The 263157-nt window shown below is 42.3% G+C and overlaps 6 protein-coding genes across 6 annotated transcripts; 3 read left to right on the forward strand and 3 right to left on the reverse strand.

Moving 5' to 3' along the window:
• Nucleotides 1-583: 583 nt before the first annotated feature.
• WDR43 (WD repeat domain 43) lies at nucleotides 584-24503 on the reverse strand. The gene is made up of 18 exons (XM_082277126.1): nucleotides 24252-24503; nucleotides 19612-19746; nucleotides 17741-17862; nucleotides 13635-13755; nucleotides 12322-12461; nucleotides 11729-11831; nucleotides 10628-10692; nucleotides 10087-10258; nucleotides 9508-9594; nucleotides 7633-7764; nucleotides 7038-7175; nucleotides 6125-6211; nucleotides 4852-4883; nucleotides 3996-4059; nucleotides 3006-3119; nucleotides 2494-2563; nucleotides 1815-1870; nucleotides 584-1720 (listed from the first exon to the last, which is right to left on the reverse strand). Exons 1-18 carry the CDS (start codon nucleotides 24444-24446, stop codon nucleotides 1601-1603), a joined length of 1953 nt encoding a protein of 650 aa, XP_082133252.1. The 5' UTR covers nucleotides 24447-24503; the 3' UTR covers nucleotides 584-1600.
• A 95-nt stretch (nucleotides 24504-24598) lies between these two features.
• On the forward strand, nucleotides 24599-33459 carry TRMT61B (tRNA methyltransferase 61B). The gene is made up of 7 exons (XM_082302563.1): nucleotides 24599-25190; nucleotides 25279-25381; nucleotides 30359-30549; nucleotides 31749-31840; nucleotides 32241-32476; nucleotides 33089-33169; nucleotides 33351-33459. Exons 1-7 carry the CDS (start codon nucleotides 24642-24644, stop codon nucleotides 33392-33394), a joined length of 1296 nt encoding a protein of 431 aa, XP_082158689.1. The 5' UTR covers nucleotides 24599-24641; the 3' UTR covers nucleotides 33395-33459.
• A 197-nt stretch (nucleotides 33460-33656) lies between these two features.
• SPDYA (speedy/RINGO cell cycle regulator family member A) lies at nucleotides 33657-39787 on the reverse strand (the record flags this gene model as incomplete). The annotated part of the gene is made up of 6 exons (XM_082303439.1): nucleotides 33657-33745; nucleotides 35128-35419; nucleotides 35823-35877; nucleotides 38150-38235; nucleotides 38495-38553; nucleotides 39559-39787. The coding sequence occupies 6 exons, from the start codon at nucleotides 39785-39787 to the stop codon at nucleotides 33657-33659; spliced, it is 810 nt and encodes a 269-aa protein (XP_082159565.1).
• Nucleotides 39788-51529: 11742 nt separating this feature from the next.
• Nucleotides 51530-57319, forward strand: EPCAM (epithelial cell adhesion molecule). Its single transcript, XM_082302407.1, has 9 exons — nucleotides 51530-51789; nucleotides 52149-52253; nucleotides 52860-53100; nucleotides 53380-53445; nucleotides 54647-54710; nucleotides 55092-55193; nucleotides 55347-55544; nucleotides 55934-55975; nucleotides 56589-57319. Exons 1-9 carry the CDS (start codon nucleotides 51723-51725, stop codon nucleotides 56628-56630), a joined length of 927 nt encoding a protein of 308 aa, XP_082158533.1. The 5' UTR covers nucleotides 51530-51722; the 3' UTR covers nucleotides 56631-57319.
• A 6324-nt stretch (nucleotides 57320-63643) lies between these two features.
• Nucleotides 63644-109224, forward strand: MSH2 (mutS homolog 2). Its single transcript, XM_082299261.1, has 16 exons — nucleotides 63644-63874; nucleotides 65918-66072; nucleotides 66469-66747; nucleotides 67068-67214; nucleotides 68224-68373; nucleotides 70549-70682; nucleotides 87831-88030; nucleotides 93017-93126; nucleotides 95137-95260; nucleotides 96266-96416; nucleotides 99306-99403; nucleotides 100438-100683; nucleotides 102211-102415; nucleotides 102797-103044; nucleotides 106445-106617; nucleotides 108824-109224. The coding sequence occupies exons 1-16, from the start codon at nucleotides 63655-63657 to the stop codon at nucleotides 108992-108994; spliced, it is 2811 nt and encodes a 936-aa protein (XP_082155387.1). The 5' UTR covers nucleotides 63644-63654; the 3' UTR covers nucleotides 108995-109224.
• A 27234-nt stretch (nucleotides 109225-136458) lies between these two features.
• On the reverse strand, nucleotides 136459-155843 carry KCNK12 (potassium two pore domain channel subfamily K member 12; the record flags this gene model as incomplete). Its single annotated transcript, XM_082302308.1, has 2 exons — nucleotides 136459-137354; nucleotides 155492-155843. 2 exons carry the CDS (start codon nucleotides 155841-155843, stop codon nucleotides 136459-136461), a joined length of 1248 nt encoding a protein of 415 aa, XP_082158434.1.
• Between the last annotated feature and the right edge of the window lie 107314 nt (nucleotides 155844-263157).

Below are 263157 nucleotides of genomic sequence, written 5' to 3' on the forward strand. Positions count from 1 at the left end.
CCCTCCATTCACACCCTTCTCTTGCTCGGGCCAAAGCCTGCCTGCACACAGTGACAGCAGGATTGGTTAGAAACTGACACATCAGTTCAGCCTCGTTTGGTGGCTTGAGTACAGACAATGTACAAGTAAGTGTTGGCACGAATCTTCACAGCATCTCAGAACTGAAAACAAGTAAAGACCAGCTTTATACAGTATTAACTTTGATTTACTGTCAGTTAAAACCCTCTGAAGACTGAAAGCCTCCACCTGCTGCCCTCCTACCTCCAGCTCTCCAAAACCAAGAACATCTCTTCCAGCTTTGTCTGTGACACAATGCCCTGCACTTCCACACAGTGCTGCAACCCCAGTGCAAGCCAAGCTGTGGACAAATCAACGGATTGAACTAAAAGGGAGGGAGACAAGAAGTCTGGAACAACAGATGCTTTGCAGATCATAACCTTTCAGGCTGCCTTCCTCCTCCAATAGAAATCTGCCTTCTACAAGCAGCATTTCATCTTTAACCACCACCTGAAGCTACCTAAGGTCTCTCTCAACAAACACCACAGGACAGGTATTTGGTAAAAGAGATGTATATTTATTCACTTTACAAAGAGGGTGGTATTTAGTTGCAACAGCTCCATTTATAGACAAATATATTATTGTACATTATAGTGGTGAATGGCTCAAAACTTTACCTTGTTTTGCTCTTAAAAATGTGTTTGCACCACTTCAGCTTCCATTAGCTGAGCAAATAGCTGTCCTTGTTCTGCCACTGAAAGATTAAAAATCCGTAAGAAAGGTATAGCTCTGTGCCATGTATTCACAAGCCTTCACCTTCTCCTTTCCCTGTGTCACTCTCCTCTTCCCACCCAACTCAACATGGTCTGTCCTCTGGGTTAGCATTAAACTTATATACAGCCTCCATTAAAACAAAATTAGGAGCCAGTGATAGTTCTAATGTCCTTTTAAAGCACAAGAAAAGTCATTGATTTGTACATACAAAAGTCTTGAGTTCAAATTTGTTAAAAAAAAAAAGAAAAATCCATTTTGAAGTCAAGTTGGCATTTACATACTGCCAAAGTATGGCTAAGCCAATGAAAGGGGGGAAGAAAAGAATTTCAGGATAGAATTTAAATATTACAAAAATATCTTTTTTTTTCTTTTTTCCTTTTTTTTTTTTAAAAAAAAAAAAAAATCGGCAGGATGCCCACTTGCTATTGCTAACTGAAGCATGGAAAGAAGGTATAGACCAGTTGTCTTTGATCCTTGAATATCTGAAACAAATTCAATGTAAAGCTGAACCAAGTTTCCCACACAAACAGCGGTGGCAGATTTATTTCACTTGAGATACAAATGCATGTCCACATGACAGGCATAATCTGACCAGGAGGTGGAGGAAATGTTTCTCTAAGTAAGCGCAGGGAAGGAGGGCGAGAGAAGGCTGGCACGGTTAAACATTCTGGATTCAGAAATGCAGTGCCCCACAGGTGCCTCTGCACACAGGCTGTGCAATGCTCTGCACTCCTGATATGCAAATACAGCATCTTTCAGCAACAGGATCCAGAATCAAAGAGCTTGGTGGCCCACTTGTTCAAACTTCTAAAATTATTCTTTCATGCTGTTATTCTTCTTCACTTTCATTTTCTGGTTCCAAATCAGAATCACCATTGATTTCCTTTTCAACAGTCATGTCTTGTTCATCAGATTGCTCCTCTTTTTCTTCATCTTCATCCCAGTTTTCCTAAGGAAAAAAAAAAAACAAAACAGGAATGTTTGAACCTTTGTCAGTCACACCATTTCTGCTACAATAGGAGATCTGGTCCAATTCCACTTACGTCAGAGTCTTTATCTGCAATCATCTCATCATCTGAGCCTTCCTCCTCTGAGGAGTCTGTAAAGAGAAAACAACCTCTCAGTCTGGGAAACAGGCTTTAAGATGTCATTGTGCAAACGAAGTCCAGTCCCACATGCTGCCAAGTCTTCAAACTGTGCTATTTCCATACCAAAACTAATTCTGCCTGGAGATGAGGTAACCAACATCAGTTAAGACCAGGTCACTTCTGCTACCCATACACAGGGTGAAGATGCAGTAGGAAAAAAGCCGAACTGGAAGTGTGCACTGCCACACACAGACATCCCCTACACTGATGTCCTACTGACTCAAACGTAGCAGTATCTTCACTGTATCTACCTTAGCACAAGGGCAGGTAACACTAGAAAGTTTAGGTTGCCAGGTAGGTTAAAGCAGCACACTGAACTTCCAATTCACTGATTTCTTCATTTGTGATGCAATGCTGGGAAGGAATTAAAGGAGTTAAAAGGAAGAGAAGGAAGGAGTAACTAACTACAAGATGTCCACATCATTAGCCACTGATCTTCCTGCCACAGATCTCTCCCAAAACCCCCCAAAACCTTGCAGACTGTAGATAAGCACAGGAGCATGATGAACAGCCATCAAGTGTAGGTTGTCATGTGAATTCAGGAGCTGAGCTCCACTTAGCACGAAACACTTACCATCCTCATAGACCAGCTTTGCAGTCTGATTAACCTCTGGTACCTCCTGAACTGTTTGTGATGCTGCAACCTGAATGGAATTTGCAGATTAGCCTTAGATTAAATCATCTATTTCAGCCTTAAAAGGCAACAAAACTCTTTAACAATGTAAATGAAATCTACATTATGGGTAGCACACATTAATTCACTTACAGTGCTGGTTTAACAGCCAAAAAAAGTAAAAATGACAGTAAAATCAGAAAGGCATCTGCTCCAAAGTGGCCCAGTGCCTGCAATTTATTCCTCTTTAAAACTCTGTGGGTGAGCAGAAACATTTGGCAGGACAAAACGCTCCCAATGGGCAGGGACTGACAGGACAGTTAATTAAGGGACTGCTCTGAGCATTATCAGCATTGCTGAACAGCAGCTGCATTAAGGTCCCCAGGACAGATCCCATCAGATGCAATCACAACAGGAACTGAAATCTGCAAACAATACCCCTGCACATCCCATGTTATGTAATTGAAGCTCACCTGGGTGACAAGAATGAAGAGTCTTCCATGCAGACGGGAAAGCTTTTGCAAAGTTTTTACTCTGCTCTCCATCAACTGGTATAACATTCCCAGTTGAGGAATAAGGTCTGGCAACTTGGGAGAAGAGAGGGATGAAAAAAATGAAGCTGTTAAACACATTCCAAAAGTTTTTGGTTTTTTTAAGCTACTTTTTTATGTTTGGGGCAACCAACACTTGCTTACATGATTCTAGATAGAAGGGAGAGCTGAGGGTTCACAGGAACAACCTGCAGCCTGATCAATTAATGCCTAGCCATGTTTAGAAGTATCATCTACTTTTAAAGCATGGCAATTCTTAGACTTCTTTTCCTTTCCACAGTCACTGCCACACGCAGGGGCGAAGCACTGTTCAGAAAGCTGCGTAAGTGGGAACTGAACATACACCGGTGTCCGAATGCAGCCTCAGCAACACGTGCAAGTTCTGCTGCTCAGCAATCCTACAACAAATGGCAGAAAGGACTGACAGTGCCCAAATGTCTTTTTCTTAACCCAGCAAGTGCTGTATCCATCACTTGTAAGGCAAGGCTGAACTTCAATCCAGAAGCTACAGCATTACTTCCTACCCTGCCAACTTTGGCACACCCTTACCCCATAAATCTGGCCATGCCCCAAACAGTTTCAATATGAGCATTACCAGAACAAAGACAACTTAGCTCTTTAAGATCTAGTGACACAGGCTACATTGCTCTTTGGCAGTATTTTTCTTCCCTCTCACAAGTGTGACATAACTTATCTTGGTTTGACTTTGGGATGGCTATAATTATGTCAGGAATGACTGAGACAAACAATTTATCAGCAATGTGCAGTAGGTTCAGCAAAAGTGGTGTAAGCATAGCTCGCTCTCTCTACATTGATTTGGGCACTGCCATATGCAGAGAGCAGATTCCTGAAGAAACAAGCATTTAAATCTAGTTTTACTTAAGTGCATTGGCATGAATGAAAAATACTTACTGTGGAAAGGTAGGATGCATGTAGGGTGAAAACAGACTTCAGCCATCGAACCATTACTGAGGCACTGGAAAAGAGAAATAAGTTATATCCAAGAGATACTGGCTGAGAGACACCCATTTGACATTCTAGATGCTAAATAAATATATCCAGATACTTCTGTATAAAGTGTTCCTCTTTAATTAGAGAGCAAGATAAATGCAGATGGAAATGCGAAGTTTGGCTATCCCCATGAGGTATATAAGTTATTTGTTAGGAAAAGAACAGACATTTCAGTGAGGGACTAAAACTCAGGGGTCTGTACTTCTGAAATCTTTAATGGATGGTCTCAATGACTAAAAGATCAAAGCATGCTACTTTCTTCTCCACCAACAATGAGGGAATTTATATTTAGAAAAAATAAACCCAAACCAACCCAACCCCCACAACTCAGCACAGCCCATCTCAACAAAGCTGTCCTTATGGCAACATAAGATGGAGGGGGGGAAGCTGGTTTTGTTATTAAACACCACACTAAGAGATGTCTAAATACATTCGATAAGTAAACAAGGTCTACACCTGAGAGTTATTTTACTTATTGATCAGTAATGTAAACGTTTGGGGCCTTCAGTTACATTCTCAGCGTTACATGCTCATTTCAGGTATCCTTTTCCCTTTTTAACTTCAGCCACCCTGAGAAAGAACTGCTTTAAGTGTTTTAAGTTCCTCTTTTTACCCACAATGAGGTGAGTTTTTACCTCCAGATGCTGCAGTTTAATTGCAGTTACTATGGAAATCTATCACATACATGGTAGGAGGGACCGTAACACACACGTGAGAAGTTTTAGGTGAATTAAACTGTAGCTGAGTTGTCTCTTACCTGTATGGGTTGCCCTGCAATCTCTTGGTAAGCTAAAAGGACAAAAAACCCCAGTCAGCAATAAGCAACAAACATAATGAGTTCAAAACCCCAACATTAGATCCATTTGACAGCCCCAATACTGGGGCAGAAAGTTCTCCAGGCATTTGACGTTTGCTAGGATTAACCTCTGTCAGGCTCCAGAAAATTACACTGCTGGCTCTACCACCCTCTACACAGGCTGGTAACTTGCAGAAGCTGGGTTTCAGTATTACAAGAAAGGTGGAACTCTTAACATGCAAAATATCCACTGAAGCTTAAACCTGGCAGGAGTAAGTAGGAGGAAACCTCTTCTGTTTCATGTCTGTTTACCTGCTTAGCAGAGCAGTTGTTACAGGGTGGACAAGTTGGGGAAACAAGTGAAGGTACTATCAGATAAAAGGCCATTTCACACAACAAATCTCAAGCCTGGGAGAAGGCAGTTACACAAAGGTCTGACCATCCACTGAGATTACAGAGTTAAACACTTGCACTTAAGATTCCCCAACAAAGGTCCCAGGGAAGAAACACAGCATCTCATTAACATAAGCCTAAGGAGGTGCTGCAAGACCAGCCATTCAGCACCAGGCCATCTGCATAACTCAGTTAAGATCAGTACCATAAATAAAAACTAAATCTTATTTGTGGTCAGCACGTTAAAATACCAAAGAAATTGAACCATTAACTTACATTATAGAATGTCATTCACATAACAAGAGCTACTAACCAATGTTCGGCTTTAAAAAGTAATGTCTGGTCAAGACTAATCATTAAAACACTTCTGTCCAAATAGAGAGTTTATTTAATACCACTGAATAAGCAGTTCAGAAGCCAGATCCCTTTAAAATTACTACTAAGTGATGTTCAAAGTTTAGGTACTGCAAATTGACTTTCTGATGTTTCAAATTATTGTCCATGTTAGTAGTTGAGAAGAAGATGTAATGGTGATTGTTTGCCATCGACTAAACAAGCTTTTGCTTAATCTCTTCCCTTTCTTTTTCCCACATAATCATTTAATATAGTAATACATAATTTAATGCTCTTCCTAGCTTTGACAGTGACACTTGGTCCTTTGGTTAAGCTTCAGCCAGAAAAGATAAAAAGTGTATCAGAGATAAATTAAGAAACAGTTCAGTCCTCTTACAGTACCAAACCAACTTCAAAAATAAAGAGACATAGCCTGGATTTTTAGTAGCTAGAAGGAAAACCACATGTGGCACTTGTACGACAGCAGAAGAAGTGCAGGCTCTCCTACCTCATGCAGCAGTGGAATGACAGCATGTATAGGCATTCTGGCTACTGTGTTCTTTACTATATTTTCTTTTCTTGTGTTAAGCACTTTCTGTTAAAATGAAAACATATGATCAGAGAATAATTCAGCTTTAACATGTGTATGAACAATCAGCAAAATGAAAAATTCCTGGCTGTAAATCTCTTTCTACTCCACTACCTTTGTATGCTAAGAATAACGAGTGAAAGATTTGCTATGAAAAGGAGTTTCATTTTCTAAGTCAGCTACAATTAACAAAATTAAGACACTCAAACTCATCTAAAACAACCTAGCGTTGCCTCTAGCCCATCTGCCCCCTGTTAGAAGTGATGCACTACAGGCACATGAAAATCTCCCTTGATATTTTCTGTTTGACTTCCATAAATAAATGCCTTTCACCAGCATCTGTGACAAGAAATTTCTATTCAGCATCAAATTCTTAAACAGTTCCCTACCCCAGTAGTACTATTACGTCCCCCTAGTCCAAATGCAAAGGTAAGCTTTTCAAGTGAAACTTGTCATCAATTCATTTTTCAAACAGTATCTTGCTTGAAAAATGTACCCTCAGGAGACTAAGCATAGATGATGCTCCAGCCTGAGCTAAAGGGAACATGGCTGCATTGGTAGCATCACCTGTAAAACATCTGAAGTGTGACATAACAAATTCATCATAAACAAAGTGCCTCAAAGTTCAGGGACCGACTCAAAGTAAGGCAGGTAACAGAAAAGTAACACCACCACTAACTCATAATAGCACTTCCTTGAGCAGCAAATCAGCAAAAAGCAGCTGGGAGAAACAACAGATTCTGAACTGTTCAGCCTCCCCAGCTTTCAGGAAGGCTCCCCACCAGTCCCAGTGAACAGATTCAACAGCACACACTGAGCCTGCAAGACTTACATTTAAGATTTCTGCATCATTGCTTTCCAAGCCCTGAACCAGCAGCACGGCAAAGCTGTCTGTCTGGGGAAGGCCACCTGGAGTTTTTACTTTGCTCACATCAATATCCAATGCCCCAAGGCGCTCCTCGATGCTCTCCTGCAGAGGGGAAATAAGGGCAGTGCTGTGTCACTGCAGTTTCTCACACGTTATCAGCTGAAAGCAAAGTACCTAACTTAGAGGATTCCCTCTAATTCTGCTGGAAAAGAACACAAATTTTGTATATTCTTTTAAATGCACTGACAGAAAATAGCATGAGAAAAGAAAAGCAGAGGAAGTTTTGGATGAAAAGCACTAATATATCTTGGCATAGGCAGCCACAAGCGTGTGACAAAGTTTTGCAACAACCTGGCAAAACCACAGGCAAGGCACAGAGGGCTTGAATAAAGGAAATGTTTTGAGCAGGGAGAAGTCTCTTTCATGCAAAAAGATGGCATCATTAACCTTTCTTCCACAGTAAACAAAGCAAATTCAAGGTCACCTGAAGAAGGTATAGTGATGATTTATGATTATAGTTTCTCCATTCTTGCTGAGTTTGAAAGAGGAAGCCCTTTACCTCTGTCTCTCCTGGTTTCCTCTTGTTTTTCTTTTTCTCCTTCCCCGAGGCTGGAGTTTTGACAGCTGTACTATGTCCTGGAATGCCAGGCACTAGAACTTTGGTGTCCGAGTTCACAACAGGTGTCTTTACCTAGTACACAGAGATAACCACATTTCCATGAATGGCTAATACCTTCAGCTTTCTTCCAATTTAAAATACAGATTTTATTCGAAAACTCTCACACATGTGGTAAAACCAGCCTGACACAACCCATTTTCTTGGCATAAATATTAGGCAAATCCAACATATTTAAGAGAATGAATAACCTCAAGAAACAGACAGCAAATTTTCATCATTAACTAGAGCAATGGAATCTTTGGAATCACCTGTGAATCATTTTTCTTACAAGCTTTTGCTGTAACATTCATAGAACTGTTTGTATCCAGCAACAAGTTTTTGGATGTTTGCTAGCAATAGATACCACCTGTGCTAACAGTCAGCCCCATAAAACACATGTAGATTAATTCAACATCCACTGGAAGGCAGTAACTGACCACAAAAAGCAGCACAATGTAACAGCAAAAGGTAGTCACTATTCATTTCAATCCCAACTCTTTTCTTCTAGGGACTGCTCAGACACAGAACTCAGCCGTCTGAATTAGGCTGTGACCACTGTGACAAAGAGAGACACCTTAGTTTATACCAAAAAGCTACGGTATCATCTTCAATGAACACAAAGGAGATGGAATTTTCTATTTAACAACCAAATGCTCTTCTGACTCGCAGAGGATGTAAGGCAGTATGCCACTTCCAGAATATCAAAAATGCTACCTGCTACTTCCAGAACACTTCTTTAACCATAGCACTTCTATCCAGGCCTTTTTTTTTTGAAGTACCTCTGAAGTGATAAAAATAAAATCTACTACAGTGAGCAAAGCAACTTCCAATTTCCAAACAGCTGATTTTCTGCATTAAGAATTTTAACATAGAACACCAGTGGTGATAAAATACTATCCCCTTTGCTCACCACACTCATCACTGACCTTCTCCCCACACGGCATGCTCAGACAGCCAAGAGAAATGCGTCTTCACCGGAATTCAGCAAAAAGCGAAACCAAGATGGGTATCATCACTGCATGCCAGGGAGGTCCTATACCTGTCCCTGCAGTTCAGCTCTGCTACCCAACAGCTCCAGGACTGAGGAATCAGCACAAAACCCTGCCTGGCTGATGGAGCACCACATCCAGAAGGTAACTAAAGGGTCAGAATAACAGCGCTGCCTCTCACTTCACTGACACTCCAAGCATTTCAAACCTTCAAGACCTTGAATATGCACAGTGATTAAGAACTTCACAGCCTCTAAACACCCAGGGGATCCTGCATGAGAGAACACAGTGGCAAGTGGCCTCAGTGGCCACTGCTGCCATGTAAAGTGCCAAGCTCACATTCCCAGGTCCCCGTGACTAGGAACACATGAAGGCCACATTAAGAAAGAGCAAAAAGGACCTGCCCCTTAAGGTTCCACCACATTTGATTTAGACTCTAAAAGTCATCCCACCTTCACCCCAAACTATCAGGGTCAAAGAGGCTGTACAAACCAACAGACTCTAAGGGAAGGACTGATCTTAGGCAGAAAAACCAATCAGTTCTCTCTCTCAAGCAGACCTGCTGAGCTACAGGAGGGCCACCATGTGCTCTTGCACACACCAGGACACACACAGATCTCTCTACCCACACCTGCCTGAGTGCTATGGACATCTATAGCTACCTCTGCAGCTCTGAACAGGTCCATCCAGAAATCCAACCTTATTTTAAGAGAGCAGTGAATTCTACCTACTTCATTTCTAAGTAAAATAAGAGAAGCAAAAAAATCACATTTCATGCAAAGCTCACCTTTGTTAGAGCAGCATCTGTTTTAAGTGACAGCACTTTCTGGATATCCCGTACCAAACATATGTGGGATTCACTGGTGTTCAAAGACTAGGAGGGCAGGAAAAAAACCAGTTTATATATTTGACACTCACACCTGTGATTCATTATGCTACTGAAAGATGAGAACAAATTCCACTGGTATAAATTAGAATGAACTTTCTTTTCATAGCTCCTTTGCACATCAGCCTTTTGTTATTTGATCTCTGTACTCTCCAAGGGAAGTTTACACAGGTAAACTAGAACTGTATTAAAACCAGTTTCAGTGGCCCAACTCAGCAACAGCTGAAATGGCAAGAAACAGTCAACAATGATGTCAACCTGTACTCCAGCTGAAAAAATGGAATAATACAAATCACCTTTCCAAACAGCTCTGGGGCAACAGTCACAGCTCCCAAAACAAGGGCAAGAAATATGTTTTGTATTGTTATACAATTCCAAAGCAGTAAAAGCAAAAATAATAAAACCAAAAATTTCTCCAACTGAAAGCAGTATGCAGTCCATATGACAGAATCCAAACCCTCTCTGGTACGTTCTACATACCACTTTCTCTATGATGGGCTGTAAGGTGTTTCCATACACCAGCAGCAGAGACTGTTTGTCTGTGCAAAACGCAGCTGCTAGAATAGGGACTGGTTTCGGTGTGGAGTCCCCATCATTCCCAGGTGTTGCTATCTGGATAGTACAGTTTGATGTTAAGGGTTTTTTGCAGTAACTGGGGGAAAAAAAAAAAGAAATTAGAAAGTTCCAAGATGTTTAGCTTGAACACTTCAATATCTTGAACATCTAAGCATCTTTCATTAGCAGGTCCTCAGCCATTGTACACCTTTTACAGATGGCTAAGAAGAGGCAGAGACACAAAAAAATCTGGGTTAAAGCCACATGTAATATCAAAGTGCAACACAATCCCCAACAAGTGAGTTCTCAAAAAATGTGTCCAGTAACCCAAGACAAGGCAGCAGCTGGAACCTGGATCACGAGCATATAAAAGAGCTTAAAGGCAGCAGTATAACAAAACTGAACTTTGCCTTACAGTAACCCCAGACCTTTCCCAAAGACACCCTCAAGATGAATCCTAACTTACCCATTCAAGATATGTTCGAATAAATGCAACTGCCCATCTCTGCACACAACTGCTAACTTCACAGGCTGAAAGAAGGCACAGTAAGAGTTTCATTAGATCAACGAAAAACTCTCCTGGAAGTTCAGGACATCAAGAGACAGTTGAATGGCTACAATTTGACTTTTTTCAGTATTTAATAACGTTACACTCAATCTGTAAGGAAGACCAAAGACATAACAACTCAGGAACGTTCACTACAAGTGTTAGAAGATTAAAAAGGTAATTCACAATTGTACTTTATCACTAGTAATATGTCCTGAGTCAAACAGTTTGCACAGTAGCAGACATGTCTAGAGGCACAGGTCTGCAAAGGCACTGACACTATGAATACGCTTAGAGGAAAGAAACTGAGCTGACTCCTCTGAGAAACTGAATGACAGCGGTACCTTAGAGAATACTCTCCAATACATGCAGGAAGAGGGAACTGGAAACATTAGAAAAATATAGCATGAAATACTGCTTTGAGAAATGGAATTTAAAGGCAGCAGGAGAAAAACGTTTTAAATAATTACAGAAACAGTTTGTGAACATGTTTCACATTCACACATTTTTCACAAGACAACTACTTCAAAAGACTTGTGCTTGTTAAAACTGAGAGACTTGGCAAATGCACACTGCTACTCCAACTCATTCAAGGCTAGTTAATTCCAAATGCATTTACACTGCCAAAAACACTTGAAATCAGAAAAAAACCAGGACCACATAGAACCAGATTTTTAGAAATAATTTCTTTTGTGTTTTTTTTTTTTTGCTGCCAAGTTCTAACAATCATTTTGATTACTAACTTGTTCTAAATAGGAAACAACTGACATTTCCACCATCATGAATGTCTGAAAAAACCCACTGAATTTGCACCCAGTAGATTTCAAAAGGAGTATTCCAAACTACCATCTTTATAAATGCACCTGTAATAAATATCCTTACACCCATGAATTTGCATTTAGATCTCATCCCTGCATAACAGAACCCAAATACAAATCAAGCTTCTTTCTTTACACCCTTAAAAAGAAACTGATAAGTAAAAATTGTTGAACATATTTGGTTACAAACTATGGCTCCTACCTCTTCTTTGACTTCTGATACAGTCAGGTCAACAAAAGTTGGTTCATCTGTTACTGTGAAAGACATCACAGCATTCTTTTCTTTCCTATCTGACCTGATCTGCCTGGAAGACACAAAAAGTACACATTATTTACCACAGCAAAACCAGCACCCTCTGCACCTGACAAGCATTACAAAGACTATAAATCTCCCATAAATGTGGTGGTATCTACCATATCCAAAAGCACCATGCTGACATTTCACTGTTCAGCTTAGAAAATGTTCTAACTTGCAAAAGCAAACTAACTCCCAAGTGAAACTGAGCAAGAAAACTCTGCATAAACCCTAAAATAAGTGCAAAGAACAAGGAAGTTTATTACACAGTATGTTCTGGCACATACTAATGATACAAATGGCAACTGGAAGCATGCTCAGACACAGCCAAGGAAAATCTCGTCTTCACTCAACAATCAGTGAGTCGAAACCACCATTAAAGAGATCATCACTGCATTTTTCCAGAATGCCCCTTCTGCTTTGCCTTCTTTTGTCACAATCACTTTGTGAGTCTATGCTCAATACTGATCACAGTCACAAATTATGAAAAGCTTACATACCACACACTCAACAATCGGTCGTGTATAGCTCCAGACAAGAAATACAGTCCTGTAATTCCATCAAACGGTTTACTTTCATTCACAGGTTTCACTGTGGTAAACATTAATGATGACACTGATGTAGCATGGCCTGTGAAATGCTAAGAGAAAAAACAGGATCTTTCCATCATTGTCGTAAGCAGTCAGTTATATGGCAAAAATCAAAACATTAGTTAATAAAGAACATTAGGAAAGATTCGAGTGTTACTCAGTCAACAAGGACAGCTCAGTAGTTTTTAACTAGTGATCAGTTTCCTTGCATTTCTGTTTGTCAAGGAAGCTTTCTCTGACCTGACAGATATTTATCATCATTTTAAAAGTTAAATGGGGAATCAAAGGCAAATTCACTGGGACTAAATCCATGCAAAAGAAATCACATCCACTTGTACTGCTGTTACTGTCACAAAGCACTCCCCTCTGCCCTCCCAATTTTACACTTCAACCTTTCCAACAGAACTAGATTCACAGTTTCATTCTCAGCTTTAACAATGGACACACGTGTGCTGACACACTAAATCTGGGCAAAACACCACCCCCAAGGGCCCCCCAAAAATTGGTTCCTCAATCTACTTTTGCAAGTAGTGGTTTTGGTCATTATAGAATGCAGACATACATGGTGGCTGCCATGTGCCAGCAAGCCCACAGTAACAGCACATGTGTACACACTCACCTGACAGCAAGTACCAGGAGATCAGAGACTATCCCTGTCCTGTCTGCTAGCAGGCAAGAGAACACGGCAGCATTCACGGATCAGCTAAAGCATGGCCATTTGCTCAATGTCTGAGCCCTGCTCAGAGAACAATAAGGAGTTGCTCCTATGCCTTCCAACTGTTTCAACAGCAAAACTGATAATGCCATCAGTTACATGAAGTTTAGCAAGGAAACTCGAAGGCTTTGTGGAGGGACTCATATTAAAACCCATGCCAGCAGTAACTGATACGGTGGTGAACTGAATTCTCCTGACAGAAGGGTACCAGACAGGCACCCAGTTAAACAGCACAGCATCCATCTTTCTCCTACAGCCTTGAGAAAGGATGCTGGCAGCATGCTCAGAAACAAAAATTTAATGTCCTCATTCAATTCTCAGCAAGTTGAAACTGCAGTTTAGGGTACCATCACAGCAAAAATGTCCAGCAATCCCGAAACTGCCAATTGTATCCTCACACAGAGTGAAATTTCCAGATGTGTGATCAGGAAACACTAGACAGGTAGTGCCACCAATAAAGAAGGGCATATTTTTGCATCCAGTTTAACAAAGGTACAGAAGTACTTACTCTGTAGACTTCTTTGGTCTCCAAGTCCCACAGTTTTATAGTTCTACCGGCTGACAGCAGCATTTTTCCATCTGGACTGATGCATAGACAGGTGACACTGCTAGTGTCGCCTTTCCACTTACTAGAATTGGGATGGAGAGTTTTTATACAAAAGGAGAAAGAGAAATAGAAAAAACAGTATTCATTAGGATAATAATCAAAACCACCATGATGGAAAATTTAAGGCAAAATTTAAAAACCAGTAATACATGTAGTCAAAGAAGAGGTCAAAGCTATTCTGCTTCTGCACTTTGCCTTCAAATTAGTTTACAACAAAACCACAACTCAAAAATATAAAGCCATTCAATACTGAACTATTGACTTCTTTTTTGACATTTGCTTATTCTGTTCTTAATTCTTTTCAAAGTTTTCTACTTCTGAAAATAGGGCAAGAAGAGCCATACCATTTTCAAGACTTCTCTATTCAGCAAGCCGTTCAGAAAGGCCTTCTCAACACTAAAATTCAGTTTCAAAGCCCATTCAGTTACTGGCCCTCCTCCCAAGTCTCTGAATGTCACTGACAAAACTTCACCTCAATGGTCTATGGCTCAAAGCACTACTTAAAAATACAAAAAGAAAAAAAAAGAAAAAAAAAGAAAAAAAAGAAAAAAAGAAAAAAAAAGAAAAAAAAAAGAAAAAAAAAAAAGGGAAAAAAAATAAAGATGCTGTCATGAAAAGCCTGAATGTACTTTGAAGGAATATTGATACTATGTGTTTCTCACGGGACAAAATTGCAAGGAAAGCATTAACACAAACCCTTTACATTTAGGAGGTAGCCTGCAACACACCACATTTTGACTGTAAACCGCCTTCTGGAAATATTTCCAAACAACTTCCACATGCCCAAGCAACATCTCTCCTGTTTTCTAAAACAGAGATCATTTACTGTATCACTTTTGATAGAAGCTGAAAATTTTACAGCCCACAAACCTGAAAAATAACACTGCACCTCACAGAGAGTATGACAAGATTTTGTATTCTCTTCCAAAAACAAGGTCATGACTAATAATTTAATAATGTAAACCAAGAAGGTATTTTTAAATGTACTAAAGAGACAAGTCTAAACTAAACTGCAGAATATAAAGCACAGCAAAAATCCCTTGGTTTTCACCTTGGATACTCTTTATGTAATTTTTACAGGAAAGAGTTTTAAACAGGATTTCAGAAAGGACATGTCCAGAATGCCTCTAAATAGTCAAGAGTATTTAAGATGTGAAAAAGCTAGAGAGAGACAAGAAGTCATCCAGAATGTTTCAGTCTACCTCTCTACAACACTTTGTCTTGCCTCTTCAGAGACACTCTTCCCCAACAGCTTGTCCCTCCTGCCAGAGGTTTCATGTGTGCTGCACACACCTCCTGAAGTGGCCCTGTGGAGTACTCCTACAGTAGTTAAGAAACCTAAAGCTACATGGTTTCAACTCCCTTTCTACCAGTCCATACCTCTATAGAAACATGTCTAGAAGCCTGCAAAAGCAAATTAAAAAAGAATTTAATACCACTTCTCTACCCCAGGAGAAACCATCCAGATTTCCTCTGTGGGTTACACAAATATTAATTTCCAGGTCCTGACAGGTGTTAAGGAATGAAGGCACTCTCACATGTACATTGGGTGTGAGCAATTATTGTGGATAACTTGTTCCTTCTGGTAGGTAAAATTTTAAGAGAACTGGTCTCTTCTACTCTTTCCAACTTGAGTTACCTTAGGGATGACTTGTAACATTACCACAGAAAATTTCCAGGTAAAAACCATGGTGTTACACTGCTCATGTACTTTCAATCTATACACTCTGGGAATTATTTTCTGCTGCCATCTTTAAAATGAAAGAACACAATGTCTCAGACTGCATTCACAACCACATCCCCCTGACTCCATGGTCCCTGGTACGGGACGGGGGCAGAGGGAAACACCCAAGAAGTATGACAGCAGAAACTCTCACTTTTCCTGAGAAAGCAGCATGGCTGGGACCCATCTCCAGTACTTGTACATGAACACACAGGCTATGGGATACAAACAGGGTGAATGAGATGTCCATGGGCAGCTTCAGAGCTTTGCTCTCACTGGGCTCACAGAACAGCAGTGGGATGGATGCCTTGCGAAACAAGGACGTTCAGGAAGGCACTTCAGCAAAGACATGCCAGGAAGGCAAAAAGAAGAGGGGTTTCTTCAGAGAAAAGTGTACCATGAATGCATGGAACTTTCCTTTGAAACAGGGAAAGGGACAGAACTTACAGATGCACAGAAGGAGAATCCAGGAAACAACAGGGAAGGTTATACAATAAATCCACCTGGGAACTAATTCCAGGCACTAAAAGGTCAAAAAAGTGTCTGGGCACAACCAGCATAGAATTACAAATGGCAAATCATGTCTAACCTGATTGCCTTCTTAATGAGACAACTGCCTTGGCTGATGAGGAGAGACATGTCTAAGTTGACTTCAGCAATGCTTTTGACAAGGTCTCTCACATAGTATCCTTGCAGCCAAATTGGAGATATATAGCCTGAATGGATGGTCTCTACGGAGAGTAAGATCTGGCTGCATCACTGAGCTCCAACAGTTGTGATCACTGGTATGAAGTCCAGCTGGTGGCCAGGTACTGGTGTTACTCCCTAAGGACATCCCAATACTGCTTAGTATCCTCCATAACTGCCCAGGTCTTCATTAATGATCTCAAAACAGGACACAATGCACACAAGTTCACACTCAATCCCAAATTAGGGAGAGCAGCTGATATCCTGGAGGACAGGGCTGCTACTCAGGGGCATCTCAGCAGGCCTGAGAAGAAACAGGCTGTCAGAATCTCAAAGCTTAAGAGGAAAATGTGAAGTCCTGCAGGTGAGATGGAAAAATTCCAGTACAGGTGGGGGACGAATAGCTACAAAGTAGCTTTGCAGAAAAGAGACCTGCAGTCCTCACAGTAAAGCTGAGCACGAGCAAGCAGGGAGTCCTTGTGGCAATGAGGTCAGCTGTGTATGAACTGCACTAGCCAGAGTGCTATCAGCAGGTCAAGGAATGTGACTGCTCTGTGCAACCCTTGAACCTGCACCCGAGCACTACGTTCAGTGGGACAGCACAACAAAGTCACTGAAAACACGGAATAAATCCAGTGGAGGGCCATGAAGGCACCTTAGGCACTAGAGCACATAATGGAAGAGGGAAGGGTGAGGGAACCGGGAGTGGTCAATTCTAACAGGGCTAGAGGGAGATTTTACAGCCTTCTGCTACTTTACATAGGGTCTCAACATAATACAACCTAAGAATGCATCTCTCTCCTAGGGATACCAAAGTGGCTACTGATTATGGGCTGCTTGCGGTGCCCATGCCTACCTTAATAAAACCAAGAGTGCTGCAGTAATAACCCAACACTGGGAAATGTCACAAGAAAAGAAACAGTATCAAGAGAAGGATCAGTGGGCCATCACACAGTAGGCTTTTATTGAAGAAATATAACCAGGATTGTTAATAGAAATCTTGGTTTCTTCTTTGAAGCTTAAAAACAATATGACTTTACAAAAGAAAATAAATGCCTACACCAGACATTTTCTGACTCTGCACGAAGCTCAATTTTGCTCAACAGTACTTTTAACAGTAGCAGCCTGCTCAGACAGCCAAGTGGAAGTGTCCCCACTGCACATCAGTAGCAAGCGAAACCAAATGGGTTATCATCACAGCGAGGCCCTTTGAGCAAAGCTGGGTGCATGTAGCAGGCTTTACTGGAATGAGGTCTTCCAGTATCTGCTCAAGGATTTTTTTTCTAGAATTTCGATTTTTCAGCATTTAGTGGGACTTTTAGTCTTTCAGTCTCACTAAAAGTTAGCATGGAGGGATCCAAACCCCTCTAAGAAGTTTCATCTAGCCTTTCCGATACACAGAGGAAGATACCCAACTATGACAATTATGCTTTCATCCCTTAATAAAACCACTTCCAATCTCAGAAAAATAATAGCCAGCGGCCACTTTGTGGGCATGAAGCTTGGAAAGCAGAGTGCAGCCTTTCCAAAACCTGCAAGGGAGAAAACACACAAAAGCAAGTGTGAAAAAATTCAATCAAAAAGCAGCACTACTCACCACTTTACTTTGCAGGTCTGTGTGTTCCATTCCACGATGTGTTTGTCGTCTGAACAGCTATACAAGCAGCAGTTGTCTTGATGCCATCTCACACAGTTTACTCTACTGTCGTGACCACCATCCTACAAAAGGTAACAGAGGGTCAACTCACTGGAGGTGTCTTGACAACTGAGTCTTCCCCACACCAAGAATGTGAACAAGGTGCTCTTTCGAGAACTAAATTCTAATCATTGGCATCTTGAAGAGTGTGTGTGGTATGAAAGAACATAAATATACAGTTACGTAAATTAAAGATATTTCATATTTTTATACATAGAGTTAAGTATTTTGGCTTGGCTTACACAGCCTAAACAAGAGGAGACGTTGTCTACCGCTTCCTCACATGGGGAAGCAGAGGGGCAGGCACTGATCTCTTCTCTCTGCTGGACAGTGACAGAACCAAAGGGAATGGCAAGAAGTTGTGTTGGGAGAGGGGGAGTCGGGGTGGATATTAGGAAAAAGTTCTTCACCCACAGGGCACAGGCTCCCCAAGGAAGTGGTCACAGCCCCCAGCCTGCCAGAGTTCAAGAAGCATTTGGACCATGCCCTCAGGCACATGGTGTGACTCCTGGGGCTGTCCTGTGCAGGGCCATGTAGAAGCCTGGAAGACAATCTAATGTGTGTGTCTCAAACACTGACAGCCAGACAGCCATGGAACCAACCAAGGACTGTTGGTAAGAACACACTGTGGGAAAGAACAGGATGTAGCTGGAGGAGGGGGCCATGCAAAGGTAGGACAGCACTTTCCTGGTCCATCCTTGTTCTGGCTCCTGGTCATCAAGACAAGATAGCACAGCACAAGTGCAGGACTGACTCAAGATGTGGGCCTGGACTGTTGACAAAAGGCACCCCCAGCAGCGGGGGGATCAAGACCACCAAAGACCCCCAAAGCCCTCCAGCCCATTTCCAGAAAGGTCTAAAACAAACTGCACATGGTAACTAATTCACATAGAAAGTGAGAAACTTTGCTCCGGGGTGGGCAGACCTTGCCTACAAAAAGGTACCCCCACAAAGCCTGAGTGACACCCCAGGACACTGGACACTCCATCAGCTGGTTTGATGTTGGAACCAGGACTGGTGATTTTCTCCCTTTATACCTTTTTTTCTCTCTCCCTTCTCTTTTATCCCTTATTCAAAACCCACCGCTGTGCATTTATAGTAGAAGACACCAATTTCCACACCAAGTGTATAATTTACTGATACAACTTTGTAGATTATGTAGGGCCTGTGACTTTCATCATTCACTCTTAACCACAAGCATCTACACACCTGCATGTTCCCTTCAGTTTCAGGGTGGGATGCCACCAGAGAGGAGTTGGGCTTTGATGATCCCTTCCAACTGAGGATATTCTATGTTTCTATGATTTTTCTAGCACTTCAGAGTAAAAAAAAACCAAACAAAACCTGTCCTGTCTGCTATTTTTATACACACAGCCAAACAAGGCTCAAAAGTGTTGCACAGCCATTCATATGGATTCGTGTTTCTTGTTATGTAACCCACAACTGAACTGGAGGTACTTGGGAGCTCCAAAAGGCAAAATGAAAGCCACTGTGTATCATTCAAAAAAGATCACATGCTGAGAGAGCTCAAGAGCTTCCACAAGGGAGGTAAATTTACAGAAGAGTCCAACAGTGTGACAGCTTCCCAAGCGTTGATGAGTTCTGCCCTTCTCTCCCACAATGCTGTGCAGGAACTGAGGGTATGACAGTCCCCCTGAGGATTTAACCCTCCAGTTAAATGCCAGTGAGGCATTTAATCATTACTGTTTTCAGCCTAAACTGACCAAAACCGTCAGTGTTTGGTAGCATGTGAAGAAGAGTGCATTACTTACTAGCTTGCTCTGTAATTCTCCTTTTACTGTGCTGTACAACAAAATGCTACCAACTGCTGTACCAATAGCCAGGATATCTAACTGCTTGTCCACTTCTCCAACTTCAGACTTCCGTTTTTTCCTCTGGGGGCCATCCTGGAAAATCAAAAGAGAGAAACCATGAAATAAATCAGTCTGACTGGCTAATCTCAGCGTTAAAGCAGATGGAAGAAAAACCTTAAGAGAAGTCTGAGACCCAGACAGCCAGCACAAACTCTGCTAAGACACAAAACAAGCACTGAAGTGTACAGAATCCTAGAAACTCATCTTGTACCTCCATGTACAAGGTAACAAACCTGCTATGAGTCACTTGGAAACACCTGGTGGAGGCCATTTTGCTACCTTCCCAACCATATGCATGTGGGAAAAACACATTAAAGTTTTTAACAAAGTTCCTGTCCCAGAGGCAGAAGTAAAGATTAACACATTCAAAATATTTCATCCACAAAATGGAAACGCTTGACCATGATCAGTTTATTTTTTCTGAAAAGGTAATCAAAAGAATCTTGCAAATCTGAAGCATTCATAATGCTTCTTAAAAAGAAAGTGCTACCCCATTCCACAGAGGAAAGTGACTTGGACTCCAAGGGAAGTGCTTGCCCAAGTCCTGTTGTCTGCACCAGAGGTCCTCATATGATCAGGAAATTCAAAATTCTTCACTTTCTTGCTCTGCAAGTGCTATCAGCCACTTCGAGGAGGGATTTCACTTTGTCTCCCTTAACCAAGAACTTGAGAATGCAGATCACTGGGAAGGGGAGAAGGAATTAAACTGGTTCGTAAACATGTGAAACTAAAATAAAGAGGGCAGAAGAAGCGATTACATTTATTCTCACTGGGTTAATCACTAATTGCACACACACAAATAAAAAAGAAAATTAAAAAACTGTCCAAGGACATGAAAAGAAATTAAAAAAAATCACTAATACTACTGATCAGTTTTTAAATTGGACCTTGGTAAGTCTGCTTACATTTGTTACATCCCAACAAAGCATTCTCTCCAATTTAAAAATTACACACATCCTAATGCTTCCTCTACACAATAAATCTACTTGCACTGACAAGCAGCCTGAAGAAGCCCAAGGAGACTGATAAAATGTGAGCAACCAGCTCTGTTCAAGTTCCATGTGGTGTAGCTAATCTGTTTTACACCAGAAACGACGCAGTGAACACAAATAATTTCTACTCAGGTTCAGAAATATAATGATAATCCGTTGTGGTAGTTTTCACCACAACTAAGATATAAAAGTTCGATAGTGAAGGATAAATACTTTGGTTCTTTGAAGCAGGATTTTCTGTTCCTTCTATATTTAACAGAGATAACACCTTCTGCAAATAAAAGCGTTTTGGTTTAGGCCAAGAAATACCAAATTGCCATAAAGATAACTTTTACATCAAAAGCACTCCTGGAAAAAGTGATTACACTATGAGTTTTTGCAAGTATTTTTTTAGGCTTTATCTTCCCTGGGAAAGAAAAGTATTTATAAAATATTTTAAAAGAGATGCTGAGAAACCATCAGAGTTGCAAAGTGCAACCAAGTAAATCAAATAGGTTTTAAGACCATATATGATGAAACACTAAACCAGTACATTCTTGGCAGCAATGGCAACTAATTGAAACTGCTGTCTTTGTGAAGACAAAGGCTACGGTGGAGGGGAGATACAAGTACAATTCACGTGTTTTCTGGTACTTTTCAATCTCTTTATGTAGGTTTACTAATTACCCCACACACCCCCACTGCAAAGCAAAACCAAACTTAGTAACAGACTTCATTCTCTTTCCCTGAATAAATCTTTCAACTACATTTTTTTCACCCTTCATTTCAGTTTGCTATAGCAACTTTCCTTGGAACAACTCAAAGGCACAACAGAATTCCCGTAAGTGCGCAATTATGCCCAGGGTCAAGAGAAAGCAAGGGGCAGTGAAGGTTTCTCCAGGTTTTTTTTCCACATGCATTTCTCTACTGACCACCCCTTATCAGCAATATGAGTGGAGCACTTTGTCAGAAAGTTCTGCATGAAGAAACGCCAGTGGAAAATTCAGACACCTGTTAATGTTTGAGATGATTTGAAAAAACACTCTAAGAACTTTAAAAAATCAATTGAACTTCTCTACCCTGCATTAGATTAGTACACAGGGAGACTGACAACTGCACTTAACATCCAGGTGGGATGCACTTGGGGATCAGGGTCTTAAACAGAAGAGCACCCTGTTGTCACGGACAGGACAGAATAAGTATCAGCTTCCTTGTAATTTGATTTCTTTTTCAGATTTATTGGAACTCAAGCTTATTTAGAAATCCTTCAACTTTACCTGAAAAAGGACAGTGTTTTAATTAGTAGAGATGGTTAAAAGAAGTTACGTGAAAAGGAACGGTGCACACATTTTTCCATAATCTTCTCCATTGCCTAGGTAAGCCACTGAGACTTTCTAAACAGAAATCTGCTGGTCACATGTGAAATAAAGCATTTCAAACACTAAAATGGGGAGAAATCTAAAGGTCTTGACAGTTGACAGTGACAGGGCAGTTGCAGCTTGTTAGGAAGAAAGTGGAAGAAGGTGTTTTGAATGTTGGAGGTCCAGTCTTGCACAAGACACCACATGAAACAGGAGGTGATGAACACTGCACACAGGAAGCATGTGGGCAGGGAGCATCCCAGTAAAGCCATCCCTGCATCAGCAATTCCAGAGCCTGCAGATCAAAATGTGATTTCTAATATTCCCTATAACACATGGCCTCCATTAACATGGCAGCAGTCCAAAACACACTGAGTTTAAGTGTAATTTGGCCAAACACCATTTATAGCTATCTACTGGCAGAGTTCTACCTCTGAATACCAGATACTGGAACTGCCTAGACAGATGTCAACTCTCCAGGAACAAAAAAAAAAAAAAAAAAAAAAAAGCTAAATGACATCAGAAAAAACACATTTAATAAAATGTTTTTGGCAGAACTATCACAGATTTAGTTCTACAACTCAGTCTGAGGAAAAAACCAATGACTTATAAAGGGTTTATGGCACAATTATTCCAAGAAACAGTATGTTTCCCAGCTCCACTTTAAAATGTACCAGCTTGCAAGCAGGGGACAGGATTCAAACTACTGGAATAACTAGAAAGCACTGAGAGGGAGCTAAGTGCTGTCTGGTTGAGTCCATTTTCATATAACCTTAAACCAGGTTAAATTCAAAGACCTGTGGGGCTTAGGAGTGTGTCTCCAGAAAAGGTTATCTTAAAAAAAGTATTAAAAGCCTCTCAGAAACCTCCAGTGCTTGACTTACAGCACCACAGTGTGTCAACTTCAGTTTTACTCCCCACAAGACAGATTAACCCCATTTTCACATGCCAGTTTCAGTGAATTTAAGAGCAAAGAACCCACACAGCTTTGCAACTAATGCACGGATCCTTTCTACTTCAAAGTTACATGACAAAGGAACAGGTTTAGGCCCATCTAAAACTGACTTTTACACCTCATTCTTCCAATGTCTTGGGAGTTGTTAAAGTTCAGGGACTAAGCTGCTCAACTGTGCAAAACAAGGCAACATCGCCCTCCTTTGGGTTGATAATCTGTGTTTTAAGCATTTTGAAACAGCCTTAACAGCATTTCAAATACACTGGACTGCTGAAATACTGCAACGCACCTGAAAAAGCACCCCCTACTTCTTACGGCAAAGGGGGTGGATTTCACATACTTTATCCAGGTTTTGCATTCTTTTTTCCTCATGAAATAGTATGTTCCAATTGAAGAAAATGGCATTACTTCAACATAAAGAGGATAAAAAGGTACCCCAGTACATGCTCCAGATATTTTCAGGTTCGGTGTTGATGTGAGGTGAAGTCAACTAAAACTCGATCAAGGTGGAGAACATCCAAGAACTCCTGATGGCATGCTGTGACTAAAACTACTGAGTACCTTCTTGCAGGATTCCTGGACTCAAGAAGATGAATCACAGAGAGTGTAACAGCTTGCATGGAAGTACTTCCAAGGGTAAGGAAGTGTGGAAAGACACTGCCTTTACCGTAAAGTGAACTAAGTGGGCACACAGCAGCCGACCTGCTCTGCAGCATCACCTTTTCAATTAAGGCAAGACGTACCATCAAGTAACATACCTCGTTCCTTCAAGGAAGGCTTCTTCCACGCAGATAATATGAGAGACAAATAGTTTTACACAGTCAGTGCTTCGGCCGAATTATTGTTCCAAAAAACCACAAAACAAAACCTCCAGAGCCGCTTCCCCCACCAACACGTGAAATTTACCTTGCGCAGCGCAATCCTGGGAGGGGGAGCGGCTCCCCCCGCGTCCCCCCCTCCCGGGGAGAGACACACGTGGACATTCCCCAAACCCCAGGATCACGAAGAGACGGGACGGGACGGCGCCCGAACCCCGCGGAGCCCACAGGACCCTAACCCCGCTCGCCGCGCCCCCGCTCCCCGGCCCGCCCGGCCACATGGCGCCAGGAGGGCGGGGTGAAGCCGAGCGGGCCGCGGCCACGCGTTACAGCTGCCCGGCTCGCCGCCATTCCCATCCCCATCCCCATCCCACCCCTCGCCTGTATCCCCGCGCCCCCCCACCCAGCTCCCCGCTCCCTTCCCCTCACGCACCTTACTGGGGGGCTGCCGCGCCCCCGCCGGGGCCCAGGCCAGGCATGTGCAGGCGGCGCTGAGGTGAGCGGAGGGCACGTACTCGTGCTGCAGGCGGCTGCCGGCCGTGTCCCACACGCGCAGCCGCCCGTCGGGCCCGGACGCGGCGAACAGGCGGCACCCGCGGGGCGAGAAGGCGCACGGAGGGGCCGCCATGGCGCGCGCTCCCCGCGGCTCTGCCCGGCCCGCACCGCGCGGCGCATGCACCGCCCGCGTGCTCGCCCCGCGCGCCTGCGCCGCCCGCCCCGATGACGCCGCACGGCGTCATCGGGGCGGGCGGCGCAGGCGCGCGGGGCGACCGTTGGAGAGCGCGAGCCGCGCCCCTCCCCTCTTCGCGCCTCCGGCTGCTCCATGAGGGCCTGGCGCGCGCTGCGGCGGGCTGCCGCCTCCTCCTCCTCCTCCTCCTCCTCCTCCTCCTCCTCCTCTTCTTCTTTTCCTGCCGACGGGAAGCCCCGGAGGCGGGCATGGGGGACATCGCTGTCGCCGCTGGAGCGGGTGAGGCGGCTGCTGCCGCCCGAGGAAGCGGCGGCGGTGGCGCGGTGCGCGGCAGCGCCGCCTCAGGCTCCCCCTGAGGAGGAGGAGGAGGAGGTGGAGGTGGCCGCCCCTCGTCAAGCGCTGGTTGAGGCGGTGTCTCCGCGTCCCGGCTCTTTCCGCGCTGGGGAGCTGGCGCTGGCGGAGGTGCGGAGGAAGCACAACACGACGCTGAAGCTGCTGTGCCGGCTGGCGGCGGAGGCGGTGCTGAGTAGCCCCGGCGGTGTCCTGCCCCACCGCGACATCATCGGGCAGCTGCCCGGGCAGGTGCTGCGCACGTCGGGTGGGACGCGGCTGCTGCTGAGGCGGCCTTCGCTGGAGGAGTACGTGCTGCTCATGCCTCGGGGACCCACCATCTCCTACCCCAAGGTACCGGCTGGTGACTGGGAGGTCGCTGGCCGAATCTCGCCTTTAATTTTTCGCGAATAGTAACGTGCCGTGTTTTTCTCGCTCGTAGGACATAAGCGCTATATTAACGATGACGGATATCCACCCGGGAGACACCGTGTTGGAAACGGGCAGCGGGTCTGGTGCTTTGAGCTTGTTTCTGTCAAGAGCAGGTGAGAACTTGGCTTTAGAAAACACATTATTTATTTCCTTATCACAGCTTGCTTTTTTTTTTTGCTCAGATACTTACGGTTGTCGTAGTCCTTAGTACTCAGCTCATAAAAGCTTTGCTGCAGTCCACATGTTCATGTGTAGTTTGTTGACTTGAAGGAGAGTTATGTCAGCACAGGGACTGCAAACCACTTTGACTGTGCTTAGAGGGCCGTAGTGTAAATGTAGTGGTTTGGTCCAAAATACTCATTACTGTTTATCTGCTGTGAGATAAGAATTAGGAGAAATGCAAAGCAGGCACCAAACTTGAAAGAATATAAAGTTTATTAACAGACCTAAAAGAGGGAAGGAAAAAAAATTATACCACCTTCAGAACTCTCCTCCTCCCCCCACCTTCCTCCCTTCTCCCACTGACAATGTGAAAAACAACCCTTAAGATGTTCAGTCTGTTTACCACTGCCATAATAACCTTGTTTAGTCCATTTAGAAAGAGAAGTCTCTTCTTGCTCATGCTATGAAAACATTATCACAACGAGACAGCCGCCCACTTCCAAATATTGTTCAGTCCATTTAGGAAGAGGAGTCTCTCTGCCTGCGTGTGAGTCCTTTCCCCCGACTTGCAGCTTTTCCCGCAACTGCTTTCGAGGGTCCACTCTTGAAGTTTCTTGGGGTACAATTTTAAGGTTGAGCCATTCAGAAACAAAAACAGAGGCCCTTCTCCTTCCCTGGGAGCAAAGGGTCTTCATCATCTTCATCGTTAAGACTATCTCTGGGAGCTCTCTAGGTACTGAGGTTTTCTCCTTTCCCGTTTGGAGCAAAAGTCCTCATCTGGTTCATCTCTAGGGACTGAGGTTTTCTCCTTTCCCGTTTGGAGCAAAAGTCCTCATCTGGTTCATCTCTCCCTGTCCAAACTTCTCATGAAATTACAGCTGTGTCAGCATCTGCCTATCTCAGCGCAGGTGCTTTTGCTTACGAGTTGAACACTCCACCCCCCATATCTTCATGAAATTACAACAGGATACTCTGATATATCACAGCTTCACAACAGAATTTCAGCTTTAAGCATCTCCTCTCTCTCTTCCCTCAGGTTTTCAGCTCTTCACAGCAGTAAAAGGGTTAATCTCACCTCGGCCTTGCAGCTTTGCAGCTGGAATGTTGAATTTTTCTTATCGCAGTGGAGAGGGGGGAGAGCCGAGCCGCTCCGGCTGCCCACGGCAAGGCAGTGGGGGGGTTCCACGGCTGGAACAGGTCCATGGCTCCAGGATGGCCGTGGCCCGGCCCGGCCTGGCCCAAGCAGGGCCTGGCCGGGCCCGCTGGCCCCCACACGGGGCCTGCAGCCACCTGTGCCAGCGCCGGAAACGAGAGAGAGCTTGGAGGGGGAGTTTGCCTATTCTTAAATGTGGATCACAGAGGTGGTCACAACTTTAAGTGGCTTAAAGAATTGTCCATATTCAAACTGGCCAGCTGATAGGTTCTATCAGTTCCCAGAGGAAACTGTAAGCACCCCTTAGCAAGGACATCCCTTCCGGGACTATGCTTGCTAACCTATGACATTACCGAAGGCCCCGCAGAAAGCCGAGTTTCAGTCATTGTTATTGTTGGCTTTTGCTTAACACTACTTGGCTCTCTGTCCAATCTCTTGCTTTTCTCAGTTTGTTTTTTCCTCATCTTGATGCATCACATGAATAATCCAGTTGCTGGGTACCAGTGAAAATGCTTATGAGGATACGCACTGTTGTTTATCATGTTACAGCCAGCCTCATTTGATCAAGGTCTCCATGCCCTGAAAGATAGAGAGCCTTTGCACTCAGCCATGTGAGTGAGAGTGAAACCACCCTTAAAACTCATCTTGTTTGTAGGCATCCAGTAAATGGACCATACTTCAGAATAATCTGATTTATGGACTCCTGGTAGAACAAATTCCTTAAGAAAAGGAAACAAACCTGTTACCATTGTTTGCAGTATTAAAGGACTTGGGAGGGTAAAGACAATAACTTAATCACTGCTCATCTTGATTTATAGAGCAGAAAAGCACAAGTTGCATGTCCTGAAGACATGTTCAAAGTCAGTGTTTGAGGGCATCCCACTGTCAGAGTAACTGTACCTGAGCTTCAGTGAAACTAGCATTTCTTTTTTTACTACATCCCAGTGATCATTAAGACCACATTGTAGACTATGCTGTCTCTAAAATGTTTATAGTTTGATCTCCCTTTGTGGATTTGCTCAGTTCCCTCCAGCAATTCAAAACAGAGCATTTCTGTTCCCACTTAGAGCCAGCCACGTGTCTGTGGGAGGTGATGTGAGGGAGCCAAACTCAGCAAAGAAGCTGCTCTTTTTGTTCAAGACCACTGAATAGCGTTAGAACTAGTTCTTACTCTCCTGTGGAGCTGTGCCGGATACCTACTGTCCCTTGGCATCTGCTCCAGGGTAACAGTACAAGGCCTTTTAGAAGTGTGAGTTTTCTGAAGAAATTCAGTGTACAGCAAGTGCATTACCAGAGCCATTGATCCAACCATGCTCTGGGGTGCTAGATCCAACTGCTGAGGAACTAGGAATGGTACAGGATAGAGTGCTGAGATCTATCAGGAACTTAAAATTGGTGAGGGCATGTAAGCAGCAGCAAGGGGAACCTGGAGGGTCCTTTTCCAGGATGAACAGAGCAGTTTGTTCTTCTTAGTCCTTGTTTTACCTGTAACCCACACCTGGCACACTGATCTGGTTGAAGATGCTTGTCTTTGATCAGCCATTAAACACTGCCCCAAGATCACTCAGCGCACCTGGTCTTGATATGTTGGGCCCAAGTTGCAAGGTCAGCCCTTGCACCTCTGCTCCTTCTCCCTCTTTCTGCCCCCTACTGCTATTCCTTGGTTTCTTCTGATCATCTTTCTGAAATAAACTACTTTTTGGGGTTTTTTAGTTCCATTGGGATTTGAAGCTAGCATGGGATTATCCTCAAAGCAACCATTGCTGCTGTAGGAGCTAGAAGCTGACGAAGCAGAAGATAAACATCAGCACTTCTCTTTCCATTTAGAGAGAGGGAAAGTAAGAGTCATTAGCTTTCCCCATCTTGCCCTACATGCAGACCCGAAACAAAGAGATAGAATGCCTGCTACTGGCTAAGGCAAAAGTTAGCTCTTGCTAAATGCAGCAACTGATTTTCCTGCCTTAGATATTCAGTCTACTGTGGCCATTTCATACAAGCACACCTGAACTTGCCAATTATTCCTCTCATTTTTCAGTCTTGTCCAACAGTTTTTTTTCTAATGACTTTAATTTAGCTGTAAATGGGCCAAGTTGGCAAAATCATTGGCATTACCAGGCTTGTGTTAACCCTATCCATGGGAAGAATGCAGTTGTTGTGTGCCACATCAGTTCTGTTTTGAGGAGTGGGAAAAAGGTATGAAATTGCATTGTTGTTTTCAAATGTGTTGAATTTAAATCGGCACCAAATACAGACAGTTTTAGCCACAGCTGAACACACTTTGGTGCTGACACAGAAATGAATAGATTTGTTTTGCTGTTTCCTAATGGTGGCTGCCTTTCCGCCATTAAATACACACCAGTGATACCCAACAAGGAAAACAGCTGCTACATGGGTAAATGCTGGAATTCAAGTCTAGTGGACGCCTTACCAATGTCCACGGAGTTATTTAATTTCCAAAATTCTCATTGATTTAACAGATTTCATTCATCTCTTTTCTTAATTATTACTCATTTCATGTTTTCTTTTCCATTATTTCTTTAATCATTCCTAGAAACTACTGACATGCAACAGGATAAGGTTAAGAGAATGGCATTTGCCATGCCTTTAAGATCTTTGAGAACTGGAAAATACAATGTATGCAAACTTGACATACTGTAGCTTCACAGTAATGAAGTTTTGTCTAGATATTTCACCTTGTTCTTATTTTTAAAAAAAAAGCAGTTTCAAAAAGTAGGAATTACTTTGAATGAGTGGGGGTAAGACTGACCCCCTAGTGAGAAGAATTTTATTTTTCTGATGTGTCTAAACTGATAATCTGAAGTAATAAAGAGTTGGCACTGTGACTCTACAACTGTTTTCAGGTGATCAAAGGCAACATGCTGAAACCTTCCCATTCTTATAAGGTGTTTTTGGCCTTTGTCTGATCATCCCTTCTTTTATTCAGTTAGCTGAATGGATTTGCAGTGGGATCACATAGGTGAGGAAACGAGCCTGGTGACTTCAAACTGAAATGGCTTAGAAAGGCACAGAACCTGATCCAGGGAGCTGCTGCTTCCTGAAAGCTGCCTGCACCCATTCCACATCAGCAAGGAGAGAAAAGTGAGCGGTGGGACAGACTTGAGGAATTGGAGTAATACAAATACAGAATAATACAGCAGTGCACACCCTGCTGTCTGCCTGGACAGCCTAGAAATACTTCCTTTATGAGAAACATTGTACACTGGTAAATTTCAGAATAGTAACTTCAGACTTAATAATTTATTACTGTTGCAGACAATAACAGGAAAATTACACAAACCTGTGTAAATCAAAGAGTACACCAGAAAACTTGTCTGTGGGGCTGACATCAGTGAGCAGGTCTGGGGGTTTTCTTAGCCTGTGAGCATTGGTGCAGCATTCTCATCTGGTACCTCTTGTTGCTCTAGCAGAAGGATCTGGGGCCACAAATGCTCTACTTGTCTTTTGCTGCAGGAGCAACATCAGGAGAGCATCTCAGGAACAGTCTGTACTACTGTAACTACACTTTATTTCATCTGTGCGTTGATGGATTTCTGTCTGTGAAAGAACTAACACGGCACTTTTTCTGCACGTGTTTGTTTTAAACATAAAGAAAACATAGATTGTCACTGTTTCATATGTGATCATTTCCTTAAGTGGAGATGGAAAGGTGTACTTATGTTATAGGCTATGCTTTTTGGTTTTTTGTTTGTTTGTGTTTCTCAAGTCTTTATAACAGCAGTGTCAAGTGGTGAGTGGAGTGTCTTTTGTTTTTCAGTTGGGCCCAAAGGTCGTGTTCTAAGTTACGAAATCAGAGATGATCATCATAGTTTAGCTAAGAAGAATTACAGGCACTGGCGTTCTGCATGGGAAATAGGACACATGGATGAGTGGCCAGATAACGTGGAGTTCATTCTTAAAGACATTTCAACAGCTGCTGCAGATATGAAATCTGTAACACTTGATGCAGTGAGTAAATCCAGACAATTCCCCTCTTTGACATGTGTCTTTTCTCCATAAATAAAACCTCCAGAGCTCATACCCACAACAGGATTCCCGTATCTAGTGTAACATGAGAAATAACAATCAGGTCCTCCTCAGTGAAAGAAACATTGTAATTTTTTTGTCAGATACAAATATTTTCAAGGCTTCAGTTACAGGCTCTCAAATGAAAGAGTGATAAAGCCATGCTATAGAAATATTACAATTAATCACTGCTGTCTTGTAAGCAAAGACCAACTCACTTTTTTGTATTTTTGAGAACCGGATATTTTTATAACTATGAGGTACGTATTTCAAGCATGAAATTTCAGAAGACTACATAACCTTATTAAAAATGTAACTATGTGACCACACTGCTATCAGCTATATAGAATGCACAATGTAACTACACCATAATTAAACAATGCTATTGCTGGCTCTCCTGTCCTGCTTCTTTGTATCCGAATTTCCTAAAAGAAGACATGCTGGGGAAAATAGCTGGATGTCAACCACTCTTCCCTGTAAAGCAGACAAACTACTTACAACTACTTAGTTACTAAATGCTTTAAACAAATAGCAATTTTTTAAATGGTGCAAGCGAAGAAATATAATACATAGCACAAAAATAGCCTTTCAACAAACGTTTTAAGTAACAGTCCTGCAGGAAGGATCAGGTATTGCTTATCCTGTTTTTTTACAATCTGAATAGCTTCCTAGCAGAAGATGGATAAAGTGCCAAAGACAGAAATTTTTTTTTATCTTGAAACAAACAGCAGGTTTGACATTGAGACCATAATATGCTCTTTTTATGTGTTTGAACAATCTTTTTTTCATATTTGAGAGATAGACATTCAAGTGTGTTAGAAGACTACATTTACTAAAAGTTTTTATTACTGTTAGGATTATGGGATTTAATTACTAGGAGGTTTAACTTCCTAGTAACCTACCTAGTTGGTCAAATGCTACTTGCTGTTTAATAGAAGTTAATTTGGAAGTAGAGAGGACTTCATTTTGTGTAAGTGTGCACCTCAGGTTTTGAGAGGGAGTATATTAAACTGGTTGATGATTACATGCTGCTGTTGTATGCATCTCTTTTCCATAACCTTTATTTTCCCCCAAGCATTGTTGTATGTTACATTGATAGATGTACATATGTTTTCCCAGTAAACGTTGTCTTTCTCTTGCAGGTAGTTCTGGATATGCTGAACCCTCAGTGTGCTCTGCCTGTTGTATACCCAAGCCTGAAGCAAGGTGGGGTGTGTGCTGTGTACTTAGCAAAGTAAGTATTTACTTCTGGCACCTTTATTCAGGCATTACCTGGCCTTGGTACAAAACCAAGCATCTTCTGAAATACACATCCAGCATTAATGAAATGGTTAACAAAGTTGGGTTTTTTCCCCATGTAACTTTTTTTGAGGAGTCACACTCAGTATAAATTACACTTGGCCAAATCCTTTGGTGTGTGCTTGGGGAATGTTCTCATTCCCAAAGTTTGCATTTCATGACATCCTCAAAGTAACTGCCCTGTTCTCCAGTGCAGTAGTCAGGTTGCTCCTTTATCCTAAAACTGAAGGACTTGCATAACCTCAAAGGTAAAGAATGTGCTAAAGTCAGTATAACTGAGACTGTGTGATTTGAGTCTTCAAAGTGCTCCTTTATCCTTTGCATTTCTTCAAAAGCATCACACAGGTTATTGACCTTTTAGACAGAATTCGGAGCTGCAAGCTTCCTTTCTTGTGTGAAAGGATAATTGAGGTAACTCACAGAAGCTGGTCAGTACTCCCTGCTAAAATCAAGCATTGCAAATCAAGCCAAATGGTGGAAACTCAAGAAAATATTGAAGAACCCCCTCAAAATGAGTACGAAGAAATCCATATTCAGGATCAAGCAGTTCTTAAAGAAAGCAAATACAATGGTAAGAACTTTACTGCTACTGAGATACCCTATTACTGCACTTTGATAATCTGGTATAGGAAGAGGCAGTATTTTTTCTTAGGTCAGCTGAGAATAGGCAAGGTTTTGGACAGCCCTAGACCTTGTCAGGTTTAAAAAAGACTATTAATTGTTATTTAAGTTTAAATATCTTATTAAAAATCTGGGCTAAATAGAAAATAAATTGCAATCTGCAATAAAGAATGACTGCCCTTCTACTACTGTTTTCAAATTTTTGGTTTTTAATAAAATTCAGTTCTTTATACTCATCCTATAGCTGCTTTTGAGTATGCTGATGGACTTAAGGATTCTTTAGGAGAAATGGTGCCAGCATGCTCTGTTTTAAAATTATGCTGTTCTGGCAAATCCAAAAATGATGCCATATATATATTTATATGACAGATGTAAATATGTATACAGTACAGATCTGTAAAATGCATACTAGAGCAAAGAGTTCTGAATATACTGATAGGTGACAACAAAAAAAAGAAAATATGTCAGAGAAAAATATTCCATGCACATTGTCAACTCTAGTCTCCGTGTAGGTCTTAAAGTTGTGGGAACGAAGTAAAAAAAAAAAATGTCCTTCTCACAGAATCACTTTGTGATGCTGCTGCAACAAACCACTCAGTGCCTTACATTGCCCGACCATCCCACTGTCAGGAAGCTCATTCAGGTGAGACACTTGGAAAATGTTTATCTTGAATGTTTTGTGGTATTTTTATTTTTAAAAAAAAATACTTTTTTTTTTGTACTAGCATTTGATATGTTCCTATATCATGAAATCATAAAACTTATAATAAAATAATCCTTGTATATTGAAATGCTAAAGTAGTAACTTTTTGTTTTTTAATTAGCATTCCTTACCAAGCTGAGAAAGTTTCGACCACTGCTTTCTTGATGCTGCTGCCTCCCTAGCTGCTAATTTGAATATTGTATCAGAATAAAATAAAACATTACAAAGTAGATGCTACATTTTGCAAGTTGTGTAACTTTTAAGTAACGACTGCTCTGATATCTACCTTGCATCAAGTTTAAAACACCAATCATTACCCCACTATGTAAAGGGAGAAATTTTAAGTGTATCATCACATCTGGTGGTGTGATGCAGCCCAGATTGTTCTGCAAGTCACAGTATCTGCTTCTGTCTTATCAGGTGTATTTCATTCTCCATTGCTTGTAAACCAGTCCATGGATTTATCTTGGTTCAGGGTGCTACATGGTTGCCTTTTGCTGGACAGGCTCTGACAGTCTACCAGAAAAAATAAGAAAAAAAGTGTAGTAAGACCTTGCGGGATCAAAGGCTGCCCTTTGAAATGAGTACTTTGCTGGCTTCCAACTGGTTACTATAGGTTTCTTTAAGAACAATGTTCTTAAAGCATAACTTTACGAGATTCTGAAGTTCACTGAATGTCTTCACTTGATAAAGCTGTGCTTATTTCAAGATCGAAATAGTTGACAGGCACAGCTTTGCTTCCCTTCCAGCACTCATGCTGCAAGTTGCATGGTTATTTGTGAACTTTGCTTTATATCAAGTATTCTCAAACAGTTGGAGAAAACAGTTTTTTCTGACCCTTGTCAGAGACAAGAAGCAAGATCTCTCAAGTAAAAACAATTTTAAGTCATTTTGGGTCTCACCTGAGGAAGTGGTAATGTTTAACACATTAAATTTTTAAGTTATGTTTTGTAAACACCTGACTTGTTTTGTATCTCAGGAAATATTCAAATGCCAAATTTTTCAAAGTTGAGGGATCTCTTGAGAATCACAGTTGTATTAAAGCTGTCAAAAGCAGTAACAATCCTACTATAATAGTGAAAATTTGGATGTTAATGAGAACATACGCAAAGAAAACATACAGAGCTATAACTACCCTTGTATTAAATAAGTATACTAGGAACTCCGCACTGGTTAAGTACATGAGAGTATCCTTGCAGAGCTGAGGCCTTATATAGATGCCCCAGGAAGTTTGCATCACAAGTGTGTTTCACTTTTAGTAATAAATTTAATAATGGTTTTGCCCCATAGCTGCTGTATGTAACAGAGGCCTCTAATACAAAGGCTGAGGATGCTATTTTGAGTAGTTTAATGGGCAGAGATACAATTATATAAACAATTTTCACATAAACTCTTGTTTTCTACTCATATACCAGTATTACAACAGTTGTATATATTGTCAGCAAATGAGATACACTTAGGTTAAATCACAATTCCCATTTTCCTCTATGTCCAAACTCATACCACAGCTGAGCATCCTGCCATTTCTCAAAACATGCTCACAGCAAGAGCACTTTAACTCACTTAACACACAGTGGTATTTTTACTGTTCCAGACAGGACTCTCAATTTCATTTATAATGCAAGAATAGTAATAAATGCCTAAATAGACTGGAATGTAACCCAAAATCTACTGTAGTAGATGAAGGTAATGTGAAGAGACTCAATGTAAAGCAGTTGGTGCTTCCAGGAAGTCAAGATACAATATATGAAAACGAATCAATGAGAGTAAAAGCACAGTTCTGCCAAGGTCACTGCATGTGTAATAGGGAGGGACAGAGCAGTCCCTGCAGCACTTGTAGGGTGTACATGGCCCCATATATAAACTAATGGAAAATTATTTGCAATATTAAACCATACCTTGGGCTTTATAAGAAGGAGAGTCGATGAACATTTTTTCAGCTGAGAAGATGTCCTTTGATTTCTGGGATGAATGTAATTCCATCATCTCCAAGGTGTCAGTAGATGAGGAGGAAGATGATAATCCGAGTCGTACAAATCTGCCTTTCTTACCACAGAGCAGGCAGTCGGTAGGAGTAGCACTGGGGCCTCGGGGCAGCTGGACTTCATCATCGTAATTCCTCAGAGCTCCGCTGTGGTGCACAGAGCGCTCTCGCTGCCATATGTAATGTGTGGGAGCAATAGCCATCACCTATGGGAACAGCCATGGGATCAGGAAGTGGAAGAATAATGAGAAAACATACAGCTGAAAACAAGAGATCCAATTAGTGTATGGCAGGGAATTAATGTAGCTGAAATGGGCATCATCTCTTATCTGTCTCATACTATCCCACTACAAAGTTTGCTCCCTTTGGCAGGAGTAAGTAATCCTGGCACCAGTCAGGTGTGGAAACATCCCAGCTCGCAGCCCTGTATGTTCACAAGAGTCATCACAAACACGAGCTTGTGCTTGGTATGTTGGACACAAGATAGTGTCTTTGGCCAGCTACTAAACATCAGCCAACAGTGTTCATCATCAGGGAAATAATGGGAGTGGGAAGTTGCATACCAGTGGGAAGCTGGGAGGGTATGCAAAGAAAAGCATCCTGCACTCATCTTGTTCCTTGTGCTTTTCCCATAGCATCTAATCCCATCCCCAGAAATGGGCCTCTAGAGTAAAAGAGTTTTTCTTTTCCACCATCTGGAAGTAAACATTATTAACTTAGAACATGACATGGGCTTTTCCAGATACACATTTCACCTGAAAAGTGAGAAATGAGGAAAAATGAGGAATCTTTTCCTTATAAATTGTAAAGCACGCAAAATTATTTCTGAAGTGGATGAAGTGAAACAAATCAAAGTAGATTTTAAATAAAAATTATTTGCATAAAACAGATTCTAGCCAATAGAAACATACTTTTAACAGTAGTGCAATATAAAATATTCTACTTTACTTAAAAAACATGGTTTCAAACAATGTATTTTAAATGGAGAAGGAAGAAATATCATGGAGGATAAATGGACCATTACATTCTAGCAGCATCTTTTCTTTCCCATGGATTGTCTGTTTACTTTAGGGAAGAACTTGTACAGAGCTAAATTGCTAGCTGGTGTTAATTGTTGAGATTTCAGCATCTACAATATTAAATCTACCTCCCTACCTCTTCACAGCAGCGTCTGCTTACAATAGCCCTGTAGTCAATTCTACTCCACAGCTGATCTCTTAACTTTAAGAAATCAGGGAAGAGCTTTCTCCAGGCCTTGCCCAAAGCCCATGGGAAAATGTCATACTTTGCTTCTTCATTGTCTTCTTCAACTGTGTTTGCCAGATACCTTCAAATATATATATGTTTATGTTTGTAAATATTTTTAAATCTTAAACTACTATATTAGAATGATTTCTAATATAAAATAACAGACATAATGCAGTGGTTCTTTTTTCTAGTATTGTGAGGAAAAAACACTAACAAAATACAGCCTTCTCTCTGGAATACAGTATTTTCTTAATTAGTTCCATGTGCATCCTTTGGGTAAAAAACCCAAGCTTTTATAAAAATTGCTTTACCCTAGAGTTTCCTAAATTGGTAGATAAGCAAGAACTAACATATCCTGACATCTTGCTCCAAGCTGGCAAGAAACCTTAGAACTAAAATGAACAGTTTCTCATTGATTCTTTAAAACTATCCCATGAAATCTTAATCTTTACATTTTTTACTTTATGGATTTTAGCTATTCTTGGAAAATTACATTGCTCATATTAAATTAGGAGCAAACAACTAAATACAGGTCTACCTTCAGTTATAAGTGAAAACCTTAAATGACTTTTTTTAATGTCTCTATTCCTCCCTTCCTTCACTATCTATTACTTTTAGTTTTGGATTGTTTTCTCAGACAACAGGAAAATATTTACTTCCTCTGGATCCACCTGATAGTAAACTCCTGACAATCACACTTAAAAAAATTAAGACTTTTAGTCTCCTCCCCAGTTTCCTCGCTTTTTCCTGACCCCAGTATTCTCTCTAGTTCCAGTCTCACCAGACCCTTTGTCCCCTTTCACTGTTCTGGCCTGGCTTTTTCCCCTTCATTGGAGTCAGAGGGCTCCCTCCTCCATGCTCTGTGGAGGCCACCCACAGTACCAGTGACAGCAGAAGGAACAGCCACCTTTGCCCCTGCATTAGTGTGCAAATTAGAGCACCTGAGAAGTGATACTACCAAAAAATAGGACCGTAGCACCATAACACTGTGAAAGAAAATGCAGAACCCTCTGTAGGTATAGCCAAATACAGAGGGATTACGTAGGCCTGGTAAAGATGGATTACTGATTCCACCACTGTTTTAAAGTATAGGCATTTTACAACTGTTCAAAAAAGTTCTCAGAAATTCTCTAGCAATGTTTTTACAGTCGATTTAAATCATGTTGACAGAAACTTTAATAAAAAGATATTCCTGAGGTGCCTATCATGCTTGAAATGTTTTGGTACAAATGACTTAAAGGCTGGCAAAGATATGAAATAGGGTCTGTAAGAGCACCTGTGAGCCACAGGTATGTTGCTATGTATTGTCCTGCATATATTTCTCATAATGCTTAAAAAGCTCCCAGATTGAGTTTGGTAGGCAGAATGCCACTCTGTGTATCACTACACCAATGCAAGCATCCCCTGTCCGCTGCTCAAGCTTGTTCCATCACAGGAAAAATGATGAATTTGCATTATTTATTCATAGTATGTAGATTATCATAGAACCACAGAATGGTTTGGGTTGGAATGGACTTTAAAGACCACCTAGTTCCAGCCCCCCTGCCATCCCGAGGGATGCCATCCCCTAGATCAGGTTGTTTAGATACTACCTCAAGGAAGTCTCATCACATATCATAATTATCAGTGTCATAAAGAAATAATGCAAAGTTTATTCTAATAAAACCAGATAATTTTAAAGTACTTACAGAGCAACAAAGAAATTGATTCTGGTATGCTCACTTGGTGTGAAGTTAGCTCTCTTGAAATAAACGAAAGTCATTGCCAAGAGATACTGTTTTAAAATGTAAAATGAGGTATGAATGTGTTATTTAGGTATAGTATTTCCTAAATTGATTCACATATTTATCTGGCACCAAGATATTTTCATCATTTTTAACAATGAGGAAAGCATGAATTAAGTTTCTTGAAACTTCCATGTGAACCCATTAGAAAAAAAATTATGTTCTGTATTTGCATTAAAGTATCAAGTAATTAAAGGCAGATTTCTCACTCAGTGTATGTTGTGTTAACTAAGAAGGAAATACACTTACCTTGTCAGCAATTTCACAGCAACAGTCCATCCAAAGGAAGTCTTGGATTAGATCGTCATCTGTAACAAGAGAAAGCCGTAGCATTTCAAACACCAAAACTGTTTATGTTAGAAGGTATTTATAAACAAATAACAGATGGTCTTTCATTAAACCAAATAAAAGAAAAGAAGCTAGAGCCACCAGTAGAGAACAGAGAAATTGAGGGCAGTAGGAGAGGTCAGCTGTGAAAAAAACTTACGTGGCAAAAGGAAAAAAAAACTACCAGAAAGGCAAGGTGGGAAATCTGGTGACTGCATTCCATCCATTCTCACTAACATCAAGCAAAAGTGAAAAATATGTCACTATTTTTTTCTATTTGCATAATTTCTTCCTGCATTATATGCTTCCAAGTGATAGCACACCATTATTTCAGAGGAACTACAGACTGCTGAGATCCTGCACCTTGATTACCTGGCAGCCTTTACAGGGCAATACTTGCTTATTTTTGGTCAGTGCTTCACTGTCCATGACCATGTACCGTAACTACCATGAACTCTCTCATTCACTTCTGTATTTAAGGGTCAAATAAAAACCAGCTGTAATCTTCCACTATTACTTAACGTCTTTGCTAAAGCAAATAAATACAAAACTTTATATGAAAGACACACAAATAAAGAGATGCTCCAACTCCTTAGATTGTCTCCCATTCCACTTCTCCCCCCAGAAGTTTATTCCCACAGTAAGTAACATGTTAAAGAGACAAGGAGTCCTTTTTTTAAGCCTCGTGTAAAACAAGATGCACATTGTTTTACAAGTATTTGTTGAAATATAAGAGAAAATAGGAAGAAAAATTATCATAAAAGTTACAAATGAAACCAAGGTGGTTTGCTATTTAAAAAAGATACTTTTCATCAGTTTGGTAGCCCTTAACTTAAGCATTAAATATTTATCTACGGAAATAGAACAACAAAATGTTTTGATAAAGAATTGCCATTAGTTTCGATATAAAAAGCACTCTCAAAATTACTGAGCTTAGAAAACATTCTGTTTGGTCAATGCATTCATATCTCACATTATTAACGTACCAAATAATTTAAAGAAAGCTGTCATTTCCTGACGCTGAATAACTAGACATGGTCCCTTTGGACATTTATATTTCTGACTAGGAACCCCTTTCTCACAATTTTCTTGATGGTCTTTAAAAGCAGGTCTCTTTAGTCTAGTAAGTTTTTTTTGCTGATGTGATCTGGATGCACTCGATTTTACATGAACAGTGACAGTGGGAGGTGTCTGACACACCAGATTGTGTTTCATTTCGTTAAGCAAAGGTTCCTGTTAAAAAAATAAGAAGAAATTAACTACAAAAATGGTCAGTTTGAGCACTAGTACATTTCTTTTGTTCACATGAAACGTTTCAGTACAGTTTGTACGTCAGGCGATGGAAAATTAATTTTATCAGTACTGATTATCTTAAGTCTTGTGCCCTAAGACAGCCACGTAGAGTTCTTTGATTTAGTTCTAATTTTATAAAGCTTTTCTTTTTCCCGTAGTAGAAGGAGCCTTCAATTTTTCTTTTTCCGGTCAACTTTGGAAAATGGGAAAAGAGCCTTTCCAGAAAAGGTTGCTGTTTGTCAGGTCCTTGTAGCTCCACACATTTAGACCTACCAAAAAACTTCCCCTCCAATTTGTGATTGTGTCTTTTTTTTTAAGGAATATTAATGGAATTAACGCAGCAGAACTGTGATTGAACCACGTAACATTAAAATCAAGTCTTGAGCTCCTAATTGCCATTGGGAATTAAACTTATCCCTCAAGTTGGACATACCCTGAAGGCACAACCAAGAAAACATACCTGTGGCGTTCGTAACCGCAAAATTTAAGGGGGTGCCAAATGGAGAGTGAGGAAGGGTATTTTTTGGCGGGATTAAATGTATTTACGTCTTCAGTAGGTCTCTCCGCAGGGGGCTGTTTGAGGCTGGCTCACAGCAGCCTACCTGGCTCCCCAGCTCTTAGGTGGCTGCCGCACAAACACGAAAGGCCCCTCAGGCGTGGCTGTAATTTTGGCTCCCTGCGGCAAAGCCCAAAGCCGCCCGTGCCCGCCCCTTCCCGCCGCTTCCCGCCTCCTTCAGCGGCCTCCCCCTCACGCCTCCACACCTCGAGTGGCGTCTCTCGCAGCCAATCGGCGTGCGCGGCGCAGCCGCCCCAGCCAATCGGGCGGCGGGGAGCGCTCTTCTCCCGCCCCTTCGTTGCCGCCCAGGGCGCGGTAGCCAATGGGAGCGGGGCGCGGCGGGCGCCGGGCATGGCGGCCTCGCCCCTCTTCCCCTGACGAGCCCGTCTCAAGCCTGCCTTGGGTCTCTCGGCTGCCCAACAGCATTACAAAACCTTGCTTCCTTCCTTCCTTGGCTTTTTACAAGAGGATGTAGTGACAGGATAAGGGGAAGGGATCCAACTTAAGAATAGGCTTAGGTTAGATATGAGGCAGAAATTCTTTACTGTGAGGGTGCTGAGGCACTGGCACTGGTCGCCCAGAGAAGCTGTGGATGCCCCATCCCTGGAAGTGTTCAAGGCCAGGTTGGATGGGGCTCTGAGCAACCTGGTCTAGTGGGAGGTGTCCCTCCCTGCCCATGGCCGGGGTTGGAACGAGATGATCTTTAAGGTCCCTTCAAACCCAAACCATTCTATGATTCTATGATTAAAACATCTCCCCAGGATGATAAACATCTCCCCAGGAGACATAGGACGAAGGAGAAGGGATACCTGACTCTAAAAATCATTAAACACAGAGGTGCAGGATACCCTGCTGCTACCTTTCCACAGAGGCAATTAATGCAGGTAGTAGTATGCAATTAGTCTAAGGCAGTCTATTGAAATGTAATAACAAGAATGAAAAAAAAATCCCTTTGCCAATAAGATTCAGTGTGAAATCTTACTGTTGCTTTTTCTTATAAGAAAAGCTCTTTATAAGAGCTAAAGGTTTACCCTAGGAAGATGGCAAGCCATACATTCATTTTCATTGTTTCCCCCTGTGCAGGTCAATTAAAGTGTAACTGGCCTCATTTGTTATAGTAATGAGAATTTACACCTTCCTCATCTTTTATTAATAATTTGCTAGATTATTTAGGTGCTCTGAGTCAGTGGGCATATTCAGGGAAATATCATGCTAAGTTTCTGATCAGGGAGAGATAAAAACATACCAAGTGGTAAATGTATCAACTAACAACATCTCTGTATGGAACAGGCTGAAATCAGAAAACTTGGCAGCAGGGTGGAGATAATACCAAATACACCAGCAGGGCAAAAGTCTGTTTCTTTGAGGTTCTCTCTTCTTGGACACATATTCACAGTGAGTTACCCTGCATTAATTGTTCTCTTTTTTTGTGTATTACTTTTCATCTGAAGAATTCAAAGCACTCATCATTACTACTGCTCATTTGATAACTGTGAAAAACAGAGGAAGGGCAGGTTACAGAAACTTCCACATAACCATCTAAATCTTTAAGACCAGGAAAAAAATTTCTTTTTTTTTCCCTATTGCAAAACATGAAGCTGCAATAATTGTGACATGCACGCTTCCTTATTCTTTACACCTTTACATCAATAAAAAGTGACTTACAATGTCGATCGTTACCCACACAGAGCTTCCTGTAGGTCTCCCCCTTCTAAAATCATTTTTGGGCTGGTGTTTCTACAACAAAGTATTAAAAGAATTTTTTTTTTTTTTCACTCAAAAATCTGTCACAATCAAGTTATTGTACAGGTATTGTGACTCTTCCTCCAGTGTGCTGTCCCCAACCTGCCAGGACTCAGGTCTCTGCTCTGATTCAGACCTATTGCATAACATTGGATAAGACTCTTGAGGAAACTGAACTTGTGAGAAAGCTGTGAGGATGTCTGGAACTCTACCTTTCTTTCCTTGCAGCTCTCTGCAGCCTGAGGTAGGATTGAGATGGGGATGACTCAAGGATTCAACTTAGAAACATTATGGAAAAACATCAACATGGAAGGGTTGATGCCTGAACCCAGTGACAATAAGGAAACAGAACTTTACCTGACTCTAAGCCCTCTCCATGAGATAATGGAATTAACTGGTTCTCAACTTTGCTTTTTATTAACTACAATTTTCAGAAGGTTGTTGAACAATTCATCCAAGAATATCGGGAAGAATGTAGCTTTTGGACTTCCAAGTCGCTCGCTGGACATCAGGGAGCGCTGTTTCACCACCAGCGGTTTGAACCGAGACAATGCAGCATTTGTCCAGCATAATACACGGGGTTTCACGTTGTACCTCTTTCCTAACCCTTCCTGTAGGTGGACATTAAATCGGTTTAGCCATTATTCATCTTTTTATGTAATCACAGTTTGAAATTACATTTTTAATGTACAAATTTATACATCATTTTTGGTTTTATTTTTGTATAAATATGTGTATATAGTTTTTATTTTTATATAAGATTTATATGTATAAAATTATTAAGACGTGGGCTTGAAAGACCCGGGATTCTTACAAAATCTTATTTCTGGGAAAAAAAAAAAAAGAATTCCATGTATGCACTGGAACTCCGTTATATGAGATATGTAGTTATATAACTATCCAGAATTTGGTCCCAAAAGGCAGCTGTAGAGCAGTTTATTTCCTTTAAATGGAAAAAGGACTTAAACTTTTTCAGTGAATAAGTTGTTTACAGATAGATTAAGAAGCATCACTGAAGAAAAACACAGGGATAATATTTTAATAAATTACATTTAGGATATATGTACTTTTTTTTTCAGATTTTGATATTTTTGAGATGCCTTTGGCCTTTGATAGCCTTTCCAGTGAACTTTTTTTTCACCTAAGAAAGATAAAATACCATAGGCAAAACACCTGGTATTTCTTTTCAAACAAAGTCATAAGAACCACCATTGATTCTTTTAAATACAGATCATTAACCACGATAAAATATGTATTTTTCAATTCTCCTACTTCCTGCAGAGCGTGAAATAGGAAAAAAAGTCTCTCTTCTCTGTAGACATGACTGCTGACCCTGCTGGGGGAACCTGGCTTCTTGATCAAATACATTCTAAATGAAATGCTCATGGATTGAGAGCTCCATTCCTAAAGACCCATAGCGAAACTGAAACAAGCATCTAAAAAGCAAACTTTGGACGTGAGGTTAATTCTTTCAGAGTAAAGGGTGTAGCAAGTCACAGGAGTAAATTAAAGTCAAAGAGGAACAGATGAACCACCTGAATCCAGGTTTTTATATGTGGTTGCACCGGAAACCTGTTTTATATGTGGGAAGAGAGAGTAAGAATTTAGATGAGTTGTGTGAAATAAATTATTAGGGCATCATGGTGCCTGGACTAGGACTAAGCATAACACACTGAAGATCTGGCTTACCAGTTTGCTGCTGGGGGTAGTAAGCAAGGATACTGGAAAGGTACCTTGCAGTTAAATCCTTGCTTTTGACAAGTGTTACAGTATGATTAAAATTAAAAATGGTTCAGTGCCACTTAAGTGTATGTCGCTGATGGATGAATGGGCAGGAAAATTGTTTCCAGTTCTGTTTACTTGAAAAGAACGTCTGAGCACACTGCAGTGTTTTCTAATAAGTCCCAAAACAGCTGTAGTTGTTCACAGGTACTGAGAAATTCAGGAGCTAGAAGGAAAAAATTATTTGGAAATTATGCAGTGAACAAGAAGTGTAGCAACTAGACTAATAGAGCAACCAGTAATCGAAAGTGGAGGCCACCAGCAAACACAGAGCATGTTTAAACATGCTGCTCCTGCATACTTTGAAACAGCCAAGCACACTGCAGCAACAAATCTCCATAAAGGACCTGGGACATAAGTTTGAACTTGTTCATTCCTACTGTAAATAGACTGATATATCCTGTATGAACTCAACTAATTCAAAGCAGACAGGGGAGCTTTTAAGACTGATTTTTAAGGATTGGCACCTGTGTGCTGGTTGTAAATTAAACAAAGGAGTCTTATCTGAAGAGTTCCAATTTCTCTGTAAAAATAAATAGATGAGATAGACTACATTAGGTCTTCACCATCATGTCACAAAAGATGAATAATATCTCTCGACATCAGTAACTCAAAATTAGCCCTGTGTATTTTACATTAAAGGGAAAGGAGATGATCTGCACTGTTTTCCTTTAAGTGTTTTCTGAACCTTCTGACGTCATCCACCCTATTCTAACTTTTTTTTGGCCGCTGAAGATTGCATTTTGGATTTGCAAGTATTTAATAACCATGGCTATTTGTTACCCAGTTGTGCCCACGCTGTTTCTTCATGCTGAATTGTGCAAAGAGCCCTAATAAACAGGACTCCTCTCTACCTCCACGGCCCTGGAGCCATTTGTTCCAGATGCCAAGAGCCCCAGGCTTCCTGAGAGGCAGGTGCAGGAACAAGGAGGAGGTGTGCAACCATGCCCAGGGCGCTGCCCTGTGCATGCGCAGAGGGACTGGATTGCCTACGTTCACTCGGGGAAATGGGAACTTTCCACCTTTTCATTTTCTCCTCTTTCCTCTCAGAAACATCTAACAAACCCCAGACTTAGAAAATCTTCCAGGTGAAAAGGTAGCTGAACAAAAAAGTTTCAAGAGTTTGACTTAAGAAATCATTTTTATGAAATGGCATTAGCTAAAATGTGTTTTGTTCCATCTGGCATATAACACAAATGCTTTGCCTCACTGATGTAATGTATACATACACATTAATACGCTAAACTACAAAACATCTAAGGAACCTATTATCCAGGAAATATATCTTATGTTATTATCTATGGACATCAAAAGTAGAAAAACATTGGTACTTTCAAAATAACATCCTAATTCTTTTCCTGAAGGCAAGCTTCCGAAATAATAGCTGCTTGAGTGGCTAAAGAATAGGTGGAAGCCTTCAAACTTTTAGCTAGATGGCTTATGATTCTATAACAGGGAAAAATGTGTAAATTTCACCAAAACTTTCTCATCTTTGTTTTCCAGTTCCAAAGTTTACTGGTCATATAATTCAGATCACAAACTCTTTCAAACACAGAGTCTATTTATTCTCTGTTTTTATACGATTGAACACAATTCAATCTTTGTCCATGACCACAGCCCCTATAATATGAAACAATAGTGGTAATTAAGACAGGACAGTTTTTCTGTTGTCAAGAGCTGTATTTGCATGGTATGGCATTCAAAAGACTCACCCCATGAAAGGATTAATCAAAAGTAGTGTAGCTGTAATTTCTGAAGCAAGGGGAAATTGTTTTCATATGCAAATAATTTGGCTCCCATGCTTTCATATTGCTAAGAAAGGAGCAGTGTCAAGTTCAGTAGTGGGAAGGCAGAACTTCAAGGACAGCCCTTGAGAGACTAAAACCAGACAAGTTCAAATATGACCTGGAAAAAATCCAGGATTTACTTTTTTTAACTTGCATCCAATGGTCCAGGCTCCACACAGTTAAATTAGAATTGCCACAGTTTGTTAAACATTGAATGCCCCTCCCAAGAAGCAATGGGGTCTATAATTACACCACAACAGGTCAAAAAGCTTTCTTGTTTCTCCAAGTTCAGTAATCACAAGCTGTAAAAGTTCTCTCACCCAGAGGTTGTAGCAATAAAATGACTAGTACAAGGGCTGTAAATTAAAGTGCAAAGAGAAACAGATGAACTTTGGTAACAGCTATTGCTAACTGGAAAAATAAGGGAAACTCATGAACTGTGAAAACAGTCACAACACAAAAGCAATTTATTTCAGCAAGGGACAAAGAAAGCAAAACGCTGATGGCACGCCCACCTCTTTTAACCCCACTCCCTGCTGTCCGTTGTGTCGGTGTTTGTGGGATGAGATTTTTCTGCCCAGCTCATGGGTGTATTTATTCACCTTTGCTTGGGGTATGACTACGCACACAAATTAGAGTGAGGCAAGAGTGGGTGGGGATTTACAGCATGTTAACTGCTCCCTGGAAACTGCCTTTGTGCAGGCTGTGACCCTGTTTTCGTTGAGGAATACATGGCTTCTGCTCGCTACCAGGTACAGCCGTGTCCGTGGGTGTTACTGGGGGTTACCTGACAAACTGTAAATCCACACCCTCACTAGGCCCCCAAGCAACCTGTACAAGTCCAGCACAAGCAAATTCAACGGCAGGTTTTATGACAGAAGTACTCAATGTGCCTTCTGATAACACCACACTGAGAGACAGGACAACCATCTGCTTCAGTTCTGCCTACAGCCCAGAGATGTTGTCACGCGATAAAGCATGTTAAAAACTACTTAGGACTCTCTCAGTTTTCAACAAGTGTTTTGACAAAGTTCCATCTGTATCTTCTTTCACAGAGAATGGCTAAAAGAGGGGAAAAAAATAAAGTATCTTAGATGCCAAAACTGAAACAATTTAAATGTAAACAGTTTCTTTTACTACAGCTTGTGATCTCGTGTTTTCCTCTGAGCCCTTTCCAAACCCTAGAAACCTGAGGGATTGGGCACAGTATGAAATTAGCTTTGCCTTGCTGCTGTGCAGTAGTCTGGATGAGGAATTATTACGGTTTTTACATCTAATGCTATTTATTTTAAGCAGTGTTGAATGCTGACAATAGATGTTCTAAAAATGCTGTCAGTATTAGAGCCATGGAAATGCATTTTCAGGTACATAAAGATGAGGGTGACAAACCTGTTACTGGCCCCACCCTCTGGAGTTAAGACTAAGCCCTGGCAGAGAGGTGAGGATGCCACAACATATCAGACAGGTTGGTTTCTGTAATCCTCAGAGACACAAATAGAACATACATTAATTGCATGAGCATTTCTCTCCCGTGGCTACACCCTGTCTAGTTTTATGAATCTCTGAACCAACAGCCCTGTACCTCTTAGCAGCTACTCTTACTTTCAAAGTAAGCTGATAGAGACCCAAGCTATGGGCTTCTGAAGCTTTATGAAAGTTGCCACTGCCTCTGAACTAATTTCCATCCTCAGTGTGCATAACAGACAAGCACTGTGTTATTATTAAAAAAAAAAAAAAAAAAAAAAGACATGATCTAGAAACAGGCAAAAAAGACCCCAAACATGTAAAATAGCCTTTTTGGGGGTTTTTTTTACAGTGTTTCGAAGCAGTTAGACAGTCTAGCAGAAAGATGTGAATGCTTGTTTATTTTCTTATTGGCTCTATGCTTGACCACCTCCATATGGCCAAAACTTTTAAGTTGTCCAGGACTCCAAATGTTCTCATTATTCAAATCAGTGTAACAAGACTTACCTGTTTTCTCGTGGTTTTCAAACAGGCAGGAAAAATCAAAGACACAGAAGCACCAGTTTTATTACAGTCCTTTGAGCAGCAGCATGGGTCGATTTGTGACAACATGGAATCTTCAGAAACGCATCATAGACAAGGTACTGTACATAATTCCTCAATATTGTCCTCTTCCTACAGTTTTTTCAAGGTTTCATTCTATACAGATGATGAAGTCTGACAAAAAAAGTTGAATACAAACATTCTGAAGCTGTCCTAATACAAAGTTCCTGAGCACGTCTATAATATAGTGATATATATAGCAATGTCTGCTGTCCAAAATACCTGTTGGCACTTTTGAGCATCAGTGTTTCTGGTTGTTTCTATCTTTGTCAGCCATAACCAGTTAAAAGCCATCATGAATTTTCAAAAGTTGTTAATTTTGTTGGAAAAAGATTAAAAGACTATGTTTCACAATTTGGTATCATACATGACCTATTTTCTAGGGATGAGACTTTGGTTATCTTCAGGAGGGTACACCCCAAACCAATCAGGTTTGCAGCCTCTGAAGAATCTCAGTTAGACCGAGATTGCCAAATACCCCAGTGGCATTGATCACGCTCTCTCCACTCATCTCTCTGATCTGCTGACCACAGTGCATGTCACAGCCCCACCTTGCATCGTTTCCTGATACTTCAGGAGTGACTCATACACCCTTGCGACTTTCCCTGAAAGCAGATTCTGTCCCTTTTCTGTGCCTGGGGAGTTTCACAAAACCCACTTACCTAATTTCTAGTGAACACCTGGAAATGACCTTACATCATATCCCGGTATCACACTAATTCTTACTGACTTCAGGAAGAGCTGGATTTATCTCCTTGGATCTGATTCACAGTTCACTCGAGTCAATAGAAAAATCTCCCACTGAAGTCAATGGCTCTTGAGTATTTTAGTGAACTAATACTTTATTCTCCAAACAGATATGGATCAGATGTAAATTAGGGAGCAAAAGTTGAAAAATAAAGATCACATGAGTTTTCCTAATGTAAGTTTACATACTTCGTGTATGTAGAGTTTGGTGACCAACACTTTTTGCTATATAGTAATGTGCTCGTAGCATTGAAATTACAATTTGTCTGACCTGTAATTATGCTTTAATATGAGTAAACCACAACTAGCCTACACTGCACTGCCTAATCAGCAGTCAGCTATTTGATAAGAGGAGGTATCTCCAACAGTTGATAAAATTATCCTGTTTATAACCAATATGCAAGGCCTTACCTTTCGAGCTGTGTGCTGAGGAAAGTTTATATAGAATAGCCATTGAATATGGTCATGTATTTCGGCACAAAGAGGTACAAGCACCACAAAAGGTACAAAAAAGACACTGCCTCCCAACCCCCCAGACACCAAGGCACCTGTGTAATAAACTTCAGCAGTCAGGCTCTTGTATCTGTTTAGTCTCATGTCTGCTTCACTGGCTTTGATTCTACCGAGAAGCTGCCCTCAAAATAACCGGGAAAGAGGGTAAGTTTAACACTGCTGTGAATGGTCCTCATTTCCATTGCCTTGCTGGTGAATGGGATCATGTAGAGCAACTCTCCTTCAAAAGTACTGAGCAATGTTTAAACAATAATTTCTTCACATTTGGAAATCTAGTGAGACCACAGGTAGTGAGGTCCTTATTCGTTCCTGCAAACTGGAGGCAAATTAAATGCTAGATTACAAAAAGGAGCATGATGCACCTACATTTTCAGCAGAGTTACCTTATCACTTTCTGCTGGTGCTAACTCACATTTCACAATGTGTCACAACACAACAGTGCCAAAACACACTGTGAGAGGCTCTAGGCCACACAAATACCCTAAAACCATTCAGCCCCTAGATACTATAGGTTATGGCTATTTTTTGACAACAAAGATACCTATGTGGTATTTGAAGGTGGTTGTAAAAGCAGGGCTACTTTCAGTATTCAAGACTGCTTGGATTTGTAAAACTAGGCACAGACTTTTACCTATACAAAACAAGGATCAGGAGAAGAAAGAGGACTACGTGTACCAAGCCTGTTCTGTTTTTCTACATTTATGTATTAAAAAATAAATTAAATAACGGCAAAAGTCCATCATAAAATTTACTAGTCCTTATTATCAAGGCTCACGTAGGTCAGCTTCGCAATTTGATAATGACAAGATAGCTCTTCTCATTTTGAACAAACCTGTACATTAATATGAAATAAGAGGCTTATAGTAAGGCAGGCATTTCTGGCTTATGATCCTACTCATCTTTCTGGAGAATGCCATCACTTGACGAAAGAGATGCGAGAAGTCCGTATTTGAGACTTTAGTCTTCCCAAGTTTTCATATTGCTAGGTCAAGCTTTCATTTTGAATCTTTGACAAGTGTATCAGAAGAATACACTTATCAATCAGAAACCATGCAAAACCACAAGAAGAATCAAGATAAATGCTGCAAAACTCTGATTCAGGCTGTACCAAGAGCAAATCCAAAGAGCTGTCCCTTTAACTAGGACCCATCTGAGACAGCAGCAGGGCATTGGAGGCAAAAACAACATACAAAACCAGGTACAACACAAACACAGCTGTGCACAGAGACAAAACCACTAAGGTAGTTCACCAGCACTTTCGCTTCGAACATGCAAAGTTTTCAAACAGTTTCACTTACTGAGGTCTGCATGTGGAGAAGCAGAAACATGTTTTTGTTGTACAGTGAACTGGTGAGAGGAAGCTTCAAGTCTTTGAGCAGAATGTCATTCTGGTTTTATCCTGTACTAAAATAATTTGTTTTTCTAGGGTGCTAGTATATCTTTAGAGAGATCTATGCATATTTTTTAACTGAATAAATAAATTCAAGGTTCATAAAGCATTTCCAGTGTACCATACCTATCTTTTGTCTTCCATTTTGGCATTGCTTTCACACTTTGGAAAGCCATCTTAAAGCCTGCAGCCAGCTTTCCCGTGTTTCTTCCTCGGCAACCTGGCAGGGCTCTGGCACTACCTCCCATTTTGTAGGATCCCACAAAGCTGCGCTGCTCAGAGACAAAGCACTCAGGACTACTTTTTCCTGAGCGAGGAAATGAGGATACTGCAGCACCATGAGCAAATCTTCAGAGCAACCTTGAGGTAGAGATTTCTACTACGTATTCTAGAAAGGAACCAAAACCGAAAATAAAAGTAAAACACATAACCAATAGAGATCCTTACAAAAGGGTTCATTCTATACAGATAAGCGTCCTGTTTTTTAATTTACTGAGGAATTATCAGAATTAGCTCACACGGCACCACCGGTTACAAACAAAGCTCACTATAAAGTGCGAGTATTCCCTGCGTGCTCTCAGCTCGCCGAGAGGGGAGTGGAAACACCCCCCACCTGTCCCGAGGGACGAGCCCGGGGCCACCAAGCCAGGCCAGGGACCTCGGGACCTCCCCGGCGCTCCGAAGGTCAGCGGCGGGCGCGGGAAACCCCGAGCCGGGAGGGATGCGGGCACTGCTCCCCCTGCCCGTGTGTCACAGGGCAAACACGCCCAGGAGCTCCCGGTGATGACTAACACTTTCCCCTCGACGGCGGGGACGGCTGTTCCCCGGCTTCCCCCACGACGGCCCCAGCCCGCTGCCCCTCCGCCCGGGCGGGGCGGTTTCACAGCCCCGGTAAAAAGCGGGCACGGCCGCGCCTCGGGACGCCCCTCGCACCGCCGCTCCCCCTCGCCATTCCATAGAAGAGGCGCTCTTGGGGCCGGGCCGGGAGCGGGTCCCGCCCTGCCCCATCCAGTTTCGCCCAGGTGCGGGGGGAGGAGGGGGCGGCGGTAGTTTAAGAGCTCGCCCGGCGGGCCCGGGGGAGGAGCTGCCGCCGCTCCCCCCGCGCGTCCCAGGTGTAACCGGAGCCGGGAGGGCGCGGCGCAGCCACCACCACCTGCGGAACCTGTCGGGCGGCTCACACCGCTCCGCCGCCGCGCACGCACCGCTCCCTCTCTGCCCGCGTCCCCGAGGACTTTCCCCCGTCCTCTCCGCGCCCTGCCGCCCGCCCCAGCCATGAAGCCGCTCTGCGGGGCTGCGCTCCTCCTGCTGCTCTGCGCCGCCGCCACTGCCCAGCAGAACTGTGAGTGCCCGCACCCCTCTGTCCGCCTGGCGCCCCGCTCCTGACCGAGCTCTCCCGCCCCGGGACCCCTTCCCGCTCTCCGCTGGGCGGCCCATGCCTCCAAATGGCGCCGCCATCCCGCCCCCTTCGCCGGGGGTGCGGAGGGGGCAGGAGCACCCGGCTCTAATAGCGCCGCTTTGTCCGCGCCCCGAGGGGAGCCCCGGCGCTCGGGAAGGGGGGTGGGTGGCCGGGGGGAAAGCGGGGGGTGCGGGCACGCCATGCCCGGCCGGTGAGAGGTGGCTTTGTCTGTCCTGCCCGGCGGCGGATCTCGGGTGGCGGTGCCCTGCCATGCCCGGCTCACGGCCGCGCTTCTCTTGCAGCGTGTGTCTGCGAGAAGAACAAGCGTGTCACCAACTGCAGGGTGGAAGAGGGCCGCTGCCGCTGCGACGCCATCGGCTCCGGCGTCACCGTGGACTGTAGCACCCGTGAGTAAAAGGGCACGGCCGGGCGGGTGGCACGGAAATGCGCCCGCAGAGCGCCGGGGAATATGTGAGAGTGACCACTGAGTTTCCAGCAAATAATGGAGGAAAGGAAGGAGTTCTTATTCCTGGTCTTCTAAGTCAACTGGTGTTGGCCGATAAGTGTTCAGGGTTTCTCTGCTTGTACTGATGTAGACTTCCCCCTCCTCCTCAATATTTGGTCTCTAGTGGCAAGAATTTCTTGAAGATGAATATTTGGCTTCCTTGCAAGCACATATCCTCACTTCTCCTACAAATGTAGAGGGGAAAGAGCCTTGTGACAAGACCTTACTCTGGGTTCGAGCTCAGCTAAGCTGTGAGCAAGCCTCTAGCTGTGAGCAAGGGAAGCTGGAAGTGCTTAGGCTGGAGTTGTTAGGCCTTTGCCTTGAGAGGCTGACATCCCCAGTTGTATTGGTTTTACGCACCACCTACACGGTAGACATCTGCTCTTCTGTGTAATGGCTTCAGATCTGGTTGCTGCTGATGTAACCTTGTGTTTCTCTGGGCTCAGAGCTCTGTTTTGGACGTGTGTGGTCTGAGGCTGCAATAACATGACTTTCTGGTTATTTTCAGTGACTTCAAAATGCCTGTTGATGAAAGCAGAAGTGATGGGCTCAAAATCGGGTCGTCGTGAGAAACCAAAAGATGCGATTGAAGATACCGATGGCCTCTATGATCCTGAGTGTGAAAATAGTGGTGCTTTCAAGGCGAAGCAGTGCAATGGAACCACCTGTTGGTGTGTGAATACAGCTGGAGTTAGAAGAACTGACAAACATGATGCAGACTTGAAGTGCAATCGATTAGTCAGAACGACGTAAGTCTTTCAACAGGGTGTGCTGTTCCATGAAAACATTCTTGTATGAGGCTCTGCCTTGTGTGAATGATGCACTGGGGATGAATGAAGATGGAGCAATCAACACTTGGTAACTGCTGGGTCTTTTTCTATAGAAAACAGGAGATATTGAAGGGGGTTTGGAAGAGACTTTGCTTGCTTTGGTTTTGTCTCACTGTTCTTTTTTTTTTTAGCCTGGGGTTAGATTTTTTTTTGTATGTTTTATATGCACGCACTTCAAGAATATTCATTGTACTTCAGGTGGATCATCATTGAAATGAAACATGCCGAGAGAAATGCTCCTCTGAACGCTGAATCTTTAAAGAAGTAAGTGATGGTAGTGATGTGTCGTGGTAGTGTCTGCATGTCCTACTAGATATCTAGTGTATTTCCAAACAGTTGCTTAAAAGCATTTTCAGACCTGTGAACTCATTTGTAAGACAGCCTTAGAAGTGAGCTGCAGTTCCTTCATAGAAGTGCTTTAATTTTTATTGAAAACAAATTAACTGCTAAAGAGGTTCCCTTCCATTTAAAATTGATTGCTACTTCCCCCCCCCCCCCGAAATCAGTATACTAAAAGAAATGGAAGGTAATAGGTGGAACTGTTCAGAAAGTAAACTGACAAAAATGGCAGGACTACATAGCACCATCAGGAGGAAAATAAGAGTTTAGTCTCTTCTTTTTTTCATTTTGTTAAAACAAAACCCTATTTGTAGCTATTAGATCACCTCCTTTCCAGAACAAAAGCTGCTGCCCTCTAGGTCTTTTTCTGAACTCTTCAAACTGGTAAAACTTTTGTCTAACACAGGTGTTTATTTTTCACTAAGTGCCTCTTCACTGTTAGGAGTTAATTGACCTCTAGTATGAAGAGAGTGCACTGGGTTTGGTTGGGGCAGAGTTAATTTTCTTGGCAGCAGTTGCTGTGGTGCTGTGTTTTAGACCAGTGACCAAAACAGTGTTGATAGATCTACCAGTGTTTTAGCTGCTGCAGATCAGTGCTTAAATAATGTCAAGGCCTTCTCAGACTCTCACTCTGCTGCCTCAGTGAGTAGGCTGGGGATGGGCCGGAGGCTGAGAAGGGGACAGGGCTGACCTGAATTGACTGAACAGATAGCCCATATTGTATAATGCCCTATTCAGCAGTTAATCTGGGGGAAGGTTTTTTTCCCAAGTAGCCATTGCTCAGAGGGTGGCTGGACATTGGTCTGTCAGTGATGACTGATTGCTTTTACATCGTTTGAGGTTTTATATTTCCCCCACCCAGCCCTTTCACTTACTGGACTGTCTTTATTTTAGCTGATGAGGGCTGTTCTGTTTTTTTTTTTCCTTGCTTTTGCCCTTCTGATTCTTTTCCCAATCCTGCTAGGGAGAAGTGAGTGAGAGACTAGGTGAGGGTTTAGCTGCTGGCTGAGGTCCACCCACCACAGAGACTGCAGAAGAAAACAATTAACACTGGTCTTCTCTACTTAAGAAATGATATGTGTGAAATAGTACTGTTTTTACAGCCATGGCTTTCATATCCTTACAGGTTTTTCACGGATGCCATTACCAGTCGCTATCAGCTGGATGACCGCTATATAAGCAGTGTTCTGGTAAGAGGCACATAATGTTTAGTAAAGTATCAGAACTTTATTTTGTAATAACTTTGAAAACTCTTATTTGACTAATGCAGTACAGCATGTTTTAGTAGAAGCTCTCAAAATAGTGACGCTCACTGAGCAGTTAGCAAATAGCTGTATCTGAACAGAAATGCTGAGAAGCTACACTGCTCTCCTTAGTCTGTAGATTACTTCTTTGCTTCACTTAAAAAGTGGAATTTGAATCCTACTGTAAACAGTTGGCTTGAGTTCAAGGACCATAAACTTGTTCCAGGATGTAAGTTCACAAACTAGATCTTATAATGTTTTGGTGAATATTTGATAGTTGGATTTAAACTACCTCCTTCTTAATACCACACTATATTTTTTTTGCAGTATGAAAACCCTTACATTACTATTGATTTGAAGCAAAATTCCTCAGACAAATCGTTTGGAGGTGTGGATATAGCTGATGTGGCCTACTACTTTGAAAAGGATGTAAGTGGCTCACGGGTGAAGTCTGCCAGAGGCTGGATGTGTGTATTGCACTGCATTTGGGAGTCTGGCTGTGTACTGGCTAAAGCAAGGTGAATTATTCCTGTGAGGAGATAAATGTGAACTAGCAAGTCTCTCTTTTCCTACCCGTTTTAGGTGAAAGGTCAATCCATCTTTCATAATAATGCTGGGCTGAATGTCAGCATTGACAACGAAGAGGTGAAGCTTGAGAGGACAGTGGTCTACTACGTTGATGAAATTGCACCAGAGTTTTCCATGAAGTCTCTGACTCCTGGCCTTATTGCTGTCATTGTAGTGGTAGTAATAGCAATAGTGGCTGCAATTGTTGTTCTGGTAAGTTCTAACAAAGCTGCCAAGCAGAACTATACCACTGCAATTTGGGAAGTAACAACATGCATATTTGGATTCTGATGGAAAGTTTTGCCATAAATTGGTTTGCTTCTTCAGACCTGGGAAGTGGGAAATTGGTGATGGGCATACTGTCACTGTTGCAGGTTACAACTGAAGGGTGTCACCTGGAAAACAAGTACTGGGAACAATTCACAGAGGTGAACAAAGTACCTCCTGGTTTAAAGTAGCTGAGAGTGACAGACAATCTCGTTTGTACCTCACTTTGGAAGGATAGGGAAAGGACAGCTTCAAGTTCTGTGTTTTTGAAGTCAAAACCAGGTGAAGTTACTTGTACATCAAGACTTAAAAAATACTGCATCCTTCTCTTACAGGTCCTCACAAGGAGGAGGAAAGGGAAGTACGTGAAAGCTGAGGTAATTAATTTCTGTTTGTGGTGCATATGTGGGGGAGGAGGTTGACCAGAATCCAGAAACTCCTAAGTTTGCTCTCGGTTAAAATCTTGCTTTGAGTGCTTCAGATGTGTTTAAGGAGACTGAAAGTATTCAAATTCTGTAGCTAGTTTTCACCTCTGTGTAGTTCCGCACTAGTTCCAAAGAACTGGTGATCTGCTGCTTTTCCCAGGGCTGAGGGGGTGGGGTTTGGTTTTACTGCCAGTTCTATTTTACATATGTATAGCAAAGGGCTGTGCAATCCACAGGAAGTGCTGATAGTCTTGTTCTGTGATGTAGTCCTTTACTGAGGTATTTGCATGGATCTTCCAGTTCCCATTGAAGAGCTACTTTCCAATGGAATAGTAAACGGTGCTTCACACCAAGTGTGGAGCCTTTTGTGAAGGAATCCAAACAATGTTGTAGCTAAATAATGCCTTTTAAAAAAAAATCTGATCGTTTTGGCGTGGTTGATTCTGTTAGTGTTGCATCAAATCCATTTGCAAGTGAAAATCTGGTCTAAGTCCCAATAACTTACTGAGTCTTAAAGTTTAGAAGTAGCACAAATGTTGATCTCCCTCTACCTCCTCCCCTCCAGGTGAAGGAAATGAATGAAATGCATAGAGGACTGAATGCTTAACTTAATCAACTGAAGACAAGTGAGATTCAAGCAAAGAAGACGACAAAAACATTGGAAGCATGAATCTTAACTCTTAAAAGTTCTGAATTCCCCTTCTGAAAGGGAGGCAATTGTGCTCACTTAATGATTGTTTAAACTCTTAACAACCAAGACTGGTACAGCTACTTTTACTATTTGTTAAGAGTTAAATGCCCCATCTTATTCAAGTAAAACTCAACTATTGCTCCCTGATTTTATTTTTTTATTATGATGATGAAACGAGTTGACAACTGCTGTTACTAGGGTTTTGGAGCATACATGCTTAAATGGTTATTCTACCCTTCTGGGAGTTTTATTGAAAATAATGACTTTGTAGCCAGGTTGTTGTAATGAGACTGTCTCCTGCATAACTGAATACAACGTTTGTACATATATGAAGTTGCTGTAACTTTTTTATGACTTGAATTAATAAAACTTTGAAACAGGCTTCTAATTCTTCCATGGTGAAATGATAGTCTGCTAAGTTATCATGCTTACAAATTTGTTGTTTGATTCCTTAAAGCAAGGAATTTCAGCATAGTTGAAAAGATTCTAGAACTCCAATTAGCAGTTTTTATTAGCCATCTAGTATCTCAATAGCATGATATTTTTTCTTAAAGCTGTGAAAAGTATGCAACAAGAGTGAAATGATAATATACAGATTCTTGTATAAAAAATGAACAGGCTGAGAATGTAGTCATTTCAGGAATGCATAGCCTGGTCTTTCCAATGCTATGTAAGTATTTAAAATAAAATAAGCCTCTCATCTAGGACATCTCTGGTGCAGGGTTGGGGGTGGGCAGGCCTGACATCTGACGGTGGCGCTGGGGAAGAGCAATTTACCCCATTACTGTGATTTTTGTCTGGGGCAAAGCTGTTGCACAGCAAGGAGCTTTTTCTGCTGTTATTCCTGTTCTCTGCCATAGATGCTGACCAGACTTCCACAGCCTGTCTGCCTCTCAGAGCATTCCTTGGACACAGGAGACCTTGCTTTGGCTGTCAGTAACCTGTACCATGGATGTTGGCTAGCAATCCCTCCAGCATATCTGATTTATAAAGGAAATGCTGTAACTCCTGTTGCCAAAGAAATAATGAGATGCAAGATAAGGAACTGAGTGACAGACCTTGTTACTAATGTGGTGCATGTTTTGACCCACCCTGGCTAAAACAGGAAAAGTAGGATAAACGACTGCGAGGATATTCTACATACTGTTGATGAAATTAAATGTGTAGCGTGTGCCCCATCAGGGAAGTTGCTGAATTGTGATGGTGTTACCTCCACTGTCACAGCTCACCAGTATCCCTTCTGCCTTTCAGCAGCGTCGTACCTCAAATGCATGCATTGCTGTGTTGGGTATTGCACAAAAATCCTGAAGTAGGGAATTTACTGGAATGTTTTGCAGCCTTTTCAGGCAGATTTGTCAGTGGAAACTTCTGCAGGGCAGGCTCTTCCTCTGCTGATCTGTGCCATTCCCTTTCTCCCCAGGTATGTGGGCAATCTGCTGAGGTGTGATGAATTTTGTACAGTTCTGTAAGCTGTTAACCAAATAAAGCCAAGTTTTCAGTAAGCTGGTCTTGTGCTGAGTTGTGTGTATTATTGTCTTCCCCCAATGCTTCAGTCTCCATCTCCTCTACTTCCTTAAATATCTGCAGAAGGGTATCCTCACCATTTCTTTCTTCTCCCTGATATTCTCACGCCGTTGTTTTCTCTCTTCCTCCTTCCCTCCCCATTTCACACCACGCTTTTGGCCTGTGGGATGGAAAGAAGTATTGTGTGCTGTGGCTGGGCTGGAGCTGCACATGTGCAGACTTGACTGGACTGGCTGGTACGTAGCTGCTGTGTGCCCTGGACCTTGTCCCAATCGGTTTGTTTGAACATCATCTTCTCCCTGCTTTTCCCACAGTACAGGGAGGCATTCAGACACTTTTCAATTTTTTTTTTTTTTTACTTAGTGGAGCTTTTTGTGTTGGATGTGAAGTTTAGTGCTCTGTTACGGTCTTCTTCCTTGTCAGATTTGCCTGAAACTAGCCAAGGGAACAGAAAACCAGAAAGTTTACAGAAGCTCTTAAAAAACCACAGAATTTAAATCCACAGCTGAAGGGAATGCACTGTTTCTAAACTCAGTTACTATGGTACTAGCACGGTGCTGCTCAAGTCTCAAAATGGTGATCAGTAATAGTTTTTTCATTAGTTTCCTGTTCTAAATAGTTTTATTGACATTTTGGCTTTTGTGTTGTTCTGTTTACTAAACACTGCACCTGTCCAGCAGCCCAGCTGCATAAAAGTGTGTATTTATAGGGAAATAGAAAAGGATGAGGGGGAAAATACCTGAGAAATTAGTGTGTTGGTATCCTGCAGCTTATTGTATTTTATAGATTTTTATACCAAGAAGAGACTAATGCACTGAAATTTAAAAAAATCTAAAAAGCCATTATCACATTGTGTCAACTCTCCACATATGCATGTGAAAGTTCTTCTCATGTACAGAGCAATATGGCAAAAAATGATTGCTAATGAAAAATAATATGGTACTAAATAGCAAAATATTGAATGTTCACTATTTTGATACTTGGATACTACTTTTGATACTATTGGAAATACTATCAGCAAAGTTAAAAAGAGAGTTTCCTGTAAAAGAAACAAACTAATAGAACTTAATTAAGGACTAGTAGTCTCTGCATCAATTTTTAACTAGGTAAATATTTTGATACTTCCATGTGCCTTATTCATTAACTTCCTTACGTGAAGGAGCATATTTTTAAAACCTGAAGTTCTACACAAAGTTGAGATACCATGTTTCCTCTCTTTTAATGTAATGTCAGTTTTGAGAAAGCATATGAAGGGCAGATTGAAAATGTATTGAATAATTTAAGACTGGATAAATGAGATTTTTGTGTTACAGAGAGGGGTAGACACAAAGTGTGCAAGAAATCCTAGTAATAATACATATCTTAGTGCCTATGTACAGCATGGGAAAATAGTGTTTGTAGAGGCAAGTGCAAATCTATTACTTCCTCATCAATTATTACAGTAGCAAATATATATTATTATTACTGCTGAGTAAAATTAAATATATGTTTATGTAAAGACAAGGACAGACTTTTTAGAAGTGGGTATGCAAATAATATATTTGAGAAAGCATGACCAATAAAGTCTATGCAACTTCCTTCTAAGACCTAAGTAATGCCAAAGCACAGTTTCCACAACTAGAAAATGGAAGGTCAGTGTAAGGTGTTGGGTCATGTGTAGGGTCTGCTGACAGTACTGTACCCATTACCCCCCTGAACAGTCAGAGCAGTTTGGTAAGAGAAATAACACTGTTTGTGAACCATGTTTATTTATATCCTCACCTGCTGGACTTTGATCACCAGAATACGGTGACTTTGGATTACTTGAAATAGCCAGAAAAATATCCTAGGAAACTAAAAATGCAGGCAGCTCTGCTGCTCCAACTTTACAAGTGCTAGTTAGGGAATTCTAGCAGCTCCCAGCAGAGGCAGGCTGCAGTCTGGTAAAGGTCCATCCCGGGGCATGCAGGCAGTCAGGCACACTGCAGGGCCTGTTTGGAATAGTTGGGCCCAAACTCAGAGAGATTTATGAACTTTGGCAAAATCCTTGTCTTAGCAGGGCAAGGGCAGACGTGCACAAAAAGGAGGTGGTGTGTGATGCTAGAGGAAACACTGACCAGTTTATAATGTGTGAAGACCTCACACATGTAAGAAGTGTTTTTTTCTCTACTATCCTCTAAATGCACTGCAGAATTCTTACACTTGCCTGCCAAGTAGAGCATGGCTGTGCCCAATCTGAGTGAAAAAAGTAAACAAAAGAAAGTTAGAAGGTTGTTTACAAGGTGTCAGCCATATTTTCTGTTTTCAAACTTACGTTATCGAAATATTCTTATCTTGTTAATGTGAAGTCTCTGCTGCCTGACACGTGTGCACACACAGATACGTATCAGTCTGATACCAGATTTTCTGGTGGCATGCCCACCAGCTCGAAAGCTTTAGGGCTGCCACTGATCACAGCTGTATACAATTAACCACGAGCAAAAATTAATTTACTTTTTCTCTTTTTTTTTCCTGTAAAGTAGTTAAAGGACATCCACTTTCCTAACTGAAAAGCCATTGTAACTTTTCTCTATATGCTACGTATGCCTAAGAAGGCAACAAAATTAATTAAGGTCTAGATTAACACGAGTTTTCCGTCTGCCGTGAGCATAACAATTACAGATACCTCATTCCCGTCACTCCTGGTAGGCAAGGGGGAAAGCAGGGAGTGTTCTGTTAGATACAGCCCAGTGAAGCAACCCAGCCTGGCGCCAGGGAAATGGTCCCCACTCAGAGCCGACCTGTGTGGATCAGCCAGTCCCTGCTGCAGCTGCCCGGGAAGAGCAATGGCACACAGACAACGGCAGAGGCTCCAAGGGAAGGAAGGTGATCGGTGCTGAGCTGTTCTGTGCAAGGGATGCCACAACACAGATGTTCTTCACGGGCTGTGGTCACCACGCTCAGGCCATTAGCGGCCAGTTTGGGCGGAGGCTCGCTGCGAATGGGAGCCTGCGGAGCTGCCTTGAGCAAAGTGCTGAATGAGGAGGTGCGACCAGCCCAGGGCAGAGAGAGGGAAACGCTGAAACGCGCAGCAATTACAGGATAGCAGACATTATTTTACCGCTTTTGAAAGTGGTAGTGAGGTCCCTGGAGTCCACCCTGTCTCCAGATGTTTGTATGCGACACCCCTTTTCTGCCTGCCCTATCTCCTGCCTTATCTGTAACCATCAGTGTGTACAAAGACAAGCAGCTGTTCAAAATGTCTATTCTGGGCTGACCTCGTATTACCGGTGCTTGGCAAGACTGCCTGACACTGTGAGTGCATTCCCAAGGTAATGTATTTTCTAAATGATGGTTGTCCAGGGTGAATTTTACTATGTGGGTATTGCTGCAAGCAAGCACTTTTGGTGGAGGGAGGTATCAGACCAGATAGTTTAGCTACTTCTGAAAAGAAGGTTAGAAAAGTACACTTATTCATACCGAAAACAAATACAATTGACTTGCCAGAGCAGTGTCATTTTTACAATCGTTATGGAGATAAGAGGAAGATTTTGGGCTACTACAAAGCCGTCAAAGCTCTAGAGACGTGCCTGCTTTGCTCCTCTCTTCAAGGCACATTGGACTTTCTCTTCACTGCAAGAACTACCTGTGATCCTTCAGCGAATACATTTACAGGAGGGGTTTGAAGGCCTTTGCTGGAAAAGCTGTTTTACCTCAGGGGTACAGGACTGGGGTTTGGGAGGGGAAGGCCAAAGTGTGGATAGGAAGCCAAGAGTGACACCGAGCAAGAAAGGGGCAGAGGTGGGGACACCAAAGCATTCCCTGGGGTGGAACAGGCAGCACATGGCAACACCTTCAGGCCAAGGGAGTTCTTAAGTGAGCATCTGAGGGCCTTTTGGAAAGCACCTATTAACACCAAGAAATATTAAAGATGAGCACACTGATTCACCAATTGGACAGAAGAGAGAAGCTAGGTGAGAAATTCTAGAAACAGAGGTCCCAAAAGTGTTCCTTAGCTGGAACCAGCTGGGAGAGAGGAAGAAAGGAAGGATAGAGAAGAGTTGTGCGAAGCTGACTAACATAGAGTAGAAATGAGAGAGAAAGCAATGGTGGGCAAACAAGGGGATGTTCCATACAAGGTACACAAAGGGACACAAACCAGAACATAACATTTATGCAACAAATACTGAGGCATGTAAAATAGATGTGTTTTGTCTATAGGTGATAATGTGCAGGCAGCTGGATTGGGATACAAGAATTTGGGAATTGGGATACAATGATTTCTGACTGGAAAGATGAAAGGCAGTGCAAGGCAAGAGGAGTTTCCAAGAAGACTTGACTTAGCTGATGAAACACAGCATTTCTCATTATTCTTAGACAATGATCACTATGAGAAAGATTGTCACCTATGCTGTTTCTATTCCTTTGTGCCTTTACAGTACAAGATAAAACAGGTAAACAAAACAGAAAACGCTTAGGACAATGCAAGGAAAAGAGCACAAAAAATCAAAAACCTAAAGCATTCTGGGCACGAGGACCACCTTGTAGCCAGGACTCAGGATACCTCTGAGTGCCGCAGGCCAATCCGTGCCCGTTCTACCCCAGGGCTGGGTAACACCCATGTGTAAATGCGGGTCAAACCTTGGGTTCTTTTGGCCATTTCCCCTGTTCCTTGTGCTGCCTGGGAGGAGCGACCCCCCCTGTAAGGAGGGCAAGAGCTGCTCTCTCTTTGCTGGAGGGAGCACATGGGGTCTCTGGACACCATTCCTGCCGTAAGCAGAGGGGGCCTGTCACCCACAGCCGCTGGCAGTGTGACCGCCCCCGGTGACAGCCCTGCTCTCGGGCTGTGCTCAGCATTCGCCTTCTGGCAGCCCGTGAATCTCTTCAGCACGGAGCCCTGGGGGCCACCACACTCCAGGTCCACAGGACACTCTCCTCCTCATGGACTAAAGGCAGTGATCACCTCGGCACTGCTGCCGGGGGTACACCGGTTGTCCAACATTAGGTTGGACATTAGGAGGAATTCTGCCCGGGGAGGTGGTGGAGTCACCGTTCCTGGAGCTGTTTAAGGAAAGGCTGCACGCGGCACTCGGTGCCATGGTCTGATTGACACGGCGGTGTTCGGTCCTAGGTTGGACTCCATGACCTCAGAGGTGTTTCCCAGCCTAACGCGCTCCGTAGCTCCGAGACGGAGGCAGCCCGTAGCCCCGCGGCCCCGGCGTTGCCATGGCGGCGGCGGCGCGCCGGGCGGGCCGGGCCTGCGCGCTCCCGCAACGCGGGCGGCTCGGGGCCGGGGGGGCGGGACGCGCGGAGCGGGCCCCGTAGCGATTGGGCGGAGCGCGGCGGAGCGGCCGTGACGCGAGGCGCGGACCGCGCAACGATTGGGCGCCGCTGCTGGCGCTGGCGCGCGCGTGGCACCTTTGGCGGGAGGCGGTGGCAGCAGGACCGGCAGCGCAAGATGGCGGTGGAGCCGCCGCGGGAGGCCGTGTGGCCCGAGGGCGCGGGGGCCGAGGCGGGCTTCGTGCGCGCCGTGCTCTCGCTGCCCGAGAAGCCCGACACCACCGTGCGCTTCTTCGAGCGCGGCGACTACTACACGGTGCACGGCGCGGACGCGCGGCTGGCCGCCCGCGAGCTCTTCCGCACCCGCGCCGTCATCCGCCAGCTGGCCGGGGCACCGGGTGGGTGCGGGCGTGCGCGGGGGAGCCCCGGGAGCGGGCGCTGAGGGGCAGCGCTGGGGGGCGGGGAGGGCTCCTCTGCGGCGGGCCTGGCTGCGGCGGGCCTCGGGTGCCCGGGGGGGAGCGGGGGAAGGATGCCCCTGGATGCCCCAGGTAGTCCGTGGAACCCCCTGTAGTCCCTGGAAGCGTGCGGGAGCCCCTGGCAGCCGGTGCAGCGCTGCCCTGTTGTCAAGGCCGAGGCCCGCGGGTGTCACGGGGATCGGGCACAGAGTGGCATTTCGTGGGTGCCTTGGGCTCAGGCTGGGACCGGTCAGGGCGAGCGAGAGGTGCTGCGGGTCCCTTCCCGCCGCTCCCGGGGCGGAGGGATGCGGGAAGGGAGGTGCTGTAAAGTCCCCGTGTTGCAGTGACCGTTCTGGTTCATTGAGGCCTGGAATCACGGGATGCAGTTCTTTACTTTGAAGTCTTTCTATGTATTTCGTCAGATTTTCTTTTCCATCCACCGCCTGCTGCTTTTCGTTTATCACTTGGTATAAGACGGTGCAGCTTGCAGATGTCAGGTGTAAGAGCATCAAGATAAATTACCTTGCTGGAAGAGTCAAACCTTAGCATTAGCCTTAATCTCGAGGAACACAATGTTGCTAAGTTATTGGCTCAGATTTTGCAAAGTAAACCTCTTTGTAATGAACAATTTTTTTTTTTGTGTGAGCCAGCAGCGTTAAGAAGAGCGTGACATTCTCATACGCTTTTCACTTTTTATTGTGAGTGATGAGCTCCTGTGTTAAAAAAAACCCCAGAAACAAAACCCCAGCCTTCTCCAAAGCTTGATGTGTCTTCCAGACTAGAAACATGCATCAGTATTATTTTTGTATTCAATTTAGAAGTTATTTTGCAGATGTAATCATGTGACTGCCAGCTCCAGTTTTAAACCCTCTAAAGCCTTATCTACCGTATCCAACTAAAAGCATAAAACTGTACTTGTTGCTTTCAGGATGATTTCAAAGTACACGTAAACTTCAGCTGCTCCCCACCCCCTGCTATTGTATTATGTTGTCTCAACTGAAAGAATAAGAAAAGTTGTGTTTAGTTGGACAGTTCTGCACTGGGAAAGAGAACATAATTATGTAGAATTAGGTTTTTTACCTGTTTCAAAGAATCTTAATAGATGTTTGAGGAAAGAAAAGGAAAAGATCCTATTTAAAATAAACCCATGAGTTCCTATGGGTGTGGAAGTTTGCTGTTTAGCATCTTTCATGTGAAGGGAGGAAGAGCCTCCAATGTGATGAAGGCATGCTGCTAAAAGAGGAATGTGATACTCCCTATTGCGTGTGCTTACTTGGTGTGTTATCCAGCTCTCATCTATCTGACACCAGTCTGAGTTAGTTCCACTTCCCAACCTGGCAGAAAACTTAATATTCTCACCTGAAATCCCAAATTGTTCAGTAGTGAAATTTTGTTACTCCTTGAGTAGGCTGCTGCTGGAGGTGGGGAGGTAGAAGTGGTGGTAGTCCTCTGGGCAGCTGTGTGGAATTAAATTTGTTCAGCTGCATCATCTGCTTGCACATACAGGAGCAGAAGCAAGAAGTTTGTCAATTAGGCACTTCCTAAGTTAGGTTTTAATGTAATCTGTTAATTTTTTTTTTTTTTTTGAGGATATGTTGTTTCTACTGGATATATTGTGATAAAAGGGAAATGTCTTGGCACATGTGTGAGTGTGAATAGGGTGGCAGTGTGAAATATTAATTAGTAAATCAAGTCAAGAATATTGTGAGAGGGGAAGGGTGAGAGGAACATATCCCTGTGTATATGTTAACGTACTGATTTAGTGAAATTAGGAACTGAACGTTGTTTTTATTTGGAGATGCTTTCTTCATTTATATTAACCAGTTGAATGTTGTGGATTTGTGTTGTTTTCATGGATTCTACACACTTGCCTCTTTGATATTAGAATAGTGTCCTCTGAAGGCTGTTCTTGGGGATTTTGATTACAGAAAATAAGCTTTATGAACAAATTCAGGCATCTCATAATTTTCTTTATTTGTTTTGTAGGAACTCAGAAGCTTGAGAGTGTTGTGCTTAGTAAAATGAACTTCGAATCTTTTGTGAGGGACCTGCTTCTGGTTAGTCATTACAGAGTTGAAGTTTACAAGAACAAAGCAGGGAGCAAATCTGTCAAAGAAAATGACTGGTATTTAGCTTACAAGGTACAATTTTCAGCCTTTCTTTATAATTGTGAGATTAGAAAAAAAAAAAAAACCCATAGCTTTTCCCTGCTTGGAGTTTTGGGATTTTAAGGGACTGATGATGAAAAATCACACCTGTTTGTTATATATCTGTTATACATACCGCTGTATTTTCTAGTGCTCTGTGGCTGAAAGAGCTTGCTCTGTGTCTTTGCCATAGGTTGGGAAATTAAGGAAACCTGAAGTGCTTTGCTCTGTGTAGATGATAAGTAAAATTCAAATGGTTAAAAAAATAAAATGGCTGTGTATTTCATATTAGTGGACTGTTCAGTACTTAGTTTTATCAGTTGTTATTTTTAAAGAAAGAAAGAGTGTTTGTACATTCTTTTTAAAAAGTTTTCTTCTTTTTCTAAATAGGGTTCTCCAGGAAACCTTGCCCAGTTTGAGGAAGTTCTCTTTGCCAACAATGATATGTCCACAGCCATTGGGGTTGTGGGAGTTAAGCTGTCTGCTGCTGATGGACAGAGAGTAGTAGGAGTGGGCTATGTCGACACTACGCTGAGAAAATTGAGTGTTTGTGAGTTCCCAGATAATGATCAGTTCTCAAACCTTGAAGCTCTACTGGTTCAGCTGGGCCCAAAGGAGTGCGTGCTGCCAGGAGGAGAAACTGCAGGAGAGATGGGGAAACTGAGACAAGTAAGGGAACCACTGTGGCTGACAGACAAAACCTCTAAAAAGCTCAGTTCTGGATTTTTTAGCCAGGCTCTGTGATTTGTGGAACAACAAAGGATCAATATCTTAATTCAAGGAAGTTTTTGATTTATGCATACAAAATGTATTATTTGTTGACGGATTTGCACTTTAATCAACAAAAGTTCTAAAATCTTGTCTGTCTTTCCTCTCCCTGCAGCCTAGCAGTAAATAAATATCACTTCAGAGTTTGCTTCTGTGTGCTTGACATCTGTCCCCTGAATATTGAAAGTAAATGATAACTCTGTGTGTTTGTGAACAAACAGGTCATTCAGAGGGGAGGAATCCTGATTACAGACAGGAAGAAGGCAGATTTCACAACCAAAGATATTGTTCAGGATCTCAATCGCTTGTTGAAGTCAAAAAAAGAAGAGCAGATGAATAGTGCAGCACTGCCAGAGATGGAAAAGCAGGTGAGCGATGTTCAATGTGCCTCTCTTTCTAAGAAGTGGAGTGGTGTGTGCACCTGATGTGAGCTGATCTCTGCATTCTTGCTGAAGTGTTCAGCAGTTCTGCTCAGCTTGAGTCTGTGTCAGAGCTGGATACCAGGGGTCCTGGAAGAGCTGGAGAAAACCCTTCACTTACCTCTTTAAAGCAGTAAGCTCTAGTAAGCAAATAGACTGCACTAGAGGTGCCTGCTGTTCATAAGCTATCTAGCCTGAGGACTGAAATACAATACTCTGGTTATTTTGCATGACAGGAAAATTGGTATTTGAAAACAGAGTAATGTTTATGATAATATTTTTGTGTTGTCTTATGGCTTAAGTATATGATTTAGTGCCTGCATGTTTGTTCTTAGCTGCAAACAAGCGGCAATTTGTTGAGATAAACAAGTTTTAAAATGCCCTTCGCTGCTGATGCTCACTGCAGGTGTGAGGTTCGGAGTTATCCTCCCTTAATGTGTCATTTCATAACAGATGAGTTGTTTGAAGAGTGTTGCAGCTGAACAAGTCAGTCATGCTGCTTCCTCTCTTTTGTGCTGGCACTCAGCAATGCCGTGCAGTGAGTCAGATCAGATCCTTGTTCTGGCTGAAAACTAACCCTGAAACCATGTCCTGAGATGATCCAGCATATCTCATTTATCTGCAGTATAACTTGTTTGTGTTCTCGAGCTGGAAACATCCTGATAACAGCTTTGGAAAGCTGGCAAGGTGTGCAACTTCACATTTTGTTTATCAGATTATGCAGCTGTCTCGTGTGTTGTTCTTGCACCTGCCTAGAAAGACGCTGCAGTACCATAGAGCGTCCCTATGGAAATGAAGTCTTGTCAAACAGGATGAGTCTCTCGTAGCCCTGCCAGAATTGACATGGCTCAAAGCCTTCCCCAGCTGTAATCTTCTAGGAGCATTTATCAAATCCTCTTGGATTCAGAACTGTTTCTAACTAGAATGTGATGTGGTTTTTTTTAAAAAAAACCTTCAGGTTGCTGTTTCATCTTTGTCGGCTGTTATCAAGTTTTTGGAGTTGCTGTCAGATGAGTCTAATTTTGGACAATTTGAACTGACTACTTTTGATCTTAGTCAATATATGGTTCTAGACAATGCAGCTGTTCAAGCCCTCAACCTTTTTCAGGTAAGAAATGCACACTTGAGTTAGTAACTGGTTTACAATATACTTACTTAGCTGCTTGATAATGAGCCTGACTGCCCAATTGCAATTCCCCAGATCCAGATTAATGGCAACTTCTACATTTTAGCTTTGTTCTCAGCTACTCCCTTGCAACATGTGTTTTAAACATATAGGTACTGTTACCACCTTTTTAGTTTTTGTTTCTTACTAGTTTAAGTGTAGAAGGGGAGAGAAGATCATCAAGGAGGTAGGAAGGGGCCACAGTCGTGCTGTTCTTGGGAGAAGAATACAAGCTTGAGTTAGATGGTATTAGTGGAACATGTAACACATGGCAGGAGCAAGGTGGTGATGGGAAGGGAGGGCTGGCAGTGAACAGGACAGTACTTGAGAACATTCTGAAAGCACCATGTCATGCTAACTGGATGATGTCAATTTTACCTTTTTTAGACGCGTTTTCTACAAATCCAAACAGGTTAACAGGCTCCTTCATACCTCCTGCCAAGTCTGTTTTTCTGCTTTGCCCATTTCTATAGTTACAGGGAAACATGGACTCAAAGTGGTGTGGTGTATCAGCTTTTCTCCTTTGTTTCCACATTAGTAAACTCTGCTTAATGATCTTTGCTTGGACCTAATCTGCTTGCATTTCAGATTTATAGGAAGAAATCACAGGTTATGGCCCCTGTTTACCTTGGAGAAATTTCTGCAGGAAAACAGAGCATATATTCAGCATCTGACCTGCTTAGCCCTGAAAAGAGATGTTCTGAATTTTTAATATTTTTTTTTCCTGCTGCTGTGCCCCTGTCTAGGGAATGAAGCAAAAATTACATTTCTTCTCAAGCTTTCTTGAGGGTGTTCTAGGAAGTTCTGTTTTAGCCACATTCCTTTACAAGTCCTTGCAGGTGTTACATGTCTTGTGATAGGAAATAAGCTGCTGTGTCTGTCTTCAGGGGCTGTTGTGAGCCTTGGAACAAAGATTTTACCTTGTAGCAGGAAGTTACCTGCATGATAGGATATGTGGGGGGAGGTTTTTGGACATCAGTAAAGCAAAGACAAACTGTTTTGTAATCGGGGTTGCTCTGTGGGGTGTGTAGGTAAAGTTCTTATGGTGCAGCGGATGCAGCTGGTTATATGGAACATACTTTACCTTTCACTGGATGTGCTGCAGTAGGTAATTTGTGTATAGTATATGTATTCTGTGATACTTTCTTATCTAATTTTAAAACTAACTTATCTAGTTTTTCATATCTAATACTGTCCAGAACACTGAAAATAGGCACATCCACTTTAGATATTAGATATTCCAGGGGCTGAATGTGTCAATATTCCTTCTCACTGCATTCATTTCCTGTTGTTGTGATTCTAGTTCTACATCCTAGTTGTTTGCAGGCATCCAGACCTACTCCTAGTTGAATGCTTGCCTGCTGTTTTAATTGCAGATTTTCTTGTGTAGAGGGGGCTGAGATTTTCATTTCGAAGTCAAGAGTTGAAACAAGCTTGTTTGTTTAATATTAACCATAATTTTTGCTTTGTAGCTGTTTGTGTGAAAACCAAACCACAACAAAAACGCCCAAAAGGCTGTCTGGAGTCCAGCTAATATTAAACTGAATTATAGGTAGTAAACTATAATTGGAACAGAGCTAAGTTTAAAGGTGTTTATAGCACTGCAGAGGTGATCTGGGGAAGCTTGAGAGAATTCGAGTAACTGTTCTTCCCCATTACCTGGTTCTGTTGTGTTGTTCCCCCGCAGCAAACCCCAAGGTTCTCAAACTAAACCCTTGAACTCAAGTCCTGTTTCTTGCTGCTGTTTTGTGATGGACAGGATCCCTATTTTTTGACCTTAAGAAGAGCAAACCAGCAAATATCTAGATGTATTTCCATTTTTGCTACTCAAAGTGCAAACTGCCCCATGACTAGGTACACTTTTAACTTTGCTGTTCAGTTAGGATTGGTTTCAAAATAGACAAACCTATTGCTTGCGTGCCATGCTCCAGGGACCAGAGTTAAGTACTTTGATGCTGCACTGTTTCATTTACCATTTTTGGTGGGTGCCAAGTTTAATAGGAAAAAAAACATGTTCTCTTCCTAAATAGCTGTGTGCTGTTCAGTGGGTGTCAGTAAACTTCACTAACTTATCTTCTTTTTCTTTTTTTCTTCATATTTTTTTTTCATTCTTTCCAGAGTTCTGTGGAGAATGCAAATACTGCACAGTCTCTAGCTGGTTTACTGAATAAATGCAGAACCCCTCAAGGACAAAGACTAGTTAATCAGTGGATCAAACAACCACTTATGGACAAGACCAGAATTGAAGAAAGGTAACAATATTATGTGTTAGATAGACTTAAACAAGTTAGTAACTATTTTATATAAGGCCCTTTCTTTTTAAGCACAGAATGCTGCAACCAAGAAATAATAGTGGTTGGAGTCTTTTGTGTGCTACCCTGTAATGCACTGCAGTTAGAGCAGAAGATATTTTTCCTTGAGATGCAAATTGACAGGTTACTGTTGAATTAAATGCTTTTTACAATTATACATTTGAAAGAGGAGGTGCAGTGTGTTTAGGTGATGGGAATGATCCTGTGCTACAGGCTAAGGCAGTGTAGCAGCCACTTACTGACTGTTGTTCATATGCAAATGCTCAGCCTGTATAATAATATTTTGATGTCACTTCAAGTTTAGCAGTTTAAAAAAAAATCAACTGAACACTCAAATAGTTAAGCAGTAGTGATGTCTTCCTGTTTCCAGAAGAAAGCTACTTTTGGTTGTGGTAGGTCACTCTAATCATGCCTGGATATTGTGGGGGCTTTTTCTTTCTTGCTCTTTGATCCTGCCCTCTGTCACCGTGTGGCTGTCCTGATAACAGCATCAGTTGATAAGAAGCCTTAGAGAATCTGATAAATGTCTGCTGAGAATGTACAGATAATTCTGAATCCTTCTCAAAGGAGAACTGCAAAGGCTGAATTCATACTGTGTGTCTTTGTCTTGAGCACGTTAACCATGCAAAGACAAGTTACACATTTTTTAAACTACTCCTAAATATATCTATATTCTTATGATCTGAAACAAAATTCCGTGCAACTCTAGCAGTCAGCAGGTTAATGCATTACAAAATGTGTATTAAAGTGTATCTTGACAAAGCAGAAGAGGCCAGAAAATTGAATTTAACTTTGATAGCTCCTCTAAGGCTCATATTTCACATAAGGCATTGCAGGTATGTCTGTATATGCTGTTGGGCACAGATCCCTACTACCAAAAAAAGAAATCTTGGCTTGGACATGCTGATATTTAAATAAGTTATGCAAAGAGCAGTTGTTGTGGTTTAAGTCCAGCTGGCAGCGAAGCACAGAACTGCTCGCTCACCTCCCTGGTGGAATGGGGAGGAGAGGCAAAATCCAAAACACACCACTGTACCAGCTACTGAGAAAAAATAAACTCTATCCCAGCCAAAACCAGGATGGTAGTTTTCTCTCTGGATTTCTGGAGAGTGAATTATTCCGCTTCTCTTCAACAAGTTTTTCTACTTTTCCTAATCATTTGCAGAATGGTGTGTAGTAACTTGATCAGAGCCCACTTAGAAATGTTGTTTATGTGACACTGAAATATTTGTTCCCAGGTTTTTTGAATGCTGGATCTTATTCCTGCATGTGTTACAAAAGCTTTCATTGTTGGTTCTTGACAAAGTACCCGAGATCATCTGTGTCTGTCAGTTTTGGATCCTAAGATCTGAGCCAAATTTAATTTTATGATTGTGTTGTTTTTAAAATTTTGAAAGTTAGAACTCCCATTTTGTAATTTTCTTATGTCAAAGTAAACAATAGAAATTTTAACTTCTGTGTGAGACATGTTTGCTTATTACTGTACATCAGAAATCTCCCAAGTTTGGAAGAGACAGTGTTTTCTTTATAAAACTGGGGTTGAGTTGTAGGCAGAAAATGTAACTTGACCTGTTTGTAGAGTTACTGTCACCTCTGTGTTTCGTGTTGCCATTCTGTGTGGCTAATGTTGGCTGCAGGTAGGAAAAGGTATATTTAAAGGAGGAGGGGAGTAATTAAATGGAGTGAAGCTCTTAGTGAAGCTTGTAGAGGCCAGTGTATCAAAGTGTTATGAATTTGATAGAAGGCCACTGCTAAGCTCCTGTATCTTGCCCAGCTGCAGAGTCCTTGCAGCTGCAATTTGTTAAAAGTACTTTGCTTTAACCTCTACTTACAGGCACTGAAATACCCTAGTGGCACCTTTTCACTTTACTCTGCTGCCTTCTGTCTGAATGCATCTTGCTTAGAAGTACTACTTGGATGAATTCAATTCTCTGAGATAAAAGCAATGTAATTTACTTGTAAGCTTCATCCTCCCAAACTTCATGCTTTTCAAAGGGTGTAGTACTGTTCTTTTTTTAATCCCAAGGAACAAGTATGATAAGAGAAGCTGTTAGTGGGGCTGGTGAGATGTACTGACAGATTCAAATATCTTTTGAAAGATATGCAGTCACCAAGTTGTTTTCTGAAGACTTTACAGTATATTGTGGCTGTTTTAAGGATTGCAGACCACAGTTTAGAACATAAGGTGGCTTGAGAAGGAAATACCTGGACTGTTCTTCCTTTATGTCTCCTTTGTCGTCAAGGGGAGCTACTGATTTTTTTCTTAGCTTTAAGTGTGCCGTGTTAAGGACCCCATGTAACACTAACCAGTGCAAATCTCCTCAGACTCACAGAACTGCCCAAGCTGGACTGATTGTTCAGTGGCTGTTTTGAAGGAAGCCTCTTGTTTTGCTTGTACATGAGATATTGGACTTAACTGTTGTCCCAGTAGCGTAAAATCGGTGTCTGAAAGTTTTACTTTTTTTTTTCCCCCCCCAAAAGTTAGACTGTTGTAACCCTCTACTAAGACCTGCAGGTGGTGCAAGTCATCTTTTGGAGATAAAGGAATCCACCTCTTTCAGTAGTTTGTAATCTGCAGTGTGTTGTTAACCTATATGGGTAAATGGAACACAGAGTTCCATCAGCCGTCCATATTAACTCTTGATACAGGAACAACACAAATTAAAATACATGGTGCACATCTTCAGATAAAATGACATTTACTGACTGGAGCAGCTCCTGATGAGAATTGAGAAAACAGAGTCTCCTGATAGCTGCCTGTCTTTTAAGACTCGGGGTTCTGCCAGTGTCCATCTGGTTTTCCTTGATTAAAAAAATAATTATCAGTCATAAGTATACACAGTACAGCCCTGCTTCTCCTATGTGGTGTTTTCAGAAGGCAAGTACATGAGGTTCTTGCTCCTTGTCTCATAGTCAGCATGTTTGAAATTAAAATGTAGTCACAGAGCCAGCCTGTGCAAATACAAATATTAATTGCATAATCAAATTGACTGCAATACAGCAGGCAGCTTCAGTATGTCATGTTTATTCTTCAGGTACTGGAAAGTCTGAGAAATGTGGCACAGTGTAAAGTAGTGCTTGTTCTGTTACGTTTTGAGAAGAGAGTTTGTACTGAATATATTTAATTTTTTTTCTATTTTTGGGATAAACCCTATCTGACATTTATACACAGCATAAATAAGAGATTCCAGCTCAGCTTTTTAGTCCTTTCTGTATACTGTGGTTGAACCTCTTATATGCCTGTGTCCATGGTGGGAGAGATGCAGGGGTCTCAGAGGAGTTAAAGGCTGTGCTCAAACATCACTTGCTCTGATCCAAACCTATTTTGAGCTTTCCTCCTGTGTTTGTAAATATCATGCTGCATGGGGGCCACATAGTAGAAACAAGTCCTGTCTCTGGCAGAGTCAGGAAGAAATAGATTCGGGAAGCTTGAGGTGCATAAATGGCTAGCAGGGTAAAATTTCTAAGTTTGTACAACATTTTCATGCATCAGTCTTGACTGATAATTAAAGTAGCAGTTTGTTTAAAAATGAAAAAAACCCCAACCCTGACTTGTTGCCTTGAGATAAGAAGAAACATAATCAAAGGCCCTGGCTCTCTTGGAGCACCTGCTGGGGTGAGGCATGAGGATGGTCAAAACTCTGGAATGTGTGCTCAGAGAGGTGGAGGGATGGATCTCTGTTCCTGCTCAGTGTTCGACTGAACTCAGCCTTGTTTTGAGCAAGGGCTGTAACCAGAGGCCTGGAGTTCCAACATGAATTGTTCTGCAGTGAGTTTTCACTACTTTTCACTCCTAGGTGTTCTTTCCTAACCTGCAGCTGTCCCTGCAAAGCATTGCAGATAAGCTTTGTTGCTTTTGCCATTCTGGTTAGTGGCTCTGGAAGGACCCTCAGTGCTTTTCTGAGTACATGTCAGGACCTCTCCAGAGCCACAGACTGATTCCAGGCAGCTGAATTAGTAGTATGTGGTGGCCTGTGTCCTCAGTAGGAAAGGGGAAGATGTGACCAGCTTGGATATTTGTCTAAATTACCTCTTTAAAATGCATTTTAGGCACTGGTAGTGCTCCTAATGCCTTTAGAGAAGCTTCTGAAATACAGATTGAATCTGAACAGATTTGAAGACAGAAATGTGATTTCTTATTGTCATGGAGATCATGATGCAATAAATATTTCCCATGAAAGAAGTTGTCATTCCAGTGACATGAAAATGGTGTTGGCTTCCAGTAAGCCTCTAGAAATGTTAGAAAAATGTCACCTTTGTCATTCCGAAAGTTACCATCACTGAGTTCCCTAGAGAAGTGTTTGGAGCTTGAAACTCTCAATGCTGCTTTTTTAACCCTCTCCCCTCCATTCACCTATGTTTACTGTTTCCAAAACTACTAATTTATCTCTGCTTTCATTTGGGTGTGCTTGTAAAACTGAGGTTGACATTGAGTGCTGTCTAGAGACATTAAACAAGAACTCTCCTAGACAAGCACACACCACACAGGCAATGTCTCTAGGAAGGAATTCCCATCAAAATCCCAGGCACTCAAAACCTATTAAAAGGCTGAGATTGTTGTGTTGTAAAAGACTTATTTTTAGTTTTCTTGTCTGAGGAGCTGAAAAAAAGGCTCCTTTCATGACACCTTCAGGTGTGGGAAAGACAATGTTGGTGTTTGTATTCTGCATGTTATCCAGATAATTTTGTCTTCTGGATCAGGGATCAGCAGTCAGCGTTGCAAATCTGTAAATTATAGGTGGCATTGAGTGGTGCAGCAGTGGAGCAGGTAGTCATAGTATCTCCTAGTTGATACTTCCAGCTCGCCCACTTCTTCCTGACAAGTCCTCACTTGGTGCAAAATAAATAGAAGGATTAAGCTTTTAGTCATTTCTTTTGTGTCTGAATTTTGAGGCTCAACAGAAATGAAAATTAAACTAAAATTTGATTGAAATGTCAGGTTGGTTTCCAGACTTGTAAGACATGATGAGACTACTATTTATTTAGGGAAATGTGAATCTGTAGCTGCCATGCTGTTCTTTGGCTCTCATCCTGCCAAAATGAGGTGGATGGCACTTACTGCCGTAGTTAAATTTTGCTTAGAGTATGTGTTTTAAGTATTCAAGACTGTATGAAAACTTACTATGCACAGGTACAAAGCTCTCAGGTTTCTAACAGTGTTCTTGGTAGTCACTGTTTTGAACATTGGATACAGGAATATGGTGTATTCTCTGTGAAATTACAGCGGCCACATTATTGTTTCTGCTCTGTTTAATTTATGTCCAAAAACATTAGAAAGGTGCCATGTTAGGACATTGCAATGGAAGCTCTTGGCAAGAAAATTTCATCTTGACTTGTAATTTAATTTCATTTGTCATGTATGAGGATTGTAAGAGTCTTTAATGTTTTGTTGACGTACAGTTTTGAGTTTCTTCTGTACAGAATGAATGCAAATGAAGAAATATTTGTTTTTCTACAGCTAAGAAATAGAACTTGTTCAGTATGCTCTTAGTTTGCACAAGATTAAAGAAATGCACAGGTTAGCAAATATAAAAGGGTATTAATGTTGGTGTAGTAATGTAATAAATGTAACCTCTTAATTTTAATAATGTATGGAGACTTGTAAGGAATAAAGCACCAAAAAAATAACAATGGAAATACCTTTCCTCAGTTGACTCTAGTCTTTGAAGACCATGCAGTAATACAGTTTTATCACTGGATCCCAAAATGCCATATTTAATTAAAAAGCAAGACTGGCAGAAAACCTCTGTGGTGTAAGGCATTAGGCTGGGAAACAGCCTCTCCTGCTTTCCATCTTGGGTTTCTCTGGAAGGTTTTGGGTGGAGCAGTTTCACTGTGTGGGGTTTACGAATGTATCCATGACTGTGTAGTATTTGGTGAGTTCTTGCTCCATTGTCTTCACCGTTCTTTGTTACCACGTAAGAAATGGAGGTTTTTTAGGAATTCTTAAAAGATGGGCATTTGTTGTTTTGTCTCGAAGCCTAAATACTGTGTTCTTCTTGTCTTTATTCAAATTAGGATCTTTTTGCCTTCATGTCCTTGACACTTGGCTCACGCTGTCTGTTCTGTATGTAGGGTTTCTTTGGTCTTCAGGATTTAGTGTGAATGGTTTTCATTTGTTTTTGACTCTTATGCACCATGCAGCAGCCTGTGGCTCTGAGTTGTTTCATAGATGGCTTGTACTGTCTGTAACCACTTTAAATCAAAAGTTGCAGTCAGGTTTCTCTGGCTGTGGACTGCTACCTGTGCCCTTGTTATTGGCACTGGCATTGGTGTTCCTGTAGCTGACTCGTTCATCTCTTGATGGGGAGTTTATCATGCTTAAATAATCAAGGGTGTCATGCTGGATAGCAAATAATCCAGAAAAACTCAGCAGTTGCCAAAAGGGGCAGTCCATACCTCCTACTTCCTTTTTTTTTTTTTTGGTCTCGTAGCTAAAGATCAATTTGATTTGGCTTGTTCACCTGATGAAAACTGGTCCTTGAAAAAGTGAGGAAAGTTGTCATCAAAAATTAACCCTTTTGCTCCTCTGCAGCTGGTCCATGAGCTGCTAGCATCATAAACATTGTAAGTGCAGGTCAACAAATAGCAGAAGCCAGGAGCTGGTCAGATTTAATAATCTGACTTGAGTTTGCTTTCTGTTGGTATTTTTTGACTGTTTTAGAGATCATGCCAATAAATTTCTGTTGTGAGTTAGATCACCAGACTTGCTACAGGAGGATAGACTGGGTGTCTGCCTGTCCTTGGATTGGAATAGTGAATCTGTGAAATGGAGCGATGCACTACCTTGCTCAATAAGCCTGCTGCTTTCCTGACAAATGTGCTGTAAAGATGCTGTTTGACTATTTTTAGCTCCTACAGAAAAGACTATGAAAATTTTATGGAAAAAACTGTATGCATGGAAATAAACATTGGGAAGACAAAAAATCTTTTGACAGAGATTTTTGGGAGATACTTCTTGTTTTATGAGCTGTCCTTATATCACTTCTGTCTGTACAGTTCCTTGAGGGTAAGGGACTGCTTTTAGTCCAGCTAGATTGCGATGGGGTTTGAGATGGGAAAGGATTTGCTGTGTTGAATATTCAAAATTCAACTTTGCTGGTAGATACTCTGGGTTTTTTTCTTCTACAAACATGCATGTTTAAAATTTGGGAACACTGTTTATCATTCTGTGAAGTAGTGTGTTACTATAAGGTGAAAATTTTCCCTTTTTAACCCAGTTCCTCTTCTGTGGAGCTGTTTAATTCATTAAGGGTAATAATTTTGTTATTCCTTAACTGAGAAGGAGGAGGAGAGGGAGAATCAAATCTAAATAGTGCTGTTACATAAAACTAGTTTGAATGGCAGTACTTGGTAATAATTAAAAAGTACTTTGTTCTTTTTTGGGAAATGCAGCTTTTGGGAAAAGTAAGTAATGGTTTATTTTCCTTGTCTGTCACTTGGATAGTGACTGTTACTGTATGTAAAACACCCAGGCTGAGGAATGGGAAATAAAAGACACCTGGTTCTGCTTTTAACTGTGACTGGGGTGATTGTGTGGGTGTTGGTTGGATGAACAGGTATATGAAAGTTTCTTTAGAATTTAAACAGGATCAATAATTTTTGTTTTAAATAATATTTTCAGGACCTGAGTCTTGTAGAGCCAGGGCTGGTCTGCCATGGGAATGAACCCTCAGCAGGAGGTGGTGAGAGGGAGATGTCTCTGTGTCCCTGCTGCAGGGCATAGGTGGCCTTCAGTGTTACCTGGAGAGAAACAGCAGGAGCCCTGGCAAGCTCTGGTCACCTCCTGCCTGCAGAAATGCTCCTGCAGATCCCCCTCTGTACTCCTGTGAAACACAGCTGTCAGCCTGCAGCTCCTGGCCATGGGAAGGGCGGTGGTGCCATCAGGAGCGCTGCCAGCCTTGCCTTGTGAATGAAGGAAAGATTATTCCTTTGCTTCTCTTTTTGTTTTAGGGAGTTTGTGTGCCTGCCTCAGAGTCCTGCACTGCCTCGCTAGTTCTGCCTAGAGGAGGCCAAGCAGAGCTCTGTTGGTGTGGTGCTGCTTTATTTGCATGTTCTTCTGCATGATGCCAGGCACTCCCTTCCCTCAGGGTCTAAAAATACTGCTGTTGCAGCAGTCTGCTTCAGCAGCAAGGTCTTAATTGCATCAAGTGGTACTTTGCTGACAAGAGTAAGACCAAAGATTTTATTTTTGTGCTGAAGAATTATTTTCTTCTTTACTTCGCTTGATCTACTGAGGTTGTAAAGTTCATAAACACTTGTGCAAAGGTAATGAGTTATTGGTAACATCAGACTTTAATAAGTACCTTTGGAGGAAAAAGCCCCAGTGTTATTTTGGAATTAACTGCTTTTCCTGATAATCCTGGGGGTTTTTTTTCTTCTGATCTCATTAGCTTGCCTCATAGTCAATACATAAGCGTTCAAATCTTTGCTTGGTTTTTACAAAAATTAGTTACTTTGTGCCTGGTACCCCGATAGAATCCCAGGGCTTTAATTTGCTTTCTAGCCTTTGACATAATACTCAAATGGTGTATTCAGGAATTCACCTGACTGCAGGGTGGTAAAGGGTCTGTTGCTCTCCTGATACATATTAATTCCATGTTATATGAATGTAGCTGACGTAGAGGACTGTGAGCTCCGATTATTTGGAAGAATGCATTTATTTGAATTACAAAATTTATCTTTATGGACTGTCCTGAAGTTAGAAATAGCCATTATTGTTGTCATGGTAGGATGGTTTAGGGACTAGTTGGGAAAACTAGAAAAGGCATGAGGCTGATATTTGGATGTGGCTTTCTCTTACATTGCTTAATCTTCCAGGTTTAGCAGCAGGGAGCCTGGTCTGTCTGGCTGCTTAGTAGCACACTCTGTGTACCCAGAGCTCTGCAAAGTGTGTGCAGTTTGATTTCTGAGGCTCTCCTAGGGTCTAAAGCTGCTCTTCAGACCTTGGACTCTCTATCACAAGGGATTGTACTTCAATAGGGCTGTGAAAAATAGTCAGGATATTCATGGTCTCTTCAAGTTACATTTAAGATTAAAAGACAACAGTAGTGGGTTCCAAAGAGCTGCACAGTTATAATGGAGTGAAAGCCAAATGCTAAATACACGCTGAGGACTTCAGATACGTGCCTGGAGATCCCCTGGTTTAGTTCATTTAAAACTTGAGGGAGAGGGTATGGCAGGTAGAGGAGCAGTGGGCAGCAGCAATATCTCACACTTCTCGTGGCAGCAGTGCTGCTCTCTGCCAGTGTGGAAGTGTTGGTGGGACTGGGGCTTGAGGGCATAATTTCCTAGCCAGTTTAGGCCACCATCAGGATACAACTGGGCTTGTCCGCAGCTGGCAGGGCCACCCCAAGGTGAGGCCGTTCAGGGGAGCCAGAGGTGCCAAGCAAACACAGCCACAGCAAATAAAGATGTGTGTTTAAGGAGGGGGCTGCAGCTGGGAGCATCACCCTCGGTGTCAAGCTGAGGCGCCTACAGCTGCCTTTCCCAGACTGCCAGGTTTTGTTGCTCCATGCTTCATGGCCTGTTTGTGTAAAGAGCAGGACTGCTTTCCAGCTGTACCACTGAGCCAGGTCATGCTTGGTCTTTCTGACTTCTTTGTTTTGGCAGAGGGGAAGTTTTGAAACTGTTGGGGTTTAGAACTGTGAATGATTGCAAAATCTTGAAAGAAGTTAGGGAATCATCAGAGTCCAAGGAATGCTGTAATCTTACTGGGATGACGGCATTGTCATTGTAAGAACACAGACATTACAGGTGAGCTGTGAAATGCATCACCCTGGGGCTCTTTGTTCCTGGTTTGCTGTTTCTCTTAATGTACTGTATTATACAATATCTTTTCATTTGTTAAAAGCCTGTAATTTCACATCCCTCATGTAAAACAGTAATGCACTTTAAATTCTGAATTCAGGAGGAATATACACTGTTGTACTTCTGCGCTGTTGTCTTCAAAGTTTTCTTTTGTAAGGAACTGTATCTTTTAGTGTAGCTTTTTGGGGGTGTTTAGTTTGTGACAGTAGATTTCAGGGAGGGAAGCTGTGAAGTAATTTGATAATACAGAAACATTCATAGCATGTTAACTGAGGAAACAAAACCAGCTTTGTGCTCACATGCCAGGAGGAAACAATGGCAAGATTGCACTGTTTGGGCAAGAGCAGGTGGGAAGGAGAACTTCAGTCATTTGGTGTGGAAGGGAATCCATGTGAAGGTGCAGGCTGCTCTCTTTTTGGCAGACAGGAGGAGGAAGTCTTGACTACCAAGAGGCTTGGGCACAAGCTTCTCACCCCGGCCTCTTGCAATTGCCTGGGTTGTCTGCTTCTGAACTACCGGCCCTTGTGTGTGCATACAAATTTGGGAGAGCTGGAGGAGAGCTTGCTCAGGTGAACAACTTGTGATACTCAGACACAAGAATTTGGACCCTAATGATATTGTATGGCCAGATTGGTACAATTTCATTAAAACAACAGAAAGATTTCGACCCCTTGCTTGGGATGTTCCGTGTCATATGTAAGAAGTGCTGGAGAGGTGTGTGTACAGCCCATCCAGAAAGCAACATTCTGAGTTCTTGGTGAGTCAAAAACCTGGATTCAAATCTAGTGTCTTCAAAGTACTGCAAGGACTGGTGCCTATGGTGAGCCCCCTTCCAAGGCTGTTCCTGTGGTTTGGGTAAATGTTGCTATCAGTTGGAGACTCGCTGCCAGAAACCAGAGCACCTTCTGGCTGTGCAAAGGCTCCAGTGTGAGCTGAGTGGGGATTGAGATCAGTGATCCTAAGGCTATGATGCATTACTAAAGTAAAGGCTTTTGATGGTATTAGTCTTTTTAAAGCTGCTGGTTCTTTATTCCTCAGGGTTTGTGTTACATTTATTTCAAATTGTTTGCGAAGACCACTCCAGTTTCCTAAAAAAAAAGTCTTTTGTGCATAACTAAGCACTTCCAAAAGCATGTGTGGGTTGCCTAGTTATTTTGCATTATTGCTTCGTGCTTGTCTGAGAAATTTTGGATGTTATTTTTATAAATGCATGCAACACCTCTGATTGTCTGAGGCAAAATGACCTGTGATTGTCAGTTTGATTTTTGTGCTGCTGTGTACTGAATTACTAAAGTAATTCTCAGTATCAGGCTTCACATTTCTGATTTAGGCTCCCATGTGCCAATCTTAGGTGTCTGCCATAATACTTCAAAGGCTGTAAAACATACTGAAGTTCTCTGGCATGGAAAGAGCTTTGCAAATTTAAGGTGGTATCTACTGCTTACCTGGGACAGTGAACTGGATTATGACTGATTTTTGGGAGAGAGATGATTGTCTAGGGAAAGACTGAGTCACCAGGAGAAGTTTATAAAGGGAGCTTAGGACTTGCTTATTTCTGGCTGGAAAAAAAATGCAACTTGCTGTAGTCTGGGCTTCCTCCAGGGTGTTAAAATACCGTGTGCTTTGTATGAAAAAGAAAACCCAATTAGAACAGGTAAGGTGGTGGGTATCATTTTACATGTCTAGGTTAAGTATGTCCAGGGAGGACTTGCTTTGGCTACATTGGATTAAGAAGAGATCTGAGTTTGAAAAAAACCTGAGAGAAAACAACATAATGGTACGTGAAGTGTTTTTCCACCTTCCTTTGTAAAAACAAAATACAAAATTAAACTGATACAACTGTGCATATTCTGAAACTTGTGGTGAGATGAAAGTCTCAGTATATTTTAAAGCAGTCCTTAATATGCTGCTTTTGTAAGGTGGTGTTTCTTGATTAAAATTCTGCATAATCAAGTAGAACAGTTGGACAGGAAAGTTGATCTTAATCTGCAGTCCGAGAAACCCTTTAGCCAGCAGAGAATACAAATGTTTCTCTTCAGAAGACTCAGCTGTTAGGTAGTCAGGGGAGTTACAAACTTTAAAGTCTTCTTAAAAGTAAGTCAGGTTCTCCTCTACGAGAGTGCATTCTTAATTTATTTCAGTGTTAACACTTTTTTTCCTTGTGTTATGTGGAAATTTTAGCTAATACATTTTTTTTTCTAAAAACATCTGAGTAATGGGGATTTTAAGTCACTACCCTGTAGTAATAGCTAAATATATATTACTCATTATTAAGTATATATTGCTGATTATATATGGATCCCAGTTACATGAAATGATAAAAAACCCCTCGGAGTCCTTTTTCTGAGCAGAGGTGCTTGAGGGAAGTGTTTTCTTTCCTGCATGCACAGAGAGGGGCAGAGCTGTTGAGGGTTTTGTAGGATGTTGGTGGAGATTAAAACTTCAGGTGCTTTATAATTCATCTTATTGTACAGTGGTTTGTTAGATTTTTTTTTTTTTTTTATGCTGACCAATCCTGCTCAGACACTATAAATACTTTGTTCCTTTTAACTCTGGTCTTTTATTTGAGTCTGTTAGTGTAGTTATTGTTTTTACACACAGAATTCTTTCTTCATAAAATCTATATACAAATCTGGCATGGTTAATGTTTTCCTATTAACTTAAACTTTGATATTTAGCTGTGTAAAAACCAAGAAATATAATCAAACCCTCCTGACAATGTCCATGTTGAGGCATCTTAAAATGGTGATGAAAAATGCTGCACAGGTGTAGCAAGGGAGGAAGCAATCTCTTCTGATGTCAAATGTGGTGCAAACCTCAGTGGAATGGAAGCAGTCTGTTGAGACTTGGGAAAGTGTGTGACATATATTAGATTGAAAACAGATTTTTGTTGTCTTTTTCTGTGTGTGTATGTGGTACATTGGCCTCTTGTCTGTAGTTGGTTCAAGAGATGCCTCTTATTAACAGTAAAACTGGGGAAAAGATGGAATGTTTTGAGTTGGATTCTGGAATATCCAGCAGAAACTTGGAGATAAGAGGTTTTTTCCTCTCTCTGTCTCCCAGAGCACACTAAGCCTAATGATACTTGTTAGTGCACAGAATTCAAAGCTGGTAAACAGCCCTGGTTTTGTATAGCAGGAATAAAACTTGGCTACAATTTCCAAGTTCAAGAAAAGCACCTGTGCTGATTTTCAGTTAGATCAGCTGAAGTCTTGTTCGCTGTTTTTGCAGTTTTAATTGCAAATTTAAATAAGTGTCTTGAAACAAAGATTTCCTTTATGTTCCAGTGTGGTTTCACAACTTATAATTGTTTCTGTTGTCTTGACTGTGCTGCCTTAGATCTGTGGTGGAAAGTTTCACCCTATTTTCCTTTCCTTTTGGCTGTGTGGCAGAAATGAGTTATCTAGTGTTGTCAGCTGTTGTTTGATTACACTTTCTTGGATTTTTAAAATCTGTTTATTTTTGTATTTTCTTTTTTTCTCCCCCTTCAGCTGAACTTTATATTAAAAACAACCTGTCATTTGATTTCAGTATTACTTGTGAGCATTATTCATGGCTTATGGTTGCATTACCTTAACATAGCCCTTTCTATTCAGCCACCTTGTATGTATTCTTACCAACAGGAAATTGTTATGCAAACTGTGGCATGAGCACAAACCTGTCAGATGTATCTTTGTGGTTGGCAAATGTAGGGGGGAAGATAGAACAGTACCAGTAAGGTCATTAAATGTTAGTCTAATTACCATGGTTTTTGGCAGAGGAAAATTGTTCGTGCTGATCTGAGAACTCTTTGAACTTGTCATTGTGGACAAAAGAGGAGGGGAAAAAAAGTAAATTAGAGCTTTCAAAATGCCTTTGACAGGTCTTTATCCAGGAGGCTGTTGAACAAGCTGAAGGAGCCGTGGGATGAAAGTGAAGGGTTTGTTTGTGCAAAAGGCACAAGCGAAAAAAAATCTAGATCCTGGTAAAGATAAGCTCAAGACTTACACAGAAGCTGTGCTTGAGATGTTCTTGAATGACTGTTACAGCAGCTGTGCAAAATTCAGTAAGTTTTCAGAAGTGACTCTGTGTATATATCCATATGCCAGGATTACTGATTTTCTAAGGACCTCTTGGAAGAGAAGCTAAGTTCTCTGACTTTAAGCATAAGCCGTGAGAGGGCAAGATAGGGTCTGATGTTGGTGGTGAACTTGAATTTTGCCTATTCTTGTGTGTGTGAAATTGGTCATCAAAATAAGAAAACAAGTAGTTTTTATACTTGAAATTTTCAAGTTGAAGTCATGGAGTAGTCAGTAGTTTAAGCAGGTTGGACAAACCCAGCAAACTCAGGTTTCCTGCTGCAGGCAGGAATAGTATTTTTCTGGGTTAAAACTTAATTTGATAATGGATAAACATTCCAAATATGTCTCATGTTCTTCCTGGTCCTTTTTTTTAAGTGAATAGAGTTTGTTTTAAACAAGAAATTAATGCAGTTTTGCAGATAATAAAACTTGAAGGTCCTTGCAACTAGTTCCTCTCTATGGGTTGGTGGTGTAGTGGTAGTTTGATAATTGAGAAACAATAAATATGTTTACAAATCTTGCATAATACCTGGGAAGTGAGAGGACTTAACATCAGGAGAGTACAGCCTCTTGTGTGTTTGTCATGATTATAACTGCTAAAGACCAAGGAAGGTAACAGTAGGAACACACGGGTATGCTAAGTGGAGAAGTTTGCTGTAAATCCTGTTTTGTTTTTGCCAAAGGAATTGTTTGCAGGTTAGAGGACTAAAAATGACCAAGCTACTTGGTTCCTTTGGGGAGGTTCATGTCGAAAAGTTGGTTCCTTCTCTAATCCCTTGGGGAAGGAAGACATCTGGTTAGGGGGCTTGTATTTAGGCTGTTTAAGCAGTTGTATCAGGTGTCCTTAGTTTGGTTCAGTTTTTGTTGCCTTTTTTTTGCTTAATATTTAAACAGTGTCTGGTCTTTAAAAGCTGTGTTTGGTCACCGGTTGCTGCTGGTGCTTCTGAGAGAACAGTTTGTGCTGTGAGTCCTAAAGTGAGGTCTGCTTGGTAAATTGAAGGGATTTGTAATAAACATGGCAATGTATCTGCTGTGACAACATCATGTAATTCTTGTTATTCCTCCAAACCATTTGACAGAAGTCTGAAAGCTAGAAATCATGCTCAGAAACACCAACAGGGATCAGAATGGAAAATTGCTTGGCTTTTATGATGTTTCTCATGCAAGTCTTGTTCTGTGTTCTTGCAGTAGGTATCTTGAGTATATTCTTGTCTATTTCTGACAAGCTCTGTGTGCATGCTGAAACTTTAATGTACCTTTTGGAGGTAACGCACCCTTATATGTCACTAATGTCAATGTCTAAATTTATGTATTAAGGCTGTAGTTGAATGGATAAACATAGAGGTAGAGATAGGATTTTTCTCTCATCTTTTTTGTTGATTTTTTTTTTTTTTTGTATAATACAGAAGATTCACTGGAGTGTGGGGGTAGAATACTTTTTGAAACAGAAAGAATTTTTTATATGCAGAAATGTACCACTACCTGTCCAGGGGTCCCTACCTCTTGTGTTGCTTTAGCCAAAGCCTTTGTTTCCTGACTGTCTTTGCTAATGACCTGAGGCAGTGGACTGTGTTAACCCCTGTGTACTGTTGCCAGTGTCTAGCACTCTGCAGAGCAATGCAGTGTGTAATGTAGAGATTGCTGCTGTCAGAATGACAAAAAAAATTGTCATTTCCAATGAAGTTTGCAAATGCAGATGTTACTGTAATTGAAACAAATGCATTTTTCTGCCAGTAAGCAAACCAGCAGGAATAATGTGGTGAAAGCTGTCCTTTCTTTGCCTGCATGTCTCTAGATAAAATTAACTTCCCTGCTGAAGCAAAGATATTGATAGATATTATTAACCAGAAATCAGCACAGTATGTAAAATATGGAGGTCTCTGAAGGAGGCAGAGCTCTTCCTTGGTATTCTGAAAGTGTGATCAAAGAACACTGACCTCGCCGGCATTCCAAAATTAACAATATCTGACTTCTTTTTTTAACTGCAAATGCAAACTGTGTAGAGATGGCAATATTAACTGATGCAAAACCCCCAAGAAATGTATGAAAATTTGCTTGCATTCTAGTGGAGAAATACCATTTAATGCTATGTCACTTCTTATTGAGATTTATGCTTGCTTTCAGCACTTAAAGAATATTTATTTCACTATTTAAAAACCCCCATACCTACAATTAAAAAAAAAACAGAAAAAAAACCCCAACAAAATACCAAACCCAAATGTCAGAGAGCAACAGCAAGGGAAGGCAAGCTGGCAGTCAGTGGTGACAAGGCTGGCAACCATCTCATTGATAAGAACGCAGTCCCCCAATGAGGCTAACAGTACTTTGGAAGTAGTTGGCATGGATTTACAAAGGGAAAATCATGCTTGTCTAACCCAATAACCTTCTGGAACAAATGGATTAGGTGGTTGGATAAGGGAAGAGCAGGGAATGTTGCTTATTGTGACTTGAGCAGTCACTGTCTCCTGTTACGTCTCAAAGTATGGACTAGATCAGTACAGTGTGGGGGACTGAAAACTCACTGAGCTGCCAGGCTCAGGAGCATGAAGTCGCCCTGGAGGTCAGTCACCAGGGCTGTGTTCCAAGGGTTGACACTGGAGCCATCCTTGGGCATGCCTAAAATGTGACTGGACACCATCCTGGGCAGCTGGCTTTAGCTGTGACCCTGCTTTGAGCAAAGGTTGGAGTAGTCAGTGCACAGAGGTGCCTTCAACCATGAGGATTCTCATCCTGTGGTCCAGGGTTGCACAGCTGCACAGTGTCAGTGTTGGCCTTGGCCACAGGGTGCTAAACTCTGACAACAGTGGGGACTTTTTTCCTGCTTAATACCTCTTCTTCCATATACTACTGGAAGACTTTCTTTATAATGAAGGGAAAGAATTAATCTCAGAGTTGATTCTGAGAGTCAGCTTTACCTACAGGATAGATGTTGGTGTTTGCACTTGAAACAATTGCTGTCCAATGCTGTTGATTAAAAACCCCAACTTCAAAACTACCGAAGCATGACAGGTTAAATATCCTTGCTTTCTCAGCTCATGTGTTGTCTTATTTTCATTTGGTTTTTTTTTTTTAACCAGGAAAGTTGACCAGTGGATAAGGCCGTAAGTATAAGAAAGTATAGATAGAAACTGTGAGATAAGTGTTTTCATTCTCACTGGTGACATTAAAGAGTTATAGATCATGCCATGCTAATCACTGTTATGAATTTCTTATGTAGGTTGAATTTGGTTGAAGCTTTTGTGATGGATCCAGAACTACGTCAGTGCCTTCAAGAAGATCTGTTACGTCGCTTTCCAGACCTCAACCGGCTGGCAAAGAAATTTCAGAGACAAGCAGCAAACTTACAAGACTGCTACCGAATGTACCAGGCTATCAATCAACTGCCTAATGTTGTGCAAGCACTAGAAAAACATGAAGGTAATGCTACCCCCATCTATTTTCAATGTTTTTTTAGTATACTGATGATGCAAAGAAGTAGAGCGTAGATTTCCAAGGATTACTTTTTTCCTGTGTGCTTTTGTTGCAGGAATAAAGCTTAAATACATTTGAATTTGAAATGAGTTGAAATTCTGAAATGCCAGTCAGCTACTTAAAAATACACATAGCCAAATCTTTGCAGGAAAATATGTTCTAATTAGTGTGTAGCTGGGATGCTTGAGCTGTTAGGTGATGGTGTGGTGATCTTTGACATGGACTTGTCTCTAAGAATTCCTGGCCAATTGTGTGTGTATTATGATCTGACAAACAAGATACCATTCATACAATAGCATTGTCATCCACTTCCAATTGTAATTAAGCACAAAACCCCCCCAATTTAAATATTATTGGTATAACTTCAATGGCTTGTTTTTAAAATCACAATGCTCCTGTATTTGATACAGGTGACATGCCAGGGTTTCTTCCAATCTTCATTAGTAGGAAGCACAATGCTGTGACAAGCAAGTCCAGAAAATACAAAAGCTGATCATTTTTCCCTTTTCTGTGTGTTACCAAGAAAATGCAGAATAGGATCAGCATAACAAGGGAGTGATTCAATTTAGCAACAGCAGTTCTAACCTACCAGAAAACTCATTTTTGTAGAAGCCCATTAATTTGTTAGAAATTCTCTTTGCATAAAGCAAGCATCAAAGCCTTAAAAACAAATGTTGTTTGAAATGGTATGGTTACAAAAATTTCTTTCCTTTATTTGAGTAGAAAATAAAGCTACCCAGTGTCTTACACTTTTCTGTACTACAGTTTTGTGACTTCAAGTAATGAAACTTATCTTCTACAATTTTAATCTTAAATCAATTTTTGATTGCTGGCTGCAGCCAAAGAGTAGGTAAGATCTGAAACTCTGAAGGAACTGACAGATACAACTCTTTTGTTTTTGTTCTTAAGGAGCTGTGCCACTCTTTAGCTGCCTCAGTCGTGTCCATTTGGCTTTTCCAAACAGACTCTGCTTGTTTTAGCCTTGACATGGAGCTCTTGGTTCCCATCTTACACTGAGGTGTTTGTTCAGAATGCCGGCTTCCTGTCTTTACTTCTTTTTATATTAGCTGCCGTTTGGATCAACAGAGTTCCTCTGTCATAACATTGGGGTAGGAAAACAATTCCATTTTTAGAGTTTTGAGGAGCAAGCTGTGTAAGGCAAACTGCTAAGCTCACCATATGGAAAAGTTAATAGACTGCAAAAGGTTCTTCCTGTTCTACACATGAATCAGTTGGACTTAGCAGGGCAATCAGCACCAGTATATTAAAGATAGTTTAAAATAGGTGGCATGTTATTTTTATTTTTCTTTGTACTTGTACCACCTGTTCAAAGTACATGAATGGTCTGGTAATTTTCAATGTACATGAATGATTCAGACTGAATCTGATAATTTTTCTGTTTCTGACTGTACAGAATGTTTTAACTCATCAAGGGATGGAAAGTCAGAAAGATTTTTGACAATTCTGAGTATGTGCCAGTTTCAGAACTCCCTTACCTATGAATGGCTATGGGGATATAGAACAACCATGAAGTCATCAGCTGTGACTGTCTTTCCCTCAGTCTGAAGCATTGTTTTGTTGAAATCCTTGCTTTTATGGATGATGGAACCTGAGGAGGGGGGTGATCAGTGAAGACAACCTCTTTCTGGTTTAGACATAAGAAGTCTGCATAGGATGGGGAAGGACTCTGAGTCATCAAATCATTTTGCTCTAGCTGGCAAGAGGGAGCAGTTGTTCATTACTCAAATTGTTGGGGCATGAAATTTGAGTACTTAAAAGATTCCTGTCTTCAAGAAGCTGCTGGAGCATCTTCCCATCTCAAACAAACACTCTTTAAATATGCAGGATACAGGAATTGTATGCTGGGGTTGGAATACCCCTCACTGCTTTTGGAAATGCTTCTTACTGCTTGTTTCAGTGCTGTGCTTTCCCAGACTGTTGCACTGATGTGTTACAGCCGTGTTGTGATCAAACTTGGCTCTTTCCCATCCTTTGTCATATCCAACTGATTATTCCCTTACTCATAGTGGAAACTCATTTATCTATCAATGTGTCATCTTACTCAGTGTTATATTTTACTTGATTTCTATTAGCCCAGTTTTCAAGGTCGCTTAGTGTTGATCTATTTCTGATTTATCTTATTCCAGTATAATCTACTGATACCTTCCATATTGTGTATTTTAGTGACTTACTTTTGTAAGCAGCCTTGTTTTGTGTGTTAATATGAATTCAGACATCTTAAAAAGATAAATGCTTCTGTGAGCCCTGGGGGGACAGATGTCCTTTCAGCTCGTTCATCTTTTGCAAGTGGGTGATGTCTTGTTTATCTGCACTCTGGTCATTGCATAAATCACAGATCTTGCACCTTGGCATCTCCTGTGACACCATGCTGAATGCTTTAGAATAGCTCAAATTAGGTCTGCAGAGTCCTCTTTGTCTCAGGCATTCAGTATTTCAGACAGATGGAGCACTATATGGATATTATCTGCCTATGGTAAAACTGTACTGTATTTTATCCCAGTTTCCATTGTTCTCTTCCTTTTATCCCACTTTCCATTGCACTATCAAAGTGACTAGTGCACTTAGTCATTGGGATTTGTCTGTTTTGCCTGGATAGAGTAGTGTCAGTTTGCTGCCAAACTCTGTGTTCCAGGTCTGCAGATTAGTGTTTTATTTTAATTTCCAGGCAACATTTAAAAACCATATTAATAGTCTTTAACACATGTAATAAATGCTTGTCTGTGCTTGAGTGAGTAAATCATGGTTTAAATGAAAAACTGCACCTGGGCACAGGTATGCTTTGTGATCAGTATGCACCTCTGCTTTTGATGGTACATAGGTCTGTTAGTCTTTCTCTCAGTGGTTAGTTTCCATGCTAATAATGTTGAGAGGTGCAGAAGAGGATTTTTTTTTACTGTGCATCTTTTCTATGAGTTTATGAATACAGGTGCAAGACATGTTGGAGTTTAATTTAGAATTTTTCAGTGGTGTTTCTTGCTCATATTCTCTTAATGCCAGGTGTTTTAAGAAAAGCATATGCATGTAACTTTTTGTAAATCCTCATTATTCACTGACTCCACTATTTTACTTCCTTCAAGTGAAGGCTACTGAGTTTGAAGCTGGATTAAAAGTGTAAATAAATTTTGCAGTGTATCAGTTTGACCTGTATGTAAATACATGAGTATTTTATTTACTTAAATAATTAATATATTGTAACTTTTGAATGTGACATCTTCCTATGGTGTCTGAGATGCACCCTTCAAGCTTAAATAATGAAATGGCATCATGAAACTTCCCTACTTACTCTTTTCAAGAAAAGAAATTATAATTGCTACTTAAAGTCCAAGCACAGTCGTTTTTCATTGATTCAAGAAGACTGAAGATTATTTCATTGTGTGTGCCATGTATTCTGTCAGCTGGAGCACTGGGAGCTGCTAAGTCCACTCCGAAGAATGGACATGAAACTTTTTCTGCTCTTCAGTCTCTTCCTTGTTCGTTGACTCCTTTTATTTTCTAGGTTGGTTTAGATGTGTCTTCTTACAGGAGGGAAGGAACCAAGATATTGTGAGAGCAAGCAAGAAATTTGAAACAGAAAAAAATCTTTGTTTCATATCTCATAGTTTTGAAGATTTTTAGTCAGCAGAAAATTCCATTCTTACAAGTTCAATAATCTCTCAACAGTATGTGATTTTTTTTTTCCTCTATTAATAGATATTAGTCAGTTTAGAGCTTTAACTTTTCAAGGTTGAGGGAGTGGGGAAGCAAAAAGGCATGGTAGAAAAAGGAATCAAACCAAACCTTTTCTTTCTACTTCAGCTGAGGGAGGAGATTCACTTGGGTAATCGTGTCCTCACTATGTGACTCCTATAAATTTCTGTGGCAATTTTTCTTAGGAAAGGCTAGGACTTTTTTCTAAGTCTGGTAAGAAATTGAGAGACTCTGGAATTAGCTGGAGCTTAATTCTGTATTTCTCTCTTGATGTGCAAAGCCGTGCCTGCAAACATTAGAGGCAAGCCACACAATTCTGTACATAATTCAGTGACTGTAAGCTCATAGTACTAGATTCATTTTGAGGCATTTTTTCTAAATCATATAGTCAGTAATGCTAATCTTTCTATGATTGAATCCTAACTTGAAGTGGCTGCAAAGATGTAAACATGCATTTACTGACAGAACGTTTCCACAGCTGGCTGCTGGATGTAGGTGCTTATTTGTAGTTTATGGCTACCTGAAGAAAAGACTTCTTTCACAAATTTGGCAATATCTGTGCATGTTAGGTTAACTGTGAACTGCCTGTGGTGTTCAATGCTTCTGGTGTTCCATGGACTTCCAGCCAATATGTGTTCCATGCAGTTTGACTTGTTCTATGCAGTGCTACAGAGTATCTCTGTGAATTTTGATGACTTCCTATCTAATGGAAAGCAGTGACTGTAAAGATCTGGTTATAATATGTGGTCTTTTTTTGTGGAAAACCAAACCAGGTAACATACACTTCAGTTTCTGTGTCCATACTGTGCTTACCAAATATTCCCAGTATTTGGTAACTTTTCATTAAAAAAAATTAAAAACTGTGAGCGTGGATGATAAGACCTATGCTTTTTGCTAAAGGGATGTCAGCTTTTTATGTGCAAGAATTGGTGATATTCAGACAGTAGGTTTGCTTTCATACTGCTGTTTGTAGCCTTACTCATAATAGAAGGGAATTAATACTCCCAGGTATGAACAAAGATGACAGAGTTGGTACAAGCTTAATCAGAATGTAGATGGGATAATTCCAATTTTAGAAAAAGGTACATGTGTTTCAGTGAAATAATCATAGAGCCCACCTTTGTAAACATTAAGTAGCTAAGCAGTTGTGTATCTTGGATAAGTGAATTTCAGTAAATTTGTGGGGGTTTGTGAATGATAATTTTTCCTGTTTGTTCGTAACAGGAGCTCACCAGATGTTGTTGTTAGCGGTATTTATAACACCTCTTATTGATATCTGCTCTGACTTCTCAAAGTTTCTGGAGATGATAGAGACAACATTGGACATGGATAAGGTATGGAATGTTGTGTGGGTAGAGTTTACTTAGCAATTAAAGTTTCTTATTGAACCTTGCAATCTGCTCTATGCTCACTAAATTTAATTGATCATCTGTATTAAGTAGCTAGCGATGATTTAGCTGTGGAATATATGAAGACAGTTATTGGTATATCAGCTGAATATTCAGGATACTCAACAGGATATTCACCCACTATCTGAAATTATCTAGCCAGTGAAAAAATGCTTTGGGTGCATGGATGCTGTGGACCTGAAACTATTTTTAAAAAATCTCATCAGTATTAAAGTGGAGAAGTAATTTTGTCATTTCTCTGCTTCTTTGTATTTTTAAAGTTAGTGATACGTCTCAAATCTAGAACGTAGCCCAGGGTATGTTTATTACTTGGGGAGTCTTTTAGGATTTTCTTTTTTTTTTGATTGACCAAGGATTAGGATTATCCTAAGTGTAGGTCTCAGCTGACTGTAGAAATAAGAGAACTACTTAAACATGTGCCAGACATGGTAGTAAGGGCAGTTTGTTGAACTTGTGAAAACTGGAGTGGCTTTAAAATTTTGAACATGCATACTTTTCTCCAAAGGCAGGAGCACTGCATTTTCTCTCTTTGTATTGTGTTGTGCATCCATCAACTGCATTTTACTGTTTATGGAAAGACTGGTTGATTGACATGTTGCTGTAATTTGTGATGTATGGTAATGAAGAAATTTATAGCTTTATACCAGTTACAGACCATCTGTTGATGCAGTTTGTGTGCCCTGGGACTCTGTTTTCTTTAAAGCTAACAGCTGTTTAAGCCTTCACCCTTCATAGTCCAGCTCTTCAAATTTCATTTCAGGTTCTACTTTAAAAATGTTTTGTTGTCCTTCTAAACGGAATAACAAGTCAGTTATTTTTAATCAAATCCCATAGAATCTGGCATGTTGAATTTAGTTTTTCCCCCTCTTCGAGGTACTGGAAAATGTCTATAGATAAGCCAACACTGGTTTTGCCAGAAGAATAAACCTTGTCCCTATGAATATTAGAATTTGAACTTTGACTTGAAATTCCTCTTGGATTTTGAGGGAGTTCAAATAAAATACGCAGTTCTATTCTGAGTGCAATTGAAGGATAGGTTGTCATAGCAACTAAATTATGTCAATAATCCATTCTAATATAAAAAGAAACATCTAAGTTCAAAAAGTGTGGGATGTGGTTATTCATTTACCTAGCTGTAATAAAAGTTGAGAAACTGTCACTTCCATTCCTATTTATCACAGAATCATAAGGTGCCTTTGAAAAACCATCTACTCCAACCTCCTCCTCAAGTCAGGGCAACTTCAAAGTTTGGTGGTGCTTTTGGTACATAGCCACCTGGCAGTGGAAGCACGGGGAAGAGAGAGAGAAAAAAGATGAAATGCAACATGCTTCATCCTTGCCTCTGAAAATGTTAAGCTTAGAAGGAACCGTGTCTGCTTTTCAACTCAAGAGCTGGGTTGAAATTGGTAGGATTTTTGGTGATACTTGCAGGTTCCTTCCTAAACCTCTAGAGTCTCTTTTGGGGCAGATATTATTGTTTCAGAAACTTCAAGTTCCAAAGGCTTCTTGTTTTGAAGCACCCCATCCTTTTACACTCTGTCTTGATTAGCTGCCTAAATCCAGGGTAGCAGACAGATTATGTACATAACAATTTCATTTCCTCTGACTTCCCTTTTTGCCCTGCCTACTGCTCAGTTATTTGTTTGCAAATAAATGTGCAGACGACTCCATTTCAGCAGAAAGGAGTCTGTTAAATTGGTATATTTTGCTTGCATAAAGTCTATTATTTGAGAAAACAAGTATTTGAGATGTATTTGTTTTGCAGTTGAACCAGACACCAACTATCACAAACAACATTTCATGACAACAATATATATATTAAAAAATTGAGTAAATTATTAAGTAAATTCATTTCACTGTGTATGATCAGGGGGATGCTTCTTTATTTTTTATTGCCTAGATTCATATGATTTTTTTCTTGTTATTTTTCTCTAGGTGGAGAATCACGAATTTCTTGTCAAGGCTTCTTTTGATCCTAATTTAACAGAATTAAGAGAGAAGATGAATGAACTGGAAGAAAAAATGCAGTCCTTGTTAAAGACTGCAGCCAAAGAACTAGGTAGGGTTTGGAAGTGCCTTTGATTCTTGTCTCTTTTGTAAAATGTTTTGCAATCAGGTGATGAAAACTGGTGTAAAGGAGTTAAAGGGTTAAAGGATGTTTGCATGATTATATTATTGAGTTGGGGTGACTTTGGTTGTCGAGTGCAAGCTGTTGAAAACAGAGTGCTTTTTGGTTTATAACATGGCCTTTTTTTTTTTTAATGGCATTCCAAAATATTTCAGAAATTATCATGTATGTTGCAGAATCAATTTTGTAGAACTGTAACTCATCAAACTCTTGGCTAAGTCTAGTTCTTTTTTAGATTTTTTGAGGACCTGCATTGAGACTTTTCTTTTTCCCCTGGGTGTCCATTCAGTTTTCTTTTGATGTTCCTTGCAAAATGTAATGTGTAAGCAAATGAGACATTTAAAGAATTGGTTATTCTATACAAAAAATTCCATGGGCAGCTGATGAACTGGGCACTGAAAGAGCAACTTTAAGAAAAAGAAAAAGCCACCAACTTTTAATGCAAATATGGCAAGGAAAATTGGCAGCACTGTACTTATTTTGGGTTACACCTTTAAGAGCTTGCATATGTTTCTAGTGTAAAGATGATACCTGGATGAAAAGAAGGAAAGCCAAGACTGTGTAGGGATGGAATGAGAAATCTTGTAACAGAACCATGTGTTAGTAGAAGGATCATGATAGTACAGGTGCTATGCTTACAGCAGCAGTACAGAGTGTCCTTGAAATTTTCCTGGAGAATTCACAGCAGTACAATAATTGCTGATTTGAATATGCAGGTTGAGAGCATTTTAAAGTAGGACCAGGGAAGGAATCCATATATTTGTGTTTAGTCTGGGTATTTCTCATACCTGTACAGAACCAAAGCAAGTCTATTGAATTAGGTCATGTAAGAGAGGCTAAATCATGGGAACTGAGGGTTAGTGAGCAAGAACAGCCCAAGGCTGCAGGATTGGTGGTAATACAGCTGGTTTCTTTTTCTTTCTTTTCATCTGAAAGGTTTGGAAGCTGGCAAAAGTATCAAACTGGAGACAAATTCACAGTTTGGACATCACTTTAGAGTAACTTGCAAGGAGGAGAAAGCTCTCCGTAACAATTCGAAATATGGAATCATTGATACACAGAAGAATGGTGTGAAATTTACTAACAGGTATGAGATTATATTGGTAGTTTTTAAAGCCTGTTCTGAAAGGAAAAGAATTGTTCCTTTGTAATTGTGGTGATAAACTGGATTCTCTACATCTTGAATGGCAAATTTTCACCTTTTTAATTGGCTCACAGATTGAAATATTGAGCAGGACTGGCATGAGGGAAGAACAGTAATAGAGTTTATGTTAAAAGCTGCATTCCCCGTTTACATTGCCAACTGTTATCTATTTTTGGTCCTTTGACTTGGGCTAATTTCTCTGTTTTAGCTGCAGCAAGTATCATAATTGCTTTTACTGTGTTTATACAGACACAAGCTGCAGTAGGGAACGAGCTATTTATGTTTATCACCAAATGTGACATGCAGCAATTTTGTTGGTGATTACCTTTTTCTTCTCTTTGTTCCAAATCTTCTCTAATTTCTATTGGTCCTGTGTATTGAACTTCACTTCTGTGGCTCTTTTGATTGAACTGTTGAAAAATTTAAGTCTTCAGGCTAATTGCATTGAGGCTGTTTCAGTGTGTCCTTGTCCTGGACAGCAGTTCTGACACAGATGAGCTGAAAAGTCTGTATTTTTTTTTGTTGAATTTTAGCTGTTTTAGAGCATTTTAGCAGGGGCAAGGGCTGCGTCAGCCATCAGATGTTTCTCTGTTCTTCAGTGTTTTTACACAGAGCGAACGAAGTAGAAAGTTGCATGTGCAGAATTGGGCAATAACTCCGGTTGAAGGCTACTTCTTATCCCTCACTCAAAGCAGATGCACCTTGGAAATTAGATCTTATCTCAAGCTTAGATGGGGTAGCCCAAGGCCTTGCCCAGGTGCCCATCTTCTTAAGTATCCTTCACAGTCTCGTGGGGCACAAGGTCCAGTGCTGAATTACTATTTATGAAAACTTTCCTAATCAGGTCTAATGAGAATTTTCCTTGCAGAAACTTGGGATCTTAGTATCTCATTCTTTTGCTCTGCACCTCCAAGGAGAGTCTTTTGCCTCTTCCCTCCAGGCTTCAGATTCTCTCAGCCTGGGCAGGCATCTCTCTCAGCCTGTCCTTGTGTGCCGTGTGCTTCAGCTCTGTACCACCTTTGTGGTGACCATCTGCTCCAGGTTCAGTGTTGGGAAGACAAAACCTAAAACCAGAGATGTCATCTCAGGAGTGCTGAATAGAGGGGAAGAATGACTTCCTTCAGGATGCTGGTTCCACTCTAGCTACTGCAGCCAGCATGGGCTTGGCCTTCTCTGCCTCAGGGGCACACTGCTGGCTTGTGTTCAGCTTCTTGAGGGACCCAGTGGAGAAGGATTTTATAATTTTTTTTTGTTGTTTTTTACTGTTTTATAGCCATGTGGACCACAGTTTGTATTGGTGGACGGAGTTATTTCATCCCAGGTGCAGGACTTTGTACTGATGTGTGCTGAAATTCTTGTTCACCTATTTCTCCAGCCTGGAGTTTTCCCAGTGAATGGCAGCTCTGTCCTCCAGCACACTGCCAGCTCTCCTTCCTGTGGCATTGTTCATACCTTGCTGAGAGTGCATTTGAGAGTGCATTCAGTTTCATTGTTCAGGTTGCTAATCAAGGCATAAATAGGATCAGCGCCAGTATCAACCATAGGAAATGCTGCTAATAATCAGCCTCTAAGTGGACTTCAGCCTCCTGACAAGTTCTTCTTGTCTGTCAGTGGCAGATCCAGGAGAGAACTAGTTTTTAAGCCTCCTGCTTGTGTTCCATGGAAGGGTAAAAGCTGCAGAGATTAATATATGGTGCAGTCCGTTTCAGACAAGCCCTGCTGCTCGTGCTCTGTGTGTGAGTTCAGCAAGAGTCAGATCTTGACTGACACATAAGTGTGAGGAGCACTGCCTACAGGGCAAGGCTGGTTTAAAGCCAGGGCTATCACTAATAGTGACTGGTTTCTGTTAATCACTCACTTTCATAATTATAAATCCTTATCTTCGAAAAGGAGGGCAAACATATTGGTTCACACCAACCAATATGTTGGTGTATTTCACACCAATTTGCTTAAATGAACAAAGTGTAAACCTTAATTGCATTTTGTTTTAACATTTACTCAGAGGATATTTTTTAAAAACATCCCTGAAATGTAAAACAGCTTTTTCTGGTTCTAAATATGTTGTGAATCTAAATGTATGATGAAATTAGGCTTTTCTGTAACTGAGAAGATGTACTTAGAACCTGTACTGTGTCATCTGTTACTTTCCCTTAGTGAAGCAGCCCATGCATCACTAATAAAAAAGAATTCTCTGTGCTTAGTTAAGTTATAGTTGCTTCTGTAGGTGGTACTAGAAGTACAAGACTGACTTCTGCCTATAGTGTGGGCACACCACTTGGGTGTGTTTCTTATTCAGTCTTGCAGACTTTTGTTCTTTGTTTAGGAGACAAGAAGTATAAAAACTTGTTTAAACTCTTTTCTTTATTTCAGCTTACCTTAGTATGCAGTCCAGAATCTGTTCATTGTGACTGTAATTAACTGAGGTTTTTACTAAATGAAAGAAGTCAATGTCTTCAGATCTGATCAGCCTGTTGTAGGGCTCTGGGCTAATTAGGCAGTTGCTTAGCAGCAAAATGTAGCAAAATAGCCAGAAATTCAGTTTTAAGAGCTAGTCCTTATCACATAGCATCTCTATAACAAACATGGATGTTTTTAAGAGTCATGTGTTGATGCTAGAATTTCTGGTTTGGCCATTGTGGGTGATCTTAAACTTGGAATTAATCTGGAGGCTGTCTTGGTGTGGATGAATAGTAGGTCAGTTGCTTTGTGGTCTTTGCTGTTAAAACAGGTGGGGACACCTGGTATTGACTCACAGATGAGGAAGCCAAAAGTTTGGCATTGTAGGTGAAGGCAGGACACCACAGCTTCTAAATACTCTTGTTTTGTTCACAGCAAACTGAGCGCCATCAATGATGAGTACATAAGGAACAGGGAAGAGTATGAAGAGGCTCAGGATGCAATTGTTAAGGAAATCATTAACATTGCTTCAGGTGAGTGTGCCACTCTTGGTGTGTGTCACAGTCCGGAGTGCTGGGAGGAACTGCGGTTCCTTTGAGGGTCTTCTACAAACTGTAACATTGCCCAGAGAGGTGGTGTGAAAAGTGAGGTGTGGCTTTCAGACAGCTGTTGCAAGTTTGAAATATGAATTGTCTTCTGTCGCCAGACCCTTTCCTGGCATTTCTGCAAATGTGCAGTGATGAGATGTGTGCAAATGCTAATCCTGTAATAGGAACAAAAACAAGGCTATAAAGGCCACATCTGTCCTCCACCTACCTCCCTGACTCTGGGCACCTTCACCCTAACAGCAGAAGAGGTGAAGGACAACAGAGAACTGAAGGAGTGGGACCTGAGGTCTGTAAGAACATTGATATGCAATATAAGATCAAGTTAATCATTGCTTATATGGCAATACAAATTATTGGTTTCCTAAGTTATTTCCATATATTTTGCCCCAAGATTGCCTACTTACAGGACATTTTTTATTATCCTTCACCAAAAGCAGAAGAGACACTGGGGAATTTGGGCTCTAGACCAGTCCCTTACCGCTTTCACTGAAAAAAACCAAATACCAAAGCTTTAAGGTTGGTACTGGGGGAAGCCATTTAGTCTGGTGTCACAGGCACTGTATCTGACAGACCTCTCCCTCCCATCAGTCACATAAACATAGATGGCTGCTGTGTCTGAACTGCCTGTGCTGTCTCTCTGGTGTGTTTGCTTGCATGAGCATCAGAATCCAGTGTATTATTCAGGAAGGAAACATACTGGATTTCCAGATGAGGGAAAATAATCAACATGGCCTCACCTCTTCCTCCTTAGTCTGAAGAGGTCCCCTTGGTATTCAAGGCACGGAAACTTTAGGAATGCATCCTAGACTCACAGGAGGTGACTTCCATCTTGAGCAAAATTGTTACTGCAGGTGAATTAACTTGATGGACTCAGCATAGGCTTCAAGGTACCTTCTCAGCTGAAGCAAAAGAATGGTTGGCTAATGGCACTGAATTTCTATCTCCTCAATGCAAACCAGGTTATGCAGAGCCCATCCAGACGATGAATGATGTGATAGCTCAGCTGGATGCCATTGTCAGCTTCGCTCACGTGTCAAACGGGGCCCCGGTGCCCTACGTCCGTCCCGTCATTCTGGAGAAGGGACAAGGCAGGATTGTGCTGAAGGGTGCCAGGCATCCCTGCATCGAAGTGCAGGATGAGGTGGCCTTCATCCCCAATGACATTACGTTTGAGAAGGGCAAGCAGATGTTCCACATTATTACTGGTAAATACTACGGTTCTCTTTTTTGTTATTTGCTTTATAAATGTCTTGAGTATTTCCAAGAATGATGTCTTTTTAAAAAAAACCAAACAACAACCACCAAAACAAATCAGCAACCTAATAAAATTCTGTCAAAACAATTTCTAACATCAAGGGTGAGCAGCTACTGAATTACTTATCTTTCTGCATGGGGAATAAGAGTTAGCTCTGGAAAAGAAGGGAGGGTATTTGTAAGCTATTATTTATTGCTATTATTGATTATATTTTTTTTTAAAAAAAGTGTTCACAATGTTAATGTGAAATGTTACCTTTGACTGTGGATATTCTACATGTTTCTGCACATACAGGCATATTTCTCATCATCCAAACTAATAGTGATGGAATTGGTTACTGTGACTTCCGTTGTAGTGCGCTGTTTGGAGAAGTTGATCACTAATTTACAGAGAGTCATTTGTGAAGAAAAAAGAAGCTGCTAGGACAGTAGAAAATAAAAAAATTGTCCTTCCTTAAAGTAAGGCCTTAGTGAATGTAACTCCACAAGCTAGGCAACCTCAGGAGCTGGAAAGCCTGACCCTGCTAAATTGATGTGGAAAATTCCACTAGGCATCAATTGTACTGTAGCCACGTAGGCACTTTTTGGAGGCAAGATTTTAAGCATCCTCTTTGTTAGTGTTTTCTTTGTGAAGTATTAAAGTTGATTTTAAATGCAAAGCATGTTTCAATGACTGTACCATTTTTTACCCTTTTCTCTGGTGTAATTAAGATAATTTTACTACACACCAAAACATTTTTAGTGTTTATAGATTTAATTGGATCTTAATTTCCATCCAGATGTCCTTGACATACGTTCTGAGTAGCAAAGATCTGAAATTAGAGAATGATTAATGAGTACTTCTAACATAATCAAAAAGAAAAACTGAAACCCTGAATAAATGCATGGCAACACGCTTCTTTTTCTGGTTAGCAAAAGCGTAAAATTGGTTTTAATGATCAGTTTTCTGGATAATACTTTTTATTTCATTTGTACTTCAGTTACAAATAACTAATTAATATCTGGGTTTGCTGATTCTAAGTCACCCATTAGCTGGTACCCAGGCTGTAACTAAGCTGTTTCATTTTTATAGAGAAATTTTAATAGTTGTTTGAGGTGAAAACAAATTATTATAATTCTTAAGCAGAAATAAATACTGATAGTTTTTAATTTAAAGCTTATTAGTTTTAGGCATGAATGCATGTTTTAGATGACTGCTTATACTTTTGAAAAGTCCCAAAACTTATGAAGGCCCGTAATGTTCTCTGATCACCTTTCTTTTGAAAAAGGAGCATTCAGTAAGACAAACAAGCAAGCCTTGTTAGTCCTAGAGCCACTTGTTGCACCTGTTAGACAAGTTTGCTGCTCTTTTCTGGCGAGACAGTAATAAGTTTAAACACTCTTTGTTTTAATTTAGAGCCTGTTCTCCTTTAAAAGAGCTGTTGAATTGTAAAAAGATGATGCTTTTTAAAATAATTCTTGGAAAATTTCTTCTTTAGGCCCTAACATGGGGGGAAAATCAACATATATCCGACAGACAGGGGTGATTGTTCTTATGGCCCAAATTGGGTGTTTTGTGCCGTGTGAGTCCGCAGAGATAACCATTGTGGATTGTATCCTGGCTCGGGTGGGAGCAGGAGACAGCCAGCTGAAAGGAGTGTCCACTTTCATGGCTGAAATGCTGGAAACTGCTTCAATCCTTAGGCAAGTCTTGTGTTTTTGTTCGATTGCGTTGGTTGGGGTTGATGGGAAAGGAGGCGCATTTAAGGTGCATTTAGGATTTTTCTTTTGTGGGGAATCTTAATGGAGGATCTCAAGTTCTTTTTAGCTTGTTCATAAGTTCCTGAAGTAGCCTTCTGTTTATTCCAGTGGTCAATACAGAGCTGCTACCAAGAGGCCAAAGTTCAAATGGGACAAAGGACCTAATTTGGAATAATCTGTGTGGTGCTGTGTCTGCACTATATATGTAACTAAGAAGGGTCTTTTGCCTGTTCCATGCTCTGCATCCACAGCATAACTTGTGGTACTCCAATATCCAGAGCTCATGCTGCTATCAAACGTTACAAAATGCTCTTGTGGTTTTAGGACAGCAACTGAAAACTCCCTGATAATTATCGATGAGCTGGGAAGAGGAACTTCTACCTATGATGGCTTTGGCTTAGCGTGGGCTATCTCAGAATACATTGCCAGCAAAATCTGTGGGTTTGCCATGTTTGCTACACACTTCCATGAACTGACAGCTCTTGCTGACCAGGTGCCAACAGTAAATAACCTCCATGTCACTGCTCTGACCAGCGATGACACACTGACGATGCTTTATCGTGTCAAGGAAGGTAAGACTGTGTCTAAACTTCATTTTGCCCTGGGGAAGAAAAATCTTAATGGAAAAAAATGCCCCCCAAAAACTCATGTCATACTTGAGGCTTAGGGTTTATAATACATATGTTTTTCTCTGTCCATAGACAGTGTGTATGACAGGAGCTCTGTCCATGTGTGAACACAGTTGGTGGTGATGTTGATGATTATTTGTGATGATTTCTAGGCTATTTCTGCCATTCAAGTTGATGTTACTGAGTTGTTTCCCTTTTCTTTCTGAAAGACGGAGAGAAGGGTTCCAGACTGTTATTTTCTGTTTTCCTAAATCAGCCATTTCAACCTGCTGATGTAAGAGACTTAAACTTTTTAAACCGCTCTTTTAAAAGAAATGAGTGCACCTTTTATGTGCTGATAGTTTTTAATAATGTCTATATCATTATAATAAGACTTAGTCTTATGTTGCCCAATTTATGCAGTAATTTGATGTAGGAAAAATCATATGGTTAATTTTTAGCAAATGGCATCATAGTGAAACAACAAGTAGGCTGTTTTGTTAGTGTAAGATCAGTTAGATGTATTTAATTAAAACCTTTTAGTGGATCCAGTTATTCCTTTCAGTATTAAATTAAACAATTTTTAATTAGGCATAAATTTCATCTATTCCTTCTGCTTCTCTATATCCCCCATCACTTGTTTTTTCTCCCTTCAGCAGGAGCCTGTATTTATTGCTAAATTAAGCAGAGCTGTAACTGTGGCTTGCAAGGTGTTCCCATTTATGGCATTCTAATTTAGCTGTGAACTGTACAGTGATTTTGGATTGTTCTCACTAGAGCATTTCAGTCCGGTTGGCAACCTTGGGGCTGAGATTTTGATTTAAAATGTGGGCAGAGTACTCCTTCTTACTCTGTGTACCTCTTAATTTTCCTCCTCTGAGTTCCACAACAAAGGAATGAGTTAGATGACACTTGGGTGGGTAGAACAGGGTTACTGTAGAACACTCTGGCTATCCTGGATCTGTTACCTTGCTGGTTTTACTCCTATGGCATTACTGATTGACTATTTCTTACTCATTTCTTCTCGTTTTAAATCCATTAAATGACTTCATTTCTTGCCCTTAGATTACATGTATGACCACTTCTAATTTTGTATTCCCCTCTGGCTATAATCTTGCAGTTAGGTTTTGGGTACTTTTCTGTAAAGCTTGGGCGACTGCTCTGAGCAAGGGGAATCACAGCAGAAGTACTGCTCTCCTCTGGCTTTGCTGAGAGTCTGCTCAAAGCTGGGTGGGTTACCTCTGTCTGCCACAGCCTTGTATCTTTTAACTCTGTGTCCTTGTCTTTTGGGATCTTTATTCCTTTGAGATGGGCACTCTTGGTGCACTTTGCTTGAATATTAGTCCAGAGCACTGTGGCCTTGGTCCCCAGCCTGTCCCAGTGGAGAGGAGGTGTCTGTGGTTCTTTCCTAGTTTGTTGTTTCCCATCTTCTCCAGCACATGTTGAGCTCCTTCCACCAAGTGAAGGTTCAGAGCCTTCTGAAAGCCTTGCTCAAACTGGTGCTTAAAAGTGATTTAGTGTGGCATTGGAACTGAAGAAAAACAGTCATAAACTGCTGCAAGTGTACATTGAAACTGTGAGTGGTTTTGGTGCAGCAAGAGATGGTGATGTACAGAATCTTCAAACAAGCCATCTTTATTTAGATGCCTTATTTTGAGCATGTTGGTTGAGGAGGGAATCAGTATACACTATATCAAAACCTTCTACCTTCTAAATCTTATGGAACAGCAGCTCGTACAGTAAAACCCCCTAATATTCCCCAGACAGTTGGGTGAGTTCTCTTTCTTCAACCCACTCCTTTTGTTTTTAAAACCTGTACTAATTCAGCCATTCTGGTCCTGATAAAAACTGTAGAAGCCCAGTTTAATATTTTTCTTCAATCAGTTGTGCCATTTTCAGTCATACACATCTTTTTGTACATGCAATGTCTTTTCATTCCATCCATTTTCCTGGAAGTGCTATTGAGCATGGAGACACAATATTTTTTATCTATCTACTTAAACTTCTGTCAGAGGAGATACAACACTATGAAATCTTCATCTTTAAATAGCTGGACTCTAATTAGATACCCATCTTGCACCAAAGTTTTTTGCATTTAGTGTTTCCCTTTTGGAATTGTTATGTTGCTCCATCAAGCATGTGCGTATAGGCAGCTCGGATACAGCTGTGTTTTGAAACAAATAACAGGTTTGATGTCATTTGAAACGTATAACTAAATCTGAAAAGCATGACAAGGGACTTTTATACAGTGTTTTAAACCCTGTCCTCATGCTTCAAGTGTGACAGAATCACTGGAAGAGGAAACACATGAAGTACCGTTCTCCAGGCCTCTGCTCAGGATTCTCTGAGCTGAGAACTGAGTTAGATTTGAGTCTGGGGAGGTGTGTCTTTTTTATACAAAATCAAGAAGACTGATTTCTGCTTAAATGTGTTAATTTCCTTTAAGAAACCTGAGAGATTACAAGGTTAATAAAACAGGAGAAGTCGAAATGCTAAATCTTCCTTCACCTATTCTTCAGTTACTCAGTATTTAATAGATGATTAGTTGAAAAACCCAAAAACAACTGTCATTTTGCAAGTGTAATTAATTTATTCTTAGCTCCTTGATGGAAACCAGAATTAAAAGGATGTAGTAATATATGTGGGGGAACAAATGGAATTATGATAATGTAAGCAAATAAGAGTTGATAGATTTTATCAGAGGGCTTTTAATACTGAAGTGAAAATTGTTTTATGTAACTGTGTATAATTTACGTATTTTGAGCAATTATGAGGACTTTTCTCAAACACATGTTATAAACAGTGTATTAATTGGAGTAAGTGTGAAGTTGCACTTGAGAGATTTTGATATAATTAAAGATGATGACTCCTGGAGACTGAGGAGTTATTTGGTACAGATGCAAAGGAGGAGAGGGATGATTGAGAATGCAGCATTTTTAATGTTTGTCTATACACATGCATACATGTATTTATATAGGTATAGAGTAAATGTGAGAAATATCTATTAAAAAGCACGCAAATTATTATATTCTACAGACTGTGCTGCTTTAATAAAAATCATTGTTCAATTTCAAGTATGAGAGGGAAATTCTCTGTCTGAAGAGTTTTCAATTTCTTCCTGAAGCACTTTGGAGCTGCAATTACTGCTCTAATAGAGCTTAATTAAGTAAGAGTGTATTCTTTATTCTGTGTTACCATTTTTAGTAGAAAAAGTAAATCAGAAAGTGTTGGGGAGAACCAAATCAAGTCACGCACTTAATTCTTCAGAACAGAGAACTATTACAAGCATGTCCATATAATCTCTGAGTAGCCATATTATCTTCTGTGAATTCTTAACTGTTGGGGTTTTTTTCTCTGCTTCCAGGTGTCTGTGACCAGAGTTTTGGAATACATGTAGCAGAGTTGGCAGCTTTCCCAAAACACGTGATAGAAAGTGCAAGAGAGAAAGCATTGGAGCTGGAGGAGTTCCAAAACATTGGGAAGTCCAAGGAATCTGAAGGAGAACCACCAGCCAAGAAATTATACAGAGAAAGAGAGGTGTGCTATCAGAAATAATTTTTAAAATTTGTTTTGCTGGAATAGCTGAAGCAAAATCGTTTAAGGATTCCGATTCCCCCAAAGCTTGAGGATAATTACCTATAATGCGTTTTTCTGTAACAAAATATCTTGGCTATGATGTTCATAAGGAGTTGAAGAGATGTTCAGGGATAGTGGGTTTTGATTTAGATTAATTTCAAGTTAACATAGGCAAGAATTTTATCTAAAAATATAGTCATGAGATGGAAACTATTTTTTTTTCCTCAAAGAATAATGCCCAGCAGTACAGATTGAGTTATACTTGAGTTATATATGTGTGCCTGTCCAGTGGAGTTTTATTTATGCTGTGAACCAAACAGGAACTTTGTGTTCATCACTTTTGTTGACTATTTAATTTGTATGCAAAGTTTCTTGGGACTTAAGATAACAGCTTCTGTTACCATTGTGTAGAATATTCTTGGCTCTGCAGTTGGGTCACACCTGGTTTTGCTTCCCCTTATTTGAGTGTTCATTAGTGCCGAGTTCTTAGAGCCCAGTGTGATCAGATCTGTTCACACCAGAGAAAAGCTGAATACCCACCCAGCCTTCTCCTCTGTGGCCTTCCATGTCCCATCGGAACTGTCACATCTCAGAAGCTGATCATATCAAAGAACATGGCAATCAGTACGTGGAATGTCTGATGTACAGGTGTCACAAAATGAAGTTTCTTTAAAGAAGCTTTGTTAGCAGGTAGTGTAAAGGACAGCAAAGGCTGCAGGAAGCTTTTTCAGAATATCCTGTGTCATCTTATTGCTGGAGTAAGAGTCCACAGTGACATCTGTGGCAGCCTCCTGGGAAATCCACATGCTTCTGCTTTGTGGCTTTCATTGGTTTTTGTCAGCAGTTGGGTCCTCCTTGCTGTGTGCATACAAACCTGCTTCCAGAGCACAGTTCTGTGTCCCAGCAGTCAGCCTGAACCTTCACAGCATTGTACCACAGCCTTGGTAATACAGCAGTGTATGGAAGTCTTGAAGTGTTAGTCCATATCCAGTATACTTCCTACATTTAAAAAGCCTTTGCTCTAGACAGAGGCTGTTCCCTGTTACTTTATTTTCACTTTCAGAGGTCAACTGCATTTGTTGTTCTAGCTCAGTAAGTGGATCTGATGCTTTAGGTGAACAATCTCTGGTTTGTTCTACTTTTTACTGCCAGAAGGCTTTCCCTCCAACTACCTCAGTTGCTCCACTATTACCTTTCTTCTGTCAGGTGTCATGGTGAATGAATTTTCAGATTAGTTGGACCTGGCTGCATGGTCCTAAGTTGGTGTAAATTAAATTGACATTGCAAACACTTGTGACAAATACAGCATCACGTTTTATTCTTTAGTGTTTCAGTAATACATAATATTCCATAAACTCTCTAGGCAATAGAATGGCAGAGCTTTAGATTTCTCACCCAGAGAATTTGTCTGCCTTGGTTAACATCATGTGTAGAGGGAAAAGGGTGCTATTACTTTTTGGAAACTTCTGCACTGAAAACTTCTGCATCAGTCTTAAATGATAAGAGGAAAACTAAGTAAACTTTTCAGTAGAATTCTAAAATGCAGAGGACAAACTTCTGCATTCTGGACCAATTGTTTCCAATACAGGGATTCTGAATACTGTTCATTGCAATGTTTGTTCTTGCTATTCAAGTCAGATTGTTTAGAAGTTCCACTTTGCCTGTTTGTGTAAAAGCATATGCATAAAGCTTAATTATCATCTGTTCTCCTTGGTGACGGCCACTCTCCAGTTGCTTGGTTACAATTTGTTCTTTCCTTTTGCATATTGAAACATTGCTTTTGATTGACAGTCCCTTCTAAAAGTAACTAGTTTGGGTAATATGACCATTCTGGTGCTATTATTGCTGGCAGTCCCCACCTCATGTGGCTGCACACTGGAATTAAATGTGGAACATTTATAGGAGATCATAATGTTCAATATTGTGTTTATGCTGATCAACTTGTGCTTTTTGCTCATGGACTGAAAAAGAACTCCCGGTACCAGCATAAGTGGTTTGTTCTGGTGTTTAGAACTTGATAGCAAGGACAAAGATAACCATGATTTTTGCCTGCACTGAGTTTCTGCTGATGAACAATACTTTGTATCTGTAGGGAATTTGGAAAATTCCTGCTTGCAATCTAAACATCCTTGCTGTTTTTCTTTTCCTTCTCTTCTCTCCATTTCAGGAAGGTGAAAAGATAATTGAGGATTTTCTTTGTCAAGTGAAAGCATTGCCCCTGACAGATATGTCAGAAGAAGACATCAAAGTCAAGTTGAAACAGCTGAGAAATGATGTGCTGGCAAAGAACAACAGTTTTGTGAATGAAATAATTTCTCGAACGAAAGTTACATCATGAAATGTGTGAGAACAGGATACAGCTCTTGAAGTGTATTTTGTATTGAAAGAACTATAATTTTCTTGTCTTGTAGCTTTTATACTTCATGATACTTGTACTGATTTATGTAGGCATTTTTTCTTGGATTGTAATTATTTTGTAAAAAATTCTGAGCGTATTACGTGCCAGATTCCTGCTTTAGTTGGGATCATTTTGTCCTTTTAGAAGTTTACAATAAAATGGTTTTTTCCTATCAAGAACTATTGACTGCACAAACAAAATCTGTAATATTTTACCAGAAGTGGGCTAGAAAGTCTTAACAGTTGAGATGTCAAACAATTGCCAGAGCCTTGGAAAGCAGCAGTGAGTACACAAAATCCTTGTCCTAGACCATGATTCTTTTTCATGTGATGCAATTATATTAATTAATTCACTAAAGATTTAGTAATGCCATGTTAGTGCTCCATTAGAAGAAAAACATCTAAGTGTGTCCAGGTAGCCAGGAAGGCCAATGACATCCTGGCCTGTATCAGCCATTGTGGCCAACAGGACTGGGGCAGTGATTGTCCCCCTGGGCACTGGTGAGGCCACACCTCAAGTGCTGTGTCCAGTTCGGGGCCCCTCACTACAGGAAACACATGGAGGGGGTGGAGAGACTCCAGGGAAGGGCAGTGGAGCTGGGGAAGGGTCTGGAGCACAAGTCTGAGGAGCAGCTGAGGAGCTAGCAGTGTTCAGCCTAGAAGAAAAGGAAGCTCTGGGGAAACCTGATCTCTCTCTACAACTCCCTGGAAGGAGGTTGTAGCAGGGTGGGCAACAGTCTCTTCTCCCAAATAACAAGTGATAGGACAAGAAGAAACAGCCTCAAATTGTACCAGAGGAGTTTTAGATTGGGTGTTAGGAAGAATGTCTTCACCAAAAGGCTTGTCAACACCAGGGAACAGGCCACCTGGAGAAGTGTCAGGATCACCACCCTGGAGGTATTGACAGTATATGTAGATGTGGCACTCAGGGATATGGTTCAGTGGTGGCCTTGGCAGTGCTGGGTTAACAGTTGGACTCCATGATCTTTGGTCTTTACCAACCAGATGCTTCTGTGGTTTGCCAGAAATTTTTTGCATGTGTACCTGCACAGAGCTGGGGAGGGGTGAGGTGGGTGGGTGGGAGGGATCTTTTTTGTTTGCTGTGTGAATGGTAATGCTTCAGTGAAATATACTATAGGCCTGCTCTTCCTGCCTGAGTTGTGATAATGTGCATATTTTGGGGGTTTTGTAATGTAAGCAGAGGCTGAGGTGAAGTTACATTTTAACTGGAACGTCTGAGCTGGTCCTGATTAGTGAGGTCTGTCTACAAAGTAAGAATACATTGATTTTTATCTGATGTGCTTCTCTCATTGAGGCAGTTTGAAAGCATGCTGGTACAAGTTTATTTTCTCCTTGAAATTTAGCATTTTAAATTGTAGCTGAAGAATGCTACCTATATTTAAAACTGTCAGTGTTGAAAGACTAATGGGAAAAGGTGTTTGTCGCAGGAGAGGATAGGAAAAAAGTCATGCTGAAGATGTTAGGCAAACTCTTGCTGTGTTCCGAGATTGCATCAGTGGGTGTGTGCTGGGGACAGCAGTGCTGCTGTTAAAGCTGTGCTATAGCCCTGTGTCAGGGATTAATGTGTTGCAGTGGTCTGCCTTTAAGCATTTAAGTAGTCATAAAAGAGGTGTGATGTTCAACTTGCTGTTGGATAATGCTTGTACTTAGACCAGAACTGGGACATACTTGATCTACTTCTTAACAGAAGCGCTAAAGGCTTGTTTGAGAGGTTGGAGTGCTGCCTAACACCTTTTTGGCCTTTAAATTAAAATGCATTCTACTTAAAAAGACAAAAACAGACTTGCATGTACAAGCAGCACAGTTGATGCATGGTCTGGAAAAGCACGTGAATGAAAAACAATTGTTGCATAAAGTAATGAAAAATATATCTGGTTTTGCAGTATATTGTTTCAAGCACCAAGGTATCAAAAAATGCTGCATCAAACTGCTTTGGGTGTTGCTAGAAATGGGCAGTTCCTGTGAGGGACTGGAATGGCTGCTACTGACAGCCTGTTCCTGTGTATGCTGAGATCCCTGGAGTCTGAGCAGAGATGCCCCTTTCTGTCGTGTGGCATAAAACCACCAGAGGTCATCTCTTCCAGGAACTTCTCCGTTTTCCCTTTGGCCCTGTGTGCACTTGAAGTGTCTACTTAGCCGAGGAGTTCCTCATTAAGCTGCCATCAGCAAGAGGAGCCACTTCTCTGATTTGACCCTGATTCCCAGTTTCCCTCAGTCCCCTTTGTTTATGTTCTTTGTGTCCACTCTTTCCTTTCTGGATGTGGTGCATCAGTTCTGTGTGTCCGCAATGTGCTGAGGACGGACTGCTTTTATTTCTGTATTGCAGTTGGAGGCTGATAGAGCTGTTCTCTGTGACTGGATTTGCCTGTCTGAGAGTGAAAGGTGCTTGTGTGTTATTCAGGAGTGATGGACCAGCTCTGGGCAGCACCTTCTGTGTGCTTCAGAAAGGGTCTTGTGTATCTGCAGCAAAGAAGATTCAGTTTTTCTCATGCCCTTCAACACTCAAAAGGAAGAAGTGTGCAAGATAACAAGATTTTAAAACTAATCTTTTGAACTGTTTTCTCTTCTACACTACACTTCCCCCTCCCTCTGCTGCTGGATATAGGAAAGAGAAGATCAGGCAGGGTTAAGTCTCCATATGTCAGTGCTGCTTGCAAACTGGGTTACAGGTAGTGTGATTTCATGTGAGCAGGCGGGGTGGCTATTTTTGCTACTTCCAATTTAGCTTTTTGTTCAGAAATGTACCTATGGGACAGGAGCAATTCCAGAACTTGTCTGCTTATCACAGAGCTGTGCCAGGGATGCAAAGATTATCAGAGTTTCAAAAGAAAGTAACAAGGCTGTTGAGGAGCAGTGAGGCCATGTACTGTTAGCCCGGAATAAAGATGCAAAGTTCTCTTTGCTCATTCACCTGGGAAAGCTTGGCACTGAGTGCTTGCTGCAGGCACGTGGTCTTTTTGGTCTCTGCTGTTTCTCTCCATCTAGAAGGCTTTTATGAAGAAAACTGGATTACATGGGGTAAAACGAAAGAGGGGACATGCGTGAACACTGACGGAATTAATTTTCCTTTTATGATTCCACTGCCCTTTTAGTGATCAGGATCAACCTCTTTGTGTGCAGGAGCACCTGGCAGCCAGCCTGATGAGAAAGTGTTGGGTTTACCTTTGGGTTGTGGTCAGAGGCTCCAGTCAGGGTTGGATGACTCCAGGGATCAAGCTGACAAATTGGGGAATGCTGCCTGTCAGCTCGGGACTCAGCTCTGTGTGTTGCAGCTTGCAGCTGTGCCTGTGCATCTCAAATAATAATGCAGTCGCCAAGTGGCTCTGTGTCTCTTTTCACCACTGGAGCTGAGGTGGTTCTGGAATCAGAAATGGCAGGAAAGGTACTGAGGTGAGTCCTTGCCCACTGACAGTGGCTGGAGGAGACTTTGAATCCTTGGAGAGTTTTGGCTCTCTGCTGGTGAGAACCGGCATGCTGGTGGCCTGGCTTTGTGGAACGTAACAACTTTGCATTAGTTCTTGGTGGATGCAGCTGTTCTGGGCTGACAACCACCCTGTAAGTGACTGGGACTGCTTGTGGTCTAACTTTTCCAGATACAAGACCTCATTGCTGAGGTCTGGGGTTGTGTGAGCAGTTTAATCTGGTTTGGTGCGAGATTACGATGACGGTTTAAGCTGGTTTTCATGGCATTAATTTAAAGAGTTTTCGAACATCCATCCACTCACTACACAGGCTGAGCAATTTTTCTGGATACAAAGCAGTGAGATAACTGGTCTTGCTATGCTGCAGTGGGGCAGATTTATTTGAAAAATCAAGGGAGAGCAATTGCTGCTCTGCATCTGAAGTAGTGTGAGGTTATGCATCGAGTTCTTTGCCTCTTGCTGACCTGGGAAGAAGGAAAACACACAGCCTCGGGGACTGAAGCCTTAGAATATAGGGGAGAGGTGCTGTCATCTTTCTGAGATGGCTGCAACCCTTGCAGGTAGAACTTGGCTCTGGATGCTGTTTGCTGAAACAGCCTTGTTAGCAGTTGTCTCTCAGATATTCCTGGTCCTCTCCCAGCCTTGCAGCTGCCTTTCCCAGCCTGTTGCCTTTCCTCTCTCTACTCCTGCCAAGCTCCTGCACTGTTCCTGTGCACAGGGAGCGCTTTGCAGTGCTACTTTTACGTATGTGTGTCTCCCTCAGCTGCCAGCAATGCTTTTTATTTGCACGGGGTGGGACAGGGCCCTGCATGTGCTGCTTTGCCAGTCAAAGTGCGGGGACGAACCTCTGCTGTTAAAGAGGGGAGTGGCAATTTCTGATCATAGGTAGTGGCAGCTGGGACTTACCCTCCTGACATGCTGTCCCCCTGTCACCTGACCCAGCAGCAGTGCCTGTAGCTGAGGGAAACAATAGTGTAAAGCACATGACAGGTTGTGTTTGCTCCTGCAGCTGCACAGTAGTGCTTTCCTAAAGGTGAGAAAATGTGTTTGCATTTTTGCCTTTGTGGGAAAAAAGGTGCCTTGGCAGCTGGTTTGAGCTGCTGGATGCCTGTGGCAGTGTCCTTAAGGATGTAATCGTTCTGTCTTTGTGGGGACAGTTGGAAAACTGACAACAGCTGTGCTAAACAAGGAGAGCTGAGGGAAAAGCTGAGAATAGCCTGTTCCTACGAGAACATTTCCCCTGCTGATCCACCCCGTCCTGCTGCACACTGAAAAGTCATTTCTTGTCAGGGCGATGCGCTTGTACAGGGGGTGGCTTCAATATGCTCTTTCTCCAAAAATTAGGCAACTGTTCCCCTGTGTGTTGCTGTGGACTCTGGCAATGGGCCCAGCTGCCATGGCAAAGAGCAGATCTGCACTGGAGGGCTGCTGCAGGTCACTCTGACAGTCTGGTCCCATGTCCAGTCTGCTGCTGGACCATGCGGTGGGGGAGGCAGCGCTCCTAAAGTGTCTGTGCCTGCCTGAAGATGCTGCTTTATACCCTGAGGAACATGATTTTTTTTCATACTGAGATTTTGAAATATCTTCTGTCCTGCACCTTTCTATTTGTGCACAAAACTTCCGGAATGCGTCCACTGCTGTGGACTTCAGACCAGAGATTGTCAGTGTTTTCAGCATGCCTGCTGGTTTCCCTTGTGTGGCTGTTCCCAGATGCCTCACACAGCAGACAGTCCAAGCTTTTAAACCTCTCTGCACCCACCTGACCCCATCCAGAGCTGCCTAGGGACCTGCCCTCCCTGTGCAGGTGCAGCCAGAGTGGCACTGTAGGGAGACAGAGCCAGCAAACCGTGCCACGTGCTGCACCTCCTCCCCAAGGCAGTGGTTCAACAAAAAACACTCTACAAAGGATCAGAAATGTAGCTGTCAGAATATGGTCCCAAGCCTTGCAAGGAATGACAGCATGTGTTACCATGGTGCAAGCCTTGTGGGTTTTAGGTGATTGGGGAAATGCTGTTGAGAAGCAATTATCTTCTGCCTGGATATTTGCAGTAATTCTTCCTTGTGTCTTTCTGCTGTAGGTTGTTGCTGACATGAATGTCCCTTCCTTGGTTTTCAGGGTCTCAACATAATGGCAAGTAGTTTCCTTACGCTTTCAAGTGCTAATGAAGAAGGTAAAAATAAAAACCAAGCTTCATATCAATGTTCAACACCCAAATTACCAGCAAGATGATTCTGATGCTCGTTTTAGTTCAGATGCTCTGGCTGTCATCTTTTTTCGCCATGACCTCGGAGGGCAGCGTAGTTTTGGTTTCTGTACCTACTGACTCTTTTCACCTTGGGCAATAATAGATTTTTCAAGCTCACACTCCCTTTCTGCTTGCAGGAAGTCATCTTTCATATTTTCATTCTGCTGTGGCGTTTATCATTTAGTGCAGGGGCACTGGGATGCGCTGTAGCAATTCGCTCGCACCTTGCTGGCAATCAATGACATTAAAAGGTAAAAAAGGAAGCCCGCTTACTTTGTGCCTGCTGTGTAAAAGGATGTGTATTGTAGTGCCCAAGGCTGGTGATATAGATGCAGGAAACCAGGGGGTGCATGTGAGCTCTGTGAGAGTGGATGTACATCTCCAGCAAAACTGAAGCAGCCCCCAGGGTCTGAAAGCTGCACTTCTCTGTGCTGGCACAGAAGCCTGAGATAGCAAGTGACTGCACCAGCTGTGAGCAGCCACCTGGGGTAGCTCTGATAGTGCAGAGCCCACGGCGTGGTCTCCTTCGGTCCAGTTTGAGGGCACTCTGGTTGCTGTAGGAGCCCTGGCCACCAGCACAGGCTGGCCTTTCTCTGGAAGTGTTCTGGAAGGTGGTGTTTCAGCACTCGTTTGCCCACTGCCGTTTTGCTCTAGTTATTCCCTTTAACTTAAAAAAAGTCACCTGAGACCAAAACCACCTGTTTGAGGTTGCCCTAGAAAATGAGCAGTGCTTGCTAAGCAGGCAGTGGATCACCAGCACTATGAAACACTTGCATGGCTGGGTGGCTTGCTTAAAATATTTGATCCTCAGAGGGGGAAGGTCCTGTGGGACCGCAGCTCGGACCTGCCCAGCTGCAGTGGAGCCACCTCACAGTGCAGTAACACAGCCCTGGAGAAGAGCTAACGTGGCTCTAGCAGACCTGAGCCATATTCCTGGCCATCTGATGTACAATTTCATGTACAGTAGCATTTTAATGGCTCTTTTTCTTTTTGGTTTTTGGACTCTGGGAAGGAGATCAATTTCTGAAAGGGAAACCTTGCAGAAGCCCCTCTTTCTGTGCTTCTGTGGCTGGATTTCAAGGATGATTTAGTATGATAAACACTGGTTATGAGAAAACTGCAGTGCTGTTTATCTTTCTGCCGTGGAGAGGCACAAGATTAACTCTGTAATCTCTCTTGTAAGAGATGTGCTCACTCAGTGTGAATCGGAGGAGCTGCAAGAAATAAATGTTTTTTTTCACCCTGAGATTAGACTGGCTGTTGATTTGGCCCATGAATCCATGCTAATGCTGTTGTGCTCTCAGTAGTTCTCAATGGTTTAATTTCTCTCTGGAGTGTAGTTTGTAGATAAAAGTGTAATTTTCTTACTGGAAAACTTTGAAAGCTGATGAGTATCTTACCCATTAGTATTACAAAGTTCAGTTTTACTGTTTTTTTAAGAATGAGGACTGGTCTCCATCAGTGACTAGATGCTTATTTATCCTGTGCACGAGAGGAAATCAAACCATCCAAGGCTTTGCTGCACCTCCCACGCATCCTGAAGCATGCATTTCTTAGGATTTTTCTTTTCCTATTACCCTTATCAAAGGACATCATTCAAGGCATCAGGCTGCTTGAAGGTGTTTAATGTGAACAAGGAGTTTTTTGAGGGAGTGTGGTAACCAGTGCAGTAATCTGACATTTGCAGATAATGCCTGAAAACTTGCTCCTTGGCCCTTCCAGGAGGACACAGCAGCATGTAAGGGATGCCTGGTACAAAATCCTGAGCTGCTGTGCCTGCTTTGGGCCAGTCCCTTTATGAGGCCTGCCTAAGTAGGATCTTTATCCAAATGGGGAAATTTAGTCCAGAAAATAGATTGCCATGCATCTGGTCTATAGAGAGCAGGCAGCCATTAATGCATTTCACAGGGAGCTCAAAGAAACCTCCGTAACCATCAGTCAGGAGGGTTTTGGAAAACTTTTGCATGGCTGTAGGTGTCAAGTGCGTTGTCTGCTTTTGAGATGGTGTTGGACACCTTTGGTTGCTGAAGGAGGGATGCTCATCTCTGCTGCAGTTTAGTGTATCTCATGCTCATTTCTGCTGCAGTTTAGTGTATCCCCAAACACAGTCCTGCTTTGCACTGCAGCCAGCACAGTGCAAATGCTCAATGTAAATCCCTCTGGTTTTAGGGCTGTGGAAAACAGGGAGGAGAGGAGAAGCCCAGCCATGAGGAGCATGTGCTTAAACTGCAGTGGTACAAATGGAGAACCACAGGGTGTTCACCTCATGTACCACAGTCTGCTTGGTTTTGCTGTTATGTGAGTTAGTGACAAAGCTTGCACTGATTTGAATAGAGCAGGACGAGGTCACCGTAAGTCTGTGTGTGATGTTTCAATTCTCACTTCCTTGGGTAGTGAGAACAAGCCCTGAGCCCTTTGAAGCTGAATGGGGTTCTGAACATGAAGGCTGAAGTGTGGGGCCCCTGCACAGGCTCTGGGTGTGGAGGACCAGTGCATGGTTAGTCAGAAACCACCACTGAAAGCACCTCAGTCTTTAATTAGTCACCAGGAGAGCTGCCCTATACCAGACCCCTTTGCATTCACTGTCCTCTCATCTCTGTTTCTCCCTGACTTTGTGGCTGTTGCCTGTCTTCTCCATCTCTTTGTTACCTGTCTGTTGTTATCCTCCCTTCCCCTGTCTGGGGCACCATGGATGTTGGTTGGAACACAGCTTGGTGATGAGGGAAGCACATGACAGGGCTAAGCAGGGAGCAAATCCTCTGTGGGCAGGTGGGAGAGGCTGCAATTTTTGGATGCCCTTCACATGCTGCTCTAAAAAAGCCACACAAACAAACAAACCAGCAGAAGCTGTTTGCACTCAGAAAATAGCCCTCTTTCTTCTTTTGAAAAAAATGTACACATTTTCAGTTCCAGCTGAGGAGGAAAGTGGCTGCAAAGATCCATGCTCCTGAATGTGTGCAGGCAGAACAGCTCCAGGATTGGATGGCAGAAAGCTTGATGCCATCAGGTTGTCTTGTGCCTGCTGAAAATTCACCTTTCTAGAAATGCTTTTCCCCACTGTTCTGCACCCTCTGTCAGGCCATGTTAAAAACATCCATGAGAGCAGATGAGCTGTGATGAGTAGGATGTGAGTCCCTGTGGCAGAGTGTGAGCTTGGCTGTGGAAAAACCCTGGCTGGGCTCTGCTTGTGGCAGTTTCAGAGAGACCAGCTAGAAACTAGACTAACAAAAATAAGTTCTCAGCTTCAATGTACCCTGAAATTCAGCAGTTCCTATTTTAAAATGGACTGAGTGGCCAAAAATCGTTGCTGGAAAAACTATATAGAAAGATGTTGGGTTTTATCCAGTTCATAGTGGAAAAGCACATGGACAGGCATCCTCACTGCTGTCCTGAAAGAAAAAGGGCTCTTTGCTTCCCCCCTGAAGCAGGACCCTAAATAAAACCACTCAGGTATCACCCTCACCCCCCAACTCAGCCCCTTTCTGGGGAGAGCAGCATTTATTCTAACCCATCTTTTTAGTGGCTTGCAACTCTATAGCCTGTCCAGATAGAAATGCCCATTGATGATATATTGGGATTGGAAGGACTAGATTTGTTCAGCAGTGGGGGAAGAAAATCCATGTGACTTCTCTCTCCTTGGAGTGTCTCTGCAGCCCATGACATTTAACCACGGAGTAGAAAACCTTGGCACTTTGAGCTGAACACCACACTGTGCTGGCCGATTGGCCTGTGGCACATGGGACAGAGAGAGCTCTTGGTAAGACAGTCTCTGGTGCCAGAGACTTGGTGCTCACGGTGAGGGAAAGAGGCCTCTCCCAGGATGCTTGTTCAGTCCTGTTAATCTGTCCCAGTTTGGATTCCCCGGTTGGCTGTCAGCCTCTACCCCTCATCACTCCCCCAGAGCTTCCTCACTGGTCCCCGTTCCCTGGTCCCGCCTTTTCCCCGCCCCCAGATAAAACTCTTGAGTTTCGGGATCATGTTGGTATTTGCCTCTGCACCCTTCGATGGTGTAGCAGCAATAAATGCTCCTGCTGGAATGCACCCAAATGCCCTTCTCGACTCTTTGCTACTGACTGTAATACTGAACCCACCCGTGCATCTGTGGGGGCACACGGGACCCTACAGAGCCAGGCAGGGACAGTAATACCACACCCCTCACAAGGCAAATATTGCCTGCTCAGAGCTCTCCTCAGGATCTCAACATCCGCCTCGCACGTGCTTTAATACCGCCCACAACAAATTTCCTGCCTGCACAAGAAAGCACTGAACCAAGCAGGGACAAGCTCTCTGAAGGATGATGCTCCCAGACTCCCAGAGCTGCCAGCACGGTGTGTTAAACACTAATGGGGTACTAGAAAAATACTGGAGGGTGTAGGACTGATGCTAATAACACCCAGTGCAGTTTCTGGAGTTTTAAAAGATTTTAGAGAAAAGATGACTGACAGTGCTGAATGATGCCGTGAATGCATCCTCTCCTGACTATATGGGGTGCTACTGGTGCTGACTTGAGCATATCAAAATCATCTCTTGTCCTGAGAAACCTTCCCTGGGCATCTGTGGGTACCAGCAGAGTCTTGGAATGATTTTCTTTGTGGGGGCTGTTTCTCTCCTGGCAGGTTGTGCAGATCCTCTATGTCAGCACCACATTCTAATCAGAAGTGGGAGATGTGGGAATGGTGCCACTGCTGAGCCAAAGGGCTGATGGGCAGAGAGAAAATGTACCAGATAAACAGGATGAGAGGAAATGGTTAGATTGGATATTAGGAAATTATTTTTCATGGAAAAGGTTGTCAACTATTGTAACAGGCTGCCCAGGGAAGTGGTGGAGTCACCATCCCTGGAGGTATTTAAAAGTGAAGTAGATGGGACACGGTTTAGTGGTGGGCTTGGCAGTGCTGGGTTAATGATTGGACTTAGTGATCCTAAGGTTCTTTCCCAACTTTAATGATTCTGTAATTCTATGATTCTCTGAAAGAGAAGTGTCACCCTGAATGCCAGGCTCCTGCCAGCCCACCAGCCCTCCTTTCATTCTGTTGGGCAAAGACAATTTCTTAAAAACCCTTTAATAAAATTATGTTCTTAATAAAACAGCTTTTGAGTCTCCTCTGCTGGAGTTATTTTGTATTTATTTCCTTGAAGGGCATCCAGGAGCACTTCTTTGTGCACCAGTGCCAAACCACCTTCTCCTTGCAAATGGGATGGATGTTGGCAGTGCTCTGGGTGCTGCCTCGGGCTGACAAGCGAGCTGAGTGTCACTGTGTCTGCACAACTGCTGCCACGCCTGGGGCCCTGTGGCACTGCAGGTGATGCAGGAGCCACCTTGCCAGGGAGACCTGGGCACTGTGGTGGCACCCATTCTCCTGCTCAGAGTTTGGATCCTGAGGTGTCCTGCAGGTGTGACCAAAGTGAGAGGCAGGAAGCTGGGAGATGGGTAAAACACCCCCAGTGGAAGTGCTGAGACCCTTTGGTGTTCCCATCCCTCCCAGTCAATTTGTGCAGGAATAGCTCTGGGAGAAGAGTGTGCTGAGATGGATGCTGGTCAGCCCCCAAATGCAGCCCAAATTCCCCCAAAGGCACCCAGGTCTCCCCACATTTGGCTTTAGGGCTTTGGGCAGCTGACCCCGTGCCTGGCAGTGCACAGGGAGTTATCCCCCACCTGCATTGGCTGCTGCCTCTGCCTGTGTTAAGTTGTATTTTCTTGCTGTGGAGATGCACAGAGGGTGTTTGAGCCCTCTCTGATGGTATGTGCTGGCTGCACCCATCTGCAGCACCTCTGTGGAAAAGCGAACAAGAGCACCCGTGACATGAGGCAGGATTTTGCACTGGTTATGTTTCCATTTGCTTTGGAAAATAAAATGATGTGCTCTAGCAAGAAAGTGCTGTGATATTTCTGGGGATTTTACAGCAGAGCCTGTCTGTGGCTCCAGATTTCTCTGTAGTCTCTGCTCTTTGTAGGTGAAACCAATCAAAAAGAGTGAACAATCCCCCACAATTGTTTTCACGTGCACTTTTGAAGTAATTTTTTTACAGCATTGCTGTGTAGATCAAAATGCATTTAGGTTGGGATGTGATACCATAAAAAAACTTCTAAAAAGTTAGCTCATTGACTTTTCAGTGCCTAGGTACAAAGCAAAAATGAAGTAATTTTTAGGATGGCTTTTAAAATTGCTGAGAGATGCAGCTGTCTTTTCCCTGGCAGCTTCAAAACCTAGAGCTATGCTTTTTTTAGAGTACTTTGATAAATGGATGTTTTGTTACAATTCCACTGAACTGAGCTGCTTTCCGATTCCTGCCTCCTAGTTCTGATACCTGCACGATGGGAGGATTTGTCCCCAACAGCTTTTTACATGGCAACATCTGCTTTCAGCTCTTTCAACTGCCTTTAATAACAAAACTCTCAGTGCCCTGATGTCTACTTTTTACCAACTTTGTGTGCACAAGGCAGTTGGTTTGGTGAAAAGTTCAGAAACTGCTGAATATTCTGTGTTTCTGCTGGAGCCAAGGTGCTCAAGATTTGTAAGGTCAGGACTCTGATTATCTGCAGGAGCTACCACACAGAAAAATGAGCTGCCTACAGCGTTGGTCTGGGGCTCAAGGATCTGCTGTAAATTCCTGCACAGGTCTCCCATGTTGTGGTGGACAAGTCCTCATCTCTCTGGTATCTTTCTGTGTATAGACTCACTGAATCATTCATGTTGGAAAAGACTCACGAGACCATCAAATAACGTATATGAAACGAGGGTGCCAAAAATGTCTCATTCAGAGGCTTGTGGAGAAGCTTACAGCTGGTCATGAGATGCTTGGAAATCACCAGCGACAGAAGGGAGCCAAGATGGAGTATCTGATTCATCCACAGGCTTCTCATTATTGATAATGCTCTGAGGGGCTAGAAAAAAGGTAATTGCACTTCAGATGGAAACAGTGACTAAAAAATGATCCTTGATGGTTCATTTTTTTTTCTCTAAAGGGCTGTGGATACAGCCTGTAACTGCCTATAACCATTTTTAATATGAGGTAATTTCTGCTTTAATGATCTCGCAGATCTCAAGGATATGCTAACACTTACCACCAACTATTAGATCTACATAGGAGTATTTCACTTCTTCAGTACTAGCACAGATGATGCTCATGAGAGGTTGCTTAATTATACCTACATTTTGGAAGATGAGAAACAAAAATAAATATTAGTAAAAATCTACATGATTATATGGGTATGAATAATCTTGTCCATACTGGCTTTTTCCCTTCTGATTTGCAGAGATTTCAGGGATGAATGTTTCTCTCCCTGTACAATTCAGATGAATTGGTTTGATTTTGCATTGCAAATGCAGTTGATGTAATGAGACGCAGATTTTGCAGCTCCTGGTGCAGACGTGGCTCTGGCCAGGAGTGCAGGAGAAGAATTCTGACCCTGTCTGACCAGGCAGGAGTGAGCTGGAGAGAGCCTGAAGCACATGGATAAAGCAAAGGTACCCCTTCATCTTACCCAAGAGGAGTCCTTCTGGTTTGGTCCCTCCATTGATTTCACCACTTATTTTTCCATGACATTAAGCTGCAGCAATGTGTTAGGCTAAATAGTTTTTCTTCCCCGGACACCACAGGTTAGCAGAAACCCTTTATTTGAAAGACTCTCTCAAATTCCCACGTTTTCTACTAAAAGAGCAGAGACTTGGAGTCACTTGTCCCATATAATTTCCCCAGGGAGGGGTAGGGATGGCTACTGGTCCGCAGCTCAGCGAGGAGGGAGGATTTGTCTCTTTTGGGAGACAGGAGATCTGAGGAATAGCACAGAACTCATCTATCAGTACCAACGTGCCTCTAGTGCACAGGCCTGCCCTCGGTGTAATGTATGGCAGGAGACCAAACCATGCTGAAAGCAGAGAGGTGCTGTTAGATGGCCACTCTTAGCACAGCAAACCCAGGCACATCAGCTATGGCTGCATGAGATCCTCACCACCAACTATTCTGTTATTCCTTTCTCTGGTTCATCAGGAGCATAAGAAGGTCAGAATAATTTCCTTGGCCAAGAGAGCCGTACATGCAGTATTTTGCCAACTGAGTGACATTTAGGTGGTGATGGACATGTGGACATAAAGCTTTGCCCAACAGGCACCTGCAGCTGTTGGCATGAGGGAAGGGGGCTCCCTCTCCTAATTCTGCCAATATGCCCCAAGGGAAAGTGTCCCCAATTCTTTGCTGCTGCTCCAGGGCTGGATCACCCAGGACCATCTCTCTCAGTGTCAACATGATGTGTGTGTTAAAGGCAATCAGAAGTTTTTATGCAGAAGATCAACATTGGGATTGACTCAAATATCAATAAATTCCAAAATAAAGGGTTTGATCACAGCATTATAAACTTCCCACATGAACCATTTTGAATGACTGGAGGGTGACAATCTAAATATAAATGTAATTTCTTTTTTAAAACTTACTTCAGGCACATATATACAGCTTCAGTTGACTTTCAAGGGGAGTCTGTGGGAACATCTGACAGCAAAATTAAGTTATATGTTTCTTGTGGGAGTTCGTTTCCTCCAAAAACAGCAAACGCCTTGTTTCCCTGGCACTCAGATTTTTAAACCTGTAATCCTAGCAGGATATGAACTGTTTTTAATTACCCCCAGTGACAGAATTTTGTCCTTTGAAGGAGCCACTCGGGGTGTGAAGGGGAACAAGGACATTGAGTGCAAATGCGAGGGTGTGATTCTTTTTTAGAGCTGGTGTGGTGATCAGCTCAGCCGTGGAGGTTTTGGCACCGATTTCAGCAGGTCACAAGGTCACACACAGCTCTTGTATTAGTTTGGGAGAATTAAGCAGTGGGAAGGAAACAGAGGACTTAGAAGCAGGCAGAGGAATAAATGGGGTAAGAGACCAATTAAAGTGGATAAAAGCAAAGAAAGAAACAGTGGGCATGGTGAGGGCTTTAATGACTTGTACAGCACATTTCGAGGGTATTTCAGGTGAAACATTTTTTGGAACACTCATTCAAACAGCGTCATTTCCACCAAAATAACTGGTTACATGACTAGGGTGAGGTGGATTTTAACCTTTATATAATCTTCCTATATAAATGCGACAGTTGCACAAAATGTACTTTTTGGATGCACTGTAGAGAGAATCACAGAATCACAGGTCCAGTTAGGTTGGTAAAGACCTCTGAGATCATCCAGTCCAACCTTTGACCGAACACCACCACGTCAACTTGGCCATGGCACTGAGTGCCATGTCCAGTTGTTTCTTGGACACCTCCAGGGATGGCAACTTCACCACCTCCTTGGGCAGCCCATTCCGATGCCTGACAACCCCTTCCATTAAGAAATTCTTCCTGATGTCCAACATGAAGCTCCCCTGGCACAACTTGAGGATATGTCCTCCACTTCTGTTGCTGGTTGCCTGGGAGAAGAGACCAACCCACACCTGGCCACAGCCTCCTTTCAGGGAGTTGTAGAGAGTGATAAGGTCACCTCTGAGCTTCCATTCTTCCAGGCTAAACACCCCCGGCTCCTCCAGTCACGCCTCATGGGCTTTACCCTCTAGACTTTCACCAGCTTCATTCTCTGAACTCACTCCAGCACCCTGAAGGTGTCAGTGTGTTTCTGGGTGTGTGATCAGGTGCCCACTGGAGAGGGAAGGACAATGAAACTCAGTCCCAGGAAAATCCAGCAGCAGTTGTCTCAACCCAACGAAGTTTGCAGCTCGGTGTCTGGAACCACTGAAAGCCCCAATACACGATTAAACCCCAAATCTCAGTGCACAAGGTCTAATGAATCACTTGTAATTGCCTCATCCCGTGCAGGGCTCTGTCCGGCACATTCGCTTCTCTCGAAATTAAGGCTGCGTCTTCTGCTGTGTCTCAGTGAGCTGGAGCAGGGTGGGAGAGTCAGAAATGCACATGTGCCCATTGTGGGGGATGCTGGAAAGGAGGGAAGCCAGCATGGCACAGCAGGGACATGCCAGCAGCCAGTCTGGACACCGAGCGGATACTGGTATGAGCATGGGATTAAATCCCAGTGGCACATTTGGGAACTCGGGGCAGCCCCATCATCCTGGTACTGTAAATGTAAATGCAGCCCTTATGTGAGGGCTGGATCCTGCTGCAATAAATTGGACAAAAGGCTATTTTTACATTCTTGCCTTTGGAGAGGGTTTTGGAGGCCTGGAGACAGATGCATGTCCTGGTTGGGTACTGGCTGCCCCATATCCACTCCTAGAGGAGTCACCTGAGGGCAGCATGGATAAGCTTCCCACCAGCAGCAGAAACAAGAGAAATCATCTCCCAGTGAGCTTGCTGCCTTCTTCTACCCCCTAATATGCACCAAGACTGGATGCTTTCACAGTGGCCTTCTGCCTACACCAGGAAAAGCCACTTGAGAGACCTCAGAGCAGCTGTGGGAGCCGCTGGTGCTGCTCTTCCTGGTGAGTTTTCTCTTCCACTCATTTGCTTTGCTGCTTTCTTGGAGAGCAGAGCTCAGTGATTTTTTTTTTTCCCATTAGGAATGAGCTGAGGTAGCTGGTGGCTCCTCAGGGATATATTTGCAAACCAGGAAGGCAGTCAAATAGTAACATGGAAATACAGTGGTGTGAAAAGGGTAATTATTAAAAACAAGAGAAGGTATTTTCTCATTTTCTGTAAATATATCTAGCAGATTAGTAAGATTTTCCCACCACACTCTATGATGGAGGACTTTATGGCTGGAATTGTGAAGAATTTGAAACACTCTGAAAATCTCAACTTCTTTGAAGCATGGGAGACTCTGAATAAACCCCAGGGGAATTGGACTCCTAGCATAGCAATTCTGGAGACACCCAGCATCAGTGAAGTAAGTGCTAAACAGCCAAAAATTTACCTCTCCCCTTCACTGCTGGGCCCAGCATAACTTTTTGTGGCTGCAACTTTTCAGCCCTTATCCTTTCTGCCAGTAAAATAAGTTGTGTGTGTTTTGGCAGACAGGGGCTGTCACACCAGCCCTCGCAGGTTTTGTGTCTGGCTGGACACTGCAGCAGCAGGTGCCATCCACAGCCTGTGCCCAGCACCAGCTCTTGCTGGGGCTTGTTTTATCATGCTGAGGAGATGGGGGCAGCAGTAGGGGTTTTGCCTAGGTTTATAAACCAGAAAGGTTTGCACTTTGGGTCCATGTTATCTAGCAAGATTAGCAAGTCTCCATGTTTGGTGCAGTGACATTTCTCTGTTTGCAGTGTGATTGATCTTTTAAGGGCCTTTCTAGTCAATATCAACACTCCCAAGATTTATCTTAATACCTTGGACAGATGGCTTCTATTGATTTGAATGGCAGTTGTGGAGAGGGGATATATAGGAAGTTCCTTTTAACTGTTTACAGAGCAAACAGTTTCCATCTGCTTTCTATTTTATTGCAAAGCTAGTGATCACTCAGGTGCAGGATTTAACAGGTGACCATGGGGTACGCTGGAAGCACATCACACCAGTTGTTATCCCACCTGCCTCTGCTTGACCATACACAGTGTACCCAGCATCTGGGTCTCCCCATATGGCTCTGAGGTCTCCAAGCCATACATTTCCAAGGGGATCTCTCACCCAGGAGGTGCTCCTGCCTCGCCTTCCTCTCTCCATGCTCTGAAGAAAAAACAAGACTACTCACATACCCATCCCAGGCAACTTTTCTTCTCCTGTTTATTTCAAAAGTCTTTGTAATAGCTTAATTGCAACATTCCAAACGTCACCCGGAATTTGACATCCTCCCAGATGTACAGGATTCATACTCCATCATGTTTCACGGCATTAAAAACACACAGGAATGTTCCCCAGACACCATCAGTGGGCTCTTCCACAGTCTCATTAACCACCAGCTCTACACATCCTCTGCCAACGCCTCTGCACGGCTCTGCAAAGCAGCTGCACATCAGCTGACGCTGCCTCCTGGATCCATGACCATGTTTCTGTGAATGAAGGGGGGTGCCAAGCCCAAAATACCCATTTTGGTTTGCAAACTCTATATAACATATGTAGAAACGTGATCCGTGTTTGATTGGCTTTGTATATGGCTTTTAGACCTCTTCATTCAAAGATCTTACAGTGGAAAGATCCTGAGCTGACACCAAAAATGGGATGGATTCGTTAAGAGCACTCACAATTATGGTATGAGTTGGAGCCTAAGTTCCTGTCAACCCAGGATTAAAGCATTTTTTAAACTGCCACTTGTTTAAACAGATTTCAATCTTGAAATTTATTCCAGTTTAATGTTTTGCCAAGAAGCATCATCTGAAAGAGTAAAAATCAATGTTTTCCAATCAATGATTTACAGGAACTTATGTTTCTTCATTTCACCTCTTAACTTGGTAAACACTACCAAAATTGTGATGGAAAAGTACATGCATCTCCTTTTGACTTAAATGCCTTCTAGCAGGCATTTAAGTCATGACATCTGTTTAATTAGGCTATTTACTACCTGCAATTCAACCAAGTTACTCCAGATTCAAGCCATAGGAACACTTGCTTCTCAGACCCTACCATCTCTTTTGGCTTGTTGGGGTAATGTCTGTGTGGTTCAACTCTTTGGGAGTATGTTGAGTGATGTCAGGCACTGCAGAAACTGCTGCAGCTGTTTCTGGATGGCAAAATGTCCTTTTTTTCTGACCAACACTCAGCAGAAATTCCTCTTGGTTGTGAAAAATGTCCCTGGCTAATACCCATAGACACCAGTGACAGTAAATTGCTTGTGTAATGCTTGCTGCCATCCTCTGGTTTCAGTAGCAGGGATGTGAAATGTCCCTAACAGTGTAGAAACAGCTGCAGAAACGTGTTCAGAAAGTGCCATTTTGGTGCTGCAGCTGTTTACAGGGCAATGTCCAAACATCCAGCTGATGCTCTCCTGAACCCAAACTTCTCTCACTGCCAAGAAAACATCTGGCTGCTGCAGACAGAGGCGGCTCTGCTCTCAACTTTTGCATGTGGATCCTTACCACCTCCTTTATGATTATTTTGCTTTTCTGATATGCTGATAATGGGTGTTTGAGTTTTCTGTTTGGGTTTTTTTCCTCCTTTTTTTGAAAAACCATGACTACTTGAAGGTCAGCTGCCAAATTGAATGATCAGTGCAGGAAAATTGAAAATCATAACATCTTGTCTGTAGGCTGTGAATAATGGGCAACACCCTTTTGATCGTTAAAATAGAAAATTATCTCTCTGTTTTCCACTGTTTTTAGCCCATTAAGAAGGCAGGGAAAAGAGCACATTGCGGATGATTTGTACCACTCTCCTGGCAGTACAATTCCTGGCAGACCAGGGGCTGGCAGTGGGATGGATCCCACTCCAGTGGGGGTTTGGCTGGAGGAGGCAGCTGTGGTTTGCCATGACATTCAACTGCTCTCCAAAAACCACAGACACCCTGAGGCAGGGCCATTTTGTCCATTTTCTGCTGGAGACTGGACCAGTATTCATGGTCTCTGGATGATGGGCACGCTTAAATTTGGGGATGAAGGCAAGTCCACCCGAGTGCTGTGCAGACCAAGGCATGTCCTCAATACATTTCGCTTTCATACAGATAAAGAAAACAGAAGCTTTGCATGTCCTGGTGCTGGCAGAAACCAAGGCTTTTTCCCAAAAGACACAGGTGCATTGAGCATTGGAAGAGAATGATAATTTTGTGACACATGCCTGAGCTCTGGGGTCCAATTGTATATTTTAGCACCTTACTTTCTGTTCAGAACACCACTTACTTTTGTTGACTCACTGTACTGGTAAGACAGTTTTTCTTGTTTTTACTGATAAAGATCTCTTAGCAAATATAGCCAGACTTGGTAATTGATTCATCTTGTAATATTTATATATGCTGTCATCATATGGAAAGTCTAAACAAATCTCTCTATGCATTTTATGAGGAGAGAAGGATCACAGCAGGATTACTGCTTTGCCAGCGCAGAGGCACTGCAAAGAGCAAAATGAGTCGACAGCTGCACCCGTGTTCCAAACACTCCAGTTTCAGGAACAACCCAGGGTTCACATGTGGCCAGAAACACCTACAGCACTTTGCTGTGCTTCTCAAGAGAGGCTCAATGCAATGTCCATCTCCTTTTAAACTTTTTTACTACTGGCAAACATCTCCTGAGGCTCGGCAAAGGGAACTGCCCTTTCCCTTTCCCTCAGGGAACAACCAAGCTGCTTTAACCACCCCACTGCCAACTCCCAGCCACCAAACCAACCTCCAAAATAACATCTTTGTGCATCAAGATGCATCTGTCCATCACCCATGGCCCTGTAGCTGTGTGGCCTTTTTGATGAAAGTGGTTAGCAGCCAGTAAAGCCCTGTGATTTATGTGTCTTCACTTGAATTGGAATTACATTAGCTTGCCCTTGGTTTGCAATGGCCAAACAGGTACAAATACTCAGGTTTCGAAGGTTTATACTTGCAATTCTGTTTGCAGCAATTAGGCAGGCTCAGTTTTAATCCGTCTAGAAGCTCTGTTCATAGGAGCAAATGTACAGCATAGGGCATTTTCCAAATGGGACTTACATACTTCTGACTTTAAGAATTCAAAACAGATTAGATAAAATGGGCAAATGAAATAGGCAGGTCTTTTTACACAAAACCGAATCATTAGCATCCTTCAAGAATTCATGTCAAGCAATTCCGTTGGTAGAAAAAATATTCAGTCTGCTAATTCCAACCATGAATGTAATTTACAATCAGAATTTAGATTTTACGAAACCAAATTTTAAAAGAAAAATGTTCAGAAAAGTGACTAATTTTGGTGTGTCTGGGAACATTTGCTCTTGTTAATATTTCAGCTATTTGCAATCAATGCAAAAAGGAAAGTGATACCAACCAGAAGACAGCACAGAACTGGTTGTTCCTTCTAGAATTCAGTGAAGAAGTGAGCAAATACCAAAACCAGAGGAATTAGCTCCAGAAGTAAAATTTTTGAGGTTTGTAGTAGGAGATAGCAATGCCAGCTCAAAGATGTCTACCAAGCTGTGCCCTTTCAAAAAGAAACAAAACAAACAGGAATACTTTTCAACAGGTTATCTTGAAACTTGAGTAATTTAAATTGGCTAGAAATTTGGAACTAATATTTTTGCTGAGAGTATCCAACAAAGTAGTATTCCAGTGAGCTAAAAATAGGTTTGTATATGTATAATTATAGCATTTTTATTTTTGTAAATAAACAATGTTTACACACACAAAAAAACCCCCACAAACAATCCCCAAACAGTATTTTAGACGTTGTGCTTTCAGATACTGAGGTTTTACAATAAAACTGGAACTGAATTCTTGCACTGCCTGTGCAGCCCATGGATGTTACTATGAGCAAAAATTTCCTGGACATAATTTTACTTGCATGGAATAGGAAATTATACCCATTGAGAAAACCTGGTGTTTGATTTGCACATTGTCAGAAATACTAGTAATTTTTTTCACGTTGTTTATTGTATGTTGTTATAAAAGCATTAATTTTGCATTGACTCACTGGCTTTAAAAAGTACTCTTACAGTCTGCAAAGTACAAAAGGAATATGGGAACATCTTTGTATTCCGTAGGTTTGAAAAAGCATCACCTGCTGAAGGTCTGATCCTGAAAACTCTTGGGACTATGATGTAACACCCTTTCAAACCCACCTACATTCTCATGCCAAGTGTGGGCTTGGGAGCTGGCTGGGACACACCTGGGCATGACAGGGCCCTGGGACTAGGAGGATTTGGAGGTATGGGAATCTGCACCTCTGATACACCCAAGATACTGATCACCACTGTAAGGGACCAGTATGGCTGCTTTCCCAGTAAAAGCTGGGCAACTGTCTTCCTGAAACCAGCCCTGAATGAAGATGGTGACTGCAAGTGTGTGGTCCCTCTTCCCCCTGTGTCTCACAAAACATCTCTCTCCACGTTCCACGCGAGGTAGCTGAGCTCACGACGCCACAGGAGCCCCTTGGGGGGGTGACAGTGTCACAGAGTTGTGTGGTGAGGAATAAATGCACGAGCGAATGCAAAGCAAGTCTTTGGTTTTCTGCTGGATTTCCTGGAGAACACTTCTAAGCTTCTCCCTTTCCCCACTCTTTTCATTCCTCAATAACAGCACACTTGCTGTATTTTTTTTTCTCATGCTAAATCTCCAGACTGTTGGGTAAATATCTGTATTTACTCCCTCTTTTTTTTTCCTGGGAAGGACTAAACATGATACATTTGAAGGCTGCAGGTCTGCAGCCCCACTTCAAAGCTAAACTACACCACTCTGGATCCTTAGAGTTGAAAGTTTGGATTTGACCTAAGACCTCTTTTTGCCTGTGCAAAATTTAGGGCAGTTGCATTTTCTTTTTGATGGTTTAAAGAGATATAGTAATTAAAGGGTGGATGTTACCCATTTAGCAAATGAAGAGAGAAAGAAAAAAGGCATGTGTCTTTATTGGTAGCTGCATTCAGACTGTGGCCATGTAAACTAAAGTAGTCCTTCCTCAGTGCCATTGCTACACAACATATTTATAATGCATAATGAACCACTTACTGTGCATGTGCTAACATGCATAGCCTTTGTGTCAAATCTCAGTGGAATTGTCCATGCTTTCCTTTATTTTCCACAATGTAGCACTCCTCTTTTCCTAGCATTCATGAAGGCATAATTTGAGCTCAAATATGGACATATTCTTAAAAAAAAAAAATTGCATATTGGTTGTACAATGTGCAATGCACACTTCATTAGTTATTTTGTGTGACTCAAGTGCTAACTTTTTCCTAATTGAATTTATTATGTAACACAGCATTTATTGTATTATTTAAATGTAACACTGCAAATGTGTGTTGGTTTGGAAAGGCACATTAGTAATACAATTAGAGCAGAAGCCATACCCACAGATTTGCCAGGCTAGCAATCAGCAAAGTGTGATTTTGTTGAGATTAGCTCTGAACATTCATTGCAATGATTTGCCACTGAGTATTTTTCAAGTTAAAGGCTAGAAAAATACTAAAATGTGAGAATGGTCTCATTGCTACAGCTGATTTCCATGCAGTTGTAAATTCATCCCACACAGGCAATCAGGGTTATACCAAGCCCACATGCCTGGCTATATGACCTCCACTGCTGCTGAAGTCTTTCTTTCAGCAGCAAGGCATGACTGAAATATGGGTAAATGGTCATCCTACACCCAAATTTTCACCCACAGAAAGCTGAGGAGGAGAAAAGGCTGAAGGCCAGGGTTGCAGCCGTGCTGGGACAGCAGCACTACACCAACAGGGGCATTTCTGGGTATCCTGAGCACGGCACAGGGCAGTCCCAGAGAGCTCTAGTGGGATTCCTGTCTTCCAGCAGTAATTCTGGTTGCAATCAGAACTGGTAGCTGCCTAAAGAACCTTGGTATGCATTGCTGTGCAATGCTGCTTCTGCAGGGAGGCAGCCCCGTCCCTCAGACACTGCCACCCGTTGCTGAGGTCACTGAGATTGATCTGAACATCTGTGTGGTCTGAAGGATGTCCTTTGCATTGCAAGGAAATAAAGAGCCATCTGAATTTTTTCAAAATGAGTACTGTGTTTGCAGATGGAAAGAAACCAGTGAGAACCAGATGACATCTTGGTGTGACTCCAAACTTTGTCCAAGACACACACAGGGAAGACAAACCCCAAGAGGTCAATGTAGGGACTTGCCAAATGCTACAGATTTCACACAAAATTATTCCTTGTGACTGTTCTGTCCTGAGCTCCAGGGTTAAGAGAAGATATCACTTGAATTTGGTCATTGTTGCTCATTAATTTTCCCTTATGTTTTGATTTTTGTCTGCAAGGTACTAGTGCAGGTGCCAGGCGAATGTGGTATCTCCTTTTTCTGAACAGCTCACACCTCTGCCATCACTGTTCTCACTCAGGGCCAGCTCACAGAGAAGTGCTAATTCCTGTAGCTTTCTGCTGCTCCTGAATGCTCTTCCCTGAGCTCAGGCAGCAAAAGACCAGTGTGAGGGACAGGGTCTGAGCTCAGGTCTGTGCTGCCTGTAGACTCAGCAGGCAGGTGGGATGTCTTGGTCTGTGCCAGCCAGGAGTTACTGCTGCTGTTCTACAGGGTGATGCAGAGGGGGTTGTATCAGGGAAGATGAACTTTTAAAACCTAAGCCAACTGCATTCTTTCAAGGCTATCCATAATAAAATTTGAAAAAGAACCCCATTTCTAGAATGTAATACAACTCCCAAGTTACCTGAAAAAAAAGTGCAATCTAGTGCAGTGTGCTTTCACTTTCCCACTCTGTTCCTTCTGTTTCCTTCTGAATTCTTGTGCTTCAGCCTGTGTCCAGGTATTGCTGGTATCTGCTTTTTCTGTGAAAATGAAATACCAGGAGGAATTGCACTTGGTGCAACTGGTGCATGTTTAGGGGTCAATTCACAAAGGGAGCAGGCTGCGCTGGGGAATCCGAGTTGGACCACGCACAATAAAAGAGGAGTTAGGTGCTGAAGCCTAGCAAGTTTGAAGAGGAGTGGTCATTAAAAAAAAGCCAAAGGAACAGCACAAGGGACTAGGAAAGACTGACCTCAAACCTCCTATGTCCTCTTGGCTCGTGTGGTCATGCACAAGGGTGATGGGTGCCCAGGAAGGGCTGGCAGGCTGAAGAGTAGAGATTTGGAGCTTGGATTCCATGCATCCTGGAAAAATACTTCTGCTACTGAATATGAGGGAACTGTAAGGCCATCCTTCAGCAGATGCTCCCCAGTGAGACCCAGCTCAGTAACCATGTTCTGACCCTCTCATAAACTGGCTTTGCTGTGCCAGATGGGTTTGGGACTTAGATATGACCTGGGGGTCCCTGTGGTTGACTTATGTCAGCTTTTGGAGATATGTGACCTGCAAGAAATAGGGGCACTGGTAAATAACTGGGCATGCACTTTATATGCCTCTGAAGCTAAGGAGAAGCAGAATGGAGATTATCAAGGACCTTGGGTGTAAGTAAACATTAGATCTAAGTGAACTGAGCAGCAACCTGATGCTCAAATCCCTTGAGATGCCCAACTCCAGGAGCTGGTCCAACTTCCCCTGGAGTCAATAGGAACTGCAAAGGGTCCTGCAAAGGCACCCTTGTGACTGATGGTACCAGAAAGACTTGGAAACATTTAAATTATGCTACAGCAGACTGTGTGTCTGCCTTTGCCTGGACTCAGAAAAAGTACAGAGGAGGTACGTACAATTTCATATTACTTCACTGTATTTCCCAGGCTGGAATAAGTGGTTTGAAAACAATTCACAAATGTACAGTTTAAACAGGATCCTAAGAATAGTTATAATATTTATCCTTTAAAAACAATTCACTGAAAAAAACCCCCTTAATTTGCAAACTTGTTACCATAAAAATAAGAGTTCTTGAGCTCACAGAATGTTGATACATTTGAACATGTTTTTACGAGAGAAATAATAAACAGGTAATTCTGCTGTGGCTTGGGGCCCTATCTGTTCAAACTCCTAAGTCCTTTGGGACAGAGCCTGTCGGCCCTGATTTATGTTATAGTCCTAATGAGTAATAGTCCCCATGATGACAAATGCACCAAGATACAACCCTAAGAGAGTTTTGGCTGCAAAAAAAGAGCAGGGTCCCATTCACACTTTTAATAAACAAACATATAAATCATCATAGTTAGAGATTTACCCGTGGGGGTAATCCCAAGGGGAAATAACAAATTTCCATTCTTTTGGTTCCCTGCCTGTGCTGTTTCCCTTGCATGTCTGGAAGGGAAGGGACCCTTCCTGAACTGGGTCTTCCAGCAGTCAGAGTCTTTTCCAGACCATGACCCACCCCTGTACACCCTGCTTAAATTTATCCTTCAGTGGGCATCAAAAGCAGCACCAAACACCTCTTCCTGCCTCCTTAAAGAGGATGAGTCCACAGACAGGAAGGCACTCTGACAGATGGACCTTGAGGAGTCTCTACCACCAAGAAAGCTCCTGCCTCTTGAATGCAGCCCCTACCATACCACAGAATCTTCAGCGTGAGTCTGCACCAGCTGGAAACACATTACAATCATCACTGCTTGTTTCTGGCCAAACACATCTTGATAAAAGCTGTGACATTTACAGTGTGATACAGACCCATGTGTGATGGTTTATCTGCAGCTCTGATTCTTTTCGTTAGGAAAAAGATACATTCAATGCCATAATTCAGCTGGCAGGCTCAGGTGTGCAAAACCTCAGATTTAAAGTTAAGTTTTCCAAGGGTACATTCCAAAACATTTTGCACTGCTACAAATTTAAAAGAAAGCAAAAAATGATGGCTACTCCAAACCCATGCAAAACAGTCAGTAAATAGAGTAAAATATTTTCATGGAAATATTCTCAAACATTTCTAATATTCCTAGTTTGTGTTCATCATCTCGGTCAATTTATTCAGTAACCAACCTACTACTCATGGTCTTGCCTACAATTTTCCAGTAAGTTTCCAAGAGAAGGCTCCTTAGAATATAAGCTTAAGTTTTGTTTCTTGCCCGGAACCAGTAGAAGCTTTTTTATTATCTTCACAGTGTAGTAGAGAGAATTTAGAGAAATGATCCAGAGCTGTTGCATGTATTTTTGAAAGAGGTTTGCAGTAACTCCTCTGCATCCATTTGTCATGCTAAACTACACTCTAGACCAGGTTTGTGTTTGGTTCTTCAGTGGTTTGGGCTAGCACAGGTTAAATATGGCTTAAGATGGTAGCAGCAACAGCCAAAGGCTAATTTATGACTTGGTATCAACATTTTGGGGAAGCCAGTTCCTGGGGGAACTTCAAAGCAGTGCTCTTTTGTACAGCCTGCACAGTCAGATTTGTGGGAAACAGGTACAGGGTTGGGGTCCTCAAAGAAATACTTTGGATGAATCTCTGCAACAATACTGCAGAAGTAAAAGAGCAAATTTAGGACAACAGAGAGCCTACATTCATTTTAGTGACTTATTTCATGAGAAAGTAATGAAATAAGCATTTTTGTGGTGATGCAAACATTTGACACCGGAGGTGCATACCAGCTTCTCTTGCATTAAATAACGTCAGCTCTGAAGATGACAATTGCCTGTTTTCTGTTATCAGTAGGTAGGAACAGTTTTGCACACCTTAACACGGTCCTTGATAACCACCTGACTTTTAAGAGTTAGGTGGCAGGTGGTCTTTCGGACAAGACTGGCTAAATCCCACCATTTGTACGAGGGGAGTTCAGCCCATTCCATCCTCTGCCACTGAAGTCAGTGGGATTATTGAAGTGAAACACAGTCACCCTAAAGCTGGTGTGACAACAGTCACCTACGTGTATGTCATACAAAGGCCTGCTACGAGGAATTGCTGAAGAGCATTGAGTACAAGGCTCAGGGCCAGAACCAGACTTCAACAAACAGTGAGATACCGGTTTAGCCAAAACTTACCGACCCCAGGCTTGAATCTGGAGCCCAGCTTGCCTGCTTTATGCCTTTTAACACAGAGTTTGGGTTCAGGCTCTGTTCTGAAGAAGAAGATGTTGGTTTTGACACCGTCCTAACTATGCACACCATCCTTCTATAATTGCACCAGATTCTGCATCAAAGACATCCAAGTCTCATTTAAAACCCCCTTAGGGGAAAATTGTAACATAATGGTAAAGATCTCACTGCATATTAGAGAAAACTTATAAAACCCCCAGAAAGTAAAACGCTGAACACCCAATGAATACCAAGGCTGTCTCTGAAATTCAAAACTTTCCAGTAGCTTACAGTGGTAATTCCACCCTAACCGCCGCTTTATTTTTATTTAAGAAACAAAAGGAATTCCAAAAACTCTACCTAGAATCACTTGTTTCTGCCAAGCGGTTGTTCATGATGGCCAGAGCCCCCACCCCCGCAGAGAAACCGTTCTGTCTCGTATTGATACAGACATTCCTCGGGTAGCCGTTGGCCGTCTCGGACAACTGCTTCTGCAAAATGGCCAGGGAGACTTTATTGGACGCTGTGAGCTCCCTCATGGAGATCATCTCTCCAGAGAGCCTCCTGCCCTCGGTGTCACTGTCGTACTGTCCGTCAGCGTCCACGGCGACATTGTGGCGGCGCAGGCGGGCTCCCGGGGTGATGGCGTTGCGACGGCTGAGGCGGGTACTGGATTTATGGCACTTTGGGCAACATCTGCATTCCAATTTTTTCAACACCCAGTTCAAAATTTGTTTGATTACGATTGAGATGACATTAAAAAGGGAGTATATGCAACATACCCCCATTAATATAAATATGAAGTTCCCGACTCTGTATAATCCCTGATGTTGGTACGCAGCGTTTTGGCTGCTTACCAAATCTCCAAAGCCGATGGTGCTGAAGGTGACAAAGCAATAATACAAGGAGTCAATGTAGTTCCATCCTTCCACTGCCGTGTACATGGCTGAGGCGCAGCAGGAAAGGGTAATAGCAAAAAATCCCAGGATCAGCATCACGTGGTAAACGGACGGCTTCCAGCCCACGAGGCTGCCCACCCCGGACACAGCTGGCCCCCTTCGGAAGTTGGGAGGTAGGAGACCACTTCTTCGCAGCTGTCTCTCGTAGCACGCCTTCATGATAAACGCCAGCAGGGAGATGATGCGCTCCAAGAAGAGGTTGAAGAAGAGGATGGTCCCGGCACACCCAAAAAGGCCATAAACGATGAGGAATACTTTTCCAGCCACGGTTGCTGGTGTGGTCATTCCAAAACCTACGGTGTGGAGATAAATGGGCAACATTAATGACACGGGTTTTCATGCATAAGCTCAGGATATATGTACCTTAACATGGCTCCCATCTCACTGGGCAAAAGGAGTGCTATCTCTAAGTCAGCTCAAGCCAACATGAAACCAAGTTTGGTAAAGAAGGAAAGCACCAGAAAGTTCAATGAGATGACTAAAACTCAAAAGTGAGCAAAAAATCCTTGCAAGACGAAAGGCAGTGTATTAGCAGAGCAACACCACTCTGTAAAGGCAGGTGGAAGACCCACTGAACCCAAACCTTTTCAAGGTGGGATGAGGTAAAGAGGCCATTTCCCTGCTCCCACATGTGTCAGCCATCAGGACCTGATGAAAAGTTTAAGTTCTCTGTTCACAAGCTGTAACCCTGTGTAACATTTTTGTTACAGGGGTCTGATTATACCATTCCCACTGAGAAGATGGAAGTTTTCAGGTTGTATAACAGGAAAAAAATGCACCTCCCAAATATTGAATATTGTTTTAAAAATAACAGCACTTCAAAGTCTTTTCCAAATCCCAGCTGTGACTAGCCCACCGGGTATCATCACAGAGGGAGGGAAAAGCCATCATGCTGCAGAGCTGCCTGGGAGACTGGGGGCATTGGGAACCTGCAGATGGATAATTACAGCAGGGAAAAACACTGCTGCACAGTTCAACAGAAAATCAGAGTATACAAACTCTGGGAAGATACAGCAACAATATTAATTCACCTCTTCTTGATATGAATTACTTATTGTACTACTACTTATTATGATGTTACTCATACACACAGTTTTATAAGTAAGCAGTAATGCCTTGTAGCTAACAGATGGTTAAATAACAGCAAAGGTGAACTTAAATTTGCATGCAAATAAATACAGTAAGTTTACTCCTTGTTATTTGCTGATACCAGTTATTTTATGGAAAAGATTACACATATTTCACATCCTGTCTCAGGAAGATTCTTCTGAAACTCAGTTCTGCAGGTATTGCCCTTATTCTGCTATTCTTCTCTGTAAAAACACTTGGTGGCTCAGGCAAAGTGCTTATTGACAGGACTGAGGTGACTGCTTATGTCCCGTGAAAAAATAACCACATCTAATTTGAATCAAAGGTTTGTGAAAAACCCACATTCTGAAATGTCATTGCTGTATTGCTCCACCAAAATACTGAGCAAATAACATATTCAAGGCAGTAAATATCAACACCAGACTATATAAATAGAAGTTTGTGAAGACAAAGCATAGAGCATAATGAAATCATTACAGAGCATAATGAAATCATTAAATCCAGTTTATTACCATGACACACCTTTATAAACAGCAAGAATTGAGATTGCTGCTTGAAACCTACTGGTTTATTTTTGCAATGGCTGAATTTTTCTGGGTAGTTTATCTGTGCTCCCTTCCTACTTTGTTGATAGAGAATTTCCCAGTGGTTGATAAAATGGTTGATAAAAGAATGTAAATGCTCACGACAAGCAAACTCAGGTGTATCTTTTCAGTGACATGAAAATGCATGAGAAAAGAGGTGGTCCTACTTTCACAGCACATTTGGCAGGCTCAGAAACAGCAGTGTGCCACCAATTCAGACTATATTTCATAATTTGAGTAACCTGATCTAGTGAAAGGTGTCCCTGCCTGTTGAGCTTTTGATGGGATACCCTTCCTTCTCGGACTGGGGTAAGAGAGCAGAGGAGGCTGCTGTTCTGCTAAGTTCTTTATTTCATAGTCTCATAGGTTTCTTGAAGGCAGAGTTCAAGGGGGTTACATGATAAAGCCAAGCAGCAACAGCAAACAGCAGGCAGAAAACAGCTGCTTCTTCTAATTCTATATGCTCTATCTTCTTTTCTTATGGAAGTGTGGATTACATTTGTTAATTGGCCAATAAGATTAACACACAACTCTAGTTTTCCTTTTCTTAACCTATCCTGGTCCAATTCTAACAGTTATAAGCCTTACACAAGTGTTACACAGGTATTACACAGATTTGCATATATAGTTTCTATCAGCTTTTATTGTTCATGTGAACACTCTATCTAAAAAATGTGAACAGTATAGTTCTAGCTACATTTTGTCTAAAGTAAAGAAATTCTGTGAAAAAGCAACACTGCTGCAGAAAAACTCTGTTTAAGGTCTCTGCTGCAGATCTTCAATGTTTCAGGCACTTTTTAAGGCACTTAGCATATATTTTTACTAATAGTTAAAAATCTATATTTCTATTTCACTTTGGTGTGGCTTCATGTATCTCTGCTTGTCCAAAGGTTTTAATTAAACCCCTGTACTTTGGGCCTTTTCCTCTGGACCTGAGTCCAGAGAAGCTTTCACTCCAACACTTGCCCACGTGAATAGATGACCTTTCAAGTCCCTTTCAACCCAAACCATTCTAGGATTTAATGACCATAATCTTCATTGTTAAAAGAGTATTCTGTGTAAAAGTCAGTGAAAAACTTGCACAGTATTACCAGAAAATATTACCAAAGAGGTAATTACATTTTGCTTTCTGGACCCACCGTCTCTCCATTTTGCAGCGTAAACAAGACCACCCTTGAGCAGACCTCATAAACCCTGCCTTGGGCTCTGAGAAGTTCTCAGTTCCTTCTTCTCTGTGGGGTGGACCTGTTCTCTGGATTGGGCTGGCTGCTAGCAGGAGTCTCTCATTTAATGATGAATATCCATAAGAGCCTGGTCCTCAGAAGGAGCTGGGGAGCCTGTTGTGGTTGGCAGCTAGGGATACACAGCCAACTTGTTATGGAGAAGGCATCTGTTCGCCTGTGCCTTGTCAGCAAAGCACTTAAACATGTGCTTCACAGCAAGCATGTGAACATCACCATCAAAATAAATGGGTTTATTGTCACACATATGGCTAGACACATTTATTAATTAGGAAAAAAAAAAGAGATAGCGACAGTTTGGATCGAGCTGTAAATGTGCTGAGCTTTTCAGTATTTTCTAGTGATCATTCAAGAGAGAGAGTGAAGTTTTATATTTTTGTTGCTCTTTGTTTCATCAAAATCTTCTGAAGCAAAATGTTACCAAAATTCAGTATGCAGCTATGCAAGGTGAAAGGGCCCATCACAGCAATGAGAGTGCTAAGAAATATATAAAACAGGCAAAAAGTGAGGCCAGGCAAACAGAGAAGGCTGGAAAAGACCTTTAAGACCATTGAGTCCAACCATTACCCCAGCACTGCCAAGCCACCACTAAAACACATCTCTTAGGTCACCAGCTGGCTGAGGGGAGCACTCATGGACTGCCCGTGCAGGGTCTTCCTCTGCCAGCTGGGTTTGTCCCTTTGTGTCACCCTGACCACGAGGGGTTGGTCCTGGTATGTTCTGTACCTCATCTCTGAGTTCAGCCCTCACCCAAGGCTAAGAACATCGTGATGCCTGGATGAAGCAAATTCATCCAGAACTGCCTACGCTTCCAACACACTACAAGGGAAAAAGCGCAACAGGGCTTTACATTTTTCATGGCCCTGAGACGTATTTTACAGGTGCCTTGGGGTTGACTTTGCAATATTTGAACCTCCCTCATGCCAATTTTGCCACACCACTTCAGATACAAGCTCTATGGCAGCATTAATTTCTGCTGGTTGATATTTCTCCTCCCCAAACAAAGAGAATTAGTGGAGATGAGCTTACAAAAACCCTCTTCAGCAGCCTCTCATGGTTAAATTCTGGCATTTAATGAAACCCTCATCCTGGCTTGCATAACAGGTTTGTGGTTACAATTCTGCTCATCTGGAGTTTTAAATTACTTAAGCTAGGGATGGATTCAAGAGGTAGAACAGATGGACAAACTTGTGACATATGCTTCCTGTTGCTCTTGCTTTCTTTTCTTTTACCCACTTTCTTATGAGTAAGAAATGGTTGATGCCAGAAGACAGAAAGAAATACAGCAGCTTTAGTACTTGTGAGCTCTCCTCTCAGTCAAATTACTTTGGCAATTACCTTGTCTTACTATATTTTGAGATTAAAGGAGGTGACAGTTTTGCAGTAAAGATGTATTTACTGAGAGATGCAATAAAGTTTTGGTCACTTCAAAAACTTTAAAACACAAGAAAGTCACCAAAACTGAACACAAGAAAGGGCATAATGTGTCCCTGCCTCTTTCAGCCACCCCAGTTCTTCTTATGCAGGTGTCCTCTCACAGGACTTCACTCACACAGCAGATCAGCACACTGACTTGCAATCATTTGAAATCCCAGAGTGAAATAGCCCTTAGATCATCAGAGCAGCATCACCTCTATGCAACTATATAACCGTCATGTGGTTATATTTAAAGAAATCAAAATCAACTAAAATGGTTGAAAGTAACTTTTTAAACAAATGGTTCCTCAGAAATAAACAACAACAGAGACAACTATAAGCAGAATGTTGTTTCCAGAGGGAAAGAAGTTCTTGCAACATAAAGGGTAAGAGATGGGGGTTACAGAACACAGAGAAACAAAGAGCTACCAATTTTCATGTTTTCCTGTTTCCTATCTGTTCCACACTTGCATTACTTCACAGCTTTCCAATAGTCCTGGCTGGTCTTTATTGACTAACACACATACCGTACTATACAAGTACATAGGAACAAAACATCCTACTCTGAACCCCATGTTTGGGTTCTGGTGCTTCCTCCCACCCTTTCCCACCTGTCAGCATTTCATTATTATTTCCCCTGAGAGTCATACCTGTATATTTCACAACTGCCTCTCATTTATTCTCTAGCTCCTTACCACCTAACATCCAGAAATGGTTGCCTTGGATACAGGGTCACAGCTCAGAGCCGACAAAACTGCTGCATCCAGAGCTTTTACCCCAAAGGGGGAATACTACGAGTCAGTTCTTCCACCCAGCCTCGCATTTGCTGACTATAAATGAAAGACTTACTTTCCCTTTAACATCTTTCTCAGCCTGATTTACTAAAATACCCCCCTTTGGGCTCAAACAGTACATTTTTTTAGAACTTTTCTATTGCAAAGCCTTTAATATCCAAGTTGCTGTAAAATCCCATTTGATCTTATTTAGATTACTATCTGCAAACACCTCCTGGACAGCAGTGGTCTGTCCAGCACTGTGTGAATTAAGAGCCTTTAAGCTGGACCCATGCTATGTCTGAATAAATGAGATACAACTGCAGTGTTTAGGGCTGACCAAACCTGTATCCTACACAAACCTGCAGTCCTTGGTGACCCATGTACTGGGACAGATACTCCATGGAGAAAATACTGAGTGACTATGCAGATAAGGACTGACTTCCATAATCATTCTATCTACCCATTCATCCATCCATCCTTGGTAAAATATATCTATATCTAAATCTATATCTATAGATATATATACACACACCACTTCAATTTCTGGCATTTCCTAACTTTCTAAAAATATTTTTAAATACATTCCTTTAACAGAGACTAGAGTAAAGAGATGGTCAGAATTCCTGTAAATTTGCTTTGCAAACCAAGGTGAGCTAAACCAGTTTCTCTTTTTTTTTGTTTTCCCTGAGTGTTCCATATATAAAGAAGTGCACACCTGCACCCAGAGACTTTGGGAAAAGATGCCCACTCTATTCAGTGACTGAAAAGTGCACCATAATAAGCTTAATGAATGTAGTTAAAAACCATCCACTTCTCTGCTGGTGCTCCTTGTTTCATTTCCACCTGTGAAATATTAGTCAGGTGTTTGAGACAACTGCTACTCAAAAGGAGCCATGCTGGCAGAACAGAGCCAGGAGATGAATAATTGAACTTCAAGGAGTTTCAAAGAGCTGCAGGCAATTTTTACAGGATTTATACAGTACCAATTTTATTCTATTTACACACAGTGGTGATCAGGTTATTGGTTATCCATAGCCCTGTGATGCCTAACATCAGTGAACACCAGAATCGATCACCCTTGGCATTTCTCTGCTGGCCATGCTTTAAACCACAGGCTAAGAGGTCATGGCCACATATCCATTCCTCTTTAATGTATGTTGGTTTTAAAAAGAGTTAATAGAAATATGAGCCTAAAATAAGCCAAGCTTCCTTAGGAAAAAAAGATTATATTTGTCACAATTACATTAAATAACTAAAAGGTGAATTAATAAATAGTTACTAAGTTACCAGGTGCATGTGAAAGGTATAAAAGACTGAGAGGAAACAATTTCTGTAGAAGTGAATCACAAAGATGAAGCCAAAATTATTCCCAGCCATGACTCAGGTGAGGACAGGAGATAGGGCTGGGAAGCAGCAGGGCAGTCCCATCAGGGCAGGGGTGCTGGGACTCCCCTGCTTCTCTGGTAGCTGGTGATTTCTGCATGTGGGCAAGGGGCTTGCAACTCCCACAGGCATCCCTGGAGACCAGTAGGATGTCACAAGGGTCTGCCTCATGGGAATGATGCAAGAGGCTCCTGCAAGAGAGCGGTGTGATGGAGAGCACTGTGATGGAGAGGTGCTGGTGGCTGTGATGCCGGGATTAAACAAAGGACTCATGTGCTCTGGACAGGAAATTTTGTAGGGGAGGTAGTGATGAAGGACCTCTTGTGCTGTACAGAGGACTAGCACTAGAGGGATAAGAAGCTGCAAGAAAACCTCATGAAATTTCTCATGAAATCCCCTGAAGATGGGAATGTGAAGACCGATCCCAGACGCAGAGTGCTTACGTGGAGAGGTGCTGCCATGTGGGGCTGATACCTGGTCCCCCCAGAGGAGGGGACCCCATGACCTAAGGAGAGGTTGTCGTGTATGACACAGCCAGAGCAGTATATTTAGGGTGAAGGATATGCCAGACTGAGAGGAGTAAGGTGAGGTTTTATCTCAGAAACCCCAGCTGTTAGCATCTCTAAGGCACTGGGGGTGACCCCAAAGAAACCTCAGAGAAGGAGAGAGGAATAACCTCTTCAAAACCCGGCTGCTCGTGAATGTTTAACTTCTCCTCCTCGCAGCAGGTTTCCCAAGTGTGTTTTTCTAAGCTGACACCTTCTAGCTGAGCTTTCCAAGAAAGATCTTTAGTCTCTAGAGGGTACTCAGCAGGCACATTTATCAGCTCAAGTGGCCTAACTTTTGTGTATTTGAGTGATACATGGCCCTTAAAAAGATAAACGCTGGGGCTTCAGCTTCACCAGCAGCAGCAGTATTCTTGCTCTTTTCACTTAGCAGAAGCAGGAAAGCTTTTTTCCTCAGCTGTACTGCATGCTGCCCTTTCTGTGTACAGCCTGCAAAGACTAATTAAACAAGTCCACCCCTGCTCACTACTACATGCCGTTGTCCTAAAGACAAAACCCAATAAATACAGAAGGAGGTCTGGTGACGTTGCTTTGGCACAGAACCAAGCCATGGAAGAAGTAGAAGTGTCTCTAAATCACTTTTATGATTCCCTGGCTGGGGCCAGCTGCTCTTCATACACCTTGTACAAGCAAATGGGGACTGACTTGTGCCAGGCCATCAGTGTTGCCAGCTGAGCAGCAGCTCTGGCCCAAGCTCTTGCTAAGCAGCCCCCCCTGAAGAGGGAACATGTGGGGAGAGTCACAGGCTTGAGGCTCAAAATCTTTGGCAAGCTTATGTTTAGTTTTCTGGCTAATCCTACTGCAACAGAACATGGTTTCAAATGAGGGAGAGGGAGCCTCTCCTAAAAGGAGATGGTGGAGAATGAAGCTCAGAGAAGGATGAAAATCAGGAGTAGGAATTCAAACTCTATTTGAATTCAAAGGAATTCAAATACATAGAGACAATGAAAGTCAGGACCTACAAACTGGCACTATTCTTGCTGAATTGGCTGTAAAGGGATGGAAGTGTCCTGTGGCATGACAACCTCCCTTTTCCACTAACATAATGTTCACAAACTTCTTTCAATACTTAAGGTTTTATTGTTCTTATAAATAATATCATCTTCTCTGCTAAACTCTTGGGGCCAGTCTCTGGTTTACGGTCATAAAAATCAAGACTGAAATTATTTTCTTCATTTTATGCTGCCTTTCTTGGACAAATCTTCAGCAAGATGCTAGTAAACGCCCTCCTGTTATCCTGCCCCTTGGCACAGCTGAGGTACTCTGATGGCTTGTTAAAACAGAAAGAATATGGGTTAGTGTTGCCTAAATTAGTCCTAAACCACCTCACAAAGGAGGATTTCCAGAAAAAGGAGATGAGAACAGAATGTTCCTTCTTTTGGTTGCAGCCTGTCTCCTTGTACATTGATCTAAACTAGCCCACAGCTGCTTTCTGTGGCTGCCTCCACACCTGATGATTGCAGGGTCCTGTCTCTGGCTTGTCTTCTTTTCTTATCCTAACAGCTGGGGAAAACCATTTTGCTACAATCTTCTCTGAAATGGTGGTGGTGTTAATAATGGAAAAATATATCCCACACGCTCCACAGTTGTTTGACAAATTTATATACTGTGAAAAAGCCTCCCCTTTGCACTACAGGCTTAAGGGTCTTCACACTCTCACATTAGCAGCTGTTGGGGGGGTTTAAACCCCTGCTCATATTCCAGGTTGCATGAAGAAGCATCTGCCTTGGCTCACTGCACTGCCAAATATCACCTAGAACACAGGGGTTTCTGAAACACCATCAGACAGAGGAAACACACCTGTATTAAGAGTAACTGTTTTAAAAAATACACAGGAAACAAAAGCATGATAACCAAGAAATATGTGACGTATGTCTCAGTAACCATGGGTATACATGATGGTAGCACTCATGGACCCCAAGAATCACCAATTCCTTCTCTCTTTTGTGTCAAATATCTGAAGCCATATACTACCACCTCCTCTGACCTTCCTACAGTCTTCGTGCAGCTGATGATTCCAGGTGAACGTTGTTTCAAAAGTAGATTTCTGTTGCAATCATAATTTTTCATCCTTTAAAGCTGCTCCCATTCTTATTTTCCTATGTCTTTTTGAGAATGTTTTTTGTGTGGATAATTGTGTATCTAAGCAACACCCTAACAGAAAAAATCTTATGCCCTGTCATTTCAAACATTAGCTGCTTTTGCTGTTTATTGAAACTTGCATTTCAGATGTCTGTGTACACCCAAGGTTGAGCCTTTTTTTTTTTTTTTTCTGAACTGCAAGTTAAAAAGAATAATGGTATCCAAATTTTGTTATGTTCTTGTGAGACATTATTGGCTTCGAAAGAATACTTGCACATGTACTGTCACTGCAGTGCCAGTACATCTCACAGTACTTCTCCTTTCAGGCTAAGAAACAGCATTAAAACAGCATTATCTGAATTTCACAAGTGATCTTGGGTCTATGTCATATTTCCCCACATAAGAAGTCTGACAAAAGAAGATGTCACTTGTGGGCTTTCTGAGCCTTACAGATGGGAAAAGCTGTTCAATGGTTATATTGTTGGCTTATCTTTTGACTGGATTAAACAACAGACTTGTGGCAGATTTTTCTTCTGCCACTGGTGTTTTGTGTAGGTAGGTGTTCAGAGAACATCTGTTTCTTGATAGTTGTCTCAGCTATTCTGCTTTACAAAGATGGATGCAAGGGATAAAAAGGCCCTAAACATGAAAACATCCTTTCTACTGTTAGGCCTTTTTTTGTTTCCCCCCCCAAATCTCTGTACAAACTCCTACAGTTACAATTTAATGAAAAAACTCAGATAAATCTACCTGGACTTCTCAATGGTTTAAATATACCTTCACAAGTCCCTTATTTTAAAAAGTTCCATCTGAAAGCAAAGAAGCAAATTCTCAAGTACCTGTTTGCTTGGGCAGCTCTTCCAATTCATTCATGAAGGCACAAAGACCCAATTTTAAGTTACTGTAATAGAAATAGAGGGTGACAGGACTGCTGACTAACCAGTTATTTCCCATTTTCTACTTCTCCATTTAACTCTTCCTTCCTTAGCATGCATTTCCCTTGACTACTTTTAAATTTAATGATACTGAATAACTTTGCCACATCACCAAGACAATTTTTAGCTTTTGATTTTATCTGAGATTTTCCTGGTCCTCCCAGCTCCGCCAGTAGCAGTTTTTGTAAATGAACAAATCATCTTATCAAATTCTTCCTCTTTCTGCCTCTCTTATGAAAACCACAACTTGGATTTAAGATCTGTACACTGCCATCACTCCCTCCTATTTCCATCGGGCTTAAAGTAGACTTGACTGCATACACATTGAGCATGAGTGACACTGTGCTTTTTGCCTGACCTCAGGAGACAGATATATTGCTTGCACAATGCTCAGGCTGAGCAAAGAGATCACAGAATATATAATGATGAATAACCAAAGGCATTTTATCTGGCTTTAACTGAAATTTACTGAATTAGTTTCTCGCTCGGTTCTCGCATGGGCAAATTTCTTCTAGCTGTGGTTTCTGCCGTGATTAAATTTGCCTGTGTAAGACTTGGGAATGATTGGGAAACATTTGGCCAATAATTTCTAAAAGGGAAGAAGCTGCAGTGGAACAAGCTCAGAAAGGTTAAAACCCAGGGAGGAATTGCTGTGGGGCTACAACTGTTATCAAGATATTACTGCTTCTTTCATGCACTTATTATGGATTTTTAAACACGAGAAATAGCAGTGCCTCACCCACAATAAGTAATCCCATATCTTAACATCAAACCATTCAATTTCTTATCTTCTTCCACTCCAAAGCTTTAATCACTTGTAAAGGCTGCTAATGCTTTGCCTTGTGTAATGCAATTAGATTTAATTTTCATTCTACTTCTCGTTTGATTCAAGAAAGATTGCACTGAAACCTTCCCATGTCTAGATGTAGCAGCCAGTGCCATCAACAGACCCACTGAGCTCAGGGGGATGTATTTTACACGGTAATAACAAGTGCATTTGTTTTATAAACCTGGCATGCCAATAAAGTACCTAAGGTAGGATTTCCTAAAGCTCTGCAGGCTGGTCTGCTATTGACTTCAGCAGAAGTAGGCTATTGAGAAGATATTTGTCTGGATTGCAATGCAATTGCCCCTTGGATTCTAATTTTGTTTGTTACTAGAGTGTTTCTATTTGCAAAAGGTTTTTATTGTCACTTCAAACATTTATTGTGCTCAGGAGGACTTTCACATTTCAAATGTTCACCAGCATGAACCCTAATTTTTGTGCTTAAACATCTCCCAAAATGCCCTCAGGTATGCACTTGGTGCTGACACACTACAAAAACTGTCTCTTTTGATATAGGTAAGCAAGACTTACTCAGATCATGGCCACAGGTGATGTTCTCAGTAATGTCAAGCTGTTTCAGTCTAAAAGTTGCAGATGAAATGTTCAGACCCGTTTTTGTGTTGCTCTAACCCTGATGCTACTACGGCAAGAGGCAAAATTCTCTTTGACTTAACAGCTTCAAAGATAAGGTAATACCGCATTCATTAAAGAAAGAAATGACATTGTATTTTTCAGCACACCACCAGGAGTAGGTAATGTTACATGAAGTTAATTGTCATCAGAACTACCCTATAATTGTTTTCCTCCTCTCTCCACAATGAAGAGCAATTAAAGCTTGCATAAAAACAAGACAGTGTGCTGGCAAAGATGACCCTGTGGTGCAAGTGAGAAAAAATGATGACATGTGTATGATCTGTGTCAAACCGAAGACAATTGGAGAAAGAAGAAATAGTTAAACTGAAAAAGAAATGCGGGTCAATAGCAGGATTAACACCAGGGAAAGGGGACAAGTATGATGAGGAACAGAGAGAAACTGTAAAGCTTTACTTCTGCCTTCTTTAGTAGTTATTAACATTAAAGGCTGTAAAGACATCAAACAAATATCCAAAAGTTAATCAAGCACGCAAATCACCAGTAGAGAAAGGCACACTAATTGGGGGAAGGCAGAAGAAGCTGGAGAAGTTCAGACTGCCTGGGAAACACAGGTGAGCAGGCAGCATCAGATCAGCTGTATGAGAAGGAAAGGGGGAATATCCCCAGGAGAGCCAAGTGGGGAGAAGACTCCAGGGACTGGCAGGGCTCCATGGGAACACAGGCCATAGGGTTTCAAGCAGGATTTGGCTTTATGAGCCTGCAGCAAACAGGGCAGCTGATAAGCCCAGTAATTATGATCCCTCGCAGCTATCACAGGCACGATAGCTGGTTTACAGGGAGGTTGCTTGGTAATAGAGACGGACTGGCTGGAGCCACATATGGATGGAGAGGTGTCAAAGGGGTGCTTTGGCACACCAGTGTCTGGTATGCAATCACATCTCCAAGCTCTTGTAAATGCACAGGGAACCAAAACGGAGGTATTTGTCCAGCAGGACAACCACCAAAGACCAAAAGGAATGTTCTGCTAAGCAGGAGGTACATGCTCACTAAGCAGACATTGCTCCTTCAATTACCCAAGCTAGAGGGACCCTGAAGGCTGCTACAACAGAGAATCCCTGATTACAAACTCCAGTTGGTCTTTGTTTTGAACCTGAAGCAGCACTTAGTAAGTCAGTATAAAATCTCCCCTAACTTCTGAGATGCTGGACCATATCTCATGTAATGCTGGGCAAAGTTTGGTTTTTGGAAGACTGCTCTATGAAGCTGTGGTGCTTGACATTTAATTTGGAGACCCCACATTTCAGTGCTCCAGCTGAGCACCTCAAACTCCACAGCCATGGCAAAAAGAAGTGCAATTTGACTGTCCTTGACTTCTCCATCAGTTACTGATGTCAGTGTTTTGAAACATTTAGCTAGGGTTTAATATTAAAGAAACCTCTGAAATGCTTAGATTAAGTAATCTGAGCTGAAGTGCTCTGTAGAAATAATTCATTTTAGATGACCAAAGCACAGTGAAAGCTTTATTTTCTGTGGCAGGCATAACCCTTCTGCTTTCTAGAATAAAATCCCAACAAATTTAGGATCAAAATTATTTCATTGAGACCCTTCAGGGGGGACTCCTCAAGTCACCTGTGTAATTACATGGATGTAATCCAAGTAAATCTTCGTGTTGTTTCTCTCAACCACAAGAAAGCAAGCTGTGATTTAGATTACTTTTCTGCTCAGAGCACTCAACCTATGCCCACACACTTAGGAAATTCCTATCAGTGGCACCCAAAGTTAATACTCCCATGCACCTACAGCAAGCAGAAAACATTGTTATGGTGACAGTTCTTCATGTGAGGAAAATCAGTGCAGGATCAGGACTCTCCACAGAAATATGCTGACCATTGACCTGCTGCCCTCTGAGCCTCTTGCTCTCTGTTCTTTATCGAGACTACCCGAGTGAGGAAAAGACTCTCAGAAATCCACTGGCACATTGATCAAAACACGACACGCACCGAAGGAATCAGATCTGCCTGAAACACACTCTCATGCTGGCTGCAGATTGTGTATAGGATGGCAAAGACAAATAACCTGACACTGCACCTTAATAATACTGCTTGCTCTTCCAGCTGCTTTCTCATTTGGTTTTGTTTGATTATTTCTTAAGAAGGTCAACTCTGGAGGCAACTCCCCCCTCATCTGTATCCTCGGCAAAAGCTGCCTGCACAAGCCTCAGAGAACTGCAGAGCCCTGAGGAGACAACACTGCTGCTGATCAGGTGCACACCCTGGTTTGGCTGTCACCTTTTGGTTGGGTAGGCCCTATAGACATAGAATGAGGCTGCATTCATGGGGAGCAGAGAGCCACAACCTCCCAAGGCTGCAGTTCTAATTCACATCCTGGAATACAACAATGAAGAAGACAGGGCAAATATCTTTTCCCCTTAAAACCTTCGTACCATGTTGGTTATTTGTGGGATTTCTTGCCAAATTATCCTCTGTAGTTGCCTGCTCTCACAGGCTCACCCCCTGGCTCCTGGCAGCTCAGTACAGCATTTGACCTGTGCTTGCTGAGCTGTCTCACTTCCATTAAATTATCACCTCCAGAACATCTGGACCACCAGATATTCTCACAAGACTATGACACAGAGACAGAGGATATTTTAGAAGTGAGTGGTTATGGTGCTCAGGTTTGTGGAGCACAAGCAGAAATGATGTGCTGGGTATGCTGGGTCCCTACACAGGACCCAGAGAGAAGAAGGTCTAACCCAGCTAAGCATCCTAAGCAAGGAGAGAAGAGCTGCCAAAACCTGTGAGATGGCAGAAAACCCAGAATGTTGTGTCCCTTACTTAAGATAAGAGCAGAGCATGCCCGATCCATTTGGGTAGAGCTGTCAGTCCACAGGAATATTGGGTCATTTAACAGGATTCCTCAGGGCATGTATGAACAGTCCTGCTCACTCCTACACACTGTGCCCCCAACACCTGTAACCTTATCACAGCTGTACAGAGAGAAGATCCCTGCATCTTTTCTTCCCAGGGGTGCTTCTCAAGCACACATAACCCAGATATGTTCCATCCCAAAACCATCTGCCCATAGTAAGGGTGCTATAAAAAAAAAATTATATCCAAAAATCACTTTTACACATCAGAGTACTTCACTTGACCTCATTTTTTAATGCCTGGTATGGATTTCTATAAACCAATTCTATCACTTGATTTTTGAAACACGTACTTACACATAAGCTTAGAATCCAGTTTTAATGGGTTGATTTTTCAAAATGTTTTACTATACAGGCACCTAAGGTTTATTCTAACACTTAAGATAGGAAAAAAATCTGGGTACAAAGTCTAGACTCACGAACTGAGTCAGAAATCCAGATCTTCAGGCATTCCAGAGTTGCCTGATGTGCTAGGCAGAATGAGTCTCTGCTACCAGAATATGGGAAAAGCTGGGACTGATTATGCCTGTATCTGTCACATTTTAGCAAGAAGAAATCTGATCTGAGTTATACTTTTGCTGTCAGTCTTTAACGAAGTGCTGGGAGCTATAGGTGGTCTGCACTTGGGGAGGGAAGGAAAAAACTCAACTGCAAACCAAAGCCTACTGTCAGTTAAACCAAAGAATCAAGAATAAATTTCACCTAGCTGCTCCTTAAAGAAATCAGAATAATAATTGCCTAGAAACCCAGTACCTTTTGGAGTGCAAAATAATGACTGAAGAGATGGTGTAGTCTGACAGCAAGCAAAGAGAAATTAGAATGAAGTGTTTTCTTACATAGTTCTGAAAATCCAGATGTGTCTAATGAAAATAGACTCAACATTTCATTATTCAAGCACAAACAATACAGTAATAAAAAATGAATGCCCAGAGTGCTATCAAGAGGGTGTTTTATGGACTGTAAGCCACACACTTTGTGGGCTATTCAGGAAAATGCTTTAAAATTAGAATTTCAACTCTCACTTCTTAAAGACCCCATTAACATGTTTCTCACCCAGACTGTTTGATTGTGTCCCTGAGGAATTGGGGAAGTGCAGAACTGCAGCCAAGGAGGCACCTAACAGAGGGGAGCTGCTTGGCTCTGCAAAGCTCTCAAGGAGTATGGATGGAACAATTCTCTCCCAGCCTGGCTATGCCTAATCCTTGTGTTCACAGAAGGATGAAACCTGGACTCTCCCTCCCTCTGCTCAGCTTACACAAACTCCAGGAAAACTTGCAGTCCTGTCCCTGGGTGACTGTATTTCAATGCCTACATCTGAAAGATTTAGTAGTCTTATTAAAACTGTTGAGAACAGAGTGAGGGCTTGAAAAGACATAGCGTGATTCCTGCAAGCTCGAATCCTCTACAAGTAAGAAGCTGAGTAACCTGTGGGTGATTTACCCTTGAGAGACATTGAGTATACTTGCTATTTGTTAAGCAGTACAGAAGCTTTCCAACACGTCGCTAGGATAGTGGTGTGTTTAGCTGGAGTAATAAAGCTGCTTTGACACACGTAACTGATGAAGCTGTTGAGGAAGGCAAACTGTTTTGACTCTGCATGTCTGGTAGTTCTTGGCAAGGTTGGGTAGAAACAGCATTCTTGTCAATTAAGCACGACACGAAAGCAAATCAAATTGCTCTGAGCCAGGATAATGTGGTGTGTGAGCTGAGAGTGGCATCAAAGGTACTCCAGGAGGGTACGTACATAAATGAGCTGGCTGGGAGGGAAAAAATGGACCTTGGAAGAATGGCTGTGGAACTGCTCACCCAGGTGACACCTCAGTGCCCTGCCATTTGGTTCCTCCCACGCTGGGACCACGAGCCAGACAGCTTTGTGCACGTTTGACTAAGAGCACAGCATCATGTTTTAGCAGAACAACTAGTTAATTCATTGGGGTTTTTTGCCTTTGCTGGGTGGAACTGCCAAAAATAACCAAATACAACCGTGTGGTGGAAGAAACCCTGCTGCAGCTGAGCTCACCGTGGGCTTTGCCTCTCTACGAGCTGCAGCAGCTTGAAGAGGCACATGAGGGGAAGCACTGTGGTGGGGGCAGCTGCTCTTCATCTGCAGGAGCTGTACACGTAGCTGGTAGAAGCCATGCCAGGATGGAGCGCAGCAGCCTCGGGATGCCGGTACTCCGGCAGACACTGCTCCTGCCAGGCTGTGCAGCTTGGCACCCCCAGCACAGCAGCTCTGCCACGGCCTTTGCTGTGCCCACAGGCACAGCGTGGCCTCACTTCCAGCCACCTTCTGCTGCATCTCCTCACTCAGAGCAAAGCCTTGCTCTGCAGCAGGCTCTCTGAACTCACACCAAGTACTGTAAGCAATCCAGGAGGTAGCAGGCAGGTAGCATTCCAAGAGAAGGTACGACTTGGGGAACACTTGCCAGAATCCGGCCTTTGTTGCAGATCATGAAAAACAGTCTTCAGCCTCCACCTCGCACGTGAGATGTGACATTACTGACTCTAAGGAGAGAGCACTGCCTCTCAGTGCTGCTACAGGAATATGAGAAACACAACTCTTGGTTCTGCCATTTACACCTGTCAAGACTGGCAAAACCCCCTGCTGAGTTCCTCATTCCCTCTGCCCGGGTACAAATGACTGCAGATGGGGCAATGAAGTGGAGATGGAAACAAATGCAAATGAAGAGGAAACATTTTACATTTCAATAACCTCAGAGAGGAGAAGCCAGGGTTGGCAGGGAAGCAATGTGTTTACACATCACCTGAAGATTTCTCTGTTTCCCACAGCAGGTGTAAGGAAAGAGTGGGTTTGTTAAAACGTTGGCTTTTTTTGTTCATTCATTCACATCAGTCAAAATTATCCCTTTTAAATATATGTTCCTGTGATGAAGAAATGCATTCTAATTAATGCTTAATTAAAACGGTGTTTTCATGACGGGGCTACTGAATGTAATTGCAAACCAAAAGTTAACTGGATTTTTCAATGCAAAAAGTAATAATACCTGACAACATTGCTGTACTCACCATCACGACTCCATTATACAGATTAGTCATTATTGATAAAACATTTTCCAAATCTAATGAATGTAAATGCAATAATGAGCTGTGAGTTTCTTCCTCTACAATAAAGGGAAAACACGACACTTGCGCGCAGAAGACACTTGGCTTCTTACAAAACTTAAAAACTGGCAGAAATAAGACCGGTAAGAACTTGTGTTCAGGGACAGGGTTTCTCAAGCAATAGTCCAAGAGTAGTAGAAAGCCACAGAGTAAAAAAAAACCAAAAATCCTCCCACCAGAACTCATCATTTGCTTTACAAAGTGCTGCTCTTCCTAAACACCTATGGGATATGAAAAACTGCAGCCGGCTGCAGCGATAACACGGAGAACACGTATCGTGCTACAGCTGGAAGACACACGACTTCGTGTGCCTTGCGTCTTTAAAAACATACACATCCTAACTTTGCCAGCAGTTAAAGCCGGTACCAAGTTGAGCGGCCAGGCACGGCGAAAGCCTGGCTCTCCTTCAGCATCTCCATCAGCCCGCTGCTACCGGCCCCCGCGCCGCCTCCCGCGGTACCGAGCCACTCGCCCGGCGGGCGCATCGCGACGCAGGCAGCGCTGCTCGGGGAGCCGCCAGCCCCGTTCGCTCCTTCGGGCCGGCGGAACGAAGCCCAGCAGCCGGCAGCAGAAGTTTGTTGGGGAGGGACGGGGCTCCCGCAGCCGCGACGGCCCGTGCTCCTGCGAACCCGCGGGAGCCGGAGCGCTGCGGGGCGGGAGCAGCGCCGGTCCTCGGCTCCGTGCAGCGGGCGGAGCGGTGGGACCGCGACACTCGGGGCGGGAGGTCAGCGGGGACAAGAGGGACCCGGACGCGCTGAGAAACCCCGGTTGCCACAGCAACGCGGCGGCGCCTCTCCCCAAACTTTGGTCGCTATAACGACGGGGCCGCGGCCGCGGCATCCCCCGGGCGGGCGGGTCTGCGCCGCGGAGTCGTCGGGGCAGCGCTCACCTATGGTGGAGACGACGGTGCCCACGAAGTAGAAGGCGCCGGGGAAGTCCCAGCGAGGCCGCAGGGCGTCGACGCGGATGCCCGCGGCCCTGGCCGCCTCGTAGCTCCGCAGGAAGGCGCGCAGCTCCGGCGGGCTGATGTTGAAGATGCGGCTGAAGTTGTGGAGGGTCCGGTTCCAACGGAGCTGCGCCGCCGCCTCCGACGGGCTCTCGAGGGCCGAGAAGACGGTGGCGCCGGCGCTCAGGTACGCCGCGATGAGGGCGGCCAGCAGCAGGAACCGCCCGTTGTCCTCGTTGAGGGGCGCGAGGCGCCGCCGGCGGCAGGAGCCCACCGCCCCCCGCGGGGGCATCATCCGGTGCGCGGCGCGGCGGGCGCGGCGGGCGGCGGGCGGCCCCCGGCGGGGGGCGCGGGCATGGGGCGGCGCTGCGCGGAGCCCGGCGCGGCGGCGGCGGCGGCGGCGGTGGTTTCGCTGCAGGGGCCGCGGCTCTGAGTCATCCCCCGGCGGGGCTGCCCGCCCGGCTGGCGGCGGCGGCGCCCCGGGGCCGTTGGCCTCGCCCGCCCGCCCTCGGCCCGACGCCCCGCGCCCCCGGCGCCGCGGGCTCGGCGGCGCGCACCGGCCGGCTCGCTCTGGCCATGCGGGGCGGCGGCGGCGGCGGCCCCGCCGCGGGGGAGACGCCGCGGGGAGGCGGAGGCGGAGGCTCCGCGCGGCGCCCGGTCGACGGCGGGCGGAGGGCGGGAGCGTGCGGCGCGTCCCCCGGGGAGCCGCATCCCCGGCGGGAAGCCTCCCGCAGCCCCGCTGCCGCCGCCCGCCCGGGCCGGGCCGCTGGAGCCGCCGCTGCCGCCCCCCCGGGGGCCGCCGCGCCCGGCCCGGGGGAGGGATGGGGCGGGACGGGGCCGCCCTGCCCTGCCCTGCCCTGCCCGGCCCGCCGCTCCCCGCTTCTCCGCTCCCACCGCGGCACCGGCCGGGCAGGGGGGACACGGCGAACGCACTGGTTCCTCGCCATGTGTGGGATGCGCCTTGGCCGCTGCGGGGGTGGTTTGGCTTCCAAATCTTTCCTCTGTGCCCGGTGCCAACAAGGTGTTTTTGGGGGAGATGGTGGTGATCGGTGGAGCGCTAATTAATTAATTTCAGCCATTTCTAGTTGCACGAATCGTTGTTTCTGATCTGACTCCACAGAGGTAGACCCAAGAAAATGATACATTTTGGGTTCAGTGCCAAATGCCCATTTAATCTGAGCTAGTGTCTGAAAGGTGATTTTTTTTTTTTTCCCCCTAAGATGTAGGGTTCTGTCTTCGCTGTTTGCCTTGGAACAAACACTGTAGCCTTTCTTATCTGTTATGCTGCAGTAAGAACTGCAGTCCTTTCCTGGGAGGTTTTAAGTAAATAAATACATTCATTTTTTAAAAAGAAAATGAGAATTCACAGTGATAAAATATTGCAAAGAGGATGGGAGTGATGCCAGTCCTGCAAACATATGTGTAGGGGTTGATAACACGTGTAGGAAAGATCTGTGCTTGGAGGAGGAAATGCTCCCCAGAATTTACAGTTGCCAGTGTCAGTCTCACTGGGATGGGAGCTTCTGCCCTGGTTTAAGATGGGGGTTTTTTTTTTGCCTACGTTCTCTTTTTTCTTTTTTTCCCCCTTTTTTTTAATACAGGAAAATATTTGCTGCCTCTTGGTAGCTGCATGATGTCTTTTAGCACAGGCCTATTTGCCATCACTAGAACCTCTCCATAGCTTCACACATTTATTTCTTATTTTGGATCTGAGAGATTTTGCTTTGCCATGAGATTTCACGTTATTGGCAGTTATCTCTTGGCCACATCCATAGCAGGAGAGCTTCCTCCCTTTCTAATAGACTGTTCATACTTGTCAGGTGAAGAAAATGGCTTTACACCTATGCTTCCTAGGAACAGGCCGCAGATAAAATGCAATTACTTAGTTTACAAAGTACTCTTAATATCATGTTTTGATAGCCACTAACTTGTCTAAACTTTGAGGTTTTGGCATTATTGCTTTTGTGCTAAAGTGTTTTGTTCAGTAAAGGTGAAAGGAAACTGTCTGGAATTATCAAATATTTTCAATCTCCTGTTGCGCCCAAGGCGACCAATACCACATGCAAACCCTTAAGAAAAAAGTGGCTCCTATTTCAAAGTGTCAGTTGGGTCCCATTATAAATACTAAAACTGAATAAAAATAAAATAATTAAACCAATAAATCACAAACCCAATAGCTATGGGAAGCTGTAGCAGATCTCAAGGACAAAAGAAGCAGAAAAAAATTAGGAAAGTATATCAGACCTAATCAAAACCCCATTGAAATGAGTGGAAAGTCTCCCATGGATGGTCAAGGGCTTAATAGGTCAGATATGGACCATTTGGTGCCAATGGCTATAGTTAAAAATAATTTCCACTCTGATAATTCAGGAATAATTACATGCAATCCACTGTGTCAGATGACGTAGAACTAAGATAACTTACCTGAATTTGCAGGAATTTTGTTGCTGCAGATGGGTATCATGGTTTAGATTCCTGGTGTTTCTGTGTTTGCGGGGGAAGTAAGACTGGGGGTTTTTGTTTGATTGGTTGGTTTTGTTGCTGTTTTTTACTCTTCTGTTGGGAACATTAAAAAATGAGGGTTCAGTTCTCTGGAGTCCTCAGCAATTTCACCTAATGTGAGAGACCCCTGATGTTTTTAGTGAGAAGCCAGTTAGCAAAGTTTGTGTAACTCATATTCTCACCACTCCATGCGTTGTCCCCTCTTGGGGGATGGTTGGCCCCTAGATGAGGACTGAAAAATTGGCCTTTTCCTTGGGTCACACGACTGAATAATTTCCAAGCGGTAGAAGCTGACTGGCTCTGGAGTCTGTGGTGGCCTCTCTGGAGATGTCCTGCCTGGGAAAGGATGATGCTGGTGGGATTCTGATTAGCTTGAGGAATCACATCATAGATAAGAAAACCTACCAGTAACTTTCCATGAAGAAAAAAGCTAAGCTGAAGCAGCAAGGGACGTGGTTTAGCTGCTTCAGCATGGGCAAGACTGTATTTCCAGCATCACCGAATCATGGTTTCTAAGAATTCGAGCTGTTGACAGATTTTCAAAATGTTTTGACAACTCATTTCACTAAGATTTTTTTACTTGGGAGTCTTAAAAATTTGTCACCGTTTTGCAGAAATACTTCAGGTTTTTTCGGTTATAAAGCAAGGGGGAAAAATTTATTTTTTTTTCATTGAAGTCCCACTAAAAATGTTTGGCCCTTTCCAAAGTAACCAGCTCTTGGAAAAACTCCATTAGCTGGATAAAAATCCTCCAGAGCTGTGGCTTAAAGGAAGGTCATGGTTTTGGTTGCTTTGATCCAGATAGCAGAGTTAGAGGAAACATCCTGCACCCCTGCTTGGGTAACACTCTTAAAGGCTGTTATATGGTTAAATGAATTATGTTTTTCTAAATTTTCTTGAATAATTGAATCAAGTCTTGAGAGACTTGGTGAAAACATCACTGTCTTTAGGCACTGTTTGCCTAGAATTTTTTTAAAAGCTGATGGTCAGTTGTGAATTGGTCTTTATGCTAAAATTGGATCTCTGAGGTGTGGGAGTATTGTATGCATGGCACCAGCCATTTGGTTTGTCAGGAGGTCAGTGTTTGTGAAAGCAATTATTTTAGTAACCAAAATGTGATGTTTACATTATTAGCTTGGCTGTTTAAAATGAAGCTTGTGCGAAGAAATGAGATGGGCTCATTAAATGTTTAATTAAACCATTGTCTACAAATAGGTTGTACTGCTAAACATTGCTTCTCTTTATTGAAGAATAAAGTTTAAAATGGTACTTTAAACCTGAAAAAGACCTGTTACTGTTATTCCTTTCAAGGGAATAGTGATTTCTTTTTCCTTTTTTTTTCTTTTTTTTTTTTAATGGGTAAAATCCTCTAAATTCTCAACCATGGTTTGACTGCATGACTCACAAGCAAATTAGCAAGATCACTTTTTTCAACTTCAGGGATACCAAGACGTCCACAGTTGTGTTCTTGGTTCCAGTACAAGCTTCACTCATGCGCGTCCCCACTGACCTTGTAGCAAATATTTGCCAAGAAAAAATATCAAGTACATCATTCAGGAGCTTTTTACCACTATATTGGCATGGAAATGTCTCAAGTAGTTATTTGGAAATGTCTCATACAGTCTGAAGGTAAACATGCCATACAGTCCCTGACCTGAAATGTTCAGCTTGTTTGCAGTAGCTGGACGTATTTTCTACCTCGTCAGTGACCAAAGGCAAATAGATTTGTAACTGCTACTGCAGCTGGAATTAATGTGCAGATGTTTTTGTGTTGCTCTTCATACAGCCCAATATGGGCTATATAAATTAGTTTTTGTCTGTAACATGTACCAAGGAAATTATTTTTCAGTGAATGGCCTTATGGTGAGCCTGGGTGCTTGACAAGCTGTGCAGGCAATGAGATGGTGCTCTTCTTCACTTGTACCTCCTACTGTATTTCAGGGGACAGTCTCCTTGGTATTACCTTGTAATTAAAGGAAATGGATGAGGTATTTGGTAGTCTATGGAATCAGGGCCTTGGTAGCATTGTGAGCAAAGGTTTCAGTTATAATCCATAACAGAAATGAATATGCCCATTTTTAAAGTTAGAAATCTGGATACTTTAGGGTAGAGGGTTCTTCCCAGTACCTGATGTAGTGGGATGACAGATTGAGACAGTGAAAAGTATACTAACTACAAAGTATTTGGGGATGGGTGTGTGTCTCCTTGGAGCATTAGGTGTTACTAGTGCCTCCTCACCCTCCCCAGGCACTTTTGAAGGTTTTGAAGCAGAAGACCAGTCCTGTGACCCAAATGGCCTTTTATATTCTCATGTCTTCTCTCTGTATCAGGGTGAACTTTTGGGGAGGGGAGAGAGAAAACAGACAGGCTTATTACTGGTCATGAAGCCATGAGTTGCCTCTTTCAGACAATTTGGTTGAGAACTAAGACATTTTATGGGTTGACTAGCAGGTGGTCTATGTGGAGTCTTGGCATGAAGCTGTTTCCAGGTAGCAGGGCTGTGTAAGGCCGCATTGCTCTGCCAGTAGCACTCTAGCTTTCATGAGAGCGGAGCTGAAGAAGCTGATGAGATAAACTTGATAATCCTTTGGGAACCATTTGTTGAACTCCCAAACTCAAAATCAAGTCAGGGTGAGAGGTAGAAGTCAGACAGTGAAGGTTTTGGTTTGCTAGGTCAAACTGCAAGGGGATGCTAAGCTGTAGGGAAACAGGAGTATTGTTAACCAAAGACATGATTTTACCTGGAGACTGTTTCCACAGGTTTAAGAGAAACAGGAAACAATCACTGTTTACATCAGAGATTCCTTAATTCTTCCTCCTAATTTATGAATATGCAATGGCCTTTTTTTTTTCCTGAGGCCCAGTGATCTAACTACTACTGTCTCACTGCTCTCACTGAGAGAATGATCTAATTAGTGCTGCCAATTACATTCAATTTAAATCTGATGAATAGCCAGTTTCAGAAGGCCTGATTCTGTCTAGTGCTCTGAGCATCTTGAGCACGTTAATGTGTTCTCACTTGCCTGTACTGCCTATGGAAGCTGGAGGCACCCTGCATCTTGTGCAGGTAGGTCTGTGTTCACATGCCTTAGTTTCCTCACAATTTTGGTGGGATGAAATCTTGCATTTTATGGGAAAACCTTCCACTCTGGTGGCTTATGTTCTTCCTGCATTAGTTCTGCTAATTTGTTTCTTCTATTATTGCTTTGCGCAGGGAAATTTCAGTCAGTGCCTTGGCATGCAAGGGATTTTTAATACATTTTGGTAATGGAAAGCTGCTATTCTACTGCTCGGGAAGATGCAGCTCTGTAATACTTCTGAGGCCCTGCAAAGGATAATTTCTGAATGCACAATCCACTGTTGAGTTTGTGTAGGCTGTTAAGGAACAAAGAAGTTACCAGATTTTTTTTTGAAACCCATATTGTTCAGCCTAACCAGAGCCTGGCCTTTCAGAAGAGGTCAGCATCCTTCAGCTCTCCTAGTAAATAGCTCAGTTTTTGAAAGGACTGAAAGGCCAGTTAGGCAGTTCTGTAACCTGCCATTTCTATTGACAAGAATTTGGAGGAAAGAAGAGCTCTTTGTAAATCTCTCTGTTAAGGTTAGAGACATGGCCCCTGTATTCTGTGGCTGAGGCTCACAGTGCAAAGGGGAGGGATAGACAGACAGATGCATGGAAGGATGGATGCAGAAACCTGCAGAATGGGATTGGTGCAGCTCCTGAGAAATCTGCATCCTCCAAGTCCATGCTTGCCTGTATACCGATGAGCTGCAGGGAGCTTGCCAGGAAGGGAAGTAATTTTAGAGTGTGATTTGGAAAATGATTCAGTTTAAAAATTGCTATTTTTGAAGGGCTACTTTCAGCTGGGATCCAGTCCCCAGCCTGTTCCCAGAAGCACTTGCCTTGCTGCAGCAGAGCGTGGTGAAAAGTGGAGGAGGAATGTCTGTCTGGGAGCCGGCAGCCCTGAATCTCGTGATGCTGCTGAGGAAACAATTCATGGGAATGGGACCTTCTTACATTTCACATCCCTTCCTGCATTTGGCAGGTGAGTGTTTAACCCAGCTAGGTTGGTGAACGTGGCAAAGGTCACTCTGCCCACCCTCCCTCCATGCTCAAGGGAAGGCACAAGGAATGTGGGTCTGGAAATGGGGCTGCTGGGCAGACAAAGTTTTGACACAGGAAAGCCTGCTTTATCCTGTTGACATAAAAGCCAAGGACAGCATGAGGAATTTATGAATCAAAGTTGTGAAATGGCAAACACCTTTTTCATGCCATTTGAAGATGTATTGTATGTATTTGATAGAGCCTGTGGCTGCACATCCTGCAAATCTCTTCAGCCAGTGGCAGCGGAATGAAATCGGCTAAGCTGACACTCACTCTGTCAGGCTGAGGCTTTACAGAAGTTCAGCACAGGCAACATTTGATCACAGCATTTAAGAAAATATTGGCAACCCCTTTGGCCTGTTAGATTTGCTTTCTAGAGTGAGAAGTTTCAGAGAGCGATCCTGTGCTGATTACACCTGTCAGTTATCAACAAACAGGTTAAAATGCCCCTTCTGCCCTGGATTTGTCCCTCTTGTTTCTTTCAGACAGGTGCTGCCTGATGCTCCTCTGAGGTCATTTACCCTGGTAAGCTTTTCATAAACAGGTTCCACTTGTGACTAAGCAACTTCACAAACTTGGTTTGTTCTCGAGCGTGTGTGGAGTCGAAGTGTATGGCTAAAGACTTTTCTCTGCTTCCTGTGCAGGTATCAGGGGCATACAAGGAAAGCAACATATCATCTTATCATCTTTAGAACAAATTCTAAGCTCCTGCTAGGAAGCAGAGGGTGAAGAGAACGTCATGATGAGGAGGGCTCCCCTTTACAGCTGTCCATTTTTACTTCAAATGCAATGAGCAAATGGGGAAATGTATCAAGCTTTTTTAAAAAAATAAAATTCCAGGTTGCTGTGTAGAGGGTTTTAAAGGACCTTTCCAGATTAAGATTTTCTGTTATTTATGGCCGCATAAACAGTGTTACATGTGTAATACCAAAACATTCTTTGTGCGTGTTATGAAAGAAACACAACTGCTGTGCCACTGAACATGCAAAACTGTGCCAGGGAAAACATTCAGGACCAGAGTAATTTTCACCTCTGTTCTTCTTAGCCTGGAAATGAACTTCAGCCTCCCATATTCCTATTTTTAGCAATGGCCACTGCCCATATTCACCTGGGCACTAGGGGAAAATGAAATGAAGCTGTTTGGCAGAGTTTTGCAGTCATTTCACAGAGGAGCAGTCAAAGTGGTGTAAAGTGATTAAACTTGTTACAGTGACTTTAATCCATTGTAGGTGTACTGTGGCCAGTGCTCTCATTTTGGTTTTAGAGCACTGGGGTATTGATTTAGCATTTAACAAGCACTTATCTAGTGAAAATGCATCAGTGGAAACATTAGAAATAAAAATGCACAATGAAGAACATATGATATTGAATCCAAACTACACAGTGTGCTTCAGGTCAGAAAGAGCTTAGGTAAGGAATGAGGTGAGCACAATGGAATAGTGGGACAAGGAGTGCCTAAGAGTGGACACTGCAGGAATGGAGTAAATAATGATAACTCTGAGGGCACTCTGTGCCTGAGAGATCACTTCTGTAGCTCTGCTTCTGTGAGAAGTGCAAGAGGCAGGGATGGAGAATAGAAAGGAGCACATACTTTAAAAGCCTTCTGGAAGCTCAGGCTTAGAGTCCTCTCAAAAGATTTCCTTCCAGCTGCACAGTCCCCTTGCTGGCCCTTCAGGTGTGTTGACTTCTAGGGGAGCATTGTCTAGTGCACAGGTTGGAAAGTTTTCAAGCAGCACTTGCCAAAGTGTATTTTAGTTTTCTAAATCAGAAGTTCAGTGGGCTAACAGAGGTTTGGGATATATGGGATTTGTCCCACATGGAAACGAGCTGCCTCCAGGCAGTTGAGTGTCATGTCCCGCCGTCATGTGGGGCCTGCTGGCTTCCCTGGGACTCTTGGCTGTATCTCAGGAGGGAGCCCTTCCCATTTTACAGTGACTCTGTGTCAGGTACAGCCCATGTGCCATCCACAGCTCCTGACTCCTGGTCTAACAGCCAGGCTGTCTGAGTCAGGCTTAGAAAACATGGATTTCCCACCAGTTATAAGCTGATACATTGCATCACCTTGTTCCAACAATTCCTCTTCAGTTGCCTTACTTACCCTTCTGACCTTGGTCCTGTTTCTCTCCCTAGGCTGAGAAATACTCCGGAATAGAATGGCTTTTATTTTGATGCGTTGTCATACCTCCATTGGAGATACAAAGAAGTCATGGCAAGCTTCCCACCATCCATGAAGGAAATAGAAGAGAGTCCCACTGGTGTGAGAACCATTGTACTGGCGAGACCTTGTCGTGCTCATAATGATATAAGGGGAAAATACTCTGCTGTGAAAAAGATGTGGTCTAGCAAGCAGGCTTCATTTCTGTCCAAATGCCAGTGTGGCTTATTATTTTCTAATGAAATGAAATATATTCATGCTCTCTGAAGCTGACTGTGTTGATTTAATTTGTGTTTTGTGATCAAGATTCTAGATTTCATATCTTTTATGTTTTATAAGTAGTGAGCAGGGATTTAGCTGCATAAGACGCATTAATATCAATACTATATAACTCCCCAGGCACTTCTTTAAAGACTATTTTATACATAACAACATGGAATTTCACCTCTATATTTCTCTCATTCTCTGCAGGAAAAAACAGTGATAGCTAATCTGAAGGCAAGCACACATTTTATTATTGCTCTCAAAGCAGTAAGCATTTTTAGTACTCTGAATTTTTCCTGCTGACAAACAACAGGCAGTGTATAACACAGAAATCAAATAGGTGCTTTTTTTGTGGGCTGGGCTGGGGAAAGCAGCAGAACAATCTCAGGCATGAAATCACAGGTTATTATTTATTTTAGGTGATTTCAGTGTGCTGCTTTCAGAGTTTTTTTGCTTTAGAGAACTGGTATGCAGTAAGTGAGGGAGATCCTTCTCCATTATAAAATATTATTAGAAAAGGAAAGTTCACTTTTCTAGAGGAAATTTCCTGGGTCCACTTCCTTTCCCATGAGTAAAAATGATCCAAATACTGTTGAGAATGGAAATAGGGAGGAAAAAAGACATGTTTTCCAAGCAAAATATGTTAATTTTATTTTTGCTTTGTCCTTACAAACCATGTTTCTGACTTTCAGCCCAACCACTAAATTTGTCTCTCTGTACTAAAAGTTAATTGTCACATCTTAGACACTTGTTCATCCAGGAGAATGGAACAACCTGGGAATGATCCTAGGTAATTTTGAGTATTTTCCAGCAGAAGGAAAGACCTCTCAGCATCACCTGAGGACTCTTGGTGGGTCTTGGACATATCGAGATGTTCTGTTTGAGCTCAGCCTGGTGAGAGCTCTTGCCAGGACAGGGTCTGTGCTGTGGGATGAACCAGCTGGCTGGACTTTGTAGGGTGTCCTGTGGATCACACCTGCATCATGCTTACCCTCAAGTAAGGAAACATTACATTTGTCAGTTTACTCTTCCTAAAATTTGGCTTTCCTGATTTAATTCATGATTCAGATAAACAAAATTCCAGTTATTCTGATGACACTTCACAAGGGTTGGACTCATGATGGCCCCCAGTCACAACTTTCCTTGTTTTGGGATTGCAAAGCATTCCTTTTGCTCTGAACTGAGTGAGTAGGTCCCATTTGGCAAATATGAAGTGTCTCTGGAGCTGTGCTGTTCTGGTGCTGAAGAAGAATGTGCACTGCACCAGTCAGTGGTACTATACAGTTGTATATTAATCCCGTGAAGCAAATTCTCCCATCTCTGATCAAGTGCTGAAGTTTAAAGGGGCAGTTGCAATACAACAGAATATAAATCATCACCTTAACTGCAGCTTGTGGAAGCTTGTGTCATGGGATTCAGCCTAACAACAAAATAAATCTATAAATCAGCTGGAAATGACCGAGGAGACGAGTGCCTGGATTTTTTCAATTGCGCATTGAATAATTACAAGCTCCCAGTGTGTATGCCCAAGTCTCATACACACACACACTGGAAGTGTACAGCAGATAGAGATGTAGCCCAGAAGTTCATTATTTGGCAGTTGTAGGAGTTATGAGTCCCAGGGACTGCCTGACCTTAGGATTCTTCTTCTAAGTAACACTGGATTTCTTGGGACTGGAGAATACATGAATCAGAGGAATGAAGGTCAGGGAAAGAAAAGGTATGTTTAAGCTGAAGAATAACACTGGCCCAAAAGCAAATGAGTGTTTATTGCCTATGAATGCACTGAGAGTGAGAATATTTGAGACTGTTCCTAGCTATTGAATTAATCAAATTTCTAAACTGTCTTCCAATAGGAAGAATGAGAGCAAAAAGCTGGACTGCCTGTAAGGTGGAGTCTGAAGGGTGTTGTATAAAGTGATGTCTGCAATAGCAGTAAACTGAATTTAATGGCTAAAGTGCTCCAAACATCATCAGATACTTTAAGCTGGATAATGTACAGACCTCAGTCATACACAGTATTTCTTCCCGATCACCACTGAAAGGGGTGTTACATTTCCACGCTCTTTTTATAGCAATATTGACTTTTGGAAGTCAAGTAACTTTTGTAAGCTGGCTGAGGAATGCATTTGGGAAGAAAGGCTAGGGATGATTTTGCTAGAACATCCATATCAGTGGGAAAAAACAAAGAAAAAAGTTATGTCTGTTACAATTTACCAACATGAAAGCTCCTCAAGGTCTCCGCTGTTCAGAACCCAGCAGGAATTTTCCAACTGAGGAGGAGAAAGAGAAATGTTTACTAAAAGACAGATTGCAAACATCAAGCTGCCTGCTCTGCAATTGATCTTTTACACTGAGAATATCCAGAAGATCTATACTCATGGTTAGGCTGTTATTTGGAAAGGCAGTAAAATACGTTCTGCTGAGAACTGCTTCATATTAAGCCTGCAACTTGGGGAGCTTTTAAAATACAGCAATTGCCTTGGATGTTCATTTCCAGGCAGACCCTGGTCTATACATTTAAAGCAATGATTTGTCTTTCAGATCCACTGGAAGTATGCTGGGTTTTTTCCTTGCTTGATTAAGAAGCACAAAAATATCACAAAGGAGGGGAAAAAAAAAAAGACTATTGGACAGGGTTTTGTTAAATGCCACACTCTAGCCCCTTCCTGAACAAAAAGAGGCAAAAAAAATTTTTAAAAAATAGACACCTCTGTGCTTAGAAGTCTGGAAGGTAGGTGTTCTTGAGTAGGGAAGCTGTCAAATTCAGCCTATGGGGCTGTGCTAGCTCAGTGAAACACAATGGGAAAGCCCAGAAATGGGGGAATGATGTTGCCCGCACAACCATATTCCCATTTTTAGGAGAGACACTTCTACACTTTGACATATTGACCTTTAGTTCTTACCACTGCAGATTGATCTCCTCTTCTGTGCTATTTTCCCAACCTCTTTAATCAGTATTTTCTTGACGAGAAGACAACTCAGAAGAATTAGAAGATTAATTTCTCTTAGGGAGAAACATGAGTCTTTATCAACTGCTCTTCAATTGCTGCTGCTAGGAGATTGAGACATGGAAAAGAGATTTAATGCTTACTGCCATGCTTTCTGCCTGGTAACATGAAACTACATCCACATCCCCATGGCTCCTATCGAGTACTTATGCACTAACTTGTCTTCTGTGCAGCAGCAAAGCTTTGCTAGAAAAGCAAAGAGGATGAACAGCCCTGTGGTGTCTCAGCACTTGCAGTACCAGCTACATTCACCTCTTCCATTGCTTCTGTAACTCTCAAATCCTCTGCAATAAAGCACCTTTCACTATCATTTTCCAGGAAAGATGTGATAGCTGTAAGCTATCTCCTTGACTCTGATATTAAATCCCTGGTATTAATGGATCATGGTCTTCAACATTGTCAATATTATTGAGAACAATATTGTGACACTGGAAACTCAATCAAACCTCACCTTTTACATTACTTGTTACACAGTTTTTACCTTAGCACTCTGAAAGGAAGCAATTATCCTGGGTCCATGAAAACATCTTAAGTGTAAAAGATAGCAAGTAATGATTGTTGTCCCTTCACCCTCAAAGAAAGTGGATAATTGGAAAAAATAAATAAAGACACTGGTGAAAGAAAAAGGGATATAGATGGGGCCATAGGTCATAAGAAATTCTGCCTGCTTGCATCTGCACAGTGCACTAACAGTTCAGCAATTTCTCAAAGGCAAGTGGGTTGCTTTCGCAGCAGTTTTTGATGCAGCTTTTGGGAGACCTGGGGCTAAAGATTGCCCAGGTGTGATTTGTAATTCTACCTCCCGCCTATTTCCACATATGCAGTGAAGACTCCTGTACCCTCTTCTTTTTGAGCATAGCTGGCTAAAGGCAAGGATCCCCAGGGAAATCTACAGCAAAATTGTGTTCCTGCTTTATGATGACAGTTAACTTTGAAATTAAAAACTAATAAAGCAAATTCTAACTGAGTCCAAAATGGTACTGGCTTTTTGGACTAAAATTTCAGGGTTGAATAACTGGAATTTCAATATCATCCCATATGTCTTTGTGAAGCAGTATTGTCCCAAATGGCTAGTGATGCAGTGCTTTCTCAGTCCTGCTGAATAAATCTATTTTAAGTCAATTCCCAGGAAAAGAGTTTGAAAACCTCCTCTTGCTGTTGGCATTGTTTATTTGCAACAGTAAAAGTCTGCCAAATTTCAGGCTTCATCCTGCAAACACCAGGAACTCTGTCACTTATCCAGCAAAGCTTTCATCACAGGCTTAATTCCGAAACACATGAATAGTTCCCAGTGACATCTGCAGAGTAAGTCATCTCCAACAGCTTAGGTTAAGCACACCTGTCCCCTGGACCAGAGGGATTTGTTTGTACATTTTTCAGAGCACGGCACTGCAAGAAAATGTTCACCAGTAGAAGGTACCTGAGGAGTTGGTGACTGGTGTTCCACAGAGGTGAGAGGGGCAGGGGAGGGGGGACCAGCTATAGTGAGAGATGGCATTTGGGAAGGACAGGAGACTTGTCTTCATGCCTTGAAATTTATATTCCACTTCATCCCAAAGATTCGGTTAGCTGGAAGTTTACCTTGGTCTGGGAGTGTGTTCAGGCAAAACACAATGTCAGTCTTCCACAGGCTTTGGGGAGTTCTGCTGGGTTTCAGGGGAGGTTTCAGGGGTTTCAGTTTCCCTACAGACCTCTGCTCAGTGAGGGAAATGCTGCAGAGGTAGAGGATGGAATGACACAGCATTGCTCAGCCCTCAGAGATGTAAATGGCTGCTGGTGAAGGAGGATCTCTGCTACAGACTAAAACCTGGCACAGTCATCACTTCACTGCACTGTGTGATTTTAATTTGATGGAGCCTTTTTTATTCAAATCGCATTGCTCTTGACTGACATCAGGAGTAAAAATCTTGAATAGAAATATTTCTGTCTGTAATTATAATTGGATTTGACAAACTTCCCCTCTCCACTACATTGACCATGCAATGATTTCTTTCAGTTCTATGCTTGTTTGGGAAGAAAACCTGGTATATCATCAGTATGAATTGCTCTGTAGAGAGTTTACGAGGACAGGTGCACCGGAGAGAAATGGATAGTACGGCCTTGTGTCGATAGGAACTGTTACTGGCACGGGAGAAGTTTAATTTCAATCTCACTGTAAAACATGAAGCCAGTAAGTTTGTGGGTAGGGAAACTCACACTAAACACACTCATCCAAGCCTTACAAACATGAAGAGGGCTCTGACTCAGATGGATTGAAGACAGGTCAAGGTGAAACCACCCTGCTCACAGAAAATGAAGCAGTGACAGTGCTTGGGTGGGTGGATGGCTTTATTTCAGTCCAGTGAATGTAGTGCTGTACACAAGATGTCCTCTGGCTGTAGGATTACAATAAGGGGCTGTGGTGTGGAAATTGGCTTGTGCAGCAGAAGCCTGAATGTTCAGGAGCTCGGAGTGTGGCTCAGCAGGAATGTTCTGTAATGTAAAATATGGTGGGGCTTTTTGCTCTGTTTTGTTGTGTTTTGTTTTCTGAGAGCTTACTGCAGCTTTTAGCGGCCTTCCCGAGATGAGCTCTCAGCTAATGTGAAATGCATTTACAGCACTGGCTGCATGAAGTGCTCTCTGATGGAACAGTCTCGCTGCATTTCCAGTTTCTGCATTTGTCTTCCTTTGAACAAATGGGGAAGAAATAGTTAATGATTAAACTTAGCAGATAATACTGTTTACAGCTACTGAACATATTAAAAATGGATTTCCGTCCTCGACAGCTTTGTGCCTTTGAGGATTCTGCTTGTGTACAGAGAAAAAGTCATTTTGCTCTGCTACAGGCAGCAGCACGGGAGTCCTGTGCTTGTGCAAATTCTTGCTCTGAAATCCTATTTCTGTTCTCAGCATTGCTTGTTCCAACCCAAGGTCATTCAGACTGAAAAGATATCCTTAACCTGAGTGCATGGAAAGCATGAGAGGCACAGGTGATGGTCTGTCAGTTAAATAAACTGGTATAATAAACTGAATAATGCCAGGGGAGAAGCAGGCACAGGACCTTACCTGGAATTTTGTGCTGCTTTTGCCATTCAGACTGTTGGCCATCTCAGCCCTTGATATGTGAAACACCAGCTTTGGCTCAAGTATTTTTAATGCAGGGTTTTTGCTCCTGCATGCTGTGGGCTACTCATGAACTGTCAAAACAGGCAAAAACCTGTCAAATGCTCCTTAAGATGAAGGCAAAGTGATTGCTTTGAAAGACACATTGCAAAAAGGTTGCTCTTCTAAGATATCTCATAAAGTGTTGGGCACCCCTGTGGTTGTTATCATTAGAAGGACAGGAAGAGCTTGATGGGATGTAGGACCTGTCATGGTGCTGGTTGTGGAGTTTGCAATTTCCTTCCCCTTCAGACTTTTGACATGAACCAGAAAAGTGAGCCTTTGTTTTAAAAATTACTGTGGTGACCATCTGAATCATCATTATGGACACTGAGGTGGATTATTTGCTCTCCTGAACCTTGCCTTCACAACGTCTTTGCAAATCTACGGAAAACAGTATTATTGCCCTTTTTTTTTTCAGGGTAAGGTTTGCTCCTAACATAGAAGGATAGGAAAACAATTTCATTGAGTTTTATTGTTCTTTGCCAGTACATGGCAATCTCATTTCCTGAATCTTTAGTTTGTAATTAAATGCAAACTAGAGTGTCATGGTCAAGGAATTTTGCCCCTTAATACATCTTTAAATCGAGGTTTTAATGCATATAAGTTACAACAGTTTTAATCAGTGCACTATATATTTTTATTACTATGAATAAGCTTGAGAGACATTATTTATGAGGAATCAAGTGATATTTTATGGTGGGAGCCTTAAAGGGACTCCTTTCACATAATTAATTAAAAGCAGCTCCACCAAAATCAGCAAAATGTGATAGCAGGAGGGATCAGAGCTTTCTCCTCCATCTTTACTGAGCACATCAGAATTCCTTCACAGTCTGGTAATTAAACTAATGACTGCTGAGTGTCTGCCTCTTACACCAAGCCTTAAAACATGGTCAGGTCTTTGAGGTTTTTATGCTCAATGGAAACCCCAAGGTATCTCAGTACCTGAGATCACAACGTGGAGTCTTACATTGCTATTATTTTTTCAGAAATATTAACAGAACTTCTTATCCACTGGGAGATATCTGGTCATCTAAGAATCCCCCCTCCTCTGGGGAATATTTTAAGGACAATGGACATGTGTTGACCTCTCAGAATCAGAATAAACCTGCCTCTAATAAATAATGACTGTTTTAGGGAAAAGGTTTTGTTGCTGAACATTGAAAGTGGAACCAAGCCACTAGATTTGCTTCAGCCGAGTTGTAAACTGCCCTGCTTGTACAGAACATGGGAAATAAAACTGGAATTTTATTTAATGTAGTTGTAGAAGGGACCAAGAAAATAGCCATTACTGACTTAAAACTGCCTCTTGTGCACTGTAGAGAGAAGTAAGTCCCAGTGTAACAGGAGCAATAAAATGTCATTAAATACAAAGAAAAAGTCTGTGTCAGTGGTTCTGCAAAATTGTTTTTTGCTGGAGATTGCTTGCAGAATGAACTGGAAACACTTTTCCTAATGACCAATGTGCAATATAAAAGTCACATGGTTTGCCTTCATCCCATAGGGCTGGAAGTTCAGAATCTGGACCAAAACTTTTTTCCTCTGACTCAGATCAGTACTCATAGCCTTAAGGACAGCTACACAATTTGGACAGCTTTGTAAAAGAAAATGTACTGCCTGCCATAGGAACCTGGATCCTAAAACAGTCAATATGCAGCTGGCAGAAAAGGCAAGCAAACACCCCAATGGTTTAATAAAACAATGAAATATTAAAGTTGTCTTGATGAAATCTCTGTTCTATTTGATTCAACTAATGCAGACATTGTCACTTAGGACCAGAGGAGATGTTCTGATCATCAGGTAAAGGTAGAATGTAATCCAATGATTATTCTGGGGAGCCTAAGACATTGAGTCTAACTCAAGCATGTCTTTTGGAAAGACTTCAGTAAGTTGCAGTGATTAATCAAGTTTAAAGATGTACATCAAGTTTCTAATTCAGATTTGCCTGGCTCAAGTTTCCAGACATTAGTTCTTGTTTTATACTTACTGTTTGATTTCTTGTTTAGTACTTACTATTTGTTTTTGTGAAAGCACTTAAAGTCCAGAAATGTTTTGTTAGTATTTTTGAATTTGACAGCTTATTAAGATATTCCTTGATCTAAATCTCATGTTGGGCTCCTCAATATTGTGACTGTACTTTTGTAGAGTGGAGCTCTTCCCAATTTCAGTCTAGATCTGTGTCTAAGAAATAGAGAAAACAAGGCAAAATAAAGAGAGAAAACAGGATGCACAGGGAGAGACCTCAGAAACACGAAGTCCTTGGTTCTGGCTGGTGCCATGTCCAAACACTTGCTAGGCTGTCCACAGTAAGGCTGGGTCACAGACATGGCTTCACACCACAAACTAGAACAGAGTTTTTGGAAGGAAGCAGAGGGGCTACCAGGGATTTCAAGAGAGGCATGGAAAATCTTTAGAAAATCCCTGGGCAACCCTGTTTTCCAGGCGCAAAATTATTCTTCTGTTTTTCCCCCTGCTTCCTCTTCAAGAAAGGGAGTGAAGGATGAATTACTTGAGGGAATGGCATTAAGTTGTGTCAGGGAAGGTCTAAGTTGGATATCAGGAAAAGGTTTTTCACCCAGAGGATGGCTGGTCACTGAACAGGCTCCCCAGGGCAGTGGTCACAGCACCAGCCGGACAGAGCTCAAGAAGTTTTGGACAACACTCTCAGGCACCTGGTGTGACTCTTGTGGCTGTCCTGTGCAGGGCCAGGAGCTGGACTTTAATGGTCCCTGTGGGTCCCTTCCAACTCAGAATGTTCTATGATTCTATGAATTTCAGTATTGCAGCATCTGTTTTGCTAGTAATTTGCATCCTGTTTAAAAACCAGTGGCAGGGACAATAATGCAATCTGTCTGTGTCAAATATTGGAAGTTAAAAAAATATATATATATAAATCACATTGCAACCATGGAGAAGGCCATGGTATAAATAAAGAGACAGTGGAGAAAAAGGGAAACTGTTAGATGCCTCATTGTCCAATATATAAATTGCTACATGTAAGACACTTAAACTGCAAGAAGGAATAAAAGACACTGAAAAATAAGGGAGAAAGCCAAAAGACAACCTGAGGATACAGACTGGCAAACTGGTCTCAGCTTACATAGTGACTGGTGCCATTCAGAAGTGGAAAAGAAAATTGCTGTTAAAAACCAGCATCTGTTGGGAGGTGCAGCAGCAAAGGTGGCTGTGGAGCTCCCCTTGCAGCAGTTTCCTGGAGGGGATTGTGAATGACTCTCTTCCAATTGCTCCTATGACCATGGTCACAGGCCTGCAGAAGCTTTGTGCACTTGGAAACTCTCTCTATCAAGTTCTGCTGTGGCTCTGTTTCAGTAGAGTGCCTGATTGCAGCTCCAAGGGAGTTGCACAAACCTTGAAGGGACCTCCAGATGAAATACATATTGGCTGCAGTATTTTGGGTGCTAATAACCCATCTAAACCTGTCTGAGTTCCACAAAGATCACAGCAGGAGCCTTTTCTCAGCAGAACAATCCTGTGCCCTGCTTCCCTATTCCTCTTGCAGAGCACTGAGGAAGGAGAAGGGAGAACTATTCACGAGAAAGCCTCTGAAATTTAAAAACAGAAACAAAGTGGTTTTCCCAGTCTTTTATTCTTAGAAACACCAGAGTGATGGGACATAGAGGGCTGCAATGCTGTTCTGGCTGGTTTCTTTCAGTGCTCTGGGTGAGACTTTTGAGCCAGCTCTCTGCCTGCAATGCCAACCCAAGGTGGTGGTGGTGGGCTCAGTGTGACACAGGGGCAGCTCTGGAGTGTCCATGTCCACGCTGGTGCCTGGAGCTCTGCTCCCCAGAGCTGCTCCCCCTGGGTGCCTTGTTTTCAGTCAGGGTGGCTACAAACCCTCCAGGCCTCCCCCTGTGCCTCTCTGCAGGGCTGCACTGGGCAGGGGGGATGAAGCAGTTTGGGTCATGGCCTGGGGGACACCTCTGCAGTGCAGTCCATGGTGTGGGGCATGTCCCTTGTCCACAACCCCAAACAGCTCTTGGGAGGAGCTGCTTCAGCCTCCTTGTCGGACATAATGCATCCACAGGGCTTTTAATGATTCAGAGAAATGTCTCAAGTAGGGGAACGGAAGAGAAATTCACTGATAGCACCTTCCCAATCCTTTTTTGCCAAGGTTAAAAAAAAAATTTGGAAATTAAACCTGGAATCTATTTCACTGTCTCCTCCTTTCTCCTTTCCTCCCCTTCTTCCTTCTGTTCCATCTTCCCCACAGAAAAAAATCACCACGCAACTCAAGGGGGACATTCCTGTGGAAGGAGCTGGGAATTAATCTTGTTGCTGAAATGAAGAATAGAAAAGTTCTTCAAAACTTTGTCATTTGTTCGTAAAATACTTATGGACTTAAAAGGACTTATGATTTATTTGTCCTCCCTTTCTCATTAATCTTTGCCATCTTCAGGCATTCAAGAAATGTATGTCAGCTCCCCCTGATTCATTAAAAGGAATAAAAAGGTTTCCTTTATCTGCCTTCTTTTGCTGAGAATTGTAGGACTGGACTTTATGGAAGTTTTTGGGAAACATAAAAAAAAAAGAAATGTACTTTGAAAATTAAATAGAACCTTAAGAGGAATATCAGCTCTTACTGTATTTGTGATAAAACTGTATGATTTAGACTCTAGGTATAGCATAAGAAAAAGGGAGCACATATATCTTTATTGAATGGATGTGCCCTTCAGGAGTAAGGAGCCTTTAGTAACACTTGCTTTGAACCTGCTGCCAGAAGAATCCTTGGCCTGCCAACATACACCTGCATTTAATGGACATGGCAGGACACAGGCTCTCATGGCTTTGCAAGGACACTGTGCAACTCCAGGATTTGTTGAAGTACTCTTGACACCTCAAGTTACTGATTGCAAGCCTCTCCCAGCATCACCCAATGAATGACAGAAAGAAGGAAAGGTGACACTCTAGGGAAAAGTGGCTATCCTGCCATTAATCAATGGCAAAAACCTACTCACATCATTCCCTCCAGCACAAATAAAGGTGAAAAATCTTGTTTCTGCTCAACAGGGCTATGACTAAGGCAGATCTTCAATTAAAGTGTGCTGGGAGAGTCAGGTGTGTGTTTTGGAGCCCAAAACATGAAATTGGATGTCAGCAGTTGTACTAAGAGTGGAAAACCTTCCCAGGCTCCCAGCAGCACTCCAGGATTGCAGAGAGCTAGGTATGAATTTCTTTCTCTCTTTGAGCACCCACTCTAAAACACAATTTCTACAGCTTTATTAAATGGACCTGACTGTGAAAGTGGGTGCTATATATGTGTATATTATGAGTAATATTACTGTAGAAGTGTTACCGTAAATTTCTAATGCATTTTCCTTTCATTCACTTCCCTCATCTCCATTCTTTGAGGTGGAGCTGCTGGATCACATTCAGAGGGGATGAAGGACTGTTTTGTCCCTCAGGCGTGTTTTCCTTCAAGGCAGCACTGTCTCTTGCAGCTGTGGTGGTGAAGATTGGCCACTGAGGTCTTGCCAAGGAGCTGTGGAGAGCTGAACTTGTGCTTGAACTTGTCTCTCCTATGCTTGAGAAAATTCTCGGTGCTGTCAGGGGTCTGTATGAAAGATATTGTTTGAATATTTTGTAGTGAGAGACTCCCTCTCCAGCTGGAGAGGAAATCAACATTCAAAAAGTTAATTGAAGACAGTAAAAATGCACCATTTCGTGCAAGTAAAGGTGTGCATACACAGAGAGTAAGGGTCAGCTGTGAGCGTCCATCCCAAGTCTCTAGAGAGATGTGACCCTCTGCAGCTCTGCTCCCAGTAGAAACATCACTCCACCTGCAAATGTATTGGATGCTAGGGCTTGAAATTGCTCCATATCTGTTCATTTCAATATATATGAACCTGAGTAAAGCCTCAGACCTGGGTACTTCAGTATAGAGAAATCTTCTCAAAGATTTCCTTCCTAAACTTGATCCGTTTCTCTTCGGTTTTCACCATTTTTCCTTTCTCACCCAAAGCTACCCTGAATAATTGTGCATTTTTTAAAGTTGACATCTTAGACTATTTAGAATTATTTGTGAGTAGTTACCATGTACCCTCTTACACGGCTGTTAACTTGCCCAGCTGATGTGTGTATGGTCTTGTGAGGACAATTTGTGGGCAGGATTGCTTCTCCCCTATACTCGAAGCTGGTTTTGGTACAGCTTTCTGTAATTTATGTCCCTCTGTTTCAATGAATTTAGGACACCCCTGCCTCACCAGTATATTTCAGTCTTTACTAATTTTTGGAATTTTCCTGCTGAACTTCAGGTTGTTAATGGAGATGATGGGGAGTGGGACATACAACCCTTTTAATCCCACTGTTACAAATCTGTGTGCTGTAGGTAACTAAGACTAACTATGTATCAGCCTCAAGGTGAAGGTAATAAATCTTGCTCATCCTTGCGACACTTTGCCAAGTGACTGATTAAAACCAAATCTTCACGGAAATTGTTCTCTCTGCCCATAAAAACTCTGCCCACAAAAACACTGCCCATAAAACCTCAAACCAATCCCTTTTTTCTGTTTCTTTACAGTAGAAGAAAGCTGTTGGTTCTCTGGGAAGACTTGAATATTCTCATTTTAAACTTCTAGCACTACTCTTCACTGCTAGTCACTGTACCCTGCAGGTATTCAGTTCTGCTGAACACCTGGGCTGCACAAGAATGAGAATTAATGTGGTTTTGTCTCAATGCCATTAGGCTGCAGGTGTCAGTCTGCAGACAGTTTCTGGAGAAGGCATGTCCTGCCCCAGGAGAAAAAGCAGGAGCAAGCAGCAAGGCTGCCAGCAAAAGTGCTTTTTGGAGGCAGACAAGTGGCTGATTGGCACTGTTGGGGAGGCAGGGGAGTGTTTGGGTGGGGAAAGAAGGTATTGGAACAGAGAGGAGGTTTTAACTGCAAATGTGTGGAGGGCATAAGGGAGATAAAACACTGCTTAAGAAATTGTGTGATTTAAAAAATACATTATTTGGCTGTCAAGTGAATTATAGAGGAGAAAGGGAGATTATTCTTTAGATGCATTGTAGCGACAGGACATAAAGGATTAGACATGCTGTGTGAGCCATAAAGCTTTCATCAAGCAGAGAAAGAGTAATGATCTTGGTTTTATTGTGCTGTTTTCAGGCTGACAAAGTTCTAATTTTGTTCCAAAAATAAAGTTATGAACCAAATAGAAAGGGCTCTTAAATTGAGTATGTTTGCTTCTGTGGTGGTGTATTGACTGTGCCTAAGACAGTTTGATAACTGTCTGTCAGAGGTGTAGAGAAGCCTCGTGCTTCATGGGAGCCCAAATAATTCTCAAAATAAAGGCAGATAAAATTTCTTCCCATTGATTAGCTTTCTGCCTGTTTTTATTTGCTTCTGCAGCACCTCCTGTTAGTGCAGGATGAATACCCAGTGACTTTCAAGAACTGTCAGTCTGACCACAACCTCTCGTGGGAGGAGGGCTGTGTTTGATGTGCCTGTGCTGGCTCTGGCTTCTTCAGCTCAGAGTCAGGAAATGCTCTCCCAAAAGTGCCTTGCCTGCCTCTCACCCCCACTCTTCTGAGTCACATGGGAACCTAATCATCAATCAGCCGTGGGGAAAATGCTGCTGCTACCTCTTGGGGCCGTGCTGCTCCAGCACCACTGACCTCAGCCAGCCAGAAACATCCAGCTTGCCTTTCACACAAATGCCAAGCCCAGTAAAAACAGGTGAAGGCTCCATGTCAAGCTGGAGAATTGACCTAACAGAGGAATATCAGTGGCCTGGCTTCAGCTGGGATACAGTTAATTATTCTTAGCAGCTGGTACACTACTGTTTCGGATTTAGGATGAGAATAATGTTGATAACACACTGATGTTTTAATTGTTGCTCGATTGCTGCTCAGGGACCAGCTGGGCACAGTTCAGCAGGTGGTGAGAAATTGTATTGTGCATCACTTGGTTTACTTGGGGTTTATTCCTCTCTTTCTTTTTGTTATCTCCCTTTTCATCATCATTCTTAATGTTGTTATTATTATAATTTACTTTACTTCAATTATTAAACTCTTTGAACCTCAATCCACAGGTTTTATCTTTTTCTGATTCTCCTTCTCACCCACCACACCAGGCCAAAGGGGATGGAGTGAACAGGCAGCTGCCTGGTACTTAGTTGCCATCTGGGGTTAAACCATGACAGCCAGGCACTTCAATTCTATTGCTTCATATTTGTTATGACTTGGACAGCCCCTTGATTAGCTGTGGGGGAAACTTCAAATTCTAGAGCTTTTTTTTATACTGGAATGTCAAGTACTGCTCTTCTACAAAACTCAGAACAAGGTAGATGGTGGGGAATGTAAAAAATACACTTAAATCCCTTCTGTAAACAAAATTCAAAGCTCAGAGGAGGAATTTAACCTCCAGAGCTCACAAGAAGACAACATAACAGTGTGGTCACCTGCAATTATTTTGAGACATTCACTGTTTTGAATCACTCTTATGTGATTCACATGGGCTGAGTGAAAATGCAGACCTGACCCGCTAGCTGCTATCTTTTCTCCTTTTTTTTCTTCAAGTTTTTCCCATTTTTCTTAATTCTCTCCCTTCAGTTATTTAACAGCAAATTTATCTCAATTTCCAAACTGAATTTAACAAAGAGAAGGATATATTAACTACACATTCAACATATAAAGGGTGTGACACATGAATGAAGCACCAGAAAGATAAGGAGATATTAAAAAGAAGTTATTCTGATTTATAAGTACTGGAGAATTGCATTTTCCTACCCTCTAAGCAATTTGAAGGCTAGAAATGTACTTGAAAGAAACTTCACAAGGGTATCTCATGCATGCTCATTGGTACTTTCATAATGTTCATGTCTTTCCCTTTCCCATGAGTTCCCACTGATGATAACCTTAATTAAATCAGAAAATTTTGTTAGCAGTTCCTAAGTGTATTGTCTTCCTCTTTGGGTTGCACTTTACAATTAAACTAATTTATTAGACTGTATTTCTCAAAATTATCTATTTCTTGCAGTGGCATATTCTGATTCTTGCCAGCAAGTCCTGTCAGCAGCTGAAGGAAGATCTTTCTCACCAGATTTTTTTTTCTTCTTCTTTTTGGAGAGACAGTATTGCATGAAAACAAAATATGAAATAAATATTTCTAAGCTTGAGCCACAAAAAACTTCAGCAGATCCTTTCTTCATCCCAGAAGTTTCTCTTTACCTGTGGGTGTTAACATTTACTCTTCAAGTGGGTCCCCTCTCATGCTGAACCTCTTCTCTGCCTTAGCTAAAATTTCTTCACGAAGCTCTTCATCAAACACAAGAAAATAAGGTGTAGTGCATCATGTTTTGGAAAAAACCCCATCAATCTCTTCTCCAGGAAAGAGATAACATTTATCTTTAGTAATTTTATTCTATACTTCATCCCTCGTTCCCTTGTGTATAGGTTTGCACTTATTCTTGCATTCCAGCTTCATTCTCAATCCTCCATAAAGTCCTATTAATTAAATGCCTTTCTCAGTCACTTCTTTCCACTATCTTAAATATGGATAAGCCAGGGAAAGGTCATCAGCTTCAACTGCTCCTTTAATACAGAATAGAGCCAGCAATAAAACAAAGCCCAGATAAAATCAAACCAAACCTGGAAGGATTGAGCTGAAAAGCAATAATTGCTTGGCTGTACCCAACAGAACTACAAAAGTGCTTAATTTAATCCTGAAAACAAAAACTGAGAGGATTATTGGCATGGACTTGATGAAAGAAAACACTGTTGATAATATTGATCGCCCTTGGCACTTTTTTCCTCCAGAAAGTGCTTTACAAACACTAATTAACCAGGGTATTGCACAACCTATGGATCCCTTCTAGTAGAGTTTTTAAGCTATGCTGCTTCTGTGATATCTGGCCAAAGACTAAGCAAAGTATAGCGAAGCTTGCTCTGGTGGAAAAATGGACTCGTTTCAATCTCGTGACCAGTCTTGGTGTGTGCTAATGTACTCTGCTTTATCAAACAGCAGTCAGCACTTCTTAATGGAGGTGCATTTGTTCTTGCCTAATTGAGTGTTAAATAGGGGTAAAACACCATATTCACTCCTAGTCCTTGGGTGGAAGGGTTGGGAAGGAGAAGGCGAGGTGCTGGCATCTAGACAAGGCAGTTCACATTGCTGGCTTTGCTTGGGTTTTGGGGTTTTTTAAATTAAAGCTCCTTGGGGCTCTGTCCATTACTGCATATCCATAGAGGAGTCTGGAGGACCCATCTAGGGTCTAACCACGGCTGAAAACCACCGAAGTGTTTCTGTCTCTGCAGTCTTCACTCTTCCATCAAGTGAGTCCCTACGGTGATGATCGTGAGATTGGCCTGTAGAAGAGTTAAACACAGTTCCAGTTACTAATAGTGAATAATAATAATGAAGTAACTATTACCTTTGCCTGCAGTCACATCTGTCATGCATCACTGATATGGAGCCCCTCAAGATCTGAGCCCCTCAAGATCTGAGCCGAACTTCACAATTTTTTTTTTAGTTATTTATCAGTAGCAATAGCTGGACAGTTTTGATTAAGCAATTTCATTGTGAACCTTGTGCTCTTGGCTAATCTTTTGTTTTAAGGGAAAGGGAAGACAATCCCAAGATGAATGGGCAGTCTGGACCAGAGCCACCAGGAGTGAAGTCAGCAGAACTGAGCAGTAACTTGGGGAAAGGTAATTCTGGCAGTGGGAGACCACAACCACCAACCCATTGACCACCTACTCAAAACAGACCCCAGAGTCAAATGGAGGAAAAACTGTGCATGCAGACTAATTAGCATGAGAGATATCAACGAGCAAACAGGAGGCTGAGTACGGATTAATAAGAGCTATGTAATCTGTAACCAATGGATGCTGATGCCTTTGTTAAAATGTTTAATTAGTGTAAAGTTTGGATGATCAGGGAGCCAGCCTTTTGTGGGTTGCCACCCAGCTCCCTACTTTGCATAAACTAGAAAAAAAATATTAGAAATACCTCACCTTGCTGTGTGAATTGATGTTGAGCACCAGGTAACCATCCCACACTGGGGACAACATAGCTAAAAGCAGAGGAAGCCTCAGCTTTAGTTTCTGCCTCCATCTCTCATGCTGACTGTGAAGCACAGCAGCTATTTAACACAAAAAACCCAGTGGCCAGTTCTTCTTTGTGAGGGATAAATCACCAAGCCTCACAGGTTTCAAAATACTTGGTAGTGCATACACTGTCCTTACAGTGTTCTCATGCATCACGTATTTTTTCACTTTGACCACCAGTGTATATCTTCCATCTCCAACTTTTCTCTCTCTGCCATTCCCAGAGATGTGAAATTAAAAGAGGGATATATTTTTAAGTCATGGCATCAATGTCCTTTGCCCTGATAAGTAAAATTGACCTTTCATTTTAGGTAGAAAAACACTACTCTGCAGCCCCACCACAGCATGGTCTTGCCCTGCTGTTGTGTCAGGAGCAGCCTCAGCAGTGACCCTGCCCTGATGCCATAGCAGGAACCACAACCTCATTGTTCTTCAAGTACTGAACACCTCAAAAGCCTCTACAGTCTTGTGGTTTTGATGAAGACTTTGAGAAGAAGAGAGAAATTGGGAGTTTTATCTGGTACCAGTCTTCTCCATAGGTATGGCATCTGATTCCTGTTTACTGCATCACAGCCCCTACCTCATTGCTGCAAAGAAAAAAAGCATGAGTGAGGTGTGGGACCTCAAACCAGTGTGGTTATATCTCAACCTGTGCCAGGTGGACCAGTGTCAAGGGAAGAATTACTGAGGAAGGGGGAAGAAAGCAATCCCATTTTGGGTAGAAATCTGCCCAAATTCTAGCTGCAGTCCCAATTAGTATGTTTGTTTTCCAGGCTCTAATAAAACCCATCTGTATGCAATCACTGCTGGACTAAATTGAGAGAGATTTGGTGAACACATGGCTAACCAGGATTTAGAGTGGAGAGAGCCTGCAGGAGCTCATAGCTCCTGCCTCTGCCAGTGTGAAGGCAATGTGGGAAGCCAAGCACAAGACATCAGACACAGCTGACACTGATACTGTGCCTCGATTGTCACAACCCATTCATTTTCAAGCATTTTTAAATTTAGCATAGCTTATTAGAAGCAGAAGGTGTTTAAATCCAGATGGTGTTACTTGGTTTTAAATGTCCTTTCAAGGGGAAGGGCTGCTTCCTGGTGCATGGTTTTCCAAGTGTGGTACAAGTAAAATAAAACCAGAAAGGTCTGGAGAAGGGTAGCCTAAAGAATGGCATTCCAAACAGGAGTAATTAAACAGGCTGTGGCTTCTCAGCATCAGTAAAGTCAGTAAGATGGGGAAGGCTCATTTGCTGATCCTCGAAGAGCAGTGTTGTGACGCACCCCACAAAGCTGCTGGGTGGCAGGTTTAAAATTAAAATAATGAAGTATTACTTCATGTGGTTCGTAATTCAGTTGCAGAACTCATTGCCACCAGCCACGGGAGACCTATCATTCAAAGGGCTTCCAGGAGAAATGAGCTCATCCAGGGAAGAGAGGTCTGCCAGGACCTGTTAACAACAGAGGTGTTCACACACAGGAGCAGTGGTCAGGAGCCACAGAGCTGGTGCTTTTCATGGAAGTATTGCTGCACATCCTCCTGCTTCTTCTTCCAGCCCCTAAAACATCCCACCAGCTACCAGCTGGGGAGCTTTGGTCTGATCCAGTGCTGCTATTACTGTGCAAGGATTCCTCAGCCCAAGTCAGGAAAGTGATACTGAGACCCTGTGCAAATAACTGGACTATGTTACATGTGCAGAGTAGAGCTGGGTGTTGCAAGAATATGGGGACATAGTGAGACAAATACAGAAATATCATAGTAAGATAGAGCACTTAATGAGCCTGCCCAAAACTAAGTATCAGCATAAAAGGGGACTAAGGGCTTTCCCTGGTCTTAGTCTTGTGGTGGTGCTGTCCCTCAGAGAGTTGGTGCAAAGTAGCTGTGTGATGCTAGAACAGGAAAATGAAATTTATAATAATCATGAATCACAGAGGAAAAAAACCAAGTATCTTTTAATGCAGGATAATAGAAATGCATTCAGTATTTATTATGATCCCTCTAATCTGAACACGATCTGAATTTTATATTTTGAAAGGGAGGGAGTGATCAGACATAATTCCAGTGCAGCTGCAGACAATGCTCTTTTGTGGCTGATTATCCATCCAGAATTCAGGACAGTGAATTCAGCCTTTTCAGTTTTGCACAGCCCATTTGTTTCCAGACTGCTTTGGTTTTCCACAGTATTTTAAGTGGAAGAAACCATGCTAGAAGGTAACACCTCTGCAGTCTTACCCAGGTGTATGTTAGCTACCATCAGTGTGTGCCCCCAGGGACCAGAGTAGTGGTGAGAGCTCCTGCCTGGGAGCTGGGAAATCGGGATACAGCTGGCTTCTCAGCTTGCTGTTAAGGTGCACTTCATTTCTGTTGTTGAAACCTCTCTTGTGTGCAGGAAAAACAATCCCCATTTATTATGCTATAGGGAAAACACCAGCTGGAGAGTCTGTGTAGCCTTGTGGTTTTGAGGTTTGTGTTTGGGTTGCCCTGAGAATACTGCAGTCTTCAGGTTTGAAAAAAAAATTGGTGGCCCCACTGCGTTTTTTGAGGTGCAGAACCAAGGCTATGTGATTTATATATGATTTGCAAATCCTGGGATACTGAAATACTGTGTTTCTTTTCCATGTCCTGGGTGTAGCTGGCATCTAGACCAGCACTAGACATAGGATGACCTGCAGCTGCTCTTATTTACCTCTGCAGAAAAAGTTTTCTAATGATGCCCAAGTTGTGCTGACTCAGCATCTGATTGTTACATGCTTTTTTTCAGGAAAAACAGCAGGATTTTTCAACCAGTTGGCCTCATCCTCCCTCCTGGCCTTGAAAATTCGTGAATCTGAAACACAGAAGATGAAGAAGGATTTCTGCTTGTATCAAGAAAACCCTTTTATTTCTCAGTGTTAATATTCCTAATTTACATTTACTGCTTGGGGGTTTGGAGATGATGTGGAACAGCAACTATGAACCCTCCCTCCACATATGTTGGGACAAGCACGTATTTATAGCTTTTGATTTGCAGTTGGAGGAAGAACCATAAATATTCCCTACTTCAGCAGGAAAACAGTTCCAGCACTATAAAAAAAAGAGCCTCAGTACATAGGAATGGCATAGGATTTGGGCTGCATTGATTATGCTGTTTCAGCTAAGATTTATCTGTTTGAAGTTTCTGAGACTGGTGCAATCTTGTGTTCGTTTAAAGATAGCACAGCCCCATGGGGCCGGTTGTTAACTTTGCATCATTAACAGAATGGTGTGCAAAAAATGCTCGGTGAAAACAGCCCAACTCCTTGGCTTTATGCTCCTGCATATTCTAGGAGGAGACCTAAAACTCACTGATGTGAAAATTTGCAATGTATTATTATACCTTTGGGGACATGACAATAATTTGTGATACCACACCTTTTAACTAGTCATCTGTGATGAGGAGAGAGGGGAAAGGGCTGTAATTGTTCTGCATGTTTGTTAAAGGATTATTTCACTAGGTGTTTGATAAAATACAATCCTTCATGATCATGTATAATTTTGCAGTGTTAAAAATAATTATCAGAATAGCTTTTTACAGTGTTGTGTTTTAATGTAGCTGGGTAGGTGTTTCATATGCAGTTTATTGATGTTGTATTTTGATGTCTCCAAGGGGGATGTGGAATTGCTCTTCCCTGGTCAGAATTTCTCAATACTTTTACTCACACAGTGCACCTATCCTCGTTATTTCTGTTGCATGCAGTTCCAGTGAAAATAAATGTTCTTAATTCCAGCCAACTGAAATGCAAACAGTATGTTAAATTAAATATAGTTACTCATTTTAAAAGGTCACTCTTGTCTTTTTATTAGTGCTATTTATTTCCTGAAACCTGTTTCACATTCAGATCACTAAAATGAAGAGCAGTGTAACCCAAAACAGTCGGAGCTGTGGCTGGTAGTGGAAAGGAGAATTCTGGCACCTGTGGCTCCTTGGTCCGAAGTGTAGCCACTTATGTCTTGGGCTCTGCATAGTCTCCAGCCAGAGAGGTATCTATGTCTGCAGAGACATGCCCAGCCCTCTATGGATCTTCTCATCCTCTCAAAATATATTCTGCTCTCCTGAATCACTTGTTTTCTGCAGTGATGTACACAGGCTCTGTTGTTCATTACAGATTTCTGCTCTGAGCTACGTGGACTGCAAAATACTTCGAGATTCCAAACCAAATGGAGATTCACACCCTGTCTGATTCTCCTGAGCCCTGTACCCTAGGGCATAGTTAACTCCTGGGAAATGCCAGCAGCTCCAAGTAAGGATGGGAAGCCTCAGAAGGTTGAAATAAGGCTCAAGGCAGCTGAACAAATTTTTTTTTTTTTTGCAAATAGTCATAGCAATTAAGATACTAAAATCAATGTCATGAGCTGTCACTTATGGACTGCATTAGCTCTGTCTGCCATGAACTTGCTCTTCTTCACCACACAAACCTTCTGAAACTGCAAGGGAACAAACATTTCTCACCAAGCCTAAGCACCCTCTGCTCTTAATCTGAATATATTTGAATTTCTCACTGAATCTGCCAACATCCATTACAGTCACCATTAACAGGCCATGGTGGGATTTGAATTAATCAGTACAATTTACAAAATCCTTTGGAGCACAAAAACTTTTAGGAGCAGCTGAGTGGTGAAACCGTACTCAGGGGACAGGAGTTTTTCTAGCAAACGGTGGAGCAGGAAGGCAGATTGGAAGAGGAACATTCACTCTGGCTCCCACCCTGCTTAATGAAAACCAACATTTGAGTCTGTGATAAACAGAGGAGTAGCCTGAGGTGTTTTGAACCTTCTCAACAAGCAAGAGAGGCAGAGGAAGGCATCAGGGAAGACAGCCAGCCGGTCATCAGTCTATCACTGAGAATTGTTTTAATTACTAAGGGGACAGAAGAACGGGGAAAAGAGATGTCTGGTGCAAAGTCAGAACACGTCAGATGTAGCATTCTTTCCATTTCCCTCTCCAAGCGCTGCCCCACACTGAGTGATGCTTTTGAACCCCCACATGCCCACTGATGATTTAGAATCTGTATTTGCATGAAGGGATTATAATTAAGTCCTCTGTGACTCCACACACAAATTTACTGCTCCCTTACAGACAGTACCCATCAGCTTTGTGCCCTTTGGCTGCTGTGGGATCATTATACCCAGATCGGCTGTAGTGTGCAATGTTAATTTGACACTTTAGCAACAGCCAGGAGTTCTGTTTTAGCTGTCCCTGTGCCTCCCATTATTCTGTTCATAGCCTTTAAGCTGGGACAGCCAGCCCTTGAGAGAGGAGGCTACAGCAGAGCTGCTCGGCGAGCCAGCTCAGCTGAGAGCAGGGCTGTCAGAGGAGCTCCTGGAGATGGTGCAACTCCAGGTAGATCTCCTGCCACAGCCTAAACCTGGGTGTCAAGAACACACCAGTTACCCATCTCGCTCAATTCTCCATTCATTTGGGTTTGAATCCCAAACAAGTATCTAATGACTTTTGCTTTTTAAAATTCCATTTCTAGATATGTGCGTAGGTATGAATTTTGGGTTAAGCCAGTCTGATCTCAAATTGGGAACAAACTGCAGCGCCACTTGGTATTTACTGCAGATGTGTCATGGTGCCACTAGCAGTGGACTTTCTCAGGAGACGAGCTGGACCATGTGCTTGTGCATCACTCTGGCTGTGGAAGCAGCAGAAGAAAATTCTTTATCTGAGCTCCATTCAGCTAAAGCAGTTCCTTCTTTGAAGCTGCTCAGGAAGCATGTCTGCCTGAAGTGGAGGGGCCACTGAGGGAATGAGAAGGTAACAAGGCAGACAGTCGCTGGTTCCACACCCTGTTAGAAAGAGAGAGAACGGGATTTGTGTCAGAGGTGAGACTAGTTCATGATGGCTGAGAGGGCTCACAGGGGTGCTGGGGTGGCACGGAGCTGCTTCTGAGTACCACAGAGTTGTGCAGAAAGAGACAGAAAAGCCCTCTGCTTGTAACTCACTGTCCCTGTGACGCTACGGTCAGACCTGAGCCAGGCAGGAGAAACACCTGTCAGGGTGATAAACATCCTGTGCTCAGCCACCTGATCTCTGACTTCAGCAGACTGTCCTTCAAATGAATTGCCAATCTCCTGCGTTACTTTGGTGCAGGACATGCAGACCTACAGGCTTTGTCAGCATCAATAATCCTCTCTCAGGAAGAGCTGGGCTTGGAGGATGGCCCTGGCTGCAGCCAGAACCCTTCAGAGCTTGGGTGCTCCTCAAGCAAGGGTGGAAAAGCAGGGACACAGCTCTTGGTGACACAATCCTACCAAGGGTTCCCTTTGCTTCTCTGCTTCAAATCATACAAGGATAAACATATTGGCTTCCTGAGCCCAAGCCTCAGCAGTGCTGTCTATTTAAAAAATTAAGGGTGGAAGTGAGCTATTTTTTCATATATTTTGAGGTGCTTCCTGTGAGGTGTCAAAAAAAGAGAGAAACAGTCAGGGAAATGTAAACAAGAGGTGGTTCTTTTTTTAAAGAAAGTAGTTAAATGTAAGGCACAGAAATATTCTTTATTAAAATAAATTAATTAATTCCTTGATCACCTAGTATGATCTTATCTACAAGCTCTGGTTCAATTTGTGTTTTAAGGTGAGAAGAGTTTCTATTTTTGACAATCTTTGTTTGCCAAGACTTAGAGCTGTACAGACGGGTCTGTTTCTCTTCACCTCACCAGGATTTATAGCTGCAGTCAGCCTTTTGGGGGAACACACATCAAAGCCTTCAGCAGGTGTTCAGCGACCAGGAAACGATGCAGCACAAAATTCAGAGAGGATGTGACACAAGATTTCCCCCGGGATTCTTGTAAAAATGACATGGAAAAGACAGGAGCCTTTGCAGATTGCATTGTGAGCACTGCAGAAAATGGATCAGCCAAACCACGAAATAATCTTGGAAGTGACAAGCCTCATTGAAGGTTAATGCTTACAGAGCTGTGGGAACTGGTCCCAAAAGCACATTACTAGCCAGCCTGCAATAAAGGTGTTTTCCATGAGCTTATGTGCCAAAGGCTAGCCATCAGTGTGGCACTTGTGAATTGCAGCTATGCAGTGTCCTGAGCCATGCTGAAGCTGAAAGTACCTCATGCAGCTGTAGATAACTGATGGAAGAGCTGCTCCATAGCTCAAGAAGCAGGAGACGGAAAAACTACATCATTTAAAAAACTTGTCCAGTGGTGGCAAGCACTTCCAGCACAAACGAAACAAAATAGATGCAACAAGTAAAAGCTGTTCATCTGTCAGGATTGAATGTACATGTTGTCTGGTTTCCTAATGTGCCATTGGCATTTGCCAGGAGGATCCGTTTTTTGAGCTATGTGTCTGAATTGCATGTTGCAAATAAGTAGTTTAGTGCCTGTGTTGCACAAATGCATATTTTCTCTATGAAAATGTCTTCTTTACTGGTTGGACGCCAAATAAAAGTGGTCTAGAAATGTATGCACACCTGAGCCAGCTGATAGTCTGAGTAGTTTCTCTGAGCTGGATGCTGTAGGTGGCACTAGTGGTGTAGCTGATGTTAAATTATGCAGCATTTATCCCCTTTTGGCTGAAGTGGTAGCTTTTTGATTGAGGTAGAGGAGTTTGCAATAATCTGTAGGGATGTCACACGTTAAGTTGTTCTAGTTTCATTTGTTTTAACTTCATGGATACTCTACTGCCACTGGAACGACCTCAAAAAGCCCTTCCCAGAAAGCTGTGATTGACATCTCTCTTATATCCATGCAAAACGGAAAGGTATATTTGATATATTGGAGCCATTATCTTCAGTCTGTGTTGGTGAAGAGATCCAATCATATTTGCTTGAGCTGCAAGAATGTCTCACTAAAATAATTAGTTTCAACATGAACAGGAGTTGAAGATTATTTTGTAATCTGCTGCAAGCATCAGTCAGTAGTGTTGCAATTAAAAGGCTTTGCTGAGATGAATAACATTTTGAATTTACTGATGTGATGTTACCTACCTGACTGCTTGGCTGCAGTAAATCAAGTGACACTACTGGAAGCATGTGGATGAATGCCAGCTGGAGATCTGGCCCATTATCAGACTATAAAATTCTCTTTCCAAAAGTATTTTATGGGGCAAGGCACCCAGATCTATATATAAGTTTCTTAATTGAAGCAGATGGCAAGAGGCCATAAATTTTTGCGATGTATAAAGCAAACAGGTAACAAGGACACCTTTATCAGCATCGTGGTGAATCACAGGAACACAAAAGGGAGCTCAGAGAAATGTGCTCTCCTATAAAAGCAACAGGATGGACTCACAGCTTCAAGGCTTTAATATTCGGTATGTGTTCTTCTTTTTATGTACCTATTTCTAAATGCCTGTCTTTGCTGCTGCCGCTGCGGCTTCAGTGTGGTTATGGAGCAGGCAATGGTGTGTGCAGCGTACCTGGAATGACTGGATTTTATCAAGCATGCCTGTTAAATAGCTAGAGAGAGGAAACCTGCCATGAAATCCAGAGGAATTGAGCTTGAGCTGCTACACGTAGATGCAGAGTGTCTGTGTCTCAGCTCCCTTTATTTCCTGCTTCCTCGGCTGGCTGAAGACTGTTGAAGTGGGGAAATGTTTAATCTGGCTTTGCTTGTCAGTATTTCCCAGCCCAGCAGACACAAGCAGATAAAGCATTGATACTCCTGAATATACCCAAGGCACACATGTAGGATTTCTTTTCGCCTTTGGATTTTAATATATTTAATTTTCAGCACTCAAGTGCCACAGCAGAGGGATGAACTGGGAAGGTCTGGTCTTATGTTGATGCCTGAAGCAGGAGTAGCATGGAGGGTAACAGCTGGAGCCTTGCCACACTGCCACGGCTCTTCCCTGGCATGTGTGGTGGCAAAACATCCATTTATCCCAGCTATGCTGCTCCACATGCTCTGCTGATCCGGTCAGTGCCAGCTGTGCACTCACATCACTCCATACACTTCACAAGGGGTAAGCGTGAGGTGGTAGCACCACTCTGGCAACACCAAACATCCCCTGAGAAATGATGTTCTCTGTCCCATCAGCCAACCTGCCACGGATCAGAACTGTTTTGTAAATAGACCACGTGATATATCTATTTTGTCCTCTTCAAGTGGTAAGTTCAGGGTGTTGTTGTGTGAACTACTGAGTTCTGGATACTGAAGCAAGCAGCAGTTGGGAAATGATTGACTTTGAGATTATACAAAGTGTTCTTTGACTTTTTGGTGGGTTGATTTTTTTGTTACTGTATATTTATGCTGATAAGTGAGCCTTTCCTTTCCTTTCCTTTCCTTTCCTTTCCTTTCCTTTCCTTTCCTTTCCTTTCCTTTCCTTTCCTTTCCTTTCCTTTCCTTTCCTTTCCTTTCCTTTCCTTTCCTTTCCTTTCCTTTCCTTTCCTTTCCTTTCCTTTCCTTTCCTTTCCTTTCCTTTCCTTTCCTTTCCTTTCCTTTCCTTTCCTTTCCTTTCCTTTCCTTTCCCCTTTCCTTTCCTTTCCCCTTTCCTTTCCTTTCCCCTTTCCTTTCCTTTCCCCTTTCCTTTCCTTTCCCCTTTCCCCTTTCCCCTTTCCCCTTTCCCCTTTCCCCTTTCCTTTTCTGTTTAGGTGTGTTAGCCTGCTCTTCTTACTAACACTACAGACATATTTTCACATGCACCCATTGAGGGAAGGGAGGAAGAGCTCTGAAACTTTGTACAGGACCTTGGGTTGTTCTCTGGAATCATGTTCTGTCACAGTGTGATGCCTTCCAGCAAAATCATTACTATTATTATTATTATTATTATTATTTTTCCTCCTTCCAGTTGCAGCTAGCATACATTGAGATGCCAGTTTCTGTACCCAACAGAAATTCAGACCAAATGTGGCTGCTCTCCAGCAGAGCTTGTTCAGTGCTACTGAGAGCAGGGTCCAAATCATTCCAGCTGAATTTGAGCCAGCAGCAAAGAAAAAACACAATTTTATTTCCCAGCTCAGTATGATGCAGTCAATTCTGTGGATTCCTTGTCAAAATAATATGCATGTTGACACCTGTGAGAACCATAGAACAGCTTTCCAAAGTGCTCATGAAGAAATGGCACGTACTTTTGAGGAAGAAGTTACCTAAATTGTTTTTCAGAATTCAGACAGTACCTCATGATTTCCTCTTCCTTTTTCTTTCTCTGCCTTACTTCTATTGGTTTAGCTAAGTTTTTAGCAGCTCACTTTGAAAAATCAGGTTTAAATTGGTGCTTGCTTACCCTCTCCCCTGTTTGTTTCAAAGGTGAAAACAGAAGATTCACACATCCCTCCTTGGGAAGCTGCTAGGAAACAAGCAGATATTGCTGCTGCAATTTCCCGGCTCCTGAAATGGCAACAAATCCATTTTCATATCAGTGCAAAGCCCAGCCTGTTAGTGGGATTATCCCAGGGGAAGGCATTTGTTCCCCTAGGGGTGCTCAGATGGGAGATGGAAGGATCAGGGACTGCAGCTTGCCTGTGACGGTGGCACAAATCATGTGAGCATTTTGAGCCACCCCCTCTGCTGTCCCCATCCCTTGCCTGTGGCCTTACCCTGAGACTTGAAACTCTGCAGGGTGGTGGCCACTTTGCTGTCACCCACATCCATCAGGCAGCTGCAGCTGTGCTGGGCTAGGAGTGATAGTGGTGATTAGAGAGCCAGCTTTATTCTTTGGAGTAACTTAAACATCAGCCTGCTGGCTTAACCTCTGTTTACAGTTAAGCCAGTGATGTGCAATTAAAGTGAAGAGCCCATGAGGTTTTTACAGAGGGGAAACAGATGGCCCCCGGTTGGAGAACTGCAGCCAAGGGAGTCAAGGACTTTCTAGATGTTTCTTAAGGCAAAGATCTTTCATGTGCATAAATAAGCATAATATATGCTGTTATAGCTGCATATCTGATATAAGGAGAGAAGAACATTTTTTATGTCCTATGCCATGACTGCAAAAATGCTGACGAGAACCTCAGCAGCAATTCACAGAGGAGTGATGTCTTTGTCCCAGTAAAACCATCATGGGCAGTGGGGAGGGACACTTAGCTCCTGTTTTCTGTTCCAATGTTGCAATAACATTCAGAGACACCAAAAATTGTCATCCCTCTGGCTGTCTTTAGTTGTGGTTGTGATACACAGCTGCTCTGCTGAATGCAGTGTCTGTATCCAGCTTGGACACTGCCTGAGGGGCAGGGTCTGGTGCTGGCTGACTTTCTCTTGGAGTCAGGATGTCTCACAAGGCAACACAATCATTTTATGCCCACAAGATAAGAAAAAGCTAATCTTCACTCAGACAATGAATTGTAACTTAGTCTCTCAATGAGGTGTTGAAAGTACTGCCAGAAGCCAGAACTGGGATGGCTCAGGATTCCTTTGGAAGTAAAAATTTGAATCAAGATCTATCATCCTGCTGCCCTGACAAAATTTAGCATTTAATGGTGTTTTTCTTATGCAGATGTCAGCTGGTGTCTCTCCTCACCAGCTGACAACAAGAAAAGACAATGTATTCTACAGAGCAGCTCAGGAGTGCTGATGTCTGAATGATGGCCTGGCGCTAACAAAAATATGGAGGAATATCCCAACAACATCTGTTCTTTTTCATAATTTATTTGCTTGCCTCTAATAATGTTAAATATCATTCTCATGTGAAAAATTTAATGTCCAACAGATTAGGGGTATTTTCCAGTTACATTGCTACTTCTGGATTGTGCATTTATAAGAACCTGGAAATAAAAAGGGGGCTTCACCATAGAGGATGTTTTAATTGCTTAAGTGAAAGGTAAATTGGCACATCTGGGAAGCAGATCCAACTTCCATCAAGTTCTTCTGTGCTACAGAAAATCAGAAAGTTTCTGGATGTGTAATGGAAAATTATTTAAAAAAAATAATCCGTGCAATTTATTATTGCCCCATTCCAGAGAAACTTTAATGGATAATGGTAACCTGAGAGGGTATTGCACTCTGGGTGTGCTAGCTAGAGTGGAGGGATTAGCCAAGACCTGTTTGCAAAAGTGACACTTCTCTGATGTCCAAATCTGCCTGAGATATTTATATGCTGAAGAGCTGTGAAGTGCTGATATGCCTCTGTATTTGTGGAGGGTTTCTCCATTGAGACTGTGAGTCTTCTGCAGGTGGACAGATGTGCCCCACACCCACAGGAGGTGCAGCTAAAATTCAGTGTCTTCCCAGACTCTTTGCTGAGAGGTCAGGGTATAGCAGTGCAGGCTTGGGTTCTGATCCAGCTGGAGTGCAGGAAAAGTGCACTCGTCCTTGGGAGCACACAGCTGGGCAGATCCTCTGTGAATTCTTCTGCATAATGGGATGGACAGTCTCATCTCTGTTTTAGCACTTGTGCAAAGCTATTGGCAAAGTCCTCCTTTGGGCTGCTTTGGGCATCCTTTACATCAGTCTGCAAAACTGATGACTGACACTGGAGCAGGCTCAGAGAAGACCTTCCAAGATGATGAAAGAGAGTGAATGAAAATGCACCACACAGGAAAAGATGAGTGGTTTGCTTAGTCTAGAAGAACAAGGAAGAGAGAAGATCTGGTTGTCTATAAACACACCAGGTAAACAAACATCCTCATTCAGAAGAAAGCAATCCCAAGAGGATATTGCAGAGATATTATCAGCCAGTTGAGATGGAGAAAGTTTAGCAGACCCAAACCCTGCTCGGGAAGTGTACTGATTTTTCCCACTTAGTGAAGAGCAGATGGGAGAAAAAAGTTTGCCAATCAGTTGGACAAGGCACAGAACTTTATCACTCTTGGCTCCAGATTTTATCTCATGGTGCATTTTATCACTAGAGGTTTGATGCCACTAACATGAGCAGGATTTTTTATAAGCAGCAGCTAACTCAACACACAGCATTTCCTCCTACGGGGACAAGTCCTCAAGCTCTTTCAGTCCTCAGGACTGCAGCAGGATTTTCAGCATTCTTGCCACGTTCCTGCTGGGAAGCATTTGTCATGTGGAGTCCCACCACCACTGGTTCAAAGCCAAGTCCAGAATCCTTCTGGGAATAAAGTGACCGGAAGGCACCACTCTCCCTGGCACCTTCCCGAAGCCAATTGCAGCTTCTAGGTGGCCACAGGAGAGACCAAGGACTTCCAGTCCTTGTGTGCTTGTCCTAAATGTGTGCAACTAGGTAAAGTTAGGTAGGTGTGGGAAGGGTTATCACCAGGAAAGCTGCTGTGTGGGAGGAATAGCGAATGGACCACGAGCTGGTGCTGCTGAAATGTGTCAGCTGAAACTGCAAATGGTGATTTGCTGTGCTACTTATCTTGATACATTTGTATGAAGAAGGGAAAATTACAGTCCCCAGGAAAACCAGTGGTTTTGTAGCCTGGCAGGGTGCAGCACCCTGCGCTGACAGGTGTTTCCAAGGGCTTTTTCTGTCAGCTCACTTCAGATGAACTCTGCAATGCCAGGTGCTACTTGCAGACTACTGAATAGATGCCTGCCAGAGAAACACAAGGCAGTTTCCAGGTGGCAATAAATGTGATTTGTGATGGATAAAGAATGGAATACCTTCTCTTTCACTACCATTAAAACTTGAAATATTCACTGAAATCAAGCCTTTTCCTGAGAATTCCGCAGCTAAACCTTGCTCAGAAGGTTTTTAAGGGCTAGGTTGCAATGTATTAAACTTACTTCAACAGCGATAAATGTGCCCATGAAAAACATCTTAAATGACTCCTTGAGAATCAGAAAAATTACAACAGGAAGAAAGCCCAGGATTCATCAGAAAAATTGCAGGACCCTACAACATCAAAGAAAAATATTCCGCTTTCAACATCTGCCCCCACCTTCCCCCATCAAAGTAAAATTAATTTAAGACCATGGTCTTTGTTCCTGGTAGGCAAGAAAGAAAGGGTAAATGTATGAAATAAAAATGGTCTTTGGAACTAGACAGTGCTGTATCAGTACATACAAAGTATCTGGGACATTCTTGAATTAAGCACAGTAGTGCTGTGACCATATTCTGACTGGTTCAATGTAGGAGCCTCCATAATCACCTCCCCTTCTCTACTGGAGCTGCCTCCCAGTCCCTTCCAAAGCAGCTGAGGTGGTAACACAAATAGTAAAAGACTTCTGGCAGTGGTATTGCTATGATGATAATAACAAAACAGCATTAATGCAGGCTCTTCTGTGTGAATTTGACTGGAATGCTTTGCCTAATCAGCTAAGGATGAGCTGGCAAAAACTTATGACTCAGGACAAATTAACCAAGTTATGGAGAAGAAATTGATGCTTGATCCCCAGCCCTGATAGAATTGTCTGGTGGAAATGCCATTCAGCTGGAAAGTACTGCAGGTTCTGAATTTGCTCTGGCACTTCAGTTGTTTGCCAAGAAGATGATAAAGAATTTTGGTCGCTTGCTTAATTTTATGAAGCTGCTAAGGTGAGCAGCATTGCTGCCCTGCCCATTTAGCAGGTAATCTACTAGAAAATTGTTGTGCTACACCCAGAAGTGGTGCTTGGTGGGAGTCTGGTTGTTTGAGACAAGATGCTGGACCTTGTAGGGTCACACAGCACATGGGAAACCTCACACACAGCTGGGTATGTGAGGAGAATACTGACCTGGTCTTAAGATGGTTCAAGCTGATTTTGCAAACATTTTGTTAAATTGCTGCAATATCAAGTTAGGCAACTTTTTAGAGTGGTGTTTTTCTCAGGTTGTCTAATGGATAAAATATGTAAAGGTAATATAAGGAAAGTGAAAGCACAATTTGATAAGGAACAGGAAGATTGCTGGAGCGCTGTAGCTGAGTTTCAAGCAAGGTTCAAGTCTAAAGGGTGCACAATTCCTAGCTGAGTTCCTGGGCAGACTTAGCCCACTACTCCCTCACTATCCACAGCACATCTGTTCACTTCACTTTGTTACCCAGGGGATACCGTAGTAAATGCAGTTTGCAATGTCATCCAAATTAACTCTAAATTTAGAGAAAGGGCAGAAGAAATTCCAATTCTGTGAGGTCTTACACAAATATACCTATCTGCACCAAGGGAAAGACAGCAGGAGGTACTCATAATGTGGCTGTTTCTCTGAGGCATTGTTATCATTGAAGATTTTATTACATCAAGAAATAAATCATGTCTTTTACAGTTAATAAAATCTAGGATGTAGCTCTTTATCTCTGCTATATCTCTCCAAGAATGGAATGGGTCAGCAAATGATGTATAACATTATCAGTTGTCCTTTAGTCTTTATATAGAAATTGGATTGCTCAATGTATCTTTCCAAAAAGATTAACATATATGAGCATGTGAATGTAAATATTAAGCTTGCCCTAATTTTAGGCAATTGGTAGATATCACTATTTAGAAGCTCTGAATAGATATTATGGATATTCTGGAAGCATGAGCTGTTTATAAACTTTGAAAAATATTTCTAGTCTATGGAATGTATAGTTCTTGAGCTTCACTATTGTCTAAGGAGGATTTTCAGCTTTTCCCTTTCCATCCTATTTGTACATGCCGGGCATGTTCTTCCCATCCTCACAGCTTGCAAACAGGTTACTGCTTTTGTGCTTCATTGTCTCTTTGCTGACTGAAGTTTTCACCTAATTTTGACCTTACATCCTTGTGGCTATAAGTCCGTATCTTCTTCAGCACCGCTTTTGCTGGCAGCAAATACCAAAGGGAAATGTTTCTTTTCATTCTGTAATTTTTCTGCCCTCAATGATCTCTGTCTATGGAGGAAATTGGACTTTTATTTCTGTGTTTCCGTGGGAGCCGAGGTGAAGAGCAGCTTCAGCAAATCATCCTAACAGCTTATTATTTCCAGTCCTCCTACATGATCTCTCTGCTTATGTAACTTCATAAAGGATGCATTTCGAGCCAGTACAGTCAATGTGCCCATCAGTGTGATGCTTTTCCTTGCCTTGGTGTGACTAGGGTGGGCTTGAGCCCACCGAGGGCATTGTTGGCACCGTGGGGTTCCACAAACACAAAGTGGCTGGGAAAGAGGGGAAGTGGCTGTGGAGGAAAGCAGGTGTCCCCAGAGGCAGAGGCATGGCAGCACCATCCTGACTGCCAGCAGTGGATCTTAGATTAGCCATGAGACAAGAGGATTGAAGCCAAGATACTATTATGAATACTGATGTTCAACTAATCGTCTCTTTTTTTTTTAATTTTTTTTTTTTTTTTTTTAATTTCCCCTTTCCTCAAAATGTTCAAGATTGCGGGACAACAGCATAAGCTACTTGCAATATTTGCCCTTTTTATTTTCTAACATTTCCAGAAGATCTTTGATATTGTTCCCATGAAGATGTGAATATACTCAGAAGTACTTGGTAACAGAGCCAGGTACTGACCTTTGTGCCTCTGCCTTGACACCAGCATGACCTTTCCTCTGTGAGCTGGGCTCAATGAGGGCCAAGTGCAAGCACAGCCACAGGAATAACATGGAGGTGAGAAACGATAAGAAAAACTGTAAAATAGATGCCTGGTGGTGGTGTCACCAATCACTTCAGCTTCTCACCCTTGGAGTTTGCAAGGACCCCATCCAAAACACCAGGCGTGTTCGTAGCCTTGCACCTCACTGGTGTCACTGCTGCATGCAGGATTTTGGGTGTAAAAGTGGAGACTGAGCAAAACCAGTATTTTTTTCTCTCTGCAACATTCTCAGTTGCTGACTGGCAGGGTTGTTTGTCATGCATTGGCAATGTCTACCCTCGTTTCCAGAATGATTCTACAGTCAGGAAGGTTTCCCTTCTCTCTCAAACTCACCTCTCATCTCAAAGGTTTTTCAACAGCGTTCTCTCGCCTCTACCAGATTCTGCACTGCTCCTCTGAAAGAGCAATGTCCACGTTTTGTCCCCTCCACCTGGATTTAGCTCCTATGTCAGTGTCATAGGCAAAGGCAAAATTAGGCCTTAGATCTGATATTGCATTAGACACAGAACCAGACCTGGTGTGTACAAAAGGATCCATTTTGTTGAAGTGCATTCATTTTTAGGAAGACAGTTACCAGTTTCTATCTCAGCTGGAAAACTGTTTCAAGGGATAGGCTGATCAGCTGTTAATGAAACTCCAAGTCAGCAAAAACAGCCACGAAGTAAGCCTTGAGAAAGAAAAGGTTTATTTTAGCAGTTAGAAATAGAGTATTCTCCAGAGGAAGATTAGGTAACCATCAGAAAAAACCCCAGGAACTTGCACTAAAGAATCAGTAGCAAGAATGGAACTTTTAACCTTATTTTCAATGAGTCATATGAATCTTAGAGGGGGAAAAAAATCATGTTTTTCTCCCCTTCAGCTGGGCTTCATTAATAAAAGGTCTTTCAATGAATGACTAAGAAAGAAAAAAGTTGGAAATGAAAACAGCCAGTTGATTAGGATCATTGCACACCTCACATGTCAGGATGTGGAGAGTAACCTGAAATGAAGCAACGAGAATTAGAACCATAGAGTGGTGTGGGTTGGACGGGGCCTTAAAGACCATCTAATTCCAGCCCCACTGCATGGGCAGGGACACCTCCCACTAGACCAGGTTGCTCAGAGCTCCATCCAACCTGGCCTTGAACACTTCCAGGAATGGGGCATCCACAGCTTCTCTGGGCGACCAGTGCCAGTGCCTCAGCACCCTCACAGTAAAGATTTTCTTCTTAATATCTAATCTAAGCCTACTCTCAGTTTGAAGCCATTCCCCCTTGTTCTGTCACTAAAGACCCTTGTAAATACTTGCTTTCCAACTTTCTTGTTGGCTCCCTTCAGGTATTGGAAGACCACAATTAGGTCACTTCAAAGCTTTCTCTTTTCCAGGCTGAGCTAACCCAATTCTCTCAGCCTTCCATCACAGGAGAGGTGCTCCTATGGTTTTCCCATTCAATGGCAATGTCCTTCAGAAAAATGTTCACATTCTGTTTAAAACAATTTTGGTTAATGGGGCGTCTTGCAGTTCACCGGTACATCATTTTGAGTAACTTCATCAAAAATGAGTAAAGCCACTTTTGCAATAACTTGGATATGCCAGGAGTATTAGTGCTTTCCAAGGGGAAAATGAAGTCAGTGAAGCCCGGACTCCTTTGTGCTGCTGCCAGGAGGTGTTATTAAATGCCATCAGCAGAGATAACAGCACCAGCCACTGATAATAGATGTACTGGAACAGTGATGGTGGAGTATCACTGCTGTGATGATCACAACACTCCATAAACATGAATGACACGCTTTCCATCGGTGCCTTTCATGAAAACACCTGGGGCAAAGCAGACAGCACTGTTAGACACTGCCCTGATGAACTGATGTTCAGTATCCCAACACTGGTAGTGCTGCCATAAAACATTGGGCATCTGTACAAGCTCTGTAGTTTGCCCTGGAAGCTGTTAATTTTTTTTAACACCTTGCCCTATCTTTCTCCCATCCTCCACTTGCTTTCACAAAAAGAGGGACCTGGTGTGCTTCCTGTTGCTGCTCCTGCCAAGTATTTCCTTCCCCAGTGCAGGAAGGAGGAGTGCATATGGCAGCTCATTTGAGAAGGTGCAAAAGATGTGAGAAGGAAATCCCCCTTCATCCCCCATTTTTTCTGGAAGAGCAGTGTAATAATTAAAAAAAAATCAGTAGAAAGTGCACGCTCCTGTAGAAGAGAATCCCTAGCATTTCCTTCAGAACTGTAGGAGAAAGCCAAACAGAGGATGGAAAGATATTGCAGAGCAGCAAGGAAACAGGGAGACAGAAGCAATAGGAATGCTTTCCTCACTGTAGCAAATTTCTTGGTGAAAATGAAATATTTATACACAGTGACTGATTATAACAAGATTATTTATTGGAATAAAGGCCAAAAGGACCATCTGAAATCAGATATATTGAACAAAAGTATGCCAATACTCTGATACACATCATGTGACAATTCTTGGTCTCTAGTAAAATCAAAACATCCCCAACGATCTGTAAGATGTTATTGACAAAATATCTTGCTCTAAAAAAACCAAAACTGTTCTGTCATCCCTCTCTTAAAACGTCTTCTTGAATGAAGGAATTCTTTAGGGTCATATGGATTCAGTTCACCTTGCTGTTCAGCCAGGTCTCCCTCTTCATTCCCATGGTTCAGCTCATGTCTACAAAATACAGTATCAGGTAGGATACTTGCCCCACATCTGCAGGTCTGAACTGTACACTTCTGATTAATAAAAGCTCAATCCGTGCCTCTCCAGACCAAAACGGCCACAGTTTCAAACAGAGGAGAAATGTCTGATTAAACAAACAGCAAGGAAGAAATTCTGTGATGACTGTGGATCAAATTATTTGTACCTTGGCAATTTGGTAAGGAAACTAAAAGATGCTCAGCTAAACAAGTCAGTTTGGCCTGCAGTTTATAAATACAGAGTTCCTTATTTATAGCAAACTGTCCGTCCGTGATGTCTGCAGCAGCATCTCCCACTGCTTCTGCTGGGGGAGGAGATCAGTTCCCATGCTGATAAACAGCAACTCCTCTGTCATTCATAATACATAACAAAACTAGTATTTCCTTGTGCTTCTGGCTACAGCTCTGTTAACAGATGAAGACATTTGGAAAAATTTATATTCAGCTCTGGCAGTCAGTGTCTTTTAAATAATCTGGTCTGCTTCTGCTCCTTTAAATAAACTTGCATTATTCATAGATCTAACACCAATCCCATGACTTAAGTGCTATCATATACTGGAATTAAATCATAATAATTCAGTTCTGGGGGGTTGTGGTTTAGTCAAGACTTGAAAGGACTTGGTAATGCTTGCCTTTATCACCTCCCAGCAGCACCAAAATACATCTGGGCACGGAGCCACCAGAGTTGAGAAAATAGCAGCTAGCACAGGATTTTGCTGCATAAGCTACTATGAGTTCCTTATTAATCTGTCTACCACAGAATATCTTAGACATCTTCCATATATTTGAAATCATGGGTGACCCAGCTCTAAATGCTTAAAAACATCACCTGAAGGACCATCATCATGCTTGACCACTTCATTCCTCAGGCACAGCAGATCTGTTCTCCGCAAGCACAGAACTCACTGGTACAGAATCAAACATTTCCTTGGAGACTGCTCTGTGGCTGCAGAACAGATTTGTGCAAAAATCTGAGCACCATCTGAAATTCAGTATGCTTTATTCAGAAAGCAAGGTGTTCTTCAAGGCTTTTTTTCCTAATAAAAACATGCACCACAGCCAAAAATGCATCTATGCAGTGTATTGGTGACGAAAACACAGTGTGTGCATTTTGAAGGAAGGCAGTAAATACAAATGACAATACAGCTTTGAAGGGTTTAGGTACTGCTAATTATTAACAGTGGCATAAAAAATCAAAGCAAAACAGAACGGGTGACACCCAAACTTTTGGTGTTTGACCCTGTTTTACCTCTCAGGACTCTTCTGTTGTGTGGATGTAGAAAAGGGAAAGTCTCTGGTGCTTCTCGTGTTTGTGAGGAGAATTAGACACACTGTACTTGGTACATGCATGATTTCCCTTTACACTTTTTTACTCCCCTGTCCCAAAGTTCTGGATGCTGTGGACACTCAGCCTGCAGCTGAAGAAATGGGACCCAGACTAAGCAACTGCTTCTACAGCGGAGACTCCTGTGTTGTTGGAGCTTGTGCACAACTTCACATTTCTACACAAAATGTGCCCCATGTCAGTACTGGCATATGCAGTTTTTTGGTGAAGAACAAGAAAACACTTCTTCTATTTTACAGGCCTTCCTAGTGATGATTTTGCAACAGCTTTCACTGTTTCATTGGAACAGTGAACATTTTGAAGCAGTTTCAAAGCAATAGGCAGCACGCTCCTATTACACTGCTGTATTATTATACACTACACAATATTTTTACAGCATTTCAAGATAAGGGGCTTCATTTTTTTCTGAATTCATTATTGCTTTCATTGGGAAAGTGCCTCAGCATTATTTAATTTCTCAGCTTTTAAGTTTCTCCCAGAGATTCAGTGCACTTCTCTGCACTAAAAATAAAAAAATGGCAAGGGAAAAGACAGATTTCAGGGCTCACTTTGACATTAGCAGTCAAAGCAGCAGGCAGATTTCTGACATTTCTCTTCAGAAAGGGAGAGTTACCGTGGTTTTGTGGCCATAACAAGTGAGATATGAACAGGGACCTCAGCTTTTAACTCTGCTTTGTAGACCAGACTTTGATGTATGCTCAGGCTGTGTCCTCGTTAGGAGACTTTTTTATGATTATGGTAAGTTACAAGGGCAAGGAAAAATGCAGCAAAACTTTGTTAAGAAAGGAGCTTGTGTGTTTCACTGTATTAGCTTTGGAGACACGATTTCATGTTACCTCCTAATTACATAAAACTTAGTAATGTGTTAATTGTAACTACCTTTTGTTACCTAATATCTCACTTTACAGACTATTATATACTTGTGTTAATATTCTACTGCCTTCTTCTTATCAGCCCACTTTGTTTTAAACAGGAAACATTTCATATGGTGAGGGACTAAAATAATTCCTGAGTGTGAATATCCTTAGCGACATGGATGCGTGGCATGAAATGGAAAAAGAATAACATTTCCCTCAGAGTGATTTTCATAGAAAAAAAAAAAAAGGTGATTTGATGAAACCTAAGTATTTCGGGGCAAACACATTCATTGGAGCCAGAGTTTTCTGCAGAGTGTAAAAACATTCTCTCCTTGGGTTGCCCAACATCCCTGCTGCTACGGGGAAAGGCTGGCAGTGGCCCTGGTTTCCTGCAAAGCCCCTGCCTGATTTTGAATAATTTGGCTACAGAAAGCAGCCCTGCTTCCTTAGAAATCGTGCAGGTCACGGTATTCTTTTTTTCCCATGTATTGTCCCACTGAAATAAATATGGACCTTTATTCCATCTTAGAAAGACCTCCTTTAATTATTTCTGCTGCTGTCACCCATGTAAGTGATGGATGAGGGTGACCTACACATGCAGAAGGGAGCTAAAAAACAATGTATAATATCTGTTAGCTGGGGACATTATTCTTTGCTCATGTCAGCATCAACAGAGCTGCTTGCTCACCAGGGAGCTGAGAACAAATCTCTGGAGATGACTAGACCCAGAATTATGTTTCCCGTCTAAACCCACCAACAAACACAGCTTTTAAAGACGGCTGCCAAATGTATAGAGACAGTCAGGTTAGGAAAGTGTAGAAGCCCTGGTTTCAACTTGGCCAAAGTATTTCAATGGGAAAAGCCACTTTGCAAGCAACTTTAAAAATTGTAAGGAATTTAGATAGGAAAAGCATGCACATTTTGCACAAAAAGGAAAAAAAAAGTCTTCAAAATTACAAAGCAATAAGCACAGAGCTAACTTCAAACAAATCAATGCTTTCATGGAACCGAAGCCCAAAGTGAACCATGTAATTTGTCTGTATTCATTGATTTGCTTTTGGACATGACACCCACCAATGCAAGACATTGAAATCAAACACTCCACTGTTACATTGGGGATACTGCAACACGTGTATCAGACAATGAGGCCTGTGGAAATGAAATCTATATGGACCGATTCTTGGTAGATGTTTCAGAGATGTTTATTTCTCCAGCCCCATGGCCGGGGCTCTGCCGAGGAACTGCTCAGTCACGGGACCCGAGGGTCCTTCTGCCCGCGCAGGGAACACAAACCAACCCATGGGAACGAGGCTGAGCAGGGGCAGGGAAACCCCGTGTCTGTGCCCTCAGGGCCCCTCTGCCAGGGCTCCATGGCAGGGGGAGGGACCCTGACATTTCACCCGTTTATTTTTAACAAAAGAGATTTAAAACTTAACATTGAAAACAACTGGATAAACATGAGATAACAAGGACAGTTTCAAAACAAAACAAGCCACCCTCCTGAGTCTTTAAACATCCAGACAGATTCTCTGGAACATCTTAAGGCTGACAGGAGGGAGACAGGACTCTCCGAGCATGCTTTGTGGGGAAACTGAGGCAGGAGAGGGTTTCTTCCATTTGTACCTGTTGAAACTCTAAACAACAATAGTTAATTTCTTCCCTCCCCCTCTTCATCCCCCACTCAGCATTGGAAAGGGATTTTCGGGGAAACAATTGGCAAAGGCATGGTTTTGTGAGAGAAACCATGGGTGAAAAAACAGATTGGGAATACACTGGGGGTAATAGGATATAGGGTAAAAGGGAAAGGTGGGATTAGGAAAGGGAGACTGTGGGGGGACTTATAATGGAGATATTGTCTAACATGACTACGATTTTTAGCATATATACTGCCTTTTACAGAAACACCATCAGGCCCAGTGACCTCTGCTGCTTGTAACCCTTTTCTACCTTGCACAATTTTGAACTCCACTACCTCTCCATCTCTCAAGCTTGGGATATATTTTTCAGGATTATTCTTTTTAATAGCAGTTCTATGAACAAATATGTCTTCTTGGTTGTCACATCTTGTTATAAAACCATGATTTTGTTTAACATTATACCATTTTACTATTCCTAAAACCTTAGCTACAATGATTTTTTCCTTTTTCCAAGTGGCTGCTGTTTTCTGTCTCGCTGTGTTTTTGCTTTCACTTTCGCTTTCGCTCGCTCGCTCCCATGTTGGAACTGCCAGTGCTGCCGGGGCCGTCAGGGCTGCTCGTGTCTGCGCGCTCTTCCCGGGGTCGCATTCGGGGCCGCGTGGGCCAGGCCGGGCCGCGCCGCTCAGCTCCCCCCGCGCCGTCTCCTCTGCTCTCAGCTGCGCTGCCGCTGCCTGGGGCCGTGCCCACGTCTCGGCCGGGCCCCCGAGTGATGCCCCCCGTGCCCTGCTCCAGTGCACGTTTCGGCTGGGCGCGGCTCCGCTCCACCGCCGCCACCGCCGCCCGCGCACCGCCCCTCTCACGGGGCTCGCTCCACCACGCGCTGCACGGGGCTGGGCGGGCACCGCCGCTCCTCGCTCCGCCACCGACACTGCGGCTCGCGTGGCTCTGCCCACACGCAGGAACTGCCTCGCTGCTGCTCACAGAGCGCTCGGTCCACGTGGCCTGGGTCGCACGGTCCCTGAGCCAGGCCTCCCTTCGCCAGGACACAGCTGACATTGTTCAACAGTCTCGGTAATTAAATAACATTCACTAAAATATTCTTCCATCGGCATATATTTTGACTCAGAAATTAACTGTGTCCAAACGGTCTTCCAAAAGTCTTTGGTAAGAATTAAATCCCAAGAAATGTAGAAAAAGTTCTTAAACAACCATGCCAGGAAGTGTTTCAGTTCCTTTTGAGCTTGAATTAAGCTAAAATCTACAAATTGTTGTTCAAGAATCTTTTCAAGTTTAAGGTAAATGTCCATATGTGGCTCTGAGAGCCAAGAGTCTTTCCATGGTTCCTCCATAGTTTAGAGATGGAACAGCAAAACAAAAACAAGAAGAGAAATCCAGAGTTTACTCACAAATCAGTCGCTGTCCTTTGGGATCGGGGATCGTTCTGCTCACATTATCCACCATTTGTTACAGTGCAGATACTGCAACACGTGTATCAGACAACGAAGCCTGTGGAAAAGAAATATATATGAACAGATTCTTGATAGATGTTTCAGAGATGTTTCTTTTCCAGCTGCATGGCCGGGGCTCTGCCCAGGAACTGCTGCAGTCACAGGACCCGAGGGTCCTTCTGCCCGTGCAGGGGAACACAAACCAACCCATGGGAACGAGGCTGACCAGGGGCAGGGAAACCCCGTGCCTGTGCCCTCAGGGCCCCTCTGCCAGGGCTACATGGCAGGGGAGGGACCCCAACACTCCACTGCATTAAGAATGATGTCATTCTTGGGAATCTCTCTGAATAAAATGAATATATTAGTGGGGAAGGACTCCCAGCACATCAGAGTATAAAGTAATGTTTTTGTGAAAACCAGCACTACCTTTGATGCTAAAACCAGTAGGCTAAAGATTTCACCTTTCTTTCGCTGAACTTTTCCACTCTTCATTTAATTTTCTTTAACTCCTTTGATTAATGTATTTATGTAATAAAGTTTTCCAAAGACTGAACTCCATCATGCTCATTTTGATGAGCATGTATATGAGTGAATGGAAACCTTTTGCATTGCTGAACATAGGTGCAGTAGTGGCACCAAGGTCACTCAGCACTGTGCTGTGCTGCTTTGTGGATTTATTGGATTTATTCTGTGTGAAAGTGGTGATTGATACATTAATAGGAAAAGCCAACACAGGTAATTTACATGGTCCAGCAGTTGACTCTGTGTCAAACTCTCTAATGCTGGGGACCCCAAGATTTCATTATCCATTTTGAATGCATAACTGTTCCTTTTTCTTTTTCTTTAAATTGTTACAAAGGCTGCTGGATGAGGACTGAATTAGCTTGTGCTATAATACCACTTTCAAATCTATGTTTGGATCATTCTACTGCTGCTATTTCCACACTGGCTTTAATGAAGAAGAAGGGAACAGTAAGTTAGGCAGAAATTACAGATACTTTTGTGAGGACAGTAGGAAAAACACACAAGAGATCAGGTTTAGTGGATATTTTAGCAGCAGAGAGTCAGAAGAAGATAGAATTAACAACAGCTAAGTGTTGCTGAAAATATCAGCCATGTAAACAGTACAAGAAGTTATCTCAGTATCCTAAGCAAGCCCCTCCATCCATAGCTGTTTTATAACAGTGTCTGACAGAAATACGGAGCAGAAGATACAGCAAGTAATTTTAAAGTTTTGGTGATTATTAGGATAAGGAAAATGGAAACATGTATTAAAGACATAGAACAGGTCTTCCAAAAAGAGCCTTTGGAATTTTGAATACATCTATTTATGCTGGTTAGAGGCAACTTAGGGCAGAATAGGAAGGTTTATGTCACATTTTTGAGGTGGATGAAGCCAGTTTGGCCTCTGGACAGAGTAGAAGCTTCATTTTTTTACAGAAAATTTGGAGAAAAAACCAGAACTTGCAGGTGACTGCTCAGAATGTCAGCAAATAAGGATTATCTTGCTTTGAAAATCACACAACCAGCTGTATTCCAGCGAACTTGTGCTCTGAAGCTACAGGCTGTGCAATGACACCTACAGGAGCATTAGAAAACAGGGCACAGATCTCCGAGAGGCTGTTTAGAGTAACACTGTAAATAGCATAATGAGAGCTCTGAGTAAAGCAGAGATGGACTTTAGCCCAAATTTCTCCTTTTCTGAAAGAGGAGATAAAGGCTGTGACTTGGTTTTGATCTTGGATGTATCACATACTAAAGCCTTTCAAGAGTGCAGGGGTATGGATAGCAGGTGAATTAAAAAAAAAATAGCTAAGGTCATCTTTATCACTGTAATTACAGTGAAAAATGTGAGGTGGAGTTTTCCTGCCTTTGTCTCAAAGTCTTTAGAGAAAACAACTTGTAATTGAGTTATCTTTATATCCCATGAATTTCAGCTGAATACAGGACTGCAAGAAAACATCCAGGATTTCTGCCCTTGCCTTTGTATCCGACAGTAAGTTACTTCTTCCCTCTGATGCTCATAGACCTTTTTTTAATGTACCTTGCTTGTTTCTTTGTGAGCAAAGAGCAAACACATTTTCCATCTTATTGACCTTTATTTCAAATGAGAGAACACTGATAAGAGGAAGAATAAAAGTCTGTGCAATAGAGAAGAGTGGTTAAATGTTACTATGAGACACTGCAAAGAAAAGGGCATCTAAGTGTTGCATCCTTTCCCAAATCCCTTTTAAGAGGCAGGAATGTTCAGCCAGGTGTGACAGACTGGGTGCACCAAAAATTCCTGCACTTTTCTGTCAAACATGGGTTATTCACGCTGGGTGTTCATTTGCAGGAGCCAGCAGAAAGCTCTCCTTGCTCCCTCCTGCTCACCTGGGCAGGTCTGGCACACCACTGTAGCATGGACTGTACCAGGGACTGTGCCTGGAGGGCCATGACCTGACACTTCTCAGTTCTCAGTCTGGGGTTGGTCCAGCCTCCTGTTCTCTTTGAATCTCCTTTGGCTTCCTGTATCAGCATCTCCCTCCTCCTCCCCTGGATGATTTTACACCTCTGTTGTAACAAGAGAGCCCAGAGGAGGATCCTTTGAGCTGGGAAGTTGAAGGCAACTAAGTCAAGCTAAAGCTTTGCCATTTTGCTTGTTTGCAAGTGTGTACAGCTTGTCCCTCACAGCTCAGTAAAACTCAAGAATGTTAGTTGGCAGATTTGGGGAATTAGAAAGCTTTTATTTATGCTGTGACAGGTGGCCATCGCACAGAAGTGTGAGAAGAAACCATCCAAAAGTAGTTACTGCTTGCTAACAGACTGACAAAAGGTTTCAAGGGAAGCAGGAAAATGTGGTGGCAGAGGAGACGAGCCAAGCCAGGATGCTCTGTCAGTAGGAGAGAAAGGAGAGCCACCAACCCGTTCCCGGAGTTAGCAGAGCCGTGTATTTTAGTGATGTTGTTTTCCTTCCTTCCCCATCCTACTTGCAGCCACTATTTACTGTGACTGTGCTATAAATAACACCGGGGAGTGAAAGCTGATTTCAGTCCAAGGTACATATCCAGGAAAGCTCATAAAATTCAGATGTGTTTCTTGAGCTGAATGATCTTCCCACCAAAGGGCAAACATGGAAATGTGATTCTCAGAGAATAAATACAGAGTTATAAATACATTAACTTTGCTTCTGGTTTCACTGGCAATGTATGGGTCAGGTACAGTTATGGGTATAATAGTGGCCACCTTCCTGTCCCGCTCTGCAAAGGGCAATGTCTCCTTCCCATTGAACAGATGAAGCCAGGGGTTTTCTAGAAGGTCTTCCTCAGTGTTTTCTAGAAGGGGGAAATAGCCTCACCCATAAACCTGAGGGGGCTTATGGAGACACAGAATACAGCTTCAGTCATCTGACATAACTCCACCTTAAAATATCATCTTTGAACAACCCCAGAAAAGCCTCTTCTGGTGGCTGGTACATGAGAACTGTGCACATCAAAGCACACAAGAAAGCCTGCTCATTGCAGCTTCTGCATAAATATCTCCAAGGCAGAGGTCTGAGTATTTTTGGAGGCCTTCTTTGCTGCTGTGTTCTGTACGGCTCTCTTTCAGTGTGTGCCTGGTGTGAGTGTCTGCATGAGTCACAAACCGATTTTAGAAATCAGAAGCCTTGCAGGATCTGTACACATTTGCTGGACGCAGTTTGTCTAAACTTAGGGAAAAGAGTGTGATCATTTTGGCCTGGTGTCTCCAGGTTTATTTTGGAGGATATTTCATTGACCTAGGAAGAATGCAAATTAGAGTTAACTTCTCTAGGTCTGAAACTTCAGGGCTCAAGGATTGGTTTGTCCCGAAAGAGACACAGATTTAGGAAGGGTCTTGCACTTATCCGCAGATCCAACTCTTGTTTTTGTTTTTCTATGGGATTAGTCATGTCTTGAAGGTAATTTCAAGAGGTATCAGGTCATACACACACACACACATATATGTATAAAGAATCAGTAGCCCTGTACATTTTGAACATCCATAACTGCTCAGAACAGGGAAATTGCTGGTGTCAGGGTGTGCCAGTGCCAGCTCACCTGTGCAGAATTCAGTTTAAGGTTACTTAGAGGGATTGGATATTCATAACTTTAACCTCTTTTTTTTTTTAATAATGCCTTGTTTTTAATGTGTTTCCATTAATAAGGTATTTTTAATAAAGTCCATTCTGAACACCTAGTTTCAAAAATCAGTGGAAAATATTTGGAGAGAGAATAATTTTGGTATTGGAATATGTCTGCAGACCCCACTAAACATCCAGCCTCAGAAATGCACTGTTGTCTAGGCTGATATTTTAGGGTGTATCACAGAAAAAACTTCCCTGTGATGTGGCATGGCTGCTCAGAGATAGATACAATGATATCTCGTTATAACAGATCAACTATTCCCTCCATGGACCATTTCTTAAGGTTTTCCAGACATAGAACAGAACTATGCTTGCCCCTTTTCCTAATTTTTGACTTATGCTTTTGCTGGGTATTGCTGACCCAGTGGGAAGGACACCAAAGATGTTTTTGCAGGGCACAGGCAGTCACTCTTAGGACTTCACTCCAGGAGGAACACTGTGAACAACCAGAAGCAGCAGAGTCCCCAGTGAGAAGGAGAGGAAGGAAAATAGCACTGATGCAGGAATGGGAAGTAATGGCACTGGAGGGAGGAGAGCACATGGCCAAGCAGCAAGGAGTGGAAGGTAATGCTCCTGCTCTGTTCTGATTTCTGCTGTTCTTTTCCCTCTTTAGCTGTCTGCCTGCAGAGAGGAACAGAATGTGCCACAGTGAGTGCTGGAAGGAGGAAAGCATCTCCTTCAGGAGTAAGTAAATTCAAAAGGAGCTCTGCTCTTTGCATTGCTAATCTTGATGGCATATACAGCCCTTGAATATACAATCCATTGTATTAATTAAACCTGTGGAATACATGCAGATTGCTTTTTTAATGTGGTCAGATTTCTCAGAGCATCTTTTTGATTTATTCAGTCAATTTTCAACAATCTATCTAAATGTATTGCTTAAATATCCATTTAACAAATTGTTTTCCCTTTCTTACCAGGTTTTAAGTAGGTGGCCTGAATTTGCTAATGAAAGTTGCCAGAGGATGATTACAAAAAGAACTTTCCAGTTAATGCAAGAGTTCTGTGTTGGTTACTTGTATTAGGGATGAGTGACAGCCTGGTCTGACTTTGCTTGAGCATACATTAAACTCCTCACTCTTCCTGAGTATTAAGAAGTTAAATCCAAGTATTTCAAAAAAGCTGTAAAAGGTTTATGCCTTCTGAAGAAACATGAATTGCATTACAGTCTGTTGGTGGTGAGCAACTGCTTTTCTTTGCATCACTTGTTTTTCTTGGGCTTTACTTTCCTCTCTGGTTGTTGGTTTATAGCAGTGCCATGAGTGAGGGAGTCCAGAAGAAACTTCCCAAGATTCAGAATGAAAGGATGACTGCCACAGGGGACAGCAAGCTGCATTTCTGGAGAATGTTCTTTATCCATCAGTGTCATTTCATGAAGTTTGAAGACTAACAAGAAGGACCTTGAGAACAAAACACTCTCAGTTAGAAAAAACGGTACCGTTTTTGTAATCCACTTACAAGATGTTTTTTCACAGGAGAGTTGATCCTAAAACAACTTATTCCTGAAACCTTCTTTGTTCATAAAAGGTATAATATACATTTTCACTTATTAGCTTCACCTGCATGTCTTTAAAGTACAATTCCTTTATAAACCCCTATTTTCTGGAGATAAGTCCCATGGCCCTATAAGCTGTGCATCTTTCTGATAGAAGAGGTGACCTGTTGTTGCCAGCACCACAATTTCCCATTAGTGGCATATTTGCAGCTTGTAGCTGAACATTAAATAGACAATGTTAAGGCACAAATCCCTATAGAGCAGTTGTCCTGGTCATTTAAATAATTAACAAAATCCCTATAGAGCAAGGCAGGCCTCTCAGCTCCTTCACCATGAGGGGCTGAATGATTTCTGAATGATTTGTTGTCATTAAAGGGAATGTTCAGTCTAGTCTCCAGAGATCATATGCATGAAATAAACTTAAATGGTTTTGTAAAGACATAAATACATTTGTATCACCCTTATTTTATATGGATGTATATTATGGTTTATTAGTTATATTTTTACCACAAGTACTAGGAATTCCTCTGCAGCACATATAATTTTTGTAAAATATTTTTATAAAAAATGGAACCTTACCAATCTATTTAAAAGAAATTGGTTTTATTGTTTTTTGTATATTTCCAAATATAATTCTCCACTATGAGCTGCAATGGCACAGAACATTTCAACTCCTTGTGCCCTTTTCCTTCCCTTTTTTCTGGATTTTTTGAGAGAAAAGCTAGAACTCTTGTTCCTAATCCCCAACAAATACAATTTTTTAATGCAATCTTAGCTGTTCTTTGCTGCTGCTTTGCTGTAACGCAGGCTAAACCTTGTTTACTGACCTCAGGGTTAACGCTGGTTTATACAATGTAAGTACTTGGACAAAATGTAGAAGACAAAAGGCCCACATACAGAAAGAAATTACTTTCTTCAGGTCACAAGGCAGACGTAGCAGCAGAGCTGGACCCAGAAATCCGTGGGGCCACATTCTACAATCCAATTGCTTGGCAACTGGAAAACTGTACAGTAATATGCTGTACAGTTTTCAGGGCTTTTGTTTAGTTTTTTACTGCCACCTCATTTCATTCCCTGCTATCATATGTAAACAGTCTTTAGGTTTTTCCTCAGCATCCCTTATTTTCAGGAAAAATCCAAGTGGAATGTACAGCTTTCTATGAAGAAACATAGATTTTGTGTGTACGCTTCAAGACAACACTATTTTCTCCATATGGCAGGCTGTTGCTTGCTAATAAAATATTTTTCCCAACATAATAAGGGTAATAAAGATAAATATTCATGCAGCGTGACTTTCTGTGTCTCAAGACACATCCTCAGGTTTTAAATTCACCGCTCAAATGGACACAGGGTTTTTCATACAGGTTGCCACAGCAATCCCACATCAAACCCTGCACAGGCGCTGGCTGCATGAGTGAGTTACAGCAGAAAGTTGTAGCAGCACCTGTGAGGGTGATGGGGAGTATGAAACACCCCGAAATAGATGTAGTGCTGCTCCTGTAGATGGGGATTGATGTAGACATCAGTGTTCTGTAGAGAGATGTCAGTTTTGAGAGCAAGTCCCTGACCTCTTCATGTTTTCCCCATAACATAGTGCAGCAAAATGAAGTCCTGACTTCATTGAGAAGCACAAGTTGAGAGCAGTTGAGAGCACAAGTCCCTCACACAAACTCCTGGCCCTACACAGAACAACCCCAAGAATCACACCATGTGTCTGGGAGTGTTACAGCCAGGGGTCAATATATTTTCTTTTTGTCCCCAAATTCAGTTGTTTCCTTTATTTTCCCCAGAGCACTTAAAATTATGCTGCTCCCCCAGAGCAGCATAAAATTAATTGGTTTGTCAGTGCAAGCCTAGAATTTATTGTGAAAAAAAACAACATAAGCAACAATATTTAATCATCTACCTTCCAGGGCAGAACTGGAATTAGTTCTGCAGAAACTCCTCCTTGACATTAAAATGAGTGGTAACAGGGGAGAACTGGTGTGTGCTGGCAGAAATGAGTCTGTAAAAGATTCCAAATTCTAACATACAGTGAGGCTTCTGAATATAAAATGCAAGTTAATTTGACAGTAAAGGGAGGAGCAGGCTCACCCCAAAGTGCTTCCCAGGCTGGAGAAGTTTCCTGAAGAGACACACAGAATCTTAACAAGGAAGCAGCTCCCTTAAATGTTGCCCCATTTGTCCACTAAGTCAGTGATCCGCAACAGCTCCTTTAGCTATTTATTGTGGGTGACACGGGGCTTTCAAGATAATCCCTCCTATCTGAGGTTTAGTATTTCATCCATTCCAAATGGGATAAGGCTGAGACTTTGTTCATGAGACCTCAGGCAGAATGTAACTCAAAATGCTGAAAATCACTTAAGCCTGTATTTCTTACCTACGGATTTAAGGCAAGTTTCTTATTTGGCCTCAACCTCTCTTTTTCTCCTGACGTGAAGCAAATACAGTTTAATTTTTAAAAATTGGAAGTGTGTATAGAATAGCAAGTTTTTCTTTTCCTAAATGACGCTGATTTGAATCTGCGTCAGGCTGGGCATATAATGCAATGAAGGATGTTTTCCTATTCCTATATATATTTATGTGAATATTTGGATATACAAACAAACACATCAATAGCCAAACCCTGAAGGTGCCTTTGCTTTCACTTCTCTGCATATTTTCCACAAACTTCCCCTGCCCCATGCTCCACCTGCACTCTGTGATTTGCACACCTGCCTTGACAAAGATCTGAGCAGCATGATGCTGCTTTTCCTTTTGACTTTACAAAAACCTGTGCTGTGCAGGAAGTCGTGAAGTGTTACAAGAAATACATCAGAAAGTGAATGCAAATCATATTTCCAAATTATGCTGATGCTAGAAAATTGCCTCCTCTCCATCTTTAAAATAAACCCATGTATTAGCTTGGGCTGTACAAAATAGGTGATACCTTAGAAAGTATTAGTTTCAAGGGTTTTGATATTCAATTAAAAAAAAAAAAAAACCCATACCAAAGCTCTATTTGCATCTATATTTTAAGATGTTCCCACTCTGGAACTTTTTTTTTATGCTTTCCTTCATACCTATGGGGGTCATGTAGGGATTTTATGGAAGCATTACTGAAAATGAAAACATAACTTTGACTGTAACAATCGAGATACCTTAGCCTTCAAAATTTCCACATATTACTTTGAAATTGCTAACTCAGGGCTACCTGAAGCACTGGTTTGCTAACTCAGCAAACAGGGATTTAGTGGTGCCTATTACCAGAACAATGCCTACACACAGAGATTTACCCTTCAAAAATCACAGGAGAGCACGAGAAAAATGAGGAAGGATGTTAGGGCTAATGGAAATGAACTGCTACACTGCAGTTTTATTTCCCAGCCCAAGGGAGGCTGGGGAAACAGATGTGAAAAAATGGTGTGGTGCAAAGAGGAGCAATTTATTGTTGTACATCAACAGCAGTGGAATCTGTGCTCCTCCAACAAGTAGCACTGTTGAGCGGGAAGAGTGTCAGACACTCTGACCCAAGCAGCCTGTGCTGGGGTCTCTTCAGCTGCCCACTCAACCCCCCACTCCATGGCAACTTTAAATGATTTACATCCAGAGCTTCAGCTTCCTCACCCTAACAAAGGAGGGCTGTTGGGAAGTTGAACAGCTGGGTTTCTTTTGATTTCATTTCATTTGATTTGGTCTAGTTTTTTTCTTTTTTACTTGAAGAGTCAGCATCAGTGAGATTTGGACTGAGGGTGCTCTTCAACCTACTTGCCACCAGTACCCCAGAGTCATTAGAGAGCAAATGAAACACCCCAAAGATGAAACGTCAGTTTTTGGACTGACAGATGAACTGTTGTGCACTGCACTGTGGTGCCAAGCAGATGTGGGGGCTGGAGAACACAGAGCCAGAGTCTCCCTCCACTGCACGATGAAAGGACAAGAGGCAAAGGACCCAAGCTGCAATGAGGTTGACCCCACCAGAAACAGGAAATCTCCTCAGGAAGAGGTGAAGCACTGGCTGCCCATATCTCCTTCCTGACTATTCTCAACACTCAGCTGGATGGTGTTGAGCAACCTGTCCTAACCTGGCAGGCAGCCCTGTCTGGAGCAGGGAGCAGGAGATGAGACCTCCCCAGCCACCTCCATATGAATGGCCCCTCAGGACACTCTGGAGAGAACAAAGGTCCCTCACCCTTTGCTGAGTTCACTCTGTGAGTGCTCACCTCCTACAGGCTCAAGATCACAGTAGTCATGACATGAAAAAATCATACAGCAATTTTTTAAACACTCACAAATCAAGCAGTCATGGTCTGTGTGTTTCTTGTCTGATAGCTCAGCATCTTTTTGTCTTTCCTTTGTCCCCAAATGGCATGCCAGGAGCTAACACTGACTTCATCCAGACAGCAGGGTGCTGGGGTTGCTGTGGCAGTGATTCAGAGCTGCAGCTGCTCCCTTCTGCTGCTGTTGATCTGTTCATGCCTTAGATGCATTGTTCCCAACCCTACTTGCTGTTCCACAGGTGCTCTTAGTGCTCTTCTGGGAATGGTGGTGCTCTTGGGAATGGTAGTGCTCTTGCTGCATGGGATAATGGGTGACAAGTGCAGTCTTCTGCTACAATATTCAATATTCTTGAAGTTTGGTGGAGATTTGTTTCTATATATTCCTCTTCCTGCATTTGAGTCCTTCTTCCTCCCCACCCATCTGGTTTCTGATCCCCTCGGCATCATCAGGGCTGTTGTGTCCAGTCTCTTCTGCTGAGGGACACACAGTGGCACTGCAGTGATGATGGGAGTGCAGGGGTAACATCATCCAAGCTCACCATGCTGGGCTCTCCCTGTTTTGTGTCAGCCCAGGCTGAAAGCTGAAACTGAAGCTGAAGGTGCAGCATCTTTGGTGTGAATATGCAAGATTAATTAAAATCTCCACCAAATCACAGACCTGCCTGTGCTCAGACTCTTACAATGTTACCCAGTCCTTATGTCCTGCTAAGTTCCTTACAGAATTTCAGTTTTCACATTGAATCCAGATCATAGAGTCCCATTTTTTGTCTGCTAGTTTCCTCACAGGCAACTGCTTAGACGCGTTTATCTTACTTTCCAATTATAAAATCCAGTTTATTCTAGTATTTTACAGCTTGTTATTCACTTCATTTTAATGCAAGGAAACAAAACAAAGCTTAGAGGATGCATATATTTTTAGGAAGGACCATATGAGGATTTGCCTGGCTTGGTCAGTACTAAATAGAGGCTGAATTTTCTAGTTCTCTGCTCCTTCTATGGCACTATCAAAGTCAGTTATTTTAAATTCCATGATGTGCTGAAGGTCACGAACACAATTTGTTTTTCTACTGTTCTCTATGGCAAGATATATTATAGAAGAAGAAAATTACTTTCTGTGCACCAATTTATATTCTCCAGGGAGCACTGCTTGTAAGACTGTGCAGACCTTTGGTCCATGCTTGAATCAGGAAGGGAGAGGGTGTTTTTTTCCTCCAGATGATTAAGAACAGAACACTGTTCTGAGCTTGCCTGTTAAACTTGGATGCAGGATGGGTGGCATCAGTCTGTGTCCATCCTTGCTCATCTGGACGCATTTGTGCAAACTTAGGGCCTCTGGTCACTGCAAAAATCAGATTGCAAAGGATTGATTATGAGGTCAGATCCCACATGTGTGTCTTTTTCTATCTGATCCAAACATTTAAGGCAGGTTCTCTTGTTTGTTAGCAAGATCTCCTAAATGGTCATACTGCAGTTCAGTTCATTACCTAGCAAAGTTAAATTTAACTTGTTAAATTAGATAGTATTATTAAAGCGCTAAGCGTCACTGCCAAACAACAAGTTTACGCCCATGGTTGCTTGCCTGGTTGTGGAAGCTATAGAGCAGTAAAAAAACCCCCTGCCTCTCACACCCATGCAAATTCCAGAAGTTCTGAATAAAAACCAGATATTTACATGTTTCCTCTGCTCAAGTCCCAGAAAAAGTCCTTTATGTGCTAATTGTCTGGAAATATTGAGAATTTACAACACTTTCTTAAAGTAACAGTCACAGCATCTCCCCAGTGCCAAATTATTCCTGTTGCTGATTTTCCCTGAATTCACTCAAAAAGAATATTTTTACATTCTTTTGTTACCAAATGCTCTAGTAGCTACAAATACCACCTCAAAGGATCAATCTACTAAGCTGTTTTACTCCTACCAGTGACAATAAACAGAAAAAGAAGTTACTATTGCCTGTTCACTGGTGTGCAGGAGTCCTACACACTCTGTGCAGGGTTTCTGTTGATAAATATCTGGATTTTTGCTGAAGAAGGGGGTAACTCGGGGTGTGATTCAGCCCAGTCCAAGCTTGTTACAGCACTCTGTGCCTGGAATATCTCAGGTTTTTGTTTCACAGCGTCTATTCTCATCACCCCATCTCCTTTCTGCCATCTTTTGACCTCTGGGTATGTTATAATTCTGTGGGTTGCAGGTAATTAATTATAAATTACCTAGCTGCTTAATTATAAATGAGCTTCAGATCAGTTAGAGCCTAACCGTGACAAAGCCATGGCTCAGAGCTCCAGCTGTGCCCAGAGTGCTGCCAGCACCCTGGCTCACTCCAGCCTGCTAGCCCAGGACTGTCCACACTTCCCTGCAATCCCTAGTGAGGATACACCTTCCAGCACAAATTACTACCTTTTGGTCAAGGCAGAAAGCAGACAAGGAAGGACAAAGTCTGTGTAAAAGCTTACTAGAGAGAATCTGTTTTATCAGCATCTGAATTGCTCTGGTGCTGGATGTGAAAGGTGGGGGCTGAGTTAGTTCTCGGCGTTAATCCAACAACATTCCTACCAAATGGGCAGAATTCTGCTCAGTGTTGAGTGTGTTTGGAAGCCCCACAAAAGCAGATGGAGTCTCTAGAAATCTGAAGAGGGCATTGAAAGCCATAGACCCCATGTCAGAAAGAGTACTGCAGGTCTAACATCTCCTGAGACTGAGTTCAGAGTACAACTGTGAGGGAAAAGGAGCTGCAGGAAAAATTCAAATCAATGCTGAGCATTTCTCTGTGAGAGATCTTTGCTTGGAAAAAACCCCAGTGATAATTATCATATTCTCATTTTTCCCATATTCATATAAATGGCAAGGAGAATTCCCCTGGAGTACATTATTCAGATTAGCGCTTCTCACTGCAAAGGGACACAATGTTAATTCAGTCTCTGTTCTGTCTTTATAATAAATTGTTAAAACACCATCAGACAAAAACAGCTTTGTTTTGGAAAATGATAGTTTTTAGAGCAGTTGTCTCACATAACTTTAATGCCTATTTTTCAAAATCGCTCCTTATTAAATGCCATTTATTATGAAGGCAATTTTACAGCTTAATTTCTTTTTTGTTCTTGTGAGTCAGAAATATTTGCTTTGATTTTATTCAGGACAAGTGGATGTGCTTAGTGCAGCATAAGGAAGAAAAGTATCCTACCTGTATGAAGTCATGTATCTCCCTCCACTGAGGAGCCTTCCTGATTCTTGAAAAGACACAACAGTTCCCAAAAACTCTTCTTTTCTGGGGATAAATAATGCAGAATTAGCTCCTGTTTTGCTTGCCAGCAGCTCTAAAGTTCAAATGGCTCTATTTGCAATTAAGGCTTGCCCAGCCTCTCAGACATCTCAATTAGAAGGACCAGATCACTCACAGCTTGTGGTCCACATGTTTTTTAGGGGGATCATTTTCCCAGCCAACACATCCTTTTATTTGAATCCCTTTATTTCAACACTTTTGATCAGGTGCAACAGCTCTGATCCCAGGAATCAGTGCTCCCCTGCTAAACAGAGGGAAGGCAGGAACGTAACTGCGCAAACTTCCTGAGAAACCTTTTGGAAAGCTGATAAAGCCAATGCATTGGTGTGGAGGATTTGGCTCCTGCATATCTCTCCACAAGGGTCTCTGAGGGTAAGTTTTGCTAATTAGAATTTGAATTAGAATTGTTCATCAGAATTTTTCTTTTGCTATCTTTCTTCATAAAGTATTCCCCAACCATTGAGAATGATGACTTAATAGATGATAATAGATGGTATGGTCCTGTTATTTATGGGCATTATCAGTGCATGGTATTTTAAGTACACTACAGGGTATTACAGATGACTATAAATCACAATTAGAAATTGTCTGCTTTATTCTTTTACAGTACACAGTGATCTGCTACAATTTATTAAAATGTCTATTAAATATCCTTACTCTTGTAAGCTGCTGTAAGTGGGATTAAAATATTAAGTAATTAAAATGCAAAATTAAAGTGATTTGAATACATTCATTCTTAAGACATCTTGTTATCTTCTGCTCATGCTTCTGATAAGATGCTTTTAAGTTCTGTATTTACTCAATTGCAGTTCCTCCCACGTTCCCACCTGAAAACTCAATCAGCTAATGCTTTTTCTATCATACGGGTTATTGGCAAAAGTATTAAATAATGCCAGGCACTGTGCAATCAAAATGACTTCAATTATAGATATTAAAGGCTTTTAATAGAATATTGATAATCCAAGGCAGCACTTTTCTGGGGATTACATCAATTAATCTGTAATGTAGGATACTCTTTAGAGTCCTACTCTTTAGTACAAAATTTCAACTACAGTGCTGGGGAAGGAGCTGAGGATGGCAAATCCATGTAATCTCACCTTGAGCCTCTGGCACAGACACCTTGCAAACTGCTCCACAGCACCTTCAGTGCCCACATGGCCCTGCAGGAAAGGGCCTGGAGCTGTCAGGGGTTGATGCTTTCAGAGCAGTGCTGATGTCCCCAGGACAGCTCAGCACGTCCTGAGGAAGAGAGACAGAGGAGAAGGGCACAGCCACAACCACAAGGGAAAACTGCCTACAAATCAGCTCATTCCCCTGCCCTCTTGGATGTAACCTCCACTGAAGTATGTCCAAAATATGAATCATGGATTATGAATGATTTGGAATAACTTATAATTAATTTACAGCTTATCATTAGTAAGTGTATTTTCACAAGTGCATACACATATCTACAGCACACAATTTTTCACTCCCCTTTTTCAAATTACATTTCCTGAACTGAAATTATTCTCTTTGGTTTATTCTGTACCCTTCACACATCATTTTCAGAGCGGAATTCATGAAATACAAACTGTTCAGCAAAGCACTAAAACAATTTTTTCTCTGCAAACATTTGCTGTTGGAATTTAAACAAAGATCCTTTGGGTTCTACTGTGCTGAGAGACTTAATATCCTATCATGCTTTTTCTTATATTTAAAAATTAATGACTTTGTGTTTGCAGTCAATTTTGCATCAGAACATTCTTGCTTGCAATTAATTCCTTGTAGTCTCTCTCAGCGATGCTCCTTGCCCTGATTCTTGATTATGATCCAATTCTAGACTCCAGAGGCTTCAAGTAATCAAGAATGAGGAGGTTCTTTCATTTTTTTACAAGCTGATTTATTCACTCCTACTAAGCGTTTGTTCCAGTTGCTATCTCCCATCCTCTGATCTGTAGATTTCATATATACATATAAAGATCTATATGTATACAGATATGCATATATATATATATATATATATATATGTATACATGCTGCTAATTAAACGTTGCAATATGGGATGACCTTCACAACAAGCTGTTTGAATACTGGGCTTCATTCCATTAGACTGAAACAAATCCAGACCCAGGAAAAAGGTGCATACTTCACTTTGGGTAGTGTTATTTTGGCAGTTTCTTTGGCAAGTCTGTTTCTTGTCCTTGCCATGCTGGCTTCAAAGTAACAGAAGGAAAGGACATATCAATAAAGCAAGAAAATGAAAGTAATTTGGTCAAAGTGTAAAGACAACTAGTGTTGGAGAAAAGTAAATTATATATCTTGCCTTGACTGAAGCCTACTCATGCTGTGTAAATTATAACTTCCCAACTCCCTTAATTTATTGCCGATTTTAGCCCACTGAGCTAGATTTCTCATTGCCTTTTCCTGTGTGGCAGGCTTAAATACTGTTGTTCAAACTCAGGAGTGACCTGCTTTGCCTTTGCTGTGATAACTACAGGAGATGCAAAGCTACTGACCCAAATTGGTTTTACGAACATGATTTGTACCAGTGGGTAACTGCACTCCAGAAGATCTGCCAGCATGTGCCTAATTTCAAATCACTCATATAAATAAGTAAATGTTCAACTACTTCCCTTGGTAAAGAGGCAGTTAGAGGTTTTGTAGCAGTGGAAGGACCAGGGGGTTGGAAGGCTGTTTGCAAAAAACCAGATAAGCTTTTTCTCTCATGGCCAGTAATACTGAGAGAGAAACAGAGATTTCTTCATGCAGCATGAGGAAAAGCTGTGTTTTACTGCAGGATTTAAGTTGATAATTGGTAGACAGTAACTTTAAAAAGAAAATATGCTGCCTAGAGTCAAAATCACATGCTGAAGGAAAGGCCACAAAGACATTACCTTGAAAAGCTGAAGAACAGCAGCATGAACACTGAAGGAATGTGTCTGCACCTTCTTTAGTTTAAGCAAACTGCAGGGAGTGAAACAAATCCAGCTTCCCAGAATCATGATCCAGGCCATCCTTGAATGATGAATCAGATTCTCAGATGCAATCTGGTGAAATCCCAATTCCACCAGTGGTGCCATGAACGAGGTGTGTGTGTATGAAGATGTACAGGGTCAGCCAGTTAGAAACTCCCTGAGGAATATCTTTCCCATTGAAAATAAACCCAAGCAAAATGTTCTGCCGAGACAGGAGGATTCTGACAGAATTTCTATGCCTCTATTTTTACTGACTTGACCTTTCCTTCAGAAACCTGTGAGGTGGGTTGCCTCAGAACACTGGCATTCCTGAAAACCAAGTTTATGCCCTGTGGACTATGGTCCACTTCCCTGAGTGACCTGCAGGCCATGGTCCTTGTATTTGGAGGAGGGCTGTGGACAGGGACAGGGCAGTGCAGGACAGGGGACAGGAGGTCAAGCAGATGTGGATTGGGCAACACTGAGGGGTGGTGGACAAGGCCAGTGCCACTTGTCACACCAGTAACAACTGGAGGTGGTTTCAATGTAGTTTTCAGTCTTCCTGTCCAGCCAGTTGGCAACTGACTCTGTCGATATCATTTTAGGATTTGCTGAGGGAGGATGAGTACCAAGTCACCAAAACATAAATATAAATGTAAGGAGTGTAATCAGAATAAATTTCAGAAAAAGTGCTGTGGTTATCCTTTTTGTTCTCCTTCCAAGATCAGAATTTTAAAGGTCTAATTTGGGTAGTAAACTTGTAAAGAAGTTGGATATGCTGAAAAACTACTTTCAGAAGGTTAATTTTAAAATAAGTATTTTTAGTTCTTTGAAGATTGGTGGGAACACAAAATAGGAGAAGTTAGTCACATCACCACCATTTTCTAACTTGCTATTTCCTTGGCAGTCTTTTTAAAGTTTATTTACAGTTCATAAAGTGATTTGAAACATCTCTGTTACATTCATGAAGATGTTCATAGCTTTCTGACATTTCCTGACAACAAGCTCTTTAAAAGTGATCATGGGCATTTTTCTGAAGTTAAATTATCCTGACCTGCAATAAAATGCCTAAAAAATGAGTGCAGCCTGTCCTGGGAAACAGTTAACATTCCAATCTGCATTGCTGCCAAGGCTTCAGCATTTTGTGAACACTTGAGGGAGAGAAAGACACTATCAATTACTGATTTAAAAATCATAGTTATTCAGAACTTGGAAGACTGTGGATCTCTTAAAGGCTGTTGATACCACCAATAAACTTTGCAGTTGTCTGCCCCCTGATGCACAAAAATTCAAGAGAAATCTTAGCATCCTCTCCCTTCAAACACTACTTTTTGAAATTAGGTTTCTGAAGGATATAATTTCTGTATGTTTGCTGCCTAGCCTGGACCTTGAAAGGCAATTCTTTCTTGGGGAGCAGAGACAGACTTCACTATCAGTGGGCTCAGAACAGCATGGGTAATTTAATTTAACTGGTTTGGGGTTTTTTTCTAACAGTATATATAAAAAGATTGCAAAGTCCAACTGAACATTTCTCCAAATACTGTCATTTTCAGGGAGCATTTGCACTTCACTTTTTATTTGCCTGAGTGATAAAACACCAGCACACGTGCAAAACAGAAATATAAAAGCTCAGCCAGTACTTCTTCTGAATAGCAATGGTCAGAGAATCCTTTTGCAAGGTATTTACAAATGCAAGATATGTATTTAAAAAAAAAGTTGTACGTGACAACTTCTTGATACATTAGAAGAGCTATTTTTTGTTTAATATAAACAGTTTCTTCCAGAGGAAAACTAATATATTTTTAACTGTCTTTGGCTTCGACTACGAATAAACTCTCTTGTCCCTTGTTACTGTCAAGTGCCATATGTCCTCTCCTTCTTCATGTGGATTTTTTTTCCAGGCATAAGACATAACTTTCGGGACACTCGGTTTTCAAACCTTGGTTCTGATTTATGAGGGCTTGTACGAACCTGATGCTGGAAGAGCTGTGAGAGAGCTCACCCAGAGACCCCTTAGTGCCTTGGCTGCTGGAAAGGGAACGGTCAGTAATAGCTGGCCAGAGCTCAGCAGCTCTGCTAATTGCTTCAGAGAGGTGCTTTATCCCTGGGAATTCAGACTAGTTACTTCTCCTTGCAGCTGATGGAGAAATTCCAGTCAGGTGTAAACTGGCAGCGAGGAAGATGCAGACAACGGCTTTGTGGGTGAGTACAAAACAAGCTGCTGGAGAATTAAGATCCTTGCAGGGTAAAAGCCTCTGGAGAATAGTGCACCAGGAATTTTTACTACACCTCTGCTCAAATAACCGTCCCTGCTCTCTCCTCTCTCACTCAGTGCACCAGCAAGTTCATGGTCCTTCTGTGCATGGACTAGTATTGGCTGAGGAGAATGAGAAGGTCAGGCTATATATTTTAGGGAAGCATGCACCTACAGCTGAATTTGATCTTAGCAGGATAAGACAGTTTAATAGGCTTTTCTTAACTTTAATACATGCTGGAAAATCCAGTTGACCCTGTGAGTGCCACTGAATAGGTTTACTACATCTCGAAGCTAACTTTCTGGAACATTTAAATTTGGAAAAGCTGAGACTGAGACGAATTCATAGCAAGGCTGGCTATATTTAATCCTAAAGCCTCAGGAAAATGTCAAAGATGGCATTGCAGTAGGAAATCTTATTTTTTTCCAGAACTGTATGTGGCCTAAGCAGACACATTGTTTTCTTCTGGAACACCAGATGCTGTGGAAAATGTCAGTTTAGAAGACAGACCTTCCAGGCAGCTAATACAGCATTTATACAGATGCATAAGCCTGCAAAATGGATCATTACACATTGTACAAAAATCCATACCATCTTCTTAGCTTAATATAGTACTGAAAGAAATATTTCCAAGATTTCACTGGAGGAACAGATTGGAGATTATGACAAAGAATGAGCATGTAGTGTAATTTATAGCTTGCCTGAATTAGACTTCTCATGTCTGATCTGCAGTTAAAACTGGATACAGTAGGCTTAAGTTGGCTTCGTCAGCTAATGAAGAACTTATATCAGGAGAGTGGCTGTTCATTTAGCCTGGCTGTGTGCTGCGATCCGGTCCCTGCAGCTGTTTCCTGATCTTGTTGATGTGTTTAAAGAACACACATTTGGTACTACATGCTTCTGGAGGTGGTGTATCTTCACACTTCCTGCGGAGACTTAGCACTATACTTTGCAGAGTAGTAGAAACAAAAGCCTGGAACATAAACAATCAAAATTCTTCTGGGAGAGGGATCTTAACTGAAAGCAAAGTCTCAAAGTTCAGCTCCGCAAAGCGGCTCATGGCCAGTTCAGCTGTAGCTCAAAACTAAGATCTGAAGAATTGTGCAAGATGTTGAGCAGTTTGTCAGGGTAAATATTTATGTATTTTGAAATATAAAATAGCTAAGAGTCATAGTAACAGACAAAACAATCCAACAAGTAACATTTACGTTTAATGTACGGATATGTATGGATATGGAATTTTATATAGGACACCAAGACAACCCCCCACTATCATTAGTATAAATAAGGTATTGGACATTAGTATAAATAAGGTATTGGACATTAGTATAAATAAGGTATTGGACATTCAACTTGAATGACAGATTAACACCGTACGTATTTATATAAAATCTGTTTGTTAATTGAATGCACCCTAAGAATGACCACCTGATTCTCCATAAGAAATACTGTCTTGCTTCTTTAACTAGAGAGCCATGGCAGCCTCATGGTGTTTCCACAAGCTGCAAGCCTCTGAGAACCCTTGAAGGATAATTTGGTTTGCAGACAGCCTTGTGCCCTGTGCTGATGGATCTGAAGAGCTGTGGGTACCTGGAGCTGCCTCCTCTGGCTCTGAGGGCAGTTAATGCTCAGGTCAAATGCGACAGGGATGCAGGGGACACATGAGTGTGTGGGAAACAACAGCTGCAAGGAGAAAAAAAGAAAAAAAAAAAAAGAAGGAAACAGCAAAATCCAGTCTGGAAAGATGTGTGAGGACATATGGAATGGCAGAGATGTAGTACAACAGGAGGATAGTGCAAATCAAGCCAGCGTGGCGCAGAGGCAGATGGGGGACAGAAGTGTGTGCACAGAAAGCTTGGAGAGGGATGTGACTTGGGCAGCAGCTTCACCCAGCTCAAGTGAAAGTTACAGGGAAGGAAGGAGCATTGGAGTGGCACTTTGCCTAGTTTTTCTCTGAAAGGCATTGCCAACAGTAGATGGGAAAACAATTATAAATTTGCAATGAAGAAAAAAGGCAATTCAGGAGTCATGAGCTAAAATGGCTTAAACTTGTGGGATTTGTAAAGCTTTAACACCATTGCAGGGTTCTTGTGTATGGAAGGGAAAACTCAGCTCTGCACACAGACTGTGTCTTTGGAGTGGCTGCAGCAGCTCTGAACTGAGTACATTTCAACATCCAGTAAGAAGAGTTGAAAGGATCACTGTCAGGGCAAGGTTTCATTTTTTTAGAGGATTAGTTTGCTTCTAACTAGCACTAACCTTCAGATTCCCAACATTCAATCAGGATTCAAAACACAGTGGCATCTGTCTTTTTCCTGAAAGCAGTGGTAGAAGGTAGTGGTACTTTTAAGCTCTCTAATTGTACAAATAATTTTCAGTTGCATCAGTACAGGGGGAGGATACATGTAAAGAAGTTGAAGGGTTCACTAAGATGAGATATTTCACTTAAAAGTTTTATTTTTGAAAGAGGCTTTTACAAAACTCTGTTACTGTCACATTGCTTATCTTGTTTTATTGCTGACGCATGACACTGAAAGGGGAAGGCTACTTTTCTTGTTTTGGATGTATGCTGCACCTGTTTTTTCTGCACTGTTAAATCCACAGCCTTTAGGATCTCTAGAAACCCTTTCTGGATGCCCATGCAGAATGGTGGCTCTTTGAAAAATTTTTTGTCAACCTGCCTGCAACTCCCTTTAACAGAGTATTCGGAATTTACTTCTACATTTGTGCAATGAGGACCATGCAGAAAGTTAAGTGCAAAATGTAATGAGCATGAGGGTACAGCAGAGGCAACATTTGTGCCTGCTCTCACCACACTGCACTTATGTGAGAATTATGTCAAAAAAAGATGTAAATTGAAGTGCCTGCCAGATAAAGGAATGATTTATGCCTGATTTATAATGGGAAGAAATGCAGATATGGAAAACTCGTCCACCAAGACTCAGTTTGCTGGGGATCTAGCCAGCAAAACTTCTTCCAATCCAAGGAAATCTAATGGACAAGCCAGACATAAGATCAATAGATATCAGATCAGTAAAACAGTATAATCAGCGCCTGGGATTGCTGCACTGCTCATCATGGAGAAGACTAAAAATGGTGTCACAGCAAGGATGTCAGAAGAAACAAAAAGAAATTCTGTGTAATTTTGGTCCAAAATGGACAGCCATGGATCTTGTTCTCCTGCAACTTGAAGATCACTGACACTGCAAATTTAATTTTTCTGACCAACAGATCCGATTTCTTACCATGCTGATTAAAGCCTTTCTTCACCTGTTTCTGCGAAGAATGCAGGAAATGATTGGTGATTCTTCCATGCTGCTGCTGCTGCTGGGGCGTGGCATTTCCATGATACAGGACAACATGGAGATATCTGCTAGGGAAACAAGATGTTTCCATGTGAAGTTTTACTTTAAAATCTGTTTTTTTGAGCAAATCTGGGGTTCACAGCCTGTACCTATGAAGGGAGTAAACATCTGTCTAGTTGACAGTGCAGCAGCTATTGTTTCAAAAGCTGGTCTCCAAGGCAGTACCACCCAAAAGCCACAGAAATTCCCTTGGAGCAGGGTTGAAATCAGCATTTGCATTCATGTGTTGGACCTCATTTTGCAACTTTCTGGAAGGCAACATACTTTTGTGGCCATGGCTCCCCAAAAAAATCAACTTCTGCTAAAATAATGAACTGTCTACCCAAGGGAGGGAGTAAAAGTGCAGGGGACAAAACTGCCTTGGGAAATAAATTTGGATTATGCCACTTATTTTAAAATATATCAAACTGATCCCAGTTCTCACCTTTTCCAAGCCTCATTTGAATTAGCATTTCCTTAGAAATGCATCCTCATATACAGCCTTATACACTGGCGTAACTTTTTTTAAAGTGCTCAAGCAGTTTCTTCTCTACAGGTTGGGGGATTGGATTGGATTGGATTGGAATGGATATGTGGGATTGGAGAGGCTCAGTGACTTGACTACCTTTAGCTACTTAAAGCAGCCTAATCCTACAACTCTGTGATGACAAAGAAGCTCTTAATGCCTGCATAATTTCATGTGGTCTTATTATACAAAGCTGAATTGCCTTTTCTATGGAGCCTTGCCTTTAGATTAATAACAAATGCCAAAGAATCGGTAGAATTGTATTTCTGCAAGAGAAATTGATCCATTAACATTTAAATTCTTTGCCACAGGCTTTAGTAAATCTTTCAGTTGAAGGTAAGATTAACTTCTTCCCTACGGTTCCATCTTGGCTTGCAGTGCTTTTAAAAGATGCATGAAGGATAGATATCTTTGCCTTTCAGCTTTTTGATAAGATCACTTTCATGTGGCCAGATGCTATCATGGCCACAGATTTCAAAGCTAAAAATAGACTTGACTTTTTTCCCCCCTTATCTCTTAATTCTTTCAAATAGATAATTATTCAGTGCTATCCTGTGACCTTTCAAATCTAGCTCACTGCATGTTAAATGAACACACTGATTTGGAGAGCAGAAGTCTTGTAGCTTAAGGTTTTTAAGAAAGAAGTTAGGTTTTCTGATCTTTTATTTAAAGCAGTAAGTAAGAGCAAGATGATTTTATTCCCTCACTGCAGGACGTACATGTGCCAACTGTGCAGCCTAAAAGCCTGAATCTGGCTTTTCACTTCAAATAATTCTATCACAAAATCTTTACTTACTGAGACTGCTTCATAATATGTAATACTAATATTGAAAACATTAGGTCCTGCTTTCACTTGTACTACCTGGCATCTTGAGTAATTGATCAAGGCAAACTGACACCAGATTTGTGTAATCATAGAAAAGAGCAAAGTCCAATTGCCAGCTCTTGTCTGCTGTGGCTGCAATATTAATTGCTACAAAGGGACTTTGTTATCATCTTGCTTATGCTATGACAGGAACTCACTATGACAGGATTCCAGAAAGAATAGACTGTAGCAGAATATTTGCTGAAGTGATTAAGATGAAATCCAATAGCACAGTGTTGAAACTTGAAAGATCAAGCAGGACACATCAAAAAATCAAGAATTCAATCTTTGTGGAGGATGCCCTTCAACGCCAGATTTTCTGCCAGTTTCTCCAGCATGCCCTCGTGGGTTATTTCCCAAAATTTCTTGGCAGTCTTAGACAGCTGGTATTCCACACACACTGACACGATGCATCTCTACAGAAGGGGCTTTTAGGAAGCTGGGCAATTCAAGACTGTAAATCCATTTTGCTGTTTCATTTCTGTTTATGTGCAAGAAGGGAAAAATTGGTTCTGGTCAAATCTAAATCTGAAAAGTTGACATTGAGTATGAAAAATTACTGATATCAAACTGAGCACTGGGTAAAATTGGGGTGGGGAGGGACACAGAGGGATTGAGTTTGAGAGAGAAGGTGGCTGTGGCAACCAGGATTCTTACAAAGGAACTGCACTGAAATCAGTGCATTGAACTCTCATCTTACCTTACTCCTCTGGCAGGGTTTTGCCGTTTAAAATGTCTCTTTTCTCACTCATGCCCACAAACCAAGGAAGAATAAAAAACCAAAACCAAAGATCTAGTTTCCATCACACAGGATGTTTGATGTTTATAGGATACCTCATCAACAGGTGTTGGGTTGGAACAAACAGTTTGAGCAGATAGATTATTTATATGCCATTTGTTTCTTCTATTTTCTGTATCATCCACCTCCTTTGTCTTTGAACTGTCTGTGGGAAGGAACATCTCAGTATTTGTAGTTTGCTACAGCACAGGTGTGTTTCTTGCTTTGTTTTTGATGGTTAATGAATTGACTTTGCTTTTTAAATGTGAAAGTTATAACTAAGACAAGATATCAAAACAAGTAAGAGTGCTCAGAAATTCTATGTCAGTTCAGTAACACACACGATTCAGAGAGATCTATGAAGTCTTTCCAGCATTGGTTTTGTTCAGCTGAGGGTCAGTTGGTGTGATAAATGTAGTCCTGCTAAAACTGTTGTGTTCTCCATCTCTCAGCAAAACTTGAAAAACATCTCTTTCTGAGAGCATGCCACTCTCAGTGAGTATCTCATGATGCTTTGTGTATAGCAGAAACCACCTCAAAGTAACACCTTAGCAACCCAGAGATGAGCAGTCTGGGCAACACCTGTGGGGGGGATCAGTGACCTTTTCCTTTTAAGTGTGACACAGTCTGTCTTTTCTACCACATCACACAGGAATTCTGTTACAAAACAAGATTGTGAACCTGCATCACAAAACTGTTCTCAGGAGTTCAGAAAATGCCAAATTCATAAAGAAACCTAGAAAAATAAACAAAGGACTCTATTTCTGTTACCATCCCTGGTGAGACCTGGGACTACATATACCCATTTGATTTTGTCCATAAAATAAAACTAGCAGCTTCTTTCGTGTGTTGAAAACACAGTCACTACAATGTGTGCACTGGATGAAAATGATTTGTTTGTGCTTGTCCTGCTTGCCCTCCTTGTGTGTCTCCACCTTTCAGCTGTATGAGAGAAGGATGGGACTGCTACAGTAAGGGAAAAGTACAGTTCCAAGACCCACTTCTACCAGGTTGGATGTAGCTCTCTCCCATTTACTGAGGAACGCAGCCAAGCAAACAAACACAGAAACCAAACCAAAAATGATTGAAATATCACATGCATTTTTCAGAACTCCTTGTTCCATATGTCAGTGACATTTTTCCTGAAGGGACATACGTAATTCTCAACTTGGCCCAAATGAATTTAGGAGATCCCCTGCCAAAGTGAACAAGTAGACATTTCTTCAGAGGCAGGAATAAATAGTTCATTCTCCCAGCTGTCTCCTTCCCAGCTCACCACTGTCCCAGGGTGCTGTCAAAGATCACTCTTTTTTGAGAAGTAGTCCCTAGGTAATGTGTAGAGAAAACTGTATCATGGAAGAATTTCTGCTTGGAGCAACCCTACAACAAACTAAATGAAAAAATGACATCTCCTTCACCCTGGATCTTTGGGGTTTTTTTCCCTTACTCCTCTAAGCAGCCACCCATCCTCACTATCATTTTATCTGTTTTTCCAGGGGACAGACATCTGTGCCAGGGAGTAACCATCAAACTCTGAATTGTGGCTAAAAGGTATTATCAATAGTATCTCACATATCACATTTTAAGGCATGGACATGAATTCCAGGAATGTAAATTTAAATTGTCTATTTAGAAGAATATTCAGATTCCAGAATCTCCAAAACAGGAACTGCTGGAATCAGTGCGGCTCAAGCAAGCAGACTTCTTAAAATGCAGGCATAAACTATTGGAAACTTCCCCCCCAGCCCCGACAATTTCTCTTAATTACAGATCTCTGTCCCAGTAACTGCTCTTGCAGAATTAAAAATCCATGCAGAGAAGACTTCTAGTTCAAATCCTGTTAATTTTAATTTGCTTACATCTCCATTTTTAGGCCTCAGCTTCTTTTCCTTGAGCCAAGCATTTCTGCCCTGTGTTATTTTAAATTTTGCAGTTGAATGCAGGGAGAGCCAGTCCTCCTTTATCTGCAGCTGAGATACCTGGACCTCATGGGAGGAGCCTTGGGAGAAGAAGTTTAGGAGATTTTCCCAAGCCATGAAACCTGGAGGATGTAAGGGCAGAACTTTTGCTCAAGAGGTAACTAAAGCAGATGAAATGTCCTCCTGGAATGGGGATTAGCTCACTGCAAAAGGAAGGGGATGGAAAATAAAGGTTAAGGTACACAGAGCATTTCTGACACCTGCAAACAATTAGATGAGTGGGTACTGCAGGAACACCCCTCTTGCTCACACTGAAATTTTCTGTCCAAGAGAAAATGTTGGTGAAGAGATGCATTTAGCGCTGCTGCTACAAGAGGAGATAACTCTTTTCATCCATTTCTAACACAGGAAGCACAAGCCAGGTTGTCCTGCACCTAACATTAGAGAGCTGCAACCAAAAATGCCCCACACTCTGGGTTTCTGGACTCAAAGCCATTGCTCATCATGCACTGTGCACTCAGGCTACCACTTTTGGTCTCCAGACTGCTCCAGGAGACTAGTGTAGCATGCTTCTATCAGACCAGGGTGCTTCCAGGATTAACCTTATTGTAACAGACCTTTTAGGTCTTACTACTGATAAATTACACTGCTTTGTTGCTGGCAGTCTTCAAGCCAGTGGTTACTGGCTAGATGGCCCATCCTTGCCACAAAAGGAAAAACGGGAGAAAATTTGCTTGTGGGAGAGTTCAAGGTGCAGTTTTTTGAAGGAGATAAATGCCTCTTAATTCTACTGACTGTCAGGAACACAGAAAATTTTCAGCATTCCTTGTGACCTGGCCCTGCATCGAAGTGTTTGAAGAGAATTAAATTACATTTACAAAATTGCTACTACTGTCAGCTGAAATAAGCACTGCTGGCAGTCAAGAGACCTTTTAGAATGATAACAACTCACTTTTTATTTGACATAGTGAGAGACTTCTTAAGTAACTCAGTTTTCTGTACTCAATGCTTTTGTTACTCGCTGATGAAAAAACACCCTTTACTGTTCTGGGAAATGGTTCTAAAAAATGGTGCTTTTTTCTACAAGCTTCCCTACTGAAGTATTTATAAATTACCATGCATTACAACATTACACAGCAATAGTGAAACAAAATAAATCCCTTCCCTGCTCCAAGCAAAAAAAAAATTCTAATCAAATCCTAAAAGTCATTATCTTCATAACATGGCCAATGCAGGAGTTCAGTTTAAAATCATGGAAAAGAGGCCTGGTTACAAAAGCTGTGGTTGTTCTGTGGCTGAACTACACTCAGCTGTGGAATAATTGCAGCATGTCATAACCTCCTGCCCCACCACTGTCCTTGAAAGACTTTGGATCATGACCTGATTTAAAAACCACACCAAGGAGGCAGGCAGGAAGGAGGCTCTGCGTGGTGTTGCCAAAACAAACATGCCTGATTGCTGCAGGGTTCTCTGCCAGAAAACAAAGGTAGGACTCGACTGGGGGCAAAGGGAAGGAAACGAGAACAAACGACGAGCCGGGAAGGGACAGCGCGTGGTGTCACCAGGGTAGGACTCTCCAAACCAGTGGTCATTACAGGAAGACCTTTCCCCTCAACTCAACCAGGAGGCACCTTGGCACCCTCAAGGAGAGGCATCCTCAAGGATGGAGACACAGAGGCTTTGCTGCTCTGGCAGCTTCCTCTGGTTCCAGCAAGTGCCTCGGAATGATCTGCATCCACCCGTAAGCATTTCTACCTCTAATCTTCAGCCATGGGGTGTTTGGACAGCAGTCAAGGCAAATATCTGTCACTCGGCAGCCTGCTCACAGATGTGAGTCTGGACCCTGATTTTGGTATACGGAAATCTGTTGCAGATGCCAAACTATATCCATTTCTCCTCTTTCCCTTCCTCTTTTCGGGAGTTTGATTCGATGATCCTTGTGGGTCCCTAGCAGCTTGAGGTATTCTAGGATTCCATGATTCCATGACCTATTTTGATGAACTGTTTAGGTGACTTGGACTTCGACCTTTGCCACCTGAGGTTTTCTGGAGCTCTGCCAATTCCCTTTGATTTGCCTGCTCCACCATATGTGACAACAATCTGTGAAACAGGTGAGATTACAGCAGTCAAAATGAGAGCTGGGGAAGGAAGCAAACTCCACAGAAGCTTTGGGCATAGAGAAAGAAGAATTATTTGAGGGCACCTTCAGCCACCACCTGCTCTGCTGGTAGCTACCATTGACAAAGGGGAGGCTGGAAGCAGTGAGAGAAACGGTTTGTGAATAACATTTCCACTCTTCCCAAGCCCATGATCAGCTCCAGTGGTGATGGGACATGGAAGAAGAGAGCACAACTTCTCAACAATCTGTGCTCTGCAGCACTGCAGCAGGTTAGTGCTGGGAAGGGTTATGTTGCCTCTCAATAAGGCTGAGCTCAATGAAGGAGGAGATGCAAGATCTGAACAGAGAGTTGGGATATTTGATCCTATATTGAGACATTTTCAGCTAAGGGATATGCTTCTGTAAGCCAGGGACAAGAGCTCTGGAGGGGTTCTAGGTAGAGCACAAATGCTGCATATCACTGCATTTTGAATATGGCAGCTTCATCATGAGGCAAGGGACATCTGGAAAAATCTCCTCTGGTCTGACCTCAAGTAACCTGCCCATGGATTTGACGGACTTGTCATCCAGGAAAACACGACATCGTAAAATAGAAGCAAATCCAAATCTCTCAGATTGTTAAAACAGTCTTCCCAGCACAAGTGATAACAGACTGAAGGAAGAATGTAATACAGGAGGATGTTGATGTAAGAAAGCAGAGAGCAGCAAAATGCAGTAAGTACTTTCCTGATAAGCTCTCAGGGAACATCTGTACTGCAGGCAAAAACAACAGAGCTGGCAGCAGTGCATGATGGATGTTACAGAAAATGTAGTTAACATATATCTGTACCCAGGCCAAGAGCCAGTATCATAGCATTAAAGCCACAGGAATTTTGACAAGGAAAACACGAGCCACAAATATAAAGATCACAGGTTATTAGAGAGGATTCAATGGTTTTTTCTTCAAGTCACCTTTGCTGCAGCAGCACAAATGCACTGAAAGCCTAGCAGAACAAAAATAGTAATGAACAAACTCTTTTGTTCCCCTGATGGTTTCTGATCCCATAACTTCCAGCAGGTCAGAGTGTGGGGAAGAGGATGGGGCACTTCCGTATCTCTTGCTTTCTTATCTTCCTCCCCTCAGTCTTTTCTACTGTTTCCTTTGTACCTTTTCAAAGAGGCAGCCTTCCTACCTTTCCCACCATTCCTGCCTGCTCAGCCTGCTGCATGTCAGCGGTGGCAGCAGGAATTACAGAAGTTCTGGCATTCTTGCAGTCCCTTGATACCCCTCACATGGGTGCAAAGTGCTATCTTTCTTGCTCTGCCCTGGGGAAAGAAGTAGGACTTCACTGCACAGGAGATGAACGCCCAGGAGAAATCTGGGCCAGGGTGCAAGAAACAACGTTGGATTCTCGTTGCTGGCAGAAGCAATCTAAGCTGTCCCATTGGTGAGCTCTGTCTGGATGAGGTTCAAGAAGTGCTTGAAAAACTGTCAATCTGCCATCGAGGCAGCGGGATGCATTTCCCTGTAGTCAGGCTCCAGCAGACAAGCAGAATCAGCCTGAAAGCACAAGCCATGGCCCCAGAGCAGTAGCCAGCACTTATTAGGATCTCAGGAAGAATAAAGTTGGCAGACTCAGGGAAACATATTGCTAAAAATACACTTGGCAGTTGGCAGGAGAGAAGCAAGGCAGAAACCTGCTTCACTCAGCCCTTTTTGGCCACATACCCTTGAAGCAGCAGGAGGCCCCACAGCAGGCGTGCCCTGACACCATCCTCAGTGGGACCAAGTAGTAAATCTGTATCAGTGAGGCCACAGCTCAAATGCTGTGTCCCGTTCTGGGCCTCTCACTACAGGAAAGGCATTGAGGTGCTGGAGCATGTCCAGAGAAGGGCAATGGAGCTGGGGAAGGGCCTGGAGCACAAACCTGATGAGAAGCAGCTGAGGGAGCTGGGACTGTTTAGCCTGGAGAAAAAGAGGCTCAGGGTGACCTTGTCACTCTCTACAACTGCCTGAAAGGAGGGTGTAGCCAGGTGGGTGTTGTCTTCTTTCAAGTAACAAGTCACAGGAGGAGAGGAAACAGCCTCAAGCTGTGCTAGGGAAACTTTAGATTGGCTATTGGGACAGATTTATTCACCAAAAGGGTTGTGAAGTATTGGAACAGACTATGCAGGGAAGTGGTTGAATCACAATCCCTGGAAGTGTTGAAAGAAGTCTGTGTGGCAGTTAGGATATGATTTAGTGATGGGCTTGGCACTGCTCGGTTAATGTTGGACTTGATGATCTTACAGGTCTTTCCCAATCTACACAATTCTATGGTCCTATTGTATCTCACCTGTCAGCTATATCCTGGTCAAGTAGTGTGGGGAAGGTATCAGGTAATTAAGTAATAAGCTGCAATTGCATTTTAACTGTCAAAGTTATTTCTCCAAACTTCCTAAAAGATGTAATTTAGTCATCACAGCCTTCAGTTTCATTTTGAAGGCACTGAAGCAGGTCAGTCTTTGGGTCTTATGAGGAAAGTGTAAAAAAATCATTGTCAATAGGAAAGCCAGAAAGGAAGAGAACTCAGGGTAGGAGAGCAGATATGGAGGAGGAGATGAGGGGGAGGTGATTTTTATTTACTGTCAGGAGTGATATTGTCTCCTAGAAGAGGAAAAGTGCACAACTCTTGCAAGGCTTCTGCTGCTCTAAGTCTTTGTATCCTGCCTCTTACTGCCTAATGTGTGTCACCCACGCAGCGTGGTAAAACACTTGACCTCCTTTTGACATTCCCTTCTAGGGAATACTGTCCAGTGGCAAATGGAGAGTGTCAGTGAGACAGAGCAGGACTCCTTGCAAAGACCTTTAATAAATCATCACACCTTCTTGTCAGATTTTTGCATCCTGGATGCTTCTGTGAGGGCAGAGCTCCTATACATGTTTGGGGAAGATGAATCACTCCATCCCAATAATGCTTCAGGAAGAACTTTTCCTCCTTTCTAAATCATCTCTTGCAGTGTCTAACTAGCTGACTTCTAACTCTTCAGGGAGTAGGCCTGGTAGAACAAACCCAGCTTAGTAGTATCTTATTACTCCTGGTTATTTTAAGTCCTTTGCCTTGGTCTGCTAACCAGAGTGGGAAGGTAAGGAAAAACTGCTTCTGGCAGCAGAATTGGAGGAGAGCACGTGCTGTCTCCTGCCTTGCAAAGTAAAGCAGTGTTTCTGTAAGAGTGTCAGTGTCCACAAGTGACTGCTGATCATGGTCTCTGTTGGAGTTAAAAACATTCTTCAGTTTATGAAAAATAGCAAAGTACCTGGCAATCCTGAATGAGTCCCACACAATCTTTTGGGGTAAGGCTATGTAGTTTGTACTCCTCACAAAAAATACAAGTGGCCAGAAAAAAAATGTGTTTGTAGTCCTCTTCATGTGACTCAGAGCTTTAAATCTGTCCTCTTGCTTAATCCAAGAGCTGTGATTGCAGCACAACACTTTGCTGGCAGAGCACAGTTCTGCTAAAAGCAAGCTGCTTCCTATGGGCCATTCATTCTGTGCAGAGAAAATCTCCTTGGAGAGCTTCTTAAAAGGTTAGTGGAAGAGATTCCCTACTAACTTCTGCTTCATAACATTATATGCTTCACGTGTTACCTGCTGTCCAAATAATTCCTGGGAGGCGATGTTTCACTTCAGCAAAATTTAGGAGCAAACTGTAGCAAATTGAAATTCTTACATTAAATTGCATCTGATAAACAAGTCCCTGTATTTGACCAATTCTTGGTCAAAAAATTTATGACTGGTTAAAGTCTAGATTTTCTGGCATTGATTCAAAACCAACCTGTGCTTTTGTGTGTCAAGAAGTTTATACAAGGTTGGGATTGGTGAATGGCATCTGGAGAAGCAGCATAATTTAGCCCATTCAGCCATTTCTTTTTCTCAGTATGCCTCATATTTTATAAAATGTTTTCACTGTAGCCGTTGTGACACCACAGATGTAAAAACTCAGCAAACTGGCTGGAATACTGGAATCTGATGAGAAAACCTCAGGACTTCAAATGATGTTTTTTATCTCTTCTGTAAGGTACTGTAGACATCTCCTGTCCCATATACTCCTTCCTGCTTTTCATCACGGGTTGTCAGCTTCATATGGTAAAAATGTGTAAAATCCCAGTGGTATATTAATTCCATTTTTCCCAGTGTTCAAAAACTCTTCAGATTCTGCTTCAAAATGTCCTATATTTTGCCTGTGGTAGTTTCAAGTCCTTGCTACAGGATGCTGATGTCCCCAGTCTGAAATGAGGAGACAGTAACCCTGCAAACAGAAGTACTGCAGTTCCCTGCCTGTCATTAGTACATGTCAACACTTCATTAAACTGCCCAGAGCCTGCAAGCATAAGACAAATGGACCTGATTCTGCAAAAGAAGCAGAACCAAAAATAATAATTTTTCATCCTCTGTGTTTCGTGGGTTAATTGGACAGACATTCAACTGATCGGGGTAAGAATCTGAAAGGACAAGACAGGCAGCAGCTTAAAATATCATATTCCTATAGCTGGAAGCTGGGTGTCTGTGAGCCAGTAGGCCTTGTAAAGGTTGAGAGATTGATGTTTCCTGGCATGGGCCATGAGATAGCCACCTCCAGACACCCTGGGAAAATCAAAAGCTATCATGAGGTCCATTAGCTGCAAACTCCAGCCTGTAAGGTCAGGGCTGAAGCACAATGGATACAAGAGCGCATGAGACATTTAAATTGGTGTTGCATCTCTTTTGTAGACAAAAATCTTCAGTTTCTGGTGGTATTTCTCTTGCTGAAAGCCATTCTGTATCTCTGAGTGCTCATGATTTCTAAATGTAAAGGTTTGGAGCTGCTGAATTGCAGTGGTGCATTATGTGCTGGGCAGAGAGATCAAGGCATTCCAAGGAGACACACTGACCTCAGAGCTGAGGAAAGAATAAAGGCAAGAGAAATGAAGCAGCAAAACAAGCACATTTATGAACAGGATTTTGAAAATGTAAAACTAAATTAATATTTTGTAAAAAATAATTTATTGCAGACATTAAATACACTTTTACCAGGTTAAGAAGCAAAAGCAAACCATATATAGTGACTGAGCTTATTTTTAGTCTATAGGAGGAAGAGAATCTAGCAAAGAGGATAGAATCATGGTGAAAGGATGCCAGATAATAGCATGAGTGAACATAGAGGAGAAAAAGGATAACTATCACCGTGCATTGGAAAATGAACCTTTGGGATGTCAGGGATTACTGTGTAGGATGGCTCAAAGCCTCTTTATGCTGTTCAAATTCATGAGTGACCAAACCCACAACTGATTTGAAGTCATCCAATGTTCTCAAAGGAAATGTAAAGTACTATTTTGTTACAACACTTGGCCAGTGTTTGATTGGCTGAAAGATGACCTATTTTTCCATGTCTACCTGATAAAACCTATTTTTTCTCCTTATCACCCTCGGTGCTTCTCTTAGACCAACAGTACTACTACTGATGCTTTAAGACACTTGATGATGAAAAAACCAGCAATAATCAGAGTGAAAAATACAAGAACATTGAAAATCAGGGGAGGAGAAATTGTAGCGTAACTCTGTGACAGTTTATGGGAAAATAAATTCTTTAGGTAAAGTGAAACTAGATTTCCCTGAAAATCACAGATTTATTGCAGGAAGACAGAAACTGTTCAGAAGAATGGTAACCAGTGCACAGTCTGTGATTCTGAGGTCCCAAAGAGATGCAGAGCTCTTTGGTCCAGCCATGTCCCACCTCCACCCTAGAGCACAACATGGGTATCCACCATCCCACCAAGAGCAGAAAGCTGGGTGAATGTGCAGGATTTGCAGATCTAAGTAGTTTTGCTGCCTCCTGAAAGAATAAAATCCTTTTATTTTACGTGCTGTGTCCAGAGGGCTTTACACCACCTCATACTGTATTTCAAAATCAATTTTCTCCTGCTCTCCTTGCAGAAGTAGCAGCTTTAACACTGGAAATGTTATAAACACAGGCTGAGGGAGGAGACTCATGGCTCTAGCTCCCTGCTCAGTTTTCATAACATAGACCTTGCTACTTGAGCTTTTTTCCCAGTGCCTCTGGAAATTTTTTTTCTCCTGAATCTCAGTCTACTTACAGACTGGAAGAAGACCCAGTTGGGCAAGACAAGCAAATGCAGCACCTAGAGTCACAAAATTACAGCAGATATTCATGACCATAGCACAGATTTCAGAAAGGGAAAGGCTTCCCACTGCTAGAAGTTACCTACCAGAATATTTTTATAAGTTTTGATGCTTTTGACAAGTGTGAAACTAACCCTAATAAATTAGTTACGAACTCAGACCTATCAGAACTTATGCAGCAGCTGTCTGAGAATCTGAGAAGGGATAGCAAGCTCCTGAACAACTGATTTAATTGAATGCAATTAAGGACTAAGAGGTATCAGATGCATGCAATCATTTTCTCTTGATCTAGAAATTCATATTAACTCTCAGAGATCATTTTCAAATTTGCTATTTGCTGGTGCTCAGTTTTTTTGTGTGTGTGAGATTTATTCCCAGGATACATCTCATTGTATCCAACCAGCAAATTCTTCTTTATTGTGTTGTTATTTATTAAAATTCTCTTCAGGGAACACACCCCAGGCCTAGCAAATCCAAAGAGCAAGGGATCCTCTCTGTCCAGTGGAAGCTACCTGAAAACTAAAAATATTTGCTCCAAAAATTTCCTGTGAGTATAAAATGCAACCCTTAAAAACCATGTTTGGACTCATTGTGTAAATAATTTTCATGTGTTAACTACATTTATTTGCTTTGTCTGGCACATAGATTGGTTACCAGCTCTATCTCCAAATTATTTTGGCAAAAGTATTGCAGCACCCTCACAGAAAACATAGTCTGAACCATATTACGAACTAAAATGTTAGAAGACCTAACAAGTAATTCCTTCTTAGCAAATAACAGAATAGAAACATGTATCAGATACTTATCACAGAGGAAAATTATTATTTCAAAGCATTTTCTGTAGAAGTATTAAGAGAATTAGACCTGTTTGATAAAATATTAAATCAAATTACTTTTCTCACCCATAAAATTTATATTTCTTTTTTTAGGTGTTGAAGAATCTACCTTGTGTTTGACATATTACCCCTTTCAATTACTTTAACCCACATCCCAGAAATAATTAAGTGAAATTACTCTGTGCAATGCAGAGTGAAATAAAGATAATGGTTTAAGAATCTGAATGTCAGTTTCGGCAAAGTCAAGCTGTTGGCACTCACTAACAGCAGGCTGGAATCGGAAAGGACTAGAGAGTCTTTCTAAATTAAAAAAATTCAAAACTACACTTTGGCCGGTTGTTGGGGTTTTAGGAGCTCTCCTGTTTGGTTTTTTGGTTTTTTTTTTGTTTTTTTTCTGTTAAAGGAATTTTCCCCCATACATGTTGCTAGGGGAGCAAATGACTGCGTACTTAAGAAGAACAAAAGACCTGGCTGCTCTTTTTGTTTCACCTGGGTGTGTGGTCAGTCGGTCTGGGGTTCGGGAGAGAGGGAAGCTGTTTTTTTCTTCCGCCACTTTTCCTTCTGCTGGACAAAGTCCCAGGATCCCAAGCCTGCCTTCCCTGCTGCACTCGGAGCCGGGCCGTGCCCGCCCTGCCCCGCCGCTGCTTCGAGCCTTCGCTGCGTTGTAGCCGTGCTTGCCCTGCCTGCCCAGACCTCCGGGGGATTCCCCGTTTGGATACACCTCGTCTGCCACTCGGGATTTGTGCTCGTCCCTGCCGTTCCAGCCTGCTGTTCCCGAGGGTCCGGCCGGACACCGGGATCGGCTGCCCAGGGGTTTGTGGAGCCTTTGTCCCATCCCTTCCCGGGATCCCAGGCCGCCAGTGCCGCGTGCTCCCCGAGCTCGCTCCGGAGCGCCCCCTGCAGCCGCGGGGGAACCATCGCACCTGCCCTGCTCACCGGGAGCCGCCAGCGCCCCTGCCGGCTGCGAGCGGAACTGCACCCGAGGGGAAAGGGCCCGACAGCCGAGAAGGGATGGACTGGGTTTGTGATTGTTTGCTGGTACTGCCATGGTTATTGCTGTTTGTTTGACTGGTTATAGACATATAGATATATAATAGTAAAGAACTGTTATTCCTATTTCCCACAGCTTTGCCTAAAAGCCCCTTGATTTCAAAATTATCATAACTCAGAGGGAAGGGGGTTGCATCTGCCATTCCAAGGGAGACTTCTGCCTTCCTTAGCAGACACCTGTCTTTCAAACCAAGACATGGGTGCTTCCTTGATGGGGGACTGCGTTTGTCAGCATCACATAAAGACACAGGAGAGCAAATATTGTGTCCCTGGAAACCTTTCATCTCTTGCTTCACTGAACGTGCCAGACAGCTTGAACTCTCCACACTGGTGGGTGTGCCCAGAATACCATCCAGGCATTCCAAGTTTCCATAGGTATACTGCAAAGGAAGGCGTGGCTCTTCTTTCATTCTCAGTGTTGTTGCAAAGTGTGAAAGGACAAAGGCATTCCAGGATCCCTAAGAAACGACCCCTGTGAAGATGGGACCATCCCATGGCTGCCAGTCTGGGGTTCCTTGAAATACTTCAGGAGCCTCTGAGGTGACACTGTGGGATGCACACAGGAGACGCTCCCCAGTTTTTTGCAGTCCCTGCACTGTTTAAATGACTTACAGTCCTGTTAGCTCTTGTGCTATCAGAGCTGTTTCTCTGTAGGAACTTTTAGGGAATACCATAAATCCTTCAGTAATTTTATGGTCAAGGCAGTATAATGCAGTTATTTTGGGCTCCAGCTCACAGTGCCATATGATTACATCAGATTCTGCATTTTCATGAAAAAGAAATGGCAAGTTTCTTGCCCTTACAGAAGGCTTTAAACTTTAAAAGATGAAATTGATGCAATGTCATCTGCCTGAGGGCCTGAAATAAGAGCTCTAAGGAGACTGATGCAATGTGATATGCTTGAGAGCCTGAAATGTGCTTCAAGGAGTGTGAACTCCTGTATGCAACTTCATTTCATATTTATTCCTGAACCCATGGTCCCAGCAAAGCTAGCTACATCCATCCCTGCAAAGAGCAGTGAAAAGGTAGGAATAGATAATTGTGGAAAGCCCTGCCTACTCACTAAATCATCGTGCCCTGCAAATTAATGTAGGCATTACAGGTTACCCTGCTTCTCTTCCTTCTTCTCTTACCAAAAAAGGAGTCTTTTATTTTCCACTGCTACTTCCACTGGTTAAATACAACCAGGAGCAGAAGGCTCCTGAGTGGAGAGTCATGAAGGGCTCATTGGTAATACTTACGGGCTCTGAATTATTTTATTCCAGCCACCACATATTGGGAATGTCATTTAATAAAAGGATGTAATGAAAAGTAATGTTGAAAGTTCATGAATGTTGCATAGCTTGGTAAACTGTTATTTTTCTGTGTAAAGAGCCCTGGAAGTACACATGGGGGTAAGGGAAAGATGAATCTGTCAGGAAACCGTGTTGAACAATTAGGCACTTAAGGCTAGCAGCAGAAAAAAAGCCAGGACTCGGCAGAAAAGTAGAATTAATGAAAGCCATTCTTCCCTTTGAGCCTTAACATTATCAGCCTGCCTTACTCCTACTTTATAGAATTGGCTCCTCTCCATTTTTTAAGCTCAATTATGTGATATAACCAAAAGCATCATCTGGTCTTTTGGTACTTGTTACTATTTTCAGCTGTTAAATCATTTAAGTATTTTTGCAATTAAAAAAGGCTTTTAAGTGGGTTTTTAAGTGTGTGTGTGTGGGGGTGTTCCCTCTTTGGGCAAAGCTGTTGTAATTGCTCAGCTGCTAATCAGCTAACGGTAGTTGGTTTGAATGTTTGTGACCTGACAGTGTATTCTCAAGGGACTGAAAATATGCTTATTTCTGATTCACTAGAAGAAACCAAGACATTTAACTGACTGAGGTCTCTATCCCACTGTGAACTCAATATAACCTTTGGTATACTACTGGCTTGCAGAATAAAGAAAACCTTAACAGGCAGTTAAAAGAAAATAGAACTTAAGGAAGGAGTCATAGTAAAGCATCTGGAAAAAAAATAGAAACAGAAATATAACTATATGTGAATTAATTTCTGCTTGTCCTTACTTCTCTCTCAGTAGCCCGGCTAAATTTATCTGGCTAAATTTCTGAGGAAAAGAAGCTAAAAGAAAGAGATGTTCAGACTTTTTTTTTTTGAGTAATAAATTGACAAACAATAGAAGCAGAAAGAATGGAGAGAGCAGCGTAGGCTACAGCCAGATTTGCTGCTGTGACTTCGGTTAGGTAAGAGGTTACTGTTGGAACTCTGCTCACCACCTCCCCCTCAGTGTTACTGCCTCTCCAAGATCTGCAGGCGTTGCTGAACATGCAGATTGGAGTTGTGTTCTCTGACTTTAGGGAGTCACTGAACGTGTAACCCTGCCAGCAGCTCCAAAGGCAGCGCTGCTGCAGGGGCGGGAGCACACACCCAAGGATCTACCCTTGGGATGGCAGTAACCCCAATAACCCAGCTCAGCTGCCAGGACAGCACTCCTGACCAGCTCCATGGGTGTCACTCCAAACCCACCAGATTTTTACTACTGTAATAAGAGCAGAATGTGACGCATAAAAGCTGCAAACAGAATGGGAGCGAAAGTGCATCAGTTTGGAGGAATAGGAAATGAAGGAGAAAAAGTTAAGAGAAAAAAAAAATGAAATGAGGCAGAATCTGGCTCAGATGTATAAACCATCTGTAGTGTGTATCAGTGTAGCAACAAAGATCACAGAAGCACAGAATCACAGAATATGCTGAGTTGGAAGGGACCCATTGGGATCATTGAGTCCAACTCCTGGCCCTGCACAGCTTTGTCCAAATGCTTCTTGAGCTCTGTCAGGCTGGTGCTGTGACCACTGCCCTGGGGAGCCTGTTCCAGTGCCCAGCCACCCTCTGGGTGAAGAACCTTTTCCTAATATCCAACCTAAACCTCCTCTGACACAACTTCAGGCCTCGGGTTCTGTCACTGGTCACCACAGAGGCGAGTTCTACAGCAGTACAAGCTTCAAGGCCACGTGGGAGATGAAGAGACTACAAGATGCAGTGGTTTGGTTATAACCAAGACCTGTTCCAGGTGTTCAAAAGGTTCCAGACTTCCAGAGGAGTCTTTGGCAGTGGTCTGTGCTGCACAGGTTGCTAGTGAGCCTCGACATGCAACTCAGGTTTAGAGAGGCTTTTTTGACCTTTAAAGATGTAAGATACACTCCTTTTGCCAGATCAGTATTTCTACTCGAAGATGCAGCGCAATTCTGCAAAGCAATCCTGGCTTTTTTCTGCCCGAGTAAGGATCTCACAATTTTGTCAATACACCATGAAATCCCTCAGTTCACCCCACACAGAGAAGTGAGAATGGAGGTGCTGGGGTGAGACACTGAGTGATCATTTGAGCACAAACTCTTCCAGTTGTGATGTTCTCAGAGATACCTGTTTTAGTGGGAAAAAAAACTGCTGAGTGTTCTCTCAAGACCCAGTTGAAATGTGGGAGGGTGCTTAGCCTCGAGCTAGTCCTTAGCACTGTAATCCTATAAATCCAAATAAGTTAAGGGAATAAACAGCTTTTTTTCATTACTTGAGAGCCCCCTGTGGCTGCAGATTTGGCAGCAGCATCTGACTTCATGTCCCAGAAATCCCACAGAAAATCTTTATGGTGGAAAAGTGAGGCACATTAGATCCCTAAGCCTTTACACGTATTTCTCATCATAAACCCTAGGGGTTTTTGTCCTTTTTTGCAGGCTTGTGGATTAGTTTTGAATGTCTTACATAAAGACTGTAGCTTAGTCCTCCATATTATTGTGCCCTCAATTCGTACTTGCTTTTATCTCCTAGAGGCAGCGTTGGCACCCCATAGGCAGTCAAAGCATTTGACATTGTGGGTTGGCTTTTACACCAAGAGGGAAGGGGTCTTGTGCCAGCCCAATTCCTTTCCACTGGAGTTACTCCTTGTTATTTATTAAGAATCAGTACTTTTCAAATTGGCTTCCACAGTTATGGAACTGTTTCCAGCACAGCACAGCTTTGAGACGTCATTTGGACTGGGCTGGTGACTCAGACAGGAGTGTGTCTTTGCTAATTCACAGTTTATTCTGTATTTTAAAAAGCTCCACAGAAGGGGCTGTCACTGTCTCTGAGAAGAGACGTCTGAGAAGTGACTACTCACTGTCATTTCATGACTTTCACACACAAGTAAAAAGCGTGTTCTCACCTCTATAAAATAAAGGTAACATGAGAAAACTTCAGACTGTGCCCAGGGAACCTGTGAAGATGAGCAACCACTATTCTCCCCACTTTTAAAACCCCTTTGTCTGGTACTGAGGTTGTCACTGGGGTGACAGCTCTACTGAGCTGCTTTTAGTACTGCAGGGATTGGCCAGCCCAGACTTTGCTGAAAATGTGGCCTAGAAGGACCAAAGAACTTCCTGGCTGGGTCCAACTGCTGGCATCATCCGGACCAAATGCTGTGTCTTCAGCAGTGGCAATAGGAGAGACCTTGAGAGGAAAGTACTGAGCCTGGGCACTTTCTGCAGCACAATCCCTCAGTATTCACAGTTGTTGGATTGGGGGTAGTCCTGGTTTCAGTCAGGATAGAGTTAACTTCTTCTCAGTGACTGGTACAGGGCTGTGTTTTGGATTCAGAAGGAGAACAAGGATGATAACACACTGATGTTTTGGGTTTTGCTAAGTCATGTTTATCCTAAGTAAAGGACTTGTTTTTTTCCATGCTCTGCCAGGGAGGAGGTATGGAAAAGAAAGAAACCTGTGAGGGAGCATAGCCTGGACAGGTGACCCAGACTGGCCAAAGGGATATTCCACACCACAATACATCATGCTGAGTATATAAACTGGAGGAGCTACCCAGAAGAGGGGACAATCTGAGTTAAGGAATGGGATCTGGCATCAGTCAGTGGGTGGTGAACAATTGTATTGTGCATCACTTGTTTGTTTCTTTTTTCTTCCCTTTTTTTTACCATTATTATTTACTATTTTTATTATATTTTACTTTGTTTTCAATTATTAAACTATTCTTATCTCAGTCTACAAGTTTTACATTCAAGCTCAGGCCTTTCCATGAAGAGCAGTACATCTTTCATCTCTTTTAAACCCATCCCCTACCAGTTTCAATTAGTGTCCCTCAGCCCCCACATTGCACAACTTGGTGAACAGCAGCTCCCTGTCCAGATAGGAGTGACTTTGTAAACTTCAGCTACACCCCACACCTCCTTCTCCTCTCTGCAGCAAACAACCCCAGCCTTTTAGGTCTTTCCATGCAAGGCAGTGGCTCCATCCTTTGAAAATCTCATTTCTGTGTGTCCAGTGTCTCTCTGCCCATGTTGAGGTGCTGGGACCCGACCTGCCAGCAGGCAGAGCACAGGCTGTGGGTTTGCCCTGCTCCTTTGCAAAGGCCCCAAGGTGCCATCTGTTCTGCTTCCAGGACCCTTTCTGATGGTGTTTTGTTGCTTTTCTGGCTGTTTCTGTGCTCTGAGCCCAAGGATTTCAGGGACCTGCCAGTGGTGACTGCAGGAGCCCCTTCCCAAGGGCTCTAACTGCCTGTTTGGAGCTCAATTTTGAGTGGGAGTGACTTAGATATACTAAATATACTTCTGTCTGTACTGAACCATATCTGCCACCTTTTTGACCTTCATCATAAATGCCCTGTTTGACTGCTAACCCCCATAAACTTGGGGATATTCCTTCCACCAGCCTCCCCAGGTTAAGGATGAAGGTGTTGAATAAAGCCTGCCTCACATCCAGTTTCTGAGAGAGCTACTGTTGACCCTTCTCGGCCCTGAGAATCACAGTTTTGCCTTTCCTTTTGCTTCTTATCCCATAATCAGACTTCAAACCATAAAAGTACCTCTCCTTCAATCCCATGGAAACCTAATTTCTTTAATAGCTTTTCATGAGGGGTCTTGTCAAAGGCTTTTTGAAAACACAGGCATATCATGTCTACTAAGAATCTTTCCTGTAATTCACAAAATCCTCCTTGCCCTTATAAGCCATTGACACCCAGGGTTACCACATGAGAACTAAGCCCATTTGTCATTTGGTTTTAGAATTACAAGCAAGTTGTATGCTTTTATTTCTCACTTCCACTGTGCAAGGAATAGTCCAGGTTCCCCTCCCATGTGATGCACCTGCAAGCAGAAGGCGAGTGACAGAGTCTCATTTGTATATTGGCAGCTCAGAGATTTTCTAAAATGAGACATAAAGAAACAAGTATATTCTTTATTTAAATAAAGAAGTGGAACTAATACATGGGGTTTAAGGGGTGATTATTTAAAGTCTACTCAAAAGAAAAGTCTGGGGTTTCATCTTGATCGAAAGAGAAAATAACAGTGATTTTAGGTCAAACTAAATAGTTTTGAAATCAAATACTATTATTTTGTTAGATTTTAATATACTTTCGTGCCATCTTATATAGTTAATTTCAAGGCTAAACATTATTTTAAAATGAAAAAGTGGAACACGTCATTATAATACATTATCTTAAATTAAACTTTTTAAAATTTTAGGGTGTTCTCTGTATTTGTTGGCTGAAGCTTACTGGCAAAATTCTGCTCTGGATTTACAAATAATTCCAGTCAATCCAAAAGTGCATTATCAGCAAATGGATTTTTTGTATGAAAAATTTCAGCAAACTTTATATACAAATCTCCCCACCTGTGATCCCAAACAAAATTCTGTGTACTACACTATCATGTTTTCTGACTGAATATCAAAGTACAGTGTTGTAATTCGTGCACAGAGAAGTCTAGTTTGAAAGTAATTCACACTTCTTCCTCTCCAAACTGTATAAAGTCAGACTTCCAAACCGCTCCTCTCACACACTCACTGACATCTTGCTCATGTTGTTTCCATGCTATAAAACTGAGCTAAGTTGGTGATTTGATGCTCAGAGTGCTGGAGACCCTCTCCTGTGGAGACAGATGGAGAGAGCTGGGGCTGTTCAGCCTGGAGAAGAGAAGCCCCAGTGAGACTTTAGAGCACCTTCCAGTACCTAAAGGGGGCTACAAGAGAGCTGGAGAGGGACTTTTTACAAGGGCACATAGTGACAGGACAAGGGGGAATGGCTTCAAACTGAAAGAGAGTAGGCTTAGATTAGATTAGGAGAAATTCTTTACTGTGAGGGTGCTGAGGCACTGGCACTGGTCGCCCAGAGAAGCTGTGGATGCCCCATCCCTGGAAGTGTTCAAGGCCAGGCTGGATGGGGCTTTGAGCAACTTGGTCTAGTGGAGGATGTCCCTGCCTGTGGAAGGTGGGTTGGAACTGGGTGATCTTTAAGGTCCCTTCCAACCCAAACCACTCTATCATTCTGTGGATTAGCAGTAATTCATTTTTAGGTGTCAATCCTCTTAAAAGCAGAGTTGTTTTGTGCCATAACTTTTTCCTGTCCTTAAATCTGAAAAGCCCTGCAGTGTCACCTCTGAATATACCTCATATGACATCTAAATTTTGAACATTTTTACTTATAACATCTTAGGAATCCAAGTTACAAGATCTTATCATCGATACTCAAATCAAAAAGTCAATCAGAAAGAGGGATTTGTACAGGGTGTAAGTGTGGTATGAAATCATGATCAACTATGTATGAACCACTCTTTCAGAAGACAAATGCAGGTACTTAGTGATCTAACCACATGCCTAAGGGAAATTTACATGCCAGTGATGTACTCTCCAAAATTTAATAATGCATATGCATCATTAATGTGCTACTTAGCAAACCTAGGGAATATCATTTATCAGTCAGGCAGAATTTCTCTTAGCTTCAGTTTTTTTCCTGTTACCTCGCACTACAATTCAAAAAGAACAATCATCTAGCTTTTACTTAATAAAAATTCATTTTAAAACATTTTTACTGTTGGTAGGGGAGCTCTTGTTTAACACACAGCAATTTGGAGATATATTGAACACTACAAATATTGACTGCCCTACCTTTTACCAACAGCAATAAGACTAGGGAAGGTGGCGACAAAAAGCTAAGGGTGTCAAAATACACAGGGGAAAAAAGACAATTTCAGCATGGCAAAACTGAAAAACACTTAGAAAAACCCAATACTGACTGTGCTTACTGGCAGGATTCGAAAATACCACAACAGGGATGCTCCCTTTGCAAACTTTTTACAGTACTATGTAAACTTGAAATTTTCCTAAAAGAGATTACAAAAATCTGGAATATTACTGGTTTGGTTTGAGTTCTTTTTTTTTAACAAAAGCTCTGGAAGAGGGGAAATAATGAGAAATCAGGCTAACCAGTAGTCTCAATGTGCCATATAAGGGTATAAGAAAGTACAATCTATAATACTGTGTAAAGGGCCTCAAAATTTTTTCTATTTTTTGATTCTTAAATGTCTTTAGAAGTCCAGCTCTTGGACACTAAAAAAAAAAAAAAAAAAAAATTACTGAAAGACGCTGTATTTACATTATCAGTCAGGAATGGTGATGGTGTGGCTCCCTCTACTGCAGTACCCTGGATGGTGTTGCTGCTCCCTGCCAGGGTTCCTGGCTCAGCTATGAGGGAACAGAAGCAGTCCTTTTAAGTAAAAACAAACCGACCAAAGATTACACCGATAGATTTGGTTCACTCAGAAACAGCTTTATGATTCTCTGGAGTAAGTCCCAAAGACATACCTCATTTCAGGCAGTAGGGCTGGCAGGAAGACAAAGACACTCCACTTTAAAAGGATTCAGGTGCAGCTGGAGCCTTGTAGCTCCTTTTAAGGCAAGGAGGTAGCTTAAGGAGAGATGGGGGATTCCTCCAGAATCATGTCTTAAGATTCCTTTCCCTCCTGCTTCCATTGATTACTCCTCTCTTTTTTCAACTGCTTTTCTTTTTCTCTCCTATGCCCTTATTCTTGTTATCTCATTTTGTGTGTGCTAAGGTTTTTTTTCTCCACTTATTGTTTTGGGTCTATTCTATTCTCCCTTTTTGATCTTTTTGTCTCACCACTTCTTTATATGGCAAAATGCTAGGAAGGGAGTTGTTTTTTCTGACAATAGCATTGGCCATTGCCACAAAATCCTCAAAGAGGAGAAAAATGCACTGGTGGCCCAAAAAGAAACTGGTTCAGCATCCTGATGCTGCATTATTACAGTGCACCAACACCATAAAAATTAAGTATTAACCACATTCTTCCACCCACACAACCACAAGAGGAAGGCTGCTGGGGCAGATCTGTGCTTCTACATGTGCCCCATCTCAGTGTGGTGTGACATCAGTGTGACCTGATCCTACATAAAGTTGGGCTGCTCTCAATTGATCAGGTGGAAGCAAGAGACTGAGGACTGGCGGCTGTACTTAGAACCGTTGTGAGAAATATTTGAATGGCAACTGGCACTTTTTTTAAGCAGACCTGCTTGAAATCAAGCAGTAAATTTACACCTGCTCTGCAGGGACCTAGAATGACTATAGTGCTTGTGCAGGAGGTCACTGCTCGGTCCCTGCAGCAGAGTAACGCTGTGGACGTGCTGATGCTTTGATCTTGGCACTATCAGTGAACATCTGTGATTTGAGCTCGCGTCTGACTGTGTGGTGGAAATAACTGGCAGTGGAGTTTCCACAGGATCACCTCCATCTGAAGCAGGTGCAGGAGGTAACAACCACCCAGCTGGTGGATGACTGTGAGTACTGAGCTCTTCTGCCTTTCCCAGCCGCACCAGGCAGGTCCATTAGAAGATGTACCACAGCGCCATTAGGCTCTCCCTGCCTACAGGTACTTTCCACAGCTCAGTGCAGAGATAATGGAAACAGACTCCATACACTCCTGGAAAAGGAGATCCCTTTTTGGAAAAGAGGACTTTCTGAATTTAACACCGCATATCTGTGTGTACAGACACTAACCAATACCCATGGGCACACGCAGTAGGAGCACTCCAGGAGGGTGCAGAACTGTCCTGTTGTGCACTGCCAGCTGCAGAGTCACAAGTCTCAGGGTTTTTTTTTTTTTAACATGAAATTCACAACTGATGACACCTTCTGTGAGACCCCGGTTTTAAAATCTCCAGGATTACATGAGAGTTTATTTGGAAGGAAGGCAGGTTCTTAACTTTCATTCTTACAGGGAAATATCTGAAAATTAGACCACTCAGAGCCTTGGATTGAAAAATCATCGGGCAAATTTGAAAGTTCATTATATTTTAAATCTTGTTATTTTTTAATGCCCAGAGTTGGCAATATAACATAAGTCTGCTGTCAGCTCACAGATTTTACTTAAATTAGATACTAAAGGACTTCAGCAGTCCTTACAAAAAAATTATGGGGCCATCTGTCACCAAAGAGTTTATTCTAAAATTATGAATCTCTGTTGCAAGTGCTGCCCAGCTGTAATTGGCTGTAAGGTAAGCAAGCCATCACCTGAGAGCAAAGAAAAAGACAGTGAACAAAAACTTTACGCAGAAAATTAACAGATTTTACTGCATCTATTTAGTTATTCTTCCAACATAAAACACTTCCAACTAGTGAAACGCATTTTCCATTTGCAGAAAAAAAAGACACATAAAAATATATGCATTAAAAAGTACCAATTCAATGAGCTCGTTTAACTGTGAAGCAAGATTTTCTCTGAGAGACCCTGTGTTAAGATTTAAGGAAGAATGTAGGAGGAGATAGCAGATGCTCTGAGACAAGTGAAAATTATTTAGGTGTACTTCTATTAATACAAAACCTGCACTGTATTATTACTATGAACACAGGATGTTCAAGACACGTGGTAACAGACAAGTCAAGCAGTGACGTGGGAGTCTTCCGGCTGAAGTTGCCTTCCTGAAACTAGGAAGAAAAGAGAATGTGTCAAACAGAAGACCATTAAATGTGAAACTAAAAAAAAGCCCCAACAGTAATGAAAAGGAAGTGTGTAAAAATGAGGCCTTGTTTCCTGGTAACCCTGTGGAAAAGTCAAATTTAGTGATAGAGATTATACCTTAAATTATGCGTGAATGAATGTCACAACTATAAGCTTTAACTTGTGAAGTTCAGGCAGCACTGACAGCAGCAGACTTGCCATTCAACCAATGTAACCTCCCAACCACTCTGTCAAATTTGTGAAAAGGAGAAATATAGATGTTTGCTGTCTGGCACAGGCACATGAACTCCCATTTGTGATGAAAATCACAGTTCACAGGTTATAGAGTCCCACAGACAAGATACTTATCATTCATGGCTGCAGCAGTTCTGTTCACAGACGGGTAATTATCCCACTGTGACTCAGCAAAAATATCTAAAACCCTGCAATTTATTCAGAACTATAAACTTTGAATGTTTTTGATACCTGTGTTATACATACAATGGACAGAGGCGGTGTCCGTCATTTTTTAACGTGAAGAAATGTTCTGCCTTAAGGGTTAGTTGGAGTTGGTTCTGCAGAGCAATGTAGGAAGCCCATAGGAACTATGGGGACTATTCCTTGGGTAAGGAAAAGTGCCAGCAGGGTCATCCAGTATTTCAGGGGAAGAGCAGCCTGCATGGGGTCTGGATCATACCAAGGGACTGCCTGGATGTCAGCCTCAAGGTGGGCATGTGAGGACTGGCTGCACATCCTTCTCAAGAGTTCACATAGCAGGCCACCTGCTCTGTCCTGGCAAACAGCCTTACACGTGTCTCTTCCAAATCCTCCACAGGAAAACAGACGAGAAAATACTGCAGTGATCCTAAAAATGTAGCTTCAAATAACGTTTTTGCTCAGCGCAGACCACCAGGGCTGCAACTGCCAGTGCAGGACTGAAGAGCTCCATGGTAATACAAGTGTCACTGGATCATGACTGGGTTGCTGGCTTTAGCAGGCAGTTAAAAGAAGGGCTGGAGAAGGACACCATTTCATATTAGCTTATTTTAAATATCAATCAATCTTAGGGTTTTTAAATTAAAATAGAAACTTGCATGAGAAAGAAAATTTTTAGAGCTGACCCATGGAAAGGATTAGTGTATTTGGCACTGTCTCTAATTTGTTCTTACCTGAAATAAATTCAGTTTTAAATTCCCTGCCTCTCCAAGGTGTGGATGCCAGATACACAAATAGATCTAACAACTCTGTACTGTAGGCAAATTGTCCCCATGTCACTCCTTGCCTCACTGGTTCCCCAGACTGCTTAATTGCCATATCATGAAAGAGCTGCCATCCAGGTACACCTCATGTATTTTTATTTTCTTTTTACGACTACAATAGGAGATGATGAAAATGATTGCAGGTTATAATATAACTTACTATGTACCAAAACAATTATACTAGCAACTGTTTTCAATAATAATTATTAGGGACCCACTAGAAGACCAATACCAGTTGTATTACTTGATGCTTTGATAATATTTTTCCAAACACTAAAGCAGTATTAAGAAATAGTGAACTGGACTTTGTATTCAAATGTGGTGGTATTTGTCTGCAGGGTTTGCTGCTGTTTCTGTTCAGTTATGGTGGTCAAAACTTTGTGAAAAGTAGGAGGGGAATGAGGACAGATTGATAACCACCTACAGATCAACACCTTACAGCACAACATTGTCCTCACGCTTGTGAACAGCAGCTTGGTGGAGAATATAATATTAGCACCCTGCATGGCTTCCTTCTCAACGAGAAAGAAAAGAAAAACAGCACCAAGTGGAGGTTTTTGGCAGGGACTGGAGAAGCCTGTAGAGAAAAGGAAGAGGTACAGGAAAAATAAAATAATGGGAAACCTCATATCTGTAGCATGTGAAGAGAGATACGGTGTATGCAGCAAAATAAGGAGATAACCACAGAGAGGGTCCTGAGCTCGTGAGGGGTGGCAAAAGTGGTGTGGACAGGAGCAAGCGAGGGGACACACAGAGCACTGCCATGCACAGGAAGGGGAACAGATTGGTGCAGAATGTCTTTCCCATTATGGGAATGAGCAAGATGAAAGCCCTGGAGATTCCATGGCGAGCTCTCAGCCTCTGCGTTTCCCCTGGTTTATATTCTACCACACACACCAGGGAGGGATCCCTGCTCTACCTTGGGCCAAGCACGACTTGTTTCAAGGAGAGGTCATTAGTGCCACCTCTGAGATCTCAAGCCCTACCTCCTTGGAAGATTCATGTGATGTGGCTCCCAAGCCCATTGCTGAAAGATAACGTGATAGTGAAAACCAAGCTGCATTAAAATAGCAGTGTTACAGAGCTGAGGCATCTTACAGAGTGAACTGCCAGGTTAGAGAAATGTGTATTGGAGCAGCTTCCTTGTGCACCTACAAGCACACAGGCAGTGAATTTCGTGAAAACAAACTCCTATTAAGCACTTGAAATCATGATGGGAAACTCTCTGCCCGTCTGCCCTCTGTGCTGCTTTACAAGCACCAACCTGGCCATTATGGGGAAAATTCGTTTCTAGGCTCACTTCAATCAGTAAGCTCTCGACTGTCACAAACTCAGTGCATGCATGCTTAAAAATAAATTTACATAAATACAGGGCTACTAACAAAACAGAAAGTTCAGGAAAGAGACCTCTCAGAGCATCTGCACAAAGAAGTCTGCAATAAAGGGCTCAGAGTAGTAGGTCTAATGAGCTATTAATTTCCAGTAGGATGACTGGTTACCATTTCCTTCTAAAAGCACACTCATTCAGCAAAGGCTCATAGTTAAACTCTCTCTCTTGCTAGGAAAACCAGTTATCAGCTGAGGTCTGAGTCAGAGGATGGATCTAGTGTGGACAGGGCTCACTGGGCAGAACACTCCTCCAGTGTGAAGCTCAGAGCACCATGTGATAGCAGAACAAGTCACCTCTCCCCACGTCACGTCACCCTTGTCCCAGCCTGCACCCGCATGAGAAAAACAACTTCTGGAAAACATTCTCCAGATTTAGTGCCAAAGCCACTTGGCAATAGATCAGCTCCACATAAGGAACAAAGTTATAGATTTTAAAAGGAAATAAAGAAGCCTCTTCTTTTTTTCTGCCACGTTTTAATTAGTAGGAACCAATCTTCCTTCAGCCCCCCGAGCAGTATCTGGCAGAGATGCAGGACTGAAACATTTAATGTGACCATACTGGTTCTTCATCACCAGGCTGCTTCCTAGTTGCCTCTCTCACCCATCACTAATGCTGACAGGTGACAACTCTGAAGAAAGAGGACATCAGTAATGCAAAATACAAATAATTTCTTTTTGCAACACTGATTTACTGATTCAGTGCTGGGAAAAAGCTTGAAACTTGCTTAACCCTACCATCCAGCTCAGATTTATGTCCCCTGCCCTAACAGCTGCAAATATCTCATGGTACTTAATTAACAGACCATTGCCATCATCTGTCTTTGCAACCCTTTAAATCAAAACACCCTGTTTTCCACAAGAGATCATCTGATTTAAACAGGGATTGACTCAGGGAAATTCAATGCCACATGCTATACATGTCAGACTGTTTGATTACAGTTGTTTTTTTCCTCTGGATTTGCAAGTTACTTTTTCTTTGCAAATTGAAATTATCAAACTGTATCAGTGAAAAATCCACAAGTGTTCATACTATTAAGAGAAGCACAATAAAACACAAGGCAGGAAACAGGATAACTGTGGGTGGCTACTACACTTTTAAATAGCAGGAGCATCTTGAACCCAACAAAATCAGCAGATGAATGTTCCTGTTCTGTGGGAGCAGGATGGAATCATGGAGAAGAGTTTGATCATCTTCAGCCCTGGCCCATTTTTATTTTGATTCCTGCTTTTTTTTTTTTCTTTCTGGGTTTTTTTTTTTTTTTTTTTTTTGGACATTCTATTATTATGCAGAGACCAGAACTGTCTGCAGTTCTGGTTGTGAATTAATTTCACAGGTTATGTTTAGACTCTCCTTGGTTTTTGAGCTCCTGTTTCTGGTAGTTCTGCTGCATGCTATTCCAGCAGCTCTCATCTCACTTCAGATCTGCATCTAAGAGAAGGCACAATATAAGCAAAGCATCCTAGAATGTCATTTATTCAAAAATCTTATGGTTCCATCTCTTCTTTTTGCTGCTTTGTCATGTAAGAAAAACAGTAAAAAGGTTTTACTCGTACACCAAGATTAAAGGGACCCTAAACAAACATGAAGTTCTTGCTTCATTTCTCACTGCTGTACAACCTCTTCTAAAACTAGTACAAGGAATCTGCATGTCTACAGACACACAAAAAAGCAAGCAGAGAGGAAGTTAATCATCTGCTGCTACTAAAAGAAAGGTGGTTTCTCAGCCCAGTTACAGGACAATGTGCTATTGCATGAACAGTCTCTGACTTACATATGCTGGATGCTGACAAGCAGTAAACTTAGTGCTGGGGAAAAAATGGCCTTTAAACTCAACTTTAAAAAATTTTCCAGGCCTGCACAAAATGAGTGTATTAGAACAAGTGATTTTTACCAGCCTACCAGGTTGATTATTTAGGTCAGAATGACCTCAGAACTCATAAGCATTTTGTCATGGTCCTATTTTTCTCAAAAGTTAACATTTTCACAGGTTGCCTTATTTGCAGTGCTCATCTCATGCTTAAATTCTCCTTTGGGGCAACTTCTGAGGAAGGTCAACATGGCCTTCAGTCCTGTCTGTATCAGCATGATGAAACTATTTCTGTGAATTGTTCTACCTCATAGTCTAAGATTGGGCTGGCAGCCTCTGTCACCAAGGTAAGGCCTATAAAGCACTTAGGTTACCTCTGATCACTTCAGCTCTGTGGAGACAAAAGCAGCTCAAGTCAGCCTCAGAGAAAGGACACACATTAATCAAAGCAAGTAGTCTTTCTACTCCCCATAAGCTATTTGCAATAGAGTTCATTTCATGCCAGAGTTTCACTTTTTTTAATAGTTACTGGGTGTTTGCAGCAGCCCTATAAAACCAGTTAAATCCCACGATCCTCGTCCACAGTCATGTCTTATTCCAAAAATGACTACAAAAGATAGTAAAAAAATTTCAGAGAATGTGTTTATGATAAAGGACAAAAGTGAAAATTGTTACATTTGTCACAGTGGGACAACCAAAGAATAATGGGTTGATAAAACCCTAACAGTCTTGTTCAAAATGAGAAAATTCTACCTATAATAGCTAGGCCTGTGTTGTTTTCTCTCACTTTAAAAGCTTTCTGTTAGCTCTGGAATCAAATTTGTCACTCAGCTCAGCAGACACATAGAGCAGTGTAGTGCACATAGCTGGTGCTTCAAACACACACCAAAGTGAAATTTCCTAGACTGCTCTTGACATTAACTCTCACAGATACACTCTTTTAGCAAATTTGGTCTGAAGAGCTTTCAAAAGTTTGATATCAACAGTTTTTTTGCCTTGTGGACCCAGCCCCTCCCTGAGTGATGCTCCCTGCAGCTGTGCCTGCCTGCAGCCCCTCCTCTTGGATTGACCCTGGATCTGATCCACCCCCTCGCCTGGTCTGGGGCTGTTGTGGTGATCAGCACCCTGCTCTGTCCACACAGCTCAATGTCCACGTGGAAACCAGGAATTAGTGGTGTCCCTCAGACTTGGACCGATGGTATTTAATACCTTCATCAATCACACAGACAGTGAGATCAAGTGCAGCAGCAACGAATTTGCAGATGACACCAAGCCAAGTGGTGCAGCTGATGTGCCTGAGGGACAGAGTGACATCCAGGGGGATCTGGACAGGCTTGAAGCCCATGAGAGTCACATGAAATTCAACAAGACCAAGTGCAAGGTCCTGCACGTGGGTCAGGGCAATCCCCAGTACCAGTATAGGCTGGGGGATGTAGCCCTGCCATGAAGGACCTGGGAATAAGGGTGGATGAAAAATTGGACATGACCCATCTGTGTGCACTCGTAGCTCAGAAACCCAACCTGCATCAGAAGTGCAGCTAGCAGGCTGAGAGATGGTTCTTCTCTTCTGCTCTGCTGAGACTCCCCTGGAGTGCTGCATCCAGCTCTGGGGTCCTCAGGACAAGAAAGAGAGGGACCTGTTGGAGCAAGTCCAAAGGACAAAAATGTTCACAGGGCCAGAGCACCTCTCCTGTGAAAAAAGGCTGAGGGAATTGGGGTTGTTCAGCTTGAAGAAGAGAAAGCTCCAGGGAAACCTTGTTGTTCTCTTTCAATCCTTCAAGGACTTGAAAGATAAAGACTTTTTACCAGGGCCTGCAGTGACAAGACAAGAGTTTTAAACTGAAAAAGGGTACACTTAGATGGGACATAAGGAAGAATTTTTTACTTCAGAGGTGGTGAGACACTGCAACAGACTGCCCTGAGAAGTTATGGATGATCCGCCCCTGAAAGAGAGCAAGGTCAGATGGGGCTTTGAGTGACCTGGACTAGTGGGAGGTGTCTCTGCCCATGGCAGAGGGGTGGAACTAGATCATCTTCAAAGGTGCCCTCCAATCCAGGGCATTCTGTGATTCAGATACTGCATCAGCTGCAGCAGGGAGTCTGCATCAGCTGGGTCAGCAAGGGCTCTGCATGTGCCAGGAGCAGCCTTGCTCCTGCTGCTCCCTAAGCCTCACCAATTTGCTCTTGACTGTACCTGGCAACTTCAAGAGCAAGACCTCTCACCTGAGGAATGACTTTACTTTCCCGTTAAATGTATCTTCCAAAGAATATTGCGAGATAGCAAACAGTACAGAAGATAAACAACCAGGCTCCTGGCCTCAAGTGCACTTTGCTTTTCTGTTGTACTTATTGTTTTAAGTATCCTTCTTGATATACATGATTTTATTTTTTTCCAGAAAGAAAAAATTACCTTGTTAGCATTTTCCTTATTCCAGCAACTAACAACATAGACATGAATTATTCTAAACTCTGGATGAAAGCCCATGTGTAGCAGAGGGTCACTATATAATCTAGAAAAGACAGGTATAGCCAAAGTTGTTTCGGTTTCAAAAATTTTGAGGTATTATCTTGAAAAAAGACAAATCCTCGCCATTTCCAGTGTTTCTAGAATGGAAAATGTTCAGAACCACTTACGGAGCTAAAAAGCTTGGTTGAGGGCTGTGTGGGAGTATTTGCGTATGCATTGTCGGGGGAGAGAGAGGAAAAGAATTATGATAAATACAGCATTTTTTGGTGTTCAGATGAGTTGGGTGTAAAGTCTGCACTACAGCAGCTTAATAATTCCCGATGGCTTTCTCTTCAAAAGTAGGAAATTTAACAAAAGGCAGGAGGACAGACTCCTTTGTAGAGTTTTCAGCAATAACACCTTTTGTAGCCTCCTATCAAACAACTTCAGACTTTCATGTCTTAATTATTCTATAACATACCCTGTTGAGATTGGTAGAAAAACAAGTAGAATGATGTATTTTACTAGGGAGATGAAGACCCTGTCCTAAAACCCGCCTCAGCTTGAGTTAGTGTGAATGGCTCTACAAGGCACGTGTGTGGACAGAGAATTTGGCACCAGGAACAAGCAGGCTGAAGAGAGGGGACGTGTGTGCCAAGAAGTAGCATCTGCGTGTCTGCCAAGAACTGATAAGCTCCAGAGAATTCACAGTCCTGCTGAATCCACCAAAACTGATAAACTGAGCACAGACACTCTGCCAAATCTGTCCAAATCCACTGGCATCAGCTATGGGTGTTGTACAACCCAGGCTACATCCATGAAGGCTGCTATATGCGAAACTACAAGATTGTCTGTCTATGGATATGAATATATAAATACACACACACACATATAAATGACAGAACAAAATGATCTGGAGGGACTTCCTGAACACCCTGACACAACAATACACACCTCTGCTTTTAAGTACCCAGATGGGGTTGGTCTCCAGTGTGTAATGAGCCCCTTGCTATTGATAACAGCATAACAAAAGCTATCTGGTAACTGCTGTTATCTGTTTGCCCCAGACTGATCCCAGAGAAAAGGGGGTATGCAACAACCCAATATTGCAAAGTTTAATTTCTACATTTTTGTGGATATCAAAGTGTGGAGCTACCCCACCTTGGGGATGGAATCTGATGTTGGATCCAGATTTTCTAAATGACAAACTTGGGTGCATTTCCGGTGTGGCATTTCTTAAGTGGCTGTCACCATAAATGGAGGCATGCCCAGACACAGACACAGGGATACCCTAGACCTGGAGAACTGGTATCATGGAATGGGACTAATTAAAAACTTACCAGGCCCATCACCCAAGCTTTACAGACCGTATCACCCATGTGGTCTGTAAAGTCTGAGGATTGCAGTCTTCTTGAGACATCCACAGTGTTGCCAAATCAGTAACTCATCCCTCTTCTAGCAGAGCCACCAGGACTTACTCATGCTCCTCCCAGCCTGAAGAAACCCCAGGGCTACCAAACTCCACCCCAACAATAAAATGACTGCTGTGGCACTCATACCATGTTGGCTCAGGAGGCCACCAAATTCAGATGACCCTTCATGTTTTCCTGTCATCTCCATTCCTCATATGAACAGACAACAGTCATCTCCAGGGAGAATCTATCTGGAGTCTGTTCAAAACAGTCTTTATTTTTAAAACTGGGCTGCTTTCAGCACTGTGACAAGTTTTACCCCTTCCTGCTTCAGCCCATCTCCCTGCTTCTACCTGCCAGATGGATGATCACTGTTATTTTTCAGAAAAATTTAAATTGTGTTGCCTATTTACAGCAAAAAATTGACAAAAATGAGCCTCTCAAACACTTGTGCGGGTACCATTCTGGTGAGTGTTTTTAATAGGAACAGCAACACCTGCTGAGAGGGTTATCCTGCAGCATGTTCCACTTCCAAACACTTCACAGGCCACGTGCAGTGGAATCCGCCGCAGTTTTCTCAGGAAACAAAATGCCTTTGTTTTTGTACTTCGGTTTGAGGGAGAGAATGCATCAAATTGTTTCTGAATGCAATAGATGACAAGTTAAATGGAAGTTATGCTTTGGTGTTAAAAGGAACCAGTTCTTTTAGAAGGAACATGCTTTCAAAATCCTTCGGTATCAGATGGATTTGCATGACCTCTTGTGGTTAAAGCCCTGCTTTGCAGTTCCACATTTTTGCTGGCGGTGGGAGAGCACCTGAGGCTTTTCCCCCTATAGTTGTGCAGAAGGGAAGGAGAAGCTTTGGCTTGAAATGTTAAACAGCAATGTTAGTGAAAGGAAAAGCTGTGCTAACAGGCGTCTGGTGACAGCAAATAGTTTTTCTGTGGATTTATGCTGATAAAAATTAGTTGTTATTTTTGGTCTGTGTCTCAAGCACACCAGTCAAGAACCATGAAATGTAATTGTATTACAGAGTCACAGAACCACAGAATACTCTGAGCTGGAAGGGACCCACAAGGATCATCAAAGTCCAGCTCCTGGCCCTGCACAGGACAGCCCCAAGGATCACACCATGTGCATCATGTGTTATAATGCATTAGAAAATTGCTTTTAAAGGACATAGCCTCACCAATTAATATGGAAAAAAAAAACCCCAAAAACCATAGGAGGAGCAGAGGAAGAGGTCCTGTTATTTTAGCTGCCACTTCTTAGCTCTGCTGTGCATCTGTCAGTGAAACCAGCTGGGAAGTGGGGCCGGTAGCTGTCCAAGCTTCTCCAGTCATGTACCAGCTTCTCTTCTTCCCACCACAGCGCTGCAGGGCGGGAGGGAAGTTGTCTGATGCCAGTGCCACAACTTCTCCTTTCCTGAGGATGTTTTTGTGGGAAGGCCCCAGCTCATGCCATCACACCATTAACTATAACAAGCACTGTGGCCCCATGGCAGGCAGGGAGCAGGGCTTGGAAGGCTGTTGTGCCAAAATAGGTTCTTTGACCTGGTATATGAGATGCCAATCCACACACAGAGTTGAGGTATTTGATTTATTTACAGTTCCGCATAGAAAGGGGTGCTGGGTGGCAAATCCACAGTGCCAGCATGACGACTACCAAAACTTTTCAATATTTATACATTCTAGCAAACAAAGGCATTCATGTTCATTGGCTACAAGTTACATAGTTCTCTTGACACTGAACCCTGCCGTAAATCAAATCCCTCCTGATGGGAGAGAATTTTCTAAAAGTCCTTGCAAGGAGTTTCAAAGATAAACTGAGACTTTTCCTGGAGTTTCAATGCTTCCAGATAGTTGTTTATTAAGTCTTATCAGAGGAACAGAGTCACTAGCGTGACCCAGGTACAGCACAGAAAGCAGGAGAGAAGGCTCTCTATCAAGATTTACACAGTCTTTTAAAGATATTTTAACCAATAGTTACTAAAAACCTACATTATTTTCACTTTCCTACCAATTATTCAGTAACACGT

This window comes from Coloeus monedula, assembly GCF_965178545.1.
Source record: "Coloeus monedula genome assembly, chromosome: 2".
In the NCBI taxonomy this organism is placed as follows: domain Eukaryota; kingdom Metazoa; phylum Chordata; class Aves; order Passeriformes; family Corvidae; genus Coloeus; species Coloeus monedula.

Coding starts and splice junctions, on each gene's coding strand:
- WDR43 (XM_082277126.1), bottom strand. CDS start 24,446: ATGGCGGCCCCTCCGTGCGCCTTCTCGCCCCGCGGGTGCCGCCTGTTC. Junction 9,595..10,086: donor AGCCCATCATAGAGAAAGTG/GTATGTAGAACG, acceptor CTGCCCTCCTAG/TCTTTGAACACCAGTGAATC. Junction 6,212..7,037: donor ATGATGCAGAAATCTTAAAT/GTAAGTCTTGCA, acceptor TCATTTTAACAG/AAAGTGCTTAACACAAGAAA.
- TRMT61B (XM_082302563.1), top strand. CDS start 24,642: ATGAGGGCCTGGCGCGCGCTGCGGCGGGCTGCCGCCTCCTCCTCCTCC. Junction 31,841..32,240: donor TGTGCTGTGTACTTAGCAAA/GTAAGTATTTAC, acceptor TTTCTTCAAAAG/CATCACACAGGTTATTGACC. Junction 33,170..33,350: donor CTGTCAGGAAGCTCATTCAG/GTGAGACACTTG, acceptor TTTTTTAATTAG/CATTCCTTACCAAGCTGAGA.
- EPCAM (XM_082302407.1), top strand. CDS start 51,723: ATGAAGCCGCTCTGCGGGGCTGCGCTCCTCCTGCTGCTCTGCGCCGCC. Junction 51,790..52,148: donor CGCCACTGCCCAGCAGAACT/GTGAGTGCCCGC, acceptor CTTCTCTTGCAG/CGTGTGTCTGCGAGAAGAAC. Junction 55,976..56,588: donor GGAAGTACGTGAAAGCTGAG/GTAATTAATTTC, acceptor CCTCCCCTCCAG/GTGAAGGAAATGAATGAAAT.
- MSH2 (XM_082299261.1), top strand. CDS start 63,655: ATGGCGGTGGAGCCGCCGCGGGAGGCCGTGTGGCCCGAGGGCGCGGGG. Junction 68,374..70,548: donor AAGCCCTCAACCTTTTTCAG/GTAAGAAATGCA, acceptor CATTCTTTCCAG/AGTTCTGTGGAGAATGCAAA. Junction 102,416..102,796: donor GAAACTGCTTCAATCCTTAG/GCAAGTCTTGTG, acceptor TTGTGGTTTTAG/GACAGCAACTGAAAACTCCC.